Below are 288358 nucleotides of genomic sequence, written 5' to 3'. Positions count from 1 at the left end.
CCACTCGCCTTCCATTGAATCTGTGTATCGCCATCTTTTCCATGGCGCCAGCTGATTGTGGCTGTTTGACGAACAGTCGATGGAGCTGATCTCCTGACCAGACTCCCACTTATCTTCTCCTACTGAGAAAATAAAAGACCCTACACGCTCCAACCCGAACTGTAGCTTCAACACCCACCCCCCACCCAAAAAGAACGCTCCAACCCGAACCATCGCATTAACACCCCCCCACCAAAAAAAACATACTTCAACACCATCGCTTCAACACCCTGTCAAGAGAGTTTTCTATCCCAATGATAATAACTAATAATCAATAAGCTTTGACCAATCCCCAAGGTTTGTAAGACACTGGGTTAATAATAATTTGTCAAAGACTCAGCTTCTGCAAAAGGTTCGTACAGTTTATTCAGAGAACGTTCTGAAGTCCATAATACAAAGACATCCATTTAAAAGTTCACTCCCTATTTACTCACATACCTCCACACAAACCGTAGATATCCTACGCACATGCATACACACGAACGGTAGGTGGGTTGTATCCCTCCTCAGAGTTCTCACCACTGTTTATCACTACCCAGCGCTGTCAGTTCCATTCCCCCGAGATTAGAGGAACCTTGAAAATGACTCCCTGTCCTATCATAAGTTTCTCAGAGTTCTAGCCAGGTCGGGTAATTGTTCGCGGTATTCACATTTATCTCCCTCCCAGTCCAACCTAGTTGGACTTATGTTTAGTACTTTAATTATTCCTTACACATGCTACATAAACTATAATCCCTAATAGCTAGGTTTCAGGGTAGAATTATTTAATCATTATCTTTAAACATATAAATTCTTTTATCACACCCCCCCCAAAAAAAAACACACTCCAAACTGAACCATCGCTTCAACCCCCCCAAAAAAACATGCTCCAACCCGAACCATCGCTTCAACCCCCCCCCCCAAAAAAACACGCTCCAACCTGAACCATCGCTTCAACCCCCCCCCAAAAAACATGCTCCAACCCGAACCATCGCTTCAACCCCCCCCCCAAAAAACACGCTCCAACCCGAACCATCGCTTCAACCCCCCCCAAAAAACACGCTCCAACCCGAACCATCGCTTCAACCCCCCCCCAAAAACACGCTCCAAACCGAACCATCGCTTCAACCCCCCCCCCCCCAAAAAACACACTCCAACCCGAACCATCGCTTCAACCCCCCCCAAAAGACACGCTCCAACCCGAACCATCGCTTCAACCCCCCCAAAAAACACGCTCCAACCGAACCATCGCTTCAACCCCCCCCAAAAGACACGCTCCAACCCGAACCATCGCTTCAACCCCCCCCAAAAACACGCTCCAACCCGAACCATCGCTTCAACCCCCCCCCCCAAAAACACGCTCCAACCCGAACCATCGCTTCAACAACCCCCCCCCCCAAAAAAAACACACTCCAACCCGAACCATCGCTTCAACTCCCCAAAAAAGATCCAACATGCTCCAACCTGAGCCATCGCTTCAACTCCCATAACACGGTCACTCATACTCAGGTTCTAGTCCTCCGAGAACATTAAACTTCTATTTTCCAATGGACAGTAATCCTCTAACAAAGTGCTACCCAGATGGTGGGTCGACTCAGGACCCAGTGACCCACTTCTTCGGAGTAGAAGAATTCCCTTCAGGGTCACAGTTTCAGACCGCTAGAAACACTGGGCTTGTTTTCTTGGTCGGCCACAAGACAACTCCAAAAGCACATTTGGGAACCACTGTCTAGCCTAACGGGCAAAACTGGTTGATATGACATCATAATTAATGTTAAAATAGTTGTAATGACATAATTTCAACCTGTTTTCCCACTGGGAACTAACTCAGTTTTCTATGCTACTGGAACAACCCGATGCATGATGTTACCAACGAAACAGGCAAAGCAGCTGTGTGTTCATACATTTCAACTGTATAGTTTCAGCCTCTGCTGTACTTGGCCTACAGAGCAGGTTCAGCTTGACATCCAGAGAAGCTGAAAGCTTGATTCTTCGTTCTCATTAGAGGGATGTTTTTTATTTTTTATTTTTATGTTACCTTTATTTAACTAGGCAAGTCAGTTAACCCTCCTGTTGTGTTCATTTCATGTTAACTCATTCTGTGTTCACGGTCCAAAATGACCACCCCATTATAGCTGATTATAAATCCATAATAATACATATATTATCACCTAATGTTGTGTTATGATATTTTTAACCAACTCTTGTTCTTGTAAACATTTCAAGTTTTGAACTTCTATTTGCTATTTATGGCCTGTAGGCCTCATTGACCTGAGCTCATACAACTTGTGTTTGAGTAAAAAAAGAAAGCATAATGTATGGATTATTTTGACTATAACAAATACTCAGATGAAACAGTGCTATTTATCACAGACTACTTTGTGTCAAAGTTTAACAAGGACTCTCTCCTCCTCACCAGTGTCATTATCAAAGATATGATCAAGAGCCTCACATACAGTATATTGTTTGGTCATTGTGCTGCCACAGAATGAATTGTGAGCAAGGCCTCAAAAAAGCTTTATATACCAGAGCTGCGAGAAAAGTTCTATATATTATTGAAACAATGTTGCGATTGTTTGTGAGAATGCAAACAGGTGTGGTTCCTGTGGGGGAAGGATTCTATTGGGGAAAGATTCCGTGGGGGTTACCATGGAAGCCAAGAAGGGGAGTGAGGTGTGTGTGTGTGTGTGTGTGTGTGTGTGTGTGTGTGTGTGTGTGTGTGTGTGTGTGTGTGTGTGTTTGCTCAAATACACAAGCATGTATGTGGGGGTCTGGGAGAGGAAGTGTGTCCATCTGATGAATGGGCATGTGCCTGAACTCAATTTTATACACTAATTGTACTTTCACCCATTCATTTCTAATGACCGGTCATTTTTAACCGGGAACACCACAGGTGTACAAAAGTTAAATAAAAGACCCAAAATGTAATGAAAATCATCACAATGTATTTTGTGTGTTCAGATGCCCTGTGTGGACAAGGTCATGGAATCTTATCACAATCAGATTAAATTAACTACATTTTTCAGAGAGAAATACTTGTAAATCGGTCCAATTTGACCGGAACACAGCAGGAGGGTTAAGAACAAATTCTTATTTACAATGACAGCCTACACCGGGCCAAACCCTAACCTGGACGACGCTGGGCCACTTGTGAGCCGCCCTATAGTTAAAGGATCAGAGCCCTGAAGAACCAACCACCTGGACAGGCACGTCACAACCCATACACTGAACAGTAATTCTGTCTTGCAATTACCATTAATCTTCCCTTTATGTGTTTGTACCCACAGAAGCACATCTAAATCAACAAGAGGTTATAAAAGTGATTTTCTAACGCTTCCACCAAAATAGTTCCAAATGAGATTCATGCCAACACAGTCCAGGTAATGGGGTCCTGAGACAAATGTTACAACTCAAGCCCTCTTCACCTGATCTTAGACTGTCCAGATTGAGAATTTGGCCTCTTTGGCTGCCAGGGCCTGTATAACAGAGGAGAGAGCTGTTACTTTCTCGGCTCTTTGATGCCAAACAGCACTAAACATCTGAACTCTGACTCACTTCCACTAGTTGTAAATTGCTGAAATATAGATCCACAAAATGTTATGAAAGATGAGAGCATCTGAGGAGCGCCATGCCAGCTTTATGGTCAGCGGTCTTCAAATGACGGACAACGTTCTACTGAAGAGACTTCTTAGAAACTTCTAAGACATTTCTTGTTTATTTGCAAGAGGAAAATGTTGTATACTGTTACCAGGCCAATATGGAGTGCTCTGCATGTGCCAAATAGGAGTAATTGGAATTTTTACATTCAGTTTATCTTGTAAATTTCCTTCTTTGCCTCCGGTCTTTCTCTCTCCTTTGACCGTCTGTTTCTACTTATGTCACCCCCTCTCTCTTTTCAAGTTTAGAATGAGGGATCACCTTGACGCGGAAGGTAAACATCCAACAACTCAGAGTTGAAAGGTTTTGTTTTCAATTCTAGTCATGGCGGAGGACACCCCACTCCCTTCTCTAAAAACGTTACAAGACCGACCCGAAAAAGCTACGACTACAATAATCAACCGTTCCCTTCGCATGCCCCTGTTACACACCAAGTAGTGGAGTAGAGAGATTGCATCATCCGATGGAAAATTCAATGGAAATTTGCTTCACACAAGTCAAAACTAACTGAGAGAAGGGGAGTGTTGGGAAAATGAAAAGCAGTCGGCCAGCCATTAAAAACATGACCCTGGGAGAGAGAGAGAGAGAGAGAGACGAGGAATAAGAAGGTTTGATACACTGCCTGAGGATGTTGAATAACTTCACATGAAGTTTACTGAGAATATCTAGTTGCCATGGGAACAATTAAACACGAAGTAAGGTTAAAAAAGAAGCAGATCCATTCAGAACAAAGTGTATTGTTTGTGTGAGGTCTGTGACTATAAACTAAAGTGAGGATCACAACCGCAGTTTATTGTGAAACAAATGCTGTTTCAACAGATCTATTTAGACCGGTGTGGTCATCTTACAAACATTTCAACTGACTAGCTAGTCTTAGGAAATAAATTGTTATTTCTTCTTTCTTTCAGTCAAATACACATGACTGGCCATTTAAAAGTGGCATGCGAACGTCTACGGACGTCCTGTCAGCAATAAAGGGCCCCACTTTGTAGAAGGGCTCCCCAAGACATGTCCCTCGTCACAAACAATAAGGATTTCTCCCCACATTTAGCTAAATGGGTGCTAGGGTCTGTTCGTTGCCATGGTACTCCCTCATTGCATTCTTCCCCTTGTGCCAAACTCCCGTCTCTTATCCCTCCCCATCACTATGACCACAAGATCCTCCGAGACATGTGACACTGGATTATGGGTATGTTTATGGTTACCCACAAAGCAGCAGGGGAGGACTGGCATCCGTGCCCGCCCGCAGTTGCTGACAAGTGGCTCCTCTAACCCAGAAGTCTCTGCTCTAACCATTAACATTAGGTAAAACGCTGGCCCAGAACACCGCTAGGGTAAACCCTGACCCTGGACACCGCTAGGGTAAACCCTGGCCCTGAACACCGCTAGGGTAAACCCTGGCCCTGGACACCGCTAGGGTAAACCCTGGCCCTGGACACCGCTAGGGTAAACCCTGGCCCTGGACACCGCTAGGGTAAACCCTGGCCCAGGACACCGCTAGGGTAAACCCTGGCCCTGGACACCGCTAGGGTAAACCCTGGCCCTGGACACCGCTAGGGTAAACCCTGGCCCTGGACACCGCTAGGGTAAACCCTGACCCTGGACACCGCTAGGGTAAACCCTGGCCCTGGACACCGCTAGGGTAAACCCTGGCCCTGGACACCGCTAGGGTAAACCCTGGCCCAGAACACCGCTAGGGTAAACGCTGGCCCAGAACACCGCTAGGGTAAACCCTGGCCCTGAACACCGCTAGGGTAAACCCTGGCCCTGGACACCGCTAGGGTAAACCCTGGCCCTGGACACCGCTAGGGTAAACCCTGGCCCTGGACACCGCTAGGGTAAACCCTGGCCCTGGACACCGCTAGGGTAAACCCTGGCCCTGGACACCGCTAGGGTAAACCCTGGCCCAGAACACCGCTAGGGTAAACCCTGGCCCTGGACACCGCTAGGGTAAACCCTGGCCCTGGACACCGCTAGGGTAAACCCTGGGCCTGGACACCACTTCCACTTGCTCCCGAGTGACGCAGCGGTCTGACGCATCTCAGTGCTTGAGGCATCACTACAAACCCTGGTTTGATTCCAGGCTGTATCACAACCGGCTATGATTGGGAGTCCCATAGGGCAGCGCACAATTGGCCCGGCATCGTCCGGGTTAAATAAGAATTTGTTCTTAACTGACTTACCTAGTTAAATAGAGGTTAAATAAAACATTCTAAAACCCATAGGTATTGTGTTCATTCAAAACACATTGTCAGAAAAGCACCCACCCTTCCCTTAGCCAAGAGTTCAACATAATACTCTCCATACATTATACTGTGTCAACACACTCGCTCTGTGCCCAAAACGAACTCCTACCTTGACGGCACACTTAACAAAGTTATGCTCAATACACCCACAATGGAACGATTTCACAGTCAATGATATCTCAAGAACGGTGAATGGAGAGGGAATCGGAGTTTATATTTCATTCTCAGGGTTTTTCAGAGCATTTTATATCACGGGTTGCCAGGTATGCTCCGCCTGCATTGTGTTTCCCGTTAAAACCACAGCGTGCAGAATCCCCTTGACTTCGCATGGATGCCAGGTCTGACTGAGCTGTTACAGTATGCCAGTATCTACAGGAACACAACACACTTTATATCCAAACAACTTTACCACCAAGTACAGAAAACACTCTAGTATTTGCTTGTGGACTTTGGCTTCAGATTGTCATCTGTGGCCTAACACTTACGGGTCATTAACATCTTGACTAGGGAGGGGAAATTGACAGTGGGCCATGCAGGGAAGCGTGTAACCTCCATGACATCTTACTCTGAAAAACACACGCTTCGTTTCCATTCAAAGTAAAATGGCTGATTGTTTTAGAAGAAGAAATGTGGGAGAAAACATTGTTGAGTCAAGATAACAGACGGTTAACTCAAGACACAAAGCTGAGTGATGGAGATACAGGTACATATTTAAAAGTACCATAAGGGCCTGCCGAGTGGTGCAGTGGTCTAAGGCGTCACTACAGACCTGGGTTCGATCCCAGGCTGTATCACAAACGGCCGTGATCGGGAGTCCCATAGGGTGGCGCACAATTGTCTCAGCGTCGTCTGTGTTAGGGGAGGGTTTGGCCGGTGAGGTTTTACTTGGCTCATGCAGGCTGACCTCGGTCATCAGTTGAACAGTCTTTCCTCTGACACATTGGTGCGGCTGGCTTCCGGGGATAAGTGGGCGGGTGTTAGAAGAAGTTCAGTTTGGCAGGTCATGTTTCGGAGGACACATGACTCGACCTTTGCCTCTCGAGCCCGTTGGGGGAGTTGCAGAGATGAGACAAAATCAAAAAATGGGGGAAAACATAAATAAAAAGTCATATTGAGCATTGAATGATACAATAATCATGACAATTACATCTGCATTTAAACGAGATCAACACAGTCAAAGTCATTTGTGTCAATATTTATCATGGATGTGTTTTTGGAAGAGTCCCATAGGACATAATAATAGCTTGTTTCTGACGATCCCCATAACATTATGTCAGATCCATCACAATAGAATGACTGTGGGCAGCTCATCATTACAGAGCATAACAGACAGCTCCACCTCTCTCAGGACATATAATACATACAATACAATCATAATAATTACTGTTCAGCGAGGGGCAGTCTTTAGTTATACAGCAGTACTATTGAGAGCATCTTGACCGGTTGTATCACCGCTTGCTATGGCAACTACTTGTCATCCGACTAACAAGGCGCTACAGAGTATAGTGCGTACGGCCCAGCACATCATTGGGACCAAGCGTCCTTTCATCCAGTACCTCTATACCAGGCGGTGTCAGAGGAAGGCCCAAAAAATTGCCAAAGACTCCAGCCACCCAAGTCATAGACTGTTCTCTCTGCTACCGCACGGCAAGCGGTACCAATGCACCAAGTCTGGAACCAATAGGACCCTGAACAGCTTCTACCCCCAATCCATAAGACTACTAACTAGTTAGTTAAATAGTTAACCAATAGCTACCCGGACTATTTGCATTGACCTTTTTGACACTAACTCTTTAGACTCATCACATACGCTGCTGTTACTGTGTATTATCTATCCTGTTGACTAGTCCCTTTATCCCTACCTATATGTACATACAGTATCTACCTCAATGACCTCGTACCCCTGCACATCCACTCGGTACTGGTACCCCGTATACATAGACAAGTTATCATTGTGTATTTATTCCTTGTGTTATTATTTTTCAATGAATTTAACAACAACAAAAAATCTCTGCATTGTTGAGAAGGGCCCGTAAGTCAGTATTTCACTGTTAGTCTACACCTGTTGTTTACAAAGCATGTGACAAATAACATTTGATTTGATAAAGATTCCAAACAAACGAAAGGCATCATGGCCACCAAAACCAGCTGCCTCTCCGAGCTGGCACTCTGACTGATCATCATCTACTTGGCAGCCACTGATGTGTTTATCACCCAGGCTCAGCACCTGGACATAGCGTTGCATATAATCAATGCGGTGCCTGTTAATTTCTCATCGAATCACAGCCTACTTCGCCAAACGGGTGATGATTTAACAAGCGCATTCGCGAAAAAAGCACTGTCGTTGCACCAATGTGCACCTAACCATAAACATCAATGCCTTTCTTAAAATCAATACACAGAAGTATATATTTTAAACCTGCATATTTAGTTAATATTGCCTGCTAACATGAATTTATTTTAACTAGGAAAATTGTGTCACTTTTCTTGCGTTCAGTGCAAGCAGAGTCAGGGTATATGCAGCAGTTTGGGCCGCCTGGCTCGTAGCGAACTGTGTAAAGACCATTTCTTCCTAACAAAGACCGTAATTAATTTCCCAGAATTTTACATAATTATGACATAACATTGGAGGTTGTGCAATGTAACAGCAATTTTTAGACTTAAGGTTGCCGCCCGTTCGATAAAATACGGTTCCGTATTTCACTGAAAGAATAAACGTTTAGTTTTCTGTGTGATTATTATATTATAATTAAGTCTATGATTTGATATTTGATAGAGCAGTCTGACTGAGCGGTGGTAGGCAGCAGCATGCTCGTAAGCATTCATTCAAACAGCACTTTCCTGCATTTGCCAGCAGCTCTTCGCTGTGCTTCAAACATTGTGCTGTTTATGACTTCAAGCCTATCAACTCCCGAGATTAGGCTGGCAATACTTAAGTGCCTATAAGAACATCCAATAGTCAAAGGTACAGTGCCTTGCGAAAGTATTCGGCCCCCTTGAACTTTTCGACCTTTTGCCACATTTCAGGCTTCAAACATAAAGATATAAAACTGTAATTTTTTGTGAAAAATCAACAACAAGTGGGACACAATTATGAAGTGGAACGAAATTGATTGGATATTTCAAACTTTTTTAACAAATAAAAAACTGAAAAATTGGCCGTGCAAAATTATTCAGCCCCTTTACTTTCAGTGCTGCAAACTCTCTCCAGAAGATCAGTGAGGATCTCTGAATGATCCAATGTTGACCTAAATGACTAATGATGATAAATTTAATCCACCTGTGTGTAATCAAGTCTCCGTATAAATGCACCTGCTCTGTGATAGTCGCAGAGGTCCGTTTAAAGCGCAGAGAGCATCATGAAGAACAAGGAACACACCAGGCAGGTCCGAGATACTGTTGTGGAGAAGTTTAAAGCCGGATTTGGATACAAAAAGATTTCCCAAGCTTTAAACATCCCAAGGAGCACTGTGCAAGCGATAATATTGAAATGGAAGGAGTATCAGACCACTGCAAATCTACGAAGACCCGGCCGTCCCTCTAAACTTTCAGCTCATACAAGGAGAAGACTGATCAGAGATGCAGCCAAGAGGCCCATGATCACTCTGGATGAACTGCAGAGATCTACAGGTGAGGTGGGAGACTCTGTCCATAGGACAACAATCAGTCGTATACTGCACAAATCTGGCCTTTATGGAAGAGTGGCAAGAAGAAAGCCATTTCTTAAAGATATCCATAAAAAGTGTCGTTTAAAGTTTGCCACTAGCCACCTGGGAGACACACCAAACATGTGGAAGAAGGTGCTCTGGTCAGATGAAACCAAAATCGAACTTTTTGGCAACAATGCAAAACGTTATGTTTGGCGTAAAAGCAACACAGCTCATCACCCTGAACACACCATCCCCACTGTCAAACATGGTGGTGGCAGCATCATGGTTTGGGCCTGCTTTTCTTCAGCAGGGGCAGGGAAGATGGTTAAAATTGATGGGAAGATGGATGGAGCCAAATGCAGGACCATTCTAGAAGAAAACCTGATGGAGTCTGCAAAAGACCTGAGACTGGGACGGAGATTTGTCTTCCAACAAGACAATGATCCAAAAGATAAAGCAAAATCTACAATGGAATGGTTCACAAATAAATATATCCAGGTGTTAGAATGGCCAAGTCAAAGTCCAGACCTGAATCCAATCGAGAATCTGTGGAAAGAACTGAAAACTGCTGTTCACAAACGCTCTCCATCCAACCTCACTGAGCTCGAGCTGTTTTGCAAGGAGGAATGGGCAAAAATTTCAGTCTCTCGATGTGCAAAACTGATAGAGACATACCCCAAGCGACTTACAGCTGTAATCGCAGCAAAAGGTGGCGCTACAAAGTATTAACTTAAGGGGGCTGAATAATTTTGCACACCCAATTTTTCAGTTTTTTATTTGTTAAAAAAGTTTGAAATATCCAATAAATTTCGTTCCACTTCATGATTGTGTCCCACTTGTTGTTGATTCTTCACAAAAAATTACAGTTTTATATCTTTATGTTTGAAGCCTGAAATGTGGCAAAAGATCGAAAAGTTCAAGGGGGCCGAATACTTTCGCAAGGCACTGTATATGAAATACAAATGGTATAGAGAGAAATAGTCCTATAAGTCCTATAATAACTACAACCTAAAACTTCTTAACTGGGAATATTGAAGACTCATGTTAAAAGGAACCACCAGCTTTCATATGTTCTCATGTTCTGAGCAAGGAACTTAAACTTTAGCTTTTTTACATGGCACATATTGCACTTTTACTTTCTTCTCCAACACTGTGTTTTTGCATTATTTAAACCAAATTGAACATGTTTCATTATTTATTAGAGACTAAATTGATTTAATTTATGTATTATATTAAGTTAAAATAAAAGTGTTCATTGTTCATTCAGTATTTTTGTAATTGTCATCATTACAAATATATATATACAAATCGGCATCGGCTTTTTTTGGTCCTCCAATAATCTGTATCGAAAAATCAGATTCTCTCTCTCTCTCTCTCTCTCTCTCTCTCTCTCTCTCTCCCTCCCCCCCCCCCCCCCCCCCCCACATTGGAAAGGTTCTAACTGAACCTCACCCAAAAAGTATGCACTCACTACTGTATAAGTCGCTCTGGATAAGAGTGTCTGATAGAATGTAAATAGTACATTCTGAAATGTTGTGAGACCTTGGATTTGTTTCTGATAAGGATGTTCATTAACCATGCTGGGAGGCACAGCTGGTCAGTGACCAGAGCATTGAGAGGTCAAGGCTAGAACAACAACAGTGACCACAGGGAATCCCCCTAGCCGGGTGACCTCAAATGACCTTACACGTGGACTGCCTGTGCTTACGCAGAGTGCTGATATGTTATCTCCAACCAAAAACCGTTTAAAGTTGATGATGAAAGCTTCTTAAACAGCAACAGCTGAGGCGCTAATCATACAAGCAGCGTTTGAAGGATGCGCCACCCACTGGAGTCCCAAAGCAACTTGATAAATCTGTAGGCTGCAGACGGCTGCTCTGTCATTAGGGGAACCCCTCTCTATAGTCTCATCACATCTGGTAAGAGAGAGAACAAACACAGCGACGTGCAGCAGTACCGACTTCTATCAACAACCAGACGGGACGCCTGCTGCCTGTACTTCTAAAGGCTTCTCAGGGCTCAGATGAGAAGAAAGACTCTCTCTCTCTCTCTGGTAAGGTTAGAGCGGTATCCAGATGTTCATACCGTTTCTGTACCATATTACTGGAAGTGCACACAAGGTGACAACGACGCATAAAACAATTTAGGCAACAGGGATCTTGATCCAGGAGGGGATTGAATGTCTCTTCTGTAACCAAGCTTTGTTCACATTGGCAGTTGGAAGTGACTCAAATCCTATTTTTTTGCATTTCATATTCAAATCTGTTCTTTTTCCTGCAGTCTGAACAGCCAAAAAGCACATGGAATCGGATATGTCAAGCCACATTTCAAACCTTCATCGGTGGTTCGAAGTCTGATACAAATCTGATTCCTGGCCATGTGACTTAATGGTCAAATCTGATTCCTGGCCATGTGACTTGTGTCTGAATGGTCCAATCTGATTCCTGGCCATGTGACTTGTGTCTGAATGGTCCAATCTGTTTCCTGGCCATGTGACATGTGTCTGAATGGTCCAATCTGATTCCTGGCCATGTGACATGTGTCTGAATGGTCCAATCTGTTTCCTGGCCATGTGACATGTGTCTGAATGGTCCAATCTGTTTCCTGGCCATGTGACATGTGTCTGAATGGTCCAATCTGATTCCTGGCCATGTGACTTGTCTCTGAACAGTTAAGTCTGATTCCTGGCCATGTGACTTGTGTCTGAACAGTCAAATATGATTTGATGTCAAATATGATGTCTGAACAGTTAAATCTGATTAATTTGCCCTCAAATGTGTCAAATATGATGTCTGAACGGTTAAATCAGATTAATTTTTCCTCAAATGTGTGGAAAATTATCCCGTTGGTATTTCTAAATACCCCAGTATACGGTATATCACCAAGATTATCTCTGGTCTCATAGAAACAGACACCTGCTTCTTTTCCACCACATCTTTCCAGTCTGACAGTGACTCTCCAGATCGGGATAAATCTCCCATCAGGCCTCTGTCTGTCCCGTGGCTCCAAGGCATTCCATGGGCTCTCCCAGACAAACTTAAACATTTCATACAGGTTTCACCTATTAATTTATGGATTTGAGGCACTTCTAAAACCTTTGGAATGTGGCCTAATGTAGGAACATTTTCTTTCTTAGTTTAAGGCAACATTCAGCTCTCTTTGGAAGGAGAGGCTCAAAGCCAAGGTTCTTTCCTGGTGAATAAAGGTTAGATAAATAAATGCCGGCCTGATAAAAATAAAAGGGGGAGAGGGAGGGGGCCATGTTGCATTTGATTCAAGACCTCAAAATGAAAGAGAGAAAACATTTTTGGCACTAGGCTCTGATGAACAAAGCTGTGATTTCAACAGACAGATTAATGCAACAATAGGAGAATTAATGAGAGATGAATGTAAAGAGAGCAGGAATTAGATATCAACACCAGTCACCACAGTAAATTGCAGTCCCTCCAGGATTTCGCAGGGATTTTTTGTGATATTTGTGGGGGGGATTACTGTGGCAATTCTGACACTTTGCATTGCAATGTGCAATGATTTGGTCTAATTTGTCGGAAAATCGCGCTGACAAGGGAAAAGGTTTGTTGATCTGTGGCTTGATAGCAATAGTACTCTTACAATAGCTTACATAAAGGTCCCACCTTCTCCCCTTCCCCTGCCTGCCTGGCCATTTCTCCCACACATGTTCACACACACACTGTCCGTTTGGGGAGAGGAGAGAGGACTAAACTGAGCTGCCCAGTTTGATGAATATCCATCTTCATCCTCCTCTGCTTAATATTGTCCAGAGTTTGGGAGGGTTTGGAACTTGGAATGCAGAAATTGTTTCGCATTTCAAGTCAAATACAGCCGTGGCGTCCAAAGTCTGTTTTTCAATCAGGAAGAGACAGAGGGAGCAAAGATTTACATATTACAAAAATAAAGGTTTATCATGTGTGGCCTGGGCCCCACTTGTATGTCTCTTTTACTGAAAGAAAGCGCTAAATCATCTTTATTACATGTCTAAGTACAGGACATCAGATACAAAAATCCCCTCTCTGCTTTTCACTCAAATTCTAGACAGGAATATGGGAGTGACGCAAATCAGGGATTTATGGCAAGGTAGCCTAGCAACATCACCACAGTCTCATCAGCAATGGACGATGGCTTACTTAAAGGGATAGTTCAGCCCAAAAAGAAAGCTCATCTGTATAAACTCAGCTCGTCTTTGGACCACATAAAGGGAAAGTCCACTCAAAAAACTATATTTTGGTATTTGTTTCATTAGTCCACTGTTGATAGAGTCCCAAAATGTTTTGCATGTCAGCAGTCGAGATAAGATATTCAACCTTCAAGAAGTATAGTGTCACCAGCCACATCATCATATGATGCAAACTGAGGTGTTGAGTCTGTTGATATTCAGTATTGGCCATGCCGCTGTGAGGGGTGATGCAGTCTGATTTCTGGGCCTACTACTTCCTCACAGCCAGGACAGAGCTGCCACTCATCCTTCATTACAGCTAACCTTAGCAGCCTGGTGGGAGGCCTCTCTCCCTCTCTGTTGTCCCGACATGGGAGCAGCCGTGGGTGGACAAACGAACCACCCGGTCCAGAAGTAAGAGTATACAGGTACACACACACATTTTTAGCATGCTTCTAAGTGATACATCTTATCTGTGTAGAATATATGTGCAGTATCATGAGACACTGTGCAGACGTTTACATTCATTTCAGGAAAGCAACTCTTTGAAAGCGTACATTTCCTAAAAATACATACAGCATCAGCAACAGCCCTCAGCTCCCCTCCTGAGGAGAATCAATTGTTGGTCCTCACACGGAATAAGCATGTCAGTACAGAATAATGAACAAATCTAGGAACGCCAAGCGAGGCGGCCATCTCTGACGGCGCCGGAAGTAAATCTATGGTATAGTAAGGTGCTGTTAGGCTCCGGGTGACGCGACTGAAAACCAGCTGCGCCACCTCATAGTCATCATCATTACAGCCACTAGTGAAACACATGGGATTACTTTTCCTGCCTGCAACGGTTCTCTCTTAGAAGAGATATATAGGCTACTACATACAGTACAGACTAGGTTACAGGAATATAGTTATGTCAGCACTATTTGGAGATGAATCATTGTGCTCCTCTTTTGAATAACGTCCATTGTCTCTGTGTTTATTAAAATAGTCCCATAAACATCTTTAAGCGAGTCTTTTGCATGTGTGGACCAGATGCAAGGCGCCAACACTAAGCAGATTGCCAAATTCCACCCACCTTCCCATTAACATGAGTAGGCCGCCTTCACACACGCTGTAGGACCTAAGCATCTAAAATGTTAAGGTCCTGGCTCCATTGTATAAAGACATTCGACATAATCCCTTTAAATGGTGCATTTTTGAGGCTCTAATTAGCCTATTGAAGGATTTAACGGTAGATAAACAGATCATTAGTATAACAACAGATTTAGGTTTAAGAGGCATCAGTCTTCAACCTTAATCTGAATTGGAAATGCTTAATCATACATTTAGACTTGGGGTAGCACTAAGGCCGGAATGGCGCATTGTGCCGGCTGAGTGATCAAATCCACATTAACAAGCATTAAGAGAGACAAACCACCATGAGTGAATTCCCACAAACTCATTTTACGATGTCTCTACAAGAAAAACAACCTAACTTCTACAGCTGCATTGCTTGCTGTTTGGGGTTTTAGGCTGGGTTTCTGTACAGCACTTTGTGACATCATTTTTATTTATTTATTTTTTATTTCACCTTTATTTAACCAGGTAGGCAAGTTTAGAACAAGTTCTCATTTACAATTGCTGTGACGATCGTCGTAATGAGGAGACCAAGGTGCAGCGTGTTGAGTGCTCATGACTAATATTTATTATAACTCAGAACACTAAATCAAAACAACAAACAAAGGAAAACGAACGTCACATTCTGCAGGCTTTACTGAGCTGTACAAAAACAAGATCCCACACAGAAGGAGGGGGAAAAAAAGGGCTGCCTAAGTATGATTCCCAATCAGAGACAACGATAGACAGCTGCCTCTGATTGGAAACCATACTCAGCCAAAACAAAGAAATACAATGACATAGAATGCCCACCCCATATCACACCCTGACCTAACCAAACAGAGAAAAACGGCTCTCTCAGGTCAGGGCGTGACAATTGCGACCTGGCCAAGATAAAGCAAGCAGTTTGACACATACAACAACACAGAGTTACATATGGAGTAAAACAAACATACAGTCAATAATATTGTAGAAAAATAAGTCTATATACAAAGTGAGCAAATGAGGTGAGATAAGGGAGGTAAAGGCAAAAAAGGCCATGGTGGCGAAGTAAATACAATATAGCAAGTAAAACACTGGAATGGTAGATTTGCAGTGGAAGAAAGTGCAAAGTAGAAATAGAAATAATGGGGTGCAAAGGAGCAAAATAAATAAATAAATAAATAAATACAGTAGGGGAAGAGGTAGTTGTTTGGGCTAAATTATAGATGGGCTATGTACAGGTGCAGTGATCTGTGAGCTGCTCTGACAGCTGGTGCTTAAAGCTAGTGAGGGAGATAAGTGTTTCCAGTTTTAGAGATTTTTGTAGTTCGTTCCAGTCATTGGCAGGAGAGAACTGGAAGGAGAGGTGGCCGAAGGAGGAATTGGCTTTGTGGGTGACTAGAGAGATATACCTGCTGGAGCGCGTGCTACAGGTGGGTGCTGCTATGGTGACCAGCGAGCTGAGATAAGGGGGAACTTTACCTAGCAGGGTCTTGTAGATGACCTGGAGCCAGTGGGTTTGGCGACGAGTATGAAGCGAGGGCCAGCCAACGGGAGCGTACAGGTCGCAGTGGTGGGTAGTGTATGGGGCTTTGGTGACAAAACGGATGGCACTGTGATAGACTGCATCCAATTTATTGAGTAGGGTATTGGAGGCTATTTTGTAAATGACATCGCCGAAGTCGAGGATCGGTAGGATGGTCAGTTTTACGAGGGTATGTTTGGCAGCATGAGTGAAAGATGCTTTGTTGCGAAATAGGAAGCCAATTCTAGATTTAACTTTGGATTGGAGATGTTTGATGTGAGTCTGGAAGGAGAGTTTACAGTCTAACCAGACACCTAGGTATTTGTAGTTGTCCACATATTCTAAGTCAGAACCGTCCAGAGTAGTGATGCTGGACGGGCGGGCAGGTGCAGGCAGCGATCGGTTGAAGAGCATGCATTTAGTTTTACTTGTATTTAAGAGCAGTTGGAGGCCACGGAAGGAGAGTTGCATGGCATTGAAGCTCGTCTGGAGGGTAGTTAACACAGTGTCCAAAGAAGGGCCAGAAGTATACAGAATGGTGTCGTCTGATGTAAAGAGGGCTTTAATAAATACATTTTTATTGATTGATTAATTAACTAGCTATGCCAGTACCTCATACTCTTGGTATGTGCTCATTATGATGACACACACTTAACCAGGTATTTGTCTAGGACTAGGCTGATAAGAAAGCCATTAGGGCTAATCCTTATCACTACACATGGAGTCTACAACAGCTGCGTTTAGACAGCCAGCCCACTTTTGACCAATCACATCAAGATCCTTTCATATCAGATCTTTTTCAGAGCTGATCTGATTGGTCAAAAGACCAATTAGGGAGAAAAAAAGATCAAATTCGGGCTGCCTGTGTAAAAACAGCCATACTTCAGGGAACAAGAGATGGTTAAAAAGTATAGGTGGTGGGTAGGCTACAGCACAAAACTCCAAAATGGGTAATACCAGCTCGATTTCAACAAATACACAAAGATGGAACCTTTTCTAGGCGACAGCTTTGTTTGTTCCAGTATTTACTGCGTACATGTGCCTAGAAATAATTGTCCCTTACGGTCTCGTCTGGCAAAAGCAGACGGGATAATTTTTTATTCCAAAAAAGTGAATAATCTTTGAGCAGTTTATGAGTAATGGCACGGCCACGAACCGAACAGCTGATATCCCCTGCGCCGTGATCCATAACAAATACAGTTGAGGAAACTGTCAAATGTCATGTGAAAACAACTAAAGCTGCTTCATTAAATAGTACTCGCAAAACATCAGTTTCAACGTCAACAGTGAAGAGGCGACTCCGGGATGCTGGCCTTCTAGGCAGAATTCCTCTGTCCAGTGTCTGTGTTCGTTTGCCCATCTTAATCTTTTCTTTTTATTGGCCAGTCTGAGATATGGCTTTTTCTTTGCAACTCTGCCTAGAAGGCCAGCATCCCGGAGTCGCCTCTTCACTGTTGACATTGAGACTGGTGTTTTCCGGGTACTATTTAATGAAGCTGCCAGTTGAGGCATCTGTTTCTCAAACTAGACACTCTAATGTACTTGTCCTCTTGCTCAGTTGTGCACCGGGGCCTCACACTCCTCTTTCTATTCTGGTTAGAGCCAGTTTGCACTGTTCTGTGAAGCATTGTACGAGATCTTCAGTTTCTTGGCAATTTCTCGCATGGAATAGCAATAATTTCTCAGAACAAGAATAGACTGACGAGTTTCAGAAGAAAGTACTTTGTTTCTGGCCATTTTGAGCCTGTAATCGAATCCACAAATGCTGATGCTCCAGATACTCCAACTAGTTTTATTGCTTCTTTAATCGCACAACAGTTTTCAGCTGTGCTAACATAATTGCAAAAGTGTTTTCTAAAGATCAATTAGCCTTTTAAAATGATAAACTTGGATTAGCTAACACAACGTGCCATTGGAACACAGGAGTGATGGTTGCTGATAATGGGCCTCTGTACCCCTATGTAGATATTCCATAAAAAATGTCTACAATGTATTTCTGATCAATTTGATGTTATTTTAATGGTAAAAAATGTGCTTTTCTTTCAAAAACAAGGACATTTCTAAGTGACCCCAAACTTTTGAATGGTAGTGTATACAATCCATGTCTCAATTGTCTCGTCTTAAAAATAATTATTTAACCTGTCTCCACCCCTTCATCTACACTGACTGAAGTGGATTTAACAAGTCACATCAACAAGGGATCATTGCTTTCACCTGGATTCACCTGGTCAGTCCATGTCACGGAAAGACCAGATGTTCATAATGTTTTGTACACTCAGCGTATATGATCTCCAGAGCTTGTCAAAACGGCATTCTGCGTGCGTTTCTACTGATGAAGAGCGACAGTAATTATCTGTCAGTCGGCACGTGGTCCTTTATCATGACGAGCCGTATATAACATTAATAAAATGAAGAAGCCTCATATCAACCCATGCATTGATCTCGAGTTGAAGTTTAAGCCAAGTCAGGGACCTGTCATTAGACAGATGCATACATGCTGGCACGCGCGCGCACAGAAACAGACAGACACACCCCAACACCATTTGAAAGTGTCATTTTTTGGGGCCAAGGCACAGAATCGGTCCCCACTGTCCTATACAATTCTAAATTCAATGATTTCTAGTGTTATATGCGGAAATGTATAGTAATAGAGCGCTCCCTCTAATGCTCCAACTCAATTACTGATGCAACAGGTAGCCTATGCGCTCCGTCAGAAAAAACACGTAGCCATCTGAAGATGACCCGTCTGCGTCCATGATTACACTGCAACACTAGTCTGTCTGTGTCAATTGCTTTCAGAGGCCAATGCATTAGCCTAGTTCGCTCACATCATGCATCACTTTGCTCTGTAGCAGGACCATTAATCACGGAGCAGTCGGTGACAGGTCAATGAATTGTCTCCGTAGACATAGAACGCACGGCACGCGCATCAGTATAAGCTCTCCAATTTGTTCCGCACTACGGACATTTTCCGGCTGCGCATTTTGTTATTAAGTGTCGCACTGTCAAGATATGAGATAAAGCTTTACCAGAATTACACGTTACGCAAATAATAATGGCATTGCTTGGTTTTACGCTTGGTTGTTGATGGTGTCAAAGACATGCGCTGCGTATTTACACCCACAAGGTTCATCCAACTCAGCAGTTTCATGCATCAGTCTGTATGACTTAAAAAGTAATCATGTTACAAACATTCTTAAATCCCAACACTAGACCCACAAAGAAAGCGTTTATGGACACATCACTCAGTTTCATAACGCTATAATAATTGCACAGGACCAATGTCCAAAAAAAGTGAAACTTTATGCAAAGGCATTGCACCAAGGAATGTTAGAATAGGATATGCATGATCACAAAATCGTATCACTAAACATGCACTGACTATGTGACTTCAAGCTATTAGGCAAAACATGCATGAATGAATGGACGCATATTTGCTAAGCTAAACTTTCTCACAGTTGCACAATAGCAAACCACTTGAGCCAAATGAGAGAGAACAGAACAAAATATGATGAGAGTGACATACCGTCCAGAAGGCGATATGCAGTCGACAGTTGGCAGTACCACAGTGTGAGGTGTATTCCAACGGACCACAGGGAGAGGCTGATGATAAAGAGGGGGGAAAAGTTAAGTATTTAGCTGAGTAAAAAAAAAAAAGTGGTTTGTCAAAACACTTTCAATAGGCGTAAAATATGCGTGAATTTACCGGGAAGTCATTTTCAGTGTTGGTAAGTCCACACAAAAGTCCTCTTGTTCCAATGTGATAGTGGTAAGAGTTGAAGCCCCGCTCTATCCTTCACTCACTCACTCACTCACTCACTCACTCACTCTCTATTTAAAATGTCTCGATCTCCACTCACTCTCGGTTTCCTTGGACTGCCCGCAGTTCCAAATGAAACAAAGGCTCCTTTAGTCCTCCAGGACTAAAACACTGAAATCTGACTCCTCACAGTCGCTCCTCGTGGACTCTCCCCTCATATAGCGCTACTCCAGATTCAAATTAACGCACACCAACTTCCCTTCCTCCCTATTAAGGAGTGAGCTCTCTCTCCTACCTTTCTCCCGTTTTAAAATGGTTCTTATCTGGCCTTGAAATTAGAAAATATGCAACAGGCACAGACGCATACATTTTTTTGTATAAAAAAAAAGTGTCAGTTATCACTTGTAGATATTACATTTTTTTGTGATGAATATTCACATCACCGTTACCAAACCAGTTGAGGTCAGTGTTTATGGGGCTTTGGTTCGAGTGGGAAACCTGTCTACTACTTATACACTTCTGTTGACTTCTAATGTGGCTATAACCAAACCAAGTATTTATAAAAGAGTCATCATCAAAACATTTCGCTTTTTAAGAGAATATCTCCATTGGAAATGCAGTATATGGCGGCTCAACATTTTTAAAAGACTTCTTCCATCAACAGTAAGCAGTAACCACGGCGACAGAGTTGAGTCAAAAAACACTCACGGATACTGTAAACCTACACACTTATTTTGAATGTACAGCTGTTGACTGTCTGCACTTCAAGAAAGACCTTGGCACAGTCCATACCCACCACCACCCCTTGCCCGACCTTAGAGTGTGTTGGGTGCATAGTCAAGATGGAATCCAGCATCCAGGTCCCAAGAGCCTTGATGTCTGTCTGGAAGATGGCTTTGAAGAAGACAGCTCTGAAATTCCCTTCCCATCCACAGCCCAGACTGATACAGACGAGTCACAGCCATGAGGGATGCTATTTGAGGCCAAACCACTGATAGCCTCTCCTATCACAAATGTAGTTTACGAAAGTTCAACCAGGAAGGCTGGTCTGAATGATTGTTTCACGTCATCCAGTTAGCAGAACATAATTCACTTTTGTTTCCTATTCTACGGGGGCATAGTGGGAATGAATACAAACGTATCATCATCAGCTTAGCATCTTGTTTATCCTCTTTCCTTTTAGCCATGTGTGACATGTCATTCACCTATTTACCGTATAGCCTATAAGCACGACACAATTATGCTCATTCCTCTCGCTTGCTGTTCAGCCTATGGACTCACTCTTACAATTATCACCTTCCTTTCTCTCAACCAAAAGGCATAAATATGTCAACTTACCCATGTTCTCTCACTTGCTGTTTTTCAGCAACAGTTTTCAAATGACAACCACTGTTTCCATGTTGTTTAAGTCATGTCAGACGCTGAAACCTCCCCTAAGGGAGAGGATACGTCCATTGGACCAGCGATCGAACTACACCCACTCACAGGCCATCCAGGTGATTGATCCACGACAAGCATTTACCCGAGAAGTGAGAGAATTGCCATTAGGCAAGTGGGCCCATTTTCCAACTGGCTTCAAATGTGCTCGGCTCATCTCTTTAACGCCAGACGATGGCATCCCTTCGTCAGGAGAAGAGGTAATTTCTCAATTCGCAGCGGCCACCTCCATCGCCTCCACCCAGGGCCCTCTCGCCGCGGCCACGACCAACAACCCGGTGCTGTCAGCTATCCAGCTGTCTTTAAAACCTCTGATCCCAGCCTACAGCGTATACTTTTCATCGCACAGTTTGTGGTAGCATTTAGCATTTAGCATTTGCCAAAATGTATTGCTGCATGTTTACACCCAAGAGAGGAGATCTTGATAAATTACATCTAAGATATGCTGCTGTGGTTAGCAGTCATCCCACGTTGATATATCATATAATTCACTTCAGCTTCAGATCTGGTTGGATTTATCGTAAATGCTCATTTCACGCATAGACTCTCGAGGCTGTTCATGGGGAACACTCAACCACAGGCTTTTCTTCACATCCAGGATTCATATTCACTATCCTGAAAATTTACTATGGCTGTTTGCTAAACAGCATGTTGTCTTGTACCATAAATTAGTTCCAATATATATATAGTTATTCTCTGCAGGGACAAGGACGCATATATACTACAGGTAGTGGCTTGCAAGTATAATTCATGATTAGCCTACAGTGCCTTTAGAAAGTATTCATGCCCCTTGACTTATTCCACATTTTGTTCTGTTACAGCCTGAATTCAATATTGATTAAATATTTGTTTTCTCTCACCCATCTACACACAACACTCCATAATCACAAAGTAAAAAAACAAAACATGTTTTTAGAAATTGTAGTAAATGTGTTGAAAATGAAATACATTCATCTAATTTACATAAGTATTCACACCCCTGAGTCACACATTTACATTTTAGTCATTTAGCAGAAGCTCTTATCCACAGAGATATACAGGAGTCTTTTGCAGTGATTACAGCTGTAAGTCTTTCTGGGTAAGTCTCAAAGAGTTTTGCACACCTGGATTGTACAATATTTGCACATTATTCTTAAAAAAAAATCTTCAAGCTCTGTCAAGTTGGTTGTTGATCATTGCTAGACAGTCATTTTCCAGACTTGCTATAGCTTTTCAAGACAATTTAAGTCAAAACTGTAACTAGGCAACTCAGGAACATTCAATGTCATCTTGGTAAGCAACTACAGTATATTTTCGGCCTTGTGTTTTAGGTTATTGTCCTGCTGAAATCCAGTTGTCACAAGACAAGGGTTTAGCTGTCCTAAAGTTAAGTACATTTCCAAGAAGAAATCCTAAAACATTATTTTCAAGAATCACATTCCTTCTTATGTTTTTCTTAGGAAGAATAATAAGAAAAAAATTAAGAACATTTCCAAAACCTTTGCTAACTTTCTTCATAAGCCTATAATTAATGAAAAGATGGCAGTTAAGAAGAAAAAGGTTTTGTGAATCTGGGCCCTGGCCTCTCTGGGCGTAGTTCTGGTCTCTCTGGGCGTAGTTCTGGTCTCTCTGGGCGTAGTTCTGGTCTCTCTGGGCGTAGTTCTGGTCTCTCTGGGCGTAGTTCTGGTCTCTCTGGGCGTAGTTCTGGTCTCTCTGGGCGTAGTTCTGGCCTCTCTGGGCGTAGTTCTGGTCTCTCTGGGCGTAGTTCTGGTCTCTCTGGGCGTAGTTCTGGTCTCTCTGGGCGTAGTTCTGGTCTCTCTGGGCGTAGTTCTGGTCTCTCTGGGCGTAGTTCTGGTCTCTCTGGGTGTAGTTCTGGTCTCTCTGGCCGTAGTTCTGGTCTCTCTGGGCGTAGTTCTGGTCTCTCTGGGTGTAGTTCTGGTCTCTCTGGCCGTAGTTCTGGTCTCTCTGGGCGTAGTTCTGGTCTCTCTGGGCGTAGTTCTGGTCTCTCTGGGCGTAGTTCTGGCCTCTCTGGGCGTAGTTCTGGTCTCTCTGGGCGTAGTTCTGGTCTCTCTGGGCGTAGTTCTGGTCTCTCTGGGCGTAGTTCTGGTCTCTCTGGGCGTAGTTCTGGCCTCTCTGGGCGTAGTTCTGGTCTCTCTGGGTGTAGTTCTGGTCTCTCTGGCCGTAGTTCTGGTCTCTCTGAGTGGAGTGCTGCCCTCTCTGGGGGGAGAGAGTGAGAGTGAGAGAGAGGGCAGAGCGAGGGAAAAAGAGAGAGAGAGAGGGAAAGAGAAAGGAGGGAGAGAGATATAGAGGGAGAGGGAGAGGGAGGGAGAGAGGCTTCTTGACACAATGGAATGGGAGTCAGGGGAGGAGTGAGGAGTGGCAGTCAGATACTGTTCATTCAACCTGGCCTCGCCTCCACAGCTGTGTGTGGTCAACCACGCCAATTTGAAAACTTAACGTCCCTCCACGACCAAGCCAACCTTTGTCCAATGCCCCCACACACACGTGGACCTCTGCAGGTATAGGCATAGACACACACACACACACACACACACACACACACACACACACACACACACACACACACACACACACACACACACACACACACACACACACACACACACACACACACACACACACACCTTGGAAGGGGCAGTCAACAGCTAGCTCTGGCTCTGGGGGCCGAGGTGTTTGCTGAAGTCCCACTTGATGATAACTGATGTTTCATTCATTCCAGTCACTGGGTGGACATGAACTCTTCAAGGGAGAGCGCACCTTGGCCCAAGAATTAAAGGGCACCACATTTTCATTATCTCCAGCTTAATACCAGGTTCTTTATATGCAGGTTTTGAAAATCACTTTTACTTTTAATACTATCCCTGTGATGTCACAGAGAAGCATGTAGAACCTTTCTTCTGATCTGTTTAACCACAGAACATCTAAACATGCCGTTTCCACATACTGAATGTAAACACTGGTTTGGTGCTGGATATAATGAATATGAGGTTGAAAAGTGGCAGAATTGCCCTTTAAGTTATGCCCAGATGCTGACACATACCTTAGCTGTCCTTGCCTCCATTCCACCACTAAGAAAACTGAACTGGTAAACATGGAGAAACATAGCTTCCCCAGGGCTGGGATATTTCTCAGAGCAATAGGAAAATATGTTAACACTGGTTATCCTCACAAATCCATCCCTCCATTCCACACAATTAAAGATTTTACCGACATGTTTGAGGGATATTCTCAAGATGAAGAAAAAGTTTTCCAAACAAACATTTACGTTTCAATGTCTAAGACACTTAAATGGACATGAAGGCCGTGTCAGAATGTGGATCTTAAAATGCTGTTACCTCACACCTAAACTCATGTCATTTCCCTTTATAATGCTGTTACCCCACACCTAAACTCATGTCATTTCCCTTTATAATTCTGTTACCTCACACCTAAACTCATGTCATTTCCCTTTATAATGCTGTTACCTCACACCTAAACTCATGTCATTTCCCGTTATAATGCTCTTACCTCACACCGAAACTCATGTCATTTCCCTTTATAATGCTTTTACAACACACCTAAACTCATGTCATTTCCCTTTATAAAGCTGTTACGCCACACCTAAACTCATGTCATTTCCCTTTATAATGCTATTACGCCACACCTAAACTCATGTCATTTCCCTTTATAATGCTGTTACCCCACACCTAAACTCATGTCATTTCCCTTTATAATGCTGTTACCTCACACCTAAACTCATGTCATTTCCCTTTATAATGCTGTTACCCCACACCTAAACACATGTCATTTCTCTTTATAATGCTGTTACCTCGCACCTAAACTCATGTCATTTCCCTTTATAATGCTGTTACCTCACACCTAAACTCATGTCATTTCCCTTTATAATGCTGTTACCCCACACCTAAACTCATGTCATTTCCCTTTATAATGCTGTTACACCACACCTAAACTCATGTAATTTCCCTTTATAATGCTGTTATGCCACACCTAAACTCATGTCATTTCCCTTTATAATGCTGTTACCCCACACCTAAACTCATGTCATTTCCCTTTTCATGCTGTTACCTCACACCTAAACTCATGTCATTTCCCTTTATAATGCTGTTACCCCACACCTAAACTCATGTCATTTCCCTTTATAATGCTGTTACCCCACACCTAAACTCATGTCATTTCCCTTTATAATGCTGTTACCCCACACCTAAACTCATGTCATTTCCCTTTATAATGCTGTTACGCCACACCTAAACTCATGTCATTTCCCTTTATAATGCTGTTACGCCACACCTAAACTCATGTCATTTCCCTTTATAATGCTGTTACCTCACACCTAAACTCATGTCATTTCCCTTTATAATGCTGTTACCCCACACCTAAACTCATGTCATTTCCCTTTATAATGCTGTTACCTCACACCTAAACTCATGTCATTTCCCTTTATAATGCTGTTACACCACACCTAAACTCATGTCATTTCCCTTTATAATGCTGTTACACCACACCTAAACTCATGTCATTTCCCTTTATAATGCTGTTACCTCACACCTAAACTCATGTCATTTCCCTTTATAATGCTGTTACCCCACACCTAAACTCATGTAATTTCCCTTTATAATGCTGTTACGCCACACCTAAACTCATGTCATTTCCCTTTATAATGCTGTTACGCCACACCTAAACTCATGTCATTTCCCTTTATAATGCTGTTACCCCACACCTAAACTCATGTCATTTCCCTTTATAATGCTGTTACCCCACACCTAAACTCATGTCATTTCCCTTTATAATGCTGTTACGCCACACCTAAACTCATGTCATTTCCCTTTATAATGCTGTTACGCCACACCTAAACTCATGTCATTTCCCTTTATAATACTGTTACCCCACACCTAAACTCATGTCATTTCCCTTTATAATGCTGTTACGCCACACTTAAACTCATGTCATTTCCCTTTATAATGCTGTTACCCCACACCTAAACTCATGTCATTTCCCTTTATAATGCTGTTTCCCCCACACCTAAACTCATGTCATTTCCCTTTATAATGCTGTTACCCCACACCTAAACTCATGTCATTTCCCTTTATAATGCTGTTACGCCACACCTAAACTCATGTCATTTCCCTTTATAATGCTGTTACCCCACACCTAAACTCATGTCATTTCCCTTTATAATGCTGTTACGCCACACCTAAACTCATGTCATTTCCCTTTATAATGCTGTTACCCCACACCTAAACTCATGTCATTTCCCTTTATAATGCTGTTACCTCACACCTAAACTCATGTCATTTCCCTTTATAATGCTGTTACCTCACACCTAAACTCATGTCATTTCCCTTTATAATGCTGTTACCCCACACCTAAACTCATGTAATTTCCCTTTATAATGCTGTTACCCCACACCTAAACTCATGTCATTTCCCTTTATAATGCTGTTACCTTACACCTAAACTCATGTCATTTCCCTTTATAATGCTGTTACCTCACACCTAAACTCATGTCATTTCCCTTTATAATGCTGTTACCCCACACCTAAACTCATGTCATTTCCCTTTATAATGCTGTTACCTCACACCTAATCTCATGTCATTTCCCTTTATAATGCTGTTACCTCACACCTAAACTCATGTCATTTCCCTTTATAATGCTGTTACCCCACACCTAAACTCATGTCATTTCCCTTTATAATGCTGTTACCTCACACCTAAACTCATGTCATTTCCCTTTATAATGCTGTTACCTCACACCTAAACTCATGTCATTTCCCTTTATAATGCTGTTACCCCACACCTAAACTCATGTAATTTCCCTTTATAATGCTGTTACCCCACACCTAAACTCATGTCATTTCCCTTTATAATGCTGTTACCTTACACCTAAACTCATGTCATTTCCCTTTATAATGCTGTTACCTCACACCTAAACTCATGTCATTTCCCTTTATAATGCTGTTACCCCACACCTAAACTCATGTCATTTCCCTTTATAATGCTGTTACCTCACACCTAATCTCATGTCATTTCCCTTTATAATGCTGTTACCTCACACCTAAACTCATGTCATTTCCCTTTATAATGCTGTTACCTCACACCTAAACTCATGTCATTTCCCTTTATAATGCTGTTACCTCACACCTAAACTCATGTCATTTCCCTTTATAATGCTGTTACACCACACATATACTCATGTCATTTCCCTTTATAATGCTGTTACACCACACCTAAACTCATGTCATTTCCCTTTATAATGCTGTTACCTCACACCTAAACTCATGTCATTTCCCTTTATAATGCTGTTACCCCACACCTAAACTCATGTCATTTCCCTTTATAATGCTGTTACGCCACACCTAAACTCATGTCATTTCCCTTTATAATGCTGTTACGCCACACCTAAACTCATGTCATTTCCCTTTATAATGCTGTTACCCCACACCTAAACTCATGTCATTTCCCTTTATAATGCTGTTACCCCACACCTAAACTCATGTCATTTCCCTTTATAATGCTGTTACGCCACACATAAACTCATGTCATTTCCCTTTATAATGCTGTTACCCCACACCTAAACTCATGTCATTTCCCTTTATAATGCTGTTACGCCACAGCTAAACTCATGTCATTTCCCTTTATAATGCTGTTACCCCACACCTAAACTCATGTCATTTCCCTTTATAATGCTGTTACCTCACACCTAAACTCATGTCATTTCCCTTTATAATGCTGTTACCTCACACCTAAACTCATGTCATTTCCCTTTATAATGCTGTTACCTCACACCTAATCTCATGTCATTTCCCTTTATAATGCTGTTACCTCACACCTAAACTCATGTCATTTCCCTTTATAATGCTGTTACCTCACACCTAATCTCATGTCATTTCCCTTTATAATGCTGTTACCTCACACCTAAACTCATGTCATTTCCCGTTATAATGCTCTTACCTCACACCTAAACTCATGTCATTTCCCTTTATAATGCTTTTACCCCACACCTAAACTCATGTCATTTCCCTTTATAATGCTGTTACGCCACACCTAAACTCATGTCATTTCCCTTTATAATGCTGTTACGCCACACCTAAACTCATGTCATTTCCCTTTATAATGCTGTTACGCCACACCTAAACTCATGTCATTTCCCTTTATAATGCTGTTACCCCACACCTAAACACATGTCATTTCCCTTTATAATGCTGTTACGCCACACCTAAACTCATGTCATTTCCCTTTATAATGCTGTTACCCCACACCTAAACTCATGTCATTTTCCTTTATAATGCTGTTACCTCACACCTAAACTCATGTCATTTCCCTTTATAATGCTGTTACCTCACTCCTAAACTCATGTCATTTCCCTTTATAATGCTGTTACCCCACACCTAAACTCATGTCATTTCCCTTTATAATGCTGTTACCTCACACCTAAACTCATGTCATTTCCCGTTATAATGCTCTTACCTCACACCTAAACTCATGTCATTTCCCTTTATAATGCTTTTACCCCACACCTAAGCTCATGTCATTTCCCTTTATAATGCTGTTACGCCACACCTAAACTCATGTCATTTCCCTTTATAATGCTGTTACGCCACACCTAAACTCATGTCATTTCCCTTTATAATGCTGTTACCCCACACCTAAACTCATGTCATTTCCCTTTATAATGCTGTTACGCCACACCTAAACTCATGTCATTTCCCTTTATAATGCTGTTAACCCACACCTAAACACATGTCATTTCCCTTTATAATGCTGTTACGCCACACATAAACTCATGTCATTTCCCTTTATAATGCTGTTACCCCACACCTAAACTCATGTCATTTCCCTTTATAATGCTGTTAACCACACCTAAACTCATGTCATTTCCCTTTATAATGCTGTTACCCCACACCTAAACTCATGTAATTTCCCTTTATAATGCTTTTACCCCACACCTAAACTCATGTCATTTCCCTTTATAATGCTGTTACGCCACACCTAAACTCATGTCATTTCGCTTTATAATGCTGTTACGCCACACCTAAACTCATGTCATTTCCCTTTATAATGCTGTTACGCCACACCTAAACTCATGTCATTTCCCTTTATAATGCTGTTACCCCACACCTAATCTCATGTCATTTCCCTTTATAATGCTGTTACACCACACCTAAACTCATGTCATTTCCCTTTATAATGCTGTTACACCACACCTAAACTCATGTCATTTCCCTTTATAATGCTGTTACCCCACACCTAAACTCATGTCATTTCCCTTTATAATGCTGTTACCCCACACCGAAACTCATGTCATTTCCCTTTATAATGCTGTTATGCCACACCTAAACTCATGTCATTTCCCTTTATTATGCTGTTACCCCACACCTAAACTCATGCTCATGTCATTTCCCTTTATTATGCTGTTACCCCACACCTAAACTCATGTAATTTCCCTTTATAATGCTGTTACCTCACACCTAAACTCATGTCATTTCCCTTTATAATGCTGTTACCTCACTCCTAAACTCATGTCATTTCCCTTTATAATGCTGTTACGCCACACCTAAACTCATGTCATTTCCCTTTATAATGCTGTTACGCCACACCTAAACTCATGTCATTTCCCTTTATAATGCTGTTACCCCACACCTAATCTCATGTCATTTCCCTTTATAATGCTGTTACCTCACACCTAAACTCATGTCATTTCCCTTTATAATGCTATTACCTCACACCTAAACTCATGTCATTTCCCTTTATAATGCTGTTACACCACAGCTAAACTCATGTCATTTCCCTTTATAATGCTGTTACACCACACCTAAACTCATGTCATTTCCCTTTATAATGCTGTTACCCCACACCTAAACTCATGTCATTTCCCTTTATAATGCTGTTACCCCACACCTAAACTCATGTCATTTCCCTTTATAATGCAGTTTTTTATTTCCATATGACTTACATTAGTTTATTTTGTTTCACTTTACAAGTGAACAAGCTTGCTTTGCAATCAGAAAGTTTATTTGAATGAACGTTTACATGTAAGCAAACATAACATTTCATGCAGGAAAAATGTAAATGGACAATGTTTCCTAACAGAAGTCATAAGAATGACTCTGAAAAGAGTGACATTTTATCTAATGTAATTTTGACAGAATTTGTATAATCTTAGTAAAATTTCTATAAAGGTCTATATAATGTATGACTTCTGCAGTTAACCGAAGGCTGTTTTTCAACAAGGTCAAGATTGTAAAAGACATTGTTCCGTATCCTAGCAACAATGTGATGAAGCACGTATCTTAGGCAACAGGATCATAAAAGAATGGGCTGCCATTGGATAATTCATCCTTGGATACGTCGTGTGGGGCACATTCTTTTAAAAGTCTGCAATTACACCACAATGTCTATATCGTTCACATTTCTGTGAGCCTTTGCAAGAGTTTTGAGTATGGCATCATATCTTGTGCACCTTATCGCTTTAATCCATCTTCCAAACAAAAAAACGATTCAAAATCTGAGATTGATGAATCGACCAACTCTTCAGGGAAGCGTTTTTTTGGGGGGGATGGATGCAGTGTGTGATCCAAACGTCTGTTTCAGACATTTCTTTCAGGACAAACTATTTTCCTCCTGCTTGCCGTTCCGAAACAATACCTGGAATCGTAAATTAAGTCAATGACAGTCTGTTATTCTCTACAGTGAGTGATTCATGTTCGACCACGGATCAGGAGCTATTTTTCTAGGCGAGGAACAGAAACAGAATAGAAACAGAGAAAATAACTCAATGTCTTTCCCAAACCTACGGCAGATAGTGGTTCAGGATATTCAAGAAACCCATGAAAACGATGAAACTGCTCTTTCGATCTGATACTAAAGACTTTTACAGACAGATCAACACCCCAGCACTGCAGTAGGGTTATTAGCATTGTAACAAAGTTAGGCCCTTGGTTAAATACCCATTCACTTTAAACATTTTTGAAGGCTCTTCTCAAGTGGCACACCCAACACACTTTGTGTCATGACTTCCGCCGAAGTCGGTTCCTCTCCTTGTTCGGGCGGTGTTCGGCGGTCGACGTCACCGGTCTTCTAGCCATCGCCGATCCACTTTTCATTTTCCATTTGTTTTGTCTTGTTTTCCCACACACCTGGTTCATATTTCCCTCATTACTTGTCGTGTATTTAACCCTCTGTTCCCCCCATGTCTGTGTGTGAAATTGTTTATTGTTGAGGTTGGCACGCTTCTGGCTGGTTTGCGCCGGGTTTTGTTTTATACCCGTGCTTTGTGGCAGCCTGTACTTTGTACAGCCTGTACTTTTGTACTTTGTGCTGCCTCACTTGTTCGTTGGGCATTTGTTTTGTGACGCGGTTGCATTCTGTGCAAATGATTTCCTAAGTAAAGTGCATTGTCCACTCATCTCTGCTCTCCTGCGCCTGACTTCTATGCACCGGCTACACTCACCCCTTGACACTTTGACCTCTTCCATCCTTATGTAATGCCTGGTCTTGGTTCAGATGGGTGATCTTTCGCCTCACACCAACACTTTTTAATGCAGCTGAACTAGGAGCGGAGGACAAGGCTAACTGGATGCTCTCCCGATGCCAAGGAGGGATGACAGTAGATGACTATAATCTTGAAGACACCGGATGAACGAGGACATTTGTGAAAGCTGGATTTGAACCAGGTACTGCAGTGACACCACTTGCACTGAGATGCAGTGTCTTAGACCACCGTGTCACTCCAGGAGTGTCACTGGGAATGAGGTTTAGATAAATGTGTGTGCAGCTAAGACAATACCTGTCATTCTCAGGTAGAGGTGGACAGTGTTGGATGATATGATGGTCAAGGCTACAGATGAGTAATATAATGGTCCTGCTACATGTCACCGGCTGGCTCATAGCCTGTGGCAAAAATGAGGGGACATCAACAACAGGTATAGGCCAATCAAAATGTTCTTTATTGTAAACAAAAACTATTAACTTTAAACAAAGAAAAAGGAATGAGGTGTGGAAATGTCATAATGTAGGATGTATGTAAGGTGCATGGATGCATGAATCTGTGTGTGGGAACATGACAGAGTGGAAACTAAATAAACCTACAAAGGAACAAACAAAACAGGATCATACCTGGAGGAGCAGAGAGAGAGAGAGTGGTTAGTGAAGCAGCAGGTTTAAATACCCTGAGCCCAGGTGGCTCCAATCACTAACGACCCTCTTCTGCCTGCAGGAGGAACCGCCCCTGCACTGCAGAGGAGGAGCCGTGACATACACGACAGCCAGTGAGCGTTGAGGGAATGCTTCCTTTGAAATCAATGAAAGTTGCTATACTGCTCGCGTTGTGTCGTGTCCAAAGCAGCATCCAAGCTCAAGAATCGCCGAGGTTCAATTCTCGATGTGAATGGAAAAAATGAGATGTGTAGCAGGTAGAACATCACATTGATGGTGACTTGTGGTGTAGCTGAAATGTTAGGTAAAGCATCTGTCCAACTTCGCATGCGCACACACACACACACACACACAATGCTAGGCGATGTTTCATTGTGTTTAAATCCCCCTCCTTAACCACCATTCAACAAGTGTGTCAGACTCATATTAGCCTCCATTATCCCTACTTTAATTCAAGGCCTAAATACAGGTGTTATATTAGCCTTTATTATCCCTACTTTAATTCAAGGCCTAAATCCATTATCCCTACTTTAATTCAAGTCCTAAATACAGGTGTTATATTAGCCTTCATTATCCCTACTTTAATTCAAGGCCTAAATACAGGTGTTCCAACTCATCTGAAAGCCCTCTAAATCACCTGTCAAGTCAGGCATTCAACAGGCACCTTATTAGATCGAGAGCACGTTGAACACTTCTCTTTTATCTCTGGAGTCCAGGGTTTGTTATTGTTCTGACTCGTGTGTGTGTGTGAGCAGCCAGTTAAGGTGGGATGGGGGTGAGGGGGTTCCTCCAAAGGTTTAGATTACTTTCTGCAGGAAGGGAGACAGGGGGCGTACATACATTTTCTCTTAGCTCACCTCCTCCCTGAACTAGACCTTGATTTTATTCAAAATGGCAGCCAAAAGAATAGAGAATGTGTAAGCGCTAAGCAAGGGCATCTTTGGAATTCCAGTCTCAGCTCAAGGATAACATGCAGATATAAGATCAGCACTGGTGTAGAATGTCACCAAATAGATATTTTATTCATTTATAATAACACACTGTTTTAGGATTTGAGGATTCCCAAGCATGTCTTGTACAGAAACCTTAAATAAGTATGGGCAGACCCAGTATGGGCAGACCCAGCACTGAATCACTTCTGTTATACTGTAACCTAGTAGGCCAAGCTATGACCAAGTCCTGTTTTTTTATTTGTTTTATTTTTTATTTAACCTTTATTTAACTGGGTGAGACAGTTAAGAACAATTTGTTATTTACAATGACGGCCTACCAAAAGGCCTCCTGTTTCAATGACGTTGACTCGGGAAACACTGCTGACCTCCACAGTTCGATGCCAAGTTGACATCAAAAATATAACATAGTGCCGTGATTTTCTCTATTTTTGCAAATATTCTTTACAATGAAAGTAATCAGATCTTCAACCAAAACATAATATTAGATAAAGGGCCTGACATTCTCCTTTAGAATTCTCTGATACAGAGCAAGATTCATGATTCGTTCAATGATGGCAAGTCATCCAGGTCCTGAGGAAACAAAACACACACATTTCAGGGATCTTTTATTTCAGCTCATAACAAATAGGACCAACACTTTACATGTTGCGTTTATAGACAATGATCCTAAACACACAACCAAGTCTACACTCTAAAAAGAAAAAGTTCCTTGAGAATCCTTTAAGGGTTCTTCAAATTAAAACTGTGCAGGAACACCTATAAATTCTTCAAAGAACTCATTTTAATGGATCCTCGAATAACCTTTTGAAGAACCTTTTGGGGTTCGTTTTTGAACTACCTCCCCTCCCCCTACTATTAATAATAATAATATGCATAAAAATAACAACAATAACACTATATTTTAGTTCTGTGTTTATTATGATTTTAGTGGCAAAGCAGAATAAAAAAAATTGAAATATGAGGTAAACTCTCAGCAGAGCCCCAAGTCCACTGGGTATATCCTCTGGTGTTGTGATGTTAATGTGTTGATGTTCCCCATATCCATAGTCAGAATGATTTTGCAGTGCATGGTGATCTTACACATTTCCTGATATATTCATCAGAGGTGTTTTAGAAAGATTTGCACAAATATGAAAAGATAGATGGTATCATTATAAAACAATATCAATTTAGATCATACAAGGGACAAACCTTACCTTAAATTGAGATCTTTACATTTAAGTGGCTGCACTTGCTGTCTTTTCAAATTCAAATGTTTCAGTTGGGCAGTTAGGTTCCTGCAAGAACCCCCACCAACTAAGGAGGTTCTTCGATGAACCCCACCTCCTATGGGGTTCTTGGTGGCCATTTTCAGTTCCAAGAACCCTAAGGTTCTTCAAAGAACTTTGAGGATCTTAGAAGAACCCTTGTTGAACCCCTAATTCTTCGTGTGCGTGTTAGAATAGCTGAAAAGCAACACATTTAAAGTTTCGGAATGGCCTAATCAAAATCCAGATGTAAACCGGAATGAGATGTGTCAGGACCTGAAACAAGCAGTTCATGCTCGATAACCCACAGATGTCGTTGAGTTAAAGCAGGTCTGCATGGAAGAGTGGGCCAAAATTCCTCCACAGCCACTTGAGACTGATCAACAACTACAGGAAGTATTTGGTTGGAGTCATTTCAGCTAAAGGAGGCACAACCAGTGATTGAGTGTAAAGGGGAAATGAGTTTTTCACACAGGGGCATTGGGTGCTGCATTACTTTGTTTATTCAACAATTATAAACCATTTCTATGGGCTGGATCAGCTTTAGTATTGCTGACAGATTGGAGCTTCCATCAACGTAATTGTCTGCATCACTTCCAATCCCCCATATATTTTTTTTGCACACACACACACATTTAAAAAAATATATATTTTCCTTTATTACTTTCTAACTCTACCACCCCTCCCCCTAATGGAGTAAACTAGTGAACAACAACACTTAGGCTTGACCGAGCTGACACCCTTTCGCAGGTGAACAGTGTTTCCTCCGACACAATGGTGCGGCTGGCTTCCGGGTTTAAGGAGCGAGGTTAGGCTGGTCATGTTTTGGAGAATGCATGACTCCGCCTTCGCCTCTCCCAAGCCCGTTGGGGAGTTTCAGCGATGAGAAATGATCGAAAAGTGGGGTGAAAAAGGGGGGTAAAATACCCCCAAAAATTACAAAACCAATGGGGGTTTGGCACTCTCCCAAAGGTTTAAACATATAACAGCAAAGGTCCACAGAACAAAAAAAGAGACAGTCCAACTGTAGTGGCCGTCGTCAGAATTAGACCAAGGTGCAGCGGAGGATGTGTTCATCATTAGAATTTTAATTGAAAAAAGAGAACACTTGACAAAAATAAACCAAAGACGAAAGCAAAACAGTCCTGTCAGGAAAACACACTAACAGAAGACAATCACCCACAAAACCCAAAGGAAAAACAGGCTACTTATGTGTGACTCCCAATCAGCAACAACGAACTACAGCTGTGCCTGATTGGGAGCCACACACGGCCAAACCAAAGAAACAAACCAACATAGAAAAATAAACATAGAACGCCCACCCAATGTAATACCCTGGCCTAACCAAAATAAAGAACAAAAAAACCCTCTCTATGGCCAGGGCGTTACACCAACCCTACCACCAGACCTGGGATCAAAAAACTATTTATAATATCTCAATTACTTTCACATACATTCAAAGGAAGTATTCAGATAGATTTTATTTTAAAAAGACACGTAGTTGAATATGTTGATGTTTTGGAAGTACACTTGGTGAGTATTAGGAAAAACTAAATTACACTGACTCAAATACACTCCCATGCATTTAACCCAGGTATTTGAAAATAGTACTTGAACATACTGTTAAATACAATTTGGCAGACTATTTGGTTTTTACAAATAACCATTCAAATACTCAAAAAAAGTACTTGTTTTGGACTGTGTATTTGAAAATACTGAAATACACAGAAAAAGTATTTTAAATACCAGATACGCAAATACACATGGTCTGCCCACCACCTATCTGGAACATTCGGAAAAGAGACAGGCGGGGCGAGGATATCGTCATGGCGACGAGGATGGATGACCTCTACTTTCCCCGGTAACCACATCTCTTCCCCGGTGACCACATCCCTGACCCCCTCTCTGCCCCCAAGTCTGACCCCATTACACATCCATACTGAATGAAGAGCTCAGACTACATGATATGGAAATGGATTACGGAACAAGTCAACCAGGAGTCACAATTCTGACAACGAAGCCCAGGCTTTAGGTTTCATGTCCATGGAGGGAGAGTTGGTTTTATATGTTGATGAATGGCAACGTCGCCATTGCGCTAGCCAGAACAGAACCCCTTAAGGGTCCATATACAGTTGAAGTCGGAAGTTTACATACACTTAGGTTGGAGTCATTAAAACTCGTTTTTCAACCACTCCACACATTTCTTGTTAACAAACTATAATTTTGGCAAGTCAGTTAGGACATCTACTTTGTGCATGACACAAGACATTTTTCCAACAATTGTTTACAGACAGATTATTTCACTTATAATTCACTGTATCCCAATTCCAGTGGGTCAGAAGTATACATACACTAAGTTGACTGTGCCTTTAAACATCCTTGAAAATGATGTCATGGCTTTAGAAGCTTCTGATAGGCTAATTGACATCATTTGAGTCAATTGGAGGTGTACCTGTGGATGTATTTCAAGGCCTACCTTCAAACTCAGTGCCTCTTTGCTTGACATCATGGGAAAATCAGAAGAAATCAGCCAAGACCTCCGAAAAAAATGGTGGACCTCCACAAGTCTGGTTCATCAGGCCTGAAGGTACCACGTTCATCTGTACAAACAATAGTACGCAAGTATATACACCATGGGACGACGCAGCTGTCATACCGCTCAGGAAGGAGACGCGTTCTGTCTCCTAAAGATGAGCGTACTTTGGTGCGAAAATTGCAAATCAATCCCAGAACAACAGCAAAGAACCTTGCGAAGATGGTGGAAGAAACGAGTACAAAAATATCTATAGCCACAGTAAAACGAGTCCTATATTGACATAACCTGAAAGGCCACTCAGCAAGGAAGAAGCCACTGCTCAAAAACCGTCATAAAAAGGCCAAACTGCACATGGGGACAAAGATCGTACTTTTTGGAGAAATGTCCTCTAGTCTGATGAAACAAAAATAGAACGGTTTCGCCATAATGACCATCGTTATGTTTGAAGGAAAAAGGGGAATGCTTGCAAGCTGAAGAACACCATCCCAACCATGAAGCACGGGGGTGGCAGCATCATGTTGTGGGGGTGCTTTGCTGCAGGAGGGACTGGTGCACTTCACAAAATAGATGGCATCACGAGGGAGTAAAATGATGAGGATATATTGAAGCAACATCTCAAGACATCAGTCAGGAAGTTAAAGCTTGGTCGCAAATGGGTCTTCCAAATGGACAATGACCCAAAGCATACTTCCAAAGTTGTGGCAAAATGGCTTAAGGACAACAACGTCAAGGTATTGGAGTGGCCATCACAAAGCCCTGACCTCAATCCTATAGAAGATGTGTGGGCAGAACTGAAAAAGTGTGTGCGAGCAAGGAGGCCTACAAATCTGACTCAGTTACACCAGCTCTGTCAGGAGGAATGGGCCAAAATTCACCCAACTTATTGTGGGAAGCTTGTGGAAGGCTACCCAAAACATTTGACCCAAGTTAAATAATTTAAAGGCAATGCTACCAAATACTAATTGAGTGTATGTAAACTTCTTACCCACTGGGAATGTGATGAAAGAAACAAAAGCTGAAATAAATCATTCTCTCTTTCACATTCTTAAAATAAAGTGGTAATCCTAACTGACCTAAGAAAGAGAATTTTTACTTGGATTAAATGTCAGGAATTGTGAAAAACTGAGTTTAAATATATTTGGCTAAGGTGTATGTAAACTTCCAACTTCAACTGTATATGTGAGAGTAGGATGGATAGATAAGACATCTCTTGCCAAACAGTGACTGAAGCTGTAGTCCGGACTGTTCCCTGAAGTAAAACATGTACATACATAGCACTCAGAGAGACACTGGTATCAGTCCTCCAAGTCCAGTACTGCCCAGCTCTTGGTTGCCAGGTCTGTGATTTTTCCAACTTGAGTTTGTTTTCACAGGAGCCCTGTGGTTGTTCCTGGGCCCAACGTTGGCTTGCCGCTCTCTTTCACTGATTAAAACACCACGATCATAGCTGCTGTTGTTTGACATGGAACACATATGGGCCCATTTAGCAATGAGCACGTCGCCCCTCATAAAAAGGCACAATCTGGCAAACAAACACCACTGCAGATGTTAACTGGTGCTATGGTTACTTTAACTCCCCACCAGCTCTGTTCTCCTGTTAAAAAAAAGAGTCCAGAGTCTGTTCCCACCTGGAAAAAGTGCTACCAAGTCAAAGGCCATTGAGACAGAAACGCGTGGTACTTCAACAACAGTGGGGACCATGTGCAGTGCAGACCATGTGCGGTGCAACCAAAGTTGGCATATTGAAGTCAAAGTTTAAATTTAGTAACAGTAATCTAAACAGTCATGGAGAAAGCAATCTACCAAATATTTACACTACAAGCCAAAATAGTGTTTCATGTCAATTGCTTGGGAATCATCCTGGAATGTTTTTCACCATCATGACATAAAACGCAGCCTTTGTGAAGTGATGACAAGCATGACAACAGCACAATGAACAATGAATCCTTAATCAGATTAGAACTGTCGACAGAGAAGTTTGTGAAATACTATGAGACTCTCCACATCTCTGCAGACCATAATCGTCATTTATCTCAGGACTAGGGGTTTTACAGTCTTAACCCTGGTGTTCTGGCTAAATTCCCAATGGGGCCTGTCATGCCAAATAATGTCCCCAGCTAAAGTGCCCCCCCCCCCCCCCCCGCGTCACAATTGGATTCGATAAACTATTAGCGTCCGTTGGTATACAACACTACTAGACAACCAACAACACTACTAGACAACCAACAACACTACTAGACAACCAACAACACTACTAGACAACCAACAACACTACTAGACAACCAACAACACTACTAGACAAACACTACTAGACAACCAACAACACTACTAGACAACCAACAACACTAATAGACAACCAACAACACTAAGTCAATCACACATTTGAAAGACTACAGTATATGTAATAATTGTATATACAATTGCATTGTTTACCTCAGTCAACAGCTGTGGCTCCCGTCAGTACAGCAGGCGATAGGGTGAGTACTCAGTGGAGGCCTGGACGCTGCTGTTGTGAGCAAAGAGAATTACCTTCAGGTTGTCCTCCCACCTTTCCTGGTACCCGTCAACGAACTTGTCCATGGCAGTCTTGAGGTTCTGGTTGGTCCATTCATCCAAACCTGAAGGACCTGAGGGGGTAGGAAAGGGATATCTATTGACAATGGAATATATGAAAATATGTCTTATTATGTAACAAGCAAAAACTAAAACAAATTGTAAAAAACCCCCCCAAAAAAAACCCATTGGTGACAGAATATGACCTATAACATCCGTACCTTGTTCCAGAGTTCACAACCTCAGTCACTCAAGATGACCTCAGGAGAACTGTGGGTGTTGAAGATGGAGGTAGCCTCGCCAGTCTTGTCCTTGATGGGTATAATACAAAACAACAATCAAGGGGCCTCCTGAGTGGCGCAGCGATCTAAGGCACTGCAGCACTACAGACCCAGGTTCGATCCCAGGCTGTGTCCCATAGGGCGGCGCACAATTGGCCCAGCGTCGTCCGGCTCAGGGGGGGGCTTTACTTGGCTCATCGTGCTCTAGGGACTCCTTGTGGTGGGCCGGGCGCCTGCAGGTTCACTTTGGTCGTCAGCTGAACGGTGTTTGGTCTGACACATTGGTGCAGCTGGCATCTGGGTTAAGCGGGTGGTGTTAAGGAGCACGGTTCGGCGGGTCAAGTTTCTGAGGACGCATGACACGCCTGCCCCGAGCCCATTGGGGAGTTGCAGCGATGAGACAAGATCAAAATTGAGGAGAAAAAGGGTGTAAAAACATTTTTTAAATATATTTTTGGGGTTCCAAGCACCCTTTTTAAAATGGGTTACAGAAGGGAATTTAGAGTTAAGCACATTCTCTTCCTTTACTGACCTTAAATGGGTATTGCCTCCATCCACTTGGTAAAGTGATCGGTCGCTGTCAGATAACAGCTGTTGCCATTCCTGGATTTCGTGAAGGGTTTGATGAGGTCCACCTCTAACATTTAAAAAGTGTCTGTGTCATACAATATGCAGACTTTCATATTTGTAAGGATACTGACACACACACACAATAATATTGAACTCTGCTGTGGTCAAATAAAGCAACCATTACAAAACCTAGTTAAGAGCAGTTGGAGTTACCATAATTGCTTACACATATCCCAGTTGATTGATCAGGTTAACTTATAGCTAGATACCTCAATATGACAGACAGAACGACAAGTATTGCTAGCAACATGTACTGTACGTACGGTCACTGTGGGGACGACGTCGTCAATGCACTCATTAATGAAGCCGGTGACTGATGTTGGTAAACTCCTCAATGCCAATCGGATGAATCCCGGAATATATTCCAGTCTGTGCTAGAGAAACAGTCCTGTAGCTTAGCATCCGCTTCATTGGACCACTTCTGTATTGAGTGCATCACTGGTACTTCCTGTTTGGGTTTTGCTTCTAAGCAGGAATCAGAAGGATAGAGTTATGGTCAGATTTGCCAAATGGAGGGCGAGGGAGAGCTTTGTATGCATTTCTATGTGTGGTGTAAAGGTGATCTAGAGTTTTTCCGCCTCTAGTTCACAGGTGACATGCTGGTAGAAATGAGGTAAAACGGATTTCAGTTTACCTGCATTAAAGTCACCGGTCACTAGGAGCGCCGCCTCTGGGTGCTTATACAGCTCGTTGAGTGCGGTCTTAGTGCCAGCGATTCGTTTGTGGTGGTAAATAGACAGTTATGAAAAATAATAGTTGTAATCTCTCTTGGTAAATAGTATGGTCTACAGTTTATCATGAGGCATTCGAACTCAGGCGAGCAGAACGTTGATACTTCCTTAATATTAGAGATCGCACACCAGCTGTTAAGAGAGACACCCCCCACCCCTGAGCTTCCGACACCACCGCTCTGTCCTGCCAATGTATAGAAAAACCACATAGATGTATATTTACAATGTCCTTGTTCAGCCTCGACTTGCAGAAACATAGGATTTTACAGTTCAGATCACGTTGATAGGATAGTCTCTAACGGAGCTCATCCAGTTTATTCTCCAGTGGCTGCACATTCGCCAATAGAATGGAGGGTAGAAGTGATTTCTCTCCAACGTGGTCTCCTCAGGTATCCTGCACATCGGCCTCTAAAGCGCCGTCTATTGGCCATAACGTAATTTGTGAATTTCGGTGAACATAGTCAAATGGACCGATTTGGAAAAAGACAGCTCCTGCACTTCTTTCATCTAATGTCAAGCGCTGGTCAGATGGGAATGCCTGGAGAACAGGGTGTTGGATCTAAGCTGCCTGGTCTGGGTCCCTTCAGTGGTCAAATATTTTCTTAACTCTATTTCTTTAAAAAAAAAACTGCATTGTTGGTTAAGGGCTTGTAAGTAAGCAATTTACGGTAATACCTGTTGTATTCGACGCACGGAACAAATAAATAACATTTGATTTGGATCTAAGCTGCCTGGTCCGGCTCCCTTCAGGGGTCAATGGATCTACAGTAAGCTACCTAGTGTGGCTCCCTTCAGGGGTCAATGGATCTACAGTAAGCTACCTGATCCGGCTCCCTTCAGGGGTCAATGGATCTACAGTAAGCTACCTGGTGTGGCTCCCTTCAGGGGTCAATGGATCTACAGTAAGCTGCCTGGTCTGGTGCCCTCTCCCCCCCCCCCCCCCCCCCCCTCTGGTGAACACCAGGGACCCTGAACACACACACACTCATCATCCTTTTTAAGGTCACAGCAGGGAGGGACACGCGTACGTAAACCTGAACCCAGGCAAGGTGGCAGAGGGAGCTAGGCCTTCACACACATCGATGTTTGACAGAGGGATAAGGAATGTCATTGATAAACGGCCACAGAACAGAGAAAACACACTATTGAAAAGCAGTAACTGTAGCTAAATACTGTGTCTAGCCAGGCATACAGGTCCATTTAGATCCATAGGGAAATCTATCAACACTCATCAATGACAATAAATGTATGACATCGGAGGATGACGTCTGGCTTGAGTTACTTGGGACAAAGTGAAAGAGCTGACATCTGGATGGCTTCTTTAGCCCATGGCGGATTCCAAATCACCTCTTTATCCCTCAAAATCCTATTTCTTTGCTATAAATAAATAATTGAAACCATATCACTGAGACGTTGGTAAAAATGTGTCCATCTGCTTTTCTTATTATCCTTGTACTTTGATCTGTTCCTCCTGAAGCAAATACAAAATGGTCTTCAAATGACACATCAGTGAGTGACTATTGAAACGTGGACAACGTGGGCTAGCTAGACTGCCTGCTAGTCTCCTTGTGTCTTTCTACTCCACCTTTGGGAGTTAACAGGATACGCAGGGCCAGCTCAAACAACGAATGACGGCTCTCTGTAATGCTGATAGAGCAACACAGGTGGTCTTTCCATTTTTCCCAGTGTGGAAAACTATTACTGAACAGGTTGCAGAAGAACCTCTGCACGTAGAACCTCTATATAGGGGCCTCCCGAGTGGCGGGATGGTCTAAGGTTCCCATTCTCACAACTAGTTACCAAGAAGCCATTTCAGGTTATCAATCAATGTTATCAATCAAGTTAGAGTAGCTAGCTTCTCTAACTATCTCAGCCTGGCATGCCTGCTGGCAAGGTTGGTAGACTTTGGAAAAGCAAGCAATAACTAAATGTACTGAATAAGACTCACATTCCTTCAAACTTTTAACCAGATTTTAGCCGAGATGCAGAGAAGCATATTTAGTTTCTTAAAAAAATGAAAGAACCTCCAGTCAGGGAGATACAGACAGCTCAACAGGTATGCTTAGATATGCAGAAAAAAAAAATCTATATTTTTTTACATAGAATTAAGTATAATGATTATGGCTCTAAATTGTGGGGGGGAAAAATGGTTCAGGTGTTTGAAAAATGCACAGGCTGGGGGCATAGCCCCTCTCCAAACCACCCACCAAGAAAAACTCACATATTTTGTGTCCCCTGAGATTTTTGGGGTGCATGATGCCCCTGCACACACAAACACCATTAAGACCTGTCTCAGAGGCTAGGATAAGAGAAACTGCTCTCTTCCTGTCAGAGCTGGGAGAGGAAAGTGTGTCAACAGGGAGAGAAGACTGTTAGATTATATTGGCAGAGAACAGGCAGAATATCTCCAGTCCAAACTCTGTTAAAACGATTTAAGGCTTGGAGGATATGAGCCTTGTCTTGTGCCATATCAGTTGACCTACATTTTCCTCATATCTCTAAAATCATTTAAAACATTTCAGCTTATCTGGCGTAACGGAGCAAATAGAATATTCAAACTGCAAACCCTGTCCATAAGGCACTCGAGGCAGGCAAAAGATAGAGCCAAAAGCATTTCAACTTTTAAATAGTGTTTCAAACCAGGGCGCGTATCCACAAAGCATCTCAGTAAATATCCTGTTTTAAAAAAAACTCCCAGCTCAGAGTAGGTTTTAAGATGATGCTAAAGACACTGCTCAGACAAACTCTGAGCCAGAAGTAAAATCAACTCATAAAAAGTTTCTCAGCTGGTAATCACGACAGTTTAAGGTCCCACAAAGGAAAGACTGATGACGCTCATTGACATGCAAATGAGGGTGAATAACCAATCATGATGAGGCACCGCCAGCTCTGAACTCCATCGTACATTTAAACAATAAGGCCCGAGGGGGTGTGGTATATGGCCAATATATCACAACCCCCCACCCGAGGTGCCTTATTACTATTATATAAACTGGTTACCAATGTAATTAGAGCAGTACAAATACATGTTTTGTCATACACATGGTATACGATCTGATATACCACGGCTTTCAGCCAAATCAGCCTTCAGGGCTCGAACCACCCAGTTTATAATATACGATATACTTTATAATATAATATACAAGCTTCAGAAAACGACAGTGAATGTAACTGTAAATGTTGAATCGTTGTAATGGTAGAATGTTTGATATCATTTTCACTTGACACGATCACTTTGCCTACTCTTATATATTGGCATGCATAACCTTAAAAAAAATTAAAATAATAATAATCTAATTCTGATGGTTGTTAAAAGCGGAATTTTGGCAAAATTACCGTTACATCAACACACTCGTCGTTAGTACCGTTTAACAACTCTAAATCGCTTTGCCACAGTAGGCATCAAGTCACTTGCCTGCAATGCTACATACAACACTGCATACAACGTTTTGAAAGGTCTATCATTTTCATCGAACACAATCAAAGTTAACATAAGCACTACTGTAGATGCCTTCAATTGAAAGGCCTATCCAATTTAGACATTTTTTTAACAATGTATTTGTTGCGTTCCAAATGGATAACTTGAAATAACATGATGTAGGTTAGGGTAGCTCATGGGGTTATCCTAAATAACTGTCGACTAGCTGAGAATCTTCTGACTAAAGAGGCTTCATGAATAGCTTTAATTTTGTACCCATGAAAGTAGGAGTAAAACACTTCTATTCTCAGCACTTATGACCAATTTTCTACTCCGAGATGCTTTGTGGATACGGGCTCAGGTCTGATGGAAGGTGAGGCATTACGTTCTAGTGCTGAGGGGAAGTTAACTTCAGCTCACTGGCTTTGTATATCAGGGCACATTTATACAAAAATGACTCCATTCCGGAATATAGACAGTTGTTTAACATGGAGATGAATGATTAAGGACATTTGATCTGTGAATGAGTGAATTAAGCTTTGTTGTTGATTCTGTGGCATGAGGATAGCGCCACAGGAAGAAAACGTTGGCAGAATTTGAAACCCAACAGAGACCAAGAGGTCTGCTTGTAGTCAAGAGTTTTTGTACATATAAGTCCAACGGTGTAATTCCTTCACAAGTATTAATAAATAATGTTCTGTGGTGGAGGGATGTCTGCAATGTGTCCCACATCCAGCCTAATTAGGACATGTTTTCTATTGCTGTCAGATGAACACAGTCCAATGTAAGACAGGAAGATAAACTTCAAATCTGACAAACTGAGACAGATTTCCTTCAATGATGATTAAATGCATAATGTTATGGTTGCAAACAAATCTCACACCATTTCCCATACATGATCTGAATGGTGTAAACCAGTGGTTCCCAAACATTTTATAGTCCCGTACCCCTTCAAACATTCAACCTCCAGCTGTGTACCCCCTCTAGCACCAGGGTCAGCGCACTCACAATTTTTTTTTTTTTTTGCCATCATTGTAAGCCTGCCACACACACTATACGATACATTTATTAAACGTAAGAATGAGTGTGAGTTTTTGTCACAACCCGGCTCGTGTGAAGTGACAAAGAGCTCTTATAGGACCAGGGCACATACAATAATATAATAATAATCAATAATTTTGCTCTTTATTTAACCATCTTACATATAAAACCTTATTTGTTGATCGAAAATTGTGAATAACTCACCACAGGTTAATGAGAAGGGTGTGCTTGAAAGGATGCACATAACTCTGCAATGTTGGGTTGTATTGGAGAGAGTCTCAGTCTTAAATCATTTTCCACACAGAGTCTGTGCCTGTATTTAGTTTTCATGCTAGTGAGGGCTGAGAATCCACTCTCACATAGGTACGTGGTTGCAAAGGGCATCAGTGTCTTAACAGTGCGATTTGCCAAGGCAGGATACTCTGAGCGCAGCCCAATCTAGAAATCTGGTAGTGGCTTCTGATTAAATTCAATTTTCACAGAACCGCTTGTTGCAATTTTGATAAGGCTCTCTTGTTCAGATATCAGTAAGTGGACTGGAGGCAGGGCATGAAAAAAATAACGAATCCAGGTGTTTGTGTCGTCCGTTTCTGGAAAGTACCTGCGTAATTGCCCACCCAACTCACTCAGGTGCTTTGCTATATCACATTTGACATGGTCCATAAGCTTGGGTTCATTTGCACAAAAAAAATCATACAATGATGGAAAGACCTGTGTGTTGTCCTTGTTAATGCAGACAGAGAAGAGCTCCAACTTCTTAATCATAGCCTCAATTTTGTCCCGCACAATGAATATAGTTGCGGAAAGTCCCTGTAATCCTAGATTCAGACCAGTTCAGGCGTGAACAAACATCACCCAGATAGGCCAGTCGTGTGACAAACTCGTTATCATGCAAGAGGTCAGACAAGTGAAAATGATGGTCAGTAAAGAAAACTTAAATTTAAAAAAACGTGTCAGTACTTTGCCCCTTGATAACCAGAGCACTTCTGTATGTTGTAAAAACATTACATGATCGCTTCCCATATCATTGCATAATGCAGAAAATACACGAGAGTTCAGGGGCCTTGCTTTAACAAAGTTAACCATTTTCACTGTAGTGTCCAAAACGTCTTTCAAGTTGTCAGGCATTCCCTTGGCAGCAAGAGCCTCTCAGTGGATGCTGCAGTGGACACAAGTGGCGTCGGGAGCAACTGCTTGCACGCGCGTTACCACTCCACTATGTCTCCCTGTCATGGCTTTTGAGCCATCAGTACAGATACCAACACATCTTGACCACCAAAGTCCATTTGATGTCACAAAGCTGTCCAGTACTTTAAAAATATGCTCTCCTGTTGTCCTGGTTTACAGTGGTTTACAGAAGAGGATGTCTTCCTTAATTGACCCCTCATAAACGTAACGGACATATACCAGGAGCTGTGCCAGGCCCGCCACGTCTGTTGACTCATCCAGCTGTTGACTCATCCAACGCATAGAATTCACTGGCTTGTATGGGAAGCAGTAATTGTTACGAAACATCTCCAGCCATGTCACTGATGTGTTGTGAAACAGTGTTTGATGAAGGCATTGTCTGTATAGTTTTATTGGCCTTTTCCCCCAGCATTGTCCCAGCCATATCCGCGGCAGCAGGAAGAATTAAGTCCTCCACAATAGTATGGGGCTTGCCTGTCCTCGCCACTTAGTAGCTCACCATATAAGACGCTTATAGCCCCTTCTTAGTAATGGTATCTGTTGCTTTTATACATGTTTTACTACTCAAAAGTCGTCTTAATTCTCACTCAAAAAATTCCCGTGGCTTATTTTTCAAATTGGCATGTTTTGTTTCTAAATGTCTGCGCAAGAGTGAAGGTTTCATCGAGTTGTGAGATAGTACTTTTACACATAACACACTGTGGCTGAGGGGGGGGCACTACTCCCAATATAAGTGAACCCCAAATCAATGTAGTTCTCATCATATTTGCGCCTCTTCGATGGTCCAACGTCTGTATCTGTTCGGTGCTTTCCCTGGTAAGGGGGCAGTAGCTCTTCTGCTGCATCAGATTCACAACGGTCAGTATCCAAGCTAGCTGGGCTAACAACAAATGTAGAATTACTGATACCAGCATTGGATGTGCTCGTGGAAGCAGGACAACTTGTGCCGTCACCAGGTGCAGGTGTAGTACTGCTGGTAGTAGCAGTACTACTAGTAGAGCTGGTATGTCTCTATGGACGCGGGCCTTACTAAATGGACTGTTTGAAAATGTGAATATTTAAAAAAAAATGTGAATCACATTTTTATTTGGCTTACCCCCGACGGCATTGCGCGTACCCAGATTGAGAATACCTGGTGTAAACAATCTCACACCATTTCCCATGCATGATCTGAATGGTGTAAACAATCTCACACCATTTCCCATGCGTGATCTGAATGGTGTAAACAATCTCACACCATTTCCCATGCGTGATCTGAATGGTGTAAACAATCTCACCTCTGTTTGATCGGGAAAACAAAACCTTGTTCCACTAACCTCCCTCCGCCTACACACTAATCTACCCCTACACAGTGCCAGAAGGACTGCTTCAGAGCGTAAGAGGATGATCATCGGTAATGGTGGAGTGCATTAAGTGCATTAAACATCAGCACTTACATGCCCCTTGACTTAAATATATATACACACATCTACACACAATACCCCATAATGACAAAATGAAAACATGTTTTTAGAAATGTTTGCATATGTATTGAAAAGGAAATACAGAAATATCTAATTTACATACGTTTTCACACCCCTGAGTCAGTACTTTCTAGAAGCACATTCCGCAGTGATTAAAGCTGAGTCTTTCTGGGTAAGTGGGGTGGCAGCGTAGCCTTGTGGTTAGAGCGTTGGACTAGTAACCGAAAGGTTGCAAGATCGAATCCCCGAGCTGACAAGGTAAAAATCTGTCATGCTGCCCCTGAACAAGGCAGTTAACCCACTGTTCCTAGGCTGTCATTGAAAATAAGAGTTTGTTCTTAACTGGCTTGCCTAGTTAAATAAAGATTAAATAAAAAAAGTCTAAGAGCTTTCCACACCTGGATTGTGCAACATTTGCCCATTAGTAAACCTAGGTCAAATTGGTTGTTGACCATTGCTAAATAACCATTTTCAGATATTTTCAAGTAGATTTAAGTCAAAAATGCAACTCGGCCAGTCAGGAACATTCACTATCTTCTTGGTAGCAACTCCAGTATAGATTTGGCCTTATGTTATTGTCCTGCTGAAAGGTGCATTCATGTCCCATGTTTACTCCAGGATGTTTCCTGTGCTTAGCTCCATTCTGTTTCTTTTTTATCCTGAAATACTCATCAGTCCTTAACGATTACAACATACCCATAACATGATGCAGCCACCACTATGCTCAAAAATATGGAGAGTGGTACTCAGTAATGTATTGTACTGAGTACAAAAGGACAAAAGTCTTTGCAGTATTATTTTAGTGCCTTGTTGAAAACAGGATGCATGTTTTGGAATATTTTTATTATGTACAGGCTTCCTTCTTCTCACTCTGTAATTTAGGTTAGTATTATGGAGTATCTACAGTGTTGTTGATCCATCCTCAGTTTCCTCCAATCACAGCCATTAAACTCTGTAACTGTTTTAAAATCACCATTGGTCTCATGGTGAAATCCCTGAGCAGTTTTCTTCCTCTCCGGCAACTGAGTTAGGAAGGACCCCTGTATCTTTCTGGTGACTGGGTGTATTGATACAACATCCAAAGTGTAATTAATAAATTCACCAAAGGGATTTTCAATGTCGGCTTTTATTTTTTTATTTGTACCCATCTACCAATTCAGTGCTCGACCGAGGGACCATACAGATAATTGTATGTGTGGGGTACAGAGATGAGTAAGTCGTTTAAAAATCCATGCAACTTATTATGTGACTTGTAAAGCTAAGTTTTACTCCTGAAATAATTTAGGCTTGCCATAACAAAGAGGTTGAATACTTATTGACTCAAGACATTTAATATTTTCATTCGGAATTTCATTTCTAAAAACATAATTCCACTTTTACATTATTGGTAAACAAAAACATTTATTGGTGACATAAAATCTAAATGTAATCAATTTTAAATGCAGGCTGTAAAACAACACAATGTGGAAAAAGTCAAGGGGTGTGAAAACTTTGTGAAGACACTGTATATCAACAGCATATAAGCAGTACATCATCTTAACCTTGGCATTCCTACAGTACGTTGGCAGTACATTGGCCTGAATTGATGCATGCTCTCAGCAGGTTTGCAGGCGGTTTCGTTTGACTCTTATGCTCGGGTCCTGGGGATATAATTTCACATTATGAATGCTGCCCCTATCCAGCCAGATCCCCCTCCACTACAGCTCCCACAGGACGACGGCCTCCACTTCAGTAGCCGCGAGCGTCTCTACTTTCACACACACACTGTGATTTACTGCTGCCCACGGACTCAACTCTGTAACTGATACTCCCCTGCATCAATAAAAACGACTGATGATACAAGAGGTTTGTTCGACGGACCGAAGAAAACAGGTGACGAAAGGGAAGTACACACACACATCAAAACAGTATTCACATAAACCCCTCCACAGTAGGATGAGAATGAGGACCAGGCCAGGCCTGGCGCAGAAGGCTTGGTGTTGGCGACCTGGCAGGGTACAGTCGTGTGCGGGGGCTCCTGGTTCGGATGTTCTCTGGTTACAGGGAGGAGGGGGTCTGCTGAGTCTAACTGGACATGGTTAGTCCATCTCACCCCAGTGATGACGCCAGAGTGTTTGCTTTACTTACGTTATATGGACAAGACGGCTACTGGAGAGCAATATTTATATGACAAGCTTTGAGGAGAGGGGAAGGAAATACACCCTTTATGTGATAAGATCAGAGTTTTGGGCTGGTAGCCAGTCGATAACGTCAGAAAACAAAACAGATGAGTGGCCAACGCCTGTGTGTTTCAGTCTAGAATGTTTTCACCTTGTTATGTGTACTGACTATTGTATTTCTTTAGCAAATCTTCCACAGACACCAACGCAGGGTTTTATACTAACAACGGGTAATGTATTACAAATTTACGTCCTGATATCCGTCATTCTTGCAGACTAAAACAAAAAAAGCACCTTTGAATAACCACATTCAAATGAAGGCTGGAATCTTGATCAAGAAAGGATAGTGAATCTAAATTGAAGTTATTGGAGCGTGAATCTAAATTGAAGGATCAACTCTATACTCTACTTCTACAGAAGCTAGTTCCTTCTCCAGTAATCCCACTGGCTCCTTCTTTCCTTCCTGGGGCCTGCAGGCGGACACTGATGGAGACAAACGTCCCATTTAAAGATCTGTTTGGAGGCAGCGAGCCAGCCCTGCAGTAGCAGCATGATACTCCCTTCTCCATGGCAAAACAACACAAATGAACCCTGCTCATCGCCTGCCTCCACAGCTACAGGACATCCTTCCACAGGAGGTCATTCCCTTACTCCCCTGCTTCTCATTCCTCATGAAGTACTGTGACTTGACCTTGCTATCAGTTTCAACCACAGCCTTACATATGAGGAGTGATGGGCCTTCACGTAGAGCAACTGAGTCCTAACATACCTGACAGTTGGTATCAAAAGGGGATCAATCCAAAGTATAAACACATAAAAATGCTACAAATGGCCTGTATCCTCCTCCTCCTCTCCTCCTCGACAAGCATGCACCCAGCATAATGGCCTGTATCCTCCTCCTCAACAAGCGTGCACCCAGCATAATGGCCTGTATCCTCCTCCTCAACAAGCATGCACCCAGCATAATGGCCTGTATCCTCCTCCTCTCCTTCTCGACAAGCATGCACCCAGCATAATGGCCTGTATCCTCCTCCTCTCCTCCTCGACAAGCATGCACCCAGCATAATGGCGTGTATCCTCCTCCTCAACAAGCGTGCACCCAGCATAATGGCCTGTATCCTCCTCCTCTCTCCTCTCTCCTCGACAAGCGTGCACCCAGCATAATGGCCTGTATCCTCCTCCTCGACAAGCGTGCACCCAGCATAATGGCCTGTATCCTCCTCCTCAACAAGCGTGCACCCAGCATAATGGCCTGTATCCTCCTCCTCAACAAGCGTGCACCCAGCATAATGGCCTGTATCCTCCTCCTCAACAAGCATGCACCCAGCATAATGGCCTGTATCCTCCTCCTCTCCTCCTCTCTCCTCGACAAGCGTGCACCCAGCATAATGGCCTGTATCCTCCTCCTCTCTCCTCTCTCCTCGACAAGCGTGCACCCAGCATAATGGCCTGTATCCTCCTCCTCAACAAGCGTGCACCCAGCATAATGGCCTGTATCCTCCTCCTCAACAAGCGTGCACCCAGCATAATGGCCTGTATCCTCCTCCTCAACAAGCGTGCACCCAGCATAATGGCCTGTATCCTCCTCCTCAACAAGCGTGCACCCAGCATAATGGCCTGTATCCTCCTCCTCAACAAGCGTGCACCCAGCATAATGGCCTGTATCCTCCTCCTCAACAAGCGTGCACCCAGCATAATGGCCTGTATCCTCCTCCTCAACAAGCATGCACCCAGCATAATGGCCTGTATCCTCCTCCTCAACAAGCGTGCACCCAGCATAATGGCCTGTATCCTCCTCCTCAACAAGTGTGCACCCAGCATAATGGCCTGTATCCTCCTCCTCGACAAGCGTGCACCCAGCATAATGGTCTGTATCCTCCTCCTCTCCTCCTCGACAAGCATGCACCCAGCATAATGGCCTGTATCCTCCTCCTCAACAAGCGTGCACCCAGCATAATGGCCTGTATCCTCCTCCTCAACAAGCATGCACCCAGCATAATGGCCTGTATCCTCCTCCTCTCTCCTCAACAAGTGTGCACCCAGCATAATGGCCTGTATCCTCCTCCTCTCCTCCTCGACAAGCATGCACCCAGCATAATGGCCTGTATCCTCCTCCTCAACAAGCATGCACCCAGCATAATGGCCTGTATCCTCCTCCTCAACAAGCGTGCACCCAGCATAATGGCCTGTATCCTCCTCCTCAACAAGCGTGCACCCAGCATAATGGCCTGTATCCTCCTCCTCGACAAGCGTGCACCCAGCATAATGGCCTGTATCCTCCTCCTCAACAAGCATGCACCCAGCATAATGGCCTGTATCCTCCTCCTCAACAAGCATGCACCCAGCATAATGGCCTGTATCCTCCTCCTCAACAAGTGTGCACCCAGCATAATGGCCTGTATCCTCCTCCTCTCTCCTCGACAAGCGTGCACCCAGCATAATGGCCTGTATCCTCCTCCTCAACAAGTGTGCACCCAGCATAATGGCCTGTATCCTCCTCCTCTCTCCTCGACAAGCGTGCACCCAGCATAATGGCCTGTATCCTCCTCCTCTCCTCCTCGACAAGCGTGCACCTAGCATAATGGCCTGTATCCTCCTCCTCGACAAGCATGCACCCAGCATAATGGCCTGTATCCTCCTCCTCAACAAGCGTGCACCCAGCATAATGGCCTGTATCCTCCTCCTCGACAAGCATGCACCCAGCATAATGGCCTGTATCCTCCTCCTCGACAAGCGTGCACCCAGCATAATGGCCTGTATCCTCCTCCTCAACAAGCGTGCACCCAGCATAATGGCCTGTATCCACCTCCTCAACAAGCGTGCACCCAGCATAATGGCCTGTATCCTCCTCCTCAACAAGCGTGCACCCAGCATAATGGCCTGTATCCTCCTCCTCAACAAGCATGCACCCAGCATAATGGCCTGTATCCTCCTCCTCAACAAGCGTGCACCCAGCATAATGGTCTGTATCCTCCTCCTCAACAAGCGTGCACCCAGCATAATGGCCTGTATCCTCCTCCTCAACAAGCGTGCACCCAGCATAATGGCCTGTATCCTCCTCCTCAACAAGTGTGCACTGAGCATAATGGCCTGTATCCTCCTCCTCTCCTCCTCTCTCCTCAACAAGCGTGCACCCAGCATAATGGCCTGTATCCTCCTCCTCGACAAGCGTGCACCCAGCATAATGGCCTGTATCCTCCTCCTCTCCTCCTCTCTCCTCGACAAGCGTGCACTGAGCGTAATGGCCTGTATCCTCCTCCTCAACAAGCGTGCACCCAGCATAATGGCCTGTATCCTCCTCCTCGACAAGCGTGCACCCAGCATAATGGCCTGTATCCTCCTCCTCAACAAGCGTGCACCCAGCATAATGGCCTGTATCCTCCTCCTCAACAAGTGTGCACCCAGCATAATGGCCTGTATCCTCCTCCTCAACAAGCGTGCACCCAGCATAATGGCCTGTATCCTCCTCCTCAACAAGCGTGCACCCAGCATAATGGCCTGTATCCTCCTCCTCAACAAGTGTGCACTGAGCATAATGGCCTAAAGGCGGACTTCTCAGCCCTGTGTCTGGCAAATGTCCAATTGTGGCAGAATCCGTGCTATTAGCCATGTCTATGCTACACTCTTGCAGGGCTTTGAGTCTGATTATTTGCAGCCAAGAGAGACAAGTAAAAGGCTCAGCTGTGAACATTCCAATCTGGGGTTGATTAGTTCTCCTGGCACAGGACGCAGTGAGACTGACACTGACAGACTGTGTAAAACAAGCCCTCTCCCCCCAGAGACACCTTACCCACAACAATAGTCAGTGAGTTATAACCAAAGCTTCTGGTAAATATAAAGCACTTTGACTGCAGGAGGAAATATTAGTATTTTCCATTATGTTGCCCAGTGAGGCTCAACATTGAACAAAAATGGCTCTGGTTGTAATTCTGTTGCAGCTTTTACAATGTTATACAGAGGACATAAACATCTCACCTTCTCACCAAACGTGAACAATGAGTCCAGAGTATTGGGCCTTTTAAACAGACATCTTAGAGAGTGTCATGCCTAATGAAGGAGACGTGCCAAAAAGGATCTTAGGAGAATTATAAAATAGTCATGACTTGAAATGCTTCTAAATAAATAGCTGCCTTCTCTTTGCAGAAATTATTTTCACCTCCACCTTACCGGTCACCCGAGACCCACTGCAACTTGCATACTACCCCAATAGGTCCACAGACGATACAATCGCCATCACACTGCCCTATCCTATCTGGACAAGAGGAATACATATGTAAGAATGCTGTTCATTGACTACAGCTCAGCATTCAACACCATAGTACCTGCCAAACTCATTATTAAGCTTGAGGGTCTCAACCTCGCCCCGTGCGATTGGGTCCTGGACTTCCTGACGGGCCGCCCCCAGGTGGTGAAGGTAGGAAACAACATCTCCACTTCGCTGATCCTCAACACTGGGGCCCCACAAGGGTGCGTGCTCAGCCCCCTCCTGTACTCCCTGTTAACCCATGACTGCGTGGCCACGCACACCTCCAACTGGATTATCAGGTTTGCAGACAACAACAGTAGTAGGCTTGATCACCAACAATGATGAGACAGCCTACAGGGAGGAGGTGAGGGCCCTCGGAGTGTGGTGTCAGGAAAATAACCTCTCACTCAACGTCAACTAAACAAAGGCGATGATTGTGGACTTCAGGAAACAGAGGAGGGAGCACCCCCCTATCCACATCGATGGGACAGCAGTGGAGAAAGTGGAAAGTTCCTCGGCGTACACATAACGGACAAACTGAAATGGTCCACCCACACAGACAATGTGGTGAAGGCCGCAACAGCACCTCTTCAAACTCAGGAGGATGAAGAAATTTGTCTTGTCACCTAAAACTCTCACAAACTTCTACAGATGCACAGTTGAGAGCATCCTGTAGGGCTGTATCACCACCTGGTACGGCAACTGCACCGCCCACAACCGCAAGGCTCTCCAGAGGGTAGTGAGGTCTGCACAACGCATCACGGGGGCAAACTACCTGCCCTCCAGGACACCTACAGCACCCGATGTTACAGGAAGGCCAAAAAGATCATCAAGGACAACAACCACCCGAGCCACTGCCTGTTCACCCCGCTATCATCCAGAAGGCGAGGTCAGTACAGGTGCATCAAAGCTGGGACAGAGAGACTGAAAAACAGCTTATATCTCAAGGCCATCAGACTGTTAAACAGCCATCACTAACATAGAGAGGCTGCTGCCTTCATACAGACTTGATATCATTGGCCACTCTAACAAATGGATCACTAGTCACTTTAATAATGACGTTTACGTATCTTGCCCTACTCATCCCAGATGTATATACTGTATTTTATACCATCTACTGCATCTCATCTATGCCGGTCGGTCATGGCCCATCCATTTACTTATATTTACATATTCTTATTCCATTCCTTTACTTAGATTTGTGTGTATTAGGTAGTTGTTGTGGAATTGTTAGACTACTTGTTAGATACTGCTGCACTGTCGGAACTAAAAGCACAAGTATTTCGCTACACTCACATTAACATCTACTAACCATGTGTGTGTGACCAATAACATTTTATTTCATATTCAGGGGTGTGATTGAGTGGGTGAGAGCCTACAAGAGTAAGTCTTGTTTTACAGTTTCAAACCATTCAGTCCTTCCTCTTAACCACTAAGGTCGATGTCCGCGCCCCCACAGAAATGTAATTAGCATTTTAAAAAATGTCCCATAAGAATCCTTCAGTTTAAACTAGAGATGTTTATTGCATTAGATGCGTCTCAATCCACCACATCCGCCTATAACACAATTCCGCATCTACGGTGAAAGGTGACAGAGCTACTGTAGAGCAGTGTTTGTCAGACCAATATACCCCCCCCCCCAAAGAAATCGATCTTCTCACATAATCGTCTGAACGGTTTGGCCTAGAAAACTACTATGACCCCTCTATGGAAACACAGTTCACTCTGTTTTGCTCTAAGACCCCCACAAGCGTCTTGGGACTTGTCTTAAGTAGATACAGCCGATCTGCCAATTTCTGTTTGTAGCGTCCCAACAGTTTGGGCTATACACTAATAAGGTGAGACAAGAACACGTGAATTGTTTTGCTCTAGGACACCCACAGGCCTCACACGACTTGTCTGAAGGTCCCCCAGTACCAGTTGAATATTATTTTATGGAAGTACTGTATATATACACACACATGTAAAGAAAAAAATACAAATGTATCCTGATCTTTCATAAATTTCTCAGATATAGGATGGGGCGGGGATTGTTCCTTGTAGGGAATCTGTCATTCAATGCGTTTGTATGGGCTAATAGCAGTAAGGCCAACTAAAATGTTTCATCAAATAAATATATTTTTTAATTACTTCAAGGGGTCTTAAAATTCAAAATCCAATAGCAAAATGGTCCTTGGTATGGCCTTCTTAAAACAATTCCATATAGCTTAGTAGAACTCAGTCAAAGTAATATTTTCTTCACCTCAAACAGCAAGCAAACGAAGTCTGTTTTTACATCCATTGAGAATGACAATAGTTCCTCAACTTATTTGAAAAATCTTTCCAGTTCTCCCTTTTCATAAACACTCAGCGTGAAAGGGAAAAATGTAATGCTCTGATCCAGTGGAAACATCATAAAATAGGCCTACCTGATTACTTATCAGTGATTGACTTGGACTGAGATAAGTTCTGGTACCCATTTTTGGTGCTGGTACTGTTTATATGTAGGTACAGGAGCTCCACAACACTTGAGGTAATATCCTATAAGAGGAACAGCAGCTCAATCAGTATAAAATGTGAGTTGCCAGTACTCCGTTCTGGTGAGCTCCTGCCCAAGTCAAGCTCTACTTCTTATCCCTTGCGCAAATAGCCTACAGTTGTCTCTGTCCTGAGCTCATTGGCGCGGGAAACTCAGAGGGACCAGAATATTTAGAAGATGTTGCAAGTTTGCTAGAGCGAGATTCTGGCTTGACCCAGAATGGTTGGATCACGTTACGTTTTTTTCTTCTTCTGGTTATCTTGATCTCTGGCTCCCTCTTGAGTCATTTGTGTCTTATTTCCTCAAACAGTAAGCATAAAGCGTCAGACAAGCTCAATGCATATAGTTGATTTTATTAAAACACATTGGCTGTGTCTATATATGGAAAAATACACGTTTAGAAATTTTGACCAATCTATTTGTGGAAAGAACAGACAACTTTCGGTCGAGTAATATGTTTTTTGTTGTTGTCAGGGACAGCCCTAGTATGATGTTGTCGTTTGTATGTGTATGTTTTGTATTGTTTATAAATGGTCGAATCTAAAATCGGTTGCGTCCATTTCTGTGGAAACTGGACTCTTAATAACGTGATGAAACTTTGTTGCTCTTTGCTGAAAGAAGCAATGTGTTGGAGCAAATAAGTCTTCAGTTGCCTAGGCAATGCCCCCCTCCCTGTAGCAGCACACACAGAAATATAATGAATAGAACGGTCTTGGAACCTCTAAACCTGGCAATATGACTGGTAAACTCATGGGTACACTCGCAATGGCTGCCTGGTATTGTGATGCAATCATTTCCATGGTAATGTAGAATGTTCATTCAAATGATGTTAACTGATGTGGCTCATGGAATGTATTTGTTGTAATGTCAGTTGAGTGGAATCAACAAATCACAGCACATATTGATGGGTACACTTCCTGCTTTTACTTCCTGCTTTACTTCTCGCAACGGCTGCCAGTCCACCCATTATGCCATAATTGACTTGAATGGGGACACCTGTTGTATTCATTCTATTTCCATGAATGTATACAGCAGATGCAGTCAGGAGCGGAGGAAAGGAGAAAATGTGCGTCTGAAAAACAGTTATTATGGTGAACACCGTCCTTTGGCTGGCCAATTAGTCATCTGAAATTCCATGCCTGTCACAGCCCTAGGCGTTATATCAATCCCCATCAGGCTAAAGGACACTGGGAGGTTTCCACGGTGGGGGTTAGCATGCTTGTGTGTTTCAGAGAGGCCTCTCTCCCAGCTCAGGATTCTGTAGTCCCTGTGATCGGTCACTCTGGCCTAGATGACTGACGGCTCCTGGTATATATATACATGTTGTAAAGATGCATGCATGCTTGTGTGCCTGTGTTTATATGTGTCTGACTGAGGGAGCTTCAGTTGATTTTCCATAGCTAAGGTCAGCAGGAAGCCCCCATACAGGGGTTAACACCCGATAGGACTTGGAGCCAGTCCCTGTATTTCTAATCACTATCTCTAAACTCAACCTAGTGACCCTGGCGGCCCGAACGCTCTTGATCACATATCCCAATGTAAATCTCCCTCGGATCAAACAACAGCCTAAGCCAAAACACATGTAGCCCAGGACAAGATGAGTCTGAGGTTCTCATGTATACATGCCAGCGTGTCTATAGACTGATCCAGTAGCCATGGGTTATCAGGACTCTCAGCCCATTCATGTACATGAAAATAAAGGAGTGTGGATTTATATTTTCAAGGCTGACTAAAACATACATATTAAGGTATCAATCAATAGAGTTGGGGGTTATGTATGTGTGTGTGTGTGTGTGTGTGTATATATATATAGACATATATATATGTGTTTGCGCACGTGTGTCTAAAGTACTCTGTGGGAGGGGGGGCACCAAGTCATATCAGACAACAGCAACTACATCAGATACTGTATTGATAGCACAGATTTAAAAGACACCCCACCCCAGGAAAAATGTAACAGCACTCAAGCCAGTGAACTTTTATCACTTTTTAAGTGTAAAGGTCAAGTGTGAGCTGGTTTAGGTTCAGAGTAAAGCACTGATGTTTTCATATTGTTTACACTGTAGTAATTAAGGATAATATGAGGAGGGTGCATCCAGGGGGGGAAGTGGGTTACGAAATATTCAAGGTCAAAAGCTAATGGGAAAGCCTAATTTATTTTACTCCAACCGAACATCAAATGTAATTTAACCTGGTTGCACTGACACACAAGGTCACACAAAACTAGCCTGTCTCATCAAACCGTCAGCCTCCTCGTCCAAGGAAAGTATTTTCTGCTCACGATGGTCTTCCTTTAAGAGAGGAAAGGCTCACACATACTAATCAATATAGCGTCACAATATTCAGGACACAAAATGGAAATTGAGACAGAACAAACGAGTCGGCAACCTCCTCCCTTTCCGCAGCAGAGAAAGAACTAGGTCCAGTTCTATTGATGCAAAATCCAGATGAATCCACTTATTAGTCGGACCTTGCGTAACGCATTGTCCCACATGTTTTAGTAGCTATGCAAAGACATCCACTTCCACACACTGTAATGACCGAGGACAGGGGCCAAGTAGTAAAAAAAACAAGCTCAGACAATTGGCTCGGCCATCATATCACAGGAACAAGGAGAGACAGGAGTGAGGGAGGGAGAGAAAGGGGAGGGGAAGGGAGGGAGGGAAAGGGGAGATGAGAAGGGAGGGTGGGAGGAGAACAAGAGGGGGAGGGAAAGGTGGGAAGGAGAAAGAGAGAGAGGGAAGGAGGGAGACATGGATGCACATGTACACACACACACAAACGCACACACCCAAGAGTACCCTCGCTCTCTCACAGACTCACAGAGCAGACAATGCTGTCGGTGGCGGTCTTGTGTTGCCTGGCTGAAATAGTTGTGGAAATTGTGAGAAGCGCGACGGGCATTTCCAAACCACATGATCAGAGCATCCCTGCCAATGGAAACTAAGAGCAGGGAATGAAACCTCATGTGAGACATTATGGGCCATCGGTGCGGAGTGCCGCTGCTCAGTCAGAGACAAGGCCTACTGATAGAGGACGGGGTGGCACTGCAGGGTTCTGCAGGGTTCTGCCAACACTCAACACATACCGAAAGTATACAGTACTCACCCCAAACAGAAGCAGCGGGATCGTATTGTGCAATCGGAGGGGTCCAGTAAATAATTTTGCAACTATTTGAAGTCATTAGAACATGTATACAGTTGATTCCTGTTGAAGTGAACACTGGAGAAATTCCAACTCAGTACACTTAAGTTCACCAGTCCCAATTCAAATAAATGATTTGAACGAACCCTGTGTATGTTCAAAATGCATTTAGGCCTGCTAGACAGTCCCAAGCTATTGAGTAAGGAGTCTACAGTATTCCAGCAACCGTTAGAATGATTATTACTAAACGTAATAGAGACTTTGGCCTTCATGTGAAGAGATGCATCTGCCTGGAAATTAGACAGCACTATCAAACATTCCTATGTACTACACAAGACATAACATTTCTCTCTCATATGTATATACTGTATTTTATACCATCTCTTGCATCTTACCTATGCCGCTCTGTCATCGCTCATCCATATATTTATATGTACATATTCTTATTCCATCCCTTTAGATTGGTGTGTATTAGGTAGTTGTGGAATTGTTAGATTACTTGTTAGATATTACTGCACTGTCGGAAACTACAAGAACAAGCATTTCGACTACACTCGCAATAACATCTGCTAACCATGTGTACGTGACCAATAAAATGTGATTTGATGATTTGATTCCCAATGCGTTGGTAGGAGAAGAAAAGTGGATTGCGCCATGTCAGAGGCCAGAAGAGAGGGAGGAGAGGAGGGAGTATGGTACTCACAAAACAGTTATCCATCCTGTTGCAGGGCAGGCTGGGATTAAAATGTTGTTACCCCCATACCTGGAGTGGTCTAGAGATAGTGGGAACAACCACCAGAGCTGCCTGGAGTAGGTCGCTTCAGGACAATCATTCCCACCCTCCACGAGGTCTCTAGTCCAGAGGTCGGTCCCGGAGCTCCTAAACGAAAGAACAGAACCAGGCCGTCTCAATGGATAGTTGCAGGGGTAATTTCCTCTAATAAAACCATTTGGTACCGTATAATAGAATACACAGATCACATTGGGTGTATTCATTAGTTGGATTCAGTTGCAAAACGTTTTGTGCCGCAACGGAAACCGTTTACTCTTGAAACGGGGGCGGGACCTACCTGAATTTGTCCAATATAAACTCTGTTTTTCATTGCTAAATGTTTTACATTTGAAGTAAATGGTTTCTGTTGCAAAACATTTTATAAAAAAAACAGACAAAACGTTTAGAGACGGACTCCGACTAATGAAATCATGCCAGGGCTTTATAATGTGACTGACGACAGCGGGGGAGAGTTCCATGACAGGACTTGTCTTTATGGTTTTATTAATCTACTACAAAGGTCATCCCTTTGGTTAGGCCAGCAGATGTGTCAAGACATGTTCTCATAAAATACTAAAGAAGAGCCAGACTAATTCCTAGGCCTAAAGTAGCCTACCTTCGACCCAGAACACATGTCCTTAGTGATGAAATATGATAAAATGTTCCACTGTTTTGTGATATGATCTATTCTATCAACTCTTAGGTCAAACACTTTGGCGGGGGCATAAGCCCCCTCTTCTGGACATTGTTGGAACACTTATTTCCACTGAAAATAAAAATTCCTTTCTAATTTTATCATGTCAATTTATGGTCAGTATCGTGGTATGGTAATTTGGCTAATTCGTGTTTGAGGCCAGTTAAGATGTTTAACTGACATTTAATTGTTGTTCAATTTCCAAATTAATTTAAGTTTTTCAATTGCAAACGAATCATCAGACGTCTAAGTGACTGAAGTCCCTTTGTGACGCGGTGAATAAAGAACGTTGTTTCCGTTCCTTCCGGACTGCGAACACAGGTCTACAAACACGCTCCCCAAAAGGTTGGCTTTTCCTACACTTTCTTATTTTAGTTCGTCTTCTATTTAATCTTCACCTGATGTAGTTTCTGTCCTGCGTGTTCTTCACAGTTGTTGTGGATTTCCAGCAGGTGTCATCGGGGATGAGGACAGACGTGAAAGGCGTGATGTAAGGTCATGTTTTGGAAGAACGGGTAACTGCAGCCCGCAATTCGGGCGTTCCTACATGTGGGTATTCCCCATCCCATTGGTTCCAGCATGACACCCCATATTGAACTAATATTGATGTCACATTGATACATACAGTCTAATCAATGGGGAGGGTATAAGGGCAACAACACAGTGCTCTCCATTGGCGTGGGAAGAAGCTCGTGTCAGGGTGACAACCACGAGTCATAACAAATGTGGTGGAACAATTTCATAAATGCCGACAGACAATTTGTTTGTTCGACATGGTGGGATCATTTTATGTTGGTAAAGTTAATTATGAAATAGCAGTGGAAACACATTTGTGCAAATATTGAGATAATAACCATCTTATAGAAGTAATCTTGGTGATACGGTCTGTGGTCGTCCCACTACGACTCAGGAAACCATGCAGTTTATTAGGCTCCAGATGAAATACATTCTGATGAACATCACAGGGTGGTGAAAGAGCACGGTGATGAGCTCGATGCTCCTTTCCAATAAATATTGAGGGTCTTATTCTGGTGACATGACGATCGATATGTGACTGCCGTTTGACAAATATTCTCGCTGTTATCCATGATAATGTCATCACTAGGCTACCCGCACTGTATCTGAGAGTTGTTGGCTAGAGCTCAATGTGTCAACTCCAGAGTGTGTTAAAACTATCGGTATAGTTTGAAAATGTCATGGAAACACACTGAATTTAAGATTTAAATTCGGTACATAAAACTTAAGTGGAAAAAATACATTTTGTGCGCACTGATTGTTACCCTTTGGGAAAATGTTCATATTTTCAACATGCGGAATTTAGAATATTTGCATCAAAATCTGGTCGTCAATTGGATGGAAAGATAGGTAGTCACAATAAACTCGCGCATACATTCAATGATATATAGAAACCCTGGATTGCTGAAGCTATGTTTTGGCCACGGAGAGGCTTTGAAGCCATATTGGCACTCCTCAGAAAAGCAATACTCCATAGGAATTGTACAGTATTTCATCAAAATGTTTCATGGACAAATTTACATGTATTTAAGTATTTTGTTGTTGTAGTGGGGACAGTAACATTCGTACTTTAGAAAAATGATACTAAGGAAAATAAAAAAGGTTATTTGTATGTTTAGCTCACATAATATAATGTAAAAGTATGCGTTAAGGTGTCTGTAATAGAATAGACATAGCAACAAAAAAAGACAGTAAATGCATTTCTATAAAAACATTTTTTACATCGGTGGGGTAGTGCCCAGATGGAGGTGCGGTGGCTTCAAAATAGCACCCCCTAAGTCATCTAGTGTATTTATAAATCATTACATACAACACATAAAAACAGTACATCCATGAGTAGGCCTATTTTTATTTTTTCATATATTGAAAAATTAACAAATCGTCAGTTTTAACTTTTTTAAATTAGTTGTGTAAAACGACAGACATCCTCTTGCTTTAAAACAAAGTACAAACTCTTGTGGTATGGTAGCTCAAATGTTTGGTATTTGCATGGTAACAAACGGCAGATAACACAGCTCAATCAAAACTGTCTAACCTATAGCAGAACGCTTTTGACACGCCCGCTCCTTTCCTTTTGACACGCCTGCTCCTTTCCTTTTGACACGCCCGCTCCTTTCGACCGCCCTTTCCTTTCCACGCGCCCGCTCCTTTCCTTTCCACGTTTCCACGCGCCCACTCCTTTCCTTTCCACGCGCCCGCTCCTTTCCTTTCCACGCTCCTTTCCTTTCCACGCGCCCGCTCCTTTCCTTTCCACGCGCCCGCTCCTTTCCTTTCCACGCGCCCGCTCCTTTCCTTTCCACGCGCCCGCTCCTTTCCTTTCCACGCGCCCGCTCCTTTCCTTTCCACGCGCCCGCTCCTTTCCTTTCCACGCGCCCGCCCGCTCCTTTCCTTTCCACGCGCCCGCTCCTTTCCTTTCCACAAGCCCGCTCCTTTCCTTTCGACACGCCGCTCCTTTCCTTTCGACACGCCCACTACTTTCCTTTCATCACGCCCGCTCGCCGGTCGCCATATTGAGATGCAGCTACCCCCTGCTCATCTTTTAGCCAGGTGCATCAAATTATGCTGATTGAGGATGCAAGAAAAAATACCATATAAGGCCACCTTTTATAACTGTATATGCCTATTGGATCGATAGGCTACACAATTATTTGACCACAAATAATTATTCACCAATGTAATCATGTTGCAAGACTCATATTTGAAATATATTTGAAATATATTTGAAATGTTACAAGACTCCTTTCTACTTGAGTCCTGATTTAGCTAACATCATTGACACAAATGCAGCCTGCCCTGGGCATTAGAGAGAAATGGAGTAATTCTAACGTGTATGTTTATGACGCGTACACCATACACACCTTCCTTTGTGTAACAGTTGAAGCAGCCTACCGTCCTCCACCGTCCTCCACCGTCCTCATGGCTGAAGAGATCAGGAAAATAGGTGCTCTGCTAGATCAGCCTCTGAGTGAGAAAGACCAAGAACTCATCACTTACGTCAAGCACAAGTTTTCCACCGACTTCAAAAAAGGTGAGCGAGTGACCCTACTAGGCTACTGTACAACGTCACCTTACTTCATCAAAAGCCACTGGAGTGAGTGGATGAAATGTAATGCAATGAATCACTACCGGCTGCTACCACACTTTTCTTTGTGTTTTCCAAGACCACAGTTACTTCTCTGAGAAGGTTGTTACCCGCAGTGACACAAAGTATGGCCTCAAACAAAATGGCCAGGCCAGGAAGAACTATTACAGGAGACAGGAGCTGCTCAGTAAAGGCTTTTTCTCCCCTGTCAACAAGTATGAAACATAATACACTGAGTATACAAAACATTAAGAACACCTTGGAATCCATGATGTCTGTGTGTATATACACTCTAAACTTAAAGCATTGCCTTGTCCCTTGGATAGACCATACAAAACAGTGGGAATGCTTTACTCTGACAACGTTGATCTCTTCTCAACCTGGCTCACATCAGAGGACCAAAAGTCACTGAAGGTGACACACATCTCAATGTGTTTTGTATAGTTGTTTAACATGGCTGGTTCTCACTCTGAGTCATTTTATGACAGACACAGTGGGACAAGAAGTTTGGAAAAAAGACAGTGATCTCCAGCAAATTCACTCAGGAGAAGACTAAAAAGGTGAGGGGGGGAGAGAGGGGGAGGGGGGGAACTTATCGTATAATTACGACCAAACATAATTCATTATCATGCAGTAAATCATTATTCCTTATCACATTCATTGATTTTGAAATGTATATATTTCAACTGTCCGCCCAAAAATATCTATATTATTTCCCCCCAGGAGGAGAACGTCAGAGCCCCTCCAGTGGAGAACCTGAATGGTTTCTTCCAGCTGAAGCAGTACATGAGAGAGATGGTCTCCATCAGACACGCTCTCCACACTGGACGCCCCCTCATATATTGCCTCAGGGACCAGGTAAAGCACTGTGGAGAAAACAGAACTCAGTAAAAAAAAAAAAAAATCTTAACTTCAAAATCAGTTTTTGTTTAGTAGATAGCCTGATTGTACTTCGGATGTGTGTACTTAACGGCACATGTGTGCTTCCGGCGATGCTGTTTTGATATAATTTCAGCCTTAGGGTTCTATTCATACTTCTATTCATACAGGATGTTGGTCCGTCTCGCTGTAACATGAAGAATTCATGATGTCTCCTCTATTTTTGTCATTGTAAAGGATAAACCGTTACTGCTAATGAAGAAACCTGTGCCTCCTAAGACACCATGTGACCGAGCCATATCAGGTTGGTCCCCTAAAGCACAATGCAGAATGAATGCTGACCACATGCTGACCACATGCTGACCACAGATCCCTCTGTCTCCTCAGCTGATAAAGAGACTATAGCACCATTGTCCATGAACCAACAGGCACTGGACCCAGAGGAAGAGGAGAACCTACAGTAGGTTGTGTACTGTCTATTTATGTGACTTGGAAATCCAGTTTTAAAATCACACCCAATACTACTACAAAACATAGATTTCTGTAGTTTTATCAATCATACTCCCATACGATGCTAGATTACTTATTGATAAAGTTTTGTCTGCCACTTGCTATAGGCCTTTGTATTTCCTGCTCTCTTCCTAGGAGGATACAGTACAGGAAGCAGAAGCTGTTCTTAGAGAAACTCCAGTGGATTTACATGGTCCTGTGTGGCATCTCTCACATGCGAAACAGAGACCTGAAGACACTGGTGAGCCTAAGCTAGTGCAGTTGTAACCGATGTGAAATGGCTAGTTAGTTAGCGGTGGTGCGCGCTAATAGCGTTTCAATCAGTGACGTCACTCGCTCTGAGACTTGAAGTAGGGTTTCCCCTTGCGCTGCAAGGGCCGCGGCTTTTGTGGCGCGATGGGTAACGATGCTTCGTGGGTGTCAGTTGTTGATGTGTGCAGAGGGTCCCGGGTTCGAGCCCAGGTTGGGGCGAAGAGAGGGACGGAACCTACACTGTTACACAGTCACACGTCATATTGCAGAGTCTACCGGACTACCTCTGGGATGTGTTAGGAAGGCGTTTAATAGTAACAGAACCTTCCAGGTTCCTCTCAACAGCAGCTATGTGAACATCATCATGAAGGACACAGAGAAGACCAACATCCTGTTGAAGCAGTCGCACAGCTACAACCCTCCGTTGAATTACACCAGGCAGCTGGTGTCCCTGGCCCCCGAGGACTGTCACAGCATCAGCCGTGACGTGTGGGACACCTTTATCAGCCACCAGGACACCACAGGTGACAATATGACCTAGTCGATTGGAACAATCTATTGAGTGTCACCTGAATTGCAATATTCAATTATCAAACGAACAATGATGTGACTGTCTCACCCCCATGACGCGACTGTCTCACCCCACGACGCGACTGTCTCACCCCACGACGCGACTGTCTCACCCCACGACGCGACTGTCTCTCCTGTGAATCTCAGAGCCCTCGAAGTTAACCACCATCCGAACCGCAGGGTAAGAAAATGAACAATAGAAACACATTACAGATCTGTTCTCCCATACCGTAATACGTTGCTTGTCTATAATCATAGATATAAAGCTCTGCAGTCGGGGCCCAGGCGCAAGGTTGGCCAGAGAGAGCCAGACGGAGATGGATACATGCCCCCATGGCTGCTGCTGGATGAGAACAGTCAGTCTACACAATATAACACACACACAGGACTGAGAGTAGAGATCACACACTCAAGCAGACCCAAGTATATACACACACACACAACGACGACGATGCCATCCATGTCCCATGTTGTTCCCACTTAGACACATCGTGGCTCTGTAACACTCCATTATGTGATTGTTTCCCTATACTATACTAAGGAAATACAGAAAGCCAACACTTTCAATATTAAGACTGCAAGCACAGCGCCACTAGGCGCATTGCTGGTTGTGGGTTTTGGACTCTGCCACAGCAGGAATTCCTGAAGGATTGTGGGATTGTATACCTCACCAACTACATTCCAACCTTGGCCAGGCTGTGTTCATGTGTTGCCATTAAACACATCACTTCAGTACAAATCCTTTGAAATACCAAAATGACATGTCTTAGGAATGGCAATGAATTCTACATTAGATAAATACATTCACTGTTGTGTATACAGTATCCCTCTCATTTTTTCTTCTATACTCACCTCGTTTTGCCTTTTCCGACAGCGTCCCTAGAGAAGAAAACAGTAAAGTGAGTTTAAAACAAAAACAAAATGTATTGATTTCCTATATGTAAAATGTAGATTTTCTTTGCATAGTTGAGATGTAAAGATAAAACTAGTATTTTTCATTCCCTCACCTAGGCCTGGTGTAGACCAGTCAGGCATGCTGGAGAGAGCCAAGGCCCAATACCGGGATGTGAAGAAAGTTCTGAACGTCCCGATGGAGTCCATAGTGTTTCAAAAGAGAAAGTGAGGAGGACACTGTCAATCTACAGTACATGTCGCAGTCAGGCAGGGTTTTTATAGAGGATCGTTTGTTCTGGATGATCAACCTGTTATTTAAGCAATAAGGCACGAGGAGGTGTGGTATATGGCCAATATACCACGGCTAAGGTCTGTTCTTATGAACGACACAATGCGGAGTGCCTGGACACAGCCATGGTGTATTGGCCATATCACAACCCCCACCCCCCCCCACCCCCCCGAGGTGCCTTATTGCTATTATAAACTGGTTACCAACGTAATTAGAGCAGTAAAAATACATGTTTTGTCATAGCCATGTTATACGGTCTGATATACCACGGCTGTCAGCCAATCAGCATTCAGGGCTCGAACCACCCAGTTTATAATATACTAATATATGCCATTTAGCAGACGCTTTTATCTTAAGCAATTTACAGTCATGCATACATTTTACCTATGGGTGGCCCCAGCGGGAATCGAAACCCGCCACACAGGAACACGCCTGTTGAAGTAAATCATTAGAGGCGCAATCTGTAGGTTCTCTGTCCCATATGGCAATAACAGGAAGTACAAACACAATCAATCTGAAATTACCAAAAAAAAGTTCAATTTTGGTCAAGATGCACTTGCAAACCTCCCTTCACCTCACAAAACATGGATTTAAATTTCATGATCAAAAATTGTTACTTTGTCATCCTGATGTCCTACAGAGACTCATTCTAGTCCCATTCTCTGTCCTCAGGAACCGAGGGGAGAGGATGAGAACTCTTTTCAATGCTCTAATGGCCTCAAAGACCAACGCTGGTCTGTCCTCACTCCTTACCTCTCTGAAGAGTGAGCTGAAGGAGCCCAAATCCACCACAGGTCTCTGGTAGGGCCCCTTCTCACCTCTCTCATATAAATATCATGTGGTGGAACTCAATACTTTCAAGTTGCTTGAAACGCTTTCCTTCATCCTCAGCTCATGTTAGAAAGTTGGAACAGAATCAGAAATGTAAAATAATAAAATGTTAATCATATGAACAGGTTTGCGACACTGCAGAGTGATGCCACAGAATTGTCCGGAGACAGAGACTCCAAATACAACAGCATACTGCAGAAGATCTCAGAGTTTCAAAGCTTCTCCAACAAAAAGCTCCCCTACTCCAAGGTATAGAATGTGACAGAATGCTCAGATAGAAATGCAGTGTAGAACTGACCTTTGTCACAGAGAATAGGCGATCGTGTCAGATCTATGCGTGGCAGTTCTATCTGCAGCATTCTGAAAGGTTCACCCGTCCTAGAAGACACAGAAATATACTCAACCTGGATCGTACTCATTAGGGCACGCTAGCAAAACGTTCTGTAACGGAAACTAAAAAACAAGCGGTTCTTACTGGACAAGATGAACCCTGTATGAGTACTGTTTTCTTCTGTTTGATGCCTAATGAACATGACCCTGTCTCTCTCTGAAGGAGAAGTTCTGTCTCCTGGTCCTCTCCATGTCACCCAATCAGCTGCTTCGACCGGCCATGCAGGAAGCACTGCTCTTCCTCACGGAGAACGTGCTGCTGTTGTTGCCGCGGCACCTCAAACAGTGGTACCAGTACCTGAAGCTCCCATTCCCCACCACGGCAACCGCCTCCTAAAAAAGAAAAGGGATCCGCCTACCTACACTGATGCTCTGTGTTCTTCACTACCTGTCTACAATGTGGGCCTGGGACTTACAGGCCTGAGTTGAGTCTGAAATGGTTCTTTATCCTCAACATAGCCCCCTATATTGGGGAATATAGTCATTTCAGACAGCCCTAGGTTCTTGGTGGGATAGTCAATGTTGGGGGCTCAGGTAAAGACTATCTGTTCACTGGTTGAGCCATTAAAACATGTTAAAAAATATCAGTTTTTCTCTAAACTGATTTTTTGGTAATGTTTTTGAATGTTAAGCTATTGGGTTGTGAAGCCCCATCTTTTAAATATAGAGAGAGAACTAGCCCATTTCCTCAGGCTACAGACCATGAAAGTGGAACATAAATATTTAAGTATCTAGCAGAACATGGTAATAACCACAGAACCACTGGTATGTCTTCATCTACAATACTTCATAATCCCCTTAGGTTTAGCTGCTCTTACGCACACACACACACACACACACACACACACACACACACACACACACACACACAGAGGGGGAGCTTTCAGCTAGTGCCTCACTACCTGACCATCTGAGTGTCACAGTGAGGAGGTTGAGAGATGGTGGTGAGGAGAGCTAGAGGTTGGAGAGAGTGAGGGTGGAGAGGTTGGGTAGAGAGAGAGAGGTTGGAGAGAGGGTAGAGAGGTTAGAGAGAGAGAGAGAGGTTGGAGAGAGGAGAGGGTGGTGAGAGGTTGGAGAGAGCGGGAGAGGAGAACCATGGCGTTGTTCTATATCCTCCTCTCCTGCTTTATCAAAATGTTTTAATCTCCGCATCAATCTGGGCTAGTTTCATCCTGTCATGGTGTTAGTGGATTGACTTTAATATGGAGATCAATCTGGGCTAGTTTCATCCTGTCATGGTGTTAGTGGATTGACTTTAATATGGAGATCAATCTGGGCTAGTTTCATCCTGTCATGGTGTTAGTGGATTGACTTTAATATGGATATCAATCTGGGCTAGTTTCATCCTGTCATGGTGTTAGTGGATTGACTTTAATATGGAGATCAATCTGGGCTAGTTTCATCCTGTCATGGTGTTAGTGGATTGACTTTAATATGGAGATCATAATCTCCCATGGAGAGAGAGAGAGAGAGCGATTGGTAGAGAAAAAGGGACAGAGAGGGGCAAGAAAGTCCATCACAAAACCTTGCAAGCTGCAAAAAGAAATCATGTTTTTGATTGCTCTAGCCCCCCTTGAAGTCATTATAAAGTACCACAGCCATTTTATTGAGTTTACAGCTGGTTTTCTCATGCATTGCACACACACTTGCCTCTGAGCTCTACTGTCTGCTTGATGTTGTTTGGTGGAACAGCGGTTGTGGGCCTTAATTAATTCCTTTTGCTTCTTTCCGGTCGCATATTCTTCTGAGTTAAATGTGAGGGTTATCTGAGGTGAAACAAGAGAACTTTCATAAGAGATAGAATTAAGCAGGCCAAAACTGTTCCGCTTACACAGAGTCCATTGCTTACAGATGTCTGATTTAGCACCTGATTAGATGTAAAGAAGGAAAATCAGAGGTATCTTAGCCGTAAATACCAATAGTTGTGCATTATGTTAGTAGTGGGTGTTGAGGACAGGCAGTTTCTGTTCCGGTCACTAGGTGGCAACAGAGGGCCTCGGTCAGTGTCTCCATAAAGACGGTTTTACTGCTGTCAGGAGGTTAAAAACATCAAATGGAAAACCAAATCAGCTGTGAAATGTGTACAGTACCAGTCAAAAGTTTGTTCACACCTACTCATTCTAGGGTTTTTCTGTATTTTTACTGTTTTCTACATTGTCGAATAATAGTGAAGACATCAAAACTATGAAATAAGACATATGGAATCATGTAGTAACCAAAAAAAGTGTTAAACCAATCAAAATATATTTTATATTTGAGATTCTTCAAAGTAGCCACCCTTTGCCTTGATGACAGCTTTGCACACTCTTGGCATTCTCTCAACCTGCTTCATGAAGTAGTCACCTGGAATGCATTTCGCTACAAGACCATGGTGCTTGCATCCGCTACAAGACCATGGTGCTTGCCTACGGAGCTGTGAAGGGAACGGCACCTCCGTACCTTCAGGCTCTGATCAGGCCCTACACCCAAACAAGGGCACTGCGTTCATCCACCTCTGGCCTGCTCGCCTCCCTACCTCTGAGGAAGCACAGTTCCCGCTCAGCCCAGTCAAAACTGTTCGCTGCTCTGGCACCCCAATGGTGGAACAAGCTCCCTCACGACGCCAGGACAGCGAAGTCAATCACCACCTTCCGGAGACACCTGAAACCCCACCTCTTTAAGGAATACCTAGGATAGGATAAAGTAATCCTTCTACCCCCCCCCCTAAAGATTTAGATGCACTATTGTAAAGTGGTTGTTCCACTGGATATCATAAGGTGAATCCACCAATTTGTAAGTCGCTCTGGATAAGAGCGTCTGCTAAATGACTTAAATGTAAATGTAAATTTCAATTAACAGGTGTGCCTTGTTAAGTTACTTTGTGGAATTTCTTTCCTTAATGCGTTTGAGGAAATCCGTGGTGTTATGACAAGGTAGGGTGGTATACAGAAGATAGCCCTATTTGGTAAAAGACCAAGCTCATATTATGGCAAGAACAGCTCAAATAAGCAAAGAGAAAAGACAGTCTATCATTAGTCCATCAAGACATGAAGGTCAGTCAATACGGAACATGGAGGGAGAGGAGGAGGATGAAAGTGTGAGTGGTAGAAGGACCCGAGCCGTCTTTCAGAATCACTACAGGTCATACTCTGCTAGCGGAGCAGCACAGTGCAACTCGTCAGAGCAAACCACTTCCTACACACTCAGATGGCCCATATATGCCACACACACACACACACACAAAAGACCGCTCTCCCGGGTCCTGGTCAGTTCCTGCATTGCATGATGGGAATATTTGTGTATGTATGTGTAACTACTGATGTCTGAAAACTAATAATATGCATCATGGTAATGCCTAGATTTCCAGGCTGTGATGCAACGATAAGGCTGTGATGCAACGATAATGAAGCAGCGATAAGGCTGTGATGCAACGATAAGGCTGTGATGCAGCGATAAGGCTGTGATGCAGCGATAAGGCTGTGATGCAGTGATAAGGCTGTGATGCAGCGATAATGATGCAGTGATAAGGCTGTGATAAGGCTGTGATGCAGCAATAAGGCTGTGATGCAGCGATAATGATGCAGTGATAAGGCTGTGATGCAGTGATAAGGCTGTGCTGCAACGATAAGGCTGTGATGCAACGATAAGGCTGTGATGCAGTGATAAGGCTGTGATGCAACGATAATGATGCAGCAATAAGGCTGTGATAATAATGCAGCGATAAGGCTGTGATGCAGCGATAATGATGCAGCGATAAGGCTGTGATGCAGCGATAAGGCTGTGATGCAGCGATAAGGCTGTGATGCAACGATAAGGCTGTGATGCAACGATAAGGCTGTGATGCAGCGATAAGGCTGTGATGCAGCGATAAGGCTGTGATGCAGCGATAAGGCTGTGATGCAGCGATAAGGCTGTGATGCAGCGATAAGGCTGTGATGCAGCGATAAGGCTGTGATGCAGCGATAAGGCTGTGATGCAGCGATAAGGCTGTGATGCAGCGATAAGGCTGTGATGCAGCGATAAGGCTGTGATGCAGCGATAAGGCTGTGATGCAGCGATAAGGCTGTGATGCAGTGAAGAAAGGAAACCCATGACAAGGTTTAGGTTGGTATTATTTTTTTTAATCCTTAGAAACTGCAGCATCGGACAAGTTCTGAAGCGGTAAACCATTTTGTTGAACACCAGGATGATGGGGTCAGAACAAGACATTTCCCCCAAGCAACACGCACACACACACACTTTCTCTTACTAGTAACACACACACATACACACAATAGCAGTGCAAAGTACTGGAGCGGAGAGATCAAACAGTAGAACACTGACACAGAGCCAGGCTAAGGAATTAAGGGGGACTCCATTCACAGCCTTTCCATATACAGCAAACTAAGAGGACAGATATTACTGACACCCTCCCTCCCTCCCTCACCATCAACCCAACTCCCAAACCACAACTGTCATTTTCTGATATATAGAAAATAGATAAATATATTCCTACAATACATTCTCTAGTTTAAGACTGATCAATATGAGCCTGTTGGTTCAATATATACCAAAAGGTCCATGCATCCACGATATACATACAGTACAATAAACAGTCAACAAATGTCAATACAGCATCAAGATGGACATTACCTTCAGCAATTATATTAACTGTACCAGCACTTACAAACCTGTTGAGGGAGAGTTCCTGTGTGTGTGTGTGTGTGTGTGTGTGTGTGTGTGTGTGTGTGTGTGTGTGTGTGCCCTTTTCAGCAGTCACTACCTCTGACCTGAGCCAGGAAAACGAAGGTGCCGGGAGTCTGGGACTATTGGGCCAAATAACTGCCACTCCAGCCTGTAGTCAGAGAAACAGACACTAGGGCAAGGAGTAGGGTTCAGCGTTTCCCAGTGTGAAGGGTCAACAGTCATCCAACAAACAGCTATTCTGACTCTAGTCTACTGACATCATTGACATTGGACTTAAAATCTAAAATGACCATCATAATAAATCAACAACAATTATTATATTTTCATCAAAATAAGCAGGCTCAATGTAAGCTTCCTTGACCGGTGGTTGCTTCATCTGTGCCATAATGAAAAGGGGCCACTGTATGGTAAGAGGAATGTGGAGGAAATCTATCAATATCATATTTCATCTTACAGTTTAAAAGACCAAAAAAATCTAATAAATTGTGAGTGAATGGTGAGCTTAATGAATAAGCTATCAGGGGTCTGCAGAAGCACCAAGTCAATTTGTCCTTCAGGCTGAGAGCGAGCAGGAGAGAGAGAGAAAACAAGGCGGGAGAGAGAGAGAGGAGAGAGAACGAGGAGGGAGAGAGAGAGAGGGGGTAAGAGAGAGAGAGGAGAGAGAGAGAACGAGGAGAGAGAGAACAAGGAGGGAGAGAACGAGGAGGGATAGAACGAGGAGGGAGAGAGAGAGAGAGAGAGGGTAAGAGAGAATGAGAGAAAGTGGAAAGAAATCCAAGATGACCAAGTGTTGGCACAGTGGCTGCCACAGTTGCTAGGTGACAAACTGAGGGTGTACAAGAACCACCTTTGAGGTTGCTTCTCATTATAAACAGAGTGACCCCCCCCTTAGGGTACCAAAGGCAGGGAGGGGGAGGGTCATGTATCCAAAGCACATTTTAAGGTCTTTGTTTCCCAAAATCTATCTAATCTAAATCACACTGAGCTGGACTACTATCTATATTAAATCAGGAACGCCCAATCTCCTTAAGTTGTTTGTAAATGTTGGCACAGCACGGAGAAGATCTAAAATATTCACATTTCAGCAAACAGAGCAGAACAAACTTAACATATTGAACTGTAACATCCCCCATGTTTACACTTTCTTTTTCCATGTCTTTTTTTTAAGCCAAGAGGATGCACCCTAAAAAGCCACAGGCAATGACAATAAGGAATTGGCAATATGATTTTGTTTTCATACCACAGTCCCGCAGAGAAAGGGGCGTACAGTCAAAGGAGCATCTACAGTGCTCTAAGGGTAACACCTTCAGGTACAGCGATAGCCACACACACTACAATATTCAAATCTCAGTTGTTGCAGTTTGATGGTGGTACAGCAGTTGTCCATTTTATCATAGAACTTAACCAACATTGGCTGTGACCTGAAACGTTCACTTTATAAAAAGCAAAAAAGAAAAATAATAAATGGCATGAAGACATTAAATTAAAATGTACAAATTAGTCAGAGGACACCAAATGCATGAAATCTTCCACAACATTAATTTCTAATTTCACACATTAAATATTCAACCAGTTAAATACCCAAACTCAATTTTCATCAACTGGCCTAAAAATGTTGAAGGAAATGGCATCTAGAGCGCCTCGTCAAGACGTAGGCTTACGGCTAAACACGCTGGTGTGCCAGATCAAACCGCTAAACCGGACTCTACTTGGATCCTTTCTGTCCTTCATCGATTCTACCTGATAAAATGTCTGATTTAGCGCTAACACGTCACGTTTAATGTGACGCGAAGGCGATCTTCACGGTCAAGTTCAAGGGTTTACTTAGGGTTTGATTTCATCTAGGAAAGCTATTGGGCTCCATCCTGGACTGGAAGACTGGGGACTATACCATAGGTCCTAACACCTCCTTCCTATAAGGCCTCAAAAGGGAATCCTCACAGACTTCCTCTCTGGGTGCAGCTTTAGAGGTGCATGGTTTGGAACAAGGCCATAGACCCGGCTTAGGAACAGAGGGGACTAACTGAGAATTGGATAAAGAATTAGGATGGTCAAGTACATAATACCAAGACATGATCTTTGGATCTTGAATCTCTTCTTCTCGCTTACTGACGATCGGAAAGGCCAACATGTAACAAGGATTCTTACACTAAATGCTGCAACTCTTTATGAGACCAAAGCCCGTATTCACAATGCATCTAGGATCAGTTTTACCTTTCAGATCATAACGAATAAGACAGGGAGGACCTGATCCTAGATCAGCACTCGTACTCTGAGACACCCTGTGAATATAGGCCCTGGAATGTCCAGAACTGAGAACTTCGACCAAAATTCTAAATCAATATTCCAGTTTCAGGTTTCATTGAATAGGTGAAGGCATCCCACTTGGCACAGATGTCAATTCAATGTTGGTTCAACGTAATTTAATTGAAATGATGTGGAAACAACGTTGATTCAACCAGTGTGCCCCCAATGGGTGACTGACTGGACAGATGATAACTGTTGAATAGCTACAAAGCGTGCTTGTTGAACCCTAACAGCGCGTGCTTGTTGAGCCCTAACAGTGCGTGCTTGTTGAGCCCTAACAAAGCGTGCTTGTTGAGCCCGCTTGTTGAGCCCTAACAAAGCGTGCTTGTTGAGCCCTAAGGGAAGTTGATAGAATTTTTGAAAAATGTCTGCACCTATCAAAATTGAATGCAAATGAGGACCACATGTTTCAAAAAGGTTTCTATACTCCAACCAAAATAGTTTTCCAGTAGTCATTTTCTTCAGAGATCCCACAGACAGGACCAACGCACGTAGGAGCTGAACGCTCAAAGGCCTCTCTCACCTCACCTGTCTCCCACTAACTAGACACTCCCCGTACGGATCAGTCCAAAACTAAAAATGAATACTTTTATACTGAACAGCGCGTTCATCAAAACATGTTCCAGTCTTTTTTGCACCACAGTTTAAAAACAAATAAAATACAAAACAGTACATTTATATCATGACTAATTTTAAACAATTCACTTTTTGTTTTATACAAGACTATAGACATGTAGGCTTATGCAGACGGTGACGTAGGATAATCAACATTGGGAAAACAATAAGATAGCGCTTGAATAAAATACAACGTGTTGGCTTGAAGGTCAATATGTGCCACTACCATTCTCTCCTGTAACCTGTGTGGATAGTGATGAGTACATGACCATCGGTTGTCTTCTCTCAACAAAAAAATAAATAATTAACCCACATTCTTCAGTTAGTAGCACTATGTTACATATTCACACTAACTAGTAGCCAAGCAGAGTGTTCCTAGTGGGAGTCTTAAAGGGTGTTTATCTGGAGGCTTGACGCATGCTAGTATCCCATCCAACCCAGCGGTTAGTACTGATCGTTCTACCCTACATTGTCGCTATTGTGTAAGAAGCTTTAGCGCATGCAAATGCTAACCTAGCTGGCTAGCTAAGCAGCGGGAAATGACCTTGAGATAGAAAAAACACTTGGCTTTACTCACAGCATAGCACGGGATTGAGTCGCCATCCACAGATTGTGTCTGTCTATTGCATAAGGACGTTACTACAAAAACGAGAAGCAGGCAAAAAGGGTATTCCCTTGATTCAGGCAGGATGACATAATTCCACGAGCCTGCAGCTCTGGCAGGATTTATTGCACACTTTACCAGAGGGGGGGGGACTTCACTAAAAGCCCTACCAGCCAAACTATAGATTTTTCTGGTGGTTTTTTGCACTCTGGTTTCACACTCATACACAGCACACATACACTGAGACAGGGACTGAACCATTCAAGCCCCCTGTGGTTTAAACATTCACCTCTCTAGAGGTACAATAAAACCCCTCTGTTGACCCGAGTCTAGCATCCATAGAAACGGTTTCCCTTTCTCAGACCCACAGTGTGAGGCTTATTCATCCAGGAAAGAGGACAAAGAGATAAAGGAGTGTTCATCACTGTTCACATAATTTTGGGGACAAGCGAAACAGGACCCTTATCCCCTATTGGTCAGACAGCCAGCCAATGAGGGCACTCTCTCACCCCCAGTCTCTAGCACCAGTTGGCCATTTTGGTGCCAGTGCTAGCAGTAGAGTGACATCCTGCTGCGCCGCATGGCCTCGCTGATCAGGTAGGCTGGGCTCACCTCGGGCTCCTCTTTCATCACCTCAATGTTCTGCCATTCGCCGCACTGGTTGGACTTCTTAATGGTGTCCACCACGCACAGTGCATACAGGCAGTCCTCGAAGGTGGCTGCCATAGTCAGCGGCCTTCCATCCCATGTGCGCCGGTCATCCTGGTCCTCGAAGGCCTGCCGCACCGCCTGTACCATGCAAATAGTTCCTGTCAGGTAAGGCGAGGGGATGTCGCTGAAAGCCTTCTCCGGTAGGGAGGCCTTCTCCAGAGGGGTGCTGTCCTTCAGAAGTAGCTCTGGCCCTCCATCCATGGTGTTCTTCTGGCCGTACAGGTCCGTGCCGCTGACTGTCAGCCGGCCCACCGTGCCTACCACGATCACCTCCTGGCGGAAGTCGCCGGGCATGTTGAAGTTGAGCGTGACGGTGCAGCAGGCGCCGCCCTCCAGCACCATCTGGAAGGTGCAGAAGTCATCGCTGGTGATCTGGCGGATGCCACAGATGTGCGCCGTCTGCTTGACGAACGTCTTGAGGAAGCCGTGCACTTTGGCCGCCCGCTGGCCTGTCAGGAAGGAGAGCAGGTCGATGATGTAGGTACCCACCGAGTGCAGCCCCCCACCGCCCATCAAGTCGTCACAGCTCCAGTTGTACTTCTTACCCAGCAGGCTGCTGCTGTGGACCTGGGCCTCGCAGACCAGCAGCTCCCCCACGTAGCCCTCCTCCACTAGCTCCTTCATCCGTACGAAGGCGGGCAGGAAGCGCAGCACGTTACCCATGATGCTCAGTAGTTTGGGGTAGTACTGGGCGGCCGACATCATGCGGAAGGCATCCAGAGGGGTGGCGGTGCGATCGCAGATCACGTTCTTACCGATACCTGCAGTAGGGGAAAGAGGGAGTGGAGAGGAGAGAGATAGAGAGGCCAGTGTTACTCACACGCAGACATAATATCCTCCTCTCCATTAAAACATCCCGTGAAGAGACAATGAATCAATGCAAAAAAATTGCTGACACAAATATTTCAACATAGCTTCCCCAAAACTATTTTAAACCCTTAGGTCAACAAGGGAATCTGATAATGAAACATGAGAAAACATTCCAGAAGCTTTGTCAATACTGTTGTTGTCGTTGAGAGGAAAGAGTCGCTCTGTTTGACATGAGTGTGCAGATAGAGTTGACTTTAGACTGTGGGGAGCAAAGGGATGAGGAGACGGGAGAAAAAGGTGAGTGAGAGAGTCAAAGCACATTGAAGAAACCTCATTCAGCCCTTTCCTTTACTTCCACTACTTACTAAACCCCCAGTGGTGCTCTGCTCACATAGCCTCCTTACAGATATCTATGGAGGAATGGTGCTCTGCTCACATAGCCTCATTACAGATATCTATGGAGGAATGGTGCTCTGCTCACATAGCCTCCTTACAGATATCTATGGAGGAATGGTGCTCTGCTCACATAGCCTCCTTACAGATATCTATGGAGGAATGGCGCTCTGCTCACATAGCCTCCTTACAGATATCTATGGAGGAATGGTGCTCTGCTCACATAGCCTCATTACAGATATCTATGGAGGAATGGTGCTCTGCTCACATAGCCTCATTACAGATATCTATGGAGGAATGGTGCTCTGCTCACATAGCCTCATTACAGATATCTATGGAGGAATGGTGCTCTGCTCACATAGCCTCCTTACAGATATCTATGGAGGAATGGTGCTCTGCTCACATAGCCTCATTACAGATATCTAAGGAGGAATGGTGCTCTGCTCACATAGCCTCCTTACAGATATCTATGGAGGAATGGTGCTCTGCTCACATAGCCTCCTTACAGATATCTATGGAGGAATGGTGCTCTGCTCACATAGCCTCCTTACAGATATCTATGGAGGAATGGTGCTCTGCTCAGATATCTATGGAGGAATGGTGCTCTGCTCACATAGCCTCATTACAGATATCTATGGAGGAATGGTGCTCTGCTCACATAGCCTCCTTACAGATATCTATGGAGGAATGGTGCTCTGCTCACATAGCCTCATTACAGATATCTATGGAGGAATGGTGCTCTGCTCACATAGCCTCCTTACAGATATCTATGGAGGAATGGTGCTCTGCTCACATAGCCTCCTTACAGATATCTATGGAGGAATGGTGCTCTGCTCAGATATCTATGGAGGAATGGTGCTCTGCTCACATAGCCTCATTACAGATATCTATGGAGGAATGGTGCTCTGCTCACATAGCCTCATTACAGATATCTATGAGGAATGAAACTGCTGCAGAAAATAGCCTCTATGACACATCTAAGAGCAGAGCAGAGAGAGAGGCTATTCACATACTGCCCTGGCCGTGCCACTAGAAAAGGCTAAAACCATTAACATAGAGCCGCTAATAGCTCACTTCACCATTAAGCTCATTACCCCGAGACGAGCAGTTACCCTCTTCATAACGCTGAGTGACTTTCAGAAACATAATGGATACTAAACATCCGCTAAAATAAAGGCAGTGGGGTGGCCAATCAAAAGACGCGATACTAAGTACCTCCCAGTGGTAACAGAGTATTGATACCTCCCCCCTACACCACGGGATTCCTGGCCAGCCAGCGCTCTGTGAACCCTCAATGCCCGCTGTAATTACCCCAGTCGCAGCGGGGGTGGGAAAACACCCACCCCCCATTCCTCTTCTACATCCTCCTCCCCCCACACCCTATCTAGAGGTGTCAATCTCTTCCTAAATAGCCCCCCCCCACCCCGTGCGAAGAACAATCGGGCGTTTTGGAATTCAAAACTTCCCAGCTAATCTCCCATTAGCGCCGAAAGGCAAGATCCAGCCAGGCCAGGAAATGGATCACCATGACCCAGTTCTGTGGCGCTACAGGAACAATCTTCCCCTTTTGACGAAGGCACAGAGGCTGGCTACAGTGTCCCCCCATCGAGGAGGCCTGGCCCTGGGTATTCCCCGCTGCAAAAAGTTTATTTCTTTGCCACATTTTTGGCAGTTTTACTTTAGTGAAACTGCAAACAGGATGCATGTTTTAGAATATGTTTATTCTGTACAGGCTTCCTTCTTTTCACTCTGTCATTTAGGTTATTATTGTAGATTAACTACAATGTTGTTGATCCATCCTCAGCTTTCTCCTATCACAGCCATTAAACTCTTAACCGTTTTAAAATCACCATTGGCCACATTGTCAGCTGTTTCCTTCCTCTCCGGCAACTGAGTTAGGAAGGACGCTTTTAGCTTTGTAGTGACTGGGTATATTGACACACCATCCAAAGTGTAATGAATAACTTCACCATGTTCAAAGGGATATTCAATGTCCGATTTTGTGTTTATCTACTAATACGTGTCCTTCTTTGCGAGGCATTGGAAAACTTACCTTGTCTTTGTGGTTGAATCTGTGTTTGAAATTCACTGCTCAACAGAGGGACCTTACAGATAATTGTATGTGTGGGGTAAAGAGATGAGGTAGTCATTCAAAATCATGTTAAACACTAGTATTGCATACAGAGTCCATGCAACTTATTACGTGATTTGTTAAGCACGTTTTTACTCCTGAACATATTTAGGCTTGCCATAACAAAGGGGTTAAATACTTATTGACTCAAGACATTTCATATTTTCATTTGGAATTTCATTTCTAAAAACATAATTCCACTTTGACATTATGGGGTATTGTGTTTAGGCCAGTGACACAACATCTCAATGAAATCTATTTTAAATTCAGGTTGTAACACAACAACAAAATGTGGGAAAAGTTATGGGGTGTGAATACTTTCTGAAGGCACTGTAGCTTATGAAGGTCAGACTGATGAGTCACCAGCCAAGCTCAGCCATACCTGAGGGGAGAGGGGGAGTGTGTATATGAGAGGAAAGAAGGAGAGGAAGTGAGATTCAATCAATGTGTTTTATAAAGTCCTTTTCACATCAGCAGTCACAAAGTGCTATACCAGATACCCAGCCTGAAACCCCAAAGAGAAAGCAATGCAGATGCAGAAGCACAGTGGCTAGGAAAAACTTTCTAGAAAGGCAGCAACCTAGGAAAAAACCTAGAGAGGAACCAGGGGTGGACAGTCCTCTTTTGGTTGTGCCGGGTGGGAGATTGAGTGTGAGAAAGAGAATGTGCGGAGGACATGAGCAGAGGAGAGAGTGAAAGATAGGCGCACATGTGAGTGAGACAGAAAGCTGATGTGGTAACGGGAAAGCAAGCAAGAAAAGTAAAGAGAGAAAGAGCAGAAGGGAGATTGAAGGACAGAGACTACTCCAGGTAGAATGGAGGAGAGCTTATTCCAATAGGAGGACTCCGGAACACACACTTCCTGCAGTTGTCCCTAGTTTGCTAGCTGCTAGTGAAATCTCCATACAGGGACGCAGTGCTAACGGTGTCAGCCAGCGCTAGCCAGGATGAAGAGTTAACATACAGAGTCACTACATGCTAACCGTGTTAGCCAGCGCTACCTAGGGTGAAACGTTCGGGGGGCAAGCTACGGCAGCCAGGGGAGTGCCAAGGTGGGAGGCACTGCTAACCATGTTAGCCAGCGCTAGCCAGGGTGAAGTATTCCAAGTAGCAATACAGGGAGGCACTGCTAGCCGTGTTAGCCAGCGCTAGCCAGGGTGAAGTGTTCCAAGTAGCAATACAGGGAGGCACTGCTAACTGTGTTAGCCAGCGCTAGCCTGGGTGAAATGTGTACGTCCCAGTGGGAGAACAGTAATGGAGTAGAAAAAGCCTTAGGCATCGCAGCACAGCCCCTAAACATCAATAATGCATGCTAAGCGCCAGGAGTACAGACGTTCAAAGACCCCACTAGCTGTACCTGACAAAGTGGTGAAGCTCAGCTGGAAGTGGGTAGATCCCACCCTTCTGAGAGTGTGGGTGACACCAGATTGGCATTTCAGAGAGCAGACCTGACACAGTTCTTATAGCCTTTAGCTGTACACTTATCCTACTCCTCCTCTGGTGATGTAGAGGTTAACCCAGGCCCTGTGTGTCCCCAGGCGCTCTCATTTGTTGACTTCTGTAACCGGAAAAGCCTTGGGTTCATGCATGCATCAGAAGCCTCCTCCCTATGTTTGCTTTATTCACTACTTTAGCACACTCCGCCAACCCTTATGTCCTAGCCATGTCTGAATCCTGGCATAGGAAGGCCACCATAAATTCTGAAATTTCTATCCACAATTACAACATTTTCCATCAAGATAGAACTGCTAAAGGGGGCGGAGTTGCAATCTACTGTAAAGGTGGCCTGCAGAGTTCTGTCCTCCTATCCAGGTCCATTCCCAAACAGTTCGAGCTACTACTTTTAAAAATCCATCTCTCTAGAAATAAGTCTCTCACTGTTGCCACTTGTTATAGACCTCCCTCAGCTCCCAGCTGTGCCCTGGACACCATATGTGAATTGATTGCCCCCCATCTATCGTCAGAGTTCGTACTGTTAGGTGACCTAAAGTGAGATATACTTAACACCCCAGCCGTCCTACAATCTAAACTAGATGCCCTCAATCTCACAGTGACTCTTGGAAAGCCCTTTGTTAACATAGAGAGTCTGGTAACATCAAAAGGGTGGTGACCAGAACCAGATTTCGGTAATCCAACCAGTTAAAAATATGCGTTGGTACTTAAAGAATATGATGTCAGATTAGTTGTCATCTGAGACATTATTACTGATGATAGGATGACATAAACTGTATCTTGGAAAGTCTACACATTCTAGTTATCAGATTCACATAGATTTGTTATGCAATTTAAATGTTTAAATATGAAACTATTTGTAAAAAGATTAAATGTAATTTTAGCTTCTAAATGAGAGAATTTTTCCATAACGTAAACTCCGTTCCCTCAGTGGCCCCGCCCAAGTGAACAGACATTGGTTGTGAACTATGAAACACGCCCTTCTCTCCACCACTATATAAGCTTTTTACGAAAATTATACATTTGTGTTCCCGAGGACGTGAGGACGACGGTCCAGACGTTAAAAGGGATAATATCAACTACAGAACTAAGCCAACCTCAGCGTGAGTTCAAAGTATGGTAACTTGGTATGAACTTTGAACTCCTATTCACTAAAGAAGTGATACCTCCTAGCCGTTGAGTTAGCAGCAGCAGCTGTAAACGTGTGCTAGGAAAGGACGGACAAAGTACCTCTTCTACCACACGACGACGTACTACAATGTATCCACTCTACCACCAGACATTCTTCAGAGGACAAGAGATCCCTGCTGGGCAACCCGGCCTTCCATCTACAACCAACCTATTGAAAGCGCAGCTCAGAGTAAATATTTCTTGCATTTTCCTTTTCCAAATGGGCGGTTATTTAGAATGCATAAGATTCTGTATTTACGATCGCATAGCTTTACAAGGTCCGATCAGAGACCCTTATCCTTTTGTTCCTCAGTCTTCCCACACTTTCATTCAAAACTCAACCCCCTTTCTTTGTGTAACCAGCCGTCATATCGGTTCCGTCCACCAGGGACGTTTTCTTTTATGACATAATTAGTAATCAATGTATGACCCATCCTGTGTATGTGTAATTCTGTGTGATTATTTAGGTATTTAGTAAATAAATAATTAAACCAAATTTTGTATTGCTGATTCAACTTGTTAGCCAGAGTGAAGATAACCAAGAATTCTACGACGTTCAGATGAGACTGAATAAGGCGACGATTAATAATTGACCGCTATTGAGGTAAAAGATTACTAGGTCTTTAAGAGGTTATTCGGAAGATAACAGCTCTATAAACATTCTGTCGTGGTGCCCCGACGTTCTAGTTAATTTCATTTACATGATTAGTTTAATCAGGTAATATTAATTACAGATAAATTATTTTATAAAATAGCATGTCATATCACTTAATCCGGCATAGCAAAGACACGACAATGGACACCCTCATAGATATCATCCTGACCAACTTGCCCTCTAAATACACCTCTGCTGTTTTCAACCAGGATCTCAGCGAACACTGCCTCATTGCCTGCGTCTGTTATGGGTCCACGGTCAAACGACCACCCCCAATATTTCTGCGAGCAGGCCTTTCTAATCGACCTGTCCCGGGTATCCTGGAAGGATATTGACCTCATCCCGTCAGTAGAGGATGCCAGGGTGTTCTTCAAAAGTGCCTTCCTTACCATCTTAAATAAGCATGACCCTTTCAAAAAATGTAAAACTAGAACAGAAACTAAGAACAGATATAGCCCTTGGTTCACTCCAGACTTGACTGCCCTTGACCAGCACAAAAACATCCTGTGGTGCACTGCACTAGCTTCGAATATTCCCAACGATACGCAACTTTTCAGGGAAGTCAGGAACCAATATACACAGTCAGTTAGGAAAGCAAAGGCTAGCTTTTTCAAACAGAAATTTGCATCCTGCAGCACTAACTCCAAAAAGTTTTATAAGAAATAAAAACATTCAAACAGATCTAATATGAGAGAAGAACCTTGCGTCATGGTCGGTAATTGTTTCTGGCTCCAAAAAACTGCATTATCATTCTCAATTAGCCCATTATCTGTCACTGAGAGGAGTTAAAAGTGAAAGTGGGTAGAACAAGGAGAATTAAAAAAGGGGGCAAAAACACAACGCCACAGATTACACATCCTCCATCTCTACAGAGTCATCGAACGCTGGGGAACACTGCTGCCCTATCAGAAAGAGCATGCAAGCTGATAGCTACACCCTAACTTGCCATTTGCACAATAGACGCCTCTTAGCCCATCGCAGTTTCTAGCTCAGATTGCACTGATTGAGAGGGAGAATATGGATGTTGGTGTAAATTAACTGTGTACTCAAGAGGGGTGAAATGCAGCATCATTATGACAAAGGTTCAGCGGACTTCCCGTGGCGCTAGCTACTTTGCTCGCTGCTCCGCTGTGTTAGACTTTGTGGTTTTTATTTTGCTGGTCTTAACGTTTTTATTTATTTATTTTTTTTTACATATATTTTCGCCAGTGTTTTCTATGACCGAAAAGACCTTCTGGACATCATAACAGTGATCACTAACCTCCATTTGGATGACGATTTCTACACTGAACAAAAACGTAACAATTTTCTAATATTTTACTGAGTTACAGTTCATATAAGAAAAATCTGTCAATTGAAATAAATTCATTAGGCCCTCATCTATGGATTTCACATGACTGGAAATGCAGATATGCATCTGTTGGTCACATATACCTTAAAAAAAGGTAGGGGCGTGGATCAGAAAGCCAGTCAGTATCTGGTGTGACCAGCATTTGCATCATGCTGTGCGACATCTCCTTTGCATAGAGTTGATCAGACTGTTGATTGTGGCCTGTGGAATGTTGTCCCACACATCTTCAATGGCTGTGTGAGGTTTCTGGATATTGGCAGGAACTGGAACATGCTGTCATACACGTCAATCCAGAGCATCCCAAACAGGCTCAATGGGTGACATATCTGGTGAGTATGCAGGCCATGGAAGAACTTGGACATTTTCAACTTCTGGGAATTGTGTACAGATCCTTGCGTCATGGGGCCATGCATTATCATGCTGAAACATGAGGTGACGGCAGTGGATGAATGGCATGACAATGGGCCTCAGGATCTCATCACTGTATCTCTGTGCATTCAAATTGCCATCTATAAAATGTAATTATGTTCGATGTCCGTAGCTTATGTCTGCCCATACCATAACCCCGCCATGGGGCACTCTGTTCACAACGTTGACGTCACCCTCACAACGCCATCTGCACAGTACAGTTGAAACTGGGATTCATCTGTGAAGAGCACACTTCTCCAGCGTGCCAGTGGACATCGAAGCTGAGCATTTGCCCAATGATGTCGGTTACGACGCCAAACTGTAGTCAGGTCAAGACCCTGGTGAGACGACGAGCACTCAGATGAGATTTCCTGAGACAGTTTCTGACAGTTTGTGCAGAAATTCTTTGGTTCTGCAAACCTACAGTTTGCAAACCCATCAGCTGTCCGGGTGGCTGGTCTTAGACAATCCCTCAGGTGAAGATGCCGGAAGTGGAGGTCCTGGGCTGGCGTCGATACACGTGGTCTGCAGTTGTGAGGCCGGTTGGATGTACTGCCAAATTCTCTAAAACAAAGTTGGAGGCGGCTAATGGTAGAGAAATTAACATTAACCTGTTATGGATAGGGGGCAGTATTTTCACGTCCGGATAAAAAACATACCCGATTTAATCTGATTATTACTCCTGCCCAGAAACTAGAATATGCATATAATTATTAGCTTTGGATAGAAAACACTCCAAAGTTTCTAAAACTGTTTGAATGGTGTCTGTGAGTATAACAGAACTCATTTGGCAGGCAAAACCCTGAGACATTTTCTGACAGGAAGTGGATACCTGATGTGTTGTATTACCTTTAAACCTATCCCATTGAAAAACACAGGGGCTGAGGAATATTTTGGCACTTCCTATTGCTTCCACTAGATGTCACCAGCCTTTACAAAGTGTTTTGAGTCTTCTGGAGGGAGATCTGACCGAACAAGAGCCATGGAACGATGATGTCCCATTAGACACCTGGCGCGCGAGTTCATGTTGGGTACCCTCGTTCCAATACGTTATAAAAGAGTATGCATTCGTCCACCTTGAATATTATTCATGTTCTGGTTAAAAAAGGCCCTAATGATTTATGCTATACAACGTTTGACATGTTTGAACGAACGGAAATATATTTTTTCCCCTCGTTCATGACGAGAAGTCCGGCTGGCTTAGATCATGTGCTAACAAGACGGAGATTTTTGGACATAAATGATGAGCTTTTTTGAACAAAACTACATTCGTTATGGACCTGTGATACCTGGAAGTGACATCTGATGAAGAGAATCAAAGGTAATGGATTATTTACATAGTATTTTCGATTTTAGATCTCCCCAACATGACGTCTAGTCTGTATCGCATCGCGTATTTTTCTGGGCGCAGTGCTCAGATTATTGCAAAGTGTGATTTCCCAGTAAGGTTATTTTTAAATCTGGCAAGTTGATTGCGTTCAAGAGATGTAAATCTATAATTCTTTAAATGACAATATAATATTTTACCAATGTTTTCTAATTTTAATTATTTAATTTGTGACGCTGACTTGACTGCCGGTTATTGGAGGGAAACGATTTCCTCAACATCAATGCCATAGTAAAACGCTGTTTTTGGATATAAATATGAACTTGATAGAACTAAAAATGCATGCATTGTCTAACATAATGTCCTAGGAGTGTCATCTGATGGAGATTGTAAAAGGTTAGTGCATCATTTTAGCTGGTTTTATGGTTTTGGTGACCCAGTCTTTGAATTGACAAAACATTACACACAACTCTTGTAAATGTACTGTCCTAACATACTCTAAATTTATGCTTTCGCCGTAAAACCTTTTTGAAATCGTAAAACGTGGTTAGATTAAGGAGATGTTTATCTTTCAAAGGGTGTAAAATAGTTGTATGTTTGAAAAATTTGAATTTTGACATTTATTTGGATTCAAATTTGCCGCTCTTGAAATGCACCTGCTGTTGATGGAGTGCACCACGGGTGGCACGCTAGCGTTAACAGCAGCTGGTGAGCGATCTCTAATATTAAGGAAGTATCAATGTTCTGCTCGCCTGAGTTAGAATGCCTCATGATATGCTGTAGACCATACTACTTACCAAGAGAGTGTGCAACTATTATTTTTCATTGCTGTCTATTTACCACCACAAACTGATGCTGGCACTAAGACCACACTCAACGATCTGTATAGCGCCATAAGCAAACAAGAAAATGCTCATTCAGAGGCGGCGCTCCTAGTGGCCAGTGATTTTAATGCAGCGAAGCTGAAATCCATTTTACCTCATTTCTACCAGCATGTCAGCTGTGCAACTAGCGGCAAAAATAGTAATAATTCTAATTTAACTCCACACACGGAAAAGCCCTCCATTTGCCAAATCTGACCATAACTCCTCCTTATTCCTGCTTACAAGTAAAAAAAGGTTACTACCAGTACTAAGGTGGTCTGTTGAAGCGGATGCTAAGCTACAGGACTGTTTCGCTAGCACAGACTGGAATATGTTCCGGGATTCAGCCGATTGGCATTGAGGAGTTTACCACATCAGTCACCTGCTTCATTAATAAGTGCATTGACGACTTTGTCCCCACATTGACCATACGAGCATACCCCAACCAGAAGCCATGGATTACAGGCAACATCCGCACTGAGCTAAAAGCTAGAGCTGCCGCTTTCAAGGAGCCGGACACTAATTAGGATGCTTATAAGAAATTGCGCTACACCCTCCTATGAACCATCAAACAGGCAAAGGGTCACTAAAGGACTAAGATCAAATCCTTCTACACTGGCTCTGATGCTCGTCAGATGTGGCAGAGCTTGCAAACTCACGGATTACAAATGATAACCCAGCCGTGTGCTGCCCAGTGTCGCGAGCCTACCAGACGATGCTCGCTCAATGCTCGCTTCGAGGCAAACAACACTGAACCATGCGTGAGAGCAGCAGCTGTTCCCGAACGACTTCGTGATCATGCTCTCCATAGCCGATGAAAGACCTTTAAACAGGTTAACATTCACAAGGCCGCAGGGCCAGACGGATTACCAGGACACGTACTCAGAGCATGCGCTGACCAGCTGGCGGCATCCTGCTTCAACCTTTCTCTGACCCAGTCTGTAACACCTACATGTTTCAAGAAGACCATCATAGTCCCTGTGTCCAAGAACGCCAAGGCAAACCTGTCTAAATGACTACCGCCCGTAGCACTCACATCTGTAGCCATAAAATGCTTTGAAAGACTGGTCATGGCTCACCTCAACACCATCATCCCAAACACCATGGACCCACTCCAATTTGCATACCGCCCCAACAGAGCCTCAGATGATAATCTCTATTAGAGGTCGACCGATTAATCGGAATGGCCGATTAAATAGGGCCGATTTCAAGTTTTCATAACAATCAGTAATCGGTATTTTTGGACACCAATTTGCCGTTGAAATTATTTTTATTTATTTAACTAGGCAAGTCAGTTAAGAACACATTCTTATTTTCAATGATGGCCTAGGAACGGTGGGTTAACTGCCTTGTTCAGGGGCAGAACAACAGATTTTTACCTTGTCAGCTCGGGGATTCGTTTTTGCAACCTTCCAGTTACTAGTCCAACGCTTTAACCACCTGCCTTACATTGCACTCCACGAGGAGCCTGAGTGGCAGGCTGACTACCTGTTACGCAAGGGCAGCAAGAAGCCAAGGTAAGTTGCTAGCTAGCATTAAACTTATCTTATAAAAAACAATCAATCTTAACATAATCACTAGTTAACTACACATGGTTGATGATATTACTAGTTTATCTAGCGTGTCCTGCGTTGCATATAATCGATGCGGTGCCTGTTAATTTCTCATTGAATCACAGCCTACTTCGACAAACGGGTGATGATTTAACAAGCGCATTTGCGAAAAAAGCACTGTCGTTGCACCAATGTACCTAACCATAAACATCAATGCCTTTCTTTAAAATCAATACACAAGTATATATTTTTAAACCTGCATATTTAGTTAATATTGCCTGCTAACATGAATTTCTTATAACTAGGGAAATTGTGTCACTTCTCTTGCGTTCCGTGCAAGCAGAGTCAGGGTATATGCAGCAGTTTGGGCAGCCTGGCTCATTGCGAACTGTGTGAAGTCCATTTGTTCCTAACAAAGGCCGCAATTAATTTGCCAGAATTGTACATAATTATGACATAACATTGAAGGTTGTACAATGTAAAAGCAATATTTAGCCTTAGGGATGCCATCCATTAGTTAAAATACGGAACGGTTCCGTATTTCACTGAAAGAATAAAGGTTTTGTTTTCGAAATGATAGTTTCCGGATTCAACCATTTTAATGACCAAAGGCTCGTACTTCTGTGTGTTATTATGTTATAATTAAGTCTATGATTTGATAGAGCAGTCTGACTGAGCGATGGTAGGCACCAGCAGGCTCGTAAGCATTCATTCAAACAGCACTTTCGTGCGTTTGCCAGCAGCTCTTTGCTGTGCTTCAAGCATTGAGCTGTTTATGACTTCAAGCCTATCAACTCCCGAGATTAGGCTGGTGTAACCGATGTGAAATGGCTAGCTAGTTAGCGGGGTGCGCGCTAATAGCGTTTCAAACGCCACTCACTCTGAGACTTGGAGTAGTTGTTCCCCTTACTCTGCATGGGTAATGCTGCTTCGAGGGTGGCTGTTGTCGATGTGTTCCTGGTTCGAGCCCAGGTAGGAAGGAGCGAGGAGAGGGACGGAAGCTATACTGTTACACTGGCAATACTAAAGTGCCTATAAGAACATCCAATAGTCAAAGGTATATGAAATACAACTCGTATAGAGAGAAAAAGTCCTATAATTCCTATAAAAACTTCAACCTAAAACTTCTTAACTGGGAATATTGAAGACTCATGTTATAAGGAACCACCAGCTTTCATATGTTCTCATGTTCTGAGCAAGGCACTTAAACGTTAGCTTTTTTACATGGCACATATTGCACTTTTACTTTCTTCTCCAACACTTTGTTTTTGCATTATTTAAACCAAATTGACCGTTTCATTATTTATTTGAGTCTAAATAGATTTTATTGATGTATTATATAAGTTAAAATAAGTGTTCATTTAGTATTGTTGTAATTGTCATTATTACAAATAAAAAACTTTTTTTTTTAAACGGCATCGGCTTTTTTTGGGTCCTCCAATAATCGGTATCGGCGTTGAAAAATCATAATCGGTCGACCTCTAATCTCTATTGCACTCCACACTGCCCTTTCCCACCTGGACAAAAATAACACCTATGTGAGAATGCTGTTCATTGACTACAGCTCAGCGTTCAACACCATAGTGCGCTCCAAGCTCAGCACTAAGCTAAGGACCCTGGGATTAAACACCTCCCTCTGCAACTGGATCCTGGACTTGCTGTGTATTGCCTATTTGGGAAGCCCGCAATTTGGGCAGCATAAGACTGCTGAACAACTAATCAAATGGCCACCTGGACTATTTACATTGACACATCCTCACACAGCACCAGATACACAGAGGGGCCAGGGCAGCATACCACCCCATCCTCACACAGCACCAGATACACAGAGGGGCCAGGGCAGGCATACCTCCCCATCCTCACACAGCACCAGATACACAGAGGGGCCAGGGCAGGCATACCGCCCCATCCTCACACAGCACCAGATACACAGAGGGGCCAGGGCAGGCATACCGCCCCATCCTCACACAGCACCAGATACACAGAGGGGCCAGGGCAGGCATACCGCCCCATCCTCACACAGCACCAGATACACAGAGGGGCCAGGGTAGGCATGTTGGGAGCAAGATAAGCCCTGGGAATAGAACTAATGAAGGGGAGCAGGGATATCCAAGACATCACTAATGTTTTTTATTTTTTAGTGAACAATTTAAGGTATTGTCTTTAATGGTGTATTTGTACAATTTATATACTGTAATTGTTTCATGCTTCTTTTGCATATTGCCAAAATATGTAGTGAAAATAAAAAATACTAAACGCCCAATAACACAAAAGCATGTGCCTCCTGCATACAATGTCTAAACACCAATATGTGCCCCGAAATACATGTAGTCCAATTACACACTATACACACACATTATACCCCCCCCAGGCCACATAGGCTATCACAGCCCACCATGCACCATCGATCCACACCCAGCTGCAGCAGCACACCCAGAGAGGAGTATCCATATCCAGGCACATATAGCAGGTCAACCACCTCTCCTGGGATACGGGACAAGAGAGCCATGATGCTAATGTTAACATGGATGGAGCTCAGCTGGTAGATGTGTTTTCAACTCCACACAGGTAATAACCAGAGCTCGCAATTAGGCTAACCATCTAGGGATAGCATTCAAGGATAAGCCTACCTTTTTTTAATTTAACCAGGTAAGCTAGTTGAGAACAAGTTCTCATTTACAACTGCGACCTGGCCAAGATAAAGCAAAGCAGTGCGACACAAACAACAACACAGAGTTACACATGGATTAAACAACCGTACAGTCAATGACACAATAGAAAAAAAAGAAAGTCTATATACAGTGTGTGCAAATGGCATGAGGTAAGGCAATAAATAGGCCATAGTAGCGAAGTAATTACAATTTAGCAAATGAACACTGGAGTGATAGATGTGCAGATGATGATGTGCAAGTAGAAATACTGGTGTGCAAAAGAGCAGAAAAGTAAATAAAAACAATATGGGGATGAGGTAGGTAGATTGGATGGGCTATGTACAGTTGCAGCGATCGGCTAGCTGCTCAGATAGCTGATGTTTAAAGTTAGTGAGGGAAATAGAAGTCTCCAGCTTTAGTGATTTTTACAGTTAGTTCCAGTCATTTGCAGCAGAGAACTGGAAGGAAAGGCGGCCAAAAGAGGTGTTGGCTTTGGGGATGACCAGTGAGATATACCTGCTGGAGCGAATGCTACGGGTGGGTGTTGTTATCGTGACCAGTGAGCTGAGATAAGGCGGAGCTTTACCTAGCAAAGACGTATAGATGACCTGGAGGCAGTGGGTCTGGCGATGACTATGAAGCGATGGCCAGCCGACAAGACCATACAGGTCGCAGTGGTGGGTGGTGTATTGGGCTTTGGTGACAAAACGGATGGCACTGTGATAGACTGCATCCAATTTGCTGAGTAGAGTGTTGGAGGCTATTTTGTAAATGACATCGCCGAAGTTGAGGATCAGTAGGATAGTCAGTTTTATGAGGGTATGTTTGGCAGCGTGAGTGAAGGAGGCTTTGTTGCGAAATAGGAAGCCGATTCTAGATTTAATTTTGGATTGGAGATGTTTAATATAAGTCTGGAAGGAGAGTTTACAGTCTAGCCAGACACCTAAGTATTTGTAGTTGTCGGAGCCGTCCAGAGTAGTGACGCTAGTCGGGCGGGCGGGTGGGGGCAGCGAACGGTTGAAGAGCATGCATTTAGTTTTGATCGCGTTTAAGAGCAGTTGGAGGCCACGGAAGGAGTGTTGTATGGCATTGAAGCTCGTTTGGAGGTTTGTTAACACAGTGTCCAAAGAAGGGCCAGATGTATAGAGAATGGTATCATCTGCGTAGAGGTGGATCAGGGACTCATCCGCTGCAAGAGCAACATCGCTGATATATACAGAGAAAAGAGTCGGCCCGAGAATTGAACCCTGTGGCACCCCCATAGAGACTGCCAGAGGTCCGGACAGCAGGCCCTCTGATTTGAAACACTGAACCCTGTCTGAGAAGTAGTTGGTGAACCAGGCGAGGTAGTCATTTGAGAAACCAAGGCTGTTGAGTCTGCCGATAAGAATACGGTGATTGACAGAGTCGAAAGCTTTGGCCAGGTCGATGAAGACGGCTGCACAGTACTGTCTTTTATCGATGGCGGTTATGATATCGTTTAGTGCCTTGAGCGTGGCTGAGGTGCACCCGTGACCAGCTCGGAAACTGGATTGCACAGCGGAGAAGGTACGGTGGGATTCGAAATGGTCAGTGATCTGTTTATTAACTTGGCTTTCGAAGACTTTAGAAAGGCAGGGCAGGGCAGGATGTCTGTAACAGTTTGGGTCTAGAGTCTTGCACCACTGGGCATCAACTGCACTGATCCAAAGTAGAAAATGTAGTTGGATTAAAAAGTTAAAATAGATGCTACTGTGTGACAGCTAAACACAATGTCCCTCCACTTTACGATGGCAAAAAATAGAAGCGGCTGAAAAAAAATGGGAACCGGTCGTTGTGATCTGCGTGATAGCCATCTGGGATGCTATCATCGTGTGCACGTGCTACTCTGAGGCAAGGATCCAGGGGAAACACGGTGTTGACAGATTGACAGCCAGGCCAGGACAGCCAGGCCAGGACAGCCAGGCTAAGTAAATGCCAAGTTTCAACGAGTGGAACAGTCAGTGGAATTATACTGCCATTGTACAGGAGCTAAATAACCAGCTGTCACCATGCATTCGTGGGTGCTATGACAGTGTTTGTCTCTGTGTCTGTGTGTAGTATACAGGCAAATAAGGAGTGTTTGGGCTTCCAAAGTCATCTGCTAGCGACTCGGTGGAAAAGTCATTAGCCCAGCAGCCATTGAACTCAAGGAGGCTACAACGTTCTGTCCAATCAGTGTTTAATTATCCAAGGCTTTTTCAGACGCTCAAAACACTCATTGATTTACACTGATGGATGGGAGATAAAAATGGGCTGTTTGGAGTGGACCGGTTGATAACGATAAAAAGATGCATCCATTTTTGATTGCATGAATGAGTAATAGATCGAGGCTTTCCAACTCAAAGAGAAGATACTTCTAAAGTAGTTCAAACAGTAGGTGACCTTGGATTGAGTCAAAGTTGTGCTAACGTTCTATATTGTAGCTCAGTAGAACAGAAAACTCTTCTACTGAGCAAGTGCTGACGTACAGTTGAGCTAAGAACCTATGCACTAACCATCATGTTCATCACAAAAGGTTGAATGATAAAGACACACAGACCTGTCACTGTATCACACTGGAAGTGAGTAATACTCTGACTAACTGGGCATCATACCACTACAGTTCTTCAGCTTTTACAAATTAAAAGGACACATCCAGAAGGCGGCAGCTGACGAAGGAGAGAAGAATGACAGAAAGACGACAACCAGACATCTCATCTTTCTGCTGCCCAAACTGAATTAGTCCTAAAGTAACTACAAGAGGGAGGAATCACTGAGCAGGAACACAAGTTAGTCTCGCTACAGCCTCTGCTTTCTAAATCGAACGAGAATCAAACTAAAAAGAGCTTTCTGCTGACTAATTTACTCATTGTTCCACGGGGCTTGCCTCCTCCAGTGTCCAGTCAGCAGCTAAATGGTCCCTCCAAGCAGTGACGGATAGCCCCATCTCCAGGGACAGAACAATGTTTGCTTTACTGTCCCTTAAGTACAAAACAGAAAGGTAACTCTAATGACAGTGGGGAAACGTTACCTTAGCCAACTAACCACTTTCTCCCAGGCTCGCCTCCACATGACTACACTTTACGAACATCCTGCTGATCCTCAATTTCCATAACATAACCCTTTTTAAATGTCAAATGATATTACACGTCACACTGTTACTGAGAGATGTCAGAGCTGCAGAGACAGCCGTCCAAGCCAAATACATCAACTCATGGTCCTAAGTGCTGACACACTAACTGACCTTTTCCCACTGCAATGAACCAAACAAGAGACCTGTCCACATTTTGGTGGTTAAAATACATTTAGTAGAGAACAGTGTGGTTTAGTTCAAATGTCCAAATCTGCATCAACCTGTTGAACAAAACATGAAAAAAAAAGACTAATTACTACAAGACTAATTACTACCAGACTAATTACTACCAGACTAATTACTACCAGACTAATTACTACCAGACTAATTACTACCAGACTTATTACTACCAGACTTATTACTACCAGACTTATTACTACCAGACTAATTACTACCAGACTAATTACTACCAGACTAATTACTACCAGACTAATTACTACCAGACTTATTTCACACGTCAAGACAACAAGTCTTTACTGCGGTATGAAAATGGGTCAAATGAAACAGCCTCGCATTTGAATAGGTTCGGGTCACTTTCTTTCAGAACAGAATATTAAAGTCGGAGGGATTTGAAAAGTACAGACCATTTGCATCTGGGTCTGAATGACGCTCGGGGCTCCATTAGCTAGCGGTGAATATCTCCATAATGATGGAAGGCATTAGCATTAGCATCACTTAGCTGGGTTTTACTCCCACTAACGCCCCACGGAGTCATTAAACAGAGACTTCCCACATGCTCAGAGTGCAGCTATTACATTGCATTAATGTCATAGAAGCTGGATACCGACCCATTAAAGGACAGTGGAGTTGGCGGTAGGTGCAGTGCTACCACAACATCTGGCTTAGCGTTTAAAAATCAGCATATTGTGGTATATCTTTAAACCAAAACAATCTGCAGGCCTGTGATTTCCTCCCTTTTAGAGGCTAACAAAAGATATTGATGTCCTGTCAAGGTGTCATATGGCGATCAACCTTCCAATAGCCTCTAGTCCTGAGGGATCAATTAGCCATGTGCGCTAACCGCTAGTGCCTATTTAAAATCAGCAGACATCCCCTCATACTATATATCACCTTTGTAACAACATTACACGTGTACTATAAAACATGGAACCACACAAAGGAGAAGAATGATTGGGCATTATTATATTCTGTTCAGGCACTCGGTTAATTTTCATGTTAATGAACGGCATGTCGTGTCAGGCACAAGCTGTGGAAGTTAGCTGTGCATATCGGCCGTAAGCACACTCCATTTAATTAATCTGTCAGTATAAATGTCAAAACAATTACAGGCTACTTTGAAGGGGTAACGTGTTTGTTATGGCCTAGCGTAGAGTGAGTAATTGGCCACAACACTGGGGGAGAGGTGGGGGGGGGCCGTCTCATGCACAACCCCCTGTCGAAAGTTATTTAGGAATTAAAAGGACAAACAAAAGTGACCCCCATCGTTCTCCTGAGACAACAGGCTGGTTTGGAGCATGACTGTCATTCACTTGGTTCCTAATCGGATTAAAGAAGACGACATAGCAGTGGATAAGTAGGGAGGAGTCGAGGGAAAAACACATTTCGGCTCCTGAACAATTGTATCATCCTATAAGACCGATCCACATGATCGTTCACTAACAACACTACCCCTTACATTCATTCTCTTTCTCAGAGTGATACACTACATGATCAAAAGTATGTGGACACCTGCTCCTCAAACATCTCATTCCAAAATCATGGGCATTAATATGGAGTTGGTCCCCCCCTTTGCTGCTATAACAGCCTCTACTCTTTTGGGAAGGCTTTCCACTAGATGTTGGAATATTGCTGCGGGGACTTGCTTTCATTCAGCCACAAGAGCATTAGTGATGTTGGGCGATTAGGCCTGGCTCTCAGTCGGCGTTCCAGTTCATCCTAAAGGTGTTGGACGGGGTTCAGCCAGGTCTGACTAATGGAGGCAGACATCTCCATTGACTCACAGTGATTGCAGGGCAAAGGCATATATAACAGCTATGGGCAAATACAGCTTCCCTTGCATTGTACGCCTCACTGCCAGTCCTTTTTGTAAAGACGGGCTACAACTGAACTTCCTCTTATTCAGTGGAGGAGAGAAACACAATGAGCTGTCCTGGGTAACTGGGAAAGAGGAGTCAGTTGGCGCGAGAGAGAAGGGGGTGCACATTGTTGGCATGGTGATGCCCTCTGTCATCCTCCCACTCAGGGTCGAGAGAGAGAGCGAGAGAGGAGGGTGAAAGCACAAGAGAGAGAGTGCACACTGATATCTCTCTAAAGGAAAGAGGGTCAACCATTTTCATCCTCTTTATAGACAGTGCTGAGAACAACGACCATCTTGGGTGCCATTACCACACAAAGACAGCACAGGTATAAAGGTAACAAAAACATACAAAATCAATTACACCAGATAACCTCTTCAACACATGCAATATATTGAGAAACCATAGCGATGGGTTTAAATTGCTCTTTTTGCTTTTGGCCATCTGGTAACCTACAGCAACAACTGGATGACCCATCCTTAAATTACCTTGGCTGAGCATATTGGGTCCACTCAGCAGATACCTTGGCTGAGCATATTGGGTCCACTCAGCAAATACCTTGGCTGAGCATATTGGGTCCACTCAGCAGATACCTTGGCTGAGCTTATTGGGTCCACTCAGCAGATACCTTGGCTGAGCTTATTGGGTCCACTCAGCAGATACCTTGGCTGAGCATATTGGGTCCACTCAGCAGATACCTTGGCTGAGCTTATTGGGTCCACTCAGCAGATACCTTGGCTGAGCATATTGGGTCCACTCAGCAGATATTGGAGCGTTTGTGTGAAAGAAAAGCGTGGCTGACAGGAATGCCACAATGAATAATTTGTGTGATTCCTGCCTCAAGATGTCGGATAAACACGATGAAATAAACACAGCATGTTAAGGAGACGATTATTTACATGAGCAAACAGATGGTATGAGTATTATTGCCATTACTCAACACACAGGGTTCAACAGAGGCCTTTACCGTGCCGGTGTGCCAAAGGTCACAGAGCAGAGGCCTTTACCGTGCCGGTGTGCCAAAGGTCACAGAGCAGAGAGGCCTTTACCGTGCCGGTGTGCCAAAGGTCACAGAGTAGAGAGGCCTTTACCGTGCCGGTGTGCCAAAGGTCACAGAGCAGAGAGGCCTTTACCGTGCCGGTGTGCCAAAGGTCACAGAGCAGAGGGGCCATAACAACCACCACACACTCCAACAAAACCTGACCATCTCTCTGCTCAGTTCTCTATTCTAGGAAATGGCCTACCTCTTAAGCATCACTCATTTACTTCCTGTCCAAATTCTGCCATCCAACTTCAATGAAGACCAACCCAGAATACTGTAAGAAAAATAAACAATTTAATTTACATTCTGCCACAGCCATCATTCTCCTAGAATGTCTAGAATGCCAATGGCATACAATTCATTCTGACCTAGAGCTATGCAGACAAAAACTCCACAGACCATTCAGCATATCCTCTGAATGACACAGTGACTTGCTGTCTACAGTATATTAGAGGACAAAGCGGAGCGTAGGACTGCTTCATTACTGAGCCCTCCATGGAGTCGGGCCCTCGTGCCTGCCATGTGTTGGTAGTACGGAGGATTGGAGATAAAAATAGACATTGTGAAGAGAAGCAGCATCAATGTCTATGATGAATGTTAAGAGTCAGTGGATTTTGTCCCTGAATATCATGAATAGAAAATACCAATTTCAGGATTATCATTAAAAAGGTTTATTTTTATTCAAGGTTTAGTTTATCATCATGGTGTACAACATTGGCAGCTAAGAGCTACATTTCAGTGCAGTCCATGCCTAAATAAAGAAGCTAATATTTAATTAAAGAGTCTTTGTTCCTGTGAAGTCATTTTCTTTGAGGGTGAAAACATGTCTGACTTCACCAGGACACGTGCTTAAATTGTTGCCGGGAAGAAAACGTGTTGGAGAGATTAGAAGCAAGATAAAGGGTATGCAACTACGCATCACTCAGGAGGGACGATTTGGAGTATGGCACTGAGGCATTGTTTTTAACTAAGCCTTCGGATGTTGCGCCCTCAATAGGATCTCATCGACAGCCACCCACAGTGTCTGTGGCCATCATTAGCATTGCCATAGCAGGGAACTTCCTTTTTCCCTGTTGCTCATTGCTGCTAGCAAGACACCCTGCAAAGGTGCACTTGAATACTCTCAAATACTGGAGCGTGAACACACACACACACACACACACACACACACACACACACACACACACACACACACACACACACACACACACACACACACACACACACACACACACACACACACACAGGAAGTGAGAAATGTACTGTGGCTACATAGGATACAAATGTCCTTACTGTTTTTACAGTACAAGTCTCTTCTTTCAATGGCGTTACAAACCCCCGTTAGCATTAAAACACAATAGCTGCATTATTAATACCATCTTTTTAACTGATCATCTGGGTTACTGTACTGTCAGCCCAAACCTTATGTTAAGGTGGCCCTTTCCTAATGCAGATGAATGATGGGGACCTTTGAGTAGTGAAATCTGCTCTCCCCTCACGAGACTGCCTCATGTGGGCCTGCCTCCAGTCTCCAGTCCCCATCGTCCAATTATGAAACACGAGTGTGGCTGCTCCCGTACAAACTCACATAAAGGATATTAGAGACGTCGTTCCCCCCCCCCCCCCCCCCCCTTGGCAATGACGATAGGTAGGAAACCTAACACTGCACTAGCTTGGGTTTGTAGCTACCAACAATAAATCATTTTTATAGCTTGTCCCAATAGGTTGTGTGTCTATGAGGGTGTGCAGAGACATACTGTAATCCCTGGTTTCTTACCGACTGGTACAGTAGCTGCAAGTCTGTACTTTGTGTAGACAAGACTAGCCCCGCTTAAAAACTCACCTAGGAGTGGTTTAGGGAAAACGCCTACACTTCCCTTCTGCTTAAAAGGAACATCGCGTCCCCACAACAGTCAGCATATTCATTATTGGGCAACAACAAGGCAATCATGTCGAAAATCCCTGGATGGATATTTAGATCAGTGGCACAATTACAGACGGTTAGCGCAGCGTATCTCAACATGACTAGAAATAATGAACGGCAGCAACAAAATAAGGCATTATGAATGGACAAATGTAGCCATTCTGGCACAGCCAAAACAAACTTTAACAAGTGGGGCCACAAAACAGCAAAAGAACATACCCTCATTTCATAGAGAAGGACGGGCTTCCATGAGTAAACTCTTCCGCTAACTTGAGCAATGCTCACTTTTCAGTACTGGGAGAAGGTAGGCTGGTAGAGCTCCTGTTCTGAGATTCAGTTTGCAAACATAGACAACTACACAGGACCGCAAGAGTAGGCCCTTTGTCTTTCTCCCACTCCAGCTTCTATTAGCACAGAGCAAATTCTCCAGTGTTACATGTTTCCCAGAGTGCCTTGCCTTTCTGGTGAATTGTGGAGTTACCATGCATGACTGTATTTGTTAGTGACAGAGACATGGTTTTTGCAGTCTTTTTTTTGTCCTATGGCCTTCACACCAAGTGAGATCCTAAGTGAATATATTATCATTAAACATGTTACAAGTATTTAAAAAAATACCTTATTTTGAGGGCTTAGGTTTACCCTAATACAGTGGCCTGAAACACATGCTTTTTAGGTATGCAGGTCACATTATGCTGCCTTGTGAAGTTTACTTCCTAATGGAATCCAGCTAGAGTTGGCATATCCAACATATGGAATTTTTATTCACCAATAACCTGAATTCAGAATGACTGCCGGGTTGGGAAGTCTAAGATACGAGACTATCTAAACTGGAACAACACATTTCAGTAATGGGTGGAATAAAACAGATTGGATTAGTTTAGGAAAAAACGTATGTTATATTTGAGTAGCATAAGATTAATTAATCAATGTATAAAAACATAGAGAGAACAAAACAATTTTAAAAATCTACCTGCAATAGAGCATTCTGGGAAATATGATAATGATGGGTGTGGTTTTGGTTAAACACTGGTTATTAACACCAACACTTGGGTTATTTTACACCAGCAAGTGTTAATTTAACACCTGAATCAACACTAGAAATGTTAGGTAACACTGGCCAATTTGCTGTGCGTGTAAATGGCTGTCCTGGAGGAGTGAACATGAAGAGCCTGAAACTCCCAACAAAAACAAGCGGTGCCATTCAGAGAAGTAAGGGAACAGCACTGTCATTCTGTCTCCTATACGCCTGGCTAACATCTGGCTAACGCTGAGCCATTCAGGGGAAGTAAGGGAACGGCACTGTCATTCTGTCTCCTATACGCCTGGCTAACATCTGGCTAACGCTGAGCCATTCAGGGAAGTAAGGGAACAGCACTGTCATTCTGTCTCCTATACGCCTGGCTAACATCTGGCTAACGCTGAGCCATTCAGGGGAAGTAAGGGAACGGCACTGTCATTCTGTCTCCTATACGCCTGGCTAACATCTGGCTAACGCTGAGCCATTCAGGGGAAGTAAGGGAACGGCACTGTCATTCTGTCTCCTATACGCCTGGCTAACATCTGGCTAACGCTGAGCCATTCAGGGGAAGTAAGGGAACGGCACTGTCATTCTGTCTCCTATACGCCTGGCTAACATCTGGCTAACGCTGAGCCATTCAGGGGAAGTAAGGGAACAGCACTGTCATTCTGTCTCCTATACGCCTGGCTAACATCTGGCTAACGCTGAGCCATTCAGGGGAAGTAAGGGAACAGCACTGTCATTCTGTCTCCTATACGCCTGGCTAACATCTGGCTAACGCTGAGCCATTCAGGGGAAGTAAGGGAACGGCACTGTCATTCTGTCTCCTATACGCCTGGCTAACATCTGGCTAACGCTGAGCCATTCAGGGGAAGTAAGGGAACAGCACTGTCATTCTGTCTCCTATACGCCTGGCTAACATCTGGCTAACGCTGAGCCATTCAGGGAAGTAAGGGAACAGCACTGTCATTCTGTCTCCTATACGCCTGGCTAACATCTGGCTAACGCTGAGCCATTCAGGGGAAGTAAGGGAACGGCACTGTCATTCTGTCTCCTATACGCCTGGCAACGGCACTGTCATTCTGTCTCCTATACGCCTGGCTAACGCTGAGCCATTCAGGGGAAGTAAGGGAACGGCACTGTCATTCTGTCTCCTATACGCCTGGCTAACATCTGGCTAACGCTGAGCCATTCAGGGGAAGTAAGGGAACAGCACTGTCATTCTGTCTCCTATACGCCTGGCTAACATCTGGCTAACGCTGAGCCATTCAGGGAAGTAAGGGAACGGCACTGTCATTCTGTCTCCTATACGCCTGGCTAACATCTGGCTAACGCTGAGCCATTCAGGGGAAGTAAGGGAACAGCACTGTCATTCTGTCTCCTATACGCCTGGCTAACATCTGGCTAACGCTGAGCCATTCAGGGGAAGTAAGGGAACAGCACTGTCATTCTGTCTCCTATATGCCTGGCTAACATCTGGCTAACGCTGAGCCATTCAGGGGAAGTAAGGGAATGTCACTGTCATTCTGTCTCCTATACGCCTGGCTAACCAGAAAACTGTGAACACAACACAGTCTGAGTCTCAACAGGGACCTAGAACAGAGGGATGGAAGACTAATAGATCATGTAGACCACCATGTTCTGGCTGCCCTGAAGCTTAGTCACATCAGATTTACATTCTGGTCATCATCATTCTCTCAGAGTAAGAGGTCACATGGACGGCTGCTCCTTAGAAAGACCACCTTCAGACTTCTCTACAGCCTGGTAGGTATGAGATCCACCAGAGGAAAGCTTTTGGCATGGAAAGGACAGCCGCACACACAGAGTGTCACAGAGGTTAGCCAGTTGCAGCTAGTGTAACTTACACGCACGTGAAGCAACTGCAGGGGACATGATGATATCCAATCCAGGCAGAGTTGGGTAGGTACCAGGTGTATCAGAAGTCTAGCATGTGGGTGTCAGTGTTCAAGCTAAGGGAGGCCTACTTGCCCTTTCAACGGGACATGATCAGTACTGCTGCACCCCTCTAGCTCCTCCTGGGCTTCTTCTATTTTTAGCGGCCTCCTACAGTCAGCGGGGATCAGGAAGTGTCTGTCTGTTCAGCTTCAGAGGACGCTGACCTGTTACCTGATAGCCCAGCCACTAATGCCAGGGCCAGGCTGAGGACCGCAGGAAGGCTGTAAAGGTTAGTTGCATCATAGACCCAGCACTGAGCCAGAGAGCAGAGGCTGTAGGGTGAGTCTCATTAGACGAAAGAGGCTGTAGGGTGAGTCTCATTAGACGAAAGAGGCTGTAGGGTGAGTCTCATTAGACGAAAGAGGCTGTAGGGTGCATCTCATTAGTCTAAAGTGGCTTCGTCTCCTCTGCTTTGCATGCACTGATATGAAAAGTGTGAATAGGTTTCAAGGAAAATGAAATGTGGAGAAGACTAAGTTTTAACCTCCCTCTCAGGTCCAACTAATTCACCTCACCGATCACATCTCCACAAGGTTTCTATTCCTCTGAACCAACTTCATAGTGGGTGTGAGCAGTCTATAAAAACAGACACTGATAAACTCACTGATTGACATGCCATAGTTAGAAGAGACTGACAGACCGATAGCACTGACAAATGTTGTCTGTAGCCTAATTATTGTACAACGTCCACACTCTGTGGTTTCACTACTTGGCTTTGTGTTCTGGGTGTTCATTTTTCTCCCAGAATGACATGTGTGAACTTCTTTCAGAGTCTCTGATTGTATGAATGTAGTAGGCCAGATGCTAGAAGGAATATGCTCTTTTTCCTCTACTGCCTCTATTGCCTCGCTCGAACATCACAGAAGCAAAATGGGATGTTATTTGGGCCGGAGTGGATCAGAAACGCTAAATGTATTGAGCAAAAGGAGCTTCTAATCCTCAACTGCCTGAAAACTGATGCACTTTCATATGGTCGTCGGCCAAGAAATGCTAGTGGCTCGCGCGAGTCCTTCTTTAAAAACGCAGACTGGGAGACAAGATACTAATCCCAACCGGCACACTTGTTCGCCAAAGAGCCAATTCCCTGAGAAATGTATCAGACTCTCTGTGTCAACAGAATGCTATAGTAGGAAGGAAGAGGGTGAAAAACCTAAGAATAAAACATTTTTAAAAATCACTATTGAAGAAGAGATGTGGCCTGGCTGGATATACCAGTTGGCTGTAATGTGACTAAGACTGTCACACTGAAAGGTAAAACCGCAGAACAATAGCAGTTGCTAGGGGAAAAACACTGGGCTCATGCTAATGTTTTAGCCTGGTTTACTTGGTTTGGCTCAATGCCCAAAGTCAGGCCCTATGGTTTGGGTTAGACAGTGTTGGCAAATGCCTTTCATGTGCACATTCCCAAAAGGGGAAATAGTTTTGTATTCCACTGCCAACTATTCCAAGCCAGCACTTTCCTGAGCCATAATGGGCCGCTGTCACAGTACCAGTATTTTGACCCTCGCCCCCCTCACTTTAGAGAGCGAGCTAAAAAGAATGCTTCGCCACACAATAAAGGGGCAGGGCTACAGCGTTCCAGGTTGACATCCTAAACTATGTAGCCAGCTCCAACATTTCCATACAGGCCTGCATCCCAACTTCAGACACGACAATGTAAAATAATGCAAAGTGTCTGTATCTGTTCATATGGGGAGATAACACACGAGGACAGTCACCACCGCTATAAATGGAACAGATTCCTAGAAGTTGTGCAGGGCACACATTCCAATTCATTCACATTAGTCCAGTCATGAAATAAAGTGAGGCTTTCCTTTCTCGTCTGATAACACCATCACTACATTAACCAAAACAAACAAAGCAGGAGTGGGGAAATGAACAGGGGACTCTTCTAAAGACAACCGTGTACGATTAGAAGCTAGAGGACATGTTGACTCTGAGTGAACGGTGACTGTTGGGGACATTACACTGTACGTCACGCCAGAGTAAAGTTCAAGTGATGACAGAGATCGTGGCCGTGCATACCGACACTCCTGTAACAAAATCAGCACTATGAATTTACTCCAAAAGTTACAGTGATGACACATTGACGTCTCAGCTCGGTAGCGTCTGTGCTGTGGTTATTCTGGTCAAACAGGGTCTGGTATGACTTCAGGTCAACAAACCTCCACGACCCCATCCAGTTCTACCACTGTGGTGTCCTTGAGGCTGATGTTATCTGGTGTTGCTGTCAGCTGCTGCCCTGATTGGGCAACAGTGCAAAGAAAGAGAATTTAAAAAGTAATCGTCACTCATCAATGATAACCAAATACATTGGTCTGGGCACATTCCTATCTATGCCTTCCAGGTTAGGAAGAGTTGACATCCCATTACCATTTGAGTAAGTTAGCAGACACTCTTATCCAGAGAGATTTACAGTGGAAAGAAAGAGAAATTATAAGACTCAGAAACAGACACACACTGGTCCACCTGTGCAGTAAACCTGTCAGAACTACAGTAACAATGTAGTAGTACCAGTGAGAGTACTCTGTTGAACTCCTCTTATAAGGCCATCACTTCCCATCTGCTGAGTCTGACCCATATGCTAACTATACTCAGTCTCTGCTGATGTAACAAGGCCACAGCTCCCAGCAGCCCAGAGAGTAAGGCTACTTATTAAGAGGGTGTCATCTTCTGTAACGTTGCCCTAGTGATGCATTTTACCCTCTGCTGGCTAGGCCAGCTTGGGGTTCTCCTTGAGACTCCCTGTGCCAGGTCCCATGTCAGGATATGAACCATGATCATCGTCACTGGACATCTGCACGTGTGTCAGTCCGTCCATCTGACGTATCCATTACCACATGGTCTAGAGAGAGGTCAATAGTCTGACAGGGATCAGTGTCAGAATGATGTAACAATTCAATTTGCCAAAGTTCCTGCTCTACCAGATGTTAACTGGTTTGTGTTCAGGGGGGATGGTCTAGATGATGTGCTAGTCTTCCATCCCTCTGTTCTAGTTCCCCGTTGAGACTCAGGCTGTGTTGTGTGTTCCCAAGGCAGCAGCCAATGACGATCCTTAATAAAATACAAATACATTTGTATCCAGGGGTGTAATGGATACTGGACAATGTGGTGTAGCCTACCCAACAAGACCCTGACTATCTGGGTTAGTGATGGATAAACCCTTCTGTATAAAAGCAGTGGATTACACAGAAGTGGCAGCTGTGCATTTTGATTTTCATTCAGATTGCAGCTGATTACATTTTTTTTACGGCATTAGAGAATCAATAGAGAATACTTAAATCACAGTTTATTACAACATTGAAATGTATTACTCTCAATGAACAGGGGTGTAGTAAGGTAGGCTATTTGCGAAGAAGAGTTGGCCTGTTTGATGTGGACATACAGACAGGTGTGGCATTATTTCCCAATCAACTGCAATATATATATTTATATTACACCACACTGCCCCCCCTCCCCAAAAATACGAAGTATTGCAGTTGATTGGGAAATAATGCCACACCTGTCTGTATGTCCACATCAAACAGGCCAACTCTTCTTCGCAAATAGCCTACCTTACTACACCCCTGTTCATTGAGAATAATACATTTCAATGTTGTAATAAACTGTGATTTAAGTATTCTCTATTGATTTCCCAAAGGCAATATCGCGCATGTCACAGCATCCCATTTCTTCACCACGACTCACCTAATGTTTTGACAGCGATCTGCCGCGTTAAAGGTGGAGGTAGATTGATACACACCAAATCCACATCCTGATGCAGCAAAACGTCGTCGATTCTATTGGTATAAAACGGTACGTTCATTTCTTTGGCCAGCTCCTCGGCTTCCTCCTGAGTCCGTCCCCATAGAGCCTTAACGGCGAATCCTTCGTTCTTCAGAAGAGGGATAATCACCCGCGTGGTCAAGCTGGTGCCAAACACGCCGACCCCGGGAAGCATGGCTCGAGTCCCGGTATTCACAACCAGCTTCACAGCATACCGACTCGGCAGACGCTGGGAGAAACGCGATTGTTAACATTAGGTTGGTGATCCACCTGCGCAGATCGACTGGGCACCTCGCATTTTAGCATCTGTTTACTCCATTTGTCATAGATACTGTCCTATACACCGTTATTCCAACTAGAACACGACAAGCCGCGTGTTATATCTACATATTAAAATTGAAATGCACCATTCCGAATGATCTGCGAAACGCGCACCGCACTCACCGATGGACACGGCATCTTTCCTGTAACGCCCTCGTCACAGATAACGAACCCACGAAAATGAGTCAGAATTTCCTCTTTGCAGTGTTCTACTAGTGATGTGAAAACGCATACCAATCGCAGTCAATAAGCCTTGGAGGATTCCTGTATTTAATGCAACAGCGGTGTTATACCGATTGTTATTGATGTTGCAACCCAGTTATCCACTCACTGTGCTCGATACGTCAGCCTCCCCGTTTTAACCCTCTCGTTCCTGGCATGAATGTAACGCTCACCACAGTGCAGCCCTTACAAAACTAAGGGTCGCGACCCCATGTGGATACGCCTGATATGAAAATGGGGTCGAGGGGAGAATTTCCAAAATCCTGGTCATTTATTTAGAAATAAAAATAAATTATATCGTATTTGTCTCTCAAAATCATTGTAATGTGGTTAACCTTAAATCTAAATAAAAATGATTCAAATCTGAAAGTTAAAATTCAACCAGAGCACGTCCTTAGATCGTGGGGAAAAGCCGCACTTGAATCGTTCCCACGGTGAATGCAAAACCCGCTACGCGATGAAACCACACTATTTATTGCAGAGATTTTAATATTACCGGCCTCAATTGATATCATGAAACTAATGTGTGGGGTGGCAGAGGCACAAAAACTCGCATCAATAACGTTGTCAGATAACTCTGTGAAACAAAACATTGATTCTATAGCTAGCAGTCAAGAGGAAACTGACTGAACAACTCAAACTCCCCACCGTATGCCACCAAATGGACTTTTGTTCGCTAAATGTTGTGGTATGCTATTCAAGAGGACATATTTCTCTGTCTCACGATTCCTGAGCATGAAACGGCACAGGGGATGTTCAGTGTGCTGCGTGGCTATATTGATGAAAAACTGATTCCATGGGATCGAATGGTGGACTTTTCTTTTTGCACAGATGGGGCTCCATCCATCTATGTCGGGACGGCGCGCAGGCCTATACACGCTAGTTATGAATGTGTCTCCCTCTTTCATTGTATGATTGTATGATACACCCACTGAGCTAGAATGGATACACCGAGAGTGCAGGGGCGAAAATCTGATATCAACTTTGGAGGGGACAATTACATGAAATTTTCTCAAGAGCAATTCCTGAGGGGGACACCAAAAGTAGTGCTGTAACACATAGCCTACATTGTAATATGGTAAATGTATATTGAGGAACCAAAGAAATAAGGTGTTTGCCGTACTCCTAACTACCGGTACCCAAAACTACACAACTAATCACAACAGCAATACCATTGCCTTTAACAAATCTTAGTTCAGTCACCAGTTTAAGTTGAGAGTGGGGGTATCCATGGCATCTTCCAATTATGTTCCTATTTTACAAGTAAAAAAAATTGAGAACCTTTCATAATGTTGCCAAACAAAGACTCAACAAACTTACCTGAGACTCCCTGTCTCTGCCAGTCTGTCCCTGCATATCTGTCCCCAACTCTGCTGTCTGTGTGCCATCTGTTGCCTGCTCTGCCTAATGACATCATTGTGAAACATTTCCATTAGAATTTCATTTCTTTCTTATGAACATTTTATCAACTAGTCTTTGAGATATTAGGCTACTAGGGTTCTTACTATGCGTTTTGGTGTATTGAAAAATACTCTGATGTCCGTCTTTTATTTTTCTGCCATTTTTCTACCTGGCTGGCTGGCTGGCTACACACACAGTGTGTAGGTTATTTACAGTAGGAGATGGGCTTCTATCATCTTCAATCATTCTATTTGGGCTTCGATCTAAAAGGTAGCTAGCAAATGTGAAACGGATTAAAATGACAAGAGTTGACAGCTGTATGAGTTCCCCATTTACACAACATATGCTGCAACCTTTTGTAATTTTAATAGTATGTTTCATATTGGCTGGCTTCCAACAATAGCTGAATTTGCAAAGCTAGCGAGCACCAATTCAGTTTCAGTGGTCTTTGCTATAATCTTTGCTACCCGGGTTAAATAAAGGTGAAATAAAATAAATAAATAAAAGTTCACTTGCGACAATTTAGCTTTTGCAACGAGACCATTAAATATATTTAAGACAATGGAAGAAGAGAGTGTAGTTCTGTTCAGTTTGGATTTCAGTTTATCGCTAACCTTATCACAGGGACTTTCAAGCACTAACTTACATCATCTGCATGCTGATTCCATCTTTGACGACGCCACATAAATGGAATCGGTACTAGCTAGCTTAATAGTTAATATTTGCGCGCTAGCTCTGCATATTCAGCTAGTGTGTGTGCGCGCGATTGACTGGATTAACCTCACGTCAGTTACGTGCATTGAGTGCCTTTCAGACAGTAGATACGACCCCTCTGTTACCTAGCAAGCTAAGGAACTGGCAGTGGATCAAACCATTGTGAGGCAAAGGGTGGGGGGGTTGCAATCTTTTGAAACTTAAAAACGCGCTATTAAGTGTCTATAATCAGCACAATTGCTTTCATTGCGTATTATTAATATTATTTAAATTACATAGTTATGTTTCAGTGATATATTGGGGGGGACAAATCATATTTTTCCCAGGATGGGGGGGTCGTGTTTCCCCCGTCCCCCCCGGGATTTCCGCCCCTGCGAGAGTGTAACCGATGTGAAATGGCTAGTTAGTTAGCGGTGGTGCGCGCTAATAGCGTTTCAATCACTCGCTCTGAGACTTGAAGTAGGGTTTCCCCTTGCGTTGCAAGGGCCGCGGCTTTTGTGGCGCGATGGGTAACGATGCTTTGGTGGGTGCCAGTTGTTGATGTGTGCAGAGGGTCCCTGGTTCGAGCCCGGGTTGGGGCGAAGAGAGGGACGGAACCTACACTGTTACAAGAGCAACTGGCGGAAAAAGAGCCGAGCCTAGCGCAGAATTCATATATAGATATATACACTATGCCTATGTAACAGACATATTTGGGAAACTGAACTGAAATACAAATACAATCTACAGATGAGTGACCGAATGAGCTTGGCCCCCAGATAGATGAACACGTGATAAGCCATGAAATAAACGTTTAGAACGGCATGAAATTAGCTTTAAAATGGCAACAACAAACTCAGCCTCATGGCAAAATGTTAGGAAATTAGTTCAGAGATTTTATTTGAGTTTAACATGTACATTTAGGGGAATTTTATAAGAGAACATATTTGTTTTGGGAAATTTTTAAAATACTTGAAATATTATTTATTTCCATGTCGGCTCTATGCTTGAAAATGTCCTTGTCGGGATCAAAGGATCCCAATTTCAAACTATTAAAAAAAGTGTATAAGCAATAATGGATATTAACTGAACAATTATCTTGTGTAGCCCTCTGTGACATTAAAGAGCATTTCTCTCAAAACTGTGATTCCTAAAAGATGTGATCAATGAAGTCATTTTTGTCTAAAATCCTAAATTAATCAGGAATGAGCAAGTCAGCTATACCATACTACTACTGTTGATGGATTTAAACAAACAATATTGGAATCACCATGGCTACAACCATAAAGTGTAAATTCCATCGGCCTCATATAATATTAATTTTGGTTCACATGTTACATTTAATTAGGTTTTCGAGTCATAAACTGAGGAAAAACCAAATTGTTACTGTGTATACCACTTTAATGAAGAATAATTCCATTTTTGTCAACTTCGTAAAACAAAACCAACAACACTCAATTGTCTTAAACATAATTTCTGACTTGTGGGATTTCTCAGATTAGGGTAGAGAAGTACTTCGCTCTTGCATCTTTAATCGCAGCAGTGAAATTTATCATCAGATTCGACATTATTTCATAGAATACTGGAAGCTTGCAGTCCTTCTATTTACGTTCAGACATTCTAAGTTCACTTTTTAAGGCAGGAGTGTGGTCATTTAACCAGGCTGAGACTCATGGCAGGCAGTTTATTCTTGGTTTTAGTGTCACTGAGTCTAAAGTAGCCTTACATACTGGGCCTTCGGGAAGTATTCAGACCCCTTGACTTTATCCACATTTTGTTACGTTACAGCCTTATTCTAAAATGGATTAAATAAATAAAATTCCTCATCAATCTACACACAATACCCCATAATGACAGTGAAAAGATTTTTGCAAATGTATAAAATGAAATGTATTTACATAAATATTTCAGATCCTTTGCTGTTAGACTCGAAATTGAGCTCAGGTGCATCCTGTTTCCATTGAACATCCTTGATATTTCTACAACTTGATTGGAGTTCACCTGTGGTGAATTCAATTGATTGGACATGATTTGGAAAGACACACACCTGTCTATATAAGGTCCCACAGTTGACAGTGCATGTCATAGCAAAAACCAAGCCATGAGGTCAAAGGAATTGTCCGTAGAGCTCAGAGACAGGATTGTGTCGAGACACAGATCTGGGGAAAGGTACCAACACATTTTTGCAGCATTGAAGGTCCCCAAGAACACAGTGACCTCCATCATTCTTAAATGGAAGAAGTTTGGAACCACCAAGACTCTTCTTAGAGCTGGCCGCCTGGCCAAACTGAGCAATCAGGGGGAGAAGGGCCTTGTTCAGGGAGGTGACCAAGAACCCGATGGTCACTCTGACAGAGCTCCAGAGTTACTCTGTGGAGATGGGAGAACCTTCTGGAAGGACAACCATCTCTGCAGCACTCCACCAATCAGGCCTTTATGGTAGTGACCAGACGGAAGCCACTCCTCAGTAAAAAGCACATGACAACCTACCTAGAGTTTGCCAAAAGGCACCTAAGGACTCTCAGACAATGAGAAACAAGATTCTTTGGTCTGATGAAACAAAAATGGAACTCTTTGGCCTGAATGCCAAGTGTCTCGTCTGGAGGAAACCTGGCACCAGCCCTAAGGTGAAGCATGGTGGTGGCAGCATCATGCTGTAGGGATGTTTTTCAGGGGCAGGAACTGGGAGACTAGTCAGGATCGAGGCCAAGCTGAACGGATCAAAGTACAGAGAGATCCTTGATGAAAACCTGCTCCAGAGCACTCAGGACCTCAGACTGGGGCGAAGGTTCACCTTCCAACAGGACAATGACCCTAAGTACACAGCCAAGACAACGCACGAGTGGCTTCGGGGCAAGTCTCTGAATGTCCTTGAGTGGCCGAGCCAGAGCCCGGACTTGAACCCGATCTAACATATCTGGAGAGACCTGAAAATAGCTATGCAGCAACGCTCCCCATCAAACCTGACAGAGCTTGAGGATCTGCAGAGAAGAATGAGAGAATCTCCCCAAATACAGGTGTGCCAAGCTTGTAGCATCATACCCAAGAAAACTCAAGACTGTAATCACTGCCAAAGATGCTTCAACAAAGTACTGAGTAAAGGGTTGAAATACTTTTTTCATTGGCAAGAAAAAGTATGTGAACCCTTTGGAATTACCCGGACTTCTGCATAAATTGGTCATGAAATTTGATCTGATCTTCATCTAAGTCACAACAGACAAATAATCTGCTTAAACTAATAACGCACAAAAAATTATACGCTTTCATGTCTTTATTGAACACACCGTGTAAACATTCGCAGTGCAGGGTGGAAAAGTATGTGAACCCTTGGTTTTAATAACTGGTTGACCCTCCTTTGGCAGCAATAACCTCAACCAAACGTTTTCTGTAGTTGCAGATCAGACCTGCACAACAGTCAGGAGGAATTTTGGACCATTCCTCTTTACAAAACTGTTTCAGGTCAGCAATATTCTTGGGATGTCTGGTGTGAACCGCTCTCGAGGTCATGCCACAGCATCTCAATCGGGTTGAGGTCAGGACTCTGACTGGTCCACTCCAGAAAGCGTATTTTCTTCTGATGAAGCCATTCTTTTGTTGATTTACTTCTGTGTTTTGGGTCGTTGTCCTGTTGCATCACCTAACTTCTGTTGAGCTTCAAATTGGCAGACTGATAGCCTTACATTCTCCTGAAAAATGTCTTGATAAACATGATAGCAAGCTGTCCAGGCCCTGAGGCAGCAAAGCAGCTCCAAACCATGACGCTCCCTTCACAATACTTTACAGTTGGGATGAGGGTTTGATGTTTGTGTGCTGTGCTTTTTTTTCTCCACACTTAGTGTTGTGTGTTCCTTCCAAACAACTCAACTTTAGTTTCATCTGTCCACAGAATATTTTGCCAGTAGCGCTGTGGAACATCCAGATGCTCTTTTACGAACTTCAGATGTGCAGCAATGTTTTTTTTGGACAGCAGTGGCTTCTTCTGTGGTGTCCTCCCATGAACACCATTCTTGTTTAGTGTTTTACGTATCGTAGACTCGTCAACAGAGATGCTAGCATGTTCCAGAGATTTCTCTAAGTCTTTAGCTGACGATAAGATTCTTCTTAACCTCATTGAGCATTCTGCACTGTGCTCTTGCAGTCATCTTTGCAGGACGGCCACTCCTAGGGAGAGTAGCAACAGTGCTGAACGTTCTCCATTTATTGACAATTTGTCTTACAGTGGACTGATGAACATCAAGGCTTTTAGCGATACTTTTGTTACCCTTTCCAGCTTTATGCAAGTCAACCATTCTTAATCTTGGGTCTTCTGAGATCTCTTTGGTTCGAGGCATGGTTCACATCAGGCAATGCTTCGTGTGAATAGCAAACTCATATTGTGTGAGTTTTTTTATAGTGCAGGGCAACTCTAACCAACATCTCCAATCTCGTCTCCTTGATTGGACTCCAGGTTAGCTGACTCCTGACTCCAATTAGCTTTTGGAGAAGTATTTAGCCTAGGGGTTCAAATACTTTTTCCAACCTACACTGTGAATATAAAGAATTGGTAAGTGTTCTAGCAGTTGTTTAGTTAATGAAGCGGTAGACACATTTTTAGAAGGAGGAGAAAGCTTATCAAAAAACAATAGGTTCTCGAATGAGGAAACTTCTCCACATGACACAGGGCTACATATTTTATATACTTATGTCTGCGAACAAAAGGGATAAAGCTTGGAACGTCATTGGTAGCAGTCATATCTTATGACTTGAGCTACTTTGAATTCTGCAGCGTAGAACAAAGCCCTGGTAGCAGTGAGGATTTGAATGTCATCGTGATAGAGGTCGCTGTAACATTGCAATGCTCCTAGACATCTTTTCAGAGTGTGAACACGCGTGTAAACTTCACAGCGGGAAGTCCTCTCCTGAATTCTGTCAGTTCGCCTTATTTCACAGCTACTCACGCTGAAATGATCTGACAGTTATTCCTAGGCCTACTGGGCAGAGCGGTGAGGCAGATCAGTCTTCTATGGCAGATTCTGCATAGTGTTACCACAACTCTGTTGAACTGACAAGCTGTACAACTGACACAAGTCAACATCAACAATCAAATCAATTCACTGAATGGAGAAAGCTGAATAAGTTAGCCTAATAAGTCAATATACACTGAATGGAGAAAGCTGAATAAGTTAGTCTAATAAGTCAATATACACTGAATGGAGAAAGCTGAATAAGTTAGCCTAATAAGTCAATATACACTGAATGGAGAAAGCTGAATAAGTTAGCCTAATAAGTCAATATACACTGAATGGAGAAAGCTGAATAAGTTAGTCTAATAAGTCAATATACACTGAATGGAGAAAGCTGAATAAGTTAGTCTAATAAGTCAATATACACTGAATGGAGAAAGCTGAATAAGTTAGTCTAATAAGTCAATATACACTGAATGGAGAAAGCTGAATAAGTTAGTCTAATAAGTCAATATACAGATGGTTAGTTTAGGCTTCAGCATGTTGTGTCAGTGTACACTACATATCTTCCATTCATTTTCTAACGTCAGTGGACTTGGTGGGATGAGCCACATGTATTATCCGTCAGTGTGCCATTGATTCGGTAAACAACAGCGCAAACCGTGGCGGTACTTTGCCCAGCTTGTGCTGACTATTCATATAACGTAGGAGGTCAAAGGTCATTCAAGGCCAAAGTTCTGGTTCTTTCCTGATCCAGTGGAAGAAGAACTTGAGAATTTGCCTCGAACCACAGATCTAGGATCAGATTATCATAACCCCAATCCAAACCCTTAATCTTATGGGGACAGAAGAATATCTGACTCTGGACCAGCGGTTATTAAGGGCAATTCAACTTCGGAGTGAGGGGTTACAGGGCTTGGGGTCACTATGCATTTATCTCCCTTCTCCACCTTGAAGCAGCCACAGTGCAGGCTTGCAGGATGGCAAAGAGAATCCATCTGGTGAGCGTCCATACGATCCTCTAGGTATAGGAAGGACATGGGACTAGTAAGGGACATGGTTTACAAGCACTGGCTTGTTTTAACCCACTTACAGTAACAGAGACCAACACATTCCACATAGGCTATGTGGAGCTTCACAGTCACCATGACTACCCATTCTCATGTCTGAGCAAGAAGTGTTCAAGTCAAAAGTGAGGCCAGCAGGCTCATGCCAAGGTGAGTCATCTGTGTGTGTGTCTGTGTGACACAGTATCACAAACAGACTGAATAACATTGCAACACACTTCTGGTATGTCTTCTGTCTCTCTTTCTCTGTTCGCTCTCTAATTTAATTCAATGCTCGTGCTGTTGATTTGCTGAAGATGGCAGTCACGTCCTGCTATGTGACCGGGCAGAATGTGACTGGGGTTTCTGTCTGTCTGTCTGTCTGGCTAGGAGGAGTGACAAGAGGCACCGAGGTAGGGACGAGGGCAACGACTTACCATGGCTCTCCTTGGGACCTACTGAGGATAGAGAGTGTTAGTCTGGAAGCCTGAATCTACTGTAAACATTTTCCCTGTCCATCAACATGACAAAATAGGAGTGTCACCACACACACACACACACACACACCAAAACCTTCCCCTGGTTTGACATAGAGATAAAGTGGTGGTAGCCGTCTTTCCTGTAAAGTGATACAACACACAGATACAAGACCTCATCCTCTGCCGTCAGGTTAATCATAGTGACATGGAGAACCCCCACCGATCTATCGTCCCTGATAAAAAAAGCCTTTCCCTCTTGCAACCTTGTGTAAGCCAGTAGCTCACACGAGACACGTTCCTTGCCCTCCCTGCACCATTCCTTAGGTATGATGCTTATAGACTTGGTCATAATGGCAGATGGTTACTGTGTCGCCTCAGCCTATACTGTCAGGGGAGAGCTACTAATGGACACTGAATAGGATGTCAAATAATTAGTACCAGACTATATGCAGCATCTTTTATATGTCATTTCCTGTTTACGTTCAGAGGCAGGGCTGGGGTGGCACCTTGCAGGCACATTCTTTAAGTGGCCCCTCTATTGGCAGTGGATAATTTGTATTTTTCAGATAGCTGACTAGAGACTAACTTACCAATCTAAAAAAAAATGTAGTTGACATGGGCTAATTGAGTGACTGTCAGTGACTGGTATAAGAGGAAATCTGCTGATGCACTACCAAATTTCACCGTGTGTATTCTACTATTGTAACTGTCACCAGCGAGTTGAGACCCAGGCCGGCCCTGATCAGAAGGACCTATAGAGCTTTACAGCACCAACGGCTTGTCGGGATTGTACTGTAACAAAATTCCTCTGACTTGTTATATAAAACTCGTGTTTTATATATTGTATGAATACTCATAAATGTACATAGAACACTCGAAGTACACAAATACAAGTTCCGAAATGAGTATTTATATGTTAGCAAGAGCAAGATGGAATATGCACTGAAATCAGTGGTGGTCAGTGCCGTTTAAGATGGGAGGACGATTTCTTTTCATGAGCATGGCCTTAGTTCTTTTACAGCATATTGGATGACTGTCAATCATATTCACTCATTTCAATGTAACATCAATAGGTTTAGGCTACTACATGATACTCAAATTCAAGTATGTTTATCCCCATTTTTTCCGTTTAAGAATTGGCGGAATGAATACACCCCTGATCACACGTAAACACACAGCCAAGTTGTATTCCTTCTCACCATATTAGCTAAAGTAATGTCATAATCAGCATAGCCATTAGAACTAACTCGTTAGTAAACCCACTACAATCATGCAGTAACATTAGTGTATAGTCAGTAAGCAGTTACACCGGTAGGCCCCGGTGGCAATAAATTAGTAAAACTAAAAGCAAACCTTGACTTGGAAGAGTTCCAGTGTTGTGTTGGATTGTCAGAGCCAGCTAGCTAACATAGCATCCCTCTGTTATAACAGCTAGCTAACATAGCATCCCTCTGTTATAACCAGCTAGCTAACATAGCATCCCTCTGTTTGAGCAGGGTGTCTTAGTAGGCTAAACTAGCTAGTTGCATTTGCTAGCTAAGTAAGTGAAACTGAAGGGGGAAAAAATGACATCTCTCTCTCTCTATGTATCTTGCTTTTCCTTAATTTTGGAAGAAATTAATTTGTTAAAAACGGTTAAAATATTGTCTCTCTCTCTCTCCTTGAGTCAACTACTCACCACATGTTATACACAGCAGTGCTAGCTAGAGGTATCCTATGCTTTCAGTACTAGATCCATTCTCTGATCCTTTGATTGGACAACATGTCAGTTCATGCTGCAAGAGCTCTGATAGGTTGGAGGACATCCTCCGGAAGTTGTCATAATTACTGTGTAAGTCTATGGAAGGGGGTGAGAACCATGAGCCTCCTAGGTTTTGTATTGAAGTCAATGTACAGAAGCTAGCTGTCCTCCGGCGACACCATGGGGCTACCCTACAGAGTACTGTTGAGGCTACTGTAGACATTCTTTGCAAAATAGTGTGTTTTAATAAATTATTTGGTGACGTGATTATATTTAGGATAGTTTTATCTTAAATGTTTACATTTTTTAAATAAAATTCACTGAGGAGGTCCTTCCTGCTAAACAACAGGGGTGTTTAATGCCAACACTAAATTAAACTGCAATTCAGCAGTACGTATCAGAGTTGACTAAGGTCAGAAAGGGTCACACAGAGGGCACTACTTTAACACTACGGTCTTGTTAAACCAGATAAAAGGTCATTCAGGAGGCTATAGAAGGTGCATCTTTATAACCCTTGTTTCTATTCAGCAATTCACACCTACTTACGCGTTCACTTTAATACTATAACATATGGGGTTACTAGAGGAAGCTCCCTGAGATTCCTATATGATTGCAAACATGCAGCATCTCCATGAGCTCTGTGAGGAAGGGCAAGTCATGTGATGGACTCTACAGCTCTCTCTCACTCTCTCGTTGGCTGCCCCCTGGTGGAGAGATTCTACAATGTTATACCCCCATATGACAGATGCAATATGATGGGACCAGTTACATTAATAAAGATGCCTTTAAAACAATAGAGCCTTCATATCACTTATGTAAGTAGATGCATTTATGTGACACTTCTCAATATAACAATATACTGCATACCTATCCTGCGGTCAATTTAACATAATGAACCTTTGGTTTTTGGAGGTTCCAAACTTCTTCCATTTAAGAATATATATATATTTTTTACACCTTTATTTAACTAAGCAAGTCAGTTAAGAACAAATTCTTATTTTCAATGATGGCCTAGGAACAGTGGGTTAACTGCCTTGTTCAGGGGCAGAATGATTGAGGCCACTGTGTTCTTGGGGACCTTCAAAGATGCAGAATTTCTTTGGTGCCCTTCCCTAGATCTGTACCTCGACACAATCCTGTCAAGAGCTCTACGGACATTTCCTTCGACCTCATAGTAAATGTCAGAGCAAAAACCAAGCTGTCAACTGTGGGACCTTTATATAGACAGGTGTGTGCCTTTCCAAATTTGTTTTATTTAACCTTTTATTGAACTCATGTCCAATCAATTGAATTTACCACAGGTGGACTACAATCAAGTTGTAGAAACATCTCAAGGATGATCAATGTAAACAGGATGCATCTAAGCTCAATTTCGAGTCTCACAGCAAAGGGTCTGACTACTTATGTAAATAAGGTGTTTTTTAAAATTTTGAATACATTTGCACACATTTATAAACCTGTTTTTTGCTTTGTCATTATGGGGTATTGTGTGTAGATTGATGAGGGACAATTTTAGAATAAGGCTGTAACGTAACAAAATGTGTAAAAAGTCAAGGAGTCTGAATATTTTCCAAATGCACTGTATATTCTACACAATATACTGTATTTATCTCAACAGAATATACTGTATAGCTCAACACTACATCCAACAATGTAGCCCAGGATTATGTTGAAATAGGAGATATTACCCTGCTGAAATAAATATTTTTATGCAATGACAAACCTAACAAAATGACACAGTAGGCTATACAGTTCTGACATAATTCAGCACTTTTATTTATATTTACTCAGAGGCACAGATACAATTTAAAAGGGCTACCCTCCACTACGTGTATGCCCACAAGTGACTTCCTACTAGAGTCTGTGACGTGTATCCACTAAGCTGGACAGCAGCAGCAGTACCACCACACGTGGATGCACTGCTTCTCCCTCAGAATGAGCGGAGGCTCACTCCTCAATCGCTTGGAATCGCTTCATATAAAAAATGGTTACCATTTACAGAGAAAAAAAAAAGAAAACGATTCGAACAGGTTAATTCTCCTTTGACAAGCCTCCACGGTATTCACCTCGAGGTAGATTACATTCTCTCGTCACTTAAACCAGATTGGTGGAACATATGCTGCTTACACGTCCTATGCAGTTACCCAGAAGCCTTAGCTTTGTGTCCTCTAAGGTTTTTTACACTATTAACAACGTGATATTTCATATCAGACTCAAAGATTTGATCTTTGGGGGCTAGAAACCTTAAAATAATAAAACATGTTAAATGAACTTAAAATCATATTAGTAACATAACCCATTCTCCAACTGGCTCCTATAAAATCCTTTCTGTGAAATCTCCACCAGTCCAAGCAGAGGTCTTCAAAAACCTTGTCCATGTTGTGTTTCCAATGGGTTAGGAAAAAACACAAACATACCTGCAAACGTCTTGACATATAACCCCCACCCCTCCTTAAAATCACAAGACTCCAGTCCTGAAAAGTCACAGAGTCAGGTATAACGTAACTGTTAAGTGCAGACAGACACTACGACTACTAGACACAACATTGTCTAACTGATGGTGGACTCTACAACAACAGAGACACTCATTGAGACATACTGTTGAAAAATACAATGTTCTGGTTACAAAATACTACACAGCTACAAAAAAGTTCAAAATAAAATGCGGAGGTATATACAGGAGTTAGGGGAGTGATTCCTTCCTTTGTCCCAATAGTTTCCTATATCTGGTGCCAGTTGCCTATAGAAGTAGCCTACATGTGCCCTAGAAATCACAGATGCCATTGCCTCTACTGTTAATATGCAGCCTACAAGGAAGTCATTTTGTAACTAGGAACCTGCATACTGCTCGTTGGCATCACTGCTCTTTATTAAGCTTTACGTATCGGCCTCAAGTCCTTCGTCAGAGCTCTCTTTTTCCCCCCTCATCTTATTCAAATGTTACCATGCACCTGCAACAAAGAGAGCTCAGATGTGCGAGTGCCTTTTCAATTTTGTAACCAGAAACTCAAAATGTTCTTTTAGCTAATAATTTGTGTTCAAATGTGTGTAAATCTGTTTCCAAATCAAAATAATTAAGTGATTATAATACCTTATAATGTATTTACAAATTAAAGGTGATCTTGGCCGCCCCGCCCTACAAGCACCTTCGTCTGTTAACGCGTGCACAAAACATTTACTTTCACATCAGTCTATTTGGCACTCTTTTTCCCCATACAAAGTCAAAATGATTCATCGGGGTCAGCTGACATGAAACCTAGAGACTAAGCATACAAATAATAGGAGAACAAATCCTGCCATTGAACAGTGTGATCAGCTGGTTTCTATGGCCCCCACATCCTATGGCCCCCACATCTGTCCTATATGATTTCTCTAAGAGACAGCATGTTTTCAGTAACTCAACCCTTGAATACGATTTCCAATAAAACGCAACTTTGTGAATCTTTATATAAATATGATTAATACGGTGTACTGTGTGTAATATATAGTCAGCAAGGGCTAAACACAATATTATATAGTATGGCTATCTTCCCAATGCAACGGCTGTACTTGGGGGGCTTTGACCAATGCTACAGAGCCAATACCACAGGGTCCATTCAGGAGACATCCCAGGCAAGGTGGACCACCTTCAGTGTCTCAGGGCTTAGTGAGATGTCTGCAAGTCACCACATCAACAGCATCTATTGCACAACCAAATCCTTGGCCTATCCCTTGCCAAAGCCCCCCGCCACACACACACACACACACACACACACCTCTTTCAGACTTTGTGCTGCACTCAACAACAACGAGCCGACAATTAGCACAAGCAACATTAACAATTAATCCCTTGACAATTGAAATAAATGAATGAACCCTAGTCCAACCTAGTGGAGCCATCCACTTACGAGCTAAACCTCCTAACTTCCTCAATTGGAAGTGAGGTTGACAGAACTCCTCTGCGAGTAGATTCAGATGAATAAGAGTGTACCGGTAGTACGGAAGAGCTCCTAATATGACCCCACCTTTAATAATCAAGGGACAATGGAGCTCAGGAAAGCTATAGCAACAACTTCATGTGTGGGACAGATTTGAAATAAAAGTAAGCTTTGTTTTGGACTTGCCACCTCCATCCACTCGAACAGAGATCTGCTGTGGGCTAGGATACTGCAACGATTCACCGAAGCATATTATTCCAGGTTAAAATGTTTCTATTTAGTTCATACAGATATTAGATGGACCAGGAAATATTCATCTATTTCAGGGTTCATAGGAGATGGATTTCTGAGCTGAGAGATACCTTAAGAGGCAGCCGGTTGACATCAAATTGAACCAAAATGAGGACAAACTAAATGATGATTCCCTACATAGTGCATTACACATGACTAGGGCCCATGGTACACAATTACCATGAACATACATGACAACTCAAAACACACAGAGACAGAGAGTGAGGAGGGAATAAGAAAATCTGAACAATAAACATCAACACGTGTAAAATTAAAAGTTAAAGTGTATGAATGCTGTATCCTTCAGTCGCTCGGCGTGATAGGCAGGCCCCAGGACACCTGTGCTCTCTCCACGAATCAGGGCGATGCTATCACACAACTCTGATTGGTCGTCCCTTCCGAGGTCATGAAGTTCTCTGTCCAATACCATGGCCCACCCCCTCCTACAATCCCACAGCAACCCAAAGGAGTATTTCTCCCTAAAATGCCACCTATTGCCGTGGCCCGTGCACGCCATTTCGTGGGAACGAGCGTTTAAGAGTAGATAGTGATGACCTCGCGGCCGCCCCCGCGGACCAGGAGGACCCGGTTGAGACCCTCAAGCAGAACCTCCAGGAACTCCATGTCTGAGAGGCCAGGGGTCAAGGAAGAAACCAGTCACATGACATGACAGGGGTGGATACAGGTCACGTGACTGGCAAGGGGAGCGCATCAGCTGTAAAGCTATAATATATTTTAAAAGATTTTATTTTTAATTTTATTTCATCTTTATTTAACCAGGTAGGCTAGTTGAGAACAAGTTCTCATTTACAACTGTGACCTGGCCAAGATAAAGCAAAGCAGTTCGACACATACAGTTCGAGATACAACTCAACTATTAACAACTAAACAACCTTTGCAAAGAGATCATCCTCAACCTTGTCAGATCGCTGATGACGATGCATTTGAAGTTAACTCTGGGTAAACATGTCCAACTAAACAATGCACAATTCTACTGACATAAATAGTCAAAGTTGAATAAAACAGACATTTGTCTTTAAAAAGGATACAGTTCTCGTCACCCCCTCTGTTTTTGGGCGGTCCCGGCATGTTGAGCAGGACCAGGTGAGCTCCTTGGGACCTGTTCACCACCACCTCATTCAGCTTGACCGCAGTGTGCATCCGGCGCACGTTGGACTGGTTCCTATACCACACAATGGTGACAGTGAAGAGAGCAGGCTGAACACAACTCAACCCTGACCACTAACCTTTGACCCTGATTTTTCTAATATTGACATTGAATCCTTACTAGAAATACGACGCTCAACTCCAACTTTGACCAGTGATCCTCCATGTACGTCATCAATGTATAATTCAGGCAAAAGTTTGCGTAAACGTGGTCTAAAATTATGACTCAACAAACAACAGCTCATCTAAAAATCTGTCATTGTTCTCACTTGACACTAAATATTGGTAAGAAAATGTGATTTTGTAAAAAAACTAAGCATTCAGTGATGATTGATAAAACACTTCTTGATAATATTGAGCAAATACAGTTTGTGTCGTGAGATTGGTAGCCTTTAAACACAGAGATGAGGACACGAAGCAGGACATAAAGCAGGAAATAAAGCAGGACCGCTGGTGGTTATGATAGCGAAGCCTTCAGCGTTATCATTACACTCTGAATTAGAGATCAGGATGGTAGTCAAAGCAGCGTCATACTTCACACAGCAGCCGTGGCAGGAGGGGCCTGGTGTACTGACTAACACAATGGGTAAGCCTGTGGGTATGAAATATTCCGAATGCTGATTGGTTGACAGCCATGGTATATCAGACCGTATGCCACTGGTATGACAAAACATGTATTTTTACTGCTCTAATTACGTTGGTAACCACCTTATAATAGCAATAAGGCACCTCGGGGTTTTGTGATATATGGCCAAGGCTAAGGGCTGTGTCCAGGCACTCTGAGATGCGTTGTGACTAAGAACAGCCCTGAGCCGTGGTATATTGGGCATATACCACACCTTGGAACTTATTGCTTCAGTATAATACTGTGTTGTATACACAGCACTCCAGTATTCAACTTGTTCTTTAATTGACCAGTTCAATATGATATTGGGTGCAATATTGAAAAGCCCTTCTTGAGTTATAGCAAACAGCAAAGTAAAAAAAAATGCAGAGCATGATATGAATGGCATGAAGCTGAATAAACACATCACTAAAACAATGAGGCACTTCCAAAAAACGGCTGTTTCCATCCAGTTGAGATTTGACAGTGTAAGGACAATATCAGACTGATTGTAATTACCAATTGAAATGGATTTTGAACCCCTGATAGTCTTTGGATCTGGTCCCTATACTAAACAATAAGGCGTTGACAGTATTGTTTGCTCTGACTTCAGTCTGTGTATGGAAAGCGCACTTTTTGGTTGCACTCGCTACATAACATGATGTGATCCCATGCCAATTAACTCTAGGGAGGTCCTTCCAGTTTAACTCTAGGGAGGTCCTTCCAGTTTAACTCTAGGGAGGTCCTTCCAGTTTAACTCTAGGGAGGTCCTTCCAGTTTAACTCTAGGGAGGTCCTTCCAGTTTAACTCTAGGGAGGTCCTTCCAGTTTAACTCTAGGGAGGTCCTTCCAGTTTAACTCTAGGGAGGTCCTTCCAGTTTAACTCTAGGGAGGTCCTTCCAGTTTAACTCTAGGGAGGTCCTTCCAGTTTAACTCTAGGGAGGTCCTTCCAGTTTAACTCTAGGGAGGTCCTTCCAGTTTAACTCTAGGGAGGTCCTTCCAGTTTAACTCTAGGGAGGTCCTTCCAGTTTAACTCTAGGGAGGTCCTTCCAGTTTAACTCTAGGGAGGTCCTTCCAGTTTAACTCTAGGGAGGTCCTTCCAGTTTAACTCTAGGGAGATCCTTCCAGTTTAACTCTAGGGAGGTCCTTCCAGTCTAACTCTAGGGAGGTCCTTCCAGTTTAACTCTAGGGAGGTCCTTCCAGTCTAACTCTAGGGAGGTCCTTCCAGTTTACGAGACAAATGTTGGGAGGAATGGGATATGGCTGGGAGGTAAACAAGATGTAAACAAGATGAAGGACACAGAAAATGACTACTGTTACAGAGCAACAAGCATACACATGCACACAGCCTATGGCAAAATGAAATGTGACTTACAGACTCTCCCACTCTCTAGAAGGAGGAAAACGAGACAAAACAACAAACAGGCTTAGACACTTTCCAGACACCCCTGGTGTATCTACTGTAGCACAGCTAAACACAGACACCCCTGGTGTATCTACTGTAGCACAGCTAAACACAGACACCCCTGGTGTATCTACTGTAGCACAGCTAAACACAGACACCCCTGGTGTATCTACTGTAGCACAGCTAAACACAGACACCCCTGGTGTATCTACTGTAGCACAGCTAAACACAGACACCCCTGGTGTATCTACTGTAGCACAGCTAAACACAGACACCCCTGGTGTATCTATTGTAGCACAGCTAAACAGAAACCCCTGGTGTATCTACTGTAGCACAGCTAAACAGATACCCCTGGTGTATCTACTGTAGCACAGCTAAACAGAAACCCCTGGTGTATCTACTGTAGCACAGCTAAACACAGACACCCCTGGTGTATCTACTGTAGCACAGCTAAACACAGACACCCCTGGTGTATCTACTGTAGCACAGCTAAACACAGACACCCCTGGTGTATCTACTGTAGCACAGCTAAACAGAAACCCCTGGTGTATCTACTGTAGCACAGCTAAACAGAAACCCCTGGTGTATCTACTGTAATGTACTGTAGTCAAGAGGTGGGAAAAACAATTGGACAAACTAACTATCCCTTTTAAATGTATGTTCTCTATTATTGGCCTCTGTGGGTCAGGTCCAGTAGTTTCCTAATAATGTTGGTGCTTGTTTGATTTTAGGCTGTGTATTCAACTAGACGTTCCATCTGCCCTTTGAGACGGTGGGTTCAGAGAGACAAAGACATGATGGTCATTAGTCCAAACGGTGGATGTGATGCTCTGTGTGGTGCAGCCATGCATTGGATGTGCCCACACACAGTCAACATGCCAACGCAGCCTGAACACACACTGTGCAGGCCGTGTAACCATTTAAAAAAGACGGTTTCTACAGGTGGTCCTAACAGTACAACAGAGATACTTGCTGAAGAGTCACTGGCTACTCCATTTTGGATCTGGAAGGATTAAGGATAAGAGGTTCATAGTGGTTAACTTACGGTTTCATGTTGAAGAGGTCGCGCACTCCCATGTTGGCCTCGGAGCGGTTACGGTTGCGCTCGGAGAGGAACTTATCCTTTGTCCACGTCATGTGGACTCGGTCAGGGCCGGTGTCCGGCTTGTCGTGGAGCGCGGCATGGGACGCCGTGTTTCTGTCGTGGATCAGCTGGGCCTGAAGGAGATGGAAATGATGAGAGACAAACCGACAGACAAGAGACACACCGAGAGACAGACAGAGACAGACCGACAGACAGAGACAGACAGACAGACAGACAGAGAGACAGACAGAGAGACAGACCGACAGACAGAGACCGAGAGACAAACAGAGACACACCGAGAGACAGAGAGACACCGAGAGACAGAGACACACCGACAGACAGAGACACACCGACAGACAGAGACACACCGACAGACAGAGACACACCGACAGACAGAGACACACCGACAGACAGAGAGACAGAGACACCCCGAGAGACAGAGACACACCGACAGACAGAGACAGACAGAGACACACCGAGAGACAGAGACACACCGACAGACAGAGACACACCGACAGACAGAGACACACCGAGAGACAGACAGAGACACACCGAGAGACAGACAGAGACACACCGAGAGACAGACAGAGACACACCGAGAGACAGACAGAGACACACCGACAGACAGACAGAGACACACCGACAGACAGACAGACAGAGACACACCGACAGACAGACACAGACAGAGAGACACCGACAGACAGAGAGACACCAAGAGACAGACAGAGACACACCGAGAGACAGACAGAGAGACAGACAGAGACAGACCGAGAGACAGACAGAGACACACCGAGAGACAGACAGAGACACACCGACAGACAGACAGAGACACACCGACAGACAGACAGAGACACACCGACAGACAGAGACACACCAAGAGACAGAGAGAAAGAGAGAGAGAGAGACCGAGAGACAGACAGATATATTATATATGAGAGAGAGAGACAGAGCGAGAGTGAACAAAAGACAAAGACAGTGACAGAGAGAGAGAGAGAGACGGAAGAAGAACGAGACAGAGGAAGAGAGAGAGATATATATAGAGAGGGAGAGACTAAACTATGGAGTTCCACAAACCTGGTAGTCAGAAAGACACCACTCATGCAGTCAACACACATAGCAAAAACACGTGTTACATCACAATAAACATGAATGACATGGAAAGTATACAGGGTTACAGTCATACCAACATCTATGATGTGCAACGTGTTCTTTACACAGGCCAATAGCCCTTTAGTAAGGAGTGAGAGAACATTTTAGTTGGAGCTATGACACTGAGATGGAGTGAAGATCCACAGGGAATGAACCAGGTGGAGGGGGGGGGGTGGACGGAGGAGGGAGAGATAAACAAAAGGATGACACCACGGTGCACTTGATCAATGACGCATGCTGAAAGACGCGAGTCCATGACGTCCATAGGTCCACTACGGTGAGTAACCTACACAGCCACAGTCACTATCTACCATAGTGGGTCTATCCGGGGGGGGGCGACTTTAACTGGACATTTTGACTAGATCTTACTTCAGGTCCTTGACTTCTAGCAGCTGTGGCTGTGTAAGCGTGGTCTCTGAGGGTTGGTGACTGGGGGGTAATGGTGATGCTGGTCTCTGAGGGTTGGTGTCGGGGGGTAATGGTGATGCTGGTCTCTGGTGGTTGTGACTGGGGGGGTAATGGTGATGCTGGTCTCTGAGGGTTGGTGACTGGGGGGGTAATGGTGATGCTGGTCTCTGAGGGTTGGTGACTGGGGGGGGTAATGGTGATGCTGGTCTCTGAGGGTTGGTGACTGGGGGGGTAATGGTGATGCTGGTCTCTGAGGGTTGGTGACTGGGGGGGTAATGGTGATGCTGGTCTCTGAGGGTTGGTGACTGGGGGGGGTAATGGTGATGCTGGTCTCTGGGGGTTGGTGACTGGGGGGGGTAATGGTGATGCTGGTCTCTGAGGGTTGGTGACTGGGGGGGTAATGGTGATGCTGGTCTCTGGGGGTTGGTGACTGGGGGGTAATGGTGATGCTGGTCTCTGAGGGTTGGTGACTGGGGGGGTAATGGTGATGCTGGTCTCTGTGTTGGTAGGGGCCTGCAGTCACAGTGGTGTTGGGGTACAGATGGGGGGTGTTGGGTACAGATGAAGGGGTGTTGGGGTTACAGATGAAGGGGTGTTGGGGTTACAGATGAAGGGGTGTTGGGGTTACAGATTAAGGGGTGTTGGGGTTACAGATTAAGGGGTGTTGGCTACCTCGTCCTCCTGTGTGTCCTCCAGCTGTCGACTGGGGTCAGATTCGGAGCCTGAGGCTCCGGTCTGGTTCTTCCTCCTGATGGAGCTACGCGATGTGTCGGTGATACTCTGAATCTGAGGGCCGTGTCGCCCCGCATCAGCAGCCAGACAATACAGGGGGCCAAAGGTCATACAACGAACAGTAGGGCAAGGGGGGGTGGGGGGGGGGGGGGGGGGCTAGGAGAGCTCTGATACCCACAACCCAATGACATATCTACGTTGTGTTTATACAACCTCCCTTAGATAAAACCCTGGATTTCTAACCTCATTGATGATGTCAGGGTACATCCAGGGACCAATAACAGCTAACATGTGACCCAAGTCAGAAATGTACCCACATTCCAATGGCATTATTCACACTTTTGTCTCATCAAGAGTGACTTGCAAGTCACTATAAGTACATTCAAGAAAGAGACATGGAACCACATAACACGATCACTGCAATTAAAATCCTTCAAGATAAAAGTACTAAAGGAATATAACATACATTTTCTGATGAAGGTGTTGAAAATCAGTAACAGATTATACTATCTTTCTTTATAGAAACAGAATACCTACACTGACATGGGTAACGTACCAAATGGTACCCTAAGCCCTATTTAGTGCACTCCTTTTGACCAGAGCCTATAGGTCCTGGTGAAAAGTAGTGCCCTATAAAAGGAATAGGGTGCCATTTGGTACAGAACCTTAAAGGCCGACTGTTGTAGTGAGTGTGCCCTGCAGACAGGGGACGGTGTTACCTCTCTCTCCCTCTCCGTCCGCGACAGCTGCATCTGTTTCAGCATCTGAGAGCGCTGCTCCATCACCAGGGTCTTCTCATAGGTGAAGGCTGAGATGTCGCTGTCGTGCTGTTTACACACACACACACATTATTATGCAGGGTAAGGCAGGGTTATGATTGGTTCTATAGGGACATGTCAGTTGTTACCGGTTCTATAGGGACATGTCAGTTATTACCGGTTCTATAGGGACATGTCAGTTATTACTGGGACATGTCAGTTATTACCGGTTCTATAGGGACATGTCAGTTATTACTGGTTCTATAGGGACATGTCAGTTATTACCGGTTCTATAGGGACATGTCAGTTATTACCGGTTCTATAGGGACATGCCAGCTATTACCGGTTCTATAGGGACATGTCAGTTATTACTGGGACATGTCAGTTATTACCGGTTCTATAGGGACATGTCAGTTATTACTGGGACATGTCAGTTATTACTGGTTCTATAGGGACATGCCAGCTATTACCGGTTCTATAGGGACATGCCAGCTATTACCGGTTCTATAGGGACATGTCAGTTATTACCGGTTCTATAGGGACATGTCAGTTATTACCGGGACATGTCAGTTATTACCGGGACATGTCAGTTATTACCGGTTCTATAGGGACATGTCAGTTATTACCGGTTCTATAGGGACATGTCAGTTATTATCGGTTCTATAGGGACATGTCAGTTATTACCGGGACATGTCAGTTATTACCGGGACATGTCAGTTATTACCGGGACATGTCAGTTATTACCGGGACATGTCAGTTATTACCGGGACATGTCAGTTATTACCGGTTCTATAGGGACATGTCAGTTATTACCGGTTCTATAGGGACATGTCAGTTATTACCGGTTCTATAGGGACATGTCAGTTATTACCGGTTCTATAGGGACATGTCAGTTATTACCGGTTCTATAGGGACATGTCAGTTATTACCGGTTCTATAGGGACATGTCAGTTATTACCGGGACATGCCAGCTATTACCGGGACATGCCAGCTATTACCGGGACATGCCAGCTATTACCGGGACATGCCAGCTATTACCGGGACATGTCAGTTATTAAAATGGGAAATGGCCGTTATTACTGGGACATGTCTGTTGTTAAAATGGGACATGTCAGTTATTACTGGGACATGTCAGTTATTAAAATGGGGCAGGTCAGTTATTACTGGGACATGTCAGTTATTACTGGGACATGTCAGTTATTAATGGGACATGTCAGTGCCCCAGAGGTGTACAGGTAAACTCACCATCTCCACCACCTCCACCTCAGCGTCCAGACGGAGGTGGTAGAGGAACATCTGCAAGTCCTTCTTCATCTGAATACTGTTGTCATCCATATTAGCCACCGTGAAGATACGCATCTTACACTTCCTCCACACCTGGAGAGAGAGAGGGCGAGGAGAGGGCGAGAGCGAGAGAGAGAGCGTGAGGAGAGAGCATAAGAGAGAGAGAGAGAGAGAGAGAGAGAGAGAGAGAGAGAGAGAGCGAGCGTGCGTGAGAGAGAGAGCGAGCGAGAGCGTGAGAGAGAGCGAGGAGAGAGCGTGAGAGAGAGAGCGTGAGAGAGAGAGCGTGAGAGAGAGAGCGTGAGAGAGAGAGAGAGCGAGCGTGCGTGAGAGAGAGCGAGCGGAGAGGGCGGCGTGAGAGAGAGCGAGGAGAGAGCGTGAGAGAGAGCGAGGAGAGAGCGTGAGAGAGAGCGTGAGAGAGAGCGTGAGAGAGAGCGTGAGAGAGAGCGTGAGAGAGAGCGAGGACGGTATAGGAAACAGAGAATGAGAAAGAAAAGAGTAGGAGAGATGGAGGGGAAAAAGATAGGAGAATGAAACCCTCCATTTGATCTATGTGTAACCCAATGCAACGTGTCAATTATATAGTATTATTATGTGTGCCTATAAAGTGTGTTAAAAATGGAAGTATTGTGCAGTATGTTCATCTACTCAGTTTATTAAATACACCACCTCCGTTCACTAAAACAGTTCGCTCCTACAGACAGTGAGTCACGAGGCCGTGGCATGCTGTATAAAGCAGGCAGACAGGTATCGTTAGAATGGGCAAAACCAAGTGACCTAAGTGAATTTGAGCGTGGTATGATCGTCGTTGCCAGGCGCACAGGTTCCAGTATCTCAGAAACAGACGGCCTCCTGGGCTTTTCACGCACGACAGTGTCTACGGTTTACAGAGAATGGTGCGACAAACACAAAACATCCAGTCAGTGCCAGTCCTGTGGGCGAAAACAGCTTGTTGATGAGAGGTCGAAGGAGAATGGCAAGAAACAGGCAAATATTGGCGCAGTAACAACAGTGGTGTAAAAAACCGCATCTCAGAACTGACAACTCGTCAGTCCTTGTCACGGACGGGCTACTTACAGCAGACGACCACACCGGGTTCCACTCCTATCAGCTAAAAACAAGAAGAAGTGGCTCCAGTGGGCATGTGACCACCAGTACTGAACAATTGAGGAGTGGAAAAACATTGCCTGGTCCGACGACTCCTGGTTCCTGTTGTGTCATGCTGATGTCAGAGTCAGGAAGTGGCGTAAGCAGTATGAGTCCATGGACCCATCCTGCCTGGTATCAACAGTACAGGCTGATGGCAGAGTCAGGAAGTGGCATAAGCAGCATGAGTCCATGGACCCATCCTGCCTGGGGTCAACAGTACAGGCTGGTAGTGGTGGTGTAATGGTGTGGGGAATGTTTTCCTGGCACACGTTAGGTCCCTTCATACTAATTGAGCAACGTTTGAACGCCACACCTTGTAGAATTCACGCCCTGAAAAATTCAGTCTGGTCTGGAGGCAAAGGGGGTCCGGCCCGGTACTAGATGGACGTACCTAATAAACCTAAAAAAACTGTGTTTTTTGTATTCCATCCCGGTGAAACGCTAACACCACCACCGTAGTAGATACCTTGTGCTGGCGGAGGAGGAAGGGTAGCAGCATGAGCAGTCCTCCGTCGTGGACGATCCACCACACGTCTATGGTGCCCTCGCCCAAGCGATCTGCGTTGGTGGGGAAGCTGTCCACGTTCTTGGCCACCAGTAAGGCCTGATTTGCCGCCGTGGTCTCCCTCACAGTTTCTGTGGAGTGGACAGAGAGGGAAAGGCGGTTACATACGTACACACACGCCCCCATCTCAGTAATGTTATTATAGGGGATTGTGCACCATGTTCATTTAAAAGACACATGTAAGACTGTGGACATGCAGAGAAGGAATTGTCAGATGCTTCATAATAGCCAGGAACTAGTCGCACTGGAAGCCACATTTGAAATGGAATATATTGAATACATGGAGCAGGGTAGGATTTTTTCTCTCATTAAAACATGATTTAAATGTCTTTTTTTGGAAGGGCTGTGGTAATCATTAAATTATTACATTAAATATATACATCTCATGGTAGTGGGAAGCGATTTTATCATTTTTTTCACGGGTCCATTATTTTCCCATTACGTCTTATAGAAACCCGATATTCTGGGCAGCCCTGGTGTGATGGGGAGGAATGGCAGAGCAGACCGTCATATGACCCTAAATATTTTGATGTGCAACTTGGAATGAGGACCAGTGCTTCTATAGCGAAAATAAAACTAAAATCTGTGCTGTTTTTGGAGCAATGTTTTTAAACTACATATCATTGTTCCCTCTTCACAGCACACTGATGAGCTATTGTATCATTACCTTGACCGTGAGAACCAGAGGATCTCAAGGTTTCTATTTAAATAAAGTATATAGGCCATTACAGATCACTGGAGCAGCCCACGGCATCTAAACTGATGATTCCCCCCCTCATCTACAGAACAAACACACTATACAGCGAAAAGCGCGTCACATGACCTCCAGTTCAGACCATCCACTCCACCACTGCTCCCATCAGGTCAGACAAATCAGACAATTAAAATGGGGCGCACTGCATGCTTCGGGAGGACTTTCATCCCAGGGGCTATGACTATTATGGACAACTCCCCATATGGGCAGGTATCTCTCTGACATATGGACAGGTGTGGGATGGGATGGAAGGTATCTGTCTGACATATGGACAGGTGTGGGATGGGATGGGATGAAAGGTATCTGTCTGACTGGTCCTATTGTGTGTTTCCGGCTGTGTTTTCTATGTTTTGTTTAGACCCATGTGATGTGTGAGATGTGCTAAGATTTCCTCTTGTAGGACAAACGTGAATCGGAATTGTTTGAACTTTTCCAGTCATAACGACCGTCATAATTCACAAGCATTGATATGGTTTCATTCAATCAATGAATCAAAGTTTAATGTTGGTATTATTTTCTCCTTCGTGGCATGAGGAGTGACAGCTCATAAACTGAAGAAAATTTAAGATAAGATTGACTCCCTTCTCTCGTTAATACGTTTCCCACCTTCCCAATCCAGACACAAAACACACATTTGAGTTACACACAGGACTTCATTAGCATAATGTGGGATTTGATGTGTATACGGTTTTTTCTATTCACTACAGAAAATTGTAAAGGAATATTGTTAGGAAACAATAATCTCAACCTACAGTGGTCAAATGGCTTGATATAAATAGAAGCAACTAACAGCTTGATAAAATGTGTAAACGTGACATGTGAAAGCTTAATTACAATATTATGTCCATGATAAAAACAACAGAATGGAATATAATTGGATCAATTAGAAAAAAATATGAGTTGAGATGCAGCCATCACTCGTGTGTGAAAAGACGAGTTGAGATGCAGCCATCACTCGCGTGTGAAAAGACGAGTTGAGATGCAGCCATCACTCGCGTGTGAAAAGACGAGTTGAGATGCAGCCATCACTCGCGTGTGAAAAGACGAGTTGAGATGCAGCCATCACTCGCGTGTGAAAAGACGAGTTGAGATGCAGCCATCACTCGCGTGTGAAAAGACGAGTTGAGATGCAGCCATCACTCGCGTGTGAAAAGACGAGTTGAGATGCAGCCATCACTCGCGTGTGAAAAGACGAGTTGAGATGCAGCCATCACTCGAGTGTAGATCGGCATTTCTAAAATCCATATGAATGTTGAGTAGGCAAACGCACTAACAAGAACACTAAGACATAGGAGGTAGGCTTACCTGTTTGACAGACGCAATTATGTTATCCATATAGCCTATTTGTCGGGATAACTATTTCCTCAAATACCGTCACCTTGCATTGCTTAAATAGGCCCAACTCCTTTCTGCGTCGGACTCGGGCCTCATGTCTGGGGCGGAAAATCAACTTCTGAAAGTACCATGCTTAGATTCATAATGACATCAGATTGAATTCTTTGCAAACAGCGACAGTTTCGTTGCAAACAAGACACACTGGTTTAGCATTGGAGAAATAAGTTAAGATGAATATATTTGAATAGAGTAGGTAGGACTATTAATAGAGCCATTGGTGATTTTACCACTGTAATCAGATACACATTATAATGTTTTTGTTATTGAATTGATTATCCCACTAACCACGTGTTAAATGTCTAGTGTAGGGCTATGAACTGGGAAGCTAGTAGGCTATTGGCTAATTATAGTCTGGCTTACCGACTACTACAAGCTCAGGAACAAATTGGTGGAGGCCAAACCTAGTTGCCAACCCCCGTTGTATATTGTAAAATCAATCACCCTCTTCACCATCATAAATCATCATCATTCAAAAATGTGTGGTTATGGTGCTAAACTTGAAGTGATGGATGTCTCGGTGACATGAAATGATGTTGTTGTTCACCGGTCCACTCTGAAGAAGTACACAACGTCGCTTCGGATGTATATATTTAACCTCTTAAAGAATCGGACCCTTTTTAAAAATATTTTTGCCTAAAATTATATACCCAAATCTAACTGCCTGTAGCTCAGGATCTGAAGCAAGGTTATGCATATCCTTGATACCATTTGAAAGGAAAAACTTAGAAGTTTGTGGAACTGTGAAATTCATGTAGGAAAATAACACATTAGATCTGGTAAAAGATAATACAAAGAAAGAAAACATGCGTTTTTTTTTAGTTTTTTTTGTAAACTCGGATGTACAGTGGGGGGAAAAAGTATTTGATCCCCTGCTGACTTTGTATGTTTGCCCACTAAGGTTTCGAGGCTGACGTTTGGCAACTCGAACCTTCAGCTCCCTCCACAGATTTTCTATAGGATTAAGGTCTGGAGACTGGCTAGGCCACTCCAGGACCTTAATGTGCTTCTTCTTGAGCTACTCCTTTGTTGCCTTGGCCGTGTGTTTTGGGTCATTGTCATGCTGGAATACCCATCCACGACCCATTTTCAATGCCCTGGCTGAGGGAAGGAGGTTCTCACCCAAGATTTGACAGTACATGGTCAAATGATGCGGTGAAGTTGTCCTGTCCCCTTAGCAGAAAAACACCCCCAAAGCATAATGTTTCCACCTCCATGTTTGACGGTGGGGATGGTGTTCTTGGGGTCATAGGCAGCAGTCCTCCTCCTCCAAACACGGCGAGTTGAGTTGATGCCAAAGAGCTCAATTTTTGTCTCATCTAACCACAACACTTTCACCAGTTGTCTTCTGAACCATTCAGATGTTCATTGGCAAACTTCAGACGGGCATGTATATGTGCTTTCTTGAGCAGGGGGACCTTGCGGGCGCTGCAGGATTTCAGTCCTTCACGGCGTAGTGTGTTACCAATTGTTTTCTTGGTGACTATGGTCCCAGCTGCCTTGAGATCATTGACAACATCCTTCTGTGTAGTTCTGGGCTGATCCCTCACCGTTCTCATGATCATTGCAACCCCACGAGGTGAGATCTTGCATGAAGCCCCAGGCCGAGGGAGATTGACTGTTCTTTAGTGTTTCTTCCATTTGCAAATAATCACACCAACTGTTGTCACCTTCTCACCAAGCTGCTTGGCGATGGTCTTGTAGCCCATTCCAGCCTTGTGTAGGTCTACAATCTTGTCCCTGACATCCTTGGAGAGCTCTTTGGTCTTGGCCATGGTGGAGAGTTTGGAATCTGATTGATTGATTGCTTCTGTGGACATGTGTCTTTTTTACAGGTAACAAGCCCTTTAAGAGTGTGCTCCTAATCTCAGCTCGTTACCTGTATAAAAGACACCTGGGAGCCAGAAATCTTTCAGATTGAGAGGGGGGTCAAATACTTATTTCCCTCATTAAAATACAAATCAATTTATAACATTTTTGACATGCGTTTTTCTGGATATTTTTGTTGTTATTCTGTCTCTCACTGTTCAAATAAACCTACCATTAAAATTATAGACTGATCCTTTCTTTATCAGTGGGCAAACGTACAAAATCAGCAGGGGATCAAATACTTTTTTCCCCCACTGTATATATTTAATGTATTACATGAATGGTGACCACTGTATTCAGAAAAATACATTTGAGACTGACGCAGCCTCAAATCCCAGTGGGTCACACTGACTAACCTATGAAGTTCTTCCAGGAAACGGGGTCATTAGACTGTTTCCAAGTGCCGGGCCAGGCCATAAGGACTGTGTTGTGTTTCATGCCCCCCAGGCCTGCCGTCTGGATGAGGTGGGAGAAACCATCGCGCAGGTTGGACGATGCCACCACATGGCAGAAGCCCTTGGTACGCTCCGTCGTCATCGACGACTTGACGTTCTGATGGAGAAAGAGTGAGAAAAGAAGGACAATAATATGATTTCCTGATGTGAAAGAATCGTAATGGACTTAAACCCTGGTAATCAATACCCATGTTTGTTTTTTAGGTGTTGAGGCATGATATTTGTAGCATTCTCGTGGTAATCTGAGGAACTGCTCTCTGAAAATTGCTTTGATCTACCAGTAGATGGCAGTCTCTCTAAAGGAATAACTGTCAGCATCATCTAAACTCCTCTGACGCTGGTTGCTTCTCTGAACAGGTGTCTCAGAGACATCGGACACATCTACTGTAGCCTAAAGGGTATTTCTTTCCTCAGCTCCGTTCCTCCATAATCACTGCTACATTAAAGACGTTAGGAGAGAGATTCCCACCATTTTCCTTTCACCTACCAGGCTCTTTCAAGTCATTACTGACGAAGGAGAAGAAGCCACGTACGACTATTGAAACACATCCACAAGGTAGCATCTGAGACGGGGCCTACAGTACCTGCTCGGCCTTCTTGACCTCGTCCTCCTTGGTCATGTAGGTGCCCTGCAGCACAGAGCCCACGATGGTCAGGCCTTTCCCTGCTTTGAGCTGGGTGCAGAAGGAGAGCAGGCGTGGGTGTTTCACCGTGTGGTCAGACTCCAGGTTTAATAGCACCAGCATCTGGGGCCTACGACCAGGGAAGACAAGGGTGGTGAGACATCAGACAAGTCATACTGTATTATAGCCTACGACCAGGGAAGACAGGGGTGAACATACTGTATTATAGCCTACGGCCAGGGAAGACGGGTGAACGTACTGTATTATAGCCTACGACCAGGGAAGACAGGGGTGAACATACTGTATTATAGCCTACGACCAGGGAAGACAGGGGTGAACATACTGTATTATAACCTACGACCAGGGAAGACGGGTGAACATACTGTATTATAGCCTACGACCAGGGAAGACCGGGGTGAACATACTGTATTATAACCTACGACCAGGGAAGACGGGGGTGAACATACTGTATTATAGCCTACGACCAGGGAAGACAGGGGTGAACATACTGTAGTATAAGTTACATTACACTGCATTAGCCTATGACAGTATCTAAGCATAACTTGGACGTTCATGTAGATCATTAATTTCTGTCCATGGGAGATTTGCACAAAAATGCTTTGGATGGCTCAGAGTTAACCAGAGATCAGTATGAGACTCATTCAGCCTGGATGGCTCAGAGTTAACCAGAGATCAGTATGAGATTCATTCAGTCTGGATGGCTCAAAGTTAACCAGAGATCAGTATGAGACTCATTCAGCCTGGATGGCTCAGAGTTAACCAGAGATCAGTATGAGACTCATTCAGCCTGGATGGCTCAGAGTTAACCAGAGATCAGTATGAGACTCATTCAGCCTGGATGGCTCAGAGTTAACCAGAGATCAGTATGAGACTCATTCAGCCTGGATGGCTCAGAGTTAACCAGAGATCAGTATGAGACTCATTCAGCCTGGATGGCTCAGAGTTAACCAGAGATCAGTATGAGACTCATTCAGCCTGGATGGCTGAGAGTTAATATGATGGAACACATCAAATAACAAACTAAACTTGTCTATTGTCCGATGGTTTTGTTAGCCACACACAACACACACAGGGTTTAATAGTGAAGGGGAATCCTGTATACACTCTCACTAGAGGCCATTTGGAGTCAAAACAAACTGGGCAGATGAGATTTATACAACCAGATCAAAACTATACATCCAATCCTGCTTCCTAACAGCCTCGGTACATGGGTCCTGCTTCCTAACAGTTTTAGTACATGGTTCCTGCTTCCTAACAGTTTTAGTACATGGTTCCTGCTTCCTAACAGTTTTAGTACATGGGTCCTGCTTCCTAACAGTTTTAGTACATGGTTCCTGCTTCCTAACAGTTTTAGTACATGGTTCCTGCTTCCTAACAGTTTTAGTACATGGTTCCTGCTTCCTAACAGTTTTAGTACATGTTTCCTAACAGTTTTAGTACATGGTTCCTGCTTCCTCACAGTTCTAGTACATGGCTCCTGCTTCCTAACAGTTTTAGTACATGTTTCCTGCTTCCTAACAGTTTTAGTACATGGCTCCTGCTTCCTAACAGTCTCGGTACATGGCTCCTGCTTCCTAACAGTTTTAGTACATGGCTCCTGCTTCCTAACAGTCTCGGTACATGGCTCCTGCTTCCTAACAGTCTCGGTACATGGTTCCTGCTTCCTAACAGTTTTAGTACATGGCTCCTGCTTCCTAACAGTTTTAGTACATGTTTCCTAACAGTTTTAGTACATGGCTCCTGCTTCCTAACAGTTTTAGTACATGTTTCCTAACAGTTTTAGTACATGGTTCCTGCTTCCTAACAGTTTTAGTACATGGTTCCTGCTTCCTAACAGTTTTAGTACATGGTTCCTGCTTCCTAACAGTTTTATGACATGGCACCTGCTTCCTAACAGTCTCGGTACATGGCTCCTGCTTCCTAACAGTTTTAGTACATGGGTCCTGCTTCCTCACAGTTTTAGTACATGGCTCCTGCTTCCTCACAGTCTCGGTACATGGCTCCTGCTTCCTAACAGTTTTAGTACATGGTTCCTGCTTCCTAACAGTTTTAGTACATGGCTCCTGCTTCCTAACAGTCTCGGTACATGGTTCCTGCTTCCTAACAGTTTTAGTACATGGCTCCTGCTTCCTAACAGTCTCGGTACATGGTTCCTGCTTCCTAACAGTCTCGGTACATGGTTCCTGCTTCCTAACAGTTTTAGTACATGGTTCCTGCTTCCTAACAGTTTTAGTACATGGGTCCTGCTTCCTAACAGTTTTAGTACATGGGTCCTGCTTCCTAACAGTTTTAGTACATGGTTCCTGCTTCCTCACAGTTTTAGTACATGGTTCCTGCTTCCTAACAGTTTTAGTACATGGGTCCTGCTTCCTAACAGTTTTAGTACATGGGTCCTGCTTCCTAACAGTTTTAGTTCATGGTTCCTGCTTCCTAACAGTTTTAGTATATGGTTCCTGCTTCCTAACAGTTTTAGTACATGGGTCCTGCTTCCTAACAGTTTTAGTACATGGGTCCTGCTTCCTAACAGTTTTAGTACATGGTTCCTGCTTCCTAACAGTTTTAGTACATGGGTCCTGCTTCCTAACAGTTTTAGTACATGGTTCCTGCTTCCTAACAGTTTTAGTACATGGCTCCTGCTTCCTAACAGTTTTAGTACATGTTTCCTAACAGTTTTAGTACATGGTTCCTGTTTCCTAACAGTTTTAGTACATGTTTCCTGCTTCCTAACAGTCTCGGTACATGGCTCCTGCTTCCTCACAGTCTCAGTACATGGGTCCTGCTTCCTAACAGTCTCGGTACATGGTTCCTGCTTCCTAACAGTTTTAGTACATGGCTCCTGCTTCCTAACAGTTTTAGTACATGGCTCCTGCTTCCTAACAGTTTTAGTACATGTTTCCTAACAGTTTTAGTACATGGTTCCTGCTTCCTAACAGTTTTAGTACATGGTTCCTGCTTCCTAACAGTTTTAGTACATGGTTCCTGCTTCCTAACAGTTTTAATACATGGTTCCTGCTTCCTAACAGTTTTAGTACATGGGTCCTGCTTCCTAACAGTTTTAGTACATGTTTCCTAACAGTTTTAGTACATGTTTCCTAACAGTTTTAGTACATGGGTTCCTGCTTCCTAACAGTTTTAGTACATGTTTCCTAACAGTTTTAGTACATGTTTCCTAACAGTTTTAGTACATGGTTCCTGCTTCCTAACAGTTTTAGTACATGTTTCCTAACAGTTTTAGTACATGGTTCCTGCTCCCTAACAGTTTTAGTACATGGTTCCTGCTTCCTAACAGTTTTAGTACATGGCTCCTGCTTCCTAACAGTTTTAGTACATGGGTCCTGCTTCCTAACAGTTTTAGTACATGGCTCCTGCTTCCTCACAGTTTTAGTACACGGTTTCTGCTGTCGAAGGCTGGTGGCACGTCAGCTACTGTGTAAAGAGGCTTAGGGGGGCACGTCGCGAGCTGAGCGTGGGCGATGGGCGGGCGTAAGTACTCTGTATCCCCCCACGCCGCGGCAGATGGCACAGGGAGAAATCTTGATTTTGACACTGTAGATTAGGCTTTGCCCTGGGAATGGCACTGTGGATGACGCCAGTGGCAGGAGGGAGAGGACCCAATACCCAAGTTTGACCTCAATCTTTCCTGATTTAAATGCTCCACTTTTTGGACAGGCACTGTCCTGGGGCTGCTATGCTGTTTAGGCTTACTGGTATCTTTTTTCACAGTGAGATTACGGAGAAGGCTCAGAGATTAATCAAATAGTAATTCTCTCTCATTCTCTGGATTACTCAGTTAATGGTAAGAATACACCATGTTGTCTAGCCTCTGTTGCAGAGTCCCACATCTGGCTACTGCTGGTTGTTCAGAAATGTGGTGTCACTGTTGGAGCAAACAAACGTATATGCACATAAACCTAAACACACGCGCAGACACGCGCAGATACGCGCAGACACACACCTCCAGTTCTTGGTGTGGGGCGGTGCCTCCTCCAGGCGAATGAGGGCGTAGCGGGCAGCGTTGAGCGATAGACCACGGATACCGTCACCCCACTCCTTCTCCGCCCTGGAGATGGAGAGAACGAGAAGAGGAAGAGAAGAGGAAGAGTGTCAGGAGGTCCAGGACAAACATAAAGAGATAAAACTAACCAGGATCTCACCATTATTATAATATATATATATTATATATATATATATATATATATATTTATATATATATATATATATATATATCCTATTTGTGTTAAGGGAACAAAATGTAGAATAAATTAGCTCTTACCCTCTGTATTCAATGTACTTGTAGATACAGCCAGCGATGAGCATGGCTACCAGGGCATAGTACCAGGAGGAGATAAACATCAGGGAGACACACAGACTGGCGCCCAGAAAAGACAGAGCCCTGTGGCGGACGAGAGAAAGACAGACAAAATGGAGTTCAAAGTTACTCGCCTTAAAGGGATCATTCACATTTTAGCATGTTAGACCTCATTTAAGGATACCCACAGCCAATCACATGTTCTCTCTGGAATTCCGTACCAGAGTGTAAATACCCTCACTTGTTTAAAGGCCCAGTGCAGTAAAAAACTTGATTTGCCTGTGTTTTATATACATTTCCACAGTACGGAGGTTGGAATAATACCTTGAAATTGTGAAAACTATGATAATTTCCTCTCTAACAGTAAAAGCTGTTGGAGAAGACAGCTTGACATTTTTGCCTGTTTTTGCTCTTTGTTAAGAAGTTATTTTTGTTTATTTTTTTACCACTTTAATTGAAAACAATCACAGTAAGGTACTTATATGTTACCCAGAAATGATTTGATATTGGGATAAAAACAGCTGCATTGGACCTTTAACACAGATCCATTTACCTCTGGACACACGATAAAAGAAGTGTGTGCGCGTGTTTGCACGTATGCATGTATATTCACTATGCAAGCTTACATGACCTCTAGCGTGGACCTTGACTAGCTGGCCAGTTTAAGATCATGAGATTTAGGCTGCCCAGTAGGGCGTTTGGTGATGGCGGCAAGGACGGGTAGATAGCTGCCCCCTCGGCAAGGACGGGTAGATAGCTGCCCCCTCGGCAAGGACGGGTAGATAGCTGCCCCCTCGGCAAGGACGGGTAGATAGCTGCCCCCTCGGCAAGGACGGGTAGATAGCTGCCCCCTCGGCAAGGACGGGTAGATAGCTGCCCCCTCGGCAAGGACGGGTAGATAGCTGCCCCCTCGGCAAGGACGGGTAGATAGCTGCCCCCTCGGCAAGGACGGGTCGATAGCTGCCCCCTCGGCAAGGACGGGTCGATAGCTGCCCCCTCGGCAAGGACGGGTCGATAGCTGCCCCCTCGGCAAGGACGGGTCGATAGCTGCCCCCTCGGCAAGGACGGGTCGATAGCTGCCCCCTCGGCAAGGACGGGTAGATAGCTGCCCCCTCGGTAAGGACGGGTAGATAGCTGCCCCCTCGGTAAGGACGGGTAGATAGCTGCCCCCTCGGTAAGGACGGGTAGATAGCTGCCCCCTCAGACACACCAGTGGCCCAGCAGGGACTTGCTTTCTGGAGTCACCCATGGGAGCAGAGCCAAAGCTCCTTAGCTAGGCTATAGAAACACCTGGCCCATAGCTGCCACAAGCCCCGGCTCCAGGGATAGGGTGTTTGTGCCAGATGTATGTGTGTGCGTGTGTGTACGTGTGATGTGTTTGTGTGTCTATCCTCAGAGGTCCTGGCACTGAGCTCAATAACAACCTCCTCAGGTGAAGTAAGCTGGTTAGTTGCTAGGCTAACAGAGTCCCAAGAGACTGCTACAGTACCTGATGAAGCAGGGGAAAACAGTGAAGCATAGAGTGCTAATTTGAAAGGGGCATTAGAACAGCCAGCACCATGACATAAAGTAAAAGAGAGGGCTTTCCTCTTACCAGTGGTAGAACTTGAAGCGGGGTCTCCAGTTGGGGGTGCAGAGCAGGGTCTGGAGGGCACAGGCCAGGTTAACAAACAGGTAGCACATCAAAAAGAACCTGACAGGGAGAGAGAGATATACAATGACGGAGAGGTGAGATTACACAAATATACCATCTGTCAGTTAACATCCAGAGACCAGTTCTGCAACACTACGATTAGGCTACATTACAGCAGATGGGACAGCAAGTGTGAGAGGGAGGGATGGAAGGATGAAACAAAGAAGGGAAAGAAAGAGAGGAAGGTAGAGAAAGCGGCAGATGAGTAGGTGGAGAAAAAGTTGGGAGGAGTGGGAGAGAGGGAGGGAGAGTGGGGGAGGGAGAGAGAGATTCAAACAGACAGAGGATGGAAGAGGGGGTACTGACATGGAGAGGATGGTAGAGGGGGGTACTCACATGGAGAGGATGGTAGAGAGGGGGATACTGACATGGAGAGGATGGTAGAGGGGGGGTACTAACATGAAGAGGATGGTAGAGAGGGGCTACTAACATGAAGAGGATGGTAGAGAGGGTGTACTGACATGGAGAGGATGGTAGAGGGGGGTACTCACATGGAGAGGATGGTAGAGAGGGGGGTACTGACATGGAGAGGATGGTAGAGGGGGGTACTAACATGGAGAGGATGGTAGAGGGGGGGTACTAACATGGAGAGGATGGTAGAGGGGGGGGTACTAACATGAAGAGGATGGTAGAGGGGGGTACTGACATGGAGAGGATGGTAGAGGGGGGTACTCACATGGAGAGGATGGTAGAGGGGGGTACTGACATGGAGAGGATGGTAGAGGGGGGTACTAACATGGAGAGGATGGTAGAGGGGGGTACTCACATGGAGAGGATGGTAGAGGGGGGTACTCACATGGAGAGGATGGTAGAGGGGGGTACTCACATGGAGAGGATGGTAGAGGGGGGTACTCACATGGAGAGGATGGTAGAGGGGGGTACTGACATGGAGAGGATGGTAGAGGGGGGTAATGACATGAAGAGGATGGTAGAGGGGGGTAATAACATGAAGAGGATGGTAGAGGGGGGTACTCACATGGAGAGGATGGTAGAGGGGGGTACTCACATGGAGAGGATGGTAGAGGGGGTACTCACATGGAGAGGATGGTAGAGGGGGGGGGTACTAACATGAAGAGGATGGTAGAGGGGGGTACTCACATGGAGAGGATGGTAGAGGGGGGTACTCACATGGAGAGGATGGTAGAGGGGGGTACTAACATGAAGAGGATGGTAGAGGGGGGTACTCACATGGAGAGGGTGGTAGAGAGGGGGTACTGACATGGAGAGGATGGTAGAGGGGGGGTACTAACATGGAGAGGATGGTAGAGGGGGGGGTACTGACATGGAGAGGATGGTAGAGGGGGGGTACTGACATGGAGAGGATGGTAGAGGGGGGGTACTGACATGGAGAGGATGGTAGAGGGGGGGTACTGACATGGAGAGGATGGTAGAGGGGGGTACTAACATGGAGAGGATGGTAGAGTGGGGGTACTGACATGGAGAGGATGGTACAGGGGGGTACTGACATGGAGAGGACGGTAGAGGGGGGTACTGACATGGAGAGGATGGTGGGGCGGTACTAACATGGAGAGGATGGTAGAGGGGGGTACTGACAGGGAGAGGATGGTAGAGGGGGGTACTGACATAGAGAGGATGGTAGAGGGGGGGTACTAACATGGAGAGGATGGTAGAGGGGGGTACTCACATAGAGAGGATGGTAGAAGGGGGTACTAACATAGAGAGGATGGTAGAGGGGGGTACTGACAGGGAGAGGATGGTAGAGGGGGGTACTAACAAGGAGGATGGTGTGACAGAGGATGGTAGAGGGGGGTACTGACATGGAGAGGATGGTAGAGGGGGGTACTGACATGGAGAGGATGGTAGAGGGGGGTACTGACAGGGAGAGGATGGTATAGAGGGGGTACTGACATGGAGAGGATGGTAGAGGGGGGGTACTGACATGGAGAGGATGGTAGAGGGGGGGTATTGACATGGAGAGGATGGTAGAGGGGGGTACTGACATAGAGAGGATGGTAGAGGGGGGGTACTGACATGGAGAGGATGGTAGAGGGGGGTACTGACATGGAGAGGATGGTAGAGGGGGGTACTGACATGGAGAGGATGGTAGAGGGGGGTACTGACATGGAGAGGATGGTAGAGGGGGGTACTGACATGGAGAGGATGGTAGAGGGGGGTACTGACATGGAGAGGATGGTAGAGGGGGGGTACTCACATGGAGAGGATGGTAGAGGGGGGGTACTGACATGGAGAGGATGGTAGAGGGGGGTACTGACATGGAGAGGATGGTAGAGGGGGGTACTGACATGGAGAGGATGGTAGAGGGGGGGTACTGACATGGAGAGGATGGTAGAGGGAGGTACTCACATGGAGAGGATGGTATAGGGGGGTACTGACATGGAGAGGATGGTAGAGGGAGGTACTCACATGGAGAGGATGGTATAGGGGGGTAATGACATAGAGAGGATGGTAGAGGGGGGTACTGACATGGAGAGGATGGTAGAGGGGGGTACTGACATGGAGAGGATGGTAGAGGGGGGGTACTGACATGGAGAGGACGGCAGTGGGGGGTACTGACATGGAGAGGATGGAAGAGAGGGGGGTACTAACAAGGAGAGGACAGTAGAGGGGGGTACTGACATGGAGAGGACGGTAGAGGGGGGTACTCACATGGAGAGGATGGTAGAGGGGGGTACTAACAAGGAGGATGGTAGAGGGGGGTACTGACATAGAAAGGATGGTGTGACAGAGAGGATGGTAGAGGGGGGTACTCACATGGAGAGGATGGTAGAGGGGGGTACTGACATGGAGAGGATGGTAGAGGTGGGTACTAACAAGGAGGATGGTGTGACAGAGAGGATGGTAGAGTGGTGTACTGACATGGAGAGGATGGTAGAGGGTACTCACATGGAGAGGATGGTAGAGGGGGGTACTCACATGGAGAGGATGGTAGAGGGGGGGGGTACTAACATGAAGAGGATGGTAGAGGGGGGTAGTCACATGGAGAGGATGGTAGAGGGGGGTACTCACATGGAGAGGATGGTAGAGGGGGGTACTAACATGAAGAGGATGTGTAGAGGGGGGTACTCACATGGAGAGGGTGGTAGAGAGGGGGTACTGACATGGAGAGGATGGTAGAGGGGGGTACTCACATGGAGAGGATGGTAGAGGGGGGTACTCACATGGAGAGGATGGTAGAGGGGGGTACTCAAATGGAGAGGATGGTAGAGGGGGGGGGTACTAACATGAAGAGTATGGTAGAGGGGGGTACTCACATGGAGAGGATGGTAGAGGGGGGTACTCACATGGAGAGGATGGTAGAGGGGGGTACTAACATGAAGAGGATGGTAGAGGGGGGTACTCACATGGAGAGGGTGGTAGAGAGGGGGTACTGACATGGAGAGGATGGTAGGGGGGGGTACTAACATGGAGAGGATGGTAGAGGGGGGTACTCACATGGAGAGGATGGTAGAGGGGGGTACTCACATGGAGAGGATGGTAGAGGGGGGTACTCACATGGAGAGGATGGTAGAGGGGGGTACTCACATGGAGAGGATGGTAGAGGGGGGGGTACTGACATGGAGAGGATGGTAGAGGGGGGGTACTGACATGGAGAGGATGGTAGAGGGGGGTACTCACATGGAGAGGGTGGTAGAGAGGGGGTACTGACATGGAGAGGATGGTAGAGGGGGGGTACTAACATGGAGAGGATGGTAGAGGGGGGTACTCACATGGAGAGGATGGTAGAGGGGGGTACTCACATGGAGAGGATGGTAGAGGGGGGTACTCACATGGAGAGGATGGTAGAGGGGGGTACTCACATGGAGAGGATGGTAGAGGGGGGTGTAACATGAAGAGGATGGTAGAGGGGGGTACTAACATGGAGAGGATGGTAGAGGGGGGGTACTGACATGGAGAGGATGGTAGAGGGGGGGTACTGACATGGAGAGGACGGTAGAGGGGGGTACTGACATGGAGAGGATGGTGGGGCGGTACTAACATGGAGAGGATGGTGGGGGGGTACTCACATAGAGAGGATGGTAGAGGGGGGTACTAACATAGAGAGGATGGTAGAGGGGGGTACTGACAGGGAGAGGATGGTAGAGGGGGGTACTAACAAGGAGGATGGTGTGACAGAGGATGGTAGAGGGGGGTACTGACATGGAGAGGATGGTAGAGGGGGGTACTCACATGGAGAGGATGGTAGAGGGGGGTACTCACATGGAGAGGATGGTAGAGGGGGGTAGTGACATGGAGAGGATGGTAGAGGGGGGTACTAACAAGGAGGATGGTGTGACAGAGAGGATGGTAGAGGGGGGGTACTCACATGGAGAGGATGGTAGAGGGGGTACTCACATGGAGAGGATGGTAGAGGGGGGTACTAACAAGGAGGATGGTGTGACAGAGAGGATGGTAGAGGGGGGTACTCACATGGAGAGGATGGTAGAGGGGTGGTACTAACAAGGAGGATGGTGTGACAGAGAGGATGGTAGAGGGGGGTACTAACAAGGAGGATGGTGTGACAGAGAGGATGGTAGAGGGGGGTACTCACATGGAGAGGATGGTACTGACATGGAGAGGATGGTAGAGGGGGGTACTAACAAGGAGGATGGTGTGACAGAGAGGATGGTAGAGGGGGGTACTGACATGGAGAGGATGGTAGAGGGGGGTACTCACATGGAGAGGATGGTAGAGGGGGGTACTCACATGGAGAGGATGGTAGAGGGGGGGGTACTAGACATGAGAGAGGATGGTAGAGGGGGGGTACTCGACATGGAGAGGATGGTAGAGGGGGGTACTCGACATGGAGAGGAGTGGTAGAGAGGGGGTACTGACATGGAGAGGATGGTAGAGGGGGGTACTAACATGGAGAGGATGGTAGAGGGTGGGGTACTGACATGGAGAGGATGGTAGAGGGGGGGTACTGACATGGAGAGGATGGTAGAGGGGGGGTACTGACATGGAGAGGATGGTAGAGGGGGGTACTAACATGGAGAGGACGGTAGAGGGGGGTACTGACATGGAGAGGACGGTACAGGGGGGTACTGACATGGAGAGGACGGTAGAGGGGGGTACTGACATGGAGAGGATGGTGGGGCGGTACTAACATGGAGAGGATGGTGGGGGGGTACTCACATAGAGAGGATGGTAGAGGGGGGTACTAACATAGAGAGGATGGTAGAGGGGGGTACTAACATAGAGAGGATGGTAGAGGGGGGTACTGACAGGGAGAGGATGGTAGAGGGGGGTACTCACATGGAGAGGATGGTAGAGGGGGGTACTAACATGAAGAGGATGGTAGAGGGGGGTACTCACATGGAGAGGGTGGTAGAGAGGGGGTACTGACATGGAGAGGATGGTAGAGGGGGGTACTCACATGGAGAGGATGGTAGAGGGGGGTACTCACATGGAGAGGATGGTAGAGGGGGGTACTCAAATGGAGAGGATGGTAGAGGGGGGGGTACTAACATGAAGAGGATGGTAGAGGGGGGTACTCACATGGAGAGGATGGTAGAGGGGGGTACTCACATGGAGAGGATGGTAGAGGGGGGTACTAACATGAAGAGGATGGTAGAGGGGGGTACTCACATGGAGAGGGTGGTAGAGAGGGGGTACTGACATGGAGAGGATGGTAGAGGAGGGGTACTAACATGAAGAGGATGGTAGAGGGGGGTACTCACATGGAGAGGATGGTAGAGGGGGGTACTCACATGGAGAGGATGGTAGAGGGGGGTACTAACAAGGAGGATGGTAGAGGGGGGTACTCACATGGAGAGGATGGTAGAGGGGGGGTACTAACATGAAGAGGATGGTAGAGGGGGGTACTCACATGGAGAGGATGGTAGAGGGGGGTACTCACATGGAGAGGATGGTAGAGGGGGGTACTAACATGAAGAGGATGGTAGAGGGGGGTACTAACATGGAGAGGATGGTAGAGGGGGGGTACTGACATGGAGAGGATGGTAGAGGGGGGGTACTGACATGGAGAGGATGGTAGAGGGGGGGTACTGACATGGAGAGGACGGTAGAGGGGGGTACTGACATGGAGAGGATGGTGGGGCGGTACTAACATGGAGAGGATGGTGGGGGGGTACTCACATAGAGAGGATGGTAGAGGGGGGTACTAACATAGAGAGGATGGTAGAGGGGGGTACTGACAGGGAGAGGATGGTAGAGGGGGGTACTAACAAGGAGGATGGTGTGACAGAGGATGGTAGAGGGGGGTACTGACATGGAGAGGATGGTAGAGGGGGGTACTGACATGGAGAGGATGGTAGAGGGGGGTACTCACATGGAGAGGATGGTAGAGGGGGGTACTCACATGGAGAGGATGGTAGAGGGGGGGGTACTAACATGAAGAGGATGGTAGAGGGGGGTACTCACATGGAGAGGATGGTAGAGGGGGGTACTCACATGGAGAGGATGGTAGAGGGGGGGGTACTAACATGAAGAGGATGGTAGAGGGGGGTACTCACATGGAGAGGATGGTAGAGGGGGGTACTCACATGGAGAGGATGGTAGAGGGGGGTACTAACATGAAGAGGATGGTAGAGGGGGGTACTCACATGGAGAGGGTGGTAGAGAGGGGGTACTGACATGGAGAGGATGGTAGAGGGGGGTACTAACATGGAGAGGATGGTAGAGGGTGGGGTACTGACATGGAGAGGATGGTAGAGGGGGGGTACTGACATGGAGAGGATGGTAGAGGGGGGGTACTGACATGGAGAGGATGGTAGAGGGGGGTACTGACATGGAGAGGACGGTAGAGGGGGGTACTGACATGGAGAGGACGGTACAGGGGGGTACTGACATGGAGAGGACGGTAGAGGGGGGTACTGACATGGAGAGGATGGTGGGGCGGTACTAACATAGAGAGGATGGTAGAGGGGGGTACTAACATAGAGAGGATGGTAGAGGGGGGTACTAACATAGAGAGGATGGTAGAGGGGGGTACTGACAGGGAGAGGATGGTAGAGGGGGGTACTCACATGGAGAGGATGGTAGAGGGGGGTACTAACATGAAGAGGATGGTAGAGGGGGGTACTCACATGGAGAGGGTGGTAGAGAGGGGGTACTGACATGGAGAGGATGGTAGAGGGGGGTACTCACATGGAGAGGATGGTAGAGGGGGGTACTCACATGGAGAGGATGGTAGAGGGGGGTACTCAAATGGAGAGGATGGTAGAGGGGGGGGTACTAACATGAAGAGGATGGTAGAGGGGGGTACTCACATGGAGAGGATGGTAGAGGGGGGTACTCACATGGAGAGGATGGTAGAGGGGGGTACTAACATGAAGAGGATGGTAGAGGGGGGTACTCACATGGAGAGGGTGGTAGAGAGGGGGTACTGACATGGAGAGGATGGTAGAGGAGGGGTACTAACATGAAGAGGATGGTAGAGGGGGGTACTCACATGGAGAGGATGGTAGAGGGGGGTACTCACATGGAGAGGATGGTAGAGGGGGGTACTAACAAGGAGGATGGTAGAGGGGGGTACTCACATGGAGAGGATGGTAGAGGGGGGTACTCACATGGAGAGGATGGTAGAGGGGGGGTACTAACATGAAGAGGATGGTAGAGGGGGGTACTCACATGGAGAGGATGGTAGAGGGGGGTACTCACATGGAGAGGATGGTAGAGGGGGGTACTAACATGAAGAGGATGGTAGAGGGGGGTACTAACATGAAGAGGATGGTAGAGGGGGGTACTCACATGGAGAGGGTGGTAGAGAGGGGGTACTGACATGGAGAGGATGGTAGAGGGGGGTACTCACATGGAGAGGATGGTAGAGGGGGGTACTGACATGGAGAGGACGGTAGAGGGGGGTACTGACATGGAGAGGACGGTACAGGGGGGTACTGACATGGAGAGGACGGTAGAGGGGGGTACTGACATGGAGAGGATGGTGGGGCGGTACTAACATAGAGAGGATGGTAGAGGGGGGTACTAACATAGAGAGGATGGTAGAGGGGGGTACTAACATAGAGAGGATGGTAGAGGGGGGTACTGACAGGGAGAGGATGGTAGAGGGGGGTACTCACATGGAGAGGATGGTAGAGGGGGGTACTAACATGAAGAGGATGGTAGAGGGGGGTACTCACATGGAGAGGGTGGTAGAGAGGGGGTACTGACATGGAGAGGATGGTAGAGGGGGGTACTCACATGGAGAGGATGGTAGAGGGGGGTACTCACATGGAGAGGATGGTAGAGGGGGGTACTCAAATGGAGAGGATGGTAGAGGGGGGGGTACTAACATGAAGAGGATGGTAGAGGGGGGTACTCACATGGAGAGGATGGTAGAGGGGGGTACTCACATGGAGAGGATGGTAGAGGGGGGTACTAACATGAAGAGGATGGTAGAGGGGGGTACTCACATGGAGAGGGTGGTAGAGAGGGGGTACTGACATGGAGAGGATGGTAGAGGAGGGGTACTAACATGAAGAGGATGGTAGAGGGGGGTACTCACATGGAGAGGATGGTAGAGGGGGGTACTCACATGGAGAGGATGGTAGAGGGGGGTACTAACAAGGAGGATGGTAGAGGGGGGTACTCACATGGAGAGGATGGTAGAGGGGGGTACTCACATGGAGAGGATGGTAGAGGGGGGGTACTAACATGAAGAGGATGGTAGAGGGGGGTACTCACATGGAGAGGATGGTAGAGGGGGGTACTCACATGGAGAGGATGGTAGAGGGGGGTACTAACATGAAGAGGATGGTAGAGGGGGGTACTAACATGGAGAGGATGGTAGAGGGGGGGTACTGACATGGAGAGGATGGTAGAGGGGGGGTACTGACATGGAGAGGATGGTAGAGGGGGGGTACTGACATGGAGAGGACGGTAGAGGGGGGTACTGACATGGAGAGGATGGTGGGGCGGTACTAACATGGAGAGGATGGTGGGGGGGTACTCACATAGAGAGGATGGTAGAGGGGGGTACTAACATAGAGAGGATGGTAGAGGGGGGTACTGACAGGGAGAGGATGGTAGAGGGGGGTACTAACAAGGAGGATGGTGTGACAGAGGATGGTAGAGGGGGGTACTGACATGGAGAGGATGGTAGAGGGGGGTACTGACATGGAGAGGATGGTAGAGCGGGGTACTGACATAGAGAGTATGGTATAGGGGGGTACTGACATAGAGAGTATGGTAGAGGGGGGTACTGACATGGAGAGGATGGTAGAGGGGGGTACTAACATGGAGAGGATGGTAGAGGGGGGTAGTGACATGGAGAGGATGGTAGAGGGGGGTACTCACATGGAGAGGATGGTAGAGGGGGGTACTCACATGGAGAGGATGGTAGAGGGGGGTAGTGACATGGAGAGGATGGTAGAGGGGGGTACTCACATGGAGAGGATGGTAGAGGGGGGTACTCACATGGAGAGGATGGTAGAGGGGGGTACTCACATGGAGAGGATGGTAGAGGGGGGTAGTGACATGGAGAGGATGGTAGAGGGGGGTACTCACATGGAGAGGATGGTAGAGGGGGGATACTGACATGGAGAGGATGGTAGAGGGGGGTACTGACATGGAGAGGATGGTAGGGGGGGGTACTGACATGGAGAGGATGGTAGAGGGGGGTACTCACATGGAGAGGATGGTAGAGGGGGGTACTCACATGGAGAGGATGGTAGAGGGGGGATACTGACATGGAGAGGATGGTAGAGGGGGGTACTCACATAGAGAGGATGGTAGAGGGGGGTACTAACATGGAGAGGATGGTAGAGGGGGGGTACTGACATGGAGAGGATGGTAGAGGGGGGGTACTGACATGGAGAGGACGGCAGTGGGGGGTACTGACTTGGAGAGGATGGAAGAGAGGGGGGTACTAACAAGGAGAGGACGGTAGAGGGGGGTACTGACATGGAGAGGACGGTAGAGGGGGGTACTCACATGGAGAGGATGGTAGAGGGGGGTACTCACATGGAGAGGATGGTAGAGGGGGTACTCACATGGAGAGGATGGTAGAGGGGGGTACTAACAAGGAGGATGGTGTGACAGAGAGGATGGTAGAGGGGGGTACTCACATGGAGAGGATGGTAGAGGGTGGTACTAACAAGGAGGATGGTGTGACAGAGAGGATGGTAGAGGGGGGTACTAACAAGGAGGATGGTGTGACAGAGAGGATGGTAGAGGGGGGTACTCACATGGAGAGGATGGTAGAGGGTGGTACTAACAAGGAGGATGGTGTGACAGAGAGGATGGTAGAGGGTGGTACTAACAAGGAGGATGGTGTGACAGAGAGGATGGTAGAGGGGGGGTACTCACATGGAGAGGATGGTAGAGGGTGGTACTAACAAGGAGGATGGTGTGACAGAGAGGATGGTAGAGGGGGGTACTCACATGGAGAGGATGGTAGAGGGGGGTACTAACAAGGAGGATGGTGTGACAGAGAGGATGGTAGAGGGGGGTACTCACATGGAGAGGATGGTAGAGGGGGTACTCACATGGAGAGGATGGTAGAGGGGGGTACTAACAAGGAGGATGGTGTGACAGAGAGGATGGTAGAGGGGGGTACTCACATGGAGAGGATGGTAGAGGGTGGTACTAACAAGGAGGATGGTGTGACAGAGAGGATGGTAGAGGGGGGTACTAACAAGGAGGATGGTGTGACAGAGAGGATGGTAGAGGGGGGTACTCACATGGAGAGGATGGTAGAGGGGGGTACTAACAAGGAGGATGGTGTGACAGAGAGGATGGTAGAGGGGGGTACTCACATGGAGAGGATGGTACTGACATGGAGAGGATGGTAGAGGGGGGTACTAACAAGGAGGATGGTGTGACAGAGAGGATGGTAGAGGGGGGTACTGACATGGAGAGGATGGTAGAGGGGGGTACTCACATGGAGAGGATGGTAGAGGGGGGTACTCACATGGAGAGGATGGTAGAGGGGGGGGGTACTAACATGAAGAGGATGGTAGAGGGGGGTACTCACATGGAGAGGATGGTAGAGGGGGGGGTACTCACATGGAGAGGATGGTAGAGGGGGGTACTCACATGGAGAGGATGGTAGAGGGGGGGGTACTAACATGAAGAGGATGGTAGAGGGGGGTACTCACATGGAGAGGATGGTAGAGGGGGGTACTCACATGGAGAGGATGGTAGAGGGGGGTACTAACATGAAGAGGATGGTAGAGGGGGGTACTCACATGGAGAGGGTGGTAGAGAGGGGGTACTGACATGGAGAGGATGGTAGAGGGGGGTACTAACATGGAGAGGATGGTAGAGGGTGGGGTACTGACATGGAGAGGATGGTAGAGGGGGGGTACTGACATGGAGAGGATGGTAGAGGGGGGTACTAACATGGAGAGGACGGTAGAGGGGGGTACTGACATGGAGAGGACGGTACAGGGGGGTACTGACATGGAGAGGACGGTAGAGGGGGGTACTGACATGGAGAGGATGGTGGGGCGGTACTAACATGGAGAGGATGGTGGGGGGGTACTCACATAGAGAGGATGGTAGAGGGGGGGTACTAACATGAAGAGGATGGTAGAGGGGGGTACTAACATAGAGAGGATGGTAGAGGGGGGTACTAACATAGAGAGGATGGTAGAGGGGGGTACTGACAGGGAGAGGATGGTAGAGGGGGGTACTAACAAGGAGGATGGTGTGACAGAGGATGGTAGAGGGGGGTACTGACATGGAGAGGATGGTAGAGGGGGGTACTGACATGGAGAGGATGGTAGAGGGGGGTACTGACATGGAGAGGATGGTAGAGGGGGTATTACTGACATAGAGAGGATGGTAGAGGGGGTATTACTGACATAGAGAGGATGGTAGAGGGGGTACTGACATGGAGAGGATGGTAGAGGGGGGGTACTAACATGGAGAGGATGGTAGAGGGGGGGTACTAACATGGAGAGGATGGTAGAGGGGGGGTACTAACATGGAGAGGATGGTAGAGGGGGGGTACTGACATGGAGAGGATGGTAGAGGGGGGGTACTGACATGGAGAGGATGGTAGAGGGGGGTACTGACATGGAGAGGATGGTAGAGGGGGGTACTGACATAGAGAGGATGGTAGAGGGGGGTACTGACATGGAGAGGATGGTAGAGGGGGGTACTGACATGGAGAGGATGGTAGAGGGGGGGTACTGACATGGAGAGGATGGTAGAGGGGGGGTACTGACATGGAGAGGATGGTAGAGGGGGGTACTGACATGGAGAGGATGGTAGAGGGGGGGTACTGACATGGAGAGGATGGTAGAGGGGGGTACTAACATGGAGAGGATGGTAGAGGGGGGTAGTGACATGGAGAGGATGGTAGAGGGGGGGTACTGACATGGAGATGATGGTAGAGGGCGGGTACTGACATGGAGATGATGGTAGAGGGCGGGTACTGACATGGAGAGGACGGCAGTGGGGGGTACTGACTTGGAGAGGATGGAAGAGAGGGGGGTACTAACAAGGAGAGGACGGTAGAGGGGGGTACTGACATGGAGAGGACATTAGAGGGGGGTACTGACATAGAGAGGATGGTAGAGGGGGGTACTCACATGGAGAGGATGGTGGGGCGGTACTAACATGGAGAGGATGGTGAGGGGGGTACTCACATAGAGAGGATGGTAGAGGGGGGTACTAACATAGAGAGGATGGTAGAGGGGGGGGTACTAACATGAGAGAGGATGGTAGAGGTGGGGTACTGACAGGGAGAGGATGGTAGAGGGGGGGTACTGACATAGAGAGGATGGTAGAGGGGGGGTACTGACATGAGAGAGGATGGTAGAGGGGGGTACTGACAGGGAGAGGATGGTAGAGGGGGGTACTAACAAGGAGGATGGTGTGAGAGAGGATGGTACTAACAAGGAGGATGGTGTGACAGAGGATGGTAGAGGGGGGTACTGACATGGAGAGGATGGTAGAGGGGGGTACTGACATGGAGAGGATGGTAGAGGGGGGTACTGACATGGAGAGGATGGTAGAGGGGGGTACTAACATGGAGAGGATGGTAGAGGGGGGTACTGACATAGAGAGGATGGTAGAGGGGGTATTACTGACATGGAGAGGATGGTAGAGGGGGGTTACTGACATAGAGAGGATGGTAGAGGGGGGGTACTGACATGGAGAGGATGGTAGAGGGGGGTACTGACATGGAGAGGATGGTAGAGGGGGGTACTAACATGGAGAGGATGGTAGAGGTGGGGTACTGACATGGAGAGGATGGTAGAGGGGGGGTACTCACATGGAGAGGATGGTAGAGGGGGGTACTGACATAGAGAGGATGGTAGAGGGGGGTACTGACATGGAGAGGATGGTAGAGGGGGGTACTGACATGGAGAGGATGGTAGAGGGGGGTACTGACATAGAGAGGATGGTAGAGGGGGGTACTGACATGGAGAGGATGGTAGAGGGGGGTACTGACATGGAGAGGATGGTAGAGGGGGGTACTAACATGGAGAGGATGGTAGAGGGGGGGTACTGACATGGAGAGGATGGTAGAGGGGGGGTACTGACATGGAGAGGATGGTAGAGGGGGGTACTGACATGGAGAGGATGGTAGAGGGGGGGTACTGACATGGAGAGGATGGTAGAGGGGGGTACTAACATGGAGAGGATGGTAGAGGGGGGTAGTGACATGGAGAGGATGGTAGAGGGGGGGTACTGACATGGAGATGATGGTAGAGGGCGGGTACTGACATGGAGATGATGGTAGAGGGCGGGTACTGACATGGAGAGGACGGCAGTGGGGGGTACTGACTTGGAGAGGACATTAGAGGGGGGTACTGACATAGAGAGGATGGTAGAGGGGGGTACTCACATGGAGAGGATGGTAGAGGGGGGTACTCACATGGAGAGGATGGTAGAGGGGGGTACTGACATAGAGAGGATGGTAGAGGGGTTATTACTGACATGGAGAGGATGGTAGAGGGGGAGTACTGACATAGAGAGGATGGTAGATGGGGGGTACTGCCATGGAGAGGATGGTAGAGGGGGGTACTAACATGGAGAGGATGGTAGAGGTGGGGTACTGACATGGAGAGGATGGTAGAGGGGGGGGTACTGACATGGAGAGGATGGTAGAGGGGGGTACTGACATGGAGAGGATGGTAGAGGGGGGTACTAACATGGAGAGGATGGTAGAGGGGGGTAGTGACATGGAGAGGATGGTAGAGGGGGGGGTACTGACATGGAGATGATGGTAGAGGGCGGGTACTGACATGGAGATGATGGTAGAGGGCGGGTACTGACATGGAGAGGACGGCAGTGGGGGGTACTGACTTGGAGAGGACATGGTAGAGGGGGGTACTGACATAGAGAGGATGGTAGAGGGGGGTACTCACATGGAGAGGATGGTAGAGGGGGGTACTCACATGGAGAGGATGGTAGAGGGGGGTACTCACATGGAGGATGGTGTGACAGAGAGGATGGTAGAGGGGGGTACTGACATGGAGAGGATGGTAGAGGGGGGTACTCACATGGAGAGGATGGTAGAGGGGGGTACTCACATGGAGAGGATGGTAGAGGGGGGTACTAACAAGGAGGATGGTGTGACAGAGAGGATGGTAGAGGGGGGTACTCACAGGGGTGGGGACGAGGGATGGTAGAGGGGGGTACTGACATGGAGAGGATGGTAGAGGGGGGTACTAACAAGGAGGATGGTGTGACAGAGAGGATGGTAGAGGGGGGTACTCACATGGAGAGGATGGTAGAGGGGGGTACTAACAAGGAGGATGGTGTGACAGAGAGGATGGTAGAGGGGGGTACTCACATGGAGAGGATGGTAGAGGGGGGTACTCACATGGAGAGGATGGTAGAGGGGGGTACTAACAAGGAGGATGGTGTGACAGAGAGGATGGTAGAGGGGGGTACTCACATGGAGAGGATGGTAGAGGGGGGTACTGACATGGAGAGGATGGTAGAGGGGGGTACTAACAAGGAGGATGGTGTGACAGAGAGGATGGTAGAGGGGGGTACTGACATGGAGAGGATGGTAGAGGGGGGTACTCACATGGAGAGGATGGTAGAGGGAGGTACTCACATGGAGAGGATGGTAGAGGGGGGTCGTGACATGGAGAGGATGGTAGAGGGGGGTACTCACATGGAGAGGATGGGGGCGACAGCGTCCAGAGAAGCAATGAGGATACCGATCTCACAGATCCCACCAGTCAACAGCAGGGCCCAGGTGGGCTCTCCATTAGCCTTGCCATGACCAAACACCTGGGAGATAGGGACAGCCAGAGAGTTTGTTTGTGTGCGTGAGTGTGTGCGTGCGTGCGTGCGTGCATCGACAGTATGTGTGTGTCTGACCTGTAGGAATGGCACGATGCCGTCTCTTGCGATGGCCTGCAGCAGCCGGGGGGCTCCAGTGAGACTCTGTAGACCTGCTCCACAGCATGAGAAGAACGAGCCAATCACAATCACCCAGGGGGAGGGCCAAGCCAGGATGCCAATCACCAGGTTCCCTTTGACCGAGTCCCCAAACCTAGGACAAACAGATGTATTCACTAGCAAAGTACTCAGATACTACGGTCACGCTGGGATATGCATAACCACACTTCTGAAACAGAGAAAAGCCTAGCCAGAAAGACAACACTAGCTTTGACCATTGTGTACCCAGTATAATTTACTTGAACTTTCCCCCTGATAATGCTGTGTGTTACAAGGGCCTACTATGTGGCTCAGACAAACAGCTTTATGAAGGCAAACAGATGTTTTCAATCCAGATAACTATTTCTCCCTCAATGCCCATATGGGGGCGAAACAAATAAACAAGACATTGGTACTGCTTTCAATAACAAATAAAAACAAGACATTTGTATTGGTTTCTTTAACAAATAAACAAGACATTTGTATAGCTTTCTTTAACAAATAAAAACAAGACATTTGTATTGCTTTCATACCAAGTGTGAAAAGTGAAACAGCACTTACTTGTCTCTGAGCACCACCCCCTCGATGCAGGCGCCAAACAGTATGACAGAACTAATGTCTGGTTGGCACCATTAAGGAAATTAGCATCGGCAGGGCAAAAGAGGTGAAAAACAAAACAATGATCACATTCATTTGAGCACCAAACGGAGCAGAGTGCGGTTAGGCTACCTGAACTTGTTGTATAAAGAATTCTCATTTGCGATTACCATTGCGATTACCATTGCTACGTTTTGCTATGGAGAACCCAAATGAACACGACCTACCTTTACAGTTTAAGTTAACGTATTATAATAATTTGGTAGGTGCTTGCAGGGGCACAACTTTGGTTTTAGAAGTGGGACATTGGAGTTTTTATCCAACTGGGAAATACAAATACAAACAAACCTATCCGATCACTCAGAGATGTCCAAAAGGTCATAAAGCACACCGTTGCCTCGTTTTGGGGATAAAACATTTATTTCAGAATGTGTGGGGGGGGGGGGGGGGGGGGGGCGGACGGACATGTCCCCAGTGAAAGCTGCACCCCTGGGTGCTTATATTTGTCCTTTTAAGACACTTGTATGGTTGGGCTGTTGTTGCTGTCATTAAAGATACAGATGAAGGTGGTGGTGGCGATGGCCATGATGGTTCCTATGGGGATGGACTTCTGGGCGTCCCTGAGATCACCAGACCTGTTGGATCCAGCCATGATTCCTGTGAGGAGGGGAAATAGGAAGTTGGTTACATTATTAAATAAGATCTTCACTCTGGGTGTCCAGGTAGGACCTAGGCTACCACCCCTAGGCCGGGTTACTGTCCTGCTACTTGTTCTTTGGGTGTGGGGTGGGGGGTCTAGGCTGGGTTACTGTCCTGCTGCTTGTTCTCTGGGTGTGGGGTGGGGGGGTCTAGGCCGGGTTACTGTCCTGCTACTTGTTCTCTGGGTGTGGGGTGGGGGGTCTAGGCCTGGTTACTGTCCTGCTGCCTGTTCTCTGGGTGTTGGGGTTCTTCGGGGGGGTCTAGGCTGGATTACTGTGAAACATCAACAACACAACAACTGTTCATGTAAAAATGGCAATATAAATACACAATGTGGGTTGATTGGTTGGAATACACATTAATTAAAAGTATGTCTGTACACCATTAATAAATAGCTTACTAATGCTTACTTAATACTTATTAATGAAAGTTATTCAAAAATGTTACCCGAATAACCAATTCAAACACAAGAGAATGTGTCTTCATTTCCTTGTTGTTTTTTACCCCCTAGAGTCGATGTCCGCGACCCCATAAAAATCTGTCAGTTTTAAATGTAGAGATATTTTTGCATTGGATGCGTCTCAATCCATCGCATCCGCCGATGTCGCACTTCCAGAAAACACAATCGTCTGTAGCGTCTGAACGGTTTGGCCTGCAAACTATTATGAACCCTCTATGGAAAGAGAAGACATGAACACGAAGGTGTTCTCCACAAGCGTCTTGGGAACTGGTTTTAAGTTGGTACAGCCGATCATCTTCTGTCTGTAGCATCTGAACAGTTTGGGCTAAACACTAACATAACCCCTCTGTGTAAAGGTGAGACTCTCACAAACACGTACATGTTGTTTTTCTCTAGGACGCCCACAGGTCTCACAACACTCGTCTGAAGGTCCCCAGGTGGCAGTAAAAAAATGTTTTATGGAAGTATATGTGGAGACCGTTTATTGCCATAAATAAATACATGTAAAAAAAATGTATAATGTTTCTTATCTACAAAGATCCATTATTGTAAGGTGAGACTCTCACCGACACGTACATGTTATTGTGTACCTTAGCAGCGCTTCCCTTTCCTCCTGTTTATACAAGTAGATGGCCATGTGAACATACCTGTGACGGAGGGGAAGTAGATGGCCATGTGACCATACCTGTGACGGAGGGGAAGTAGATGCCCACCAGCAGGGTGAAGAAGGTGGTGATGTCATTGGCCACGTAGGGCATGTATATATCCTGGGAGGTGTCTGCAGCCGGCTCCGACACCTGGTGCTTATTCTCTACCAACATGCCGTTAGGACCGTAGTCCCCCCAGATGTTGTCTGTGGAGGGTGGGGGGGATGAAGTGGAGGGATTGGAAGAGGGAGCGGAGGGGTGGTTAAGAGAGAGGGAGTGAGATGAGAAGGTAGAAAAGAGAGAGAGGAAGGGAGGACAATCACTAGTCACTATCCGCTGAAGGAAGAACACAGAATACACATATGGGACTCGTCAAATCACCTGCCTGCACACGCCTGATTCCATAACTTAAGGAATTTGAGCAATTTGGAAGTGATGATGTGGGAGTGGACATCAATGTCAGAGTTTGGGAATGTCTTGAAGGTGTTATGATAACCCAATAGTATGTCAATTGTTCTGACGGCCGTGGTATCGCTGCATCTCAGCCTAAATCTAGGATGGATGTAGATGATACTATGCTGATTGAAAGGAAGACAGTTCCCCTCCATCATTGGCTTTAATAAAAACAGATCCTGGTCAGTAAATAAACTAGACATGGGATCATGGTCCTGAAAACTTCCCACGGTCTCCACTACTTTTTAACACCATCGAGATGGACCCGATGCATTCTTCTTTATAGGGGTCCATCGCAATAGTGTAAAGCAGATAAGCAACCGCAGACAGAGAGGGGCGTTCAGCTCATCCTTGGCGTCAGCCTTCCCAGCAAGAGAAAAACATCCCTCTCTATTGGATGTCACGATCACGTTGCCTGTACATCTTCATTTGACATTTTACTCATTTAGCACACACTCTTATCCAGAGCCACTTCCAGTATTGACTGCATACATGTTCATATTTGTTAGTAATGGTCCCCCGTGGGAATCGAACCTAGAACCCTGACGTTGTAAGTGCCATGCTCTACCAACTGAGCCGCACGGAATCGTCCTAATCTAATTCTCATAAGAGCTTCAAGGGTAATATAGTAAGTAGTCTGAGAGGAACTGACACAGCGTTATGCTCTACTACAAATAAAAACTAATGATGGTAATCCTGGATTCCATTAGGATAAGGTGTCAGCAGGACTGAGGGGGAAAGTGCATTGCTTTAGCAGTGAGGGCAGACTTTACATCATGGGAACATTCACCCCACAATTAAAGTTTGTTGCATAATTTAATCACAAAGAATTATGGGTGAGTGGGGGGGGGGTCTCTCACCTCTGATGACCCCGCTGGTCAGGCCAGGGATTCCCTGGATCACAGTGACGTTGTTGAGAGTGAAGTATTCGTTGCAGGTGGCGTTGAGCTCTGGAGAGTCACAGAACAGGGACCACAGCTTGGTGGTGACTGTCACGTTGTCCACCTCCATCGTCTTCAAACACTGGTCGAAGTTGTGGTTCTGCAACGTGCGGTTCCCCAACAGGCAAATACTGGGAGGAGGATATAGAACGAAACATTTTAAAAAATCTCAAAGGAAAAAAAATGTTTTTGATGTTCTGGCCATGGTCTTCCTGATCGGAGGTAAGACCAAGAGTCGTGTGTGTGTGTGTGTGTGTGTGTGTGTGTGTGTGTGTGTGTGTGTGTGTGTGTGTGTGTGTGTTTGCTTCTAGTGGTTTCTGGTTGTATTTTTCAACAAGGCCGTGAGTTCAGACTAGACTCACGGGAAGTCCGGCGGTTCGAAGGCGGTCTTGATGACTCCGGCGTAGATAGCCAGAATGGAGAGGATGACACAAGCCAGGAAGACCAGGGCCAGCTTGTTGACGTACTTGACCCCCACGAACACCACCAGGGACATGAGGGTGAGGCAGCAGGTGCCGTACACCCGCATGTTGTTGAGCAGTGCCTCCGGCTCATTCTCCTTCTTCTCTGCCTTGAAGATGGCCGCACTAGGCACAATGTAGGTCTGGGAGGAGACGGGGACGGGGGACGGGGGGGTCATCAGAGACGTTCAGTTCAGTAGGGTACAGCGTGATGAAAGGTTCAGATAACAGCCTCATCAGGTGTTGTTATCCGTTCATGTATTAATATCTACAGATGAAGTAGTAGTAAAAACAACAGTATCTTTGCAAAGGATACTCACTAACAGAATCTCTATAGTACCGAGAATGTACATGGAGCCAGCGAAGGTGGTCCCCAGGTAGAAGCAGAGCCCCACGGCCCCGCCGAACTCTGGCCCCAGCGACCTTGAGATCATGTAGTAGGAACCTCCAGCTACAGACCAACAACAACGGGGGACAGAGCCAGTCACAACCACAGCCATGGAGAAAACTCACGTTGAGGTGTAGTGGTACATATTGTTCCCTCTGGTGCTGGAACCCAAAATCGCTAAACGATTTTCATCATAATTCTTAGTTAAAATTCTTGAAGGAAATGTCAGCCCAATTCTATTTAGTAGAAATGTACCATTATCCACAGTGAACCTACCTGGAACTACACCATTCGTAGCGATGGCACTCATTGATATGGCTGTCAGCATTGTCTGCGAAGAAGAGAGAGAAAAAATCCCAACATTTGTAAATCTAAAATGCATGGAATCCAAAGAAAAACAATCAGGGTGGAGCTTATCCCATATTTAGTGGCTAAACGACTCAGCTGTGGCTTTTAAATCTTTAGGAACACAATCACAGGCAGCTGGGTAATTGATATGAGCCCCTTTTCCCTGAAATCGGTCCATGTTCAGTTTGAAGCCAAAAAGTAAGAGTTATATATAAATACTTGATGCTAAGTTAAGGCTACTAAGCTACCAAGCTTGCTAGGATAGGACAGATGTCCCAGCTGCAAAGCTGCTGAGCCCAACAATGGAAGCAGAGCATCACAGCCTCCCCCACCCAAATACAGGGGCCTCCATGGCTTCTCCCTGTGCAGAGGTCATCAGAGTACAGTACCCCTTATATACACAAAAATATCACTGCATGGAATAAATACAAAAAGAAGCTCCTCAAGCCAATCCAGAGACACTATTTTCTGATTGTTACAAAGAGGGGAACTTAATTGTCCACACAGACCATCCCACTGCATGGCACACTGCTATAAGAACACACTACCCATCTGTCAAGACAGAGGGTATTGGCCCAGGAGTCCTCAACTGGCAGCTTTATTAAATAGTGCCCGCAAAACACCAGTCTCAACGTCGACAGCGAAGAGGCGATTTCGGGCTGCTGGCCTTCTAGCTAAAAACACAGGCATTTCAAATGTCTCTGCTAATCTGTGTACGAGACAAATCAAACTTTGATATGATTTTTTTAATGTTGCAAAATGAGAGGTTTTGAATTAGTATCACAGTCAACATGTGGTTCATAGAGTTCAAAGTGATAGACATCTGTAGTCATGGAGGGCCACGGTGGGCGTCGTGGAGGGCCACATGTGGGCGTCGTGGAGGGCCACGGTGGGCGTCGTGGAGGGCCACATGTGGGCGTCGTGGAGGGCCACGGTGGGCGTCGTGGAGGGCCACGGTGGGCGTCGTGGAGGGCCACGGTGGGCGTCGTGGAGGGCCACGGTGGGCGTCGTGGAGGGCCACGGTGGGCGTGCAGTGTGTGAAGGCTAATCGTGGTCTTCAGACTCTGGATGGGTAGTGGTCCGTTGTAGGTCAGTTGGTAGCTCATGGTGCTTGCAACGCCAGGATAGTGGGTTCGATTCCCGAGACCACCGTATGTAAAATGTATGCATGCATGACTAAGTCGCTGTGGATAAATGTGACCCGTTTTAAGAAACTAGGCATACGGCACTACTTCACAGGAGAGGCTTTTTTTTATCAAAATGCGTTTTTTTTTCTTCAGAAATGCCTTCTGGAATATGTGAACTTTCATGTGCCTTAATAACAAACTTGTACGCCATCTGTAAATACGAATACAATTGTTAAATTATGAGCCTAGTTGGTTTAGCCACGGAACCTTCCCGCTAGCCATGATTGGCTGAGATAATGGATTGGCTGGGCATGCAGAGAGATGAGAGTTCGGATTGGTCTGCCATGTACAGTGAGGGAAAAAAGTATTTGATCCCCTGCTGATTTTGTACATTTGCCCACTGACATAGAAATGATCAGTCTATAATTTTAATGGTAGGTTTATTTGAACAGTGAGAGACAGAATAACAACAAAAAAATCCAGAAAAACGCATAATGAGGGAAATAAGTATTTGACCCCCTCTCAATCAGAAAGACTTCTGGCTCCCAGGTGTCTTTTATACAGGTAACGAGCTGAGATTAGGAGCACACTCTTAAAGGGAGTGCTCCTAATCTCAGCTTGTTACCTGTATAAAAGACATCTGTCCACAGAAGCAATCAATCAATCAGATTCCAAACTCTCCACCATGGCCAAGACCAAAGAGCTCTCCAAGGATGTCAGGGACAAGATTGTAGACCTACACAAGACTGGAATGGGCTACAAGACCATCGCCAAGCAGCTTGGTGAGAAGGTGACAACAGTTGATGCGATTATTCGCAAATGGATGAAACACAAAAGAACTGTCAATCTCCCTCGGCCTGGGGCTCCATGCAAGATCTTACCTCGTGGAGTTGCAATGATCATGAGAACGGTGAGGACATCACCGCATCAAAGGGACGATGGACGGGGCCATGTACCGTCAAATCTTGGGTGAGAACCTCCTTCCCTCAGCCAGGGCATTGAAAATGGGTCGTGGATGGGCATTCCAGCATGACAATGACCCAAAACACATGACCAAGGCAACAAAGGAGTGGCTCAAGAAGAAGCACATTAAGGTCCTGGAGTGGCCTAGCCAGTCTCCAGACCTTAATCCCATAGAAAATCTGTGGAGGGTGCTGAAGGTTCGAGTTGCCAAACGTCAGCCTCGAAACCTTAATGACTTGGAGAAGATCTGCAAAGAGGAGTGGGACAAAATCCCTCCTGAGATGTGTGCAAACCTGGTGGCCAATTACAAGAAACGTCTGACCTCTGTGATTGCCAACAAGGCTTTTGCCACCAAGTACTAAGTCATGTTTTGCAGAGGGGTCAAATACTTATTTCCCTCATTAAAATGCAAATCATTTTATAACATTTTTTACATGCGTTTTTCTGGATTTTTTTGTTGTTATTCTGTCTCTCACTGTTCAAATAAACCTACCATTAAAATTATAGACTGATCATTTCTTTGTCAGTGGGCAAACGAACAAGATCAGCAGGGGATCAAATACTTTTTTCCCTCACTGTAGCATGCTTCTGTCTATAATGTGTGGATAATCCTTCCTACCATGGCTTTATTTTAAGATATCATGAAGAACGGAAAAGGTTTTGCTACAGCTCTCAACACTGCTGCCCTGAAGTTGTGCTATCGACCAAGCTCAGGGGGAAAAAGGTGTGATGGACTACTTTCTGGAGCATGATTGACTCTGAAAATTGTCATGGTCAGGATATACTGTCCCTGTCCATACAGCCAGCTGGGTTCTCAGTACATTACACAGACAGGAATAAAAGAACTCTCTGAGAAGAACAAAGGTGTATGTTTCATGATTAACTACACAAAGTGTGATTGTGATAACGTACAGGAATTCAAGTCCTTTTGCGTACCCAACCTAGAATAACTCACAAGCAAATGCTGATCGTATTAGCTCCCAAGATAATTATTTTAGGTTATAGTCACAGCCGTGTATATTCCCCTCAAGCCGATACCACGACGGCCGTCAAGGAACTACACTGGACGTTGTGCAACCTGGAAACCAAATATCCTGAGGCCGCATGTATTGTAGCTGGGGATTTTAACAAAGAAAATTTGAGGAAAACGCTACCGAAATTCTAACAACACATTGCCTGTAGTACTCGTGCATCAAAAACTCTCGACTACTGTTACTCTCCCTTCCGGGATGGCTACAAGGCCCTCCCCCGCCTTCCCTTCTGCAAATCAGATCACGACTCCATTCTGTTCCTCCCTTCCTATAGGCAGAAACTCAAACAGGAAGTACCCATGCTAAGGTCTATTCAACACTGGTCTGACCAATCGGAATCAATGCTTCAAGATTGTTTTGATCACACGGACTGGGATATATTCCTGATTGCCTCTGAAATAACATTGACATATACACGGACACGGTGACTAAGTTCATCAGGAAGTGTATAGGTGATGTTGTTCCCACTGTGACTATTAAAACCTACCCAAACCAAAAATAGTGGATAGATGGCAGCATATGCGCAAAACTGAAACCACAAACCACCACATTTAACCACAGTAACGTGAGGTCAAATCATGATGTCAGTGATCTTCAGGTCAGAAAGTCGGAGCTCTAGAAAGAGGTCCTAGTTCCCGAGTGTGAATTCTAAATTGGATGACCGTTCAAATAGATTTTTCCCCTGTCGGAGCTCGTTTTTTTCTCCCCAGAGTTGAACGCTCGGAAGTCAGAGATTTCCGAGATCCCAGTTGTTTTGAACGTGGCATTAGAGTTGGGATTATGGTTCATTGTTTAGCTAGGTGTCTAAACAATGCAAGTAAAAATCTCACTGTACCGATTACACCTTCTGTATCCTGTGACAAATAAACTTCGATTTTATTTGATATAGTGTGTGTTTACCAGAGACGGTAATGTAAAGAACAACATGACCTGCACCAAAGTCAGATTAGGATATATATTTTTATGAAATTTTTTTAACCTTTATTTAACTAGGCAAGTCAGTTAAGAACAAATTCTTATTTACAATGACGGCCTAGGAACAGTGGGTTAACTGCCTTGTCAGCTCAGCGACTCGATCTAGCAACCTTTCGGCTACAGCCCAACGCTACAGCCCAACGCTCTAACCACTAGGCTACCTGCCACCCAGGATATAGGCTAAGGAATAGATAAAGAACATTTTTACTACTACTTTTTGCTACTACATTCACCACGTTTAGTCTACACTGTGAATCCTTAAAGAGATGGATGGGGCTAAGGCTTAAGAGGGTGTGAATGATCCTGAATGGGTGTAGACAAAGAAGAGCTCTCCAGTAGGTGTACCAAAACATTTACGGGCCATTTTCTCAAAACTTTCAAAGCAGAATTCATTTTCCATTGTTCCTCAACTGAAGTGTATGATATACCATTTTCTAGCTCGGAGTCTCTACTTTTATCCAATGTTAAAAACACCATTTCAAATTACGCGACATAGGACCCAACCTAGGTGGTGGGACACAAATAGCAATAATCAATCATATTATATGATATTCCTTACACAGGAGCAGGTCATCACCACAATGGCAAGGGATTCCATGATGCCGGCGGTTCCCACGATCCAGGTGAGACGCAGGAACAGGATGACCCCCAGGATGTTTTGCAGGCAGGGCAGGTACACCCCAATTAATGTGCCCAACGCGGGACTCTGTGGAGGGAAAGAGGAGAGTGAGAGAGGGGAGTGAGAGGAGGGAACGATGAGAGGGAGAGAGGGTCATTAGGTAGTAAGTTCCACCATATCAAATCATTCAACCAACAGATGACGTGATTGTGTTTCAAGGGTCAACCAGTAATTATTTATTTATTTAACTAGGCAAGTCAGTTAAGATCAAATTCTTATTTGTAAATTATAACAGATCACATTTAAGATATTGCTTTTCATTAGGCGTCATGACACATTATACAGTGCACTCGGAAAGTATTCAGACCCCTTGACTTTTTCCATATTTTGCTATGTTACAGCCTTATTCTAAAATAATTAAAACGTTTTTTTCCCCCCTCATCAATCTACACACAATAGCCCATAATGACAAAGCAAAATCAGATTTGTATTTTTTATTTTGGGAAATATATATTTAAAAAAATGAAATATGACATTTACATAAGTATTCCGACCCTTTACTCAGTACTCTGGCAGCAGTTACAGCCTTGAGTCTTCTTGGGTATGACGCTACAAGCTTGGCACACCTGTCTCCCATTCTTCTCTGAAGATCCTCTAAAACTCTGTCAGGTTGGAAGAGGAGCGTTGCAGCACAGCTATTTTCAGGTCTTTCCAGAGATGTTTGATCGGGTCCAAGTCCAGGCTCTGGCTGGGCCACTAAAGGACAGAGACTTGTCCTGAAGCCACTACTGTGTTGTCTTGGCTGTGTGCTTAGGGTTGTTGTCCTGTTGGAAAGTTTTCATCAACAATCACTCTGTACTTTGATGCGTTCATCTTTCCCTCGATCCTGACTTGTCTCCCAGTCCCTGCTGCTGAAAAACATCTCCACAGCATGATGCTGCCACCCCCGTGCTTCACTGTAGGGATGGTGCCAGGTCTCCTCCAAATCAAATCAAATGTATTTATATAGCCCTTCTTACATCAGCTGATATCTCAAAGTGCTGTACAGAAACCCAGCCTAAAACCCCAAACAGCAAGCAATGCAGGTGTAGAAGCACGTCCTCCAGACGTGATGCTTGGCATTCAGGCCAAAGAGTCCAATCTTGGTTTCATCAGACAAGAGAATCTTATTTCTCATGGTCTGAGAGTCCTTTAGGTGCCTTTTTGCTTCCGTCTGGCCACTCTACCATAAAGGCCTGATTGGTGGAGTGCTGCAGAGATGGTTGTCCTTCTAGAAGGTTCTCCCATTTCCACAGAGTAACTCTGTCAGAGTGACCATCAGGTTCTTGGTCACCTCCCTGACCAAGGCCCTTCTCCCCTGATTGCTCAGTTTGGCTGGGCGGCCAGCTCTAGGAAGAGTCTTGGTGGTTCCAAACTTCTTCCAACACAGGTTTCTTTTGATGAACCATTAACAACAGGCTTTCACCATGCTTTTAGAGAAGGGCACTCAACATGTAATGCCATGACACAAATGACTGATGATAGGCTGAAAGAAATGTGTAATAATAAGATACAGGGAGCTGTACTGTTAGATTTTAGTTCAACCTTTGATATTATTGGACATAATGTGTTTTTGGCTAAATGTATGCGTTGTGGCTTTTCAACCTCAGCCATATTGTGAATTCAGAACTGTCTGTCTAATAGAACACAAAGTTTTATTTAATGCAAGCTACTTTAATGTAAAACAAAGTATGGTATTCTTGCCGGCAGCTCACTTGGCCCTTTACTGTTCTGTATTTTTACCAATGATCTACCACAAGCATTAAACAAAGCCTGTGTGTCAATGTACGCTGATAATTCTCAACATTATACACCAGTAACCACAGCTAATGATATTTTTGCAACCCTAAACAAAGTTGCAGTCAGTTTTGTAATGGGTGGCTAGTAATAAACTAGCTCTGAACATATCTAAAACTAAAAAGCATTGTATTTGGTATGAATCATTCTTGACCTCAGCTGAATCTGGTAATAAATTATGTGGCTTTGTAGCAAGTTGAGGAGACTAAAGTTCTTGGTGTCAACTTAGACTGTAAATTGTCATGGTATTGATTCAATTGTTGGAAGGATGGGGAGAGGTCTGACTGTGATAAAGAGATGCCCAGCCTTTTTAGGCCCACAGTCGACAAAACAAGTCCTGCGGGCTCTAGTTTTATATAATCTTTACTACTGCCCGGTGATATGGTAAAGTGCTGCAAAGAAGGGTATGTATTGGGACATTGTGTATTTTGTCCATTAAATGTGGATGCTACCACGGTTACGGATAATCCTGAATGAATCGTGAATAATGATTAGTGAGAAAGTTAGACGCACAAATATCATACCCACCCAGAAATGCTAACCTCCCCAGTTATTGTAATGATGAGAGGTTAGCATGTCTTGGGGGTATGATATTTGTGTGATAACTTTCTCACATTCTATTCTTATTTACAATAAAAGTGACTCAATACATTATTGTCACGTTCTGACCAGTAAGGGGTTATTTGTTATTGTAGTTTGGTCAGGACGTGGCAGGGGGTGTTTGTTTTACGTGGTTCGGGGTTTGTTGGGTTATGTTATTATGTAAGAGGGGTGTTTGTTTAGAGTGTTTCGGGGTTTGTTGGGCTATGTTCTATGTTAGTATATTGCTATGTTTATCTAGTATGTCTAGTTCTATGTTTAGTTAATGGGGTTGACCTTCAATTGGAAGCAGCTGCTCCTAGTTGCTTCTAATTGAAGGTCCTATTTAAGAGGTGTTTTTCTGTGAGAATTTGTGGGTAGTGGTCTCCTGTTTTGTGTCTGTACACCTGACAGGACTGTTTAGTGTCGTTTATTGTTTTTGTATACGTGATATGTTCGTTTTCCTTCAACATTAAAAAGAAGATGATGTTCCCGCTGCACCTTGGACCAATCCTTACGACGCCCGTTACAATTATGTACAATTCATTTGTATTGGGCACAAAATAAATCGGCAACACAACCAAAAGAAACAGCAAATGCATCCACCAATTTTTAGAGACACAAGCTTGATGTAGTTAGTCATTGCGTCATATGGATATGGGACCAAATACTTAACTTTTTACTACTTTAATACACATAAGTGAATTTGTCCCAATACCTTTGGTCCCCTAAAACAAGGGGACTATGTACAACAAGTGCTGCAATTTTTTAAATGGTTCACCTGAGATGGATGGAAATACCCTCAAGTTAAAGCTGACAGTTTGTACATTAACCTCAAAGAAACTGTAACGTTTCAAAGTGTTGGAAAATGGACCTTTGGAATTAAATCTGAAGGGCGAGGCATCCCAAATCCATCACAGATACTCCAACAAATGTACAGTGAAGCAAACAGGCCCACCCTGTGCCGTGATGGAACTTTCAAGACATTTGATCACAGGCATCACCCTCACAGGTACATTCCATCAGAAGGGAAGTTGCACAACAGAGGTATAAAGGACTGGGTTGTATGTCAGACACATGTAAGAGAATGAGGCCTTCTGTTCTTAAAAAGGACAGCACCAGATAAACAGCATCAGATAAAGCAACTGAACACCAAATAAATTCAGCCCAGTAGAAAGAAAAATTGCTTGAATGATTATCAATTATGCTTTCACCCAAAGGACCACACAGGCACGTTCAACTATCACACTGTGTCAAGAGGAGGTACTCTGCTTGGCCAATTACACAACACCCAGACCTGGCACCCTCTCCCATGTAGAAGTCTGGTGGGGTACCAATATAGATAGATTTCAGACACAGACCTGCATTCACTTCTTGCTGTGGTGGTTGCTTTAGGGGAGGGCGTGGTGGTGGTGGCTTTAGGGGAGGGCGTGGTGGTGGTGGCTTTAGGGGAGGGCGTGGTGGTGGTTGCTTTAGGGGAGGGCGTGGTGGTGGTTGCTTTAGGGGAGGGCGTGGTGGTGGTGGTGGTTTTAGGGGAGGGCGTGGTGGTGGCTTTAGGGGAGGGCGTGGCGGTGGTGGTTGATTTAGTGGAGGGCGTGGCGGTGGTGGTTGCTTTAGGGGAGGATGTGGCGGTGGTGGCTTTAGGGGAGGACGTGGCGGTGGTGGCTTTAGGGGAGGACGTGGCGGTGGTGGCTTTAGGGGAGGACGTGGGGGTGGTGGCTTTAGGGGAGGGCGTGGGGGTGGTGGCTTTAGGGGAGGGCGTGGTGGTGGCTTTAGGGGAGGGCGTGGTGGTGGCTTTAGGGGAGGGCGTGGTGGTGGCTTTAGTGGAGGGCGTGGTGGTGGTGGCTTTAGGGGAGGGCGTGGTGGTGGCTTTAGGGGAGGGCGTGGTGGTGGTGGCTTTAGGGGAGGGCGTGGTGGTGGAGGCGGCTTTAGGGGAGGGCTTGGTGGTGGAGGCGGCTTTAGGGGAGGGCTTGGTGGTGGCGGCGGCTTTAGGGGAGGGCGTGGTGGTGGCGGCGGCTTTAGGGGAGGGCGTGGTGGTGGCGGCGGCTTTAGGGGAGGGCGTGGTGGTGGGGCTTTAGGGGAGGGCGTGGTGGTGGTGGCTTTAGGGGAGGGCGTGGTGGTGGCTTTAGGGGAGGGCGTGGTGGTGGCGGTGGCTTTAGGGGAGGGCGTGGTGGTGGCGGTGGCTTTAGGGGAGGGCGTGGTGGTGGCGGGGCTTTAGGGGAGGGCGTGGTGGTGGCGGTGGCTTTAGGGGAGGGCGTGGTGGTGACGGTGGCTTTAGGGGAGGGCGTGGTGGTGGTGGCTTTAGGGGAGGGCGTGGTGGTGGTGGCTTTAGGGGAGGGCGTGGTGGTGGCTTTAGGGGAGGGCGTGGTGGGGTGGCTTTAGGGGAGGGCGTGGTGGTGGTAGGCTTTAGGGGAGGGCGTGGTGGTGGTGGCTTTAGGGGAGGGCGTGGTGGTGGTGGCTTTAGGGGAGGGCGTGGTGGTGGTGGGGCTTTAGGGGAGGGCGTGGTGGTGGTGGAGGCTTTAGGGGAGGGCGTGGTGGTGGCGGCTTTAGGGGAGGGCGTGGTAGGTGGTGGCTTTAGGGGAGGGCGTGGTAGTGGTGGCGGCTTTAGGGGAGGGCGTGGTGGTGGCGGCTTTAGGGGAGGGCGTGGTGGTGGTGGTGGCTTTAGGGGAGGGCGTGGTGGTGGAGGCTTTAGGGGAGGGCGTGGTGGTGGCGGCTTTAGGGGAGGGCGTGGTGGTGGTGGCTTTAGGGGAGGGCGTGGTGGTGGAGGCTTTAGGGGAGGGCGTGGTGGTGGAGGCTTTAGGGGAGGGCGTGGTGGTGGAGGCTTTAGGGGAGGGCGTGGTGGTGGAGGCTTTAGGGGAGGGCGCGGTGGTGGAGGCTTTAGCGGAGGGCGCGGTGGTGGAGGCTTTAGGGGAGGGCGTGGTGGAGGCTTTAGGGGAGGGCGTGGTGGAGGCTTTAGGGGAGGGCGTGGTGGTGGAGGCTTTAGGGGAGGGCGTGGTGGTGGCGGCTTTAGGGGAGGGCGTGGTGGTGGAGGCTTTAGGGGAGGGCGTGGTGGTGGTGGCTTTAGGGGAGGGCGTGGTGGTGGTGGCTTTAGGGGAGGGCGTGGTGGTGGTGGCTTTAGGGGAGGGCGTGGTGGTGGCGGCTTTAGGGGAGGGCGTGGTGGTGGAGGCGGCTTTAGGGGAGGGCGTGGTGGTGGCGGCTTTAGGGGAGGGCGTGGTGGTGGGGCGGCTTTAGGGGAGGGCGTGGTGGTGGTGGCTTTAGGGGAGGGCGTGGTGGAGGTGGCTTTAGGGGAGGGCGTGGTGGTGGTGGCATTTAGGGGAGGGCGTGGTGGTGGCGGCTTTAGGGGAGGGCGTGGTGGTGGTGGCTTTAGGGGAGGACGTGGTGGTGGCGGCTTTAGGGGAGGGCGTGGTGGTGGCGGCTTTAGGGGAGGGCGTGGTGGTGGGCTTTAGGGGAGGGCGTGGTGGTGGCTTTAGGGGAGGGCGTGGTGGTGGTGGCTTTAGGGGAGGGCGTGGTGGTGGTGCCTTTAGGGGAGGGCGTGGTGGTGGAGGCCTTTAGGGGAGGGCGTGGTGGTGGAGGCGGCTTTAGGGGAGGGCTTGGTGGTGGAGGCGGCTTTAGGGGAGGGCTTGGTGGTGGAGGCGGCTTTAGGGGAGGGCTTGGTGGTGGAGGCGGCTTTAGGGGAGGGCTTGGTGGTGGAGGCGGCTTTAGGGGAGGGCTTGGTGGTGGAGGCGGCTTTAGGGGAGGGCGTGGTGGTGGCGGCGGCTTTAGGGGAGGGCGTGGTGGTGGCGGCGGCTTTAGGGGAGGGCGTGGTGGTGGCGGCGGCTTTAGGGGAGGGCGTGGTGGTGGCGGCGGCTTTAGGGGAGGGCGTGGTGGTGGTGGCTCTAGGGGAGGGCGAGGTGGAGGCTTTAGGGGAGGGCGTGGTGGTGGCTGTAGGGGAGGGCGTGGTGTTGGTGGCTTTAGGGGAGGGCGTGGTGGTGGCGGAGGCTTTAGGGGAGGGCGTGGTGGTGGCGGAGGCTTTAGGGGAGGGCGTGGTGGTGGCGGAGGCTTTAGGGGAGGGCGTGGTGGTGACGGAGGCTTTAGGGGAGGGCATGGTGGTGGAGGCAGCTTTAGGGCAGGGCGTGGTGGTGGAGGCGGCTTTAGGGGAGGGCGTGGTGGTGGTGGCTTTAGGGGAGGGCGTGGTGGTGGCTTTAGGGGAGGGCGTGGTGGTGGCTTTAGGGGAGGGCGTGGTGGTGGCTTTAGGGGAGGGCGTGGTGGTGGTGGTGGCTTTAGGGGAGGGCGTGGTGGTGGTGGAGGCTTTAGGGGAGTGCGTGGTGGTGGTGGAGGCTTTAGGGGAGTGCGTGGTGGTGGTGGCTTTAGGGGAGGACGTGGTGGTGGTGGTGGCTTTAGGGGAGGACGTGGTGGTGGTGGTGGCTTTAGGGGAGGACGTGGTGGTGGTGGTGGCTTTAGGGGAGGACGTGGTGGTGGCGGCGGATTTATGGTAGGGAGTGGAGGTGGTGGCTTTAGGGGAGGGCGTGGTGGTGGCGGTGGCTTTAGGGGAGGGCGTGGTGGTGGCGGCGGCTTTAGGGGAGGGCGTGGTGGTGGTGGTGGCTTTAGGGGAGGGCGCGGTGGTGGAGGCTTTAGCGGAGGGCGCGGTGGTGGAGGATTTAGGGGAGGGCGTGGTGGAGGCTTTAGGGGAGGGCGTGGTGGAGGCTTTAGGGGAGGGCGTGGTGGTGGAGGCTTTAGGGGAAGGCGTGGTGGTGGAGGCTTTAGGGGAGGGCGTGGTGGTGGAGGCTTTAGGGGAGGGCGTGGTGGTGGAGGCTTTAGGGGAGGGCGTGGTGGTGGAGGCTTTAGGGGAGGGCGTGGTGGTGGAGGCTTTAGGGGAGGGCGTGGTGGTGGAGGCTTTAGGGGAGGGCGTGGTGGTGGTGGCTTTAGGGGAGGGCGTGGTGGTGGCTTTAGGGGAGGGCGTGGTGGTGGCGGTGGCTTTAGGGGAGGGCGTGGTGGTGGCGGTGGCTTTAGGGGAGGGCGTGGTGGTGGTGGTGGCTTTAGGGGAGGGCGTGGTGGTGGTGGTTTTAGGGGAGGACGTGGTGGTGGTGGTTTTAGGGGAGGACGTGGTGGTAGAGGCTTTAGGGGAGGGCGTGGTGGTGGAGGCTTTAGGGGAGGGCGTGGTGGTGGCGGCGGCTTTAGGGGAGGGCGTGGTGGTGGAGGCGGCTTTAGGGGAGGCGTGTGGTGGATTTAGGGGAGGGCGGTGGTGGAGGCTTTAGGGGAGGGCGTGGTGGTGGAGGCTTTAGGGGAGGGCGTGGTGGTGGAGGCTTTAGGGGAGGGCGCGGTGGTGGAGGCTTTAGCGGAGGGCGCGGTGGTGGAGGATTTAGGGGAGGGCGTGGTGGAGGCTTTAGGGGAGGGCGTGGTGGAGGCTTTAGGGGAGGGCGTGGTGGAGGCTTTAGGGGAGGGCGTGGTGGTGGAGGCTTTAGGGGAGGGCGTGGTGGTGGAGGCTTTAGGGGAGGGCGTGGTGGTGGAGGCTTTAGGGGAGGGCGTGGTGGTGGAGGCTTTAGGGGAGGGCGTGGTGGTGGAGGCTTTAGGGGAGGGCGTGGTGGTGGAGGCTTTAGGGGAGGGCGTGGTGGTGGAGGCTTTAGGGGAGGGCGTGGTGGTGGTGGCTTTAGGGGAGGGCGTGGTGGTGGCTTTAGGGGAGGGCGTGGTGGTGGCGGTGGCTTTAGGGGAGGGCGTGGTGGTGGCGGTGGCTTTAGGGGAGGGCGTGGTGGTGGTGGCGGCTTTAGGGGAGGGCGTGGTGGTGGTGGCTTTAGGGGAGGGCGTGGTGGTGGTGGCTTTAGGGGAGGGCGTGGTGGTGGAGGCTTTAGGGGAGGGCGTGGTGGTGGAGGCTTTAGGGGAGGGCGTGGTGGTGGCGGCGGCTTTAGGGGAGGGCGTGGTGGTGGAGGCGGCTTTAGGGGAGGGCGTGGTGGTGGCTTTAGGGGAGGGCGTGGTGGTGGCTTTAGGGGAGGGCGTGGTGGTGGCGGCTTTAGGGGAGGGCGTGGTGGTGGCGGCGGCTTTAGGGGAGGGCGTGGTGGTGGCTTTAGGGGAGGGCGTGGTGGTGGAGGCTTTAGGGGAGGGCGTGGTGGTGGTGGCTTTAGGGGAGGGCGTGGTGGTGGTGGCTTTAGGGGAGGGCGTGGTGGTGGCGGCTTTAGGGGAGGGCGTGGTGGTGGCGGCGGCTTTAGGGGAGGGCGTGGTGGTGGCTTTAGGGGAGGGCGTGGTAGTGAAGGCTTTAGGGGAGGGCGTGGTGCAGTGGAGGCTTTAGGGGAGGGCGTGGTGGAGGCGGCTTTAGGGGAGGGCGTGGTGGAGGCTTTAGGGGAGGGCGTGGTGGTGGAGGCTTTAGGGGAGGGCGTGGTGGTGGAGGCGGCGTTAGGGGAGGGCGTGGTGGCTGGCTTTAGGGGAGGGCTTGGTGGTGGCTTTAGGGGAGGGCGTGGTGGTGGCTTTAGGGGAGGGCGTGGTGGTGGCTTTAGGGGAGGGCGTGGTGGTGGCTTTAGGGGAGGGCGTGGTGGTGGTGGCTTTAGGGGAGGGCGTGGTGGTGGTGGAGGCTTTAGGGGAGGGCGTGGTGGTGGTGGAGGCTTTAGGGGAGGGCGTGGTGGTGGTGGAGGCTTTAGGGGAGGGCGTGGTGGTGGTGGAGGCTTTAGGGGAGGGCGTGGTGGTGGCGGTGGCTTTAGGGGAGGGCGTGGTGGTGGCGGCGGCTTTAGGGGAGGGCGTGGTGGTGGCGGCGGCTTTAGGGGAGGGCGTGGTGGTGGCGGCGGCTTTAGGGGAGGGCGTGGTGGTGGAGGCGGCTTTAGGGGAGGGCGTGGTGGTGGTGGCTTTAGGGGAGGGCGTGGTGGTGGTGGTGGCTTTAGGGGAGGGCGTGGTGGTGGTGGTGGCTTTAGGGGAGGGCGTGGTGGCGGCTTTAGGGGAGGGCGTGGTGGCGGCTTTAGGGGAGGGCGTGGTGGTGGCTTTAGGGGAGGGCGTGGTGGTGGCTTTAGGGGAGGGCGTGGTGGTGGCTTTAGGGGAGGGCGTGGTGGTGGCTTTAGGGGAGGGCGTGGTGGTGGCTTTAGGGGAGGGCGTGGTGGTGGTGGCTTTAGGGGAGGGCGTGGTGGTGGTGGAGGCTTTAGGGGAGGGCGTGGTGGTGGTGGAGGCTTTAGGGGAGGGCGTGGTGGTGGTGGAGGCTTTAGGGGAGGGCGTGGTGGTGGTGGAGGCTTTAGGGGAGGGCGTGGTGGTGGTGGAGGCTTTAGGGGAGGGCGTGGTGGTGGTGGGCTTTAGGGGAGGGCGTGGTGGTGGTGGCTTTAGGGGAGGGCGTGGTGGTGGTGGTGGCTTTAGGGGAGGGCGTGGTGGTGGTGGTGGCTTTAGGGGAGGGCGTGGTGGTGGTGATGGCTTTAGGGGAGGGCGTGGTGGTGGCGGCGGCTTTAGGGGAGGGCGTGGTGGTTGCTTTAGGGGAGGGCGTGGTGGTGGCGGCTTTAGGGGAGGGCGTGGTGGTGGTGGCTTTAGGGGAGGACGTGGTGGTGGCGGCATTAGGGGAGGGCGTGGTGGTGGAGGCGGCTTTAGGGGAGGGCGTGGTGGTGGCTTTAGGGGAGGGCGTGGTGGTGGCTTTAGGGGAGGGCGTGGTGGTGGCTTTAGGGGAGGTCGTGGTGGAGGCTTTAGGGGAGGACGTGGTGGAGGGGCTTTAGGGGAGGGCGTGGTGGTGGCTTTAGGGGAGGGCGTGGTGGTGGCGGTGGCTTTAGGGGAGGGCGTGGTGGTGGCGGTGGCTTTAGGGGAGGGCGTGGTGGTGGCGGTGGCTTTAGGGGAGGGCGTGGTGGTGGCGGTGGCTTTAGGGGAGGGCGTGGTGGTGGTGGTGGCTTTAGGGGAGGGCGTGGTGGTGGTGGCTTTAGGGGAGGACGTGGTGGTGGTGGTTTTAGGGGAGGGCGTGGTGGTAGAGGCTTTAGGGGAGGGCGTGGTGGTGGAGGCTTTAGGGGAGGGCGTGGTGGTGGCGGCGGCTTTAGGGGAGGGCGTGGTGGGGGGCGGCTTTAGGGAGGGCGTGTTGGTGGCTTTAGGGGAGGGCGTGGTGGTGGCTTTAGGGGAGGGCGTGGTGGTGGCTTTAGGGGAGGGCGTGGTGGTGGCGGCTTTAGGGGAGGGCGTGGTGGTGGCTTTAGGGGAGGGCGTGGTGGTGGAGGCTTTAGGGGAGGGCGTGGTGGTGGAGGCTTTAGGGGAGGGCGTGGTGGTGGTGGCTTTAGGGGAGGGCGTGGTGGTGGTGGCTTTAGGGGAGGGCGTGGTGGTGGCGGCTTTAGGGGAGGGCGTGGTGGTGGTGGCGGCGGCTTTAGGGGAGGGCGTGGTGGTGGCTTTAGGGGAGGGCGTGGTAATGAAGGCTTTAGGGGAGGACGTTGCGGTGGAGGCTTTAGGGGAGGGCGTGGTGGAGGCGGCTTTAGGGGATGGCGTGGTGGAGGCTTTAAGGGGAGGGCGTGGTGGTGGAGGCGGCGTTAGGGGAGGGCCTGGTGGCTGCTTTAGGGGAGGGCTTGCTGGTGGTTTTAGGGGAGGGCGTGGTGGTGGCTTTAGGGGAGGGCGTGGTGGTGGCTTTAGGGGAGGGCGTGGTGGTGGTGGCTTTAGGGGAGGGCGTGGTGGTGGTGGAGGCTTTAGGGGAGGGCGTGGTGGTGGTGGAGGCTTTAGGGGAGGGCGTGGTGGTGGTGGAGGCTTTAGGGGAGGGCGTGGTGGTGGTGGAGGCTTTAGGGGAGGGCGTGGTGGTGGCGGTGGCTTTAGGGGAGGGCGTGGTGGTGGCGGCGGCTTTAGGGGAGGGCGTGGTGGTGGCGGCGGCTTTAGGGGAGGGCGTGGTGGTGGCGGCGGCTTTAGGGGAGGGCGTGGTGGTGGCGGCGGCTTTAGGGGAGGGCGTGGTGGTGGAGGTGGCTTTAGGGGAGGGCGTGGTGGTGGGGGCTTTAGGGGAGGGCGTGGTGGTGGTGGTGGCTTTAGGGGAGGGCGTGGTGGTGGTGGCGGCTTTAGGGGAGGGCGTGGTGGCGGCTTTAGGGGAGGGCGTGGTGGCGGCTTTAGGGGAGGGCGTGGTGGTGGCTTTAGGGGAGGGCGTGGTGGTAGCTTTAGGGGAGGGCGTGGTGGTGGCTTTAGGGGAGGGCGTGGTGGTGGCTTTAGGGGAGGGCGTGGTGGTGGCTTTAGGGGAGGGCGTGGTGGTGGTGGCTTTAGGGGAGGGCGTGGTGGTGGTGGAGGCTTTAGGGGAGGGCGTGGTGGTGGTGGAGGCTTTAGGGGAGGGCGTGGTGGTGGTGGAGGCTTTAGGGGAGGGCGTGGTGGTGGTGGAGGCTTTAGGGGAGGGCGTGGTGGTGGTGGAGGCTTTAGGGGAGGGCGTGGTGGTGGTGGAGGCTTTAGGGGAGGGCGTGGTGGTGGTGGAGGCTTTAGGGGAGGGCGTGGTGGTGGTGGAGGCTTTAGGGGAGGGCGTGGTGGTGGATGTGGCTTTAGGGGAGGGCGTGGTAGTGGTGGCTTTAGGGGAGGGCGTGGTGGTGGTGGCGGCTTTAGGGGAGGGCGTGGTGGTGGTGGTGGCTTTAGGGGAGGGCGTGGTGGTGGTGGCGGCTTTAGGGGAGGGCGTGGTGGTGGCGGCGGCTTTAGGGGAGGGCGTGGTGGTGGAGGCGGCTTTAGGGGAGGGCGTGGTGGTGGCTTTAGGGGAGGGCGTGGTGGTGGCGGCTTTAGGGGAGGGCGTGGTGGTGGTGGCTTTAGGGGAGGGCGTGGTGGAGGCGGCATTAGGGGCGGGCGTGGTGGTGGAGGCGGCTTTAGGGGAGGGCGTGGTGGCTTTAGGGGAGGGCGTGGTAATGGCTTTAGGGGAGGGCGTGGTGGTGGCTTTAGGGGAGGGCGTGGTGGAGGCTTTAGGGGAGGACGTGGTGGAGGCTTTAGGGGAGGGCGTGGTGGTGGCTTTAGGGGAGGGCGTGGTGGTGGAGGCGGCTTTAGGGGAGGTCGTAGTGGTGGAGGCGGCTTTAGGGGAGGGCGTGGTGTTGGAGGCGGCTTTAGGGGAGGGCGTGGTGGTGGAGGCGGCTTTAGGGGAGGGCGTGGTGGTGGAGGCGGCTTTAGGGGAGGGCGTGGTGGTGGAGGCGGCTTTAGGGGAGGGCGTGGTGGTGGAGGCGGCTTTAGGGGAGGGCGTGGTGGTGGAGGCGGCTTTAGGGGAGGGCGTGGTGGTGGAGGCGGCTTTAGGGGAGGGCGTGGTGGTGGTGATGGCTTTAGGGGAGGGCGTGGTGGTGGCGGCGGCTTTAGGGGAGGGCGTGGTGGTGGCTTTAGGGGAGGGCGTGGTGGTGGCTTTAGGGGAGGGCGTGGTGGTGGCTTTAGGGGAGGGCGTGGTGGTGGTGGCTGTAGGGGAGGGCGTGGTGGTGGTAGGCTTTAGGGGAGGGCGTGGTGGTGGTGGAGGCTTTAGGGGAGGGCGTGGTGGTGGTGGTGGAGGCTTTAGGGGAGGGCGTGGTGGTGGTGGAGGCTTTAGGGGAGGGTGTGGTGGTGGAGGTGGCTTTAGGGGAGGGCGTGGTAGTGGTGGCTTTAGGGGAGGGCGTGGTGGTGGTGGTGGCTTTAGGGGAGGGCGTGGTGGTGGTGGTGGCTTTAGGGGAGGGCGTGGTGGTGGTGGTGGCTTTAGGGGAGGGCGTGGTGGTGGTGGTGGCTTTAGGGGAGGGCGTGGTGGTGGTGATGGCTTTAGGGGAGGGCGTGGTGGTGGCGGCGGCTTTAGGGGAGGGCGTGGTGGTGGAGGCGGCTTTAGGGGAGGGCGTGGTGGTGGCTTTAGGGGAGGGCGTGGTGGTGGCGGCTTTAGGGGAGGGCGTGGTGGTGGTGGCTTTAGGGGAGGACGTGGTGGAGGCTGCATTAGGGGCGGGCGTGGTGGTGGAGGCGGCTTTAGGGGAGGGCGTGGTGGTGGCTTTAGGGGAGGGCGTGGTAATGGCTTTAGGGGAGGGCGTGGTAATGGCTTTAGGGGAGGTCGTGGTGGAGGCTTTAGGGGAGGACGTGGTGGAGGCTTTAGGGGAGGACGTGGTGGTGGCTTTAGGGGAGGGCGTGGTGGTGGAGGCGGCTTTAGAGGAGGGCGTGGTGGTGGAGGCGGCTTTAGGGGAGGGCGTGGTGGTGGCGGCTTTAGGGGAGGGCGTGGTGGTGGTGGCTTTAGGGGAGGACGTGGTGGAGGCGGCATTAGGGGCGGGCGTGGTGGTGGAGGCGGCTTTAGGGGAGGGCGTGGTGGTGGCTTTAGGGGAGGGCGTGGTAATGGCTTTAGGGGAGGGCGTGGTAATGGCTTTAGGGGAGGTCGTGGTGGAGGCTTTAGGGGAGGACGTGGTGGAGGCTTTAGGGGAGGACGTGGTGGTGGCTTTAGGGGAGGGCGTGGTGGTGGAGGCGGCTTTAGGGGAGGGCGTGGTGGTGGAGGCGGCTTTAGGGGAGGGCGTGGTGGTGGAGGCGGCTTTAGGGGAGGGCGTGGTGGTGGAGGCGGCTTTAGGGGAGGGCGTGGTGGTGGAGGCGGCTTTAGGGGAGGGCGTGGTGGTGGTGGTGGCTTTAGGGGAGGGCGTGGTGGTGGTGATGGCTTTAGGGGAGGGTGTGGTGGTGGCGGCGGCTTTAGGGGAGGGCGTGGTGGTGGCTTTAGGGGAGGGCGTGGTGGTGGAGGCGGCTTTAGGGGAGGGTGTGGTGGTGGTGGCGGCTTTAGGGGAGGGCGTGGTGGTGGTGGCTTTAGGGGAGGACGTGGTGGAGGCGGCATTGGGGCGGGCTTGGTGGTGGAGGCGGCTTTAGGGGAGGGCGTGGTGGTGGCTTTAGGGGAGGGCGTGGTGGCGGCTTTAGGGGAGGGCGTGGTGGTGGAGGCGGCTTTAGGGGAGGGCGTGGTGGTGGAGGCGGCTTTAGGGGAGGGCGTGGTGGTGGAGGCGGCTTTAGGGGAGGGCGTGGTGGTGGAGGCGGCTTTAGGGGAGGGCGTGGTGGTGGAGGCGGCTTTAGGGGAGGGCGTGGTGGAGGCGGCTTTAGGGGAGGGCGTGGTGATGGCTTTAGGGGAGGGCGTGGTAATGGCTTTAGGGGAGGGCGTGGTAATGGCTTTAGGGGAGGTCGTGGTGGAGGCTTTAGGGGAGGACGTGGTGGAGGCTTTAGGGGAGGACGTGGTGGTGGCTTTAGGGGAGGGCGTGGTGGTGGAGGCGGCTTTAGGGGAGGGCGTGGTGGTGGAGGCGGCTTTAGGGGAGGGCGTGGTGGTGGCGGCTTTAGGGGAGGGCGTGGTGGTGGTGGCTTTAGGGGAGGACGTGGTGGAGGCGGCATTAGGGGCGGGCGTGGTGGTGGAGGCGGCTTTAGGGGAGGGCGTGGTGGTGGCTTTAGGGGAGGGCGTGGTAATGGCTTTAGGGGAGGGCGTGGTAATGGCTTTAGGGGAGGTCGTGGTGGAGGCTTTAGGGGAGGACGTGGTGGAGGCTTTAGGGGAGGACGTGGTGGTGGCTTTAGGGGAGGGCGTGGTGGTGGAGGCGGCTTTAGGGGAGGTCGTGGTGGTGGAGGCGGCTTTAGGGGAGGGCGTGGTGGTGGAGGCGGCTTTAGGGGAGGGCGTGGTGGTGGAGGCGGCTTTAGGGGAGGGCGTGGTGGTGGAGGCGGCTTTAGGGGAGGGCGTGGTGGTGGTGGTGGCTTTAGGGGAGGGCGTGGTGGTGGTGATGGCTTTAGGGGAGGGTGTGGTGGTGGCGGCGGCTTTAGGGGAGGGCGTGGTGGTGGCTTTAGGGGAGGGCGTGGTGGTGGAGGCGGCTTTAGGGGAGGGTGTGGTGGTGGTGGCGGCTTTAGGGGAGGGCGTGGTGGTGGTGGCTTTAGGGGAGGACGTGGTGGAGGCGGCATTAGGGGCGGGCTTGGTGGTGGAGGCGGCTTTAGGGGAGGGCGTGGTGGTGGCTTTAGGGGAGGGCGTGGTGGTCGGCTTTAGGGGAGGGCGTGGTGGTGGAGGCGGCTTTAGGGGAGGGCGTGGTGGTGGAGGCGGCTTTAGGGGAGGGCGTGGTGGTGGAGGCGGCTTTAGGGGAGGGCGTGGTGGTGGAGGCGGCTTTAGGGGAGGGCGTGGTGGTGGAGGCGGCTTTAGGGGAGGGCGTGGTGGTGGAGGCTTTAGGGGAGGGCGTGGTGGTGGAGGCGGCTTTAGGGGAGGGCGTGGTGGTGGAGGCGGCTTTAGGGGAGGGCGTGGTGGTGGAGGCGGCTTTAGGGGAGGGCGTGGTGGTGGAGGCGGCTTTAGGGGAGGGCGTGGTGGTGGAGGCGGCTTTAGGGGAGGGCGTGGTGGTGGAGGCTTTAGGGGAGGGCGTGGTGGTGGAGGCTTTAGGGGAGGACGTGGTGGTGGAGGCGGCTTTAGGGGAGGGCGTGGTGGTGGAGGCGGCTTTAGGGGAGGGCGTGGTGGCGGCTTTAGGGGAGGGCGTGGTGGCGGCTTTAGGGGAGGGCGTGGTGGTGGCTTTAGGGGAGGGCGTGGTGGTGGAGGCGGCTTTAGGGGAGGGCGTGGTGGTGGAGGCGGCTTTAGGGGAGGGCGTGGTGGTGGAGGCGGCTTTAGGGGAGGGCGTGGTGGTGGAGGCGGCTTTAGGGGAGGGCGTGGTGGTGGAGGCGGCTTTAGGGGAGGGCGTGGTGGTGGAGGCGGCTTTAGGGGAGGGCGTGGTGGCGGCTTTAGGGGATGGTGGCGGCTTTAGGGGAGGGCGTGGTGGCGGCTTTAGGGGAGGGCGTGGTGGTGGCTTTAGGGGAGGGCGTGGTGGTGGCTTTAGGGGAGGGCGTGGTGGTGGAGGCGGCTTTAGGGGAGGGCGTGGTGGTGGAGGCGGCTTTAGGGGAGGGCGTGGTGGTGGAGGCTTTAGGGGAGGGCGTGGTGGTGGAGGCTTTAGGGGAGGGCGTGGTGGTGGAGGCGGCTTTAGGGGAGGGCGTGGTGGTGGAGGCGGCTTTAGGGGAGGGCGTGGTGGCGGCTTTAGGGGAGGGCGTGGTGGCGGCTTTAGGGGAGGGCGTGGTGGTGGCTTTAGGGGAGGGCGTGGTGGTGGCGGCGGCTTTAGGGGAGGGCGTGGTGGTGGTGGTGGCTTTAGGGGAGGGCGTGGTAGTGGTGGCTTTAGGGGAGGGCGTGGTGGTGGTGGTGGCTTTAGGGGAGGGCGTGGTGGTGGTGGTGGCTTTAGGGGAGGGAGTGGTGGTGGTGGTGGCTTTAGGGGAGGGCGTGGTGGTGGAGGCTTTAGGGGAGGGCGTGGTGGAGCCGGCTTTAGGGGAAGGCGTGGTGGTGGCGGTGGCTTTAGGGGAGGGCGTGGTGGTGGCGGTGGCTTTAGGGGAGGGCGTGGTGGTGGTGGCTTCAGGGGAGGGCGTGGTGGTTGCTTTAGGGGAGGACGTGGTGGTGGTGGCTTTAGGGGAGGGCGTGGTGGTGGTGGCTTTAGGAGAGGGTGTGGTGGTGCCGGCTTTAGGGGAGGGAAGGCGTGGTGGTGGTGGTGGCGACTTTAGGGGAGGGCGTGGTAGTGGTGGATTTAGGGGAGGGTGTGGTGGTGCCGGCTTTAGGGTAGGGAAGGCGTGGTGGTGGTGGTGGCTTTATGGGAGAGCGTGGTAGAGGCGGCTTTAAGGGAAGGCGTGGTGGTGGCGGCGGCTTTAGGGGAGGGCGTGGTGATGGCGGCGGCTTTAGGGGAGGGCGTGGTGGTGGTGGCTTTAGGGGAGGGCGTGGTGGTGGTGGCTTTAGGGGAGGGCGTGGTGGTGGTGGCTTTAGGGGAGGGCGTGGTGGTGGTGGCTTTAGGGGAGGGTGTGGTGGTGGTGGCTTTAGGGGAGGATGTGGTGGTGGTGGCTTTAGGGGAGGGCGCGGTGGTGGAGGCTTTAGGGGAGGGCGTGGTGGTGGAGGCTTTAGGGGAGGGCGTGGTGGTGGTGGTGGCTTTAGGGGAGGGCGTGGTGGTGGTGGAGGCTTTAGGGGAGGGCGTGGTGGTGGTGGAGGCTTTAGGGGAGGGCGTGGTGGTGGCGGTGGCTTTAGGGGAGGACGTGGTGGTGGCGGCGGCTTTAGGGGAGGACGTGGTGGTGGCGGCGGCTTTATGGTAGGGAGTGGAGGTGGTGGCTTTAGGGGAGGGCGTGGTGGTGGTGGAGGCTTTAGGGGAGGGCGTGGTGGTGGTGGAGGCTTTAGGGGAGGGCGTGGTGGTGGTGGAGGCTTTAGGGGAGGGCGTGGTAGTGGTGGCTTTAGGGGAGGGCGTGGTGGTGGTGGTGGCTTTAGGGGAGGGCGTGGTGGTGGAGGCTTTAGGGGAGGGCGTGGTGGAGCCGGCTTTAGGGGAAGGCGTGGTGGTGGCGGTGGCTTTAGGGGAGGGCGTGGTGGTGGCGGTGGCTTTAGGGGAGGGCGTGGTGGTGGCGGGGGCTTTAGGGGAGGGCGTGGTGGTGGCGGGGGCTTTAGGGGAGGGCGTGGTGGTGGTGGCTTCAGGGGAGGGCGTGGTGGTTGCTTTAGGGGAGGACGTGGTGGTGGCTTTAGGGGAGGGCGTGGTGGTGGTGGCTTTAGGAGAGGGTGTGGTGGTGCCGGCTTTAGGGGAGGGAAGGCGTGGTGGTGGCGACTTTAGGGGAGGGCGTGGTGGTGCCGGCTTTAGGGTAGGGAAGGCGTGGTGGTGGCTTTATGGGAGAGCGTGGTAGAGGCGGCTTTAAGGGAAGGCGTGGTGGTGGCGGCGGCTTTAGGGGAGGGCGTGGTGGTGGTGGCTTTAGGGGAGGGCGTGGTGGTGGTGGCTTTAGGGGAGGGCGTGGTGGTGGTGGCTTTAGGGGAGGGCGTGGTGGCTTTAGGGGAGGGCGTGGTGGCTTTAGGGGAGGGCGTGGTGGTGGTGGCTTTAGGGGAGGGCGTGGTGGCTTTAGGGGAGGGCGTGGTGGTGGTGGCTTTAGGGGAGGGCGTGGTGGTGGCTTTAGGGGAGGGCGTGGTGGTGGCTTTAGGGGAGGGCGTGGTGGCTTTAGGGGAGGGCGTGGTGGTGGTGGCTTTAGGGGAGGGCGTGGTGGTGGTGGCTTTAGGGGAGGGCGTGGTGGTGGTGGCTTTAGGGGAGGGCGTGGTGGTGGTGGCTTTAGGGGAGGGCGTGGTGGTGGTGGCTTTAGGGGAGGGCGTGGTGGTGGTGGCTTTAGGGGAGGATGTGGTGGTGGTGGCTTTAGGGGAGGGCGCGGTGGTGGAGGCTTTAGGGGAGGGCGCGGTGGTGGAGGCTTTAGGGGAGGGCGTGGTGGTGGTGGTGGCTTTAGGGGAGGGCGTGGTGGTGGTGGAGGCTTTAGGGGAGGGCGTGGTGGTGGTGGAGGCTTTAGGGGAGGGCGTGGTGGTGGTGGAGGCTTTATGGTAGGGAGTGGAGGTGGTGGCTTTAGGGGAGGGCGTGGTGGTGGCGGCGGCTTTAGGGGAGGGCGTGGTGGTGGCGGCGGCTTTAGGGGAGGGCGTGGTGGTGGCGGCGGCTTTAGGGGAGGGCGTGGTGGTGGCGGCGGCTTTAGGGGAGGGCGTGGTGGTGGCGGCGGCTTTAGGGGAGGGCGTGGTGGTGGCGGCGGCTTTAGGGGAGGGCGTGGTAGTGGTGGCTTTAGGGGAGGGCGTGGTGGTAGTGGTGGCTTTAGGGGAGGGCGTGGTGGTGGTGGTGGCTTTAGGGGAGGGCGTGGTGGTGGGGGTGGCTTTAGGGGAGGGCGTGGTGGTGGTGGTGGCTTTAGGGGAGGGCGTGGTGGTGGTGGTGGGTTTAGGGGAGGGCGTGGTGGAGCCGGCTTTAGGGGAAGGCGTGGTGGTGGCGGTGGCTTTAGGGGAGGGCGTGGTGGTGGCGGTGGCTTTAGGGGAGGGCGTGGTGGTGGCGGTGGCTTTAGGGGAGGGCGTGGTGGTGGCGGGGGCTTTAGGGGAGGGCGTGGTGGTGGTGGCTTCAGGGGAGGGCGTGGTGGTTGCTTTAGGGGAGGGCGTGGTGGTGGTGGTGGCTTTAGGAGAGGGCGTGGTGGTGGCGGGGGCTTTAGGGGAGGGAGTGGTGGTGGTGGCTTCAGGGGAGGGCGTGGTGGGTGCTTTAGGGGAGGACGTGGTGGTGGTGGCTTTAGGGGAGGGCGTGGTGTTGGTGGCTTTAGGGGAGGGCGTGGTGGTGGTGGCTTTAGGGGAGGGCGTGGTGGTGCCGGCTTTAGGGTAGGGAAGGCGTGGTGGTGGTGGCGGCTTTAGGGGAGGGCGTGGTGGAGGCGGCTTTAAGGGAAGGCGTGGTGGTGGCGGCGGCTTTAGGGGAGGGCGTGGTGATGGCGGCGGCTTTAGGGGAGGGCGTGGTGGTGGCGGCGGCTTTAGGGGAGGGCGTGGTGGTGGAGGCTTTAGGGGAGGGCGTGGTGGTGGAGGCTTTAGGGGAGGGCGTGGTGGTGGGGGGGGCTGTAGGGGAGGGCGTGGTGGTGGTGGCTTCAGGGGAGGGCGTGGTGGTGGTGGCTTCAGGGGAGGGCGTGGTGGTTGCTTTAGGGGAGGGCGTGGTGGTGGTGGCTTTAGGAGAGGGCGTGGTGATGACGGGGGCTTTAGGGGAGGGAGTGGTGGTGGTGGCTTCAGGGGAGGGCGTGGTGGTGGTGGCTTTAGGAGAGGGTGTGGTGGTGGCGGCTTTAGGGGAGGGCGTGGTGGTGGTGGATTTAGGGGAGGGCGTGGTGGTGCCGGCTTTAGGGTAGGGAAGGCGTGGTGGTGGTGGTGGCTTTAGGGGAGGGCGTGGTGGAGGCGGCTTTAGGGGAGGGCGTGGTGGTGGCGGCGGCTTTAGGGGAGGGCGTGGTGATGGCGGCGGCTTTAGGGGAGGGCGTGGTGGTGTTGGCGGCTTTAGGGGAGGGCGTGGTGGTGTTGGCGGCTTTAGGGGAGGGCGTGGTGGTGGTGGCTTTAGGGGAGGGCGTGGTGGTGGTGGCTTTAGGGGAGGGCGTGGTGGTGGTGGCTTTAGGGGAGGGCGTGGTGGTGGTGGCTTTAGGGGAGGGCGTGGTGGTGGTGGCTTTAGGGGAGGGCGTGGTGGTGGCTTTAGGGGAGGACGTGGTGGTGGCTTTAGGGGAGGACGTGGTGGTGGAGGCTTTAGGGGAGGACGTGGTGGTGGAGGCTTTAGGGGAGGACGTGGTGGTGGTGGCTTTAGGGGAGGGCGTGGTGGTGGTGGCTTTAGGGGAGGGCGTGGTGGTGGCTTGTTTGAAGCATAACAAATATAAAGCCTACAATGGTAAGTCACACAGTAGCTCACGCAGACAAACAAAGTGAGCATGCTTACATGTCCTTCGTGCTACACACTGAATGTTTTCTCTGGTCAAAGACCCTGTTCTGAAATAATTTATTCAGAACTTTAAAAAAAGGCACCATTAATCAACAGTAAATATGTATGATGGGATACACTAACCAAGTGAAGACATTTTATAACCTGGAAACAATGGGATGTCCTATATACCGACAGTCTAAGCAAAGCCGTTTCCTCCATACTTGAGAACACCCACATGTTGAGAGGATTACATTTGCCTTGTCATTATCACCAGTTTCAGACAGTAGGAGTCTGTTGTGCTTAGAAGTGGCTTGTGTCACTAAAAGTGTATCTGGAATTGAAAACATTTATTGTCCACACACTGTGGAGACAACAGGCTTACCTTGACTGGTTTCTTACTCCTGGCTGGCCCCTCGTCATCGTCTGCCTCCTCGTGCTCTTTGACCCCCTGGGTGAGGTTGGTGTAGTTGGCCAACTTGTTGAGCAGCGAGGACACCATGGGGTTGCTGTCCATCTCTTCCTGTGGAAAAAAACACAAAAAAAACACAACACAAAAAGTATCATACCTCATCTTGGCATGCATGCTCTCTACATAATGGTCAGAGAAATAACCTGAAACCTGGAGGGGTGGGTGAAACCATCAAGAGGAATTTAGAAATTGTACACAAATCAAAGTAGATTGGGAACGTTTTGCTGAAGTGAATTATAGTAGAGAAATAGATTTCACAGTCCATAATTCCCATTATTCATAGGATTCAGTATAAGGGATTGCTAGCACAGAGAGGTTAGGGTAGCCAAATGGCATTAGACAGTGCCTTTGAAAACTGGATGAGTATAAAAGAGGGAAAGCCCCTTTCTTCACGTTTAACATTGAATCCCTAATCAACAGCCTTATAGTCAAACGCCTATGTCAAAGGTAATTAATTTCACCACTGATAACCTTATTGGATGTTGACAGTTACCTCGAAGAGGGCCATGTTCTTCCCATCGTATAGATTCCCTTTGTCATGGTCTGTGTTGTTAATGAACGGACTGCTTTCCTTTGGCATGCCATCGCCTGTAGAAACAAAAGAGACAGTTTTTGAGAAAACAAGCTTCCATTGCAGTCATTGAAGTGACTGTTCGGCTGATGGAAGTAAATGGATGACAGAGTAGATTAAAAGGTTGCAAGATTGAATCCCCAAGCCGTCGTTCCGCCCCTGAACAAGGCAGTTAACCCACTGTTCCTAGGCCGTCATTGAAAATAAGAATTTGTTCTTAAGTGACTTGCCTAGTTAAATAAAATTAAAAAGATTAACTGGCTGTTAACCAGAGGTGAACTTTAATCAGAAGAAAATATGGCAAAAAGCTAAAACCAACCAGTTTGTTTAGAAGACAACACAACGACTCCAACTGTCCCTTCAGTGAGTTTCAGGTCATCCCCAGAGTTGTTCTATACTGGGACATGAAGGGCCATCACGGTGATGGATGTCTATACTCTGGTGGTAATAGTTCATTGATCCAGCTATTACAGCTTGCAACTGAGTAAAACACACATCCCCCTCACGGTTTGACATGGTCCAAAAACATCTAGCATGTCATTATAGTTCGCTAGAAGCAACACATTTCCATTGATTACATTGGGTCGCAGGCTATAAATAGACTAGCCTTGGCTAAAGCTTAAAACCCAGAAGAAAAAAAGAGAATGTCAATCAAATACTATAACTGCCACCGCTACAGTGGGCAGTGGCGCTGGAAAGTGGAGATTATTCCTATTGAGCTACTGTAGTCTCTCATTTCAAACCTGCTGTGTTTTAGTGTTAGCGTCAGTCTGGCTAGCCAATTGTATCAACAGAGAGAAAACTACAGACCAAGATAGAGAATGAAGACTAAACAAAACAAGGGGAAATGAGTTGGTTTGGTCTGTGTTAAAAACGCCAACCCGGCCTTAAAGCCAACTTTTTATAACAATCAAAGAAAACGAGAGGCAACTGTAGCAAATTACTCAAGCTTATGATTCTATAAAGCCTCCAGTATTTATGCTGCAATAGTTTATGTGTCAGGGGGCTAGGGTCAGCCTGTTATATCTGGAGTATTTCTCCTGTCTTATCCGGTGTCCTGTGTGAATTTAAGTATGGTCCCTCTAATTCTTTCCCTCCCTCTCCCTCCCGGAGAACCTGAGCCCTAGGACCATGCCTCAAGACTACCTGGCCTGATGACTCCTTGCTGTCCCCAGTCCACCAGGTCGTGCTGCTGCTCCAGTTTCAACTGTTCTGCCTGCAGCTATGGAACCCTGACCTGTTCACCGGACATACTACCTTGTCCCGGACCTGTTGTTTTCGACTCTCTCTCTCTACCGCACCTGCTGTCTCTAACTCTGAATGCTCGGCTATGAAATGCCAACTGAAATTTACTCCTGAGGTACTGACCTGTTGCACCCTCTACAACCACTATTATGGTGATTATTATTAAATATTAGACCCTGCTGGTCATCTATGAACGTTTGAACATCTTCGCCATGTTCTTTTATAATCTCCACCCGGCACAGCCAGAAGAGGACTGGCCACCCCTCAGAGCCTGGTTCCTCTCTAGGTTTCTTCCTAGGTTCCTGCCGTTCTAGGGAGTTTTTCCTAGCCACCGTGCTTCTACATCTGCCTTTGTGATATCGGCTGATGTAAAAAGGGCTTTAATAAATACAGTGGAAAGAAAAAGTATGTGAACCCTTATCTGAATTTCTGCATAAATTGGTCATAAAATTAGAGCTGATCGTCATCTAAATCACAACAACAGACAAACACAGTCTGCTCAAACTAATAACACACAAATTATTGTATTTATCTTGTCTATATTGAATACATTATTTAAACATTCACAGTGTAGGTTGGAAAAAGTATGTGAACCCCCTAGGCTAATGATTGGAGTCAGGAGTCAGCTAACCTGGAGTACAATCATTGAGATGAGATTGGAGATGCTGGTTAGAGCTGCCCTGCCCTATAAAAAATAAAAAATAAAATCACAAAATTTGAGTTTTCTATTCAGAACAAGCATTGCCTGATGTGAACCATGCCTCGAACAAAAGAGATCTCAGAAGACCCAAGATTAAGAATTGCTGACTTGCATAAAGCTGGAAAGGGTTACAAAATTATCTCTAAAAGTCTTGATGTTCATCAGTCCATGGTAAGACAAATTGTCTCTAAATGGTGAAAGTCAAGCACGGTTGCCAACACGTCTGTTGACGAGTCTACGATTAGTAAAACACTAAACAAGAATGTTCATGGCAGGACACCACGGAAGAAGCCACTGAGGTAAAAAAACGAAACATTGCTGCATGTCTGAAGTTTGCAAAAAAAGCATCTGGATGTTCCACAGCGCGACTGGCAAAATATTCTGTGGACAGATGAAACTAAAGTTGAGTTGTTTGGAAGGAACACACAACACTATGTGTGGAGAAAAAAAAGGCACAGCACACAAACATCAAACCCTCATCCCAACTGTAAAGTATTGTGAAGGGAGCGTCATGGTTTGGAGCTGCTTTGCTGCCTCAGGGCCTGGACAGCTTGCTATCATCGACGGAAAAATGAATTCCCAAGTTTATCAAGGAATTTTGCAGGAGAATGTAAGGCTATCTGTCTGCCAATTGAAGCTCAACAGAAGTTAGGTGATGCAAGAGGACAACGACCCAAAACACATTAGTAAAAAACAACAAAATGGCTTCAACAGAAGAAAATACATCTTCTGGAGTGGCCCAGTCAGAGTCCTGACCTCAAAACAATTGAGATGCTGTGGCATGACCTCAAGAGAGTGGTTCACACCAGACATCCCAAGAATATGAACTGAAACAGTTTTGTAAAGAGGAATGGTTCAAAATTCTTCCTGACCGTTGCGCAGGTCTGATGGTTGAGTATTAAATCCAAGGGTTCACTTACTTTTCCCACCCAGCACTGTGAATATTTACATGGTGTGTTCAATCGAGACATGAAAACTTAATTGTTTGTGTGTTATTAGTTTAAGCAGACTGTGTTTGTCTATTGTTGTGACTTAGATGAAGATCAGATCAAATTTCATGACCAATTTATGCAGAAGTCCAGGTAATTCAAAAGTGTTCATATACTTTTTCTTGCCACTGTACATTTGATTGATTAATGCTAAATAACATTTCCTCAGAAAGGGTTAATAAGATGCTTTTGCCTACTCAACTACATTAATCGATCACTTAATATTTTTGCAATACAATGCTCTACATTGTTCACCTTGCAAAAATTAAATATCTTAAATATGCAGGCATAATTCATCCCATATCTTGAATCTAAAAAGAAGGAAGTCCTGAAAATGCTACCTCAGCTAATGATAATGCAGTTTTCAGAGACTAATAGTGTAACCTTTCCTCTTGTGAGGGCTCATATATCAGCACACAGCACACTGGAAGGTGGCGGATTCATGTGTCTGGCCACAACATTCTAGCACCAAACTGTGAGCCGAGCCGGCACTTCCCCGGCATTCTGCAAAAGAAATGTTTTGAGTAAGCGGAGTAGCGGACAGCCTCTAACATATGGGGTTAAGATACCATAGGTCTACGTATAGCATTACCGAGATACAATGTGAGAGCGTCTCCCGTTTCAACACGCCCGGTAGCCAGAGCGTCACCCGTTTCCTTTCAACACGCCCGGTAGCCAGAGCGTCACCCATTTCCTTTCAACACGCCCGGTAGCCAGAGCGTCTCCCGTTTCCTTTCAACACGCCCGGTAGCCAGAGCGTCTCCCGTTTCAACACGCCCGGTAGCCAGAGCGTCTCCCGTTTCAACACGCCCGATAGCCAGAGAGCGTCTCCCGTTTCAACACGCCCGGTAGCCAGAGCGTCTCCCGTTTCAACACGCCCGGTAGCCAGAGCGTCTCCCGTTTCAACACGCCCGGTAGCCAGAGCGTCTCCCGTTTCAACACGCCCGGTAGCCAGAGCGTCTCCCGTTTCAACACGCCCGGTAGCCAGAGCGTCTCCCGTTTCAACACGCCCGGTAGCCAGAGCGTCTCCCGTTTCAACACGCCCGGTAGCCAGAGCGTCTCCCGTTTCAACACGCCCGGTAGCCAGAGAGCGTCTCCCGTTTCAACACGCCCGGTAGCCAGAGCGTCTCCCGTTTCAACACGCCCGGTAGCCAGAGAGCGTCTCCCGTTTCAACACGCCCGGTAGCCAGAGAGCGTCTCCCGTTTCAACACGCCCGGTAGCCAGAGAGCGTCTCCCGTTTCAACACGCCCGGTAGCCAGAGAGCGTCTCCCGTTTCAACACGCCCGGTAGCCAGAGCGTCTCCCGTTTCAACACGCCCGATAGCCAGAGCGTCTCCCGTTTCAACACGCCCGGTAGCCAGAGCGTCTCCCGTTTCAACACGCCCGGTAGCCAGAGAGCGTCTCCCGTTTCAACACGCCCGATAGCCAGAGCGTCTCCCGTTTCAACACGCCCGATAGCCAGAGAGCGTCTCCCGTTTCAACACGCCCGGTAGCCAGAGCGTCTCCCGTTTCAACACGCCCGGTAGCCAGAGCGTCTCCCGTTTCAACACGCCCGGTAGCCAGAGCGTCTCCCGTTTCAACACGCCCGGTAGCCAGAGAGCGTCTCCCGTTTCAACACGCCCGGTAGCCAGAGCGTCTCCCGTTTCAACACGCCCGATAGCCAGAGCGTCTCCCGTTTCAACACGCCCGGTAGCCAGAGCGTCTCCAGTTTCAACACGCCCGGTAGCCAGAGTGTTTCCTTTCCACACCCATTGAAGTGATTATATGAGTCAGCCAAATTCATTCATTCATATGGACCTGGTGGAGTGTGACCTTTGACTGCCGTGTACTTTCATCTGTGTAACTTTTGCTGCTTGATCCTGCTGCTGGGAATAAAAGGCTTGCAGCCTAAGCCCTGTGGTAATCGTAGAGAGAGTCAGAACGTCCTTGTGTTATACGCAGAGCAAAGAGAAGAGAGCTTATGGTGAATGAATTGATAATGTGTGTGGGGAAGGGGTAACATAAATATAGGGAATGTGAGTAAATATGTGGCGAGGCAAGGGGCAGGAACTCCACGTCGCACTCTCGGTCTGACACACACTACACGCTACAGGTAATCGTTGGCTTTAATGATGCTAAATCCCAACGTCATCAAATCCCCTTTGAACCAAGGTTTAATTCCTGTGTGCTGGGTCTAGTCTTAGTGTGGTGCTTAAGTAATTGCAGCATACCATGTGTGTAAGTGGAACACAGCGTACGGATGATCCAGCAAAATTCATTGGTCTTGATTACTTTTCAACTGGAGACAATAGCAACTATTTATGGCACCAATAGCAGGTAATCCTACGACCTATGGAAAGTGAAATTACAAAATTGCACTCACCTATTGCTGAGAGACAATTACATATTTATTATTCAAGCCAATCCATATAAAAAAAGAACACCAACGTTTCAGGTCAACAATCCAATTCTCAGGTTTCCCAGAGCCATAAATGTACTGTAGCTGCGATCTGCCAATGAGGCTGCAGAACCCCTGGATCATGCCCTACCATCCGTCAACACAGCAGGTGAAGAGATCCAAAGTCTACCAAATGAGCATCAACACCTCTTCACCTTGCCAAAGAAATTCACACTGATCTCTGTCACTCACAGCATGGATCCATGTGCCAACCAGAGACATGTTGTTGTGCAGGGAGCTGAAAAGGCCACAGGAGCATCACTCAGATGACAATGAGATTGGACGTTCGTTAGCATGGTACTCTCTATGGGTCTGATAGTCAGCTAGAACTCCAGACAGACTGTCTGGAGCATCTTATCAGAAGTATAGGAGGGACGGGGTCAATGTTAAAGGGAGTGAAAAGGGGGAGGAGGTTAGTGTGTCTAGCCTTGACAATAAATGAAAAGTGGGTGGGTGTCTATGCGCGTGTATTTGTGAGTGAACGAATGTGAGTGTGCATTGCAACATGCCTGAGTGTGTGTGTGTGTGTACATGTGTGAAGGAGGAGGGGAGGGGGGAAGGACGTCGAGGGAGCACTACGGGAAAAGTCCCTGGAGACACGGTCCAGTTTCACATTGGCTAGCCTACCACGGCCAAGATGGTGACCTAGTTTACAGACATGTGGGCGCGTTATTGCTGCCGTCATAGGTGCCTTTTCATCCCTTTTCAAGGTAGGCAGCTACTCCAGGCCAGACAATGGACCTCTTCAAATTAGATAACTAGCTGGAGAGAGAGAGAGGGTGGGTGAGAAGGCCAGAGAGAGCACGAGAGAGACAACAACACACACCGTTCTGAAGGGGTGCGAGTCGGGAAACAGTCTGCCGCTGATTGGACTGACAGTTGTTATTCTCTGCAGCGACGTTGCGTGTCGCTAAACCCATCTTGTTTTGCCTCGGCCGGCTGCTCAAGAAGAATACCCAAATTCTTGTCATTCTTCCCTAAATCTGTGCACAACAAACGTTCACACTGACCCAGGTCAGCTCTGATAGACGATACAGGAACCACGCGGTGCCATTTTCAGTGTGTTCTCTTTGTCTCCGACTGTATAGTTTCATTGATTCTTCTCTACGTCATAGTATAAAGGTCAAACAACCACAGCGAATCGCCATGTACTAAACAAGCTAACCAAGCCGTGGGCGGTTAAATTGTTGAGTGTCTTCCTCATTGTAATGTAAGATTCTGACATAGAGCTCTGTGTGTGTGTGTGTGTGTGTGTGTGTGTGTGTGTGTGTGTGTGTGTGGGACTGAGAAAGACCCAACAGTTAGACCAATCCCAGTCAAAACTCTCATTAGTGAAGCAGACATCTTACTGATGCTGTGGACGCAGGCATACAACCAATGCTCCCTTACCTAAACTTCCATTCTAAACAGCCCCTCAAAAACCATGGGATAACCATTAGTATCAAGCAACAGCAAACCACTGTCCACAAAATAAACCAACACAGCTTCACCCAAATCATTAGGCAGCAACAATGGAACGTATTCCCCAGTAAGGCAACAGTGCTTTAAAGTCAAAGGTGAATTGATACAGTTCAATTTAATACAAATCAAATGTTATTTGTCACATGCTTTGTAAACAGTGGAATGCTAAATTACGGGCCCTTCCCAACAATACAGAGAGAAAAATAATGAGAAATAATATAAAAATGACAAACATATGGAATAAATACACAATGAGTAACGATAACTTGGATACATACACAGGGTACCAGTACCGAGTCGATGTGCAGGGGTACGAGGTAACTACCAGTCATAAGTTTGGACACACCTACTCATTCCAGGGTGTTACTTTATTTTTACTATGTTCTACATTGTAGAATAATAGTGAAGACATCAAAATTATGAACACACTCTTGGCATTCTCTCAACCAGCTTCACCTGGAATGCTTTTCCAACAGTCTTAAAGGAGTTCCCACATATGCTGACCACTTGTTGGCTGCTTTTCCTTCACTCTGCGGTCCAACTCATCCCAAACCATCTCAATTGAGTTGAGGTGAGGTCTGGTGATTGTGGAGTCCAGATCATCTGATGCAGCACTCCATCACTCTCCTTCTTGGTCCAATAGCCCTTACACAGCCAGGAGGTGTGTTGAGTCATTGTCCTGTTGAAAAACAAAATGATAGTCCCACTAAGCGCAAACCTGATGGGATGCCATATCGCTGCAGAATGCTGTGGTAGCCATGCTGGTTAAGTGTGCCTTGAATTCTAAATAAATCACAGTGTCACCAGCAAAACACCCCCACACCGTCATACCTCCTCCTCCATGCATGCGGAGATTATCCGTTCACATACTCTGCGTCTCAAAAAAGACACGGCGGTTGGAACCAAAAATAAAAAAAATTGGGCTCAGACCAAAGGACAGATTTCCACCGGTCCAATGTCCATTGCTTGTGTTTCTTGGCCCAAGCAAGTCTCTCCTTCTTATTGGTGTCCTTTAGTAGAGGTTTCTTTGCAGAAATTTGACCATGAAGGCCTGATTCACGCAGTCTCCTCTGAACAGTTGATGTTGAGATGTGTCTGTTACTTGAACTCTGTGAGGCTGGTAACTCTAATGAACTTATCCTCTGCAGCAGAGGGTCTGCCTTTGCTGTGGCGGTCCTCATGAGAGACAGTTCCATCATAGCGCTGGATGGTTTTTGCGACTGCACTTGAAGAAACTTTCAAAGTTCTTGAAATTTTCCGGATTAACTGACCATGTCTTAAAGTAATGATAGAAATAATAGTCCATTTGCTTATTTGAGCTGTTCTTGCCATAATATGCACTTGGTCTTTTACCAAATAGGACTATCTTCTGTATACCACCCCTACCTGGTCACAACACAACTGATTGGCTCAAACGCATTAAGGAAAGAAATTCCACAAATTAACTTTTAACAAGGCACACCTGTTAATTGAAATGCATTCCGGGTGACTACCTCACGAAGCTGGTTGAGAGAATGCTAAGAGTGTGCAAAGCTGTCAAAGGCAAAGCGTGGCTACGTTGAAGAACCTAAAATATAAAATATATTTTGTTACTACAAAATTCATAGTTTCATAGTTTAGATGTCTTCACTACTATTCTACAATGTTGAAAATAGTAAAATAAAGAAAAACCCTGGAATGAGTAGGTGTGTCCAAACTTTTGACTAGTACTGTACATACAGTGCATTCAGAAAATATTCAGACCACTTACCCTTTTCCATATTTTGCTACGTTACAGCCTTAGATTTTTTCGGCATTAATATTCACACAATTCTCCATAATGACAAAGCGAAAACAGGTTTTTAGAATTTAGAAAAATGTATTCAAAATAAAAAACAGATTTACATAATTATTCTGATCCCTTGCTATGAGACTTGAAATTGAGCTCAGGTGAGTCCTGTTTCCATGAATCATCCTTGAGATGTTTCTACAACTTGGAGTCCAGCTGTGGTAAATTCAATTGATTTGACATGATTTGGAAAGGCACACACCTGTCTATATAAGGTCCCACAGCTGACAGTGCATGTCAAAGTAAAAACCAAGACATGAGGTCGAAGGAATTGTCCGTAGAGCTCTGAGACAGGATTGTGTTGAGGCACAGATCGGGGGAAGGGTACCAAAAAATGTCTGCAGCATTGACAGTACCCAATAACACAGTGGCCTCCATCATTCTTAAATGGAAGACGTTTGGAAACAACAAGACTCTTCCTAGAGCTGGCCGCCCGGCCAAACTGAGCAATAGGGGGAGAAGGGCCTTGGTCAGGGAGGTGACCAAAAACCTGATGTTCACTCTGACAGAGCTCCAGCGTTCCTCTGTGGAGATTGGAGAACATGCTGTGGTAAATGGTTGTAGATCAAACCAAGTTCTCTAACAGGAGACACCTATTCATAAAGCATAACTTCCTGGAAGCCACTGTAGTGTCCTCATTGGAGGATTAAAGAGAAAACTGTCTAGATACACCAGGTACACCAAACATTAGGAACACCTTCCTAATATTGAGTTGCGTTGCCCTCAGATCAGCCTCAATTCGTTGGGTCATGGACTCTACAAGGTGTCGAAAGCGTTCCACAGGGTTTCTAGCCCATGTTGACTCCTCCAATGCTTCCCATAGTTGTGTCAAGTTGGCTGGATGTCCTTTGGGTGGAGGACCATGCTTGATACAGGAAACTGTTGAGCGTGAAAAACCTAGCAGCGTTGCAGTTCTTGACAAACTGGTGCGCCTGGCACCTACCATACCCTGTTCAAAGGCACTTAAATGTTTTGTCTTGCCCATTCACCCTCTGAATGACACACATACACAATCCATGTCTCAATTGTCTCAAGGCTTAAAAATCCTTCTTTAACTTGTCTCCTCCTATTCATCTACACTGATTGAAGTGGATTTAACAAGTGACATCAACAAGGGATCATAGCTTAAAACCTCTTCAGCGTCTCGTCCCGTTAGCGGGATCAAAATCCAGCGAAAAATCATATCGCCATTAGCATAACAAAATGTAATAATTTTATTTTTCATTATTTTTTTCAAATTATATCGTTTTATAGATACACCTCTCCTGAATCGACCCACGTCCTCCGATTTCAAAAAGGTTTTACAGGAAAAGCAAATCATTAGATTATGTTAGAGGAGTCCATCGTAAAAAGCAGCAACATAGCCATTTTCCGACCAACCACATGCATCACAAATAACCCAAAAACAGCTAAATGCAGCACTAACCTTTTACAAACTTCATCAGATGACACACCTAGGACATCATGTTACACAATGCATGCATTCTTTTGTTCAATAAAGTTCATATTTATATATGAAAACAGCATTTTACGTCGGCGTCTGACGTTGACTATTTTCCCGTCAAAAGCATCCGATGAAACAGTGCTACAATTTACTGAATTACTATTCGAAAACATGTTTAAAATGTAATATTGTCATTCTAAGATTTATAGATGAATATCTCTTGAAAGCACCTGTCATACCAGATTTAAAAATAACTTTACTGGGTAATCACACTTAGCGATAAAAGGGGATGCGATACTCAGAAAATGAGCTAGTAAATACAGCTCGGCGCCATCTTGGAACAATCGCATATCACATCTAATGTTGTATAATATTGTCAATAATCCCTTACCTTTAGTTGTCTTCATCAGAAAGCACTTCCAGGAATTCCAGGTCCACAACAGATGTATTTTCGGTCGAAAAAGTCCATCCTTTATGTTCCATTAGCTTGCTGTTGTTAGCGCGTCCGAAGGCTGTATCCAACTACTCTGCCGTGCGCGCCACAGCAGTTTCGAAATAATACATTTTTTTCACATTTAGGTTCGTTCAAACATGTCAAACGTTGTATAACATAAATCTTCAGGGCCTGTTTCAACAAGAGAGCCAATAAGATTCGAGGGGGATGATTTCATTGTGTTTCAAAACGTTTCCAAAGGTGGGGGTAGACAGGGCCGCCGGTGTCATAATGGTGATGGCCCTCCCCCTGTGACCAATTTCCAACGCGTCTCATTCACTGAGTTTCGACAGTAGAAGGCTGAAAACACTTTGTAAAGACTGGCGACATCTTGTGGAAGCAATAGGAAGTGCTCAATGAACGATATCTCACGGTGTGAATAATAGGCGACGACGTGAAGTTGAGTCCACAATTCAGAATTCCACTTCCTGGTTCAATCGGTCTCGGGGTTTTGACTGCATATGAGTTCTGTTATACTCACAGACACCATTCAAACAGTTTTAGAAACTTTAGGGTGTTTTCTATCCACAGGCATTAATTATATGCATATCCTAGCTTCTGAGTCTGATTAGTAGGCCGTTGAAAATGGGCACGAATTTCTTCCAAAATGCACTGTGGCGCCCCCTATCCTAGGGTAACGTTCAGTCTATGTCATGGAAAGAGTTCTTAATGTTTTGTATACTGAGTGTATATGCCAACAAAGCAAAATCAACTCTTTCGCACATTCATTATAATCCACATAAACAATTCATATTTCCTGTTGCTGCAGGATTATTTTCATGTTGTGAGAAACTGGTCAAATTCATTTATCCTACATCTGTAGATGAGTGTAATTAAAGGGGAGGGTAGAGGAAGGGGGAGGCATGTCCTGTCTGTGTTGATTAATGAATGCAGGTGTGTGAGCAAGGCTAGTTCTGAACCTGACCTCTAGCAGGCACGCATGAGAAGACAATAACCTGAGAGACAGAGAGGATGTGACATTTTCCAGAAATCCTGGTTGGAGGATTCCGGATTCCCTGCTCCTTCCCTCCTGATTCCGGGAATCCTCCAACCAGGATTTCGGGAAAACCAGGGAATTATTCAAAATTCCTGGAATTTTGCAACCCTAAAGTATGTGACAGCACATCAGCTAGTCGTGCACTAAGCATCTCAGCCTCTATGGTAATAAATGGCTACACACAGTATTTATAACCACTAAGCTCCCCTCGGTGGCAGCTGTGCACATTAAGCTGCCTAGCACTCCCAACGTTAGTCAGCCTGACCGGCTCATGGTACGAGAGAAACAGAGTGGGAGTCAGAAAGTACTTCCTTCAATCCCTTTAACTCGCCTTACTACAACCCAAGCCCAATAAAGACAACAAAAATCATCCCAAGTACAGAAATCCACTTAAAATACCAAGTTTGGAAAGACGGAACAAGACTATAATAAATAAAACACACACTAACCTTCTACCACCTTCACTTCTACTATAGATAAATGTACACAAACCTAAACAGCAAAATAATTTTAGTACACAATTTCTGACATATCACAACTTACTTTTACAGTGCCTTCAGAAAGTATTCGCACCCCTTCACTTTTTCCAAATGTTGTTGTGTTACGAAGTCGGATTAATTGTCATTTTTTGTCAACGATCTACACAAAACACTAACGTCAAAGTACATTTTTATTTCATAAATAAAGATTAATGAAAAATAAAACTCATATCTTGATTAGATAAGTATTCAACCCCCTGAGCCAATACATGTAAGAATCACCTTTGACAGTGATTACAGCTGTGAGTCTTTCTGGGTAAGTCTAAGAGCTTTGCACACCTGGATTGTACAATATTTGCACATTATTATTTAAAAAAAATTCTTCAAGCTCTGTCAAGCTGGTTGTTGATCATTACTAGCAAGCCATTTTAAGTCTTGCCATAGATTTCAGTCAAAACTGTAACTAGGCCATTCAGGAACATTCAATGTCGTCTTGGTAAGCAACTGCGGTATATATTTGGCCTTGTGTTTAAGGTTATTGTCCTGCTGAAAGGTGAATTTGTCTCACAGAGTCTGTTGGAAAGCAGACTGAACCAGGACTTCCTCTAGGATTTTGCCTGTGCTTAGCTCAATTACGTTTCTTTTTATCCTAAGTAACTCCCTAATCCTTGCCGATGACAAGCACACCCATAACATAATGCAGCCACGACCATGCTTGGAAATATGAAGAGGGGTACTCAGTGATGTGTTGAATTGGCCCCAAACATAACGCTTTGTATTCAGGACAAAAAGGTCATTTCTTTGCCACATTTTTTGCAGTATTACTTCAGTGCCTTATTGCAAACAGGATGCACGTTTTGGAATATTTGTATTCTGTACAGGCTTCCTTACTTTTCACTCTGTCATTTATGTCAGTATTGTGGAGTAACTACAATGCTGTTGATCGTTCCTCAGTTATTTCCTATAACAGCCATTAAACTAACTGTTTTAAAGTCACCATTGGCCTCATGGTAAAATCCCTGAGTGGTTTCCTTCCTCTCCGGCAACTGAGTTAGGAAGGACGCCTGTATCTTTGCAGTGACTGGGTGATACAGCATCCAATGTGTAATTAATAACTGCACCATGCTTAAGGTGATATTCAATGTCTGATATTATTTTTTACCCATCTACCAATATATGCCCTTCTTTGCGAGGCACTGGAAAACCTCCCTGCTATGTGGTTGAATCTGTGTTTGAAATCCAGTGCTCGACTTGAGGGACCTTACAGATAATTGTATGTGTGGGATACAGAGATGGGGTAGTCATTTAAAAATCATGTTAGACACTATTATTGCACACAGAGTGAGTCCATGCAACCTATGTGACTTGTTAAGGACATTTTTACTCTTCAACTTATTTAGGATTGCCATTACAAAAGGGTTGAATACCTATTGAGTCAAGACATTGTCTTTTCATTTTTAATTAATTCTGTAAACATTTCTAAAAACATATTTCCACTGTGACATTTTGGGGTATTGTGTGTAGATCAGAGACACACAAATCTCAATTTAATCCATTTTAAATTCAGGCTGTAACACAACAACATTTGGAAAAAGTCAAATGTCACAATGGAATTGTGTTTTTTAGAAATGTCCTTTGTAGCACCGGTAGTTTGAGCATGGAGCATGAAACGCCAGGGTAGTGTGTTTGATTCCCGGGATCACCCATACGTTAAATGTATGCACACACGACTAAGTCGCTTTGGATAAAAGCGACTCCTAAATATTATATTAGTTCAGAAGCCTTTACTGTGCAGGATAACGAGGTAGAAGCCTGGCTCTGACTAAGAAAGCCCAGGGTAGAGAGATAGAAGACTCTAGGGGGTTTAAAAACAAACCTCCAGGTGAGAGTCGCCAGGCACTTACCCCTCCGTCGCGACAGCGAGCCTTCTCCTTTCTCCATGCTAGAGTAAAGAGGGGCTGAGGCGGGGGTTGGGGTGGGGGGGAGGGGGGGTTGAGGAGGGAGACGTCCCTGTAGTGCTGCTGCTGTTAGGGAGGTCCCAAGTGCAGAGGTCAAGGAGGAGAGGTCGGGAGCTGCTAGCGTTGTGTGGCTACGGTAGAGACGCTATGTCACCCGAGCGCTCTGTGAGTGAGGATCAGCTCTGTGTGAGTGAGACACTGGCCGACGAAGATGGCAGCAGCCACACATCACAGCCCCCCCAATCATCACCTAATCTCTCGCTCGCTCTATCTATCTCTCTCTCTATATATATTTTCTCTCAGGGGGGAGGAGCAGTGAGAGAGGGCGGGAGAAAGTGAGAGGAGAGAGGATGAGTGAGAGAAGTAGGAGGAGAGGGAGAGACAAGTCTGTGGTAGAAGGAGAGGGAGTAACAAGTAGGAGAAGAGAGATGTGCAGCTGATACTCTACCTGTGAGCAGCCAGTGCTCCATTACATCCCAAGCCTCTGAACAGAGCGAATGTAGCTCTACTTCAGAGGAAACAAAAGATTTACAACACACACATACACTGTAGACTGTACAGTACACTGCAGTACAGACACTCGCATCCTCAAAACACATTCTGTCCTAAATGGATGCAACAACAGGGTGATCAAATTAAGATCCTACATCTGTATTGCAAGAAAAATGTGAGTTAACAGAATGGGGTATTGGATTTGAGAACATTATTATGAGTTTAACTATCTTCTGTCTTTCAGTTGAAGTTGGATGTTTGGAGTATAGCAAGGGATGACTAGTGGTACTCACTAATGTGTTGTATTGGATTTGCCCCAAACATAACACTTTGTATTCAGGACAAAAAGTGAATTGCTTTGCCATTTTTTGCAGTATGACTTTAGTGCCTTGTTGCAATCAGGATGCATGTTTTGGAATATGTTTTATTCTGTACGTGCTTCCTTCTTTTCACTCTGTCAAATAGGTTGATATTGTGGAGTAACTACAATGTTGTTGATCCATCCTCAGTTTTCTCCTATCACAGCCATTAAACTCAAACTGTTTTGAAGTCACCATTGGCCTCATGGTGAAATCCTTGAGCGGTTTCCTTCCTCTCCAGCAACACCTGTATCTTTGTAGTGACTGGGTGTATTGATACACCATCCAAAGTGTAATTAATAACTTCACCATGTTCAAAAGGGGATTTTCAATGTCTGCTTTTTTTCTTAATCATCTACATATTTGTTCCGCCCTTTGCCAGGCATTGGAAAACCTCCCTCGTCTTTGTGATTGAATACTTACTGACAAGCCATTTCAGTTTAATTTATTTTTATTAATTTGCACAACAATTTTTTTGTACATATTTTCACTTAGACATTATGAGGTATTGTGTGTAGGCTAGTGACAAAAAAATGTCAATGTAATCCATTTTAAATTCAGGCTGTAACAACAAAATAGGGAAAATGACAAGGGGTGTGAATACTTTCTGAAGGCACTGTATAAAGTGGTTTATAATGGCACTTTGGTCTACGATGCTTTATGCTAGAAACAAGCTGTAAAAAACCCGGGAAAGATGTGACTCCGATGCATATGGGATATCGGTTTCATTTCTTTGACATTCAGAGACTGAGCTACAACCTTCTCTAGCTGAGGAGAAACATGTTTGACTTTGCTTAGGAAGTAATCTAATTCTGTCCCCATCTATTGATTCAGCTAATCACTTTCTGTACAACAGAAGATGTTTAAACCCCAGACAGCTTTTGTGTTGAGTTAAGCCACAGAAGAAGAGTAGCCAACAGCTACATTTATCTGCGTCTGTAGCGCTACTCTCTCTCTGGGGTGGGAAAAGTAGACCTACATTTATCTGCGTCTGTAGGGCTACTCTCTCTGGGGTGGGAAAAGTAGACCTACATTTATCTGCGTCGGTAGGACTACTCTCTCTGGGGTGGGAAAAGTAGACCTACATTTATCTGCGTCTGTTGGGCTACTCTCTCTGGGTTGGGAAAAGTAGACCTACATTTATCTGCGTCTGTAGGGCTACTCTCTCTGGGGTGGGAAAAGTAGACCTACATTTATCTGCGTCTGTAGGGCTACTCTCTCTGGGGTTGGAAAAGTAGACCTACATTTATCTGCGTCTGTAGGGCTACTCTCTCTGGGGTGGGAAAAGTAGACCTACATTTATCTGCATCTGTAGGGCTACTCTCTCTGGGGTGGGAAAAGTAGACCTACATTTATCTGCGTCGGTAGGGCTACTCTCTCTGGGGTGGGAAAAGTAGACCTACATTTATCTGCGTCTGTTGGGCTACTCTCTCTGGGTTGGGAAAAGTAGACCTACATTTATCTGCGTCTGTAGGGCTACTCTCTCTGGGGTGGGAAAAGTAGACCTACATTTATCTGCGTCTGTAGGGCTACTCTCTCTGGGGTTGGAAAAGTAGACCTACATTTATCTGCGTCTGTAGGGCTACTCTCTCTGGAGTGGGAAAAGTAGACCTACATTTATCTGCATCTGTAGGGCTACTCTCTCTGGGGTGGGAAAAGTAGACCTACATTTATCTGCGTCGGTAGGGCTACTCTCTCTGGGGTGGGAAAAGTAGACCTACATTTATCTGCGTCGGTAGGGCTACTCTCTCTGGGGTGGGAAAAGTTGACCTACATTTATCTGCGTCAGTAGGGCTACTCTCTCTGGGGTGGGAAAAGTTGACCTACATTTTGAAAGTACCCCGCTCAGATTCCTAATGACATCTCAGATTTTATTATTTTTCAAACAGGGACAGTTTCGTTGCAAACAAGACACACTGATTTGGCATTGGATAAATACGATAAGAAGAACACATAGTCCTCTCTCTCTGTCCATTCTTAGCCTGTACATTTCGGTCATTTGAGTGGTATTAAAAAATAAAAAGATTCTGCTGAAATACAATGATAGATTCATGCAACGCTTTTACTATGAAGGAGATCTTTGAACCCGTACTGTTGTGGGGTGTGAACCCACAACCTTGTGACCCGTAGCCCTGTGCGCTATCAGAATTCCTGCGTAGCCATGCAACGCTTACAGGACGAAGACGTTTCTAAAAACTGCCTTAGGGTTTCAGGTCTGTCCAAGAAGTAAACTGTATGCATGTTCTCTGCTATCCATTTTATGTTGAAATTATCAGCTTGGGTATAGGGGAGGGTCACTTGTTTTATTTAAAGCGTTCAGGGCTGGGTTTAGGTAAAATATATTTTACTGAAAGGAGGGCCATTCATTTTCATTTTAGAGGTCCGATTTTCTCCATGTAACCCTTATTATAAATAACGTTCACTCCCTAAGGTCTTTTTCATCTGACTTTTCAAGCACAATGGCAGTCAATGTGAGTGATGTGAGAGCCCAGAGTTCCTAGAAAGTGTTTTGACAAATCTGGTTTAAGATTTAGAATCAAAATGGGTGCTTGCGATTCCAACATGGTGCCAACATGGTGGACTGACTTGCCAAGCTTTGCACCTATATCCAGGTATAGAGAGAGAAAGCATGGTGACTGGAAATGCCCATGTCCACTGCCCATTAATTGTCTCCCTAAGACCATGTGAACTAGACAGTAAATCACTTAACCAGATGATCCTAATCCTGCCCTTTTTATAAAACACACCGCGGAACTCTGTCCTCTGGTAGGACAGGCAATGGCCTATGGTGGTCACTGGTCAGAGACTAACACTAGTACTACAACCCCGTATTGCCAATGCCATCCAGATTCTTGGATATAAATTACTGCATCTTAATGTCCTAGGGCTGTCCGGACAAAAATAAATCATAGCCGACAATCAATTGATCAAAATGTTGAAACTTATTTTTTCTCATATAGACAGACACACCCTATGTGTTTGAATAAAATCAACTACATACACTACTGGTCAAAAATTTTAGAACACTTACTCATAGTTTTGATGTCTTCACTGTTATTTTACAATGTAGAAAATAGTAAAAATAAAGAAAAACCCTTGAATGAGTAGGTGTTCTAAAACTTTGGACCGGTAGTGTACGCACTGAGCTTGTCTGATGCTTTAAAAGCACACTATTTGATTAAATAATTAAGACACACAAATGACTCAGGAAAGAGCCCGATGGCAACGCTGTGCACGCTGGCGCACGTCGTCTCGCTCTCACCCCTACTGCAGCGAAAAGGCACAACAGCACAGAGTGTTTATTGCGCTGTCCGTGCTGAAGCTGTGATATCATTTTAACCGTTTAGTTTCTTAGTAGTTTCTGACTGAAATGTTCTGTTACCGAAATCCCTAATTTGTTTAGGGAAAACATTCCCTGTTCTCTCAACCTTTTGCTTTCTTTACGTGAAACATGTAAGCATCGCATGCATGTGAACAATAGGGCCTGACCTATAGAATATCATAATTACATCAATAAATTGGTTATAACAAACTCCAAACACAGTAACACCTGACAGGAAATGGATACGGAGGACATGAAAAAAAAAAACTAAAAATGGGAGAATATTTACTGGTTGCTCAAGAGAGAAAGGGGAAGTCAGATCTGTGGAAGACATTTGACTTAGTCGTGGAAACTACTGGATTGTCACGACGTCTACTGAAGGTGGCTCTCCCTGTTCGGGCGACACTCGGTGGTCATCGTCGCCGGCCTACTAGCTGCCACCGATCCCCTTTTCCCTTATCGTTTGGTTATGTCTGTCTTGTGTTACACCTGTTTTGAGTTGAGTTCATTAGTGGGGTATTTCGTTTTCCTTTATAGGTTGAGGTTTTGTGCGGGATTGTTTGTTGTTTCCTGTCGTGGGGTTTTGGAGTTGTTTTGTTTTGTGTATCTTTTGGAAGGACGTTTATTCTGGACTGTGTCCCGACCCTGTTGAGGTGGACATTTTGCTCTGGTTTGTTTTCCTTGTTCCATGCCTGGGTATGGTGTTTTGGACTCAGGAAGTAAAATGCTCTACTAACGCATATTTGGTCTCCTGCGCCTGACTTCACCCCATCACTACTAGTGAGTTCTGACATGGATAGCAATAAAAAGGCGGGTATAGGAAACAAGCGTTGCGTGAGTATTATGGTGTGCCAAACAGTTGCCGCTAGATTACAATATTATTATTTTTCCTGTCCATTTGGAACAGTGTAAACACTAAATAAATAACTGTACCAGAGAGTCTGTTCTAACAAGATTTAAAAAAAGATACTGTATAAAGCCTTTATTACAGCAGACTAAAACCACTTACATGCATTTGTGTATTGCAGTTTATGTATTGTTTAGTTATTCAAAAGCTCACTTTCTTATTTAAATTGTTAAACAAAAATTCTTGATTGCATTTCAAAGTATGAATGTCTCCTATGCTGTGTGATGGCATGAACTAATGAATGATTGATTAATTCATTAGCCTATAGATTGAAATTTAGGCCTAAGAAATGACAGGACACTCTGTGAGGCCTACAGCTCAATTGTGGCTATACAAAGCCTTACTAATGATAACGTCATGACTTATTATTATAACGATAATCATAATAATAACTGTAATAATAACAATAAGAAGGAGCTCAAGAAAAATGAGGGTATAGGAGCGAGAGCTGCGTGCCTATGTGTAACAAACAGGTGCTATTAGATTACAATATTATTTTTCTGCCTGTTTGGAACAGTTTAAACAACACTAAATAAATAAATAAAAAATATGTTTAAGCCTTTATAACAGCATAGTAAAGAGTAAAAAAAGCCACATCTGTGATATTGCTTTATCTGACATTTTGCTGTTGCATGAGGCTTGGTGCTCACGGATTCAGTAGGCTACTAAACAAACACTAAAACAGGCAACAGAAGCAGTATCTGTCTTCTTTCTGTAGATCTATATGGATGATTTATAAAGCCCGGCACATTTAACAGTTAGGCTATTGATTATAGACCTAATTGAGTTGGTGTTTCCTCTCTCCTCAATATTCTTAGACAATTAGGCTAAGGCAAGGGCTGTTCAATCGTCTTGGCTTCTGCCTCCGCCGCATTGTTCTCAATCCCAATATGCTGGTTAACTTTGCTATTATGCACATAGCAACATGGGGAAAGGTGCCAATTCTACAGCACACTGTTATGTTTCAGAACCGCGGACAGCGACTGTATCCAAGGCAGGAGAAAGCACATGTTCTAAAATATTATATTTATTAGTGTTGCTCCATGATTTTTACATAATATAACCAGATTCAATTTCAGTATCACGTCTTAGAGATGTGACTGCTCGACTTAAGAAATCAACAGCCTATCAGCCAAACAATCAACTAAATGGGGTCAGCCCTATAAATTTGTATTTATTTAACCTTTATTTAACTAGGCAAGTCAGTTAAGAACAAATTCTTATTTACAATGAAGGCCTGGGAACAGTGGGTTAACTGCCTTGTTCAGAGGCAGAACGAGGCAGAACGACAGATTTTTACCTTGTCAGCTCGGTGATTCAATCTAGAAGTCAACCGATTATGATTTTTTCAACGCTGATACCGATTTATTGAAGGACCAAAAAAAGCCAATACCGATTAAAATCGGCCAATTTTTTTTTCATTATTTATTTATTTGTAATAATGTTTGTAATAATGACAATTACAACAATACTGAATGAACACTTATTTTAACTTAATATCTTAACTTAAATCAATAAAATCTATTTAGTCTCAAATAAATAATGAAACATGTTCAATTTCGTTTAAATAATGCAAAAACAAAGTGTTGGAGAAGAAAGTAAAAGTGCAATATGTGCCATGTAAAAAAGCTAACGTTTAAGTTCCTTGCTCAGAACATATGAAAGCTGGTGGTTCCTTTTAACATGAGTCTTCAATATTCCCAGGTAAGAACTTTTAGGTTGTAGTTATTATAGGAATTATAGGACTATTTCTCTCTATACCATTTGTATTTCATATACCTTTGACTATTGGATGTTCTTATAGGCACTACAGTATTGCCAGTGTAACAGTATACCTTCCGTCCCTCTCATCGCCCCTACCTGGGCTCGAACCAGGAACACACCGACAACAGCCACCCGAGGCATCATTACCCATCGCTCCACAACAGCTGCGGCCCTTGCAGAGCAAGGGGAACAACTACTTCAAGGTCTCAGAGCGAGTGATGTCACCGATTGAAACGCTATTAGCGCGCACCCCGCTAACTAGCTAGCCATTTCACATCGGTTACACCAGCCTAATCTCGGAAGTTGATAGGCTTGAAGTCATAAACAGCTCAATGCTTGAAGCACAGCAAAGAGCTGCTGGCAAACGCACTAAAGTGCTGTTTGAATGAATGCTTACGAGCGTGCTGCTGCCTACCACCGCTCAGTCAGACTGCTCTATCAAATCATAGACTTAATTATAATATAATAACACACAGAAATACGACCCATAGGTCATTAATATGGTCAAATCCGGAAACTATCATTTCGAAAACAAAATGTTTTTCAGTGAAATACGGAAACGTTCCATATTTTATCTAACGGGTGGCATCCATAAGTCTAAATATTCCTGTTACATTGAACAACTTTCAATGTTATGTCACAATTACGTAAAATTCTGGCAAATTAGTTCGCAACAAGCCAGGCGGCCCAAACTGCTGCATATACCCTGACTCTGCGTGCAATGAACGCAAGAGAAGTGACACAATTTCCCTAGTTTAATATTGCCTGCTAACCAGGATTTCTTTTAACTAAATATGCAGGTATAAAAAAATATACTTCTGTGTATTGATTTTAAGAAAGGCATTGATGTTTATGGTTAGGTACATTTGTGCAACGATTGTGCTTTTTTTCGCAAATGCGCTTTTGTTAAATCATCCCCCGTTTGGCAAAGTTGGCTGTCTTTGTTAGGAAGAAATAGTCTTCACACAGTTCGCAACGAGCCAGGCGGCCCAAACTGCTGCATATACCCTGACTCTGTTGCACAGAACGCAAGAGAAGTGACACAATTTCCCTAGTTAAAAGAAATTCATGTTAGCAGGCAATATTAACTAAATATGCAGATTTAAAAATCTATACTTGTGTATTGATTTTAAGAAAGGCATTGATGTTTATGGTTAGGTACACATTGGTGCAACGACAGTGCTTTTTTTCGCGAATGTGCTTGTTAAATCACCCGTTTGGCAAAGTAGGCTATGATTCAATGATAAATTAACAGGCACCGCATCGATTATATGCATGCAGGACAAGCTAGATTAACTAGTAATATCATCAACCATGTGTAGTTAACTAGTGATTATGTTAAGATTGTTTTTTTATAAGATGTGTTTAATGCTAGCTAGCACCTTACCTTGGCTCCTTGCTGCAGTTGCATAACAGGTAGTCAGCCTGCCACGCAGTCTCCTCGTGGAGTGCAGTGTAATCGGCCATGATCGGTGTCCAAAAATGCCGATTACCGATTTTCAAGTTTTCATAACATTGGCCCTAATTAAAATCGTCCATTCCGATTAATCGGTCAACCTCTACTAGCAACCTTTCGGTTACTGGCCCAACGCTCTAACCACTAGGCTACCTGCCACCCCAAATGTCCCATCTAAAAGTGGCCTTTGATAAACTAGCTACATTTTGTCATTGGAACAAAGCAGAGGAAAGTTTGATTGCCAGCCTTAAGCATAGGTTGTGCTGCATTCTGATTCAAATGTAAAGATTAGTCCTAAGAGAGTCTGAAGAGGGCTACAGTCCAGTCTCTACACGGATACTACGGTGACTAGAGGGGATGGGAGCTAGGCTCCCTGAGGCTCAGTCAGGTCTACGGTGACTAGAGGGGATGGGAGCTAGGCTCCCTGAGGCTCAGTCAGGTCTACGGTGACTAGAGGGGATGGGAGCTAGGCTCCCTGAGGCTCAGTCAGGTCTACGGTGACTAGAGGGGATGGGAGCTAGGCTCCCTGAGGCTCAGTCAGGTCTACGGTGACTAGAGGGGATGGGAGCTAGGCTCAGTCAGGTTTGTTGTACTCCGTGTAGCCATAAGCTTTTAAGACCTTCACGTAAACATCACCGTTGTCCATTACGTAATAGGGTGGATGGGGGAGGTTGTGTGTGAGAGAAACAGCAGCTTCTACTATAAAGTAGCTACATAGGCTGTTTGTAATGTTAGCATGGTGATGCACCTGAATGAATCCTAGGCAGTAGGAGTTGTCTCAAGGCAGTTTTATTAGTCTGTCTGTTTTCGTACCTCTCTGTCAGAGAGAGATATTAATTTAACCAGAACACTTTCAACAGACAGTACCAATCACCACAAGTCAGGTAGAATAGAAAGCACTCTTCTGATCAGCCCCAATTCTGGCAAAGAGAAGAATGTCTAGTGGTTTGTTTGGTCTAATGGTCCTCTTCTCTGCTCACATACAGTATATTTGGAAAGAATTCAGACACCTTCACCTTTTCCACATTTACAGCCTTATTCTAAAATGGATTCAATATTTGTTTTCTCATGAATCTACATACAATCCGACATAATTACAAGCCAAAAACACGTTTTTTAGAAATGTTTGCAAAGTTATAAAAAGCTGAAATATCATATTTACATAAGTATTCAGACCCTTTACTCAGTACTTTGTTGAAGCACCTTTGGCAGCAATTACAGTCTCGAGTCTTATTAGGTATAACGCTACAAGCTTGCACTGTAGGTAACTCTGGCCCACACTGTTGCTATAGTTTCCTCTTAGAGAGGTACTCATGTACTGGCTTGGCTTTGATTTTTAAAAATTGTGGCGTTCTGTTGTGAAAAGAATGCTACCATGGAACACATTGTACAGAACATCTGTCACGTCTTGACCAGTAATAGGGGTTATTTTGTTATTGTAGTTTGGTCAGGACGTGGCAGAGGGTATTTGTTTTATGTGGTTCGGGGTGGTTGTGTGTTTAGTGGCGTATTTGATTTATTATTCCGGGTTTTGGGTACTGTTCTATGTTTATGTACTTCTATGTTCAGTCTAGTTATTTGTATTTCTATGTTTAGGTAATTGGCGGTTGAACCCTCAATTGGAGGCAGGTGTTTTCTTGTTGCCTCTGATTGAGGGTTCTATAAATAGGTATGTGATTGTTTTAGTATTTGTGGGAGATTGTGCTTGGTATAGCTTTGTTGCCTTACCTTCCTGTTATCAGTCGTTGTGTTTTGTTGTGTTGTGTACGTGTTTATTTTGGTTTACCTTCTTTTCCGTTTAAATAAAAAGAAGATGAGTGCACATTTCCCCGATGTGTATTGGTCCGACAATGATTTCTCTTTATCAGACGAAGAAGAATGTGACAACATCGTACAGAACACTGCATGATTTCATTTGTTAAATAAAAAATTAGAGGTCGACCGATTAATCGGAATGGCCGATTAATTGGGGCCGATTTCAAGTTTCATAACAATCGGACATCGGTATTTTTGGACAGCAATTTGGCCTATCATTATTTTTTACTTTCTTCTCCAACACTTCGTTTTTGCATTATTGAAACCAAATTGAACATGTTTCATTATTTATTTGAGACTAAATTGATTTTATTGATGTATTATATTAAGTTAAAATAAGTGTTCATTCAGTATTGTTGTAATTGTCATTATTACAAATAAAAAAAAAATATATATTTTTTTTTAAAATAAACAAAATCGGCCGATTAATCGGTATCGGCTTTTTTGGTCCTCCAATAATCGGTATTGGCATTAAAAAAATCATAATCTGTCGACCTCTATTAAAAATACTGAAGAGATGTTATCTTTCGTCACACACTGTACTTACAAATCTCACACACATTGACAGGAATAAAGTAATAAATCAATAAAATGGTCCAACTTTACCAACATTCTTTTAAGTCATGGCTGACTTGGAAAAAATAAGACAGAAATGAATGCCTGCAACCTCAACTGACCTTTAAGGCTCTATTTTAACAAACCTAACGCAATGCTAAATCTAAGGGCTGGCGGTAGTGCTAAAGGTTCAGGTGTGTGTCAGAAATATTTGTGCTATTTTCACATCCAGAATTGTGGGCGCAGTAGCTGGCAGTGGCACGGAAGGGCTGGATTTTGATGAATAAACAGGTTGAATGTGTGTCAAAGCCTCACTGGCCAATCAGAATGTGCTCCATGGCTAAATATGTGGTTGCTTCAAGTTGTGTATTTATGGTCTTTTATGTATTGCATTGTCATCAACTCCAATTCGAATCTTAGTCCGTTAAAGCCTAGTTCATTAAATAGCCTGCCCCATATTTGCTAAACTATGTGTTGAACATGTTTCCAGTCCCCATTGTCCTAGTTACATTGCTTCAAAATGGAAATATATTGGTAAACATAGGCTATAGCATTCACCACTGATATAGGGACTAGGTATACTGTAAATTACAGTCGGGACATGGACATGCCAAACGTAGTCAATAAGCAAGATTAAATTCACTAGGCTACTGATAAGGCATAAAAATACACTGTATAATTCAAATAAAATCTGAATAAAAATTAAACAACTTGTTTTAAAAAGGCTAAATAAACAAAATAAAAAGATACGATGTCTAAATACAGTTACAGGCAATTTAGACTACGGCGGGTTTTACGCACATCCAAACTAACCACAGGAGCTGGACAAAGACCCAATATAAAAAGAAAGTGCGAATTGACTCTCCATTATACTCATACTAACTGAAAATGATCTCTATGGTTATACTGCTTCCAAATGGTTACTGCTTCTATGGTTATACTGCTTCCACCTCCCTACACAACTGGATTCTGGACTTCCTAACAGGACGCCCTCAGGTGGTAAGGGTAGGTAACAACATATCTGCCACGCTGATCCTCAACACAGGGACCCCTCAGGAGTGCGTGCTCCCTGTACTCCCTGTTCACTCATGACTGCACGGCCAGGCACGACTCCAACACAATCAGTAAATTTGCAGATGACACAACAGTGGTAGGCCTGATCACCGACAAAAATGAGACAGCCTATAGGGAGGTGGTCAGAGACCTGGCCGTGTGGTGCCAGGACAACAACCTATCCCTCAACGTGATCAAGACAAAGGAGATGATTGTGGACTACAGGAAAAAGAGGACCGAGCAAGCCCCCATTGTCATCGACGGGGCTGCAGTGGAGCAGGTTGAGAGCTTCAAGTTCCTTGGTGTCCACATCACCAACAAACTAACATGGTCCAAGCACACCAAGACAGCTGTGAAGCGGGCACAACAAAACTTATTCACCCTCAGGAGACTGAAAAGACTTGGCATGGGTCCTCAGATCCTCAAAAGGTTCTACAGCTGCACCATCGAGAGCATCCTGACTGGTTGCATCACTGCCCGGTATGGCAACTGCTCGGCCTCTGACCGCAAGGCACTACAGAGGGTAGGGCAAATGACCCAGTACATCACTGGGGCCAAGCTTCCTGTCATCCAGGACCTCTATACCAGGCGGTGTCAGAGGAAGGCCCTAAAATTTGTCAAAGACTCCAGCCACCCTAGTCATAGATTGTTCACTCTGCTTCCGCACGGCAAGCGTTACAGGAGCGCCAAGTCTAAGTCCAAGAGTCTTCTAAACAGCTTCTACCCCCAAGCCATAAGACTCCTGAACATCTGGTCAAATGGCTACCCAGACTATCGCATTGCCCTCCTCCCTTCCTTCTCTTCTCCACACCACTGCCACTCTCTGTTGTCATCTATGCATAGTCACTGTAATTAACTCTACCTACATGTACAGTTGAAGTCTGAAGTTTACATACACCTTAGCCAAATACATTTAAACTCAGTTTTTCACAATTCCTGACATTGAATCGTAGTAAAAATTCCGTCTAAGCTCAGCTCGGATCACCCCTTTAAGAATGTGAAATGTCAGAATAATTGCAGAGAGAATGATTTCAGCTTTTATTTCTTTCATCACATTCCCAGTGGGTCAGAAGTTTACATACACTCAATTAGTATTTGGTAGCATTGCCTTTAAATTGTTTAACTTGGGTCAAACATTTTGGGTAGCCTTCCACAAGCTTCCCACAATAAGTTGGGTGAATTTTGGCCCATTCCTCCTGACAGAGCTGGTGTAACAGTCAGGTTTGTAGGCCTCCTTGCTTGCACACGCTTTTTCAGTTCTGCCCACTCATTTTCTATAGGATTGAGGTCAGGGCTTTGTGATGGCCACTCCAATACCTTGACTTTGTTGTCCTTAAGCCATTTTGCCACAACTTTGGAAGTATGCTTGGGGTCAGTGTCCATTTGGAAGACCCATTTGTGACCAAGCTTTAACTTCCTGACTGATGTCTTGAGATGTTGCTTCAATATATCCACATAATTTTCCATCTTCATGATGCCATCTATTTTGTGAAGTGCACCAGTCCCTCCTGCAGCAAAGCACCCCCACAACATGATGCTGCCACCCCTGTGCTTCACGGTTGGGATGGTGTTCTTCGGCTTGCAAGCCTCCCCCTTTTTCCTCCAAACATAACGATGGTCATTATGGCCAAACAGTTCTATTTTTGTTTCATCAGACCAGAGGACATTTCTCCAAAAGGTACGATCTTTGTCCCCATGTGCAGTTGCAAACCGTAGTCTGGCTTTTTTATGGCGGTTTTAGAGCAGTGGCTTCTTCCTTGCTGAGCGGCCTTTCAGGTTATGTCGATATAGGACTCGTTTTACTGTGGATATAGATACTTTCTACCCGTTTCCTCCAGCATCTTCACAAGGTCCTTTGCTGTTGTTCACGCCAAAGTACATTCATCTCTAGGAGACCGAACGCATCTCCTTCCTAACCGGTATGACGGCTGCGTGGTCCCATGGTGTTTATACTTGCGTACTATTGTTTGTACAGATGAACGTGGTACCTTCAGGTGTTTGTAAATTGCTCCCAAGGATGAACCAGACTTGTGGAGTTCTCAATTTTTTTTCTGAGGTCTTGGCTGATTTCTATTGATTTTCCCATGATGTCAACTAAAGAGGCACTGAGTTTGAAGGTAGGCCTTGAAATACATCCACAGGTACACCTCCAATTGAATCAAATTATATCAATTAGCCTATGAGAAGCTTCTAAAGCCATGACATAATTTCTGGAATTTTTCCAAGCTGTTAAATTAAAAGGCACAGTCAATTTAGTGTATGTAAACTTCTGACCCACTGGAATTGTGATACAGTGAATTTAAAGTGAAATAATCTGTCTGTAAACAATTGTTGGAAAAATTACTTGTGTCATGCACAAAGTAGATGTCCTAACTGACTTGCCAAAACTATAGTTTGTTAACAAGAAATTTGTGGAGTGGTTGAAAAACGAGTTTTAATGACTCCAACATAAGTGTATGTAAACTTCCAACTTCAACTGTATATACTACCTCAACTAACTGGTGCCCCCGCACATTGACTCTGTACCGGCACCGCGTCACGTCCTGACACTAGTAAGATGTAATTTTCAATAGTAGAGTAGGACAGGGCGTGACGGGGTGTTCTATGTTTTCTATTTCGATGTTTAAGTTCTAGTTTTTCTATTTCTATGTTGGGCTTGTTTGGGTTGATCTCTAATTGGAGGCAGCTGATCCTTGTTGCCTCTGATTATAGATCATATTTAAGTAGGGGTTTTTCTCTTCTTGTTTTGTGGGTTATTATTTTTTGAGTAGTGTGTTTTCCTCTCTGCGTCACGGTTTGTTGTTTTTGTTAGTTCAAGTATTCAGTGTATGGCATTACGTTTCACGAATAAATAAATATGTGGAACTACGAACACGCTGCAACTTGGTCCGCTCCTTCAAACAGCCGTGACACCCCCCTGTATATATTATTATTTTTTACTGCTGCTCTTTAATTAATTGTTATCTTTATCTCTTAATCTTATCTTTTTTAAACTGCATTGTTGGTTAGGGGCTCGTAAGCATCCTGTAAGGTCTACACCTGGGATCTATTATAGACAGTTGTGTGCTTTTCCAAATCATGTCCAATCAATTGAATTTACCACAGGTGGACTCCAAGTTGTAGAAACATCTCAAAGATGATTAAGGGAAACAGGATGCACCTGAGCTCAATTTCGAGTCTCATAGCAACAGGTCTGAATACTTATGTAAATAAGGCATCTCTGTTTTCTATTTTTAATACATTTGGTAACATTTCTAAAAACAATTTTTGTTGCTTTATCATTGTGGGGTATTGTGTGTAGATTGATGAGGGAAATCAATTTAATAAATTTTAGAATAATAACAAATATGGGAAAAGGGAAGGGGTCCGAATACTTTCCGAATGTACTGTAGGACAGACACTTCAAAACCTTATTCCTTACAATACATTTTTTGACTGTCTTTTTGCCATTTATGAATGTTTTATTCAATGTGTTTCTATGGGCTATAGTAGTAAAGGCCAAATTCAATATTTTAAAGGTGCATTTATTTTTTTCCTAAAGGGGTACTACATTTTTTTATAAAATAGCTAAATTATCCATGGTATGACCATCTTAAAACAATTCCATGTGTCAGCTTAGTACACAGGAAATACAAATTACTGATGCATTCTGTTCATGTCTTATGACAAACTTTGGCAAATAAATACTTTTTGTTACATTTAGTTGATTCGCTAGAATTCACATGTTTTTATATTGTTGAATTCTGCTGTAATGCCTAGATTCCATGAGGGACCTAATTATCATATTATTGGTTCTATGTAGGCTTTATAATAACAGTTCTATGCAGGCCTTATGACATAACACTTCTACGTAGGCTATATCTGGGCCCTTTGACATTAGAATTGTTATTATATGTAGGCTCTATGTAGGCCTTATGACATAAGTTATATGTAGGCTCTATGTGGGCCTTATGACATAATAATTATATGTAGGCTGTATGCAGGCCTTATGACATAACAGTTCTATGTAGGCCTTATGACAGAGGGTTCAAGTGTTATCAAATATAGATGCTCTGTCAATGAAACGAAGGCTATTGTTGAATATTTTCTCCTCAGGGCAGGTTGGTACTGAGCCGTTGCCTAAGGAAATAGCATGGAAAGCAACTTGTGTTACGCAGTACTGTGCCTGTGTGATGGCTGAGGGGGGAACACACAGGGTGCTTATCAGTGGTGCCACATTGCGGGTCAAGCACCCTGGAGAGGGGCTGTGTGGTGAGGCTTCATAGGGCTTGGAAACAGGACGTGTGATTGGAGGAGGTCAATGTAGCTCCGACTCGTCCCAGGCTCTCAACCAATCCGTTTAACTGCTTTTATTTGACCAACTAGGCTTTTTACAAACACACCAGTGATACAGAGCCTGCCAGTTAAATGAGTATGAAAGCACGAGTGCTGCTGGTGTGTGGGCGAAGGCTTGAGGGTGGGCTGCCATTACTCAAGAGAACATAGATTCCCAGAGAGACTCTTCATTCACAACCGGCTCACACAACCGGCTTCCTGTGCAGTGCAAACGCTTCCCCTGAGGCAAAGGAGTGTGAGAGGCCATGCTCCTCTTTTGACATGTGACTCCCTCCCTTCAACTGTAAACATTCCAAATGAACACATTAGATTACACAATCCTCAGCCCAGGACAGGCGCTCAGAGGAACAACTCGGCTGAGCCGTCTTCGGAATTCCAGAGATGTGTGCACGTGTGTTTAGAAAACGCATTGTGCTCCATGACTCCCAATGGGCGTGGCATGACTTGGAGACACAGTTGGTCTACACTGTCTGTGGAGTTGGGCTGTACTGCAACGGAACCTGCCTCAGAATACATCTAGGACCTGCTGTTGGAGCAAGCTGACCTCAGTACAGAGTTCAGTAAAAACAACTAAGCGTTGAGCAACACCGCAGGGCATAGGAGCATGGAGGAATCATGCTGAACTCAGGGAGGTCAGGGTCAGTACGAGGCAGAAGTGATCGTAGTTCCTACATCCATGTTCTGCTTCCTTCACATGAGTTGTTGCAATATGCTCGTGAAGTCATTCTTTTATCAGTCGATATATATATTTATGTAATGGTAACGTACATAAGATAACTACTGTACGTACATATGATAACTACTGTATTGTTAATATTTTCCAGGTTTACAACTAGAATAATCCATAAATGGAGCTGAATCTTATGATTCCTTCTGAATTCGTCTGGTAGTATCAAAAGATAACAGTAGTCAGGTCATGGCATGTCAGGAATGAAGGGTACGTTAAAAAAAAAATATATTCCTGGACTGGTTCTGCAGGTTTCAAATAGTAACCACTAGATTGTACAGCCTGCTCACAGTCTATAATTGGCTTGCATTGCCAAAAAGGAGTGTGCTAGTAGTGAAAATACACGGTGTACTACACAGGACTTTAGACGCACGGTGTACTACACAGGACTTTAGACGCACGGTGTACTACACAGGACTTTAGACGCACGGTGTACTACACAGGACTTTAGACGCACGGTGTACTACACAGGACTTTAGACGCACGGTGTACTACACAGGACTTTAGACGCACGGTGTACTTCACAGGACTTTAGACGCACGGTGTACTACACAGGACTTTAGACGCACAGTGTACTACACAGGACTTTAGACGCACGGTGTACTACACAGGACTTTAGACGCACGGTGTACTACACAGGACTTTAGACGCACGGTGTACTACACAGGACTTTAGACGCACGGTGTACTACACAGGACTTTAGACGCACGGTGTACTACACAGGACTTTAGACGCACGGTGTACTTCACAGGACTTTAGACGCACGGTGTACTACACAGGACTTTAGACGCACGGTGTACTACACATGACTTTAGACGCACGGTGTACTACACAGGACTTTAGACACACGGTGTACTACACAGGACTTTAGACACACGGTGTACTACACAGGACTTTAGACACACGGTGTACTACACAGGACTTTAGACACACGGTGTACTACACAGGACTTTAGACACACGGTGTACTACACAGGACTTTAGACACACGGTGTACGTATGAGAGCTGGAGGAAACAGGTTGGAAATACTGAGAATGATCTAGAGAGCTATTTGATGCCATCTGCTTATTAACCGGTAACGACCACTGCGCAACTACGAAAGCACGAGATCTGGTAGAGCTAACGCCGCCACCACTACCACAGCAACACAGCCTGGTTTTAAACAATATCAGGCCTGGAGAGAAAAAAAAAGAAAACAGGAAACACATGCCACGTCCCCAGTACAGTGACCATCTGTCCTGCAGAGACACACCGCAGCAAACTGAACACCTTGACTTATCTTTATGTACCGTTTGTCTGGTACACAATTTTCAACTGTGTCCATTATAGTCTATTCATGTCAAAGGCCATACACATGCATGGTAAAAATCCACCAGTTGCAACCTAACGTTATATTCATCCAACTGCATTGTTTTCCAAGTCCACTAAGCAAACAGGCCATCAGCACAGATTACTTTGGGTCAATGTGAATTCCAGTTGGACGAACATAAAGAAAAGCTGTGCTTCTCATTCAGAGAGCACTACATTCAGCTCAGCTCAAAATTCCCATTTAATTCATTTGTGTACTAAACCACAGGACACGAAAGGACAGTTTTGTCTAAAATCACCAGTTTTGTCTAAAATCAATTTTCGAAATGTCAACAAACATTTATTATTTTCAAAAGATGCCTGTTTATAGAAAAAGCTAAGTCTTTTCCAAGCAAAGGTTGAATTGAACTAGCCAGGCTGTTTAGTTTGGCTGGTTAGTGCAATATGCTAAAAGCACGATGGCTTTAGCTTTGTAAACCTTTGAGTGAGATGCTTCAGTGCATGCTACATCTGAAATGGTTTACTCCTACCCTGTTATTCAATGGGGTTTTTTACACTCAGGAATAATTTGACACAGATGTCAGGTTTTGTTTCATTCCAGTTCAGGTTTAAATACTCCTAAAGACAGAGGGAAGGCAGATGACAAATGATCTGCAGACACAGACCGACACAGACAGACAGACAGACAGACAGACAGACCGCAGACAGACAGACAGACCGCAGACAGACCGACAGACCGCAGACAGACCGACCGACACAGACAGACAGACCGACAGAGACAGACAGACCGACAGAGACCGACAGAGACAGACAGACCGACAGAGACCGACAGAGACAGACAGACCGACAGAGACAGACAGACCGACAGAGCAGACAGACCGACAGAGACAGACAGACCGACAGAGACCGACACAGACCGACAGAGACCGACACAGACCGACAGAGACCGACACAGACAGTAACAGACAAACATGAGGAGTTGCTTGCCTTCCCTCCAATATCTGCTGCGTCATTGAGCAAAAACGTATTGGGGTAAAGACAATAGACACTTAAACAACTTTTTTTATTTCACCTTTATTTAACTAGGCAAGTCACTTAAGAACAAATTCTTATTTACAATGACGGCCTACACCGGCCAAACCCGACGCTGGGCCAATTGGGAGTCCCATAGGGCGGTGCACAATCACGGCCGGTTGTGATACAGCCTGGATTCGAACCAGGGTGTCTGTAGTGACACCTCTAGCACTGAGATGCAGTGCCTTGGACGCTGCACCAGAGGTCATGATTGACTCAAATGTCCCCATGTTTTTCATTTAACCAAAGTCTAGTATTGTTATTATGGGGAGTGATTCAGTATTATACAGGTACTACAAAGCAGGAACCAGACCCATTACAGATCCCTCTGAGGAGGTGGAATCTTAACTCTCCCCACAGAGAACCAACAGGAAGCCAATAACATTGACCTCTATCAGACTCTCCCTTTCTTTCTGGCAGTCTCCAAGTAAACAATGTCAATGCATGGGTTTTAAACCCTGCCCGACCCTCTGAGCCACATAGATAGACCTCTGCCAGAGAGCTGATATAACCAGCCATAATATAACCAGCCACCACTCTTCTTCCCAGTCTGTCAGATCTCACGCAGCGGGTAGCCATAATTGCGCGTCGCGGTGGAACCGGTTTGTCCCTCGCCATGTGAAACAGTGGAAAAACAAAAATAACAGCAACGGTTTGGCACAACAATGGGGGCTGTGTGGAGTCTGTTAGCACAGACTTGTGGGAAGACTCAGCTAATGACATTCCCTTGTTATGGCTCGTTATTCACAATTGGCTCGGGTTCACGGGAGAATTGATGATGATTTGCAGTGGTTAGCTGTATTGTAGTGTGTAGCAGCATGCTAACGGACAGAAAGACACTGGCGTCTCAATTAGAGAAGATGTATTATTATGTCTCTGGATGCTAAGGCTAATTATTTCTGACAGTGTGACTATGGAGAGACTGAGGGAAGGGAGCAATGAGATCAGGAAGTGTGGTAGCAAAACTGTATCAGCAAGACAGAAAGAGAGGAGGGGCATGTGTGTGAGTCGGGACAAAACAAACCAAAAAGCCTCGGAGTATGTGGAAACACTTGTCTGACCCCGTCTACTGCCTCCCATCTTTATTACTTGAGAAACCAACAAAACTAGAGGAAAAAGCTGCTTAACACAACATGTATAGCCAAAGCAACTGTAGCCCTATAATGCCCTGGCCATCATCTTTGTTAGGGTCAAGGAAGTGAGCTGCTTGGACCTTTCCATCACCAACCACCTCCGTCGTGATCAAATACCTGATCTGACGATACACCTGATCTGTCAATACACCACCATGTCCCTTCACGATACACCTGATCTGTCAATACACCACCATGTCCCTTCACGATACACCTGATCTGTCAATACACCACCACGTCCCTTCACTATACACCTGATCTGACAAAACGACAGAGCCGTGCTCAATTGCAACTTAGCAACAGCTACTCCAGCCCACAAGTCATGTCCTCATCTCCTTTGCAGTGCAGAGGGAGTAAGTTGTGTGGAGAACAAAAGCCCCAGAATTTCCGCCTCTCACCTGGGAAGGGGGCAGCCTCGTCTTCCTCTCTGAAGACATTGTTGTCATCCACATCATCTTCATCATACTCCTCCTCCTCTTCCCGGGACTTCCTGGCATCCTTCACAGGAACCACTGTGAAGTTTGTAGGCATTTTCACACCATGTGCTTATCAGTGTTCTGCCTGTCCCTCACTTATCTCTTCCTCGCTCCTTGTTCTGTTTCTCTCTGTTCTGTTGTCTGCTTTTGTTCCCTGTACCTCCTTCCCTCTCACTCTCTGTCCCTGTGGGCTCGTGCTCTGCCGTCGGTTCAAGGTTCTCAGTTTTCTCCCCTATCGCTTGGTTACCATGGGCCCCATGTGACCAGCCCCCCTCTCCAAATAAGGAAGCACTGAACTGCCCCACCCTTTAGAGGCAGACTCGGCTCGACACACACTAACGTCAGGTTGTGTAGGGTTTTTGACCCATTTCAGACGTAAGACCTGTAAAATATATAATGTTTGTATGAGTCCCTTTCAAACAGCCCCTTATTGATCACTTTCTTGCAGGTATAGCCCTTTTATACATAGTGGGTAACTGACAAATTAGGAGAGGTGGAAGGTGTTGTTAAACCATGGGGGCTGTCTGCATTTCAAATTAGGGGAGGTATTAAACAACGGAAGTGTTAATCAATTTACCTGCAGAGAAGCATTCCCACAATGCAGGAAGTAGGTCTTTAGCTTGGTTTTAATTTGCCATGTGTTTTACCACCGACCTCTTTTAGACATACCAACAAGCAGGTCAAAAGAAGCAGGCATGATAAATTACTGGGATTTTGGTTTGGCATGAAAGGAATTTCCAGTATGTGCACTCTGGAACAGCTCTCGCTCTGCTTACGGCTAGCTGCCCAGGGCTGCCTGCGCACGGCTAGTTGCCCAGGGCTGCCTGCGCACGGCTAGCTGCCCAGGGCTGCCTGCGCACGGCTAGCTGCCCAGGGCTGCCTGCGCACGGCTAGCTGCCCAGGGCTGTCTGCGCACGGCTAGTTGCCCAGGGCTGTCTGCGCACGGCTAGCTGCGCAGTACTGTCTGAGTGAGAGTACAGAATAGGAAGCAGACTGCATTGATAATGGAGTTCCTCTGATGGGGGTGGGGTGAGATCCTCTCCTTGGTCACCTGAACCACAAACCCACCCTCGCAGAGAGAGTTGGGCTGGGCCAAACCGACACAATGCACAAACACACACAAGCAGCAAGAAGTGGAGGGTTTGTAACATTAAAATCACATTTTATTTGTCACATGCTTCATAGACAACAGGTGTAGACTAACAGTGAAATGCTAACTGACAGGTCCTTTTCCAACAGCGCAGAGTTAAAGATAAGATTTTTTTAAATACACATAGAAAATTGAAATAACACAGTGAATAACATGTCTGTACACTGAGTGTACAACGCATTATGAACACCTGCTCTTTCCATGACACAGACTGACCAGGTGAATCCAGGTGAGCGCTATGATCCCTTATTGAGGTCACTTGTTAAATCGACTTCAATCAGTGTAGATGAAGGGGAGGAGACCATTTAAAGAAGGATTTTTAAGCCTTGAGACAAGGAGTGCCATTCAGAGGTTGAATGGACAAGACAAAAGATTTAAGTGCCTTTGAATGGGGTATGGTAGTAGGTGCCAGGCGCACCGTTTTGAGTGTGTCAAAAACTGCAATGCTGCTGTTTTTTTCCACACTCAACAGTTTCCCGTGTGCATCAAGAATGCTCTAGTCCACCCTCAAAACACTAGCTAACTAGGGATTGTTTCATTATGCAGTGTACTATCTTTAGCTATGTCTCGTATTTAGCTGCGATTTATTAACTTTTTATAAAAATTACGCATCAAATAGCCAAACAATTAGGTGAAAAAAGTAGTCGGCATAAGGATACATTCAGCCACTATTTATTGTTGAACGGGTTTTGTCTGGCTAATAGCCTACACAAATCGGCTGCAATATATTTAAGGTAAATTAAATTAAATCCAACTTGAGAGACTCCCCTGGTGTCCTGAAGTCCGCTTTTTGTGTGTGCAAATGTCCTCACCATGGCCTGTAGGTCCAGGTTGGGGGCCATACTGTTTTCTATACGGAGTATTGCCAACCCAGACAGTCTTTCCTGAGACATTGTGCATTATATGTCCATTACTCTGCAAAACAATTTAAACTTAGTCTTGAATAATGCATCCTAAGATATACCAGAGATAAGAGACTGTTGATATTGCAACCACACAATGCCGGTTCACCAGTATGAACGAAATCGCAAACAGCTTTTTTGTTCAAGCCCTCAAGAACTGTTGTCTGCTAAAGATGATAATCTGTTTGCATCTGCCAATTTATTGGCTGTCCAGTATCCTGATGACCTGTCCCCAGAACTTCCTATACAGTTAACCTCTTTGGGCTAGGGGGCAGTATTTTGACATCTGGATGAAAAGCATACCCAAAGTAAACTGCCTGTTACTCAGGCCCGGAAGCTAGGATATGCATATAATTGGTAGATTTGGATAGAAAACACTCTAAAGTTTCAAAAACGGTTAAAATAATGTCTGTGAGTATAACAGATCTGATACGGCAGGCAAAAACCTGAGGACAAACCATCCAAAAAATAAATAAAAAAATTCAGCCTACCACTTTTTCCAATGGCTGTCAAACAAACACTTATCTTCCTAGTACATAATGAAATTAAAGAGATTTACAAGTTAGTTTTTGGATGGTTATTATCAAAATGAATTATTAAATAAATACAAAAATAGACATCGATGACAGGTGCATGGGCCCCCAGAGCTCGTATTGCCTACCCTTCAGTTGCAGAGGGAGGTGTTCAGTCCCAGGGTTTTTAGCTTAATGATGACTTTCAAGGGCACTATGGTGTTGAAAAAGTGGAGGCTCTTTCGAGGAGGAAGGGGAGGACACAATCCTCTTCAGTGAATAAAACAAAAATGTGTAATGTAAAAATGTATCCTTTTTAGATAAAACTATACTAAATATAATCACATCACCAAATAATTTATTAAAACACTATTTTAGAAAGAAAGTCTACAGTAGCCTCAACAGTACTCTGTAGGGTAGCACCAGTTGAACAGTTATGAACAAATACATTTCTTAAAAAATGAAAATTTCAGTTTCACTTACTTAGCAAATGCAGCAATCTAATTTAGCCTATTAGGACACCCTGCTCAAACAGAGGGATGCTATGTTAGCTAGCTGGCTATGACTATACAACACAACACAGGAACTCTTTCAAGTCAAGGTAAGCTTTTATAGTTTTACTAATTTATTGCCACCGGGGCCTGCCGGTGTAACTGCTAAACTGCTTACTGACTATACACTAACGTTACGGCATGATTGTAGTGGGTTTACTAACACGTTAGTTCTATTAGCTATGCTGACTATGACGTTACTTTAGCTAATATGGGGACAACGATGTAGACTGTGTGTAGCGGTAATGATATGGTTTGGAACATTTTTTTTCACTGGATCACATACAATTGATGTGTTGTGCATTGAAGTAAACAAGCGAAGGGAAAAAGTGAGAGAAGGAGAGCTCATAGATGCAAGAAGGAATACAACGTGGCAGCTATGAAAGTGAACTGTGTTTTCTGCGTGATCAGAGTTGTATTGATTACGCCAATTCTGTTGAAAAAAAAGTTTCTTAAATGGAAGCAATCGGAACAAAACGGGGATAAACCTACCTGAATTTGTCCAATAGAAACTCTTGTTTGTCACTGTTGGACTAATGACTACACCATATATCAGCTAGATGTGCAAGGAGTGTGCAAGGCGGTATTTAATGTGTCAATTTTTCTCTAGACCTGTGTGCACCTGTTGTAAACTTTCATTCATAGCCTAGACTGTAGCAACCTCATGATGGGTAGAGTGAACATTTTAGTATCATGTAGTAGCCTTACCCTATTGCTGTTACATTGGACTGGGTGAATGGAATATGAATGACAGTCATCCAATATGCTTTAATAAAGGCCATGCTCATGAAAAAATGTAAAACATTGTCCTCCCTCATCTTAAACACCACTGACCGCCACTGTGTTGAACACTGAGCTGTAATCAATTAACAGCATTCTCACGTAGGTGTTCCTTTTGTCCAAGTGGGAAAGGGCAGTATGGAGTGCAACAGAGATTGTGTAATCTGAGGATCGGTTGGGGCGGTATGCGAATTGGAGTGGGTCCAGGGTGCCTGGGATGATGGTGATAAGAACCATGACCAGCCTTTCAAAGTATTTCATGGCTACAAATGTGAGTGCTACAGAGCGATAGCCATTTAGACCGGTTACTTTGGCATTCTTGGGCAAAAGAACTATGGTGGACCGCTTGAAACATGTAGTTATTACAGACTGGGTCAGGGAGAGGTAGAAAATGTTTTTTTGCCAGCTTGTCAGTACATGCTCCGAGTACACGTCCTGGTAATACATCTGGCCCTGCGGCCTTGTGAACGTTAACCCGTTTAAAAAAGGTCTCACATCGGCTACTGAGAGCATGATAACACAGTCATCCGGAACAGCTGGTGTTCTCACGCATGGTTCAGTGTTGCTTGCCTCGAAGGAAGCATATAAGGCATTTAGCTCATCAAGTAGGCTTGTGTCACTGGGTAGCTCATGGCTGGGGTTCCCTTTGTAATCTGTGATAGTTTGAAAACCCTGCCACATCCGACGAGCATCAGAGTAGTAGGATTTGATCTTAGTCCTGTATTGATGCTTTGCCTGTTTGATGGTTCGTCAGAGGGCCTACTGGGATTTCTTATAAGCCTCCGGGTAAGTGTCCCTCTAGCTTTATGAAGCAGCTTTAGAATTTAGCTCAGTGGGATGTTGCCTATAATCCATGGCTTCTGGTTGGGATATGTACATACGGTCACTGTGGGGACGACGTCGTCGATTCACTTATTAATGAAGCTGGTGACTGATGTGGTAAACTCCTCAATGCCATCTGATGAATCCTGGAACATACAGTGCATTCGGAAAGTATTCAAACCGCTTATTTTTCCACATTTTGTTACAGCCTTATTATAAAATATATATATATATATATATATATAATATATATATATATATATATATATATATATATATATATACTATCAATCTACACACAATACCCCATAACGACAAAGCGAAAACAGGTTTTACAAATGTTTGCAAATGTATTAAACATAAAAAACAGAAATACCTTATTTACATAAGTATTCAGACCCTTTGCTATGAGACTTGAAATTCAACTCAGGTGCATCCTGTTTCCATTTATCATCCTTGAGATGTTTCTATAACTTCATTTGAGTCCACCTGTAGTAAATTCAATTGAATGGACATGATTTGGAAAGACACACACCTGTCTATATAAGGTCCCACAGTTGACAGTGGATGTCAGGGCAAAAACCAAGCCATAAAGTCAAAGGAATTGTATGTAGAGATATGAGACAGGATTGTGTTGAGGCACAGATCTGGGGAAGATCCCCAAGGACACAGTGGCCTCCATCATTCTTAAATGGAAGAAGTTTGGAACCACCAAGAGCTGGCCGCTCGGCCAAACTGAGCCAACGGGGGAGAAGGGCCTTGGTCGGGGAGGTGACCAAGAACCCGATGGTCACTCTAACAGAGTTCCAGAGTCCCTCTGTGGAGATGGGAGAACCTTCCAGAAGGACTACCATCTCTGCAGCACTCCACCAACCAGGCCTTTATGGTAGAGTGGCCACACGGAAGCCACTCCTCAGTAAAAAGCACATGACAGCCCACTTGTACTTTGCCATAAGCACCTAAAGACTCTCAGATCATAAGAAACAAGATTCTCTTATCTGATGAAACCAAGATTGAACGCTTTGGCCTGAATACCAAGCGTCATGTCTGGAGGAAACCTTGCATCATCTCTACGTTGAAGCATGGTGGTGGAACCATCATGCTGTGGGATGTTTTTTTCAGCGGCGGGGACTGGGAGACTAGTCAGGAATGAGGGAAAGATGAAGAGAGCAAAATACAGAGAGATCCTTGATGAAAACCTGCTCCAGAGCGCTCAGGACCTGTGGCAAAGGTTCACCTTCCAACAGGACAACAACCCTAAGCACACAGCCAAGACAACGCAGAAGTAGCTTCAGGACACCGGAGCCGGTGTAGTATGATTTGATCTTAGTCCTGAATTGATGGTTCGTCGGAGGGCATGGCGGGATTTCATATAAGCTTCCGGGTTAGAGTCCCGCTACTTGAAAGCGGCAGCTCTACCCTGTAACTCAGTGCGAATGTTGCCTGTAATCCATGGCTTCTGGTTGGGGTATGTACTTACAGTCACTGTGAGGATGATGTCCTCGATGCACTTATTGATAAAGCCAGTGACTGATGTGGTGTACTCCTCAATGCCATCAGAAGAATCCCGTAACATATTCCAGTCTGTGATAGCAAAGAAGTCCTGTAGTTTAGCATCTGCTTCATCTGACCACTTTTTTATAGACCGAGTCACTGGTGCTTCCTTTAATATTAGCTTGTAAGCAGGAATCAGGGTGGAATTATCAGACAGAATTATGGTCAGATTTGCCAAATGGAAGGCGAGGGAGAGTTTTGTACGCATCTCTGTGTGTGGAGTAAAGGTGGTCTAGAATTGTTTTCCCTCACATTTAACATGCTGATAGAAATTAGGTAAAACTAATTGAAGTTTCCCTGCATTAAAGTCCCCGGCCACTAGGAGTGCCGCCTCTGGATGAGCATTTTCCTGTTTGCTTATGGCGGTATACAGCTCATTGAGCGTGGTTTTAGTGCCAGCATCGGTCTGTGGTGGTATGTAGACAGCAAAAAAAATACAGATGAAAACTCTCTAGGTAGATAGTGTCTCATGATAAGCTGTAGACCACACTACCTCAGGCGAGCAAAACCTTGAGACTTCCTTAGATATCGTGCACCAGCTGTTGTTCACATATATGCATAGGCCCCCACCCCGTGTCTTACCAGAGGCTGCTGTTGTGTGTCTAGTAGTATATCCCTCCCGTCCGACTCATTGAAGAACTCTTCGTCCAGTTTGAGGTGAGCAATCGCAGTTCTGATATCCAGAAGCTCTTTTCAGTCATAAGACAAATAAAATAGCATGGTTGGTTGAGAGCCGATAAGACCCTCCGGCGCCATCGTAATCAAGTACTCTCACTGGAGTAGAGGTCGACCGAATAATTAGGGCCTATTTCAAGTTCATAACAATCGGTGACCTGCATTTTTGGATGCCGATTATGGCCGATTACATTGCATTCCACGAGGAAACTGCGTGGCAGGCTGACCACCTGTTTGCGCGAGTGCAGCAAGGAGCCAAGGTAAGTTGCTAGCTAGCATTAAACTTATCTTATAAAAAAACAATCAATCTTCACATAATCACTAGTTAACTACACATGGTTGATGATATTACAAGGCTAACTAGCTTGTCCTGCATTGCATATAATCAATGCGGTGTCTGTTAAATTATCATCGCATCACAGCCTACTTCGCTAAACGGGGGATGATTTAACAAAAGGGCATTCGTGAAAAAGCACAATCGTTGCACGAATGTACTTAACCATAAACATCAATGCCTTTCCTAAAATCAATACACAGAAGTATATTTTTTAAACTTGCATATTGAGTTAAAAGAAATTCATGTTAGCATTGGCAATATTAACTAGGGAAATTGTGTCACTTCTCTGCATGCAAAGAACGCAAGAGTCAGGGTATATGCAACAGTTTGGGCCGCCTGGCTCGTTGCGAACTAATTTGCCAGAATTTTACATAATTATGACATAACATTGAAGGTTGTGCAATGTAACAGCAATATTTAGACTAAGGGTTGCCGCTGTTCGATAAAATACAGAACGGATCCGTATTTCACTGAAAGAATAAACATCGAAATGATAGTTTCCGGATTTGACCATATTAATGACCAACGGCTCATATTTCTGTGTTTATTATATTATAATTAAGTCTATGATTTGATAGAGCAGTCTGACTGAACGGTGGTAGGCGGCAGCAGGCTCGTAAGCATTCATTCAAACTTTACTGCGTTTGCCAGCAGCTCTTAGCAAAGCTTGCTTCACAGCGCTGTTTATGACTTCAAGCCTATCAACTCCAGAGATTAGGCTGGCAATACTAAAGTGCCAATTAGAACATCCAATAGTAAATGGTATATGAAATACAAATGGTATAGAGAGAAATAGTCGACACGTCATAATTCCTATAATAACTACAACCTAAAACTTCTTAACTGGGAATATTGAGGAACTGGGGATATTGAACCACCAGCTTTCATATGTTCTCATGTTCTGAGCAAGAACTTAAACGTTAGCTTTTTTACATGGCACATATTGCACTTTTACTTTCTTCTCCAACACTGTGTTTTTGCATTATTTAAACCAAATTGAATATGTTTCATTATTTATTTGAGCCTAAATTGATTTTATTTATGTATTATATTAAGTTAAAATAAAAGTGTTCATTGTTCATTCAGTATTGTTGAAATTGGCATTATTACAAATGTATATAAAACAAAAATAAAACATCGGCAGATTAATTGGTATCGGCTTTTTTTGGTCCTCCAATAAATCGGGATCGGCATTGAAAAATCATAAAATCGGTCGACCTCTACTCTGGAGAGACCTGAAAATGGCTTCGCAGCAACGCTCCCCATCCAACTTCACAGAGCATGAGAGGATCTGCAGAGAGGAATGGTAGAAACTCCCCAAATACAGGTGTGCCATGCTTGTAGTGTCATACCTAAGAAGACTCGAGGCTGTAATCGCTGCCAAAGGTGCTTCAACAAAGTACTTAGTAAAAGGTATGAATGCTTATGTAAATGTAGTTTCAGATCTTTATTTTTTTATAAATGTGGGAAAAATTTTGGGGAAAAAACGATTTAATCCATTTTAGAATAAGGTTGTAACGTAACAAAATGTGTAAAAAGTTAAGGGGTCTGAATACTTTCCAGATGCACTGTATTTCAGTCTGTGCTAGCAAAACAGTCCTATAGTTCAGCATCCGCTTCATCGGACCACTTCTATATTGAGGGAGTCACTGGTACTTCCTGTTTGACTTTTTGCTTGTAAGCAGGAATCAGGAGAATAGAGTTATGGTCAGATTTGCCAAATGGAGGGCTGGAGAGAGCTTTGTATGCCTCGCTGTGTGTGGAGTGAAGGTGATCAAGAGTTTTTTATATTTGCACAGGTGACATGCTGGTAAAAATTAGGTAAAATAGATTTCAGTTTTCCTGTCTATGTGCAGTTATCAGTCCCAGTGAGAGGGGTAACCGCCAGTAAAACTGTATTCGTCCTGCTTATCACTCAAGTGTGATTCAGACGGGTTGGCACTGTCACCCAGACAGCCCCTTCAGGCCGTGACGAACAGACACCCTCTCCCCCATGGCGCCTGAAAGGTTTTGATAGTGTAACCATGTGATTCTGACTCCACGTCTACAGCCTTTAAAGATAATGGTTAAGACAACGTAATAATTCCATGCAGAAGCGTTCGAAAATAAACAAATTCATTGGACCAATGACTGGAAGTGAATATTAGCAGTTTGACGTCAAAACACAATCGTAGTGAATTTCAGTTATCTTCTCAACAAACACATAGCATAACTGTTTTACGGTCATTCTATTCCATTAAAAGTTTTTCATATTATCAACAGCCACTGTATTACTTGATGTCCTGATAGCTGGTCGCGTTTTCAATGCTAATCCTGTAGAATCACCAACAGCACTGGTCCAATGAATGTGTTTATTATGTCGTCTTAACCTGTATTTTTTTCGACCTAGGTTTCTGTGTGTGAAGCCATGGGAACTGTCACTTCACAGAGAACATCAATGACCACAGCACAAAGTACTGTGTTACTGTTAAATCATTTCAGTATTTTGACTGCCCTTTCCTCCACAGGCAGAATAACAGCCCTAGACCAGTATAAGCCCCAAAGCGGGCCGATGGAGAGTGTTCTGGCTACAAGGACACAGCTGCCCTGTTCTCTCACAGCTGAGTCGAATACAATCCCTACCCCCTTCTCAGAATGACATCACCGATGTTTAGCAGGATCAATCTGGCTCAAAAACATGCGGCCTCCGGATGTCAACAGTAAATGTTAGGGGAAGGGTTTCCCTCAAGAGCCGCACTTTCGCTTGTATATCAAGCAGCAGCCCATGTCCGTTTCTAGGATATGAAAAGTAATCACACAAAAGGGTACTGTACACATTGGCCACTCAGGGTCCTGTTATTGTGTTTCTTCAGGTATTCAGCTAGCCACAACACGATGAAAGAGAATCTGTCCATGTGCTTGGTGTTACCTCAAACTACTTGTCCGTTGTAAAGCAGTTGTAGCTGCTGTGTATGCAGGTAATGCAAAGTTTTTCCCGTCTTTGGTTCTAGCATGTAGAATATCGACTGAACATTGATCTGTTCAGCTTGTCTTCTTCACAATTGTGTCCGACAAGTCTGATACAGGTTCTGGGAATCAGTGATTGCAAATTGCATTAAGCAGACAGGCTCTGTCAAGTGTGTTCAGAAATAGATAATATCCCTCCTCTTCTGGGAAGATTCCTCAGTCACTCAGCAGTTCTGTAGCTACCCAGGTAAATAACACATCTGGGAGTTAGCCTAGGCCATGAAAGTGGGCAGAAGATAACCAATGCTTTGCTGTGTTTTCCACCAGTACAAGGTCACATGCATATGCATCCACATCCATGTCTGATAATGCTGAGAAAGCCTGAACAGATCCTCTCAGATCCACAGATGACTCAATGTCCACTGTGGGAATTGACTGTATCATAGCATGCAGACTACCCAAGGTTGTGTTGAGTGCTAGAGCTCCAGACATCTAAAGTTCCCACACTCTGCCACAGCCTGAGGGGTAGTGAGGGAGATCATATCCGAGCGATCTTGGAGAGACAACAGGAATGTCTAATCATGAAGGATTCTGTTTGTGTACGCAGAGAATCCCTCTTCGAATTCTGAAGTCATTCCAGCGGGGTTTGGCGGGTAAGGAAAAGCAATCAAGGTGGATATTGGATAATACCTGGGAAACAAACATTCTACAATGCTTTGGGAAAAAATTTACCCGGGCCAAAGGTCCCCAAAAGGTTAAACAGTGAGGTGTTCAGGTCACATCATGCCATCTTTCCAAGAAGGTCAACAAGTAACTCTGTAAGGTGTGTTTCCTAAGATATTTTAGAACTTTTGTATTAACAATATTATGTGGCACCTGCATGACAGTCTCCTTTAAAAAGGCAGCACATGCTATCATGCAAGCTATCAATGACTTGTTTTGCAACATGTTGATATGTGTTTTAAATGAACTAGGAATTGCTCCTGCTCTCTGGTAACAATTCTAGAGATTTGAATTCATGTATTTGAGATTTACATGAGATTTACATGTATTTTCCAAGTGAGCCCTGGTCAATATAGTAAAAGTGCTAATTAGGTAGAGTAGGTGGTTTCTAGGCTAGGTAAACAGCATACCAGAAATTATTGATGCGGTATGGCTATGCATGGGATGGAGGGGAAAAAAGTGTAGGGGATGGGACTTCAAGATAAAGTTCCTACCTTTAGAGTAAGAACTAAGAATCCTATCTACTGCCAATTCCTGGAAGAGCAGATTGTATCACATTGCTTGCGCAGGCCGGAATAGAAAATATCGAGCCATGGGGAAACATCAGAAACACAGACAGATAGGGTTTCTAATGGATCCACATCCCAACATTCAGTTCAAGGACAGTGAGACATGACTATATGGTTTCTATTGGATCGACGTCACAACATACAGCCCAGGGACAGTGAGACATGACTATATGGATCCACATTACAACATACAGCCCAGGGACAGTGAATCATGGCTAAATGGATCCACATTACAACGTACAGCCCAGGGACAGTGAGACATGGCTAAATGGATCCACATTACAACATACAGCCCAGGGACAGTGAGACATGGCTATATGGATCCACATTACAACATACAGCCCAGGGACAGTGAGACATGACTATATGGATCCACATTACAACATACAGCCCAGGGACAGTGAATCATGGCTAAATGGATCCACATTACAACGTACAGCCCAGGGACAGTGAGACATGGCTAAATGGATCCACATTACAACATACAGCCCAGGGACAGTGAGACATGGCTATATGGATCCACATTACAACATACAGCCCAGGGACAGTGAGACATGGCTATATGGATCCACATTACAACATACAGCCCAGGGACAGTGAGACATGGCTATATGGATCCACATTACTACATACAGCCCAGGGACAGTGAATCATGGCTATAGGTTCAGCTTTCTCAATGTTTATTTACCCTTCCTGTCTGCCCCACTGAGAAGATTACAGGCCAAGTCAATTACTGTGTTGATACTGGGGAAGAGGATCCTTGCCCTGACAACACAAACAGACAGTACATGCTGTGACAGCAGCGTGTCATTTAGCACATAACATAACCAGCACAGCGGACTCAAACAGAGCAGGGTTTGAGATGAATGGTGGCACATTGCTGGCACCCTCTGGCCATGACAGGAAATACACTGCTGGCACCCTCTGGCCATGACAGGAAATACACTGCTGGCAACTCCCTGCGTTGGGCGAAAGCACCACTACTAAAGGATTTTGCAGGTTTAAAGCTTAATTCCTGCAATTCTACACATTGTCATGGGTTGCAAAGACAATTTAGCAGTTTTAAAGCTAGTTTTCTTGCAATTCTATACATTTTGCCATGTATAATGTGTATTCATGTGATATTTGAGTGACCAAAAAAATGACAACAATATCTCTGGGCTAAAAAAAAATCTTAAATAAAAAAAAACAGCTGGGCACGGTGGTCAGGACATGGGCTCGGTGGTCTGGACATGGGCTCGGTGGTCAGGACATGGGCACGGTGGTCAGGACATGGGCACGGTGGTCTGGACATGGGCTCGGTGGTCTGGACATGGGCTCGGTGGTCTGGACATGGGCTCGGTGGTCTGGACATGGGCTCGGTGGTCTGGACATGGGCTCGGTGGTCTGGACATGGGCTCTGGGGTCAGGACATGGGCTCGGTGGTCAGGACATGGGCTCGGTGGTCAGGACATGGGCACGGTGGTCTGGACATGGGCTCTGGGGTCAGGACATGGGCTCGGTGGTCAGGACATGGGCTCGGTGGTCAGGACATGGGCTCGGTGGTCAGGACATGGGCTCGGTGGTCAGGACATGGGCACGGTGGTCAGTACATTTCTGACAAGTTATAAATAGCTCTCTAAGGTATTCAATGACTAACGTGACAAGAGGAACTGATGATTCACTACCCAGTTCCCCCCTCCGACCACTCATGCCCCTCACAGTTTGGGAACCACTAAGCAAAAGGAAGTGGCTCTGGGCTTTAAATGGATTTCACATCTCTGTTCCCTCCCTCTCTAGCTCAGGATAGAACGCATGCCAATGTTCCATTCAGAGAACACTAAATTCTCCACGTATGTGACTACTGTTACAAAATAGAAGAAAGCTTAATTTCTTCCGTGTCAAGTGGACAGCTTAGTCAATACCATGTGTGTGGTGACATTTGAGAAAGGATCTGGTTAATCAACTGCAGTTCTCACAGACCACTTGTCACTTGTTAAGAGAATATGAGCAGAGTGGAGTGAGGAATGGAGCTTGCATAATTTGGCTGGAGTGGATTATTTTTTATTTTTTTTCGAACTCTACAAGGTGTCGAAAAAGGTGTCAAAACAGCCTCAATTCGAACTCTACAAGGTGTCGAAAGCGTTCCACAGGGACGCTGGCCCATGTTGACGCCAATGTTTCCCACAGTTGTCCTTTGGGTGGACCATTATTGATACACATGGGAAACTGTTGAGCGTGAAAAACCCAGCAGAGTTGCAGTTCTTGACACAAACTGGTGCGCCTGGCACCTACTACCATACCCTGTTCAAAGGTACTTAAATATTTTGTCTTGCACATTCACCCTCTGAATGGCACACATACACAATCCATGTCTCAATTGTTTTGAGGCTTAAAAATCCTTCTTTAACCTGTCTCCTCCCCTTCATCTACACTGATTGAAGTGGATTTAACAGGTGACATCAATAAGGGATCATAGCTTTCATGGAAAGAGCAGGTGTTCTTCAAACTTTTGACTGGTACTGTATATAATTATATTTGTGTTTGTGGATGAATTTACTCCTGCCAGATGCCTTTATTTTTTTAGCTTAAAAAGACCATTGCACTATGTTTTTGCCCATTGAAGACTATTCAAAAAGATTACAAAAGTTCAAAAACTACAAGGCTGGGGGGGCAGTCACTTCCTAGTGACCTTCACAGCATATCACCTTAGAGATTTAATATTCCTCAAAGTTAAACCACTGAGCTTTCTGTTTGGAAAATCTTCAAAAAGAGGACATCTATGTAGGCTAAAGAAACATTGGGGGGGAGGGGGGGGGTCCTCCAGTTACACATCCAGAGCGTTAATAGCGGCACCCAAGTAAGGTTGTAAAATTTCTGGAAATTCCAGAAATCCTGGTTGGAGGATTACAGATTTCCTGCCAATCCCCTCCTGATTCCGGGAACAATACAACCGGGATTTCGGGAAAACCAGGGAATTGATTGAAAGTTCCCGTCATTTTGCAATCCTACACCAAGCAACTTTTGACAGGGTGTAGAAAGCAGGGTAGCCTAATCCTATACATACTCCAGACATAGGGACGTGTGTGACATGACACCGACACCACATATCTCCCTCAACATCTTTTAGACACCCGACACCTCAGGCAACATAACTGATAGACTGTTGTTGTTAGAGAAGCAGTTCTGTGATTGACTCAAGTGCCATCCATGTTTGTATGTTTATCCTCACTGTGTTCAAATGTGTGGATCAGAACATTTAGTTCCTGCATTAGAAGCTGCCATTTAGCCGAAACAAATGCTGACCGAGATGTGTGGCTTCGAAATTGATTTCCCCCTTGTCGTGTCTTTGGCATCATTAAAACTGAAGACATATTTATCAAATAACTCTGTAATTATTATTACGCGATTAACCTGATTAATCATGCAACTGTAATTAACTAGGAAGTCGGGGCACCAAGGAAAATATTCCGATTACAAATTATTTTGATCAGATTATTTTAATATCTGATCAATTAGTCTTCGAATTAATGAATTATTTACCTCACGTCAGTCTCATTCCAAACATCGTAAATTGTTGGTTATCTGCACGAACCCAGTCTTCACTATGAGTCATCCATACATCAATTTTCTTAAAGTCATTTATTTACTAACTAGGTAATTCACATAAAAAGCATAACAAACAGTAGATATGTTTACAAAGAAATTATAGAGGAATGCATCCTAGTGGGCTAAACCGGCATGGCGGCTTGTTAGACAAAAGGGGGTTGGAGTCAGCTGAGAAGACACTACAGAGTTGATAATTATAACAATTGAAATGCTAAGCCTTTGCACATGAACGCTCACTCATTCGAGAACAATTGCAATCAATATATATATTTACGCTCAGTGTGTCATCGGGATCTCTGTTGAAAAGTCTCAGCTACTACGAGAACACAGTCACAGGCTGTGGAAAATAAGTTTATTTCAAAACACTCAAGACTTGTCTCTCTCTCTCCATGGTCAGGGCCAACAGTGTGTATAAATTACAGGAGGCTCTGTGAAACAAGTGACTCAACACGTGTCTAATGACAGTGACTGTGTTGAGCCACGAGTCAGAAGTACTCTATCTAGACCAGCGAGCCCTCATCAAAACCTTTGTAATGCCTGGCATCCCAGACATCTGTAGCATGTGTCCCTAATGTACAATAATAATAATAATGCCAATTAGCAGATGCTTTTATCCAAACACGACTCATACAGTCATGTATGTATTGTTCCCTTATTTTACCAGGTAAGTTGACTTACAAAACATTATGTACAGGTGGTCCTGGGAATCAAACCTACTATCCATGCTAGCACCCCACTCCACTAACTGAACTACAGAGCACCCCGCTCCGCTAACTGAGCTACAGACCACCCCGCTCCGCTAACTGAGCTACAGAGTACCCCGCTCCGCTAACTGAGCTACAGAGCACCCGGCCCCGCTAACTGAGCTACAGAGCACCCGGCCCCGCTAACTGAGCTACAGAGCACCCGGCCCCGCTAACTGAGCTACAGAGCACCCGGCCCCGCTAACTGAGCTACAGAGCACCCGGCTACGCTAACTGAGCTACAGAGCACCCCACTCCTCTAACTGAGCTACAGAGGACCCCGCTACGCTAACTGAACTACAGAGGACCCCGCTACGCTAACTGAGCTACAGAGGACCCCGCTACGCTAACTGAGCTACAGAGGACCCGGCTACGCTAACTGAGCTACAGAGGACCCGGCTACGCTAACTGAGCTACAGAGCACCCGGCTACGCTAACATTCGCAGAGTACGACCCTGCCTCACACAGGAAGCGGCGCAGGTCCTAATCCAGGCACTTGTCATCTCCCGTCTGGATTACTGCAACTCGCTGTTGGCTGGGCTCCCTGCCTGTGCCATTAAACCCCTACAACTCATCCAGAACGCCGCAGCCCGTCTGGTGTTCAACCTTCCCAAGTTCTCTCACGTCACCCCGCTCCTCCGCTCTCTCCACTGGCTTCCAGTCGAAGCTCGCATCCGCTACAAGACCATGGTGCTTGCCTACGGAGCTGTGAGGGGAACGGCACCTCCGTACCTTCAGGCTCTGATCAGGCCCTACACCCAAACAAGGGCACTCCGTTCATCCACCTCTGGCCTGCTCGCCTCCCTACCTCTGAGGAAGCACAGTTCCCGCTCAGCCCAGTCAAAACTGTTCGCTGCTCTGGCACCCCAATGGTGGAACAAGCTCCCTCACGACGCCAGGACAGCGGAGTCAATCACCACCTTCCGGAGACACCTGAAACCCCACCTCTTCAAGGAATACCTGGGATAGGATAAAGTAATCCTTCTAACCCCCCCCTTAAAAGATTTAGATGCACTATTGTAAAGTGGTTGTTCCACTGGATATTATAGGTGATTGCACCAATTTGTAAGTCGCTCTGGATAAGAGCGTCTGCTAAATGACTAAAATGTAAATGTAAAATGTGAACTACAGAGGACCCCGCTACGCTAACTGAGCTACAGAGCACTCCGCTACGCTAACTGAGCTAGAGAGCACCCCGCTCCGCTAACTGAGCTACAGAGCACCCCGCTACGCTAACTGAACTACAGAGCACCCCGCTACGCTAACTGAACTACAGAGCACCCCGCTACGCTAACTGAACTACAGAGCACCCCGCTACACTAACTGAACTACAGAGGACCCCGCTACGCTAACTGAACTACAGAGCACCCCGCTACGCTAACTGAGCTACAGAGCACCCGGCTCCGCTAACTGAGCTACAGAGCACCCGGCTCCGCTAACTGAACTACAGAGCACCCCGCTACGCTAACTGAGCTACAGACCACCCCACTCCACTAACTGACCTACAGAGGACCCCGCTACGCTAACTGAACTACAGAGCACCCGGCTACGCTAACTGAGCTACAGAGCACCCTGCTCCGCTAACTGAGCTACAGAGCACCCCGCTCCGCTAACTGAACTACAGAGCACCCGGCCGCGCTAACTGTGCTACAGAGGACCCCCCCTACGCTAACTGAACTACAGAGCACCCGGCTCCGCTAACTGAGCTACAGAGCACCCCGCTACGCTAACTGAACTACAGAGCACCCGGCCGCGCTAACTGTGCTACAGAGGACCCCGCTACGCTAACTGAGCTACAGAGCACCCCGCTACGCTAACTGAACTACAGAGCACCCGGCCGCGCTAACTGTGCTACAGAGGACCCCGCTACGCCAACTGAACTACAGAGGACCCCGCTACGCCAACTGAGCTACAGAGGACCCCGCTCCGCTAACTGAGCTACAGAGGACCCCGCTCCGCTAACTGAGCTACAGAGGACCCCGCTCCGCTAACTGAGCTACAGAGGACCCCGCTCCGCTAACTGAGCTACAGAGGACCCCGCTCCGCTAACTGAGCTACAGAGGACCCCGCTCTACCAACTGAGTTACAGCGGACCACAATGTGCAGTGCTCAATAGAAGACCAGCAGGGTTGACACTTAGGGCCAATTCCATTTAAAATCTATCAATTCCAGAAAGTCATTGAAATCTCTATTCAAGAAGCCCTATAAAAATAAGTATATTGATAACTGCTGTATAATCTGCAACTGCTGGTCAAAACCCTTTTTCTACCACAGTAGATTGGGGTCAAGAGTGATCAGTTGTTTTAGGCAATTGTCTTTGATGGGGTAGGTGGTCTTTGATGGGGTATAGGGCCACCTATTTTCAAAATGTCCAAATTCCAATGTCAATGGACTAAGCAACACTCCTTGAAATGTTTTGAGGATCCCCAAAAAAGTTCTGGTTCTGTTTTGTTGTATTGAGTGCTAGGGAAAACAAACGACTCCTTAGGACATTTAAAGTATTTTTTTTTTTTTTTACCAAATAGGCTTATGGTTTGTGTGCTGAAACTCTGAAGACCATCAGTGTAATGTGGGAAAACACTGATCTATCAAAGAAGAAGATAAATGATTTCAATGCCAAGGTATCATCTTATCCCCTACCCCACCCATCATTATCCTATCTTCTTTAGAGGGTGATTTGATTTAAAGACTTACCCCTTATCACTAAATGCATTAGAATAGATTAAATGTTGAAATGAAGCTATTATTAAAGCATTGATTAAAATATCAAGTTTATTGAAGGAAGGAGATAGAGGAAGCAGATTCCTGAATAGAAGGGAACTGGAAAATACAAGCCGAGATAACATAAACTATTCTATATGCGTTTCACACACTGAAACAAACACACACACATTCTCTCTCTCTCTCTCTCTCTCTCTCTCTCTCTCTTGACATTTCATGACATTTCATTTGACAGTTTGAATTAATTTTCATGGCTGTCAATATCTTCATATCAAAAACATGACCGCCAACCAGGTTCCAACTTGCCCTTTTAATAACAGCTCTATGAGCATGCTTCCCATGCCGCAATAACTCTGAATAGTCTTGGGCACTCCCCAAATACACTCAGGAAAGCCAATTAAAATACTGAACTCACTGCTTTTGTTTCTATATTCAGAAACAGTGGAAACAGCCTCCTCATGAACATCCAAGTGGTTGTAGGTGTCCAGACATTGCATAGGTTCCCAAAATTAGAGTAGCGATGCAGTTTATTTGTGAGAATATGGTCACTTATAGCACAGTTTTCTATATTCAGGACAACTGTTGGCTGAAATAGGGTAAGGGTTGTAAATGATCTATTCTTCAACACGATTATCCCTGGTGATGCTTTTTGACATTTCAGTCTAATTTTAGAGGAGTGACAATTTCATTACAACCTGTTGCCATGCAACACCTGACGTGTGGTAGGTGAGACGCAAACAGGAAAAGCTAATGTTATACATAATTGCTATGATAATATTAAAATGTGACAAAATAATTCATTATGACTATCATCAACTACAGTTGTGTATTAAAAGCAGAACAGAAACACGTATGTAGCAAAAAGAGCGTTGATGTCATGGAGAAGTAGGCTAATTAGTGATATCTTGAATTAGCTATGATCACTCAGAAAACGGAATAGGTAAATTACACGTGCTGTACCCTGGACGGTAAGCAGACGCTCATTTCAGCTCGTGCCTAATGTATCTGGGAAGTACCGTACATAAAGTTCTGTAAGGACACCCGGGGTTACGTAACCATAAACAACCCAAAGTGAAATGCATAGCTAATTCCCACTAGATAATAACGGGAGTCGGGGACAGGCTAAATCTTACCGTATCTGTTAGGCTCTCTACTGTACTCGAGGATAGGAACAGAATCGTGTGGGTCTATGGAGTCGCCTTCAGCCCCTCCGCTGTCAGGTACAGGATCATTTTTGACCCCTTCGTCACCCTGACCGACACGGACGACCACAAACCTCTCGCTCATGTCCCTCCTACGTCTGCCCTTATGACACTTCTCACCGCGGAGAAAAGCTTCAGGCTGAAACCGGCTTTTCGTTGAGATTGAAAGTCCCAGTCTGGTCGACTAGCGGGATGATAATGTACAGGAGACGCGCTAATCCTTCGATTGATTACACTCAAGGCGTGTCCATCCCTTAGTGTTCTCTCATTGGCTGGGGGGCTCGCAGACCGGGGTAAATATAATTCACAACTGGGTAATTGGTTATGAAAGACCAGTTAATGTCTATGTTGATGAATTGATATAACACAAAGTATTGTTTGTCATGTTTTGGGAAATTAGAACAGCTATATCCACCCTACTTTTATTGAAACGTGAATAACTTGATATAAATAAATGCAGGCCCTATGAGAAAAACATTGTATGAGCAAAATACTGTGCAAAATACTGTGCTTACTGGGTCTACAAAAATATGAAAGCAATATGTAAAGTGCTGGTCTCATGTTTCATGAGCTGAAATAAAATATCCCCGAAAATTTCCATACGCTCAAAAACCTTATTTTGAGCACAGTGTTTACATCCCTGTTGGTGAGCATTTTACCCTTTGTCAAGATAATCCATCCACTTGACAGATGTGGCATATCAAGGAGCTGATTAAACAGCATGATCATTATAATGGCCACTCTAAAATGTGCTGTTTTGTCATGCAACACAATGCCACAGATGCTTCAGGTGCTGAAGGAGCGTGCAATTGGCATGCTGACTGTAGAAATGTCCACCAGAGTTGTTTCCAGATAATTGAATGTTAATTTCTCTACCATAAGCCACCACCAACGTCGTTTTAGAGAATTTGGCAGTACGTCCAACCGGCCTCAAGACCGCAGACCACCTGTAACCACGCCAGCCCAGGACCTCCACATTCGGCTTCTTCACCTGTAGCGGGGGGCCTGGCTCCCAAGTGGGTGGGCCTATGTCCTCTCAGGCCCACTCATGGCTACGCCCCTGCCCAGTCATGTGAAATCCATACATTAGGGACTTATTGCATTTATTTAAATTGACTTATTTGTATTTTTATTTATTTAACCGTTACTTAACTAGGCAAGTCAGTTAAGAATAAATGCTTATTCACAATGATGGCCTACCAGAAGGTAAAAGGCCTCCTGCTGGGACGGGGGCTGGGATTACAATTTTAAAATAAAATAAAAATACAGGACAAAACACACATCACAACAAGAGAGACACCACAATACTACATAAAGAGAGACCTAAGATGACAACATAGCATGGCAGCAACATATGAAAACACAGCATGGTAGAAACACAACATCACAAGAACATGGTGGCAACACAACATGGCAGCAGCACAACATGGCAGCAGTACAAAACATTATACAAACATTACTGGGCACAGACAACAGCACAAAGGGCAAGAAGGTAGAGACAGCAAAACATCACACAAAGCAGCCACAACTGTCAGTAAGAGTGTCCATGATGAAGAGTTGGAGATCAAACAGTCCAGTTTGAGTGTTTATTGCAGCTTGTTCCAGTCGCCAGCTGCAGCGAACTGAAAAGACGAGCAACCCAGGGATGTGTTCGCTTTGGGGACCTTTAACAGAATGTGTCTGGCAGAATGGGTGTTGTATGTGGAGGATGAGGGCTGCAGTAGGTATATCAGATAGAGGGGAGTGAGCCGTATGTGAACTGTAACTCCGAAAAATCTTTGAAATTGTTGAATATTGCATTTATATATTTTGTTCAGTACTCATTCAAGGGATAGGCTACATAAATAAACCACGTCTGTTTGTTTTTTGTTCGCGTTCATGATAGGCTAATTCTCCCTTGGGTCTAACAAAGTCCTAACAACAAAACTGCCCACTAAAACACGACAAACAAGTTTGAGTGGCATTTAATCAAACATTGAATAGTGAGTGTGAGGTTTAGGAGACATTAGCACTCACCTCTTATATCCTGTGTTCCCAATACAGGCTGCAACTTTACGCCACCACAACATGTTAGCTGAGTGTGGACTTTCCTTAGTCTCCATCATAGGGCGACTGCTGAAAGTACAGTAGATGAGTGCTGAGGCCACTACCTCGCTCTACAACCAAGTTACATGAATTGAGGGAGCAACCCAAAGTGAAGAAATTTGGTTTAGCCAACTGGATTTGGAGACTATTCATTTAGCATTCATTGGAGGTTTAGCCTACCTTATTTGGAGGCTATTCATTTAGCCTTTCTTTGGATGTTTAGCCTACTGGATTTGCAGGCTATTCATTTAGCCTTTCTTTGGGGGTTTAGACTACTGGATTTGGAGACTATTCATTTAGCTTTCATTGGGGTTTTAGCCTACTGGATTTGGAGACTTTTCATTTAGCCTTTCTTTGGGGGTTTAGCCTATTCATTTTGCCTTCATTTTAACAGTGTGTTTTATACTCCATTTTATACTCCATTTTAACTAGGCCCAGGAGACTAGAGTTTACAAGTGAAGGAGGCTTTTATCTGTCTTTTGAGTCACGTGCATGTGGACTGTTTGTAAACTATGCCTAGGAACTATATCATTTTGAATATTTCTGGGGAAGGTTTCCAGTAGACCACTCAGAAGTAGACACTGCTAGAGCATATAATTAAAATGTCTGAAATAGACAGATCCATTTGGATCTAATACACCCACCCACAATCCAGACAGAGATACATTTTATGTGGTTTTATTCTGTGAGTTCCTTCCTCAAAGACTTGGCTGTATTATTGGGTGGATCCACTTGTCCAGGTCTCAGTGAAGGCCTTCATTTCTGTAGCTTGTCATTCATCACTCCTCCTAGGATGCTAAATTTACTTCCAGTTTACTCAATTAAACTTAAGTGGTAGCTGGTATCAATTACTGTAGGCTGTAAAGTGTTCCTTATTTAAGATAGTTGTGTTAGAGATTAGAACACGGGCATGGAGCAGACGTGCCTGTGGTTGCAGCTACACCCAAATGTGTCAGATGAAAGTGTGAAATGCATCTCTATGGTCAAATTACAGTAGCTCAAAGCACAATTATTTTGGGAAATTATACAGTATGCAATGCATAGGCATCTGTGTCGCCTAACAGAAATCAAGCCTGTTAGGCGACACAAAGAAAAAAACTGCAAGAGCAGAGACATTCTAGGAGAGACTGACCGCAATACACCAGATTTTAGTTCTGGGCTAACCCGGGATGAAAGATTACACCACTGGAAAGGAATTGATAAGAACATCTAGCCTAAGATATTACGCTGTCGTCTGTAGGTCCTACTGTATATTTCATTGTCACTATTCATAACAGCACCAGACTGAGCACTGCTCACTGAGGAGTCGTAACTAACATGGGTTGCTACCCCTAATTTTCTCTTGACACTCTAGTGCTCTCCGATGGCTGTTGTCATAGTGACTCAACTCTTCAGAGAAGGAAATAAAACAAATTGGCTTCCTGACAGTCACTTAATAGGGGATTGTTATGTGGTTGGAGGATGCATTTGTCCTACTTAACCCAGCACTTTAGTTTTGCTCTACTGTTAAGAGGAGTGAGTGGTTATTGGGTTATATGGGGATTTATTCCTTACCATAAATGCAATATTTCTGTTGTTGTGATACATAGCTCAGGCTTGTCTTTGTACAGCTTTAGTTTTAGGATTAATTGGTTATGAAGTACGTGCCATACTCTATCCTATAATCTAACACAGATAAGAAAACGCCATAATGCCCTGCTATAGAATATCTGCTTTATAGATTCTATAAATAGGAGTCTGCTAAGATTCCCAACCTATCTGACTTACCTACTACTGTGACACAAACCTATGTCATGTAGGGTGTAGAAAGAAAGGGTCTCTGACCTCTAAGGTTTCCCTTTCATGTCAGTGTAGTAACCTGAGAAATGATGTATAAATGTGGGTCAGCGGTATACAGTACTACCATACCCTGAAAGGTACCTTTTACTCAGCACTGGTAGGGGAGGTTACTAGGCAGGATAAGGAGACTTATGTTATGCTGCTGTCTTTTGTTTTGATCCAAGGGTTGCAATCTTGCAGATGGGATCCTGTCTGTAACTGGATCCCAGGGGTGTTCTCTATTCAGAGGGGACTGTCGTGTGTGTGTGTGTGTGTGTGTGTGTGTGTGTGTGTGTGTGTGTGTGTGTGTGTGTGTGTGTGTGTGTGTGTGTGTGTGTGTGTGTGTGTGTGTGTGTGTGTGCGTGTGTGTGCGTGTGTGTGTGTGCGTGTGTGTGTGTGTGTACGTGTGTGTGCGTGTGCGTGTGTGTGTGTGTGTGTGTGTGTGTGTGTGTGTGTGTGTGTGTGTGTGTGTGTGTGTGTGTGTGTGTGTGCGTGTGTGTGTGTGTGTGTGTGGCGCCCGTGCTCCAGTGTCTGTATTGACTGGCTGTGTAAATGCATGAGCAGGCATCCTCCATCATCAGGTTATGAAATGTGGTGGTGGATCAGGGTCCTCAGATGTTTCCTCTCTGGTGCAGCCACGTCAGCAGCAGCAGTAGGGTCAGTGTGGGCTTTTGTCCCCCAGCCCCCATACCTCTCTTTTGTCCCCCAGCCCCCATACCTCTCTTTTGTCCCCCAGCCCCCAAACCTCTCTGTGGCTTTGTGACACCGGTGATGGCCCCAGCCCCCATACCTCTCTGGGTACTGTGTGACAGCGGTGATGGCCCCAGCCCCCATACCTCTCTGTGGGCTGTGTGACAGCGGTGATGGCCCCAGCCCCCATGCCTCTCTGGGTACTGTGTGACAGCGTTGATGGCCCCAGCCCCCATGCCTCTCTGTTGGCTGTGTGACAGCGTTGATGGCCCCAGCCCCCATGCCTCTCTGTTGGCTGTGTGACAGCGGGGATGGCCCCGGTCACAATGAAAAGAGAGGCCTGGAAGATGGATCAAAACAACCTTTGGGGGTGGTGGAAATTATGCAATAGGGCTCACCCCTTCTCTGTGTTTCCAAATTCACTGACATGCATGCCCCCACGCTCTCATAACCCCTGAGGGAATGAATGCCAGGTGCTGGCTATGTTCTTTTACGGTGTGTGGCATGTTAACCTCTCTAGGGTAGGTGGCACCAAATCGTCCCACCTACGTAACAGCCAGTGTAATCCCGTGGCGTGTTATTCAAAAACCTCAAAAATGCAAAAACTTCAATTTTTCAAACATATGACTATTTTACACCATTTTAAAGACAAGACTTTCGTTAATCTAACCACACTGTCCGATTTCAAAAAGCAAAACATTAGATTATGTCAGCAGAGTACCCAGCCAGAAATAATCAGACACCCATTTTTCAAGCTAGCATATAATGTCACATAAACCCAAACCACAGCTAAATGCAGCACTAACCTTTGATGATCTTCATCAGATGACAACCCTAGGACATTATGTTATACAATACATGCATGTTTTGTTCAATCAAGTTCATATTTATATAAAAAAACAGCTTTTTACATTAGCATGTGACTAGCATGTGACTAGCATTCCCAACGAACACTGCCGGTGAATTTACTAAATTACTCACGATAAACGTTTACAAAAAGTATAACAATTATTTTAAGAATTATAGATACAGAACTCCTCTATGCACTCGATATGTCCGATTTTAAAATAGCTTTTCGGTGAAAGCACATTTTGCAATATTCTCAGTAGATAGCCCGACATCACAGGGCTAGCTATTTAGACACCCAGCAAATTTAGCACTCACCAAAGTCAGATTTACTATAAGAAAAATGTTATTACCTTTGCTGTCTTCGTCAGAATGCACTCCCAGGACTTCTACTTCAATAACAAATGTTGGTTTGGTTCAAAATAATCCATAGTTATATCCAAACAGCGGCGTTTTGTTCGTGTGTTCAAGACACTATCCGAAAGGGTAAATAAGGGTGACGAGCATGGCGCAATTCATGACAAAAAATTTCTAAATATTCCATTACCGTACTTCGAAGCATGTCAACCGCTGTTTAAAATCAATTTTTATGCCATTTTTCTCATAAAAAAAGCGATAATATTCCGACCGGGAATCTGCGTTTAGGTAAACAGACGAAAGAAAATAAAGCATTCGGTCGACTCGGGCACGCGCCTAAGCCCATAATACTCTGATCGGCCACTTGCCAAAAGCGATAATGTGTTTCAGCCAGAGGCTGCCTCGATATCGTTCAGCTTTTTCCCGGGCTCTGAGAGCCTATGGGAGCCGTAGGAAGTGTCACGTTAGAGCAAAGACCCTCAGTCTTCAATAAAAAGAGCCAAGATGAAACACAACTTCTCAGACAGGCCACTTCCTGCATGGAATCTTCTCAGGTTTTGGCCTGCCATTTGAGTTCTGTTATACTCACAGACACAATTCAAACCGTTTTAGAAACTTTAGGGTGTTTTCTATCCAAAGCCAATAATTATATGCATATTCTAGTTACTGGGCAGGAGTAGTAACCAGATTAAATCGGGTACGTTTTTTATCCGGCCGTGTCAATACTGCCCCCTAGCCCTAACAGGTTAATGAAAACCATTTGTTTTTACCTACTGTGATACAATTATACTGTATGTCATGTACTGTGTAAAAAGGGTCTCTAACCTTTCATGTCAGTGTAATAGCCGGCTTCGTTGCTATGACCACTTCACAACCATGATAGAAATGTCATAACACATGTCCTCTCATGTATTATTGCTTAGTTATAAACCGGGTAGTTCAAGCCCTGAATGCTGATTGGCTGAAAGCCGTGGTATATCAGATCGTATACCACGGGTACTTGTTTACTGTTTCTAATTACGTTGGTAACCAGATTTAAAAAAAACAATAAGGCAACTCGGGGGTTTGTGGTATAAAAACGGCCTAAAAACAGCCCTTAGCCATGGGGTATATTGGCCATATACCACACCCCCTCGAGCTTTACTGATTTAATAGATCCTCTAAGATCACTACCCTGGGGTCTTTGTTTCCATTTTCCGCCACTGCGGAGTGGATTGGACCGGACTCTGCCTGCCTGGCTCTCTCAGGCTTTGTCTCAGCTGTTCTGGGTTATTTTGAGAGGTGGACAAAGAGGAATTGGATGGTTGACATACCAGGGGAGACAGACAGGCTGCCCAACCCCACTGCATGGAGGCAGCACTGAGCTGCTAGAGCACAGCAGGTCCCACACTACCACCCCCCCTCTCTCCTCACATGTTGACATATTGACCGTGCTTAAACACTGTACATAGAAACCAGTTACCATATCTATGCACATACAGAATGCAGTATGCACATACACTTGAGTGTACCATGTAGGCCTTTTATAGATAGCAGAGGCGTTTATTTTGCTATCAATTATTTTGCTATCAAAATAATTGTGACGCGTCTGTCGAAGCGTCTCAAGCTTACTTGTTGATGCTAACTTACATGGACATCAGATTAGTGTAGAGATTAAAATAATGAATTCTTGGCCACTTGCCAGCCAGTCTTGCATTCATGACTCTGCTAAGTGCCCCCAGCTGATTCTATTCCTCATCTTAATGTCACGGTGAGATAAAGATGAAGATTAAGAAAGTATTTTGAGAGTCATGATTGTAAGGCAAATATTTCCTGTTTAAACAAACGTATAAGTGAAAAGTTATTTGATTCTGCAGATCGATGGTAAATATTCAACTTTTAGATACAGTATCAGTCAAAAGTTTGGACACAACAACTCATTCAGGGGTTTTTCTATATTTGTTTACTATTTTCTACATTGTAGAATAATAGTGAAGACATGCAAATTATGAAATTACACATATGTGTCACGCCCTGACCTTAGATTGCCGTTTATTTTCTCTATTTTGGTTAGGTCAGGGTGTGATTTGGGTGGGCATTCTATATTTTGTATTTCTATGTTCATTTCTATGTTTTCTATTTCTTTGTGTTGAGCAGAGTATGATTCCTAATCAGAGGCAGCTGTTTATCGTTGTCTCTGATTAGGAATCATACTTAGGCGGCCCTTTTGTCCACTTTCAGTTGTGGGATCTTGTTTTTGCACAGCTCTGTAAAGCCTGCAGAATGGGACGGTTGTTTTCCGTTATTTGTTGGTTTGCTTTAGTGGTCTGAGTTTAAATAATATTTATCATGAGCACTCAACACGCTGCACCTTGGTCTACTCCTTGTGACGATCGTCACAATATGGAATCATGTAGTAACCAAAAAAACTGTTACCCACCCTTTTCCTTGATGACAGCTTTGCAAACTCTTGGCATTCTCTCAACCAGCTTCACCTGGAATGCTTTTCCAACAGTCTTGAAGGAGTTCCCACATATGCTGACCACTTGTTAGCTGCTTTTCCTTCACTCTGCGGTCCAACTCATCCTAAACCATCTGAGGTTGGGTGATTTGTGGAGGCCAGGTCATCTGATGCAGCACTCCATCACTCTTCTTCCTGGTTAAATAGCCCTTACACAATCTGGAGGTGTGTTGGGTCATTATCCTGTTGAAAAACAAATGATTATCCCACTAAGCACAAACCAGATGGGATGGCATATCGCTGCAGAATGCTGTGGTAGCCATGCTGGTTAAGTGTGCCTCGAATTCTAAATAAATCACTGATTGTGTCACCAGCAAAGCACCATCACACTTCCTCCTCAATTCTTCATGGTGAGAACCAAACGTGGAGATCATCCGTTCACCTACTCTGCGTCTCACAAAGACACAACGGTTGGAACCCAAAATCTGACCAAAGGACAGATTTCCACCAGTCTAATGTCCATTGCTCGTGTTTCTTGGCCCAAGCAAGTCTGTTCTTCTTATTGGTGTCCTTTAGTAGTGGTTTCTTTGCAGCAATTCGACCACGAAGGCCTGATTCATGCAGTCTCCTCTGAACAGTTGATGTTGAGATGTGTCTGTTACTTGAACTTTGTGAAGCATTTATTTGGGCTGCAATCTGAGGTGCAGTTAACTCTAATGAACTTATCCTCTGCAGCAGAGGTAACTCTGGGTCTTCCTTTCCTGTGGCGGTTCTCATGAGAGCCAGTTTCATCATAGCGCTTGATGGTTTTTGCGACTGCACTTGAAGAAACGTTCAAAGTTTCTTGAAATGTTCCGTATTGACTGACCTTCATGTCTTAAAGCAAGGATGACCTGTCGTTTCTCTTTGCTTATTTGAGCTGTTCTTGCCAAAATATTGACTTGGTCTTTTATCAAATAGGGCTATCTTCTGTATACCACCCTTACCTTGTCACAACACAACTGATTGGCTCAAACGCATTAAGAAGGAAAGAAATTCCACAAATGTACTTTTTACAAGACACACCTGTTAATTGAAATGAATTACAGGTGATTACCTCATGAAGCTGGTTGAGAGAATGCCAAGAGTGTGCAAAGATGTCATCAAGGCAAAGGGTGGCTACTTTGAAGAATATGTGGATTCCATATGTGTTATTTCATAGTTTTGATGTCTTCACTATTATTCTACAATGTAGAAAATAGTAAAAATAAAGAAAAACCCTTGAATGAGTACGTGCGTCCAAACTTTTGACTGGTACTGTATGTTCCTCAGTGACTGTGCAGTTTTTTATCTTTTGGCCATGATTTGCCCTCCTGTGTGGTTCACAAAAAGGTGACATTTGATTCCCTCGAAGGGTATTATTTCACCTCCATAAGACAGTAAACCATACTCTCTTTTACACCCCCACATTTAAAGTCAATGGGCATAGATGTTGATGATGACCCTACACTTGTGGAAAACTTGTGTTACTGGTTAAATCTTAATGTGGTGTTGATTGTTGTTGAATGATTTCCACGAGGATATGTCACCCATGAACTAACTGTTACTCATCATTCAGACATATGTGGGACTTCCATGTGTGACTCATATTGACAGATACAATGTGGCTAATATAAACAGGAACCTATTCTAGACTTAGACACAACTCTTGAGTGTGAAGAGAATGCTTCCCTCAAGCTGTCTAAGACTGTTATCCACTTGGCCCAGTGGCTCTAACCAGGGGTGTAGTGGAGGGTGAACACAGAGACACATAACCAGGGGTGTAGTGGAGGGTGAACACAGAGACACATAACCAGGGGTGTAGTGGAGGGTGAACACAGAGACACATAACCAGGGGTGTAGTGGAGGGTGAACACAGAGACACATAACCAGGGGTGTAGTGGAGGGTGAACACAGAGACACATAACCAGGGGTGTAGTGGAGGGTGAACACAGAGACACATAACCCGGGGTGTAGTGGAGGGTGAACACAGAGACACATAACCAGGGGTGTAGTGGAGGGTGAACACAGAGACACATAACCAGGGGTGTAGTGGAGGGTGAACACAGAGACACATAACCAGGGGTGTAGTGGTGGGTGAACACAGAGACACATAACCAGGGGTGTAGTGGAGGGTGAACACAGAGACACATAACCAGGGGTGTAGTGGAGGGTGAACACAGAGACACATAACCAGGGTTGTAGTGGAGGGTGAACACAGAGACACATAACCAGGGGTGTAGTGGAGGGTGAACACAGAGACACATAACCAGGGGTGTAGTGGAGGGTGAACACAGAGACACATAACCAGGGGTGTAGTGGAGGGTGAACACAGAGACACATAACCAGGGGTGAAGTGGAGGGTGAACACAGAGACACATAACCAGGGGTGTAGTGGTGGGTGAACACAGAGACACATAACCAGGGGTGTAGTGGAGGGTGAACACAGAGACACATAACCAGGGGTGAAGTGGAGGGTGAACACAGAGACACATAACCAGGGATGTAGTGGTGGGTAAACACAGAGACACATAACCAGGGGTGTTGCCCAATATACAAAGAACGGCATTTGGAAGTGCTGACGTCACAATGGGGAGCTTTAGAATCTCGATGAAATCAGTTTAACAACCTTTTGCTGAAAAATGCTTTTAGGGAGCGTTACTTTTTTCACCACGACCAGCGAGTTTACCCACCAATTATTTGGACCAACTACATCACTGGCTCTAAAAGGAAATACAATGTCAGAAGTAATCAAATCAAAATCAAATTACATTTATTTATAAAGCCCTTCTTAAATCAGCTGATATCACAAAGTGCTGTACAGAAATCCAGCCTAAAACCCCAAACAGCAAGCAATGCAGGTGTAGAAGCACGGTGGCTAGGAAAAACTCCCTAGAAAGGCCAGAACCTAGGAAGAAACCTAGAGAGGAACCAGGCTATGAGGGGTGGCCAGTCCTCTTCTGGCTGTGCCAGGTGGAGATTATAACAGAACATGGCCAATATGTTCAAATGTTCATAGATGACCAAGTAATTTAGTTGGGTAATGATTGTCAATCATTTGACCAATCATTTTGTTAGAAGTACTCATCAGCCTATCCCATTAATTCTTAATCTACTTTGATATTAGTTTTTAAATCAAGCAGGTGCATGCAGCCTGTAAGCACCCAGAGGAGGACTGTCTGAACTTAAAAAAAATATATTATAAAGATTTTATTATTATTACAAAATAAAGGCTGAAACAGACTAAGATTGTCTCAGACTCGCTTCCTCTGTGCGAGGGAAGAGAGGTGCAGTGGGGTCCGAGAAAGTTGACGCCCTTGATGAAGATGAGCAATAAAGAGTGTATAAAATAAATAATTAAAATACTGAGCTATGCTCAATTGTTTTTAGAAATTATATTATTTTATACTAATACAATTGCTCAGAGAAAGAGATTTCATTTTTTTCTCGAAAAGGTAGAGGTCAGAATTATTGACACCCATATAAAGTAGTCAAAAGTGTAGTATTTGGTCACATATATCTAGCACACAATAATTACATTAAGCTTGTGACTACAAACTTGTTGGATTCATTTGCAGTTTGTTTTTGGTCGTGTTTCAGACTATTTTATGCCCAATAGAAATGATTGGTAAATAATGAATCGTGTCATTTTGGAGTCACTTTTACTGTAAATAAGAAAATAATATGTTTCTAAACACTTCTACATTAATCTGGATGTTACCATGATTATGGAAAAATCCTGAATCAGTGTCAAAGATCATACCCCCAAGACATGCTAATCTCCCTGTTATTTTTGGTATTTTATTAGGATCCCCATTAGCTGTTCCTGGGTTCCACACAAAATGTGAAACATGACAAAATACAGAGCATTAGTAGACAAGAACATCTCATGGACAGAACTACATATATTTAAAACAAGAAAAACATAATTTAAAAGGTTCTGTACTGACTCAATAATGAAAGAAATAAACGATCCCTGGCCGGCTCCCCGCTCTCCACTGGGATTCTATTACCGGGGCTGAGTCACTGGCTTGCTCGCGCTCTCCCATGCCGGTAGAGTCACTGACATGATCTTTCTGTCTGGTTTTGCACCCCCCCTCGGGCTTGTGCTGCGGGGAGATCTTCGTGGGCTATACTCGGCCTTGTCTCAGGGTATTAAGTTAGTGGTCTCTTGATATCCTTTTGGTGGTGTGGGGGCTGTGCTTTGACAAAGTGGGTGGGGTTACATCCTGCCTGGTTGGCCCTGTCTGGGGTTAACTTTAGAAGGGGCCACAGTGTCCCCCGTCAGTCCCCAGTATCTATGCTGCAATAGTCTGTGCCGGGGGGCTGGAGTTAGTCTGTCCAATCTGGTGTAATTCTCCTGTCTGATCTGGTATCCTATGTCACTTTAATAATGTTTACATACTGTTTTACCCACTTCATATGTACATATATACTGTATTCTAGTCAAGGCTCATTCTACACTGCTCAAAAAAAATAAAGGGAACACTAAAATAACACATCCTAGATCTGAATGAATGAAATAATCTTATTAAATACTTTTTTCTTTACATAGTTGAATGTGCTGACAACAAAATCACACAAAAATAATCAATAGAAATACAATTTATCAACCCATGGAGGTCTGGATTTGGAGTCACACTCAAAATTAAAGTGGAAAACCACACTACAGGCTGATCCAACTTTGATGTAATGTCCTTAAAACAAGTCAAAATGAGGCTCCGTAGTGTGTGTAGCCTCCACGTGCCTGTATGACCTCCCTACAACGCCTGGGCATGCTCCTGATGAGGTGGCGGATGGTCTCCTGAGGGATCTCCTCCCAGACCTGGACTAAAGCATCCGCCAACTCCTGGACAGTCTGTGGTGCAACGTGGCGTTGGTGGATGGAGCGAGACATGATGTCCCAAATGTGCTCAGTTGGATTCAGGTCTGGGGAACGGGCGGGCCAGTCCATAGCATCAATGCCTTCCTCTTGCAGGAACTGCTGACACACTCCAGCCACATGAGATCTAGCATTGTCTTGCATTAGGAGGAACCCAGGGCCAACCGCACCAGCATATGGTCTCACAAAGGGTGTGAGGATCTCATCTCGGTACCTAATGGCAGTCAGGCTACCTCTGGCGAGCACATGGAGGGCTGTGCGGCCCCCCAAAGAAATGCCACCCCACACCATGACTGACCCACCGCCAAACCGGTCATGCTGGAGGATGTTGCAGGCAAATGCCAAACGTCCTGCACGGTGTTGGGCTGTAAGCACAACCCCCACCTGTGGACGTCGGGCCCTCATACCACCCTCATAGAGTCTGTTTCTGACCGTTTGAGCAGACACATGCACGTTTGTGGCCTGCTGGAGGTCATTTTGCAGGGCTCTGGCAGTGCTCCTCCTGCTCCTCCTTGCACAAAGGCGGAGGTAGCGGTCCTGCTGCTGGGTTGTTGCCCTCCTACGGCCTCCTCCAGGTCTCCTGATGTACTGGCCTGTCTCCTGGTAGCGCCTCCATGCTCTGGACACTACGCTGACAGACAAAGCAAACCTTCTTGGCACAGCTCACATTGATGTGCCATCCTGGATGAGCTGCACTACCTGAGCCACTTGTGTGGGTTGTAGACTCCGTCTCATGCTACCACTAGAGTGAAAGCACCGCCAGCATTCAAAAGTGACCAAAACATCAGCCAGGAAGCATAGGAACTGAGAAGTGGTCTGTGGTCCCCACCTGCAGAACCACTCCTTTTTTGGGGGTGTCTTGCTAATTGCCTATAATTTCCACCTGTTGTCTATTCCATTTGCACAACAGCATGTGAAATGTATTGTCAATCAGTGTTGCTTCCTAAGTGGACAGTTTGATTTCACAGAAGTGTGATTGACTTGGAGTTACATTGTGTTGTTTAAGTGTTCCCTTTATTTTTTGAGCAGTGTATATAACTACTGCTGTACACACCTTTTCTATTCATATACTGTCCATAATGTCTATACACACCATCCTGTCCATATATATATTCCAGACTGACATTGCTCGTTCTAATATTTACAGGCATACATTTACCTCTTCTAGTTGTCATTGTACAACTGATTAGGTATCCCCCTTTCCCTTCCCTTTCCCATATACAGATACAGTAAGTACTGTATTTTCTAAGGCAGAAATTAAAGTTGTTTCTCATTTAACCCCTAGATGGCAGTAGCTACTCACATCTTCCCAGACTCATTCCTGACCACCAACCAATGAGAATCGGTGAAACTGATTTCCTTTTTAATCAATGGACTGCTTTGACAGTATATTTTGCCCTCCAAACATATATTGTATAAAGCTAATGATTAACACTGTGTTTTTGGTTTCTTTGTTGCTGAACACTTGGTCATGTTAATGTCACTTAGACCACTGTAGCATTGATCTGTGTAAGGAGTTTTCACTCCTTTGCAAAACTCATGCTTGTATTTATCCCCTACTGCTTATTATGGCTAACAGACTGTAGGTTATATCACATGGTCTATCAATCATTAACCCTGTGACAAAGCAAAAAAAACAGGTAAAAAAAATGTTACAATCTACTGTATATTTGTCTTAGTATTTACCTGTTCAGGTACATAGGTTGTTCCTCAGGGAACTTCACTCTAAGGTTGATAATGCTTCTCTAAGATGGATGACACACGGGGTTGTAACTTCTTGTTCTTCATGGATGGTGTTTTTTAAATTAGGTTAAACACTTGACACAATGGTCAAATACTCTATCCTCAAGCATAACTTCCCATTCTGCAATGCCGTTGCTTGCACTGGTCCTCTTACTCACCAAGTTCCTTACAGCTGGTTTTCTGTACCTTTACAACGTACATCAATGTGTTTTTGAGAGAGCAGAGGAAAGGAACAAGAGAAGGAGACGTCTGTGGGCTGTTCCAGGCCAGACCTTGACTGGAAAGAACAAATAAAATACTCCCTATAGCTAAACACTGTCTGATTCCCTGTATTAGTCACAGGCCAGTATTGACTTTCCCACCAATACCAAGAGTGCAAAGTTGTCATCAAGGCAAAGGGTTGCTACTTTGAAAAATCTCAAACATAAAACATATTTTGATTTGTTTAACAGTTTTTGGGTTACTACATGATTCCATGTGTTATTTCATGACTTCAAGTCTTCACTATTACAATGTAGAAAATAGTAAAAATAAAGAGAACCCCTTGAACGAGTAGGTGTGTCCAAACTTTTGACTGGTACTGTATGTATGTACAATGGTAAAATGTGTCTGAGTTATGATTTTAGAGAGTTTGTAATGAAATGTGCCTATGTATAGGAATGGTAAATTGTTGCAATACATTTGCATACTCATTAAAAAAAAAAGTTATTCTTTCACATTTAACAGGAACGATATCAACATAATATTACTTTTATTAATGCCTGTTCCAGAATATAATATTTCGCATTTGCATGATTTCCATCCTTGGAGGATGGAACCTCCATTTTGTGTCTTTCATGTCAGTCGCACCAGTCCCTCAGACTCCTGCGTAGGTGCCATTGTAGAAGAAAGGCCTGTCAGTCACACAGTGACCTACGACTTCTGGGGTCCATCTCTGGACCTTGGGCTTGCCCTCTTTGTCTTCCCGGACGATAATGGTAGTGCGGGACGTCAGAGAGGGGTCCGCGTCGAAAAAGTTGAAGGGACGCAGGAAGAAGCCCACGGCATTGCCGGGCGTCGCTGTATTGGGGATGTCCTCTGAGTGGGGCACATGCAGGAAGCCCACAGTCACCCAGGCAACCAGGTCCTACACAGGAGACAGGTTGATTGATTAATTGATTGATTGGATTTATTATTTAGTTATTATACAATCATAATGCCATCCAGGGTAGGGAAGATTCTATTTTGAGTCTGAGAATGAGTTGAGTTATTGGTAACAATAGGTCTCACCTGGTTGATGATGCTTTCATTGTTGCGGATGTAGTCCTCAAAAGACACCACCGGCTCCCAGGGGTCGTTCTGAGTGTAGATACTACTGCTGGTGGGCTCACTGTCCTTGTGTCTGGTCACAGCCAACGGGTATCTACATACAGAGGAAGATAAAGCCACTCTCAGCAGTACACATCATATGTAGTGCACTTCAGACTGAATCCGAACTGTCTGAGAGTAGATGTCAGATGCTATAATAATCTGAAACCCTTGGCCATCGTTACAGATCACTGCATGCTTCGATAGAACTGGAGAGTTATTTTCTACCACGTTGCTGAATGCTTATTTCCTCCAAACAAAAACAATAACAAATGCGCCTGGGGCAGCAAGTGGTGCTGTTTCGCTTACCTCAGCTTTAAAGGGATACTACCCATACTACCCCACCATATGATTAGATGGTGCCAATCTTTCCAATTCATTTTTGGTAGTGGCCTGCAGATTTCCTCTGTCTACAGTGGGAACTACTCAACAGATGGTGTGGGATGAACTGACGTTGATTGAGGTATGAAAACATCTGATAAACTTTGATTTTCAGGGTGAACAGTCCCTTTAGCTGTGTGTTGTCATTACCTGGACCAGCTGATGCCGTTCTCCTCCATCCAGCACACTGTTGGCGTGGGAGTTGTACTGGATGCGGTAGCCCTTCTGGTGGCCCCACTTGTTCTTCTCGTTGGGGTTGTAGAAGTGCACGTAGCGGGGGAACTTCTTGCCGAAGCGGAAGGCAGCACCGCGTTCCGTCTGGTGCTGCGTCTTGACGAGCTTGGATTGGACGACGGAATGTTTATGGCTCCACGGGTTGGTGAAGTTCACATACTTCAGGTCCATCGACTCAAAGCTGTTCTCCCGACCTGGAGCGTTTGACAAAAGCAATCATATTAACGGTGTCAAGCAGGGTTGGGGTCAAGCAGGGTTGGGGTTAAGCAGGGTTGGGGTTAAGCAGGTGGGGGTCAAGCAGGGTTGGGGTTAAGCAGGGTTGGGGTTAAGCAGGGTTGGGGTCAAGCAGGGTTGGGGTCAAGCAGGGTTGGGGTTAAGCAGGGTTGGGGTCAAGCAGGGTTGGGGTCAAGTAGGGCTGGTGTTTGCAATTAACTCCATTTCAATTTCAAAAGAAGAATTGAGATGCAATAATTAATGCATTTAAAACCTCCTTGTATTGCCCTTTGTTAGGTTTAAATGCAGTGGACCTAGGCACTGAAGTAATGTTCTGATATTGCACAGACTAGGCATATCATTTCACATTTATCAGTTGTATTGCCCATGGCACATGATATAAAAGGTTATTTTGGGTTTCTCGTCAATGATTCATAACAATGGCTGACATAATCTCATGTTGTTTTATTTGGCTGGCAGCAACAATCATAAACCATCTAGGAGCAACACCCATAATGCAATGGTGGACCAAAGATCTAAAATATCTTCAAGAATTTGACGTACTTCCCTAGAAGTGTGTCAGATCAAACAGAGGCTAGAACACAAGCCTGTACGTGTGAACATTGTCACCTTCTTTCTTTGGTATTTTATTTCCTTTCTATTTTGAAAGTATACCAACCCATTTGTTATTATAAATTGCTGTATTTACATATAGACAGAACTTTGTAGCTTTACAGATAGATAATCAGCAACCATTCACAGCATTACAAAATGTGATTCCTGAATCCTGAATGACATAATCACACTACCAGATTGATAGAACAGAACTCACCAGCAATATCAAGGTCAACCTTGTAGTGGATGAGGTTACCCAGAACGTAGTTATACACCTTGGACCCGTAGTGTAGTCCGTTGGGCGTGAAGAAAGTGGCGTGGATGTAACCGGTGGCACTGACCCTGGACTCCATCACTGCGTTCTGATAGAAGAGGAAGTCCCAGATGTAGTTGTAGTTATAGACGGTGGAGGTGGTCCGAAGCACCAGCACGTGGTTCTCCAGACCCCCGAAAAAGTTGTAGCCCCCCTGGAAGTTATTGTTGAAGTGCCTCCTTAGAGGCATCCCCGTGGTCATCTCAAACACACACAGGGCATTCTTGTAATGTACAGGCTTGTCCGTATCGTAGTAATGGTACAGGTCTAGAAAGGTGGCGATTTCAGGGCAGTCGATGCCAGGCGCCAGCTCGTAGTCCAGGGTGCCCATGGCCCAGCCGGAGTCAATGTATTTGGTCTGCATGGCGGCGGGGGTGTCGCCTGAATAGAAGGCAATGGCCTCCTGGAGACTGACCTCGTAGGCGATGCGCTCTCCGTTGAAGCGCAGGTCGAAGATCTGGAGGCCGGCGGAGGAGCGGACTCGGAAGGCGAAGGACCAGCCGGCATATTCCACAAAGTTCCCATCCACATGGTAGCGAGGGCCTTGGGGCTCCACCAGCTTGGGCCCGTGGATGTCGGTGCGGGTGTTGCTGTGCCCACGGGGAATGTAAGTGGATTACAAGTCCTTGTCGTCATGGTCAGGAAGTTTGACTTTCTCCAGCGTTCCTTTCTCATATTGTTCTGCCAGTTCCTCCACCTTGTCAAAGTACTGGCCATTGTACCACACCTTCTCCACCATCCAGCGCTCAGGGTCCAGGTCTTTATGGTTCACCAGGACCTCAAAGCCCACAGGATGGATGAAGTAGCCCTCCACAAACTTCTGCAGCATAATCCAGGTCCTCCTCTCACCTGACTCCAAACCACGAGGTGCAATGTCAGAGAACGTCAGGCAGCGGTCGGTACAGTTGTGGAAGGAAAATCCCCCCGTGGTCTCAAACAGCACCTTGTGGACCTTGGCGGTGATTTTCTGCAAGATGTCGATGATGTGCGAGTACTCAGCCACTGTAATGGGCCGTGACTCAAACCGAATGGGCTTGTCTCCCTTGAAGGTCTTCTCCCTGTATGAAGTAGGGAAGGGAAGTGGACTCACGATGATCTCGGTGATATTGGGCTGGGACTGGTTCCCGAACTGCACCACCACCCTGGCCTGACGCGTGGGCTTGGCCTGGCCCCGGTCCAGGGCCCTCAGTGCCTTGTGCTTGCGGGGCAGGTGGAGCTCCATCAGCAGAATGCTATTCTTCTTCAGGGACTTGCCCCGGGCCGCTGTCAGACCCAACTCTGGCTTTCCTTGCAAGTTGTCCCGGACGTTGCGCATCTCATGGGGGGTCAGGTCGGCGAACATTGATGCCCCGTGGTGAGCCCACTCCCGACCACGGTCAGCTTCACACACGTCCAGAGTGAGTAGCAGCACCAGCAGACAGAAGCACCTCATGGCCATGTCTACTGAGACACAACTGGGAGAGAAGACAGACAGCCAGTGCAGAATGTGTTCTTATAGTCACCAACCCTGTTGTTTTTCCTGTTCGACCCTTGCACTTGAGCTATTAAGCTATTAAGCTATGTCTGACACTTATCTAATAAAAGCACTTGAGTAAACCCCTCTACTGATCTTATAGCATGCCTTCTCTGTTTCATCCAGTGCTTCATCCACTGAAAAGAAAAACATACTTTACAGCATATCTGGCATCCAGATACAGGCACATTCCCCCCATCCCCGTTCTCTCCACATCTCAAATGAAATCAAATCAAATGTATTTTTATATAGCCCTTCGTACATCAGCTGATATTCTCAAAGTGCTGTACAGAAACCCAGCCTAAAACCCCAAACAGCAAGCAAAGCATGTGAAAGAAGCACGGTGGCTAGGAAAAACTCCCTAGGAAAAACTCCCTAGAAAGGCCAAAAACCTAGGAAGAAACCTAGAGAGGAACCAGGCTATGAGGGGTGGCCAGTCCTCTTCTGGCTGTGCAGGGTGGATATTATAACAGAACATGGTCAAAATGTTAAAATGTTAAAATGTTCATAAATGACCAGCATGGTCAAATAATAATAATCATAGTAGTTGTCGAGGGTGCAACAAGCACGTCCGGTGAACAGGTCAGGGTTCCATAGCCGCAGGCAGAACAGTTGAAACTGGAGCAGCAGCACGGCCAGGTGGACTGGGGACAGCAAGGAGTATTCATACCAGGTAGTCCTGAGGCATGGTCCTAGGGCTCAGGTCCTCCGAGAGAAAGACAGAAAGAGAGAAAGAGAGAATTAGAGAGAGCATATTTAAATACACACAGGACACCGGATAAGACAAGAGAAATACTCCAGATGTAACAGACTGACCCTAGCCCCCCGACACATAAACTACTGCAGCATAAATACTGGAGGCTGAGACAGGAGGGATCAGAAGACACTGTGGCCCCATCCGATGATACCCCCGGACAGGGCCAAACAGGCAGGATATAACCCCACCCACTTTGCCAAAGCACAGCCCCCACACCACTAGAGGGATGTCTCCAACCACCAACTTACCGTCCTAAGACAAGGCCGAGTATAGCCCACAACGATCTCCGCCATGGCACAACCCAAGGGGGGGGGGGGGGGGGCGCCAACCCAGACAGGAAGACCACGTCAGTGACTCAACCCACTCAAGTGACGCACCCCTCCCATGGACGGCATGGAAGAACACCAGTAGGCCAGTGACTCAGCCTCTGTAAAAGGGTTAGAGGCAGAGAATCCCAGTGGAAAGAGGGGAACCGGCAAGGCAGAGACAGCAAGGGCGGTTCGTTGCTCCAGCCTTTCCGTTCACCTTCACACTCCTGGGCCAGACTATACTTAATCATAGGACCTACTGAAGAGATAAGTCTTCAGTAAAGACTTAAAGGTTGAGACTGAGTCTGCGTCTCTCACATTGGTAGGCAGACCATTCCATAAAAATGGAGCTCTATAGGAGAAAGCCCTACCTCCAGCCGTTTGCTTAGAAATTCTAGGGACAATTAGGAGGCCTGCGTCTTGTGACCGTAGCGTACGTGTAGGTATGTACGGCAGGACCAAATCGGAAAGATAGGTAGGAGCAAGCCCATGTAATGCTTTGTAGGTTAGCAGTAAAACCTTGAAATCAGCCCTTGCCTTAACAGGAAGCCAGTGTAGGGAGGCTAACACTGGAGTAATATGATCAAATTTTTTGGTTCTAGTCAGGATTCTAGCAGCCGTATTTAGCACTAACTGAAGTTTATTTAGTGCTTTATCCGGGTAGCCAGAAAGTAGAGCATTGCAGTAGTCCAGCCTAGAAGTAACAAAAGCATGGATTAATTTTTCTGCGTCATTTTTGGACCGAAAATTTCTGATTTTTGCAATGTTACGTAGATGGAAAAAAGCTGTCCTTGAAACAGTCTTGATATGTTCTTCAAAAGAGAGATCAGGGTCCAGAGTAACGCCGAGGTCCTTCACAGTTTTATTTGAGACGACTGTACAACCATCCAGATTAATTGTCAGATTCAACAGAAGATCTCTTTGTTTCTTGGGACCTAGAACAAGCATCTCTGTTTTGTCCGAGTTTAAAAGTAGAAAGTTTGCAGCCATCCACTTCTTTATGTCTGAAACACAGGCTTCTAGCGAGGGCAATTTTGGGGCTTCACCATGTTTCATTGAAATGTACAGCTGTGTCGTCCGCATAGCAGTGAAATTTAACATTATGTTTTCGAATGACATCCCCAAGAGGTAAAATATATAGTGAAAACAATAGTGGTCCTAAAACGGAACCTTGAGGAACACCGAAATTTACAATTGATTTGTCAGAGGACAAACCATTCACAGAGACAAACTGATATCTTTCCGACAGATAAGATCTAAACCAGGCCAGAACTTGTCCATGTAGACCAATTTGGGTTTCCAATCTCTCCAAAAGAATGTGGTGATCGATGGTATCAAAAGCGGCACTAAGATCTAGGAGCACGAGGACAGATGCAGAGCCTCGGCCAATGCATGCCTTAGCAAAGAAACTGACCTACCTACGGTATATACTTCAAATGTTTAAGGGCACAGAGTGAAACAATGTTGCTTTATCCAGAACCAGAACAGCCCAAGCAGCGGAATCCTTCCCTTTGCAGCCCCGATGGAAGATGCCTTGTATGAAAACAGGGCTCAATGAACAGATGTTTATATATAACCTTCTCCTTGGCAGCGATGGAATGTGATTGGTCAACAAGGGATTGTAAAAGTGTTGAAATCTCAGGAGTACTGTATGAATAATTAATTCCACTGGTCTGCGTGTGAAGAGGCTCCCAGGCAAAATTAGAATCAGCTGGTTTTGAACTGATTCCATTACTGTGGAATGCTGATGTCAATTTACTGTACCTAATAAGTCAAATATTTATCCTGGCAGAGGATAGTGGTTCATTACACGAGTAATGTTCCCCTAACATGCAGGAGGTCTGAGATACTCTAATGCTCATACAGAGTCTGGAAAATGAATGTAACACTTTCACTGTATGCTCATTAATGATTATTCAAACCACAATTGGTTTAAAACCTGTTGGGGATAGGGGGCAGTATTGAGAATTTTGAAAAAAATATGTGCCCATTTTTAACTGCCTCCTACACCAACTCAGAAGCTAGGATATGCATATTATTGTTCAGGTTTGGATAGAAAACACTCTGAATTTTCTAAAACTGTTTGAATGGTGTCTGTAAGTATAACAGAACTCATATGGCAGTCAAAACCCTGAAACAAATTCTGACAGGAAGTGGATACCTGATGTGTTGAATTACCTTTAAGCCTATGCCATTGAAACACACAGGGGCTTATTAATCGTTGAGCACTTCCTATGACTTCCACTAGATATCACCAGTCTTTACAAAGTGGTTTGTCTTCTACTGTGAGAACTGACCGAACAAGAGCCTTGGAACAGTGGTGGCCGATAAGACTCTGGCGCGCGAGTTCATGTTGGGTACTCTCGTTCCAATACGTTTTAAAAGAGAATGCAATCGTCCGCCTTGAATATTATTCAAGTTCTGGTTGAAAAAGGCCCTAATGAGTTATGCTATACAACGTTTGACATGTTTGAACGAACGTAAATATTTTTTTGCCCCTCTTTCATGAAGACAAGTCCGGCGGGCGTAGTTCATGTGCTAACAACACGGAGCTTTTTGGACATAAATTATGAGCTTTTTCGAACAAAACTACATTCGTTATGGACCTGGGATTCCTGGAAGTGACATCTGATGAAGAGAATCAAAGGTAATGGATTATTTACATAGTATTTTCGATTTTAGATCTCTCCAACATGGCGGTTAGTCTGTATCGCAAAGCGTATTTTTCTGGGCGCAGTGCTCAGATTATTGCAAAGTGTGATTTCCCAGTATGGTTATTTTTAAATCTGGCAATCCGGTTGCGTTCAAGAGATGTAAATCTATAATTCTTTGAATGACAATATAATATTTTACCAATGTTTTCGAATAGTAATTATTTAATTTGTTGTGCTGATTGACTGGCGGTATTGGAGGGAAAATATTTCCTCAACATCAACGCCATAGTAAAACGCTGTTTTTGGATATAAATATGAACTTGATAGAACCAAAAAATGCATGTATTGTCTAACATAATGTCCTAGGAGTGTCATCTGATGGAGATTGTCAAAGGTTAGTGCATAATTTTAGCTGGTTTTCTGCTTTTGGTGACGCGTGTCTTTGCATTGACAAAACATTACACACAGCTATTTTCAATGTACTGTCCTAACATAATCTAACTTTATGCTTTCGCCGTAAAGCCTTTTTGAAATCGGACAACGTGGTTAGATTAAGGAGATGTTTATCTTTCAAAGGGTGTAAGATAGTTGTATGTTTGAGAAATTTGAATTATGACATTTAATTGTTTTCAAATTTGGCGCTCTTGATATTTCACCTGTTGTTGATAGGGTGTACCAGGGGTGGGACGCTTGCCTCCCACATAGCCCATAGAGGTTTGAACTCCCATTGTGAGTCTGTATATTTCACTGTTTCAATGAGGAAATTATGTGGTATTACAAATCTCTTGGATGCATACAACAGTGTGACAGTTTACATTTTATTTACTGCTCGCTCTACCTAGTAATTTTATTTCCTTTTTACTCTACATAGTTATTTTATTTACTGTTCACTACCTAGTTATTTTAGTTACTGGACTTTTCCCTCTGCCTAGTTATTTGAGTTACTTTTCCCTCTGCCTAGTTATTTGAGTTACTTTTCCCTCTGCCTAGTTATTTGAGTTACTTTTCCCTCTGCCTAGTTATTTGAGTTACTTTTCCCTCTGCCTAGTTATTTGAGTTACTTTTCCCTCTGCCTAACTGCTTGGCAAGTTTCACAGGATGTGTGTATATTATTCTTAAATGACCATGCAAAATATTGCCAATGTGATGTTGGTGAAAACAGCCTGGTGTAACCAAACATACCATTTTATGATAATGGTGAAAACAGCCTGGTGTAACAAATATAAAACATCCTGTACCTTCTAGAAAATCATCCAGGGGAGCATACGGCTATTGTGGAACTCAGCACATTGTGTTGTCTCTGTTCTCATACAAAACCTGTGGACATCATATGAAATCCTCAATGTAATTTGTTTCTTCAGTCTATAAAGGAAAATACAAGATAATCAGTGTCTATACAATTGACAGGACATTACATAGAGTAGTATGTGTTTGCACTGCTGTGTATATTGGCACCAAACTAGTATTTACATACATTGTTTTGAAATTGCAAATGTTAGTGTTGCATGACTTAGTGAACTTGCCATCACAGCCCCCTCACTATCACAATGCTAATAAAATAAGGGGAATGTGGCTTTGCAGGTCTATCAACTGGGTTAGTTCTGGTATAACCAATATGTTCCACAACAAATCACTATGGCATCCAATGACCTTCAACTACATCATATAAATATCGTATTTTAAATTTGTTATCCTGCTGTTTCAGGGATTTTCCTGCACGGCAGGAAATGCAAGCTTGTAAACTATTAGGTTTAAAATGGCTTCTAACGTTTGTAATTTCCACTTTGTTTTTCCCTAATGAAAAATGTATCAAATCCTACAAAAAAACTTCCATTAATTATTATTATCCTGTTGCTGCAGGATTATTTTCTCCTGTGTGAAACTGGCTCAAATTAAGATGTGACATCTGTATCCTCTGCAATGCTACTAATTAATCAATGGATTTTTTATCTTTGATTATTACATTCTCTCTGAAATAAACCCTATGAGTTAATAACGTCCTTCATAATATTGATAACATCTGAGAAGAAAAAAAAAAAAGAGTAATTTATGAAAAGGAACAGAAGTCGTGGGGATAGAGATAACTGTGAATGAAAAATACATCAAAGTGTGATGATTTCGTATGTTGATAGTCGTTGATACCGTTAACCTTTCTCTGTGTCGTGTAGGTTTATTATAGCTTTCACCTCTTTGCCAGTTTGAAATGCCTCTCCATCTCAAGCAGATAGTTCTTGTTATTAACATTGGAAGTTATTGTGACGTTTTTGTACATTCTGGAGAATCACAACAACGCTGGCTGTTTCCCGTCAGTGTTGGGTTGGTCCTGTTTACAGATGGTGTTGCATATTAAGATCCCCTAATGATTTAACTGATGAAAGGACACAGCTGTTTCAGAGCTTTACCAGAGCTAGAACTCTGCCAGAGAACGTTCATGTGGATAATCTTGTGATAAAGCTTAAATTGAAATTGGGTTTTTATTTTCTTAATAAGGCTTGCTTCCTGCTAATGGCTAGAAAGAAGCTTGTTCAGGCCACTTTTCTCTCTGTAATTGATTATGGTGACTTGTTGTATATGCATGCAACCTCCTCTGTCTTACAGAGACTGGGCTCTGTTTATAATGCATCTTTGCGCTTTATTACAAATGCCAAGTCACTCACCCACCATTGCACATTGTACCAAATGGTAGGCTGGACCTAACTTGATATGCACAGAAAGATACATTTGTATGTGTTGATCTACAAAGTCCTTTTGGGTCAACTCCCTCTTTACCTCTGTAGTCTGGTCTCCTTCACCACCAGCAGTTACCATACCCACGTCTGCTAGGTGGTTGCTACTTAAAGTCTCCAGGACATTCACAGTATTAGGCAAGACTGCCTTCTCTTCTTATGCACCAGATGCATGGGATAATCTACAATCCATGCTTCATCTAGATATGTTAGTGCCACTGAATGAATTTAAAATATTGATGGGAGACTTTTTAGGCTGGATCATTTTGTTGTATGTTTTAATGATGTAATGTATTGATTGTTGCTGTCTTCTTGGCCAGGTCTCCCTTGAAAAAGAGACTCTGGCTCTCAATGGACTTCTCCCGGTTAAATAAAGGTTACATTTAAAAAATTCCAGAGAAATGCGAGTTAAGGTCCTTACAAAATACAAACGTCAGATCCCACTTGGAAAATGTTTTATCTTCTTGTGTATCTACTATATCTATTCCGCTGTTGACTTTATCTACTCTGCTATCTACTGTTTTATCTACTACATCTACGGTGTTATCTACTATATATACCGTGTTATCTACAATATCTACTCTGTTATCTACTATATTATCTACTATACCTGTTGTGTTATTTCATAATCTAATCCTATATCTAATGTGTTATCTACTCCGTTGTCTACTATATCTCCTCTGCTGTCTACTATCTCTAGTCTGCTATCTCTACTGTGTTATCAACTATATATACTGTGTTATCTACTATGCTATCTATTATATCTATTGTGCTATCTGCTATATCTGCTCTGTTATCTACCATATATACTGTGCTATCTACTATGCTATCTACAATATCTACTGTGTTGTCTACCATATCTACTGTGGTATTTCATATATCTAATCCTATATCTACTCCGTTGCCTACTGTATCTACTCCATTGTCTACTGTATCTAATCCGTTATCTACTATAACTAATCTGGTATCCACGATATCTACTGTGTTATCTACGCTATCTACTGTGTTATCTACTATATCCACTGTGCTATCTACTGTGTTATTTCATATATCTAATCCTATGTCTACTATACCTACTTTGTTACTTACTATAGCTACTCTGTTACCAACTATATCTACTATATATAGAATATCTCCTATGTTATCTACTATATCTACTGTGTTATCTACAATAGCTGCTGTGTTATCTATAATATCTGCTCTTATCTACTATATCTACTGTGCTGTCTACTATATATACTGTGTTATTTCATGTAGCTAATCCTATATCTACTGTGTTATCTACTATATCTACTGTGTTATCTACCATATATTCTGTATCTACTATGTTATCTACTACATCTATTTTGTTATCTACTCTGCTGTCTACTATATCTGCTCCATTGTCTACTATATCTACTGTGCTGTCTACTGTGTTATTTCACATATCTACCGTTTTATCTACTATATCTACTTTTGACCTACTATAGCTACTCTTATCTACTATATCCTGTATCTACTACGTTATCTACAATATCTACTGTGTTATCTACAATATCTAGTCTGTTATCTACTATATCTACTGTGCTATCTACTGTGTTTTTTCATATATCTAATCCTATGTCTACTTTGTTACTTACTATAGCTACTCTGTTATCTACTATATCTACCGTATCTACTATATATACTGTATCTCCTATGTTATCTACTATATCTACTGTGTTTTCTACAATATCTGCTGTTATCTACTATTTCTACTGTGTTATCTACTCTGCTGTCTACTATATCTACTCCGTTGTCAACTATATATACACTGTATCTACACTGTTATTTCATATATCTAATCCTATATCTACTGTGTTATCTACTATGTCACCTACTATACGTATGTTTACTATACGCTGTTATTTCATATATCTAATCCTATATCTACTGTGTTATCTACTATTTCTACTGTATCTATGATATCTAATGTGTTATTTCCTATGTCATCTACTATACGTATGTTTACTATATGCTGTCATCTACGGCATCTACTCTGAAATCTACGACATCTGCTGTTATCTACTATATCTACAATATATACTGTGTTATCTACTATATCTGCTCTGTTCATTACTGTATCTACTCCACTGTCTACTATATCTACTGTGCTATCTACTGTGTTATATAATATATCTACGGTGTTTTCTACTATATATACACTGTATCTACTATATCTGTGTTATTTCATATAACTTATCCTATATCTAATCCATTATCTACAATATCTACTGTGCCATTTCATATATTTAATCCTATATCTACTGTGTTATCTAGTATACCTACTACAGCTTCCCTGTTATCTACTATTTATACTGTATCTACTGAGTCTACTCTCAGACAGGATTTCCATTAAAAGCACTGAAACACTTGATTACAGAAACTACTATGTTTCCACAGAACATCAAGTAGATATAGTAGATAACTCAGTAGATAACCGAGTAGATATAGCAGACAACCGAGTAGATATAGCAGATAACCGAGTAGATATAGCAGACAACCGAGTAGATATAGTAGATAACCGAGTAGATATAGTAGATAACCGAGTAGATAAAGCTGATAACCGAGTAGATATAGCAGACAACCCAGTAGATATAGCAGACAACCGAGTAGATATAGCAGACAACCGAGTAGATAAAGCTGATAACCGAGTAGATATAGCAGACAACCGAGTAGATATAGTAGATAACCGAGTAGATATAGTAGATAACCGAGTAGATATAGTAGATAACCGAGTAGATATAGCAGACAACCGAGTAGATATAGCAGACAACCGAGTAGATATAGCAGACAACCGAGTAGATATAGCAGACAACCGAGTAGATATAGCAGATAACCGAGTAGATAACCGAGTAGATAAAGCTGATAACCGAGTAGATATAGCAGACAACCCAGTAGATATAGCAGACAACCCAGTAGATATAGCAGACAACCGAGTAGATAACCGAGTAGATAAAGCAGACAACCGAGTAGATATAGCAGACAACCGTGTAGATATAGCAGACAACTGAGTAGATATAGTAGATAACCGAGTAGATATAGCAGACAACCGAGTAGATATATTAGACAACCGAGTAGATATATTAGATAACCGAGTAGATATAGTAGATAACCGAGTAGATATAGCAGACAACCGAGTAGATAACAGAGTAGATAACAGAGTAGATATAGCAGACAACCGAGTTGATATAGCAGACAACCGAGTTGATATAGCAGACAACCGAGTAGATATAGCAGACAACCGAGTTGATATAGCAGATAACCGAGTAGATATAGCAGACAACCGAGTAGATATAGCAGACAACCGAGTAGATATAGTAGATAACCGAGTAGATATAGCAGACAACCGAGTAGATATAGCAGACAACCGAGTAGATATAGCAGACAACCGAGTAGATATAGCAGACAACCGAGTAGATATAGCAGACAACCGAGTAGATAAAGCAGACAACCGAGTAGATATAGCAGATAACCGAGTAGATATAGTAGATAACCGAGTTAATATAGTAGATAACCGAGTAGATATAGCAGACAACCGAGTAGATATAGCAGACAACCGAGTAGATATAGCAGACAACCGAGTAGATATAGCAGACAACCGAGTAGATAAAGCAGACAACCGAGTAGATATAGCAGACAACCGAGTAGATATAGCAGACAACCGAGTAGATATAGTAGATAACTGAGTAGATATAGCAGACAACCGAGTAGATATAGTAGATCACTGAGTAGATATAGAATAAGATTTTTAAAAATACCAGTGGGATGTGACGTTGGTATTTTGTAAGGACCTTAGCTCATATTTCTCTGGAAATGAAACAGCTGTGTCCTTTCATCAGTTAAATCATTATGGGAGATTTATATGAAAACCCATCTGTAAACAGAACCAACCCATCACTGATGGGAAACAGCCAGCATTGTTGTGGTTCTCCAGAAGTAGGTCTGTCACTGCCAAAAGGAGTGGAACAAAGTGCAGCGTGTGTTTCGTTCCACATATTTATTTAATCCGTGAAACTATGCAATACATCAAATAACTGAAATTTACAAACCAACAAACCGTGACGCAGAGGAGAAACAAACACTACTCACAAATAATCACCCACAAAAACAGGTGGGACAAACATCAGCTTAAATATGACCTCCAATTAGAGACAACGACGACCAGCTGCCTCTAATTGGAGATCATACCAAACACCAACATAGAAATATAAAACTAGAAACTGAACATAGAAATACAAAACATAGACAAACACCCCCCTGTCACGCCCTGACCTACTCTACCATAGAAAATAACAACTTACTATGGTCACGACGTGACAAGGTCAGGGCGTGACGGGGTTTTCTAGTTTAGTTTTTCTATGTTGTTATTTTCTAGTTTTGTAAGAACACAGAGTTTCACATAAACAAACGTATAGTCAATAACACAAAAGAAAAGAAAAATCTAAAAATCTATGTACAGCGTGTGCAAATGTAGAAGAGTAGAGAGGTACGCAAAAAATAGGTCCTAGAGGCGAAACTAATTACAATTTAGCATTAATACTGGAGTGATAGATGTGCAGATGATGATGTGCAAGTAGAGATACTGGGGTGCAAAAGAGCAAGAGGGTAAGTAATAATATGGGGATGAGGTAGTCAGGTGTGCTATTTACTGATTGGCTGTGTACAGGTACAGTGATCGGTAAGCTGCTCAGACAGCTGATGCTTAAAGTTAGAGAGGAAGATATAAGACTCCAGCATCTGAGATTTTTGCAATTTGTTCCAGTCATTGGCAGCAGAGAACTGAAAGGAAAGGTGGCCAAAGGAAGTGTTGGCTTTGGGGATGACCAGTGCAATCTACCTGCTGGAGCGCATGCTACGGGTGGGTGTTTCTATGGTGACCAGTGAGCTGAGATAAGGCTGGGCTTTACCTAGCAAAGACTTATAGATGACCTGGAGCCAGTGGGTTTGGTGACAGATATGTAGTGAGGGCCAGCCAACGAGAGCATACAGGTTGCAGTGGTGGGTAGTATATGGGGCTTTGATGATAAAACGGATGGCACTGTGATAGACTGCATCCAGTTTGCTGAGTAGAGTGTTGGGGGCTATTTTGTAAATGACATTGCCGAAGTCAAGGATCGGTAGGGTAGTCAGTTTTACGAAGGTATGTTTGGCAGCATGAGTGAAGGAGGCTTTGTTGTGAAATAGGAAGCCGATTCTAGATTTAACTTTGGATTGGAGATGCTTAATGTGAGCCTGGAAGGAGAGTTTACAGTCTAACCAGACACCTAGGTATTTGTAGTTGTCCACATATTCTAGGTCAGAACCGTCCAGAGTAGTGATGCTAGTCGGGCAGGAGGGTGCCGGCAGCAATTGGTTGAAGAGTATGCACTTAGTTTTACTAGCATTTAAAAGCATTTGGAGGCCACGGAAGGAGTGTTGTATGGCGTTGAAGCTCATTTGGAGGTTTGTTAGCATAGTGTCCAAAGAACGGCCAGATGTATACAGAATGGTGTTTTCTGCGTAGAGCGGGATCAGAGAATCACCAGCAGCAAGAGCGACATCATTGATATATACAGAGAAAAGAGTCGGCCCGAGAATTGAACCCTGTGGCACCCCCATAGAGACTGCCAGAGGTCCGGACAACAGGCCCTCTGATTTGACACACTGAACTCTAGTTGCTGGAGGGGCTGCTGAGATGTTGGCCAGGGTAGGAGTAGCCAGGGGGAAAGCATGGCCAGCCATGGAAAAATGCTTATAGAAATGATTGATTATCGTAGATTTATCAGTGGTGACAGTGTTTCCTATCCTCAGTGCAGTGGGCAGCGGGGATTCAGAACCCTTGACTTTTTCCACATTTTGTTACGTTACAGCCTTATTTTAAAATGGATTTAATCCCCAGAAAATCCTCATCATTCTACACATAATACCCCAGAATGACAAAGTGAAAACAGTTTAAGACATTTTTGCTCATTTATTAATATAAAGAAACTGAAATACCTTTTTTACGTAAGTATTCAGACCCTTTGCTATGAGACTCGAAATTGAGCTCAGGTGCATCCTGTTTCCATTTATCATCCTTGAGATGTTTCTACAATTTGATTGGAGTCCACCTGTGGTAAATTCAATTGATTGGACATGATTTGGAAAGGCACACACCTGTCTATATAAGGTCTCACAGTTGACAGTGCATGTCAGAGCAAAAACCAAGCCATGAAGATGAATGAATTGTCTGCAGAGCTCCGAGACAGGATTGCGTCGAGGCACAGATCTGCAGCATTGAAGGTCCCCAAGAACACAGTGGCCTTCATCATTCTTAAATGGAGGAAGTTTTGATCCACCAAGACTCTTCCTAGAGCTGGCCACCCGGCTAAACTGAGCAATCGGGGAAGAAGGGCCTTGGTCAATGGAGGTAACCAAGAACCCGATCTTCTCTCAGAGAGCGCCAGAGTTCCTCTGTGGGGATGGCAGAATCTTCCAGAAGGACAACCATCTCTGCAGCACTCCACCAATCAGGCCTTTGTGGTAGAGTGGCCAGACGGAAGCCACTCCTCAGTAAAAGGCACATGACAGCCCACTTGGAGTTTGCCAAAAGGCACCTAAAGGACTCAGACCATGAGAAAGAAGACTATGGTCTGATGAAACCAAGATTTAACTCTTTAGCCTGAATGCCAAGTGGAAGTGGAAACCTGCCACCATCCCTACGGTGAAGCATGGTGGTGGCAGCATCCTGCTGTGGGGATGTTTTTCAGCGGCAGGGACTGGGCATGTAGTCAGGATCGAGGGAAAGCTGAACGGAGCAATGTACAGAGAGATCCTTGATGAAAACCTGCTCCAGGGCGCTCAGGACCTCGGAAGGGGAACCATTGCCCCAGTCTAACAGGACAACAACCCTGAGCACACAGCCAAGTCAACGCACAAAGTCTCTGAATGCTCCCTAGTGGCCCAGCCAGAGCCCGGACTTGAACATTATCGAACATCTCTGGAGAAACCTGAAAATAGCTGTGCAGCGACATTCCCCAACCAACATGACAGAGCTTGAGAGGATCTGCAGAGAACAATGGAAGAACCTTCCCAAATACAGGTGTGCCAAGCTTCATCCCTTAGAAGACTTGAGGCTGTAATCGCTGCCAAAGGTGCTTCAACAAAGTACTGAGTAAAGTGTCTGAATACTTATGTAAATGTGATATTTCCTTTTTTTATAAATTAGCAACATTTTCTGAACCTGTTTTTGGTTTGTTATTACAGGGTATTGTGTGTCGATTGATGAGGGGGGAAAAACGATTTGATCAATGTCAAGTGGTCTGAATACTTCCCGACTGCACTGTATTGTAGCAATTAGGGTCCTTTACCATGCTCGGGTGCACATTGACAGATTTTACACCTAGTTGGCTCTTGGATTTGAAACAGAGCCCTTTCGGTAACTGGCTCAACATGCTTAACCACTAGGCTACCTGCAGCATTTTGACAGCAGGTGGGAGTAAAAATGGACTGCATATTGAGAAGAGATTGAAATCTCTCTCTCTCTCTCCCCCTCTGCCACCCCTCTGTGGTCCAGATGTCGGTGTGCGGGGCCACTGCTACGCCACATGGAACTGCCAGGACTTCCCTGGGTTGCACAACTCCTCTCTGATGCCTATGGAGCTGTGCTGTGGCAGCCTGTGGGACCTGAGCTGGAGGAATGTGTCTGACCAGACCTGTACCTACAGCCTGCTGCCTGATCAGTGCTTAAGGGCTAGACCTTGCTCCACAGTGCCACCTTCTCTGCCACTCACAGTATTACACTCTGACTGAGGACATCATTTGATTGAGGACAAAATATTCTAATGGCTTTGAATGTCTAATATAAGTTTTCAAATATCACTCTTTCGGAATAGGAGGTTTAGACGCAGTTTTTTTTTCTTGTGGGGTTAAAAGTTTAGCTTCTGGAGCTCTGCCACCTGTATTATGTGGCGAGGGGCGCACTATCGCAACTTTGAAAGAAAGCACTTCCATTTCCAGGGCAGCTGTATGTTCATCCTAGCATGGTCCACAGACAGGACCTGAGCTGTGTACGTCTTAAACCTTAGGTGTACATCAGAAATGTGTGTAACGGTCGGGGAGAATGCAGCAAGGCACAGTACCTTCCGTTGAGCTGTGAAAGCCTATGTGTGGTGAGCGTTGTCCCACAGAGTAACTTGGTGAGTGAGCTTTGGGTTGAATAAAAATGCAATTGTTTATTGTTGTTGCTTCCCATTTAGCCTTGTTATCTGTCTGTGTGTGTTTGTTGATTTGTCATTCTGTCAGGCCCTGAGTATGACGCTGGGATTAGACCTGGTCTCTGTTCACCTGAGGAACCTAAAATAAAACGGTTTGCTAAGATGAAGAACAGTTGAAATGCTCAGTTCGCCTACTCCGTTCTTTTTCTGTCAATTCTGAAATTGTTGCCAAGCAACATTGTGTTAGCTAGCATGTACAATAATTATTTTATCTGCCTTCATTCTCCTACTACTAACTTCATAAGGAGTCGTTAGTAGATTTAACATTTGTATAGGGATAGGGAACTGGCGTTTAAATATACACTTCTCCAAACTATTTAATAACTTCTTATTTCTATTTAACCTTTTCTGCTACCAACTGTTACAAAATGTTACATTTATTATCTCCTTATGAAGCAGAATGTATTGATCTCTGATCTCTGTTCAGGAGAAGATGTAACCTCTTAACCAGTGCTTCACTTGTAAATTGGAAGGTGCCAGAACAAAAAAAGTGAGCGTGGGGGGGGGGGGGGGGGGGGGACCTGGGGGGGGGACCTGGGGGGGGACCTGGGGGTGACCTGGGGAGCTCTGAGTTACCGGAACGCATGACATATCACATATCATCACATTTGCGTAGTGGCAGAGTTGCACACATGGGAACAATTTTTTTGTGGCCTAGGGTCCAGGATTTTTTTTGCATTTTTATAAAAAACATTTCATAAAATTCTATGTCCTTTTACATGGCTGGAGACTTTGGCATAATCTTTTTGTTATGCCTCGTTCAAAACAACTGTGAATTCAGAGCTGGGAAATATACCACTTCTGACTTCAGGGTGTTCAAGACAGCTGGGAAATATACCAGTTCTGACTTCAGGGTGTTCAAGACATCTGGGAAATATACCAGTTCTGACTTCAGGGTGTTCAAGACAGCTGGGAAATATACCAGTTCTGACTTCAGGGTGTTCAAGACATCTGGGAAATATACGACTTCTGACTTCAGTGTGTTCAAGACAGCTGGGAAATATACCAGTTCTGACTTCAGGGTGTTCAAGACATCTGGGAAATATACGACTTCTGACTTCAGTGTGTTCAAGACAGCTGGGAAATATACCAGTTCTGACTTCAGGGTGTTCAAGACATCTGGGAAATATACGACTTCTGACTTCAGTGTGTTCAAGACAGCTGGGAAATATACCAGTTCTGACTTCAGGGTGTTCAAGACATCTGGGAAATATACCAGTTCTGACTTCAGGGTGTTCAAGACATCTGGGAAATATACGACTTCTGACTTCAGTGTGTTCAAGACAGCTGGGAAATATACCAGTTCTGACTTCAGGGTGTTCAAGACATCTGGGAAATATACGACTTCTGACTTCAGTGTGTTCAAGACAGCTGGGAAATATACCAGTTCTGACTTCAGGGTGTTCAAGACAGCTGGGAAATATACCAGTTCTGACTTCAGTGTGTTCAAGACATCTGGGAAATATACGACTTCTGACTTCAGTGTGTTCAAGACAGCTGGGAAATATACCAGTTCTGACTTCAGGGTGTTCAAGACAGCTGGGAAATATACCAGTTCTGACTTCAGTGTGTTCAAGACATCTGGGAAATATACGACTTCTGACTTCAGTGTGTTCAAGACAGCTGGGAAATATACGACTTCTGACTTCAGTGTGTTCAAGACAGCTGGGAAATATACGACTTCTGACTTCAGTGTGTTCAAGACAGCTGGGAAATATACCAGTTCTGACTTCAGTGTGTTCAAGACATCTGGGAAATATACGACTTCTGACTTCAGTGTGTTCAAGACAGCTGGGAAATATACGACTTCTGACTTCAGTGTGTTCAAGACAGCTGGGAAATATACGACTTCTGACTTCAGTGTGTTCAAGACATCTGGGAAATATACCAGTTCTGACTTCAGGGTGTTCAAGACATCTGGGAAATATACGACTTCTGACTTCAGTGTGTTCAAGACAGCTGGGAAATATACCAGTTCTGACTTCAGGGTGTTCAAGACAGCTGGGAAATATACCAGTTCTGACTTCAGTGTGTTCAAGACATCTGGGAAATATACGACTTCTGACTTCAGTGTGTTCAAGACAGCTGGGAAATATACCAGTTCTGACTTCAGGGTGTTCAAGACAGCTGGGAAATATACCAGTTCTGACTTCAGTGTGTTCAAGACATCTGGGAAATATACGACTTCTGACTTCAGTGTGTTCAAGACAGCTGGGAAATATACGACTTCTGACTTCAGTGTGTTCAAGACAGCTGGGAAATATACGACTTCTGACTTCAGTGTGTTCAAGACAGCTGGGAAATATACCAGTTCTGACTTCAGTGTGTTCAAGACATCTGGGAAATATACGACTTCTGACTTCAGTGTGTTCAAGACAGCTGGGAAATATACGACTTTTGACTTCAGTGTGTTCAAGACAACTGGGAAATCGAGGTTAAACAAGTTCTGACTGGATAATGAGTTTTGAACGGTCATCCAACTTTGAATTCCAATTGGGGAACTCTGTACTCTTTCTAGAGCTCCGACTTTCCGACCTGAAGATCACTGACGTCATGATTTGACCATAATACCTCACAAATGATGGAAATGACAGGCTACTTTGATACTGACAAACTGAGAATCTGAGAGCAATGCCTACAGTAGGCCTAGGTGTGTGTAAAGACAGATATTGTATGCTACGATATGAGAAGGAAATTATAGTCCTAAAAAATGCTTTCCAGTTTCACTGACTCACCCAATGATGCACAGCTCACTAGCTGGTGATGGCCTATGAGCTCATAGCAAAAGCCTCCCTCGCTCTCTTTGTCTCTTGTTGCACTATTTAAATATATATTTGGAAGTTGACCAAATATTTTGGTAGTGTCACATGTGCTCCCTCTCCGGTCTCTTGGTCACCAGGCTGCTCGTTATGGCGCACACCTGTCACCATCATTACGGCCTCAGCCGGTCTGTCAGGTTCCCGCGTCCCAGCCGGCGACAGGTTCCCGCGCAACAGCAGGGGTGACTGGTCCGCTCCTGATCCCTGGGTTCGTCCCTTGGGTTGGTGTCCTGCGGCTGGAGCCGAACTTGCCCAGGAGGGGGTACCGTCAGGTATGCGCTCTCTCCGGCGCTCTAGGTCGCCATGCTCCTGCATCTCAGCCGGATTGACAGGTTTCTCACGCCTCTGAATATAATCCTGCAGCAATGGATTGGACTGACACTGATTGAGCAACATTCATTTCAATTGGATAGACCGTTCAGTTTTACAAACACCCTGCATGACAAAATAGAGACTTTTTCCATTCCTCTCTCCACCCTCTCTATCTGTGCAGCCCAGCAGTGTGAGAATGGTCTGGTGTATGAGGTCTGTGTTCTCCTATCTGTCCCAGTGCAGCCCAGAGCTCTGACTCCCAATGTGCCAACCACTCCTGTGTGGAGAGCTGCTTCTGCCCCGCAGGCAGAATGATGACAGCTCTCCAGGCCTGTTGTGAATGACGGCAGCTAAGATAACAATGGCAGTGTCTCAATTCAGAGTTATTCCCTGCCCTCTGCATTCATTCACACTGGGCCTGGAGAGCTGCCATCATTCACACTGGGCCCGGAGAGCTGCCATCATTCACACTGGGCCTGGAGAGCTGCCATCATTCACACTGGGCCTGGAGAGCTGCCATCATTCACACTGGGCCCGGAGAGCTGCCATCATTCACACTGGGCCTGGAGAGCTGCTATAATTCACACTGGGCCTGGAGAGCTGCCATCATTCACACTGGGCCTGGAGAGCTGCCATCATTCACACTGGGCCTGGAGAGCTGCTATCATTCACACTGGGCCTGGAGAGCTGCCATCATTCACACTGGGCCCGGAGAGCTGCCATCATTCACACTGGGCCTGGAGAGCTGCCATCATTCACACTGGGCCTGGAGAGCTGCCATCATTCACACTGGGCCTGGAGAGCTGCCATCATTCACACTGGGCCCGGAGAGCTGCCATCATTCACACTGGGCCTGGAGAGCTGCCATCATTCACACTGGGCCTGGAGAGCTGCCATCATTCACACTGGGCCTGGAGAGCTGCCATCATTCACACTGGGCCTGGAGAGCTGCCATCATTCACACTGGGCCTGGAGAGCAACTGTTTTTTGCAGGCTTTTGTTCCACCTCAGCACTAAGACACCTGGTTCAACAGATCATGGACTTCCATTTGGGCCAAGGTTGTTATAGTTAGTTTTAGTTTCAGTTTTAGCTATTTCATGAAATAACGACTTAGTAAACTATAAACTTGGTTTAGACATTGATTAATTTGAATCGGATGTGTTGGTGCTGGGATGGAATAAAACCTGACACCACCCAGAAGTTCTTCTTTGCTTGTCATATCCTTACCCTGACTCTCTGTTCCCCCTACAGGTGAAGGCTGTGTGGTGCCCTCTCTCTGTCCCTGTGAGTGGGATGACTCTGTTCCCCCTACAGGTGAAGGCTGTGTGTGTTGCCCTCTCTCTGTCCCTGTGAGTGGGAGGACTCTGTTCCCCCTACAGGTGAAGGCTGTGTGGTGCCCTCTCTCTGTCCCTGTGAGTGGGAGGACTCTGTTCCCCCTACAGGTGAAGGCTGTGTGTGTTGCCCTCTCTCTGTCCCTGTGAGTGGGAGGACTCTGTTCCCCCTACAGGTGAAGGCTGTGTGGTGCCCTCAGATTGCATTAATTGTTTGAATAGGTTTTGTACTAGGTTCTATGGCTGGGTGAATGAATAGCAGGAATACTAACTTTGATACTGTCTGGTTAGGATTTGGCACTATGTGTACCTGTTGGCATTGCAGTGCATACGTTTTAAGCAGTGGTGGAAAAAGTACCCAATCGTCATACTTGAGTAAAAGTAAAGATACCTTAATGGAAAATGACTCGAGTAAAAGTAAAGATATCTTCATGGAAAATGACTCGAGTAAAAGTAAAGATATCTTCATGGAAAATGACTCAAGTAAAAGTAAAGATACCTTCATGGAAAATGACTCAAGTAGTAGTGAAAGTCACACAGTAAAATCCTACTTGAGTAAAAGTCTAAAAGTATTTGGTTTAGAATATACTTAAGTATCAAAAGTAAAAGTATAAATCATTTCACATTCCTTATATTAAGCAAACCAGAAGGCACAGTTTTCTTGTTATTTTAATTTACTCTCCAACACTGACATAATTTACAAAGTAATGATTTGTGTTTAGTGAATCCTCCAGATCAGAGACAGGGGATGGATGACCAGGGATGTTCTCTGTTTAGTGATTCCTCCAGATCAGAGACAGTAGGGATGACCAGGGATGTTCTCTTGATAAGTGTGTGAATTGGACCATTTTCCTGTCCTGCTAAGTATTCGAAATGCAACGAGTACTTTTGGGTGTCAGGGAAATGTTCTTTAGGAATGTAGTAAAGTAAAAGTTGTCAAAACTATAAATACTCAAGTAAAGTACAGATACCCCAAAAAACCTACTTAAGTAGCACTAAAGTATTTTTACTTAAGTGCTTTTATTTGTTTTATATACTCTGTGTGTATCTACCCTCTTCCAGCTCATGCACTGAGGGCATTTGGCAATGTGAGGCATCCCCCTGCCCCCTTCCTCTCCCTGTCAGGAGTCAGAGTTCCAGTAGGGGGGCACTGCTTCCCGCGCTGTCTGCCAGCCGGGGCGCCGTCTGCCAGTCGCCTGGATTGTGGCTTCACTGACGGTTTGACGAGCAAGGTGGGTGTGATTGGAAATGTATGTGGATGTCTGTCTCTAGTGTTAACTGTCGAAGTATGTTTAAAGTGGACTTGATGTGTATATTAGTCCACTACTTGCTATAGGGTTTCCATCTGTTGATTTCCAATGAGCAAGGTGTGCTGGTGTGTCTGTTCACGTGCGTACCTGTGTTCAGGCGGTTGCTATGTGCTCTACCTCCACCACAGAGAGAGAGAGAGAGAGACCCCTTCGGAAAGTCGTTCTGCACCTGAACAAGGCAATTAACCCACTGTTCCCCAGTAGGTCGTCATTGTAAATAAGAATTTGTTCTTAACTGACTTGCCTAGTGAAATAAAGGCTAAAAAAAAATTAAATGACGCTACTAGCTTGGCACACCTGTATTTGGGGAGTTTCTCCCATTTCTTCTCTGCAGATCCTCTCAAGCTCTGTCAGGTTGGATGGGGAGCGTTGCTGCACAGCTATTTTCAGGTCTCTCCAGAGATGATCGATTGGGTTCAAGTTCGGGCTCTGGCTGGGCCACTCAAGGACATTCAGAGACTTGTCCTAAAGCCACTCCTGCGTTGTCTTGGCTGTGTGATTAAGGTTGTTGTCCTGTTGGAAGGTAACCCTTTACACCACTCTGAGGTCCTGAGAACTCTGGAGCAGGTTGACATTTTTCCAAGCAGACTGTCATGTGCCGTTTACTGAGGAATGGCTTCTGTCTGGCCACCATAAAGGCCTGATTAGTGGAGTGCTGCTGTGATGGTTGTCCTTCTGGAAGGTTCTCCCATCTCTACAAAGGAACTCTGCAGCTCTGTCAGAGTGACCATCAGGATCTTGGTCACCTCCCTGACCAAGGCCCTTCTCCCCTGATTGCTCAGTTTGACCGGGCGGCCAGCTTTAAGAAGAATCTTGCTGGTTCCAAACTTCTTCCATTTAAGAATGATGGAGGCCACTGTGTTTTGGTACCCTTCCCCAGATCTGTGCCTCGACGCAATCCTGTCTCGGAGCTCTACAGACAATTGCTTTGACCTCGTGGCTTGGTTTTTGCTCTGACATGCACTGTCAACTGTGGAACCTCATATAGACAGGTGTGTGCCTTTCCAAATCATGTCCAATCAATTGAATTTACCACAGGTGGACCCCAATCAAGTTGTAAAAACATCTCAAGGATGATCAATGGAAACAGGATGCACCTGAGCTCAATTTCGAGTCTCATAGCAAAGGGTCTGAATACTTATGTAAATAAGGTATTTCTGTTTTTTGTTTTTAATAATAATGCCTTGCCATTATGAGGTATTGTCTGTAGATTTATGAGGAAATAGTTTTATTTAATAGATTTCGGAAAATAAGGCTGTAAAGTAACAAAATGTGGAAATAATCAAGGGGTCTGAATACTTTCCAAAGGCACTGTAAATGAGATCCTTCCAAATTAGGTACACATGACTTTTGCAATTCATTTCAGTTCATGGCATTTCAAGTATTAGTCCCTCACTAGGGTGCATTATTACACATCTAGTCCAATACATTTCAGTTTCAGTGGACTTCCTGATTTCTGTGGTCAGGGCAGACTCTACAGAGAGCTGGTTGCAGTCTCTGCCCTCGTTCTAGGGTGGGATGCAACCACCTCTGCCTCGAACACACAAAGTGTTTACAACATGCATTGTCTTTCTCACAATTGTTCATGTTGAAGCTGGGGAATTGTTGTTCCCTAGTCTTCACTGTTCTTCACTTCCATCTCTCCCTCCACCTCATCCCTCTCTCTGTCGCCCTCTCTCCTACAGGTTTCTGGTGTCCAGAGGGTCGGGTGATGAAACGCCCAGGTGTGTGTGTTGCCGGAGCAGTGAGGTCTCCCTACATCTTCTCTCATTTTCTATCTCCTAAACACGACCCAGGATTCACTTCTGTTCAAGTTCTAAATTGTTACCATCCGTACAGGATGCTTGTCTCTAAAGGCTTATGAAGACAATAGATGGATAAAACTTAATCCACAGTTATTTTTGATAAACTATTGATACTCTGTGGCTAAATTATGCTCTCTGGTTTATTTTGAACATTGATGGTGGGCTCCTGTAGTTGGATAAAACATTTCATTTCTTTTTTTGCCTCTTGGGCCTGCTACGGGTTTGGGCCAAGCCCCTGACTCACACAATTGACCAGTTTATTTTATTTAATCAGTTATCCAATCAAGGCAGGGCCCCCCAGTTACCCACGTGGGCCCTCTATCTCCTCTCCTCTCCCATCTGATGATCTTTCTACACTCATTGAGAGTGGGCTCCTCAGTCTTCCTGTAATTGGCGGTTGCAGTGAAAAAATATAAAATATATATTACACGCCGTACTATATATAATATATACAGTATATTATTCCTTACTAAAACATTGTTTTATTTGCTGCCTCTTGGGACTCCCCCACGGGCCTGGGCCCAGGGGCTGGCCTCAGGTCAGAAACTACTG

General features: G+C 45.5%; 6 protein-coding genes and 2 long non-coding RNA genes across 14 annotated transcripts in view; 4 read left to right on the top strand and 4 right to left on the bottom strand.

Annotated features, from left to right (window-relative positions):
* The window catches only part of LOC106579677 (uncharacterized), a 96281-nt gene extending 75882 nt beyond the window's left edge, over window positions 1–20399 (bottom strand). Inside the window, exons 1-2 of one of the 2 annotated variants that reach the window (XR_014381709.1) lie at window positions 20054–20399; window positions 19874–19950 (exon numbers count right to left, since the gene is read on the bottom strand). Coding sequence is in view for 1 of the 2 variants with exons in the window: in XM_014159808.3 (XP_014015283.1) it covers window positions 19874–19950; window positions 20054–20064 (88 nt within the window). In the remaining variant the exon portion in view is untranslated. The remainder of the gene's footprint in view (window positions 1–19873; window positions 19951–20053) is intronic. The other variant, XM_014159808.3, reaches the window with a different exon arrangement.
* An 11573-nt stretch (window positions 20400–31972) lies between these two features.
* Window positions 31973–34961, top strand: LOC123728956 (uncharacterized). Its single transcript, XR_006760643.2, has 3 exons — window positions 31973–32213; window positions 32340–32462; window positions 32756–34961. It is a non-coding gene; the product is annotated as an uncharacterized LOC123728956 (long non-coding RNA).
* A 30884-nt stretch (window positions 34962–65845) lies between these two features.
* LOC145862271 (uncharacterized) lies at window positions 65846–66621 on the top strand. The gene is made up of 3 exons (XR_014381571.1): window positions 65846–65925; window positions 66089–66223; window positions 66482–66621. It is a non-coding gene; the product is annotated as an uncharacterized LOC145862271 (long non-coding RNA).
* A 12-nt stretch (window positions 66622–66633) lies between these two features.
* Window positions 66634–68060, top strand: LOC106579684 (uncharacterized). The gene is made up of 5 exons (XM_045701915.2): window positions 66634–66704; window positions 66890–66995; window positions 67338–67530; window positions 67724–67757; window positions 67835–68060. The coding sequence occupies exons 1-5, from the start codon at window positions 66661–66663 to the stop codon at window positions 68058–68060; spliced, it is 603 nt and encodes a 200-aa protein (XP_045557871.2). The 5' UTR covers window positions 66634–66660.
* A 533-nt stretch (window positions 68061–68593) lies between these two features.
* On the top strand, window positions 68594–70435 carry LOC145862270 (uncharacterized). Its single transcript, XM_082965516.1, has 4 exons — window positions 68594–68695; window positions 69432–69560; window positions 69716–69839; window positions 70144–70435. Exons 1-4 carry the CDS (start codon window positions 68610–68612, stop codon window positions 70315–70317), a joined length of 513 nt encoding a protein of 170 aa, XP_082821642.1. The 5' UTR covers window positions 68594–68609; the 3' UTR covers window positions 70318–70435.
* A 3623-nt stretch (window positions 70436–74058) lies between these two features.
* Window positions 74059–109220, bottom strand: LOC106579679 (glucose-fructose oxidoreductase domain-containing protein 1). The gene is made up of 2 exons (XM_082966009.1): window positions 108443–109220; window positions 74059–79643 (listed from the first exon to the last, which is right to left on the bottom strand). The coding sequence occupies exons 1-2, from the start codon at window positions 108693–108695 to the stop codon at window positions 78721–78723; spliced, it is 1176 nt and encodes a 391-aa protein (XP_082822135.1). The 5' UTR covers window positions 108696–109220; the 3' UTR covers window positions 74059–78720.
* An 11895-nt stretch (window positions 109221–121115) lies between these two features.
* LOC106603998 (solute carrier family 12 member 7) lies at window positions 121116–246257 on the bottom strand. 6 transcript variants are annotated; one of them, XM_045702779.2, is made up of 26 exons: window positions 245965–246257; window positions 191374–191468; window positions 190794–190931; window positions 169911–170057; window positions 165184–165238; window positions 164840–164970; window positions 164421–164662; window positions 163978–164189; window positions 162703–162870; window positions 161417–161515; window positions 160823–160880; window positions 160202–160376; window positions 159993–160111; window positions 144893–144991; window positions 143263–143382; window positions 142945–143049; window positions 138930–139098; window positions 138247–138442; window positions 133777–133946; window positions 132126–132257; window positions 130842–130949; window positions 130063–130176; window positions 127795–127967; window positions 126720–126734; window positions 124624–124757; window positions 121116–124200 (listed from the first exon to the last, which is right to left on the bottom strand). In XM_045702779.2, exons 1-26 carry the CDS (start codon window positions 246116–246118, stop codon window positions 124109–124111), a joined length of 3420 nt encoding a protein of 1139 aa, XP_045558735.1. In that variant the 5' UTR covers window positions 246119–246257; the 3' UTR covers window positions 121116–124108. The 6 variants fall into 6 exon arrangements, with proteins under 6 accessions (XP_045558735.1, XP_045558737.1, XP_045558736.1 ...); XM_045702781.1 differs by lacking the exon at window positions 245965–246257 and adding an exon at window positions 226181–226491; XM_045702780.2 differs by lacking the exon at window positions 126720–126734.
* Window positions 246258–261768: 15511 nt separating this feature from the next.
* On the bottom strand, window positions 261769–265357 carry LOC106579683 (diamine oxidase [copper-containing]-like). The gene is given in 5 exon segments (XM_045701914.2): window positions 261769–262038; window positions 262182–262314; window positions 262791–262823; window positions 262825–263068; window positions 263920–265357. Coding segments are annotated over 5 exon segments (2118 nt in total).
* Between the last annotated feature and the right edge of the window lie 23001 nt (window positions 265358–288358).

The sequence above is a fragment of the Salmo salar genome, chromosome 19 (assembly GCF_965601325.2).
Source record: "Salmo salar chromosome 19, fSalSal1, whole genome shotgun sequence".
Taxonomy (NCBI): Eukaryota; Metazoa; Chordata; class Actinopteri; order Salmoniformes; family Salmonidae; genus Salmo; species Salmo salar.
Note: the sequence above shows the minus strand (reverse complement) of the source record. Positions and strands in the feature narration are given on the sequence as shown.

Bases quoted from the DNA above. Each gene is read 5' to 3' on its own strand.
- LOC106579684 (XM_045701915.2), top strand. From the start codon at position 66,661: ATGAACCAACAGGCACTGGACCCAGAGGAAGAGGAGAACCTACA. The intron at 66,705-66,889 runs GTAGGTTGTGTA...CTCTCTTCCTAG, and splicing joins GAGGAAGAGGAGAACCTACA to GAGGATACAGTACAGGAAGC. The intron at 66,996-67,337 runs GTGAGCCTAAGC...AGAACCTTCCAG, and splicing joins ACAGAGACCTGAAGACACTG to GTTCCTCTCAACAGCAGCTA.
- LOC145862270 (XM_082965516.1), top strand. From the start codon at position 68,610: ATGCTGGAGAGAGCCAAGGCCCAATACCGGGATGTGAAGAAAGTTCTG. The intron at 69,561-69,715 runs GTAGGGCCCCTT...TCATATGAACAG, and splicing joins AAATCCACCACAGGTCTCTG to GTTTGCGACACTGCAGAGTG. The intron at 69,840-70,143 runs GTATAGAATGTG...CTCTCTCTGAAG, and splicing joins AAAAGCTCCCCTACTCCAAG to GAGAAGTTCTGTCTCCTGGT.
- LOC106579679 (XM_082966009.1), bottom strand. From the start codon at position 108,695: ATGCTTCCCGGGGTCGGCGTGTTTGGCACCAGCTTGACCACGCGGGTG. The intron at 79,644-108,442 runs GTGAGTCGTGGT...CCCCTACTGCAG, and splicing joins GATCGCTGTCAAAACATTAG to GTATCGGTAAGAACGTGATC.
- LOC106603998 (XM_045702779.2), bottom strand. From the start codon at position 246,118: ATGAGCGAGAGGTTTGTGGTCGTCCGTGTCGGTCAGGGTGACGAAGGG. The intron at 143,383-144,892 runs GTAAGAGGAAAG...CGTCCGCCACAG, and splicing joins CGCTTCAAGTTCTACCACTG to GGCTCTGTCTTTTCTGGGCG. The intron at 130,950-132,125 runs GTGAGTTTACCT...GTGTGTAAACAG, and splicing joins AGGTGGAGGTGGTGGAGATG to CACGACAGCGACATCTCAGC.